General features: G+C 34.3%; 40 protein-coding genes, 2 long non-coding RNA genes and 1 other non-coding gene across 111 annotated transcripts; 25 read left to right on the top strand and 18 right to left on the bottom strand.

Moving 5' to 3' along the window:
- Positions 1-2,864: 2,864 nt before the first annotated feature.
- On the top strand, positions 2,865-3,969 carry LOC8288912 (deoxyuridine 5'-triphosphate nucleotidohydrolase). The gene is given in 4 exon segments (XM_048371465.1): positions 2,865-2,921; positions 2,923-3,218; positions 3,316-3,407; positions 3,507-3,969. Coding segments are annotated over 4 exon segments (675 nt in total). The 5' UTR covers positions 2,865-2,879; the 3' UTR covers positions 3,752-3,969.
- A 2,809-nt stretch (positions 3,970-6,778) lies between these two features.
- LOC8288913 (glucose-6-phosphate isomerase, cytosolic) lies at positions 6,779-13,777 on the bottom strand. Of its 2 annotated transcripts, none has more exons than XM_015719955.3 (24): positions 13,460-13,777; positions 13,209-13,259; positions 13,010-13,086; positions 12,844-12,925; positions 12,720-12,767; positions 12,354-12,509; positions 12,175-12,271; positions 11,989-12,031; positions 11,763-11,830; positions 11,570-11,654; positions 11,272-11,320; positions 10,545-10,617; positions 10,409-10,469; positions 9,836-9,902; positions 9,455-9,511; positions 9,326-9,379; positions 9,094-9,222; positions 8,668-8,731; positions 8,505-8,578; positions 8,339-8,392; positions 8,183-8,251; positions 7,462-7,551; positions 7,250-7,357; positions 6,779-7,120 (listed from the first exon to the last, which is right to left on the bottom strand). In XM_015719955.3, the coding sequence occupies exons 1-24, from the start codon at positions 13,631-13,633 to the stop codon at positions 7,085-7,087; spliced, it is 1,866 nt and encodes a 621-aa protein (XP_015575441.1). In that variant the 5' UTR covers positions 13,634-13,777; the 3' UTR covers positions 6,779-7,084. The 2 variants fall into 2 exon arrangements, with proteins under 2 accessions (XP_015575441.1, XP_002510371.2); XM_002510325.4 differs by having other exon boundaries at positions 6,779-7,072; positions 13,460-13,773.
- A 1,736-nt stretch (positions 13,778-15,513) lies between these two features.
- On the bottom strand, positions 15,514-18,141 carry LOC8288914 (protein LIKE COV 1). The gene is made up of 6 exons (XM_002510326.3): positions 17,831-18,141; positions 17,386-17,438; positions 17,075-17,184; positions 16,344-16,511; positions 16,045-16,269; positions 15,514-15,952 (listed from the first exon to the last, which is right to left on the bottom strand). The coding sequence occupies exons 1-6, from the start codon at positions 17,969-17,971 to the stop codon at positions 15,846-15,848; spliced, it is 804 nt and encodes a 267-aa protein (XP_002510372.1). The 5' UTR covers positions 17,972-18,141; the 3' UTR covers positions 15,514-15,845.
- A 2,090-nt stretch (positions 18,142-20,231) lies between these two features.
- Positions 20,232-22,665, bottom strand: LOC8288915 (glucan endo-1,3-beta-glucosidase 7). Its single transcript, XM_002510327.4, has 5 exons — positions 22,516-22,665; positions 21,454-22,118; positions 20,996-21,319; positions 20,585-20,873; positions 20,232-20,497 (listed from the first exon to the last, which is right to left on the bottom strand). The coding sequence occupies exons 1-5, from the start codon at positions 22,583-22,585 to the stop codon at positions 20,460-20,462; spliced, it is 1,386 nt and encodes a 461-aa protein (XP_002510373.1). The 5' UTR covers positions 22,586-22,665; the 3' UTR covers positions 20,232-20,459.
- A 7,619-nt stretch (positions 22,666-30,284) lies between these two features.
- Positions 30,285-37,042, top strand: LOC112534587. Of its 6 annotated transcripts, none has more exons than XR_007214741.1 (4): positions 30,285-30,683; positions 31,177-32,650; positions 32,784-36,130; positions 36,229-37,042. It is a non-coding gene; the product is annotated as an uncharacterized LOC112534587 (long non-coding RNA). The 6 variants fall into 6 exon arrangements; XR_007214745.1 differs by having other exon boundaries at positions 31,177-34,636; positions 35,923-36,130; XR_007214744.1 differs by having other exon boundaries at positions 31,177-34,636; positions 35,892-36,130.
- Positions 37,043-40,326: 3,284 nt separating this feature from the next.
- Positions 40,327-51,180, top strand: LOC8288920. Of its 19 annotated transcripts, XR_007214749.1 has the most exons (9): positions 40,327-40,605; positions 40,698-40,762; positions 40,884-42,666; positions 42,757-42,842; positions 42,927-43,150; positions 43,591-44,379; positions 46,168-46,241; positions 46,816-46,885; positions 46,983-49,420. It is a non-coding gene; the product is annotated as an uncharacterized LOC8288920 (long non-coding RNA). The 19 variants fall into 19 exon arrangements; XR_007214759.1 differs by lacking the exons at positions 46,168-46,241; positions 46,816-46,885; positions 46,983-49,420 and adding an exon at positions 50,310-51,180 and having other exon boundaries at positions 40,328-40,605; positions 43,591-44,189; positions 44,292-44,379; XR_007214756.1 differs by lacking the exons at positions 46,168-46,241; positions 46,816-46,885; positions 46,983-49,420 and adding an exon at positions 50,310-51,180 and having other exon boundaries at positions 40,328-40,605; positions 43,591-44,189; positions 44,289-44,379.
- A 2,142-nt stretch (positions 51,181-53,322) lies between these two features.
- On the top strand, positions 53,323-56,738 carry LOC8288921 (phosphatidylinositol transfer protein 3). 4 transcript variants are annotated; one of them, XM_015721524.3, is made up of 6 exons: positions 53,323-53,830; positions 54,614-54,701; positions 54,802-54,978; positions 55,077-55,175; positions 55,256-55,501; positions 56,134-56,738. In XM_015721524.3, the coding sequence occupies exons 2-6, from the start codon at positions 54,636-54,638 to the stop codon at positions 56,431-56,433; spliced, it is 888 nt and encodes a 295-aa protein (XP_015577010.1). In that variant the 5' UTR covers positions 53,323-53,830; positions 54,614-54,635; the 3' UTR covers positions 56,434-56,738. The 4 variants fall into 4 exon arrangements, with proteins under 4 accessions (XP_015577010.1, XP_002510379.1, XP_015577017.1 ...); XM_002510333.4 differs by having other exon boundaries at positions 53,326-53,716; XM_015721531.3 differs by having other exon boundaries at positions 53,772-53,840.
- A 518-nt stretch (positions 56,739-57,256) lies between these two features.
- Positions 57,257-61,816, bottom strand: LOC8288922 (uncharacterized protein At1g01500). 2 transcript variants are annotated; one of them, XM_002510334.4, is made up of 3 exons: positions 61,428-61,816; positions 59,795-60,559; positions 57,257-57,838 (listed from the first exon to the last, which is right to left on the bottom strand). In XM_002510334.4, exons 2-3 carry the CDS (start codon positions 60,494-60,496, stop codon positions 57,608-57,610), a joined length of 933 nt encoding a protein of 310 aa, XP_002510380.2. In that variant the 5' UTR covers positions 60,497-60,559; positions 61,428-61,816; the 3' UTR covers positions 57,257-57,607. The 2 variants fall into 2 exon arrangements, with proteins under 2 accessions (XP_002510380.2, XP_015576532.2); XM_015721046.2 differs by lacking the exon at positions 61,428-61,816 and adding an exon at positions 61,084-61,406.
- A 1,974-nt stretch (positions 61,817-63,790) lies between these two features.
- On the top strand, positions 63,791-65,816 carry LOC8288923 (stress response protein nst1). The gene is made up of 2 exons (XM_048370966.1): positions 63,791-64,705; positions 65,152-65,816. The coding sequence occupies exon 1, from the start codon at positions 64,336-64,338 to the stop codon at positions 64,699-64,701; it is 366 nt and encodes a 121-aa protein (XP_048226923.1). The 5' UTR covers positions 63,791-64,335; the 3' UTR covers positions 64,702-64,705; positions 65,152-65,816.
- A 208-nt stretch (positions 65,817-66,024) lies between these two features.
- Positions 66,025-71,010, bottom strand: LOC111946220 (uncharacterized). Of its 4 annotated transcripts, none has more exons than XM_025156620.2 (9): positions 69,865-71,010; positions 69,659-69,774; positions 69,353-69,528; positions 68,782-68,972; positions 68,588-68,674; positions 68,042-68,199; positions 67,754-67,964; positions 67,507-67,655; positions 66,025-66,441 (listed from the first exon to the last, which is right to left on the bottom strand). In XM_025156620.2, exons 1-8 carry the CDS (start codon positions 70,711-70,713, stop codon positions 67,515-67,517), a joined length of 1,929 nt encoding a protein of 642 aa, XP_025012388.1. In that variant the 5' UTR covers positions 70,714-71,010; the 3' UTR covers positions 66,025-66,441; positions 67,507-67,514. The 4 variants fall into 4 exon arrangements, with proteins under 4 accessions (XP_025012388.1, XP_025012386.1, XP_048226456.1 ...); XM_025156618.2 differs by having other exon boundaries at positions 66,025-66,433; XM_048370499.1 differs by lacking the exon at positions 66,025-66,441 and adding an exon at positions 66,640-66,786.
- A 137-nt stretch (positions 71,011-71,147) lies between these two features.
- LOC8288925 (uncharacterized) lies at positions 71,148-76,193 on the bottom strand. 2 transcript variants are annotated; one of them, NM_001360638.1, is given in 8 exon segments: positions 71,181-71,517; positions 71,645-71,839; positions 71,968-72,210; positions 72,748-72,922; positions 73,533-73,625; positions 73,769-74,039; positions 74,403-74,552; positions 74,657-75,868. In NM_001360638.1, coding segments are annotated over 8 exon segments (2,208 nt in total). In that variant the 5' UTR covers positions 75,539-75,868; the 3' UTR covers positions 71,181-71,318.
- Positions 76,194-76,495: 302 nt separating this feature from the next.
- LOC8288926 (DUF21 domain-containing protein At1g47330) lies at positions 76,496-80,970 on the bottom strand. 4 transcript variants are annotated; one of them, XM_048370963.1, is made up of 12 exons: positions 80,866-80,970; positions 80,269-80,586; positions 79,547-79,785; positions 79,340-79,453; positions 79,109-79,195; positions 78,801-78,940; positions 78,621-78,708; positions 78,457-78,530; positions 78,079-78,266; positions 77,436-77,701; positions 76,999-77,045; positions 76,496-76,883 (listed from the first exon to the last, which is right to left on the bottom strand). In XM_048370963.1, the coding sequence occupies exons 2-12, from the start codon at positions 80,444-80,446 to the stop codon at positions 76,676-76,678; spliced, it is 1,629 nt and encodes a 542-aa protein (XP_048226920.1). In that variant the 5' UTR covers positions 80,447-80,586; positions 80,866-80,970; the 3' UTR covers positions 76,496-76,675. The 4 variants fall into 4 exon arrangements, with proteins under 4 accessions (XP_048226920.1, XP_048226919.1, XP_048226921.1 ...); XM_048370962.1 differs by having other exon boundaries at positions 80,801-80,944; XM_048370964.1 differs by lacking the exon at positions 80,866-80,970 and having other exon boundaries at positions 79,547-79,630; positions 79,709-79,785; positions 80,239-80,731.
- A 1,453-nt stretch (positions 80,971-82,423) lies between these two features.
- LOC8288928 lies at positions 82,424-88,218 on the bottom strand. Of its 8 annotated transcripts, none has more exons than XR_007214800.1 (10): positions 87,910-88,218; positions 87,723-87,830; positions 87,499-87,629; positions 87,256-87,356; positions 87,060-87,119; positions 86,675-86,796; positions 84,479-85,730; positions 83,533-84,103; positions 82,801-83,441; positions 82,424-82,653 (listed from the first exon to the last, which is right to left on the bottom strand). XR_007214800.1 is itself a non-coding variant. In XM_015719544.3 (6 exons), the coding sequence occupies exons 1-6, from the start codon at positions 88,124-88,126 to the stop codon at positions 86,712-86,714; spliced, it is 702 nt and encodes a 233-aa protein (XP_015575030.1). In that variant the 5' UTR covers positions 88,127-88,218; the 3' UTR covers positions 86,479-86,711. The 8 variants fall into 8 exon arrangements, 1 of the variants encoding a protein (XP_015575030.1); XR_007214802.1 differs by having other exon boundaries at positions 82,424-82,648; XR_007214801.1 differs by having other exon boundaries at positions 82,911-83,441.
- Positions 83,436-85,115, top strand: LOC8288927 (putative S-adenosyl-L-methionine-dependent methyltransferase MMAR_1068). Its single transcript, XM_002510339.4, has 2 exons — positions 83,436-83,837; positions 84,459-85,115. The coding sequence occupies exons 1-2, from the start codon at positions 83,459-83,461 to the stop codon at positions 85,073-85,075; spliced, it is 996 nt and encodes a 331-aa protein (XP_002510385.1). The 5' UTR covers positions 83,436-83,458; the 3' UTR covers positions 85,076-85,115.
- Positions 88,219-90,817: 2,599 nt separating the features above from the next.
- LOC8288929 (5'-nucleotidase domain-containing protein 4) lies at positions 90,818-97,892 on the top strand. Of its 3 annotated transcripts, XM_015721230.2 has the most exons (18): positions 91,437-91,583; positions 91,807-91,892; positions 92,545-92,846; positions 92,921-92,998; positions 93,107-93,327; positions 93,717-93,809; positions 93,987-94,070; positions 94,261-94,377; positions 94,971-95,076; positions 95,149-95,220; positions 95,364-95,417; positions 95,782-95,839; positions 96,151-96,227; positions 96,454-96,524; positions 97,067-97,127; positions 97,219-97,278; positions 97,372-97,434; positions 97,551-97,892. In XM_015721230.2, the coding sequence occupies exons 3-18, from the start codon at positions 92,574-92,576 to the stop codon at positions 97,671-97,673; spliced, it is 1,611 nt and encodes a 536-aa protein (XP_015576716.1). In that variant the 5' UTR covers positions 91,437-91,583; positions 91,807-91,892; positions 92,545-92,573; the 3' UTR covers positions 97,674-97,892. The 3 variants fall into 3 exon arrangements, with proteins under 3 accessions (XP_002510387.2, XP_015576716.1, XP_048226810.1); XM_002510341.4 differs by lacking the exon at positions 91,807-91,892 and having other exon boundaries at positions 90,818-91,583; XM_048370853.1 differs by lacking the exons at positions 91,437-91,583; positions 91,807-91,892 and adding an exon at positions 92,248-92,358.
- A 554-nt stretch (positions 97,893-98,446) lies between these two features.
- LOC8288930 (50S ribosomal protein L27) lies at positions 98,447-99,504 on the top strand. The gene is made up of 4 exons (XM_002510342.4): positions 98,447-98,641; positions 98,746-98,864; positions 98,967-99,091; positions 99,171-99,504. The coding sequence occupies exons 2-4, from the start codon at positions 98,771-98,773 to the stop codon at positions 99,408-99,410; spliced, it is 459 nt and encodes a 152-aa protein (XP_002510388.1). The 5' UTR covers positions 98,447-98,641; positions 98,746-98,770; the 3' UTR covers positions 99,411-99,504.
- A 3,949-nt stretch (positions 99,505-103,453) lies between these two features.
- Positions 103,454-109,384, bottom strand: LOC8288932 (probable LRR receptor-like serine/threonine-protein kinase At2g16250). Of its 4 annotated transcripts, none has more exons than XM_048370993.1 (6): positions 108,876-109,384; positions 108,575-108,667; positions 106,414-108,477; positions 105,519-105,647; positions 104,875-104,897; positions 103,454-104,486 (listed from the first exon to the last, which is right to left on the bottom strand). In XM_048370993.1, exons 3-6 carry the CDS (start codon positions 108,351-108,353, stop codon positions 103,885-103,887), a joined length of 2,694 nt encoding a protein of 897 aa, XP_048226950.1. In that variant the 5' UTR covers positions 108,354-108,477; positions 108,575-108,667; positions 108,876-109,384; the 3' UTR covers positions 103,454-103,884. The 4 variants fall into 4 exon arrangements, with proteins under 4 accessions (XP_048226950.1, XP_048226951.1, XP_015576254.1 ...); XM_048370994.1 differs by having other exon boundaries at positions 108,575-108,638; XM_015720768.3 differs by having other exon boundaries at positions 108,575-109,384.
- Positions 109,385-124,740: 15,356 nt separating this feature from the next.
- On the top strand, positions 124,741-127,017 carry LOC8288933 (60S ribosomal protein L11). The gene is made up of 5 exons (XM_002510345.4): positions 124,741-124,976; positions 125,072-125,179; positions 125,280-125,322; positions 125,413-125,608; positions 126,639-127,017. The coding sequence occupies exons 1-5, from the start codon at positions 124,974-124,976 to the stop codon at positions 126,835-126,837; spliced, it is 549 nt and encodes a 182-aa protein (XP_002510391.1). The 5' UTR covers positions 124,741-124,973; the 3' UTR covers positions 126,838-127,017.
- Positions 127,018-132,758: 5,741 nt separating this feature from the next.
- Positions 132,759-133,597, top strand: LOC8288934 (protein RADIALIS-like 3). Its single transcript, XM_002510346.4, has 2 exons — positions 132,759-133,120; positions 133,309-133,597. Exons 1-2 carry the CDS (start codon positions 132,858-132,860, stop codon positions 133,331-133,333), a joined length of 288 nt encoding a protein of 95 aa, XP_002510392.1. The 5' UTR covers positions 132,759-132,857; the 3' UTR covers positions 133,334-133,597.
- A 2,471-nt stretch (positions 133,598-136,068) lies between these two features.
- On the top strand, positions 136,069-140,463 carry LOC8288935 (7-methyl-GTP pyrophosphatase). 4 transcript variants are annotated; one of them, XM_015719827.3, is made up of 10 exons: positions 136,069-136,209; positions 136,440-136,511; positions 136,596-136,670; positions 136,981-137,061; positions 137,615-137,695; positions 138,313-138,382; positions 138,452-138,543; positions 139,442-139,483; positions 139,571-139,651; positions 140,201-140,463. In XM_015719827.3, the coding sequence occupies exons 1-10, from the start codon at positions 136,177-136,179 to the stop codon at positions 140,270-140,272; spliced, it is 699 nt and encodes a 232-aa protein (XP_015575313.1). In that variant the 5' UTR covers positions 136,069-136,176; the 3' UTR covers positions 140,273-140,463. The 4 variants fall into 4 exon arrangements, with proteins under 4 accessions (XP_015575313.1, XP_015575319.1, XP_015575324.1 ...); XM_015719833.3 differs by lacking the exon at positions 136,981-137,061; XM_015719838.3 differs by lacking the exon at positions 137,615-137,695.
- Positions 140,464-140,732: 269 nt separating this feature from the next.
- LOC8288936 (3-ketoacyl-CoA synthase 4) lies at positions 140,733-143,210 on the top strand. Of its 2 annotated transcripts, XM_015719822.3 has the most exons (2): positions 140,744-141,491; positions 141,628-143,210. In XM_015719822.3, exon 2 carries the CDS (start codon positions 141,691-141,693, stop codon positions 142,924-142,926), a length of 1,236 nt encoding a protein of 411 aa, XP_015575308.1. In that variant the 5' UTR covers positions 140,744-141,491; positions 141,628-141,690; the 3' UTR covers positions 142,927-143,210. The 2 variants fall into 2 exon arrangements, with proteins under 2 accessions (XP_002510394.1, XP_015575308.1); XM_002510348.4 differs by having other exon boundaries at positions 140,733-143,210.
- A 6,403-nt stretch (positions 143,211-149,613) lies between these two features.
- Positions 149,614-155,358, bottom strand: LOC8288937 (sugar transporter ERD6-like 6). Its single transcript, XM_002510349.4, has 18 exons — positions 154,719-155,358; positions 154,502-154,564; positions 154,310-154,399; positions 154,164-154,223; positions 154,017-154,082; positions 153,852-153,917; positions 153,657-153,732; positions 152,945-153,009; positions 152,760-152,852; positions 152,569-152,649; positions 152,372-152,456; positions 151,940-151,986; positions 151,760-151,822; positions 151,608-151,667; positions 151,366-151,431; positions 151,224-151,283; positions 150,116-150,230; positions 149,614-149,896 (listed from the first exon to the last, which is right to left on the bottom strand). The coding sequence occupies exons 1-18, from the start codon at positions 154,911-154,913 to the stop codon at positions 149,784-149,786; spliced, it is 1,464 nt and encodes a 487-aa protein (XP_002510395.1). The 5' UTR covers positions 154,914-155,358; the 3' UTR covers positions 149,614-149,783.
- Positions 155,359-157,697: 2,339 nt separating this feature from the next.
- Positions 157,698-161,964, top strand: LOC8288938 (alkylbase DNA glycosidase-like protein mag2). The gene is made up of 2 exons (XM_002510350.4): positions 157,698-159,042; positions 161,670-161,964. Exons 1-2 carry the CDS (start codon positions 157,955-157,957, stop codon positions 161,689-161,691), a joined length of 1,110 nt encoding a protein of 369 aa, XP_002510396.1. The 5' UTR covers positions 157,698-157,954; the 3' UTR covers positions 161,692-161,964.
- Positions 161,965-162,809: 845 nt separating this feature from the next.
- LOC8288939 (long-chain-fatty-acid--AMP ligase FadD26) lies at positions 162,810-164,867 on the top strand. The gene has a single exon (XM_002510351.3). The coding sequence runs from the start codon at positions 162,834-162,836 to the stop codon at positions 164,766-164,768; it is 1,935 nt and encodes a 644-aa protein (XP_002510397.3). The 5' UTR covers positions 162,810-162,833; the 3' UTR covers positions 164,769-164,867.
- Positions 164,868-171,841: 6,974 nt separating this feature from the next.
- On the top strand, positions 171,842-173,731 carry LOC8288941 (zinc-finger homeodomain protein 5). Its single transcript, XM_002510353.4, has one exon. The coding sequence runs from the start codon at positions 172,563-172,565 to the stop codon at positions 173,430-173,432; it is 870 nt and encodes a 289-aa protein (XP_002510399.1). The 5' UTR covers positions 171,842-172,562; the 3' UTR covers positions 173,433-173,731.
- Positions 173,732-176,904: 3,173 nt separating this feature from the next.
- TRNAA-AGC lies at positions 176,905-176,977 on the top strand. The gene has a single exon. It is a non-coding gene; the product is annotated as a tRNA-Ala (tRNA).
- A 464-nt stretch (positions 176,978-177,441) lies between these two features.
- On the bottom strand, positions 177,442-179,413 carry LOC8269992 (protein RADIALIS-like 5). Of its 2 annotated transcripts, none has more exons than XM_015718536.3 (2): positions 178,865-179,413; positions 177,442-177,738 (listed from the first exon to the last, which is right to left on the bottom strand). In XM_015718536.3, exon 1 carries the CDS (start codon positions 179,158-179,160, stop codon positions 178,876-178,878), a length of 285 nt encoding a protein of 94 aa, XP_015574022.1. In that variant the 5' UTR covers positions 179,161-179,413; the 3' UTR covers positions 177,442-177,738; positions 178,865-178,875. The 2 variants fall into 2 exon arrangements, with proteins under 2 accessions (XP_015574022.1, XP_002510401.2); XM_002510355.4 differs by having other exon boundaries at positions 178,880-179,403.
- A 4,584-nt stretch (positions 179,414-183,997) lies between these two features.
- On the top strand, positions 183,998-188,696 carry LOC8288944 (U-box domain-containing protein 5). 9 transcript variants are annotated; one of them, XM_048371476.1, is made up of 9 exons: positions 183,998-184,432; positions 184,574-184,644; positions 184,806-184,890; positions 185,034-185,132; positions 185,431-185,608; positions 185,740-185,847; positions 186,034-186,057; positions 186,543-187,630; positions 187,768-188,696. In XM_048371476.1, exons 3-9 carry the CDS (start codon positions 184,886-184,888, stop codon positions 188,489-188,491), a joined length of 2,226 nt encoding a protein of 741 aa, XP_048227433.1. In that variant the 5' UTR covers positions 183,998-184,432; positions 184,574-184,644; positions 184,806-184,885; the 3' UTR covers positions 188,492-188,696. The 9 variants fall into 9 exon arrangements, with proteins under 9 accessions (XP_048227433.1, XP_048227430.1, XP_048227431.1 ...); XM_048371473.1 differs by having other exon boundaries at positions 185,013-185,132; XM_048371474.1 differs by having other exon boundaries at positions 184,752-184,890; positions 185,013-185,132; positions 186,040-186,057.
- A 1,790-nt stretch (positions 188,697-190,486) lies between these two features.
- LOC8288945 (pentatricopeptide repeat-containing protein At3g23020) lies at positions 190,487-193,480 on the top strand. Its single transcript, XM_002510357.4, has 3 exons — positions 190,487-190,647; positions 190,782-191,944; positions 192,190-193,480. Exons 2-3 carry the CDS (start codon positions 190,838-190,840, stop codon positions 193,240-193,242), a joined length of 2,160 nt encoding a protein of 719 aa, XP_002510403.2. The 5' UTR covers positions 190,487-190,647; positions 190,782-190,837; the 3' UTR covers positions 193,243-193,480.
- A 312-nt stretch (positions 193,481-193,792) lies between these two features.
- On the bottom strand, positions 193,793-195,349 carry LOC8288946 (CBS domain-containing protein CBSX3, mitochondrial). The gene is given in 7 exon segments (XM_048370520.1): positions 193,793-194,000; positions 194,125-194,185; positions 194,283-194,356; positions 194,510-194,588; positions 194,698-194,855; positions 194,858-194,976; positions 195,222-195,349. Coding segments are annotated over 6 exon segments (615 nt in total). The 5' UTR covers positions 194,958-194,976; positions 195,222-195,349; the 3' UTR covers positions 193,793-193,857.
- A 770-nt stretch (positions 195,350-196,119) lies between these two features.
- LOC8288947 (serine/arginine repetitive matrix protein 1) lies at positions 196,120-197,869 on the top strand. The gene has a single exon (XM_002510359.4). It carries the CDS (start codon positions 196,120-196,122, stop codon positions 197,773-197,775), a length of 1,656 nt encoding a protein of 551 aa, XP_002510405.1. The 3' UTR covers positions 197,776-197,869.
- Positions 197,870-197,984: 115 nt separating this feature from the next.
- LOC8288948 (tubby-like F-box protein 5) lies at positions 197,985-201,532 on the bottom strand. 3 transcript variants are annotated; one of them, XM_048370519.1, is made up of 5 exons: positions 201,302-201,532; positions 199,705-200,078; positions 199,522-199,609; positions 198,974-199,106; positions 197,985-198,889 (listed from the first exon to the last, which is right to left on the bottom strand). In XM_048370519.1, the coding sequence occupies exons 2-5, from the start codon at positions 200,053-200,055 to the stop codon at positions 198,220-198,222; spliced, it is 1,242 nt and encodes a 413-aa protein (XP_048226476.1). In that variant the 5' UTR covers positions 200,056-200,078; positions 201,302-201,532; the 3' UTR covers positions 197,985-198,219. The 3 variants fall into 3 exon arrangements, with proteins under 3 accessions (XP_048226476.1, XP_015575904.1, XP_002510406.1); XM_015720418.3 differs by having other exon boundaries at positions 199,705-200,075; positions 200,956-201,531; XM_002510360.4 differs by having other exon boundaries at positions 200,956-201,530.
- A 5,659-nt stretch (positions 201,533-207,191) lies between these two features.
- On the top strand, positions 207,192-208,221 carry LOC8288949. The gene is made up of 4 exons (XM_002510361.4): positions 207,192-207,352; positions 207,474-207,583; positions 207,682-207,800; positions 207,890-208,221. Exons 1-4 carry the CDS (start codon positions 207,301-207,303, stop codon positions 208,023-208,025), a joined length of 417 nt encoding a protein of 138 aa, XP_002510407.1. The 5' UTR covers positions 207,192-207,300; the 3' UTR covers positions 208,026-208,221.
- Positions 208,222-209,975: 1,754 nt separating this feature from the next.
- On the top strand, positions 209,976-212,333 carry LOC8288950 (phenylcoumaran benzylic ether reductase TP7). Its single transcript, XM_002510362.4, has 5 exons — positions 209,976-210,247; positions 210,354-210,488; positions 211,226-211,448; positions 211,641-211,844; positions 211,949-212,333. The coding sequence occupies exons 1-5, from the start codon at positions 210,065-210,067 to the stop codon at positions 212,113-212,115; spliced, it is 912 nt and encodes a 303-aa protein (XP_002510408.1). The 5' UTR covers positions 209,976-210,064; the 3' UTR covers positions 212,116-212,333.
- Positions 212,334-212,458: 125 nt separating this feature from the next.
- LOC8288951 lies at positions 212,459-213,365 on the bottom strand. The gene is made up of 2 exons (XM_002510363.3): positions 213,095-213,365; positions 212,459-213,000 (listed from the first exon to the last, which is right to left on the bottom strand). The coding sequence occupies exons 1-2, from the start codon at positions 213,204-213,206 to the stop codon at positions 212,819-212,821; spliced, it is 294 nt and encodes a 97-aa protein (XP_002510409.1). The 5' UTR covers positions 213,207-213,365; the 3' UTR covers positions 212,459-212,818.
- A 913-nt stretch (positions 213,366-214,278) lies between these two features.
- LOC8288952 (protein RER1B) lies at positions 214,279-216,585 on the bottom strand. The gene is made up of 4 exons (XM_002510364.4): positions 216,312-216,585; positions 215,529-215,903; positions 214,751-214,931; positions 214,279-214,623 (listed from the first exon to the last, which is right to left on the bottom strand). The coding sequence occupies exons 2-4, from the start codon at positions 215,876-215,878 to the stop codon at positions 214,570-214,572; spliced, it is 585 nt and encodes a 194-aa protein (XP_002510410.1). The 5' UTR covers positions 215,879-215,903; positions 216,312-216,585; the 3' UTR covers positions 214,279-214,569.
- A 2,042-nt stretch (positions 216,586-218,627) lies between these two features.
- Positions 218,628-221,623, top strand: LOC8288953 (gamma carbonic anhydrase 1, mitochondrial). Its single transcript, XM_002510365.3, has 5 exons — positions 218,628-218,866; positions 219,693-219,836; positions 220,461-220,586; positions 220,682-220,833; positions 221,032-221,623. Exons 1-5 carry the CDS (start codon positions 218,752-218,754, stop codon positions 221,308-221,310), a joined length of 816 nt encoding a protein of 271 aa, XP_002510411.1. The 5' UTR covers positions 218,628-218,751; the 3' UTR covers positions 221,311-221,623.
- A 1,960-nt stretch (positions 221,624-223,583) lies between these two features.
- On the top strand, positions 223,584-227,174 carry LOC8288954 (gamma carbonic anhydrase 1, mitochondrial). 5 transcript variants are annotated; one of them, XM_048371158.1, is made up of 6 exons: positions 223,584-223,817; positions 224,013-224,156; positions 225,072-225,197; positions 225,296-225,447; positions 225,663-225,956; positions 226,918-227,174. In XM_048371158.1, exons 1-5 carry the CDS (start codon positions 223,703-223,705, stop codon positions 225,939-225,941), a joined length of 816 nt encoding a protein of 271 aa, XP_048227115.1. In that variant the 5' UTR covers positions 223,584-223,702; the 3' UTR covers positions 225,942-225,956; positions 226,918-227,174. The 5 variants fall into 5 exon arrangements, with proteins under 5 accessions (XP_048227115.1, XP_048227114.1, XP_015577077.1 ...); XM_048371157.1 differs by having other exon boundaries at positions 226,915-227,174; XM_015721591.2 differs by lacking the exon at positions 226,918-227,174 and adding an exon at positions 226,417-226,883.
- Positions 227,175-230,465: 3,291 nt separating this feature from the next.
- LOC8288955 (uncharacterized sugar kinase slr0537) lies at positions 230,466-233,671 on the top strand. Its single transcript, XM_002510367.4, has 8 exons — positions 230,466-230,715; positions 231,360-231,623; positions 231,733-231,804; positions 231,894-231,932; positions 232,077-232,184; positions 232,534-232,631; positions 232,753-232,864; positions 233,118-233,671. Exons 1-8 carry the CDS (start codon positions 230,551-230,553, stop codon positions 233,364-233,366), a joined length of 1,107 nt encoding a protein of 368 aa, XP_002510413.1. The 5' UTR covers positions 230,466-230,550; the 3' UTR covers positions 233,367-233,671.
- Positions 233,672-234,866: 1,195 nt separating this feature from the next.
- Positions 234,867-238,073, bottom strand: LOC8288956 (proteasome subunit alpha type-1-B). The gene is made up of 2 exons (XM_002510368.4): positions 237,470-238,073; positions 234,867-235,556 (listed from the first exon to the last, which is right to left on the bottom strand). Exons 1-2 carry the CDS (start codon positions 237,818-237,820, stop codon positions 235,077-235,079), a joined length of 831 nt encoding a protein of 276 aa, XP_002510414.2. The 5' UTR covers positions 237,821-238,073; the 3' UTR covers positions 234,867-235,076.
- A 2,976-nt stretch (positions 238,074-241,049) lies between these two features.
- LOC8288957 (auxilin-like protein 1) lies at positions 241,050-247,500 on the top strand. Of its 3 annotated transcripts, XM_025157694.2 has the most exons (9): positions 241,050-241,557; positions 242,144-244,592; positions 244,677-245,621; positions 245,717-245,783; positions 245,908-245,981; positions 246,067-246,132; positions 246,227-246,316; positions 246,900-247,076; positions 247,241-247,500. In XM_025157694.2, exons 1-9 carry the CDS (start codon positions 241,217-241,219, stop codon positions 247,274-247,276), a joined length of 4,245 nt encoding a protein of 1,414 aa, XP_025013462.2. In that variant the 5' UTR covers positions 241,050-241,216; the 3' UTR covers positions 247,277-247,500. The 3 variants fall into 3 exon arrangements, with proteins under 3 accessions (XP_025013462.2, XP_015574835.2, XP_002510415.2); XM_015719349.3 differs by having other exon boundaries at positions 242,144-245,621; positions 245,726-245,783; XM_002510369.4 differs by having other exon boundaries at positions 241,052-241,557; positions 242,144-245,621.
- A 78-nt stretch (positions 247,501-247,578) lies between these two features.
- LOC8288958 (ornithine transcarbamylase, chloroplastic) lies at positions 247,579-250,371 on the bottom strand. Its single transcript, XM_002510370.4, has 5 exons — positions 250,065-250,371; positions 249,157-249,491; positions 248,721-248,852; positions 248,349-248,624; positions 247,579-247,966 (listed from the first exon to the last, which is right to left on the bottom strand). Exons 1-5 carry the CDS (start codon positions 250,273-250,275, stop codon positions 247,784-247,786), a joined length of 1,137 nt encoding a protein of 378 aa, XP_002510416.1. The 5' UTR covers positions 250,276-250,371; the 3' UTR covers positions 247,579-247,783.
- Positions 250,372-251,460: 1,089 nt separating this feature from the next.
- On the bottom strand, positions 251,461-253,716 carry LOC8288959 (dihydroflavonol 4-reductase). Its single transcript, XM_002510371.4, has 6 exons — positions 253,449-253,716; positions 253,150-253,319; positions 252,547-252,741; positions 252,234-252,393; positions 251,932-252,124; positions 251,461-251,840 (listed from the first exon to the last, which is right to left on the bottom strand). Exons 1-6 carry the CDS (start codon positions 253,564-253,566, stop codon positions 251,633-251,635), a joined length of 1,044 nt encoding a protein of 347 aa, XP_002510417.2. The 5' UTR covers positions 253,567-253,716; the 3' UTR covers positions 251,461-251,632.
- Between the last annotated feature and the right edge of the window lie 10,529 nt (positions 253,717-264,245).

Here is a 264,245-nt window from a genome sequence, read left to right as displayed (position 1 = left end):
ATGTTATTTTTTAAAATAAAATTAATATTTATTATATGATTAGAAAACTATTTATTAGTTAATATAATATTATAATATAATTAATATACTATTTTTAGGATAGAATTAGTATTATTATCCAATTAGAAAATTATTTATCTTTTGATAAATTTAAGAGACTATTTATTAATTAACACAATATTAAAAAATATAATAAATATATTATTTTTAGGAATATAGTCAATATTTAATTAAGAATATAATTTATTAATCAATAAATTAATAGAAAAAATTATAAAATTATATATAAACTTGAATCCCATGTGATAAAAATAGTACACAAGTTAAAATAAAACTCATACGCATCAAACAAAATTAATCTCAAAATTAATATATATATATATATATATATATATATATATATAGATAGAGAGAGAGAGAGATAGATATAGATTTGATTTTATGCAATTCAAGTAACTAGTTAAGCAATGTTTACGATAATTAATTAGTTTTTATATTACAAAAATATCATGTTGTGTTCTATATATTATTTTTGTTCTAAATTATACATTAAAAATATTGGAGTTAGTCAACTTTATTAAACTTTTGTTTTTTTTTAAAAAGAAGTTTAGTCAACTTTAATTTGTTTATATAAACTTCTAGTAGACTTGTTATGAAGTCTAATATAGTCAATATCACATTGTATGTAGACTTTTAAATTAGAATTGAATTTAAAAAAGCTAGAGTTGGATTTTCCACTTTAAACTTTCTTCAAATTCTCAAGATTTACGTTTCTATCTAAAAAATGGAAAATTGTAATCTTAAGAAAATGCTAAAATTTTGATGATAAAAAAAGTTTGTTAAAATCAAGTTTTACAAATATTATATACATGATAGTATTTTTTTTATTTTTTTATTTTCATTTAATGAGCAATAGGCTGCATTATAAGAGACATTATTTGAACTTTTTAAGATAAACATAATACACTCCAATAAATATTAGTATATAATACTCGATAACTCTCTAATAACAAAATAAAGTATTTGTCACATTTTTTAATAATTTACTATGAATATGTGTAAATACACACTTCTATAATGAGGGCAATCATGAAAAAACTCAATTGAAATCATTTTATCCTTATAGAAATATAGAAGTAGAAATTACAAATATAATCTTCTCCAAAAAAATTACAAATACAAATGCTAACATTTCATAGAGACTATCACTTTCTATTTCCTATATGATCACAGAAGTTTGCTATGTTACATGAGATGGAGACTTGAACTCTCCTCCCAATATATAATTTGATTTCGCCCAAAAATTTGTTTTTGCTCTCTCAATATTATAATTAGGGCCAAGCATAAATCAGTATAATTCGGTTATTTATAAATCAATAATATTGTATTAAATTTTGATTCTTTTAAAATTTAAAATAAAAGTACCGTATAAAATATAAATACTACTATTGAACCAGTTTTTTTGATTAAATACAATTTGGTTTGGTGTTATTTTTTATTATAGCATCTAGAGAAAACACAACTTTAAATCTTACATTTAATCAATTACATTAAAAAAATATGATTGACATTCGAATGAATTTAGTCTGAGAAATTGAATTAAATAAAATTGTAATCATATTATGAAACAACTTGCTTTGCAATTTAGTGTACTTGCAAATATAGTAATTTAATGTCAAATATAAACTATTAAAGTATTTGCTATCGCTGGCATAATAATATTTTGCAGATGCCCAGCATTAAAATAAAAAATTACAAACTTTATATAGCACTAAAATATAAGTATAATTTTAAGTGTGATAGATGCGACTGGCTTATAATTTGTGAATCGATAGCTTCAGTTTGAGAGAATAAGTCTGTGATTTGAAATTTAGAACATACACTTGACTGTTGTAGTAGATGGTATTAGTGAAAAATAAATTAGAGCTTAAGTATATAGTAAATTAGTAATATAGTATGCACTATACATATTTCATATATTTCTTTTATATAATACAAAGTATATTATAATGTGGTTAATATTTTATAAGTATTATTTATATAATATATGTAATTATTAATAAATATATATAAAAAATTCAGTTATATAATTTAATATGGATATATATAAAATGGCTCGATTCTAGTGCGGTTATAACTAAAGAATTAATACCAATACCGCATTAATAAAATATTATCGGATCAGTTTAGTTCGGTTATAAAAATTAATATCCAGAACTTTGGAAAATTGCAAATCAATTAACATATTTATGTAACTGACTCAATCCAACTTGTTTTGGTTTTTATGTTTTCTCATATTTTATGTTTAAGAATTGTAATAAATTTTTATGTTGTTAAATAAGAAAATACAAGAACATAATAAAAAAAAGTAAACAGAAGACCATTATAAAAATAGGAAAAACATTATCTTAATTGTTCTTTTATAAATATAATACATGATTTGATTAGAATATCTAAATTCTATCATAAGTCACATAAAGAGATAGTTTGACATTAAGATTGGAGTGCTTTTTCAATTTTAATTTTACAATATGTTGTTTTTCAAATTATAAAATTACTTAAAAGATAAGTAAATTGATAATTTGAAAAGATAAACTAAGAAAAATATATTTTCTTATAAAAAGAATCAATATATTAAACAAAAAATTTGGAAACCTCACTGTACCAAGGACACACAAAACTCTGGCTACTGGCGAAGCAACGTTTCGCAAGTTAAATTTACAAATGCATCCTCGAGTTTATTTGATATTTACTGGTAATTAGTTTTTGTTTTGCGAGTTCACTTTTCCAGCCAATGTTTAGACCAAAGCAGGGCACGATCGGACGGCTCAAACTTCCATCTTCGTGAGCACGCCACGCACCCGATTCCACAAAATGCTATGGCGGGAAGCGTTCCCGCCATTAATTGGAAAACAAAAACTATTGTCGGTTCTTTCTCTATATAATCCTCCTTTTTCTTCTTCATTTTATTCCCTACACTCAAAACCTATTTTATTCCCATCACTGCGTTGCTATTCAAGTTTTCAAATTTTAAGAATGGAGATTCAAAACAACAGTAGCAGCCCTGAAGTCAAAGAGCCATCACCCAAGATCCCAAAGCTTCAAAAAAATGGAAATGGTCAAGCCTCAGACTCTTTCTTCAGGGTCAAAAAGCTCTCTGATAAAGCTATTTTGCCTACCAGAGGATCTCTTCTCTCTGCCGGCTATGATCTTTCCAGGTAATTTTAACAAAGCCCAAATTCTACACTCTTAATCTTTCCAGTTTCTCAAGTAATTATGCACATAAGTTTGGGTTTTGGTAATCTTGGCTTGCAGTGCAACTGACACTAAAGTACCCGCTAGAGGGAAAGCTCTAATCCCAACAGATCTAAGCATCGCTGTACCTGAAGGAACATATGCTCGCATTGGTAAATCATAAAAGCCTATTTCGTGTGAATTCAGTTGCTTTTTATTTTTTCTCTAGGAAAGGAATAATTGGGTATTGATTTTTTTTGCTTTTACTGTAGCGCCGAGATCAGGACTGGCATGGAAGCACTCAATTGATGTGGGAGCAGGAGTGATAGATGCCGATTACAGGGGACCCGTTGGGGTTATATTGTTTAATCATTCTGATGTTGACTTTGAAGTGAAGGCTGGAGATAGAATTGCCCAGTTGATTATTGAGACGATAATTACTCCTGATGTTAAAGAAGTTGAGGATTTGGATGCCACTGTGAGAGGTGAGGGAGGGTTTGGCTCTACAGGTGTTTGAGATTCCATGTCTTTTACTAGGTTAAGATGTTCCTGGTCTTTTGACGTTCTGCTAGGTGCTGTTTTGTGTAGTGTTATTAGGAGATGTTGATTTAGTAATTTTAGTGAACAGATGGTTGGCCAAAAGTTAAAAGGTAAATGTTCTGGTTTATATCTTTGTTTCAAAAGTAATTTGAATCTGAAATCTGTTGGTAAAATTGCTTTTAACTTCTCCACAAATTAGCACTTCAAATCCACATATCACACATATAGTGTATAATTCGATAGTTCCCTTGAGGGGCTTTATTTTTAAGAATTAATCCTGACTAATTGATATCTTCATCGCATTCATTACTGATTAATATTCCTAGTGAAAAAAGCATGAAAAGAAAGTGATATTGGACTTGAAAGCATTTGAATTATGCAATATTTGTGGGTCATAAGGTTGCATACAAATTTCATGAAGAAATGAAGTTAGACAACCTCCAATCTCCCTTTGATGGTGAAAGGGGACCGGCAAGTTGGACAATTGAGTTTCCTTACCAACCAGAGGTCGATGCAGTGTGCATGAAATGTGTGCTTGCAAATTGGGAGGCTCTTGCATCTCTCCCCCTTCTCAAAGCAATCCAAACATATAACACAGCTTGTGGTGGTATTTCTCTCATAATCAAAGACGAACCAAGGGATTGCTTCTCTGTCTTCTGGAGATAAGCCTGAAGAGCCATGTTCTATGTCTGAATATGTACGATTGTTGTGCTCATTCTGAACGACAAAATCAAAGATTAGGTAGGAGATTACCACGTATATCAAAATAAGGGCAGAAATACCCGCAAGGGGAAAAGAGGCACTAGGCGGTGGCAGAGGAGGATAAGGAGGAGAAGAGTGCATTCTTTCCAGAATTAGGTCCAGACAACCTCTGATCTGATGTCTCATGGCAGCGACCCAGAGAAGTCTTTATGCAGGCATAGAGCATTGACTTTGTGAGAAAGTCATGTTCCTGTTCCTTGTAAACTACCCAAATAGCCCTTGTATCTTCTTTGACCCTCGTGGCTCATGCAGCCAACCATCAAATCAATGATGTACCAGAAGAGCAGATGCTAATATTTGAGTGTCAAATGCTGTTCCTTTCAATATAAATTGCCTCCTCTAAAAGGTGTTGCATCGGGTCCTATTTAATCGATTTTTTTAGCCTACTTTTAAAGTTAAGAAAGTTTGCCTATAGAAAAAGTCATAATTTTAGATTAGGATTTGTGACTTGTGAGCGCAACTTAATTCACAATAATTGATCAGGATTTGTGACTTGTGAGCGCAACTTAATTCACAATAATTGATCTCACGATCTGTTGTTCATGAGATTTTGTGTATAGAAAGGACTATTGTGAATCATTTAGAAGGCCGTAATTGTAATTATATCAGATCCGTTGACATTGAGATTTACACTCCAATGGCTTTTTTGTTTTGTATCACTAATAGACCATGATGGACCCTGATTACTTGTCGCCACTACCTGATTACAGCTCATACATCTTTTTTTAGAGTTTTTATAAAAATTCATTTGCAACTTTTTCTTCTTCTTTTTCTTTTTTTTTTTCATTTTTACTTCACTTTGTTTTTATTTATTTTTATATCTTTTTACACTTCTCTTCTTACATAATTACTCTTTTACACTATTTTTAAATATAAAATAAATCTAATATAAACTAACCAAAATTATATCAAAATAAAGAAAATCCATTAAAAATTAATTTAGAGATCAATATGTTAGAATAAATTTAATTTGAATCTGAAATAATGAAAAGAATGAAGAACTGTATTATTATGTTCTTATTTTGATGGAAAATTTATTATTTATTTTTTTGATAAATTTATATAACGTATTTTCTATTTAGATTTTATTCATTGTCTCTTGTATTTTTCTGTTTTTAAAATTGTATTTTTTAAAAAATTTAACATCAATCTAATAATAATTAAGTAAGATAAACCAACTGAAATTAAATACAAGATAAAGATAAACCAAACAAAAATTTAATTGAAGTCATTTGAAACAAAGAAAGTTTGGTCTGAAGTATAATTTAATATTTTTTTTTTTTAGTGGTTCTAAAATTATATTGTTTCAAAACTGAATGTAAAGTTAATAGAAACTATCAAAAACCGGTCAATAGAAGCCAATCCAACATAATTTTACAAATTTATAAAAGATATCCTACTTTTGAAAACTCAAAATTGACAATATATTTTCTAATTATTTTATATTTCTATGTATTTTTGCAAAAAGCCAAAAAAGCAAAGGGACAGTGCTTTTAGTAGCATTACACATTTTAAGAGAATATTTAGGTAAGAGATTTTATGCAATAGTTGTTTCTTACTAAACGACTATTTTAAAATATTTGAAAAAGATTTAAGAAATAGGATCAGCTTTTAAAATATTTGAGAAAGATTTAAGAAATAGGATCAGCTGTTAATTATATCACCTTTATTTTAAAATTTTTTCTCATCAACTAATAGTTAATTTAATTTTTATTTATTTATTTGAACACTATTATCTTTATTAAAATTTATTAATAATAACTTATATTAAATTGATTTCATATTAATTAATTTTTTATATTTTAAAATAAATAATTATTAGTTTAAAATTACTTTTGATGATTAAATAATTATAATATTTAAAATTATAATATTTAAAATTAAAAATTTTTATTAGTAGAATTTAAATTTAAATTTCTACTTTTAAATAGTTTTTAAAATATTTTTAATAATAAATATAATTGAACTAAAAAAATCAATTATAAATTTTTTAATTATTATAAGTTACTTTTATTAATTTATATCATTAAACATAATATAATAATATAAAATATACTTAACAATAAATTATATCTCTAATAGTCATTTAACATATGATCAACAACTGTTAATAAAATTCAATTAAATGATTTAATTTATCAGACATTAGTTACAAAAAGTACATCCCTATAATAAGCTTTTACTATTTGGGCATATATAATCATATTAAAGATGAGGCATCCCATTTTTTATTCGAAATACATAAGACAAACTTTTTCATGTGTATTCAGCTTCATGTAGTTAATGTGCATGTCAAACCGTATGCAGAAAGTCATGATAGACTCGATTCTGTTTGAAAAAGAACACAAAATTAGGGAAGTCTGAACATCACTTGGGTCCCAGCCAATACATAGCATGTCTCAGATATTAAAATAAGCCGATAAAATTAAGTCAACCTCCAGTTCATCAGACAAAATAGCAAGCCGAAGTATGTAGTTTTTGAAGATCATATCCGAGGTAGAAGAGTTTGAGGCTTGGCTGGCACTTCCGAAGTTTCCTGCCAAGCAAATTACCATTTCAGCGGTAGTGCCGTCATATTTCCTCCCTAGTAATTGCATCACATGTATTTAAACTTTCATAAACATCCCTAATAGTTGCCCACAAGTCATCTTTTATTATACACACCTCAAGAAAATATGTTGGTCAAGCATTTACAGATGATGCTTTGCCTTACCTCAAGGTATCTTGTTAGCATTGTCGTAGTGCTGAAATTAAAGCCCTCAACTGGTTCTCCCTTTGTACGAGATGCATTGAGTTGCTTTCTGACTTGAGTTGCCAGTGACTATTAACAAATTGAACATACAAGAACAGCTTAAGTGATTTAATCTTTCAAGAATAGCTTTGTGGTAAGGGATTAAGCACCTTGTGCTTTCTAAGAACTCATACCTTCCCTAATTCAACTCCCCACTGGTCAAAAGAATTGATTCCCCAAACGAAGCCTTGCACTGCTACTCTGTGTTCATAGATTGCCAACAGCTGAAAAAGACGGGCAGATTTTAGGGTACCAGGCCGCATTACAGTTTTGTAGACCACAGAGCAATAAACACATACATAAGTGCAGCCAGTTGTTATGAGTAAAAGGACACCTAGCATGTGAAATTAAACACAGAAAATAAGAGCAAAGGCAAGAATAATAGGAAGTGCCCGAAAAGGGCAAGAACATGGAGAGACCTTGGGGTTCAAACCTTTATTTCCTTTATTTCTTTGTGATTGTTAATATGTTCATGCAATTACAAACTCCCGAGTTTGAATCACATGTTATTTCTATTCTTATGCATAAACTTTTGCATTAGCATGAAAAAATTCGTCTGGATGATTTAAAAGTAGGCAGGAAGTAGCCAGAGCATTTCTTTTTCCTTTACTTTTCTTCTTTTCAACAAGTAGATCACCGCTACCTTTTGTTAGTCAAAAACTATTATTTAGTTTGGCATTTGTAAGTTGATCAAGCATCTAAACATGAATGCTCATCCATTATACTTTTTTGTGGACCATTTCAATGAAATCAAAAGTGCAAATATACATGCTGATACCAGCAATTTCAGTCCCTTGATTATGTACGAAAAACTAGCATCTATCATGCTCCACTAATGAGTAACAGTCCACAAACCTGTCCAATTTTGTAAGCATCCAGTGACGAAAGCAGAATACTGACAGAAGGCCTGTTTCCGGAGAAGGTCTGGAGAAGATCATGCAGTGGCTAAGAATAGTCATCTGGAGGTAAAGCGAAAGTATAAAAAGAATAGAGAAGCTGCAAGTATTCAACCTTGTGAGGAATTAGATGCTGTGGAACATTCTCCTTTTGCAACTGCTCTGCTGTCTGCAAAATACCAAATTTGATCAAACACTAGAGAGAGATATCATATGATATCTTTGGTTTTTTTTTTTTCTTTCTGTTCCTGTAATTATTTAGTGAGAGATAATAAATGCACCTTCCCATAAGCAAGCGCATCTGGTTGTGCAAAAAAGTTGGACATGAGTTCATCATGGTTATTGACAACCTCTCCTGTCAAACAATAAATATCAGGTCAATAAAGCATAAATCGGAAATCAAAGCTTCAAAATCTGACCATTCATTCTCATGATTAACAATACCTTCGAGGTATACAGGTTGCTGACTCTTCACAACACCAATAAAATCACAGGGAATTACACGTCCCTGAAGATTCAAGAAAAAGAAATATAATTAATACAGCTTGTAGGGTGCATTGTCAACTGAGTAAGAGCTTACATGTGCACATAGTGAAAGAAAAATTCCATGTATTCTCCTACAAGAAGCCAGTAAAATCAGCATAACACAGTATGATCATAGACATTTTCTAGCTTATGAAAGCAAAGTATGTCACGGAAGATCAGGCCAGAATCTTGAAGCCATCCCGAATAAAAATCCTACAAGAGTTCATCTACACAAGCAAAGATGTGCAGAACATTGTAACCTTATAATTTGAAGAATAGAAAAGGTTTCATGCAGTTGTTCAAATGTTATTTCTATTTTAATGTAAACCAGAATTTGGAAGTTGCCTGGTGAATTAGTTGATAAAAGCTGTGCTGTCCATTTGTCCCTGGTTCACCAAAATCAATTTCGCCAGTCTCAAAGGGAAGTGGCACACCATCCATGGATACCCCTTTGCCATTACTTTCCATGCTAACCTAAATTGAAGTGCATCAACAAGGTAATCAGTACTAGAACAAGCAGACTTTGTCCATTTTCTTTCAATTTGAGAGAGAGAATTGGATTTTCCAATAGACTTGCCTGTTGGATGTGTGGGGCAAGTTTCTCCAGAGCTTGGGAATAAGGTAAGATGGCCTGGATGATTATTGAAAAATGTTACGAGGCAAAATAAGTGGCGTTTTGAATAAAATCCAGTGAAGAAGTACTCACTCTTGCAGGATATCCAAGAACTGAAACATTCCATACGCTCAACAAACCTAGAAGTACCTGAAGGATAAATATTGTGGACGTCAGAGTGAGAATCTTACAATGCATACCCAGGATGCCTAACCCAAGAGCCATAACCTAGTTGAAAATGACATATATAGGCTACATAGCACCTCAATGAAGCCAAAACATGAAAAGATGGATTAAGAATAGATCTAAAAGACCACAATGCTTATGTGAGACCCAAAATATCCTTTTATTCAAATCAGTGCCAGCTTGGTTCTACCTAGAGCCTATCCAATGTTAAAATGTAGTTGAACATCAGCAATAGGCAAAAGCAAAAGTACAGAGATCTGGTAAGGTTCACTGCATTGGCGGCCTTACAGGAATATTTTTCTCAAATGGCGCTGAAGAAAAGTGCTGATCAATGCTTGATGCTCCTTTCAAGAATCTTTAAACAACAGAATACAAATTGTCAGTATCTTAGGAATTTGCAATGAGTTCGTAAGAAAATAACAATCATCAATTAAACTTTTGGTTAGCATAGGAGATGCATTAGAAAATACGAATCTCTACTGAAAGAGTACAGGCAGCCTTATTATTTAACAACATATAGGATCAGGAATCAGCAGTTCTGCAACTGCTTCTGACAACCGCTATAATATGTTGCAAGAAAGGTAAACAAATACATCACCAATAGTCACAGACAATTATCAATTCATATTGCTCCCATTATCACGACAAATAGAAGCAATGAATTCTTAAATTAACAGTGTGAAAATATGGTGAGGCTGAAGAATAACTTTCCCCCACCTTTGAGAATCTAACAAGAATAAAAGAACAGAAAAATATAAATAAATAAAAGAATTTAAAATTCTAGCAACTCAGCTATGTATGCTGCACTCAATCATCAAATATATCAGAAGTAACTAGAATTAGAATTGGAAGTTATCATACTTCTCAACAATTGAGAAACCATATTGGAGAGACAAAGGCAACACTCCAACAGCACTGCAAACTGCGACAGACAATCTAATTAGGATCAAACATAACTCAATAAGGTGTCATCCCAGGAAAAGGGGAAAAAACTTACCACTATACCTGCCACCAACCCAGTCCCAGAATGCAAAAGCATTATTAGGATCAATACCAAACTTTTCAACAAGCTGCATTTTTTTCAATAAGCACAGCCAGATATCAGTTTGAAATCATGATTACTGATGTACTTAACTACATATGCATACACATTGACTTTTCGAATGGGCACTTCATTTCATCCACCCAATGATATTTATTACAAATAGAAGGCAGATAAGACCATGCCTATCAAATTGATACTACAAAGGAAAGAACAACAACGGCATCCTTTAAAATAAAAATTGTCAGCACAGACCAATACATTAAAAATGTTAAGGATCAAACTTCTGAAATGCATCCAATTTAAAAGAAAACAGCTAAAGGAGAGAACCTCAACTGTATTGGTTCATCACCCTGGCCTCTTTATTTGCACTTTGTTAAGATCAAAATGGTTTTTGGACATATAATAAATTAATAACAATGGAAGATGTAGCCCATGCTTGGAGGCTTGCCTTGCTCCATTACTTGTATAGAAGGATTTGCAATTCTCTTTATTCATGCAGTCCACATTATAGAGCAATTACACAGAATGAGCAAAAGAGAGAAGAGACAATGCTAAGGCTAGAAACCATAGGAAAAGGAAATGATAAATGGAATATTAGAATACATACACATAAGATTTAAATTATATCAAATTCCAATAATTTCAAAGCTGCAAGTGAACAACAGAAAGAAAAATGTACCGTAAGATTTGTGCTAACTGCCACCATGTGCTTTGCAACTGCAGAAGGCCTGGACAAAGTTTACAAACAACTTGCATATTATACGCGTTGTGAGCTAATACAGAAAAATTTCAAAAATGCATACACTAAAAGGTTTCAAATGTTCTCACACTTAACCTTAAAATGAATTAATTTAATCACTACCAAATCAAGCAGCATTCTGATTCCTCCAAATTATATTGAACACCATATTCTAGGTAATCCAGTGCTAATAATTTCAGAACTTCCAAAACAAGGTGTGGCAGGATATTACGCATACCCAAGTTCTCTTGAAATCCATGCCCTTAGAGTTCGTGCATTCAGCATAGTTTCAGCAGTAGTAAAAGTTTTTGATACCACAACAACTGCAAGAAAATACCAAAAAACCTGAATCAGAACTTGACGAACAAAAAAGATCTTTAGTAAAAGAATATGCAATAACCCAAGAGACATGAATGGCCATAAAGGTTTACCGAGGGTGGTTTCAGGGCTTAGGCCTGCAATATTTCTAGCAACGTCAATTGGATCAACATTTGCAAGACTGTACCCAATGAAGAACAATGATCAAGTTATATCAGTATTACAAGACAATACTTGCAAGAAAGACCACCATAGAACTTTGCATAGAGATCCCGCAACCAATATCATGCTATTGATAATGAAACCAAAACGAGAGTATAGTGATATCCAAGTGCTTACAAACGCAGCTGGCGGCCCTTTGCAGATTTGCTAGCCTCTGGATCTGCAAGATGTCATCAGTAAACAATTAATGCTTTAGGCAAGTTTCGTCTTAAAAAAATTAATAAAAGAACTTTTGGTAGGAGAACAGAATTACGACACAAAACAACTGAGGTGGAAGCTTTAACATAGGAAGCATCAAAAGACCTGTTTGAAGAGCAGTGTGCACAAAAAGAGGACCTAAGAAACTGCCACCAATACCAATGGCAATAACATCCGTCAGTGGTTTCCCTGTAGCTCCAACCTGTCAACTTTTTCCTGTTACCATAATTTTGCGAAGGTGATCTCTATGCAAATTTAAATGAGGAAGAATCACTGTAGATTACCCAAGAACCATTGCGAACCCTCTCAGAAAACTCCTTAATCTTGTCAAGAACATTCCAAACATCTGGTACAACATTCTTTCCATCACTGTTTACAATTGCATCCCGTGGAGCACGAAGAGCAACATGAAGCACGGACCTATTCTCTGTGCTGTTGATCTGAAGGTGAAGCAACATAATCATATAAACACAAAAGTTCGAAGTATGATCATAATCATATGATTAACTTCATTATATTATGAGCCGTATGATTGTTGCCCAGTATTCAAATGTCTTGGGGTAGAAAAATGTCTATGCATGTAGGACTAATTCCACAGAAGTTGACATGTGACAGTTGGATTGTATTGTAGGGGAGAACATGTGACTTACACGCTCTCCATTAAACATGCGATGAATCTTTTCCTTGAGATGAGCTGCCTGCATTAGCAGACAAGAATAAGAAGAGAATTATATTATAAATTATAAATATACCTATCTCCAACATGAACTTTACCTCTGCCAAGTTATAGAGCTTATCCAGTGTGTCAATAGTGGCTGTTTGCCTTGAGTAGTCAAGCATGATTCCATCAAATTCACTATAAACAGCAGAACTTCAAGTTACAGTGATTGTTGATTAATTGCGAGCAATATATAAAGAAATACAAAATTGAGAAACGTACACCAGCATGGACTTGCATCGTTCAGTGTCGCCCAACAAATTGCGTAAATGAGTTTTTTTAATGTCCTCAACATGAGCCTGCGCAAATAATAGAATATTGTCCATTTTCACTAGTAAAATACACTCATTTTCTTTTGCCAGTTCTTACAATAAATTTATTTTTAAGAAAAAGAATAGTAGAAAGCTGTATTAAATATGACCTTCAAGTCCTTCCAGGGCTGAGTATCACAGATTAGAGCCGATAAAGCCATCTAAAATTCAATAGATGCACATAGAACAGTCACTTATAAATGAATATAAAAAAATTGCAAATTTGATCTGACTTCAATCTTCATTCAATCATAAGAGTAAACTAGAAAAATAGAATCAAACGATCAGCCAAATCATGAAATTAGATAATTGCGATTCGGTCATTTGAGTAGTAAAAGCTAAAGAGAGAGTGCGAAGATACCTGAGACGGAGAGAGAGAGAGAGAGAGATTGGATAAGATAAGATAGAAAGAAGCTTGATAAGAAATTGAGGATTGAGAGAAGAATAATCGAAAGAAGGTTGGAGAAAGGAAATGTGTAAAGTAAAAGGCCAAGTGTAAAGCTTTAGTCGAGGTTAGAGCGCATCTTCTTCGCATACAAAGCGGATCAGATGAAAATGTGCTGACTGCTGCTGCTCTTCTAGGCGCTGTCTTTATCCCCCGCGCTCACGAGTCACGCCCACAGATTTTGGCTTTGATTGCGACTTACTCACGCACCCAGTTTTACCTTCTTTTTTTTTCTTTTTAAAACACTGAAGTAAATGGTTAAGTGCGGCCGAATAGGGATGCATGTAGTACGTATTTATGAAGCTTCGGTATTTGGATGTATGTTTTATTGGCCCAGTTGATCTCTCCTGGCTTTCTTATGGTCCACTTTTTTTGGAATGGAAACGGTGGTGGTAGTATCAACCCATTTAAAAAATTATTTTTATAATCTGAATTTATTACAAATCTAAATAGAAATATTTAAATACTATTTTGAACCCAATTTAAATTTATTTAAATTAAATAATTATTAATATTTTATAAATATTTTAAAAAATAATGAATATCCTATCTATTAATATAAACATTCAGATAATTAAATAAATATTTATTCACTTAATTTATTTATAATAATTAAATTTTAAAATATATTAATAAATTAATATAAATAAAATAATTTAGTAATATAATCGAATTTGGATTCAGATTATTCGTGAAATTAAATTTAAATTTAATACGGATAGTAAAATCAATTTTCAGATTTATTCATTATTATTCGAAGCCGTTCTATTAGAGTTTATACAATCAAATATCCAAAAATGTTCGTACCATTATTTTTCTTCTTTAATAAATTTTAAATTTTATAAAAGCTAAAATAGCTAAATTACAAGGAAGGGTGGGTTTGTTAAACTTTAATTAAACCAACAAAGAGATAAAATTTTCAAATGGATTGTGTAGACTAACAAATTGGCATCCAATCATAATTTACTCAAAACTAGAAAATTAAACATAAAATTAAATGCTAAAAGTTACATATACCGAAAATATTATAAAAAGCCCATTCATGAATTAAACAAGAAATTCTAATTTCTCATATGATCTTCTCATTCGGACAGTGGTCCCCGCGGTTGCTATTTCCAACCGCTGACAAATTTTGGACTCTATATCATATAACCAAAGGTCCTTTTCATCTTTTCAACATTATAAATGTATCTTTTAGGCTTTAAACTTTCTCTATTGGGAGAGAAAAACAAAGGAGAAATAGAAAAAAAAAAAAAAAAAAAAAAAAGGTTACCGCCGCTGCTGCAAAAGGAGGAGAAGAAAAGGAAATCCTAGTTCTTAGAGAGAAGAAAGAGAAAAGACTTTGAGAGAGAGAGAACTTATTGGTGCTTACTAATATGCAATTTCTTACCTCTATTTTTGTTTCATTGGATTTGTAATTGATATTTAACTTCTATCTAATGCTGATGTCTTTCCATATCTCCGTACTACAAACATAATTTATCTACAATTTGGCAATGAATTTCGTTATTTTCAATAATTTGAAAAAAATTCAAGCAAGAGTCTCTTTAACGGTTTCTGCAAATAAAACATATATGTACATATTGTATATGATTTTTACACATCTAACTCAATTTTAAAGAGAAAAAAAAAGGGAATTTGTTAAAACAGAAAAAAGCACCGGTGCAAGAGGAAATCATTCATTGAGCATATTCTCCCACCTGTTTTTGTTCAGCCCTAGAGCAACAGGTATCTGAAGCTATGGACTATTGCAGTAATGAGCAATTGAGCGTAATTCTGCTAAGCCAAGTATTATGTATGAAATAACCAGAGTACCACCGGAGGTACATATTTTAACCTATCCCAATGATTTTCTTAATCCATAACGTAAGAGTATCCTCTGTTCATTGTTCTGATGAGGGTTTCTAGCTTTAATATTACAGAACTTACCTAATTCTATCTTTGAGATTAAAAAAAAAGCAATCTTCCAATTACAGAAGAAAAACTGATATATTTACATTTCACAATCCAATAAGTAGATGAAAGAAGAAAAATGCAACATAAGCCGTAAGAATTTAAGCAGTTGACCTCCATCAACTTTAACTAAAGGTCCTCAACTTCATAATTTCATATCAGTTATCCTCTTCATTATTGGTGATTGGCAGATTGAATCCTCTATATGTTGTTCACAGAGCACGCCTGATTAGTGCTTGAATGCAGGACCAGTTAATGCAGCATGTGCATGCACCATAAAAGGAGGTATTGGTTATGTGTTATTTCTGAATAAATAACTAAACTAAAACTAACGTATGCTAGTCCCTGGTCACATTATTGCTGAGGGGTATTTAGAAAGTCTTGCTGCAGGAATGGCTTGTGCATCCATTGTGGTCAATATTTGAGGTACGGACATGCCTCCAGAGATGATTATTTCTGCACAACATGAAAACAAACTCTTATCTGCCAGAACATTTTTACTTGAAAAGATTAATTATGACTTCTGATTCTGAATTTGAAACTCATACCAATCCCTTCTCGAACGGACAAGTTCGGCCTCATGATATCTTTCATACTTATGAGAAATATATCTCCAACATAGAGGTGATTGGTGGGCACATAGACACAGCAAAGTTCTTCCTCACCAATGCTCCTCTGAAGAATCACCGTTGAAGTTATAAATCCAAATGCATATTCCCCGTTGCGAGGGTGTCTTATGATGGCCACTTCCTTGAAGGCATTAGTGGTCTGATCTGCAAGTGACGTCATGTGGCTTTGAAATTCATATAAAGGAAGCTATGACTTCAAGGTCGTACTAAAGGCTTACCTGGAGATATTGCAGCACTAATTTGCTTTGATGCAGAATATATATAACTTACAAGCGGCATTTTCTTGATAAACCATTCCCCGATAGTCAGAACAGAAGTTCCTAGCCATGATGACATGAAAATGCCAACTAGGAATATAAAAGTGATAGAGGTGGCAAACCCAAGACCTGCATGATTGCTGCATCAGTCTCATACCAAAAGCTAACATGATAATTAAGATCCATAAACGCTTGAAAACTTAAAACAGCAGTGTAGACGAGAAATGCTTAATAATAGCCTAAATTGATTAATAATTTGGTTTCTTCAAGGTTCGTCAATGATGATATTCTATTGAGGGGAAATCAAAAGTTGCCTGCATGAAAATCAAGTTGAATAAAACTTAGTCAAATACCATATTTCGTGCAAAGAACTATATGATTAATACTAAGTAGTCAATCTTCACTTCATTGATCTTGAGGCCATCCAGAGCACAAAGTCCAACTAAATGCTGAAAATAAATCAATCATTTCCCTAAAGGAGTGGAAGATTGAGCCTTACTTGACTTGTTCCAAGAATAGGACCAAAAAGAAAGGCAAAAAGAAGAAGAGAGATAGCGGAATCAACAGCATCAAGACTGTCTAACAGTGCCTTAATATATCTCAGGGAATGATATGGGACAGACTCAAAGGTTGATAGTTATCGAGATTTAAGAATTAGAGATTCATAAGAAGCCATAAATGACACTACTCACCGAAGATATTGATCCCCAGATGATTATAGACCGGAGAGAAGAAACCATCCACAAAATGAACAAAACCCCAGGTGATGTAGAATGTTACAGCTATTGGAAGAAGAATGACACTGCCAATAAAGCCAAAATTTATCATGAAACATACCCAGGAATTATTAACTACTTGCCCTATATTATTCAGTATTGGTTAATATAGTCATATATATGGGCAAAAATGAAACAACAGTTCCCCAACTTTCAATTTATACATTGAAAACTATCGTCAAGTGAAACCAATCTAATGAAGAAAAGGATTCTAATCTAGAACTCACCATCCTGTCATGAATTTTTTAGAAGCCCAGCTACGTATAACTGTGGATAGTGCCTATTGAAGAAAGCAAAGCAACACAATTAATGCATTTGACAGGATATATATAGAGATATATAAAAGTAAAATTTAATGAAGCTAGTAAATAAATTTTCTCTTGCAAGTTTTAGTTCCAAAAAAATTTAAATCCGTCTCTCCAAAAATATTGTTTGTATATGCATATCCCAAACCTACGCTTACAACTTACAAAAGCACGCATTTCTACTCACTCGAACTATTTCATTTTCCAAAATTTGATAAAGTCCAGATTCTATTAATTATACGAACAAAATCATAGCGTTGTAAGAAATTAGTGGAAAGAGCATTAAAGGACCCGGAATATATTTCAAAATTGAATCAGAGAAATAAAAAATGACAATATGCAGACATTAAATGACGTGATAAAGGACCTCGAGGCCAGATAGACGATGAGAAGAAGCAACGATAGGAGAAGAAGGCGACGACGTTTTGGACTTTGCATTATCAGGAATTTCAGCCACTGGTATCAGCAGCTCTAGATCTCCCTCCATCTGCATTTCTCTTGTCGCCATTCTCTCTCTATTGGATTCGATTTTTAGCTTTTTTGCTTTCACTTTGGCTCCTGCGCCGGGAATCTCGAGCTAGTTACCGGTGCTGTGGCTGGCCTGGGGGCCGCGGGGGTCATTTTAGTGGAACTGTACGGCGTAGTTTGGTTCCCGCTAAATCAGGCTAGAAACAAATCATGCGTTAGTTTGTCAAGCGACGTGCCGTCTCAATCTTATTTTCATTTTGCATTTATTTAGGCTAAGGACCCTCATATTTTTTCTGTTCGTATTAGATCCTTCTTCTTTCAAGTATGGCCCAGCCGAGCCCTTTTCTTATCATAGGTATTGACGATGATTAATTTAATGTTTGAGACGGAATGCATGGATAGTCTGTTAAACTTTTTGAAATTTGTACTTTTATCAGGTTTTTATAGCCATCTCAACATAAATTATATGTTGTTGTAATTGGAAAATAAGTTTGAAAAGCAAAATAATATTTTTTAGAATCTTAAATCTCTAAATTTATATTTTATTTTTCATATTCAATAAATCTATAATTATTATTTTTTTGATAATTCTAAAATTTTGTTGTTATTTGGAATATATTTGCTTTTCAAATTATAGTATTTTTTTGACGAATTTCATCAAACATGATCTGTGCATCACATAATTGCCCATATTTGAATACATGTCAATCAAAACCGATGACATAAAAAGGTATATTTTGAATATTGTATAAATTAATTTCATGTCAAAGCATTTACCTTACACATGTTTTTAATATTAATAAAATAAAATTTATTTGAGATAAAAAAACCTAATTCATATGGCTATAATGATCAAATAAAAACTAAAATAGTCAAATAACTATTATCATAAAGTTTAAGAAGCAGCGTTCGGTCAATGTTTAATGGTTACTAAATCACCAATTTTTTTAAATGATATAAATTTTTGAATCAACGGACAGTATATATTGGAAAAATTGATAGAGGCTAAAATGGAATCCACTTCTTTCTCCCAAAACTAAAAATATAAATAAATCTTATAACTTCAAAATATAATCAAGCATTTTCAAGTCAAATATATGCTAAAGTAATTCAGTCGGTAATTAAATATATCCTTATAATTTTATTTACATGACGATTTCTTGTAAATGTTATTGCTTTTCCTTTTCTCCCAAATATACATTATTTTCTTTCTTTTCTTTTTTTATGTCTCGTCTTAGTGTCCTCTAAACCAAACATACATAGAAGAATTTTTTTTTTCTATTCAAATCTACGTTTCTAACATCAATCCAAACTAGCAATTTTGAATTTTTTTAGAAATAAAAAGAATCACATTGTTAGTGAAGAAAATCGAACCATAAATAAAAAGAAAATCTAAAAAAGAAAAGACAGTGAAAAATTATTCCAAATGGTTATGAGTTCATTGCATAAACAATTATTACACGAATTTATAAACTCAATAAGTCTAAACTTGAGTTTAAACCACATAAATAAACATGTTATTTTTAATTATTCCAAAAAAAGATTTGGATTGAATATTATATTTAAAATTTCTTTTGAGAATTTTCAATTTTTTATTTTTTTTTGTTTAGCAATATTTGTTTATTTTTTTATTGCCCTATAAAATTCTAATAACTTGATAGAAATATATTTATATATAATAAATAAATTTATTATTTTATTATTTTTACAACGTATCAATACTACATATTTTTTTTATTTATTATCTCATTTAATACTAAAAAAGTCAACATCGATATTTGTAATGTATGAACTGTTAAAAATATTATTTTATTATTTTTTATAAATTACCTACACTTAATTATTAGTTTTAAAAATTTAACTATTTAATTATTATTTTTTAATAAATTTAAACGCAAAAATATAATTATTCCTTTATTTTTTTAACAGCCAAAACACAAGAGAATGGGGCTACTTGGAGCCACATCAGCTGCCTATTTGACGGTATTTGCTACCGATGGCCCATTTTTTCAGGAACAAAAAACACATAGGGGTCCAATGTGCTCTTTGGCAATATTTGAGGGGTGGATTCAAGCTGCGGCTTTTAATTTACCAAATAAATATAAACACAGGTAGCAATTTTTTTGACAAACATAACAATTTATTTATCTTTTTTATTTATTTTGACAATGGTAATTGATTTGAATAAGATAATTATCTGTTACATTTGGAAATGGCTATGAAGAATTTTAGATGAGAAAGTTCGGTAATTTCAGTTGAAGGAGGTTCTCAATTTCAGGCAGATGATCTCTACTTGGATCAATCAAGAAAGCCACAAAATTTATGCATTATTAATATAAATTCACAAATATATACATGGATTTTCCATCTTAAGCATATAAACAAGCATTACATATTGAGGGAGGGGGAAAGCAAGAGATTTTCTCCATAGATTTATATTTGCACACCCCACCTGTAGAAGACCATTAAGCAAGAAAAGAAAAAAAACAGAAAAAAGGCCATTAACAGTGGCTTCCTTCCTCTACTTTTCAGGCGCTTCCACCAGGATAAGTGCAAGAATTATAGCCTACAAGACAAAAATATAAGAAGAAATGTCATATAGAATAGGACGAGCTCTTTCAAATCAGTTAGAAGCAAATTACAGGGATCTTACTGGGATTTTCAGATGAAAGGATGGCTGTTTGGGAGAAATCACAGGTCGATGGATTTTTTTCAGAAGTTTGATAGAGTAGATTCATGGCATAGGCAGCATGTGATGCTACTGTATTTGGTTCAAAACAAGCTCCACCAGGTTGAATTGGACTACAATCAATCCCTTGTCCACATGCATAATCAAGATTAGCCTGAAATTGGGCATCTGAAACACCTTCCTTTGGCACACACCATGCTGCTTTGTTTGGCTTTGGTGATGAATTCACAGGAGTTTTCGGCGTCGACGGAGTCTTCAAGCATTACATGATAATATTAATAAAGCTTAACTTAAACTACCACAGAGATGAATAACAAGTGAAATATGACACTGGCAATATGGATATCAAATTTGAAATGATGAAGTGTTCCTCACCTGGCTAGTCTTGGAGAGGCCAGCATCAAAAGTCATGGTGAGATCAGGCTTAAAAAGTCCAAATGCTCGTTCAGACCCAGGTCCAGGTTTCAAATCTTCATCATACAGAGCAAAGAGATATGTATCTACTGATTTTCCTGGCATCAATGGAGTACCCACCATTGATCTAAGGTGTGCAATCAAATTACCAATGTAAGCCTTCGCATTCTCAAGACTCGGTCCTACTTCATTGCTGTCTCCCTTATAAGGCCATCCAGTCTCAGCCACCACAATCTCAACATTCTTAAATCCCATAGAATTTAACGCAGAATAAACAGCATCAACCTGCAAATTGATAGATTGTGACTAGTAAGTTAATATTGAGAGTCCTAATCACTATTTTTTTGTATTTGGCAATTCTTTAAATTTGGTTGAAGAGTTAATCCCGATTTACTCCACTGCCACTCAGACTAACTCACCTGAGCATCGAACATGTTCATGTACTTGATCTTTGTGTTTCCATCCAAACGTCCTGCATTTGGTTGGAAAAGACAAAAAGCTAATGTTTCAGGTCTTGGATCGCTCCTGTAAGCAAAGTATGGGTACGGATTAATTGCAAAAGGCGAACCGGTTGCGTTGTTAAACGCCAACAATCCCTTCATCAAATCCCCAAAACTTGGATCGAAGCTTCCAGTAGATGGTGGCTCTGACTGCTTAAGTACAGCCATTGAGTGAACTGTGGATACCTTAATCTCGCCACCAAGTGACGCAGCGTTCAGGGCATTCTGAACATTCTGCATTGCCGGTAAGAGATTGGACATGAGATTCTGGTCGCCGGATGACATGACCTCATTGCCGATGGTGATGAGTATGATTTTGCTCGCTGGATAAAATGGGACTACGTTAGTGTCGACCCAGTTCTTGGCGAAGTTGGGATCAGAGGCTAGTGAGGGAATGTCACCACTGGAAGCACCAATGGTGATTCCAATTCCGGTATTGGCTAAGGCTTTGATTATCGCGGGGTCTGAACCGTATAACCTGACTTTTTGGATCGATGTTGATTGGAGAAGCTTTGCTGTGGCTGATGGCGGTGGCAAGTTGTCCGCGACTTGACCATAGTTTACACCGATGAAGGATTCCGAGTCTGTACAGAGGAACAATTTTGAATTACTAGTTATTAATTACTTAACCAGACAGATACAAAATATGTTTTTTTTTTTTTCCTTTTTTTTCTTGTTGTACATGGTTCGCAGACCCAGGCTAGCCGTTACTTTTTAAAAGTTAGTTTTTTTCTAGATAAAAACGGAGAATATCACCCATTAAAAGAAAAACAAGAACACGAACAAAAACATTATTTTTCAACTCTTCAAAACAAGAGTAAGAAAATTAATAATTATAACAAAGATTATTAGTGTAAAGCGAAGATATGACAAAATTCTTGACTAGAAGAAGTAAACAAGAAAAGAAGTTAGTCGAATCAAGAAATGGTACACAAAAGTTAATTGTATAATTAATTAAAGAAAGAAAAAACAGAAACTTACTTGCGATGCTTACAGCCTGTAAGATAGAAAGAAGGAGGAAAGCAACACTAGAACGAAGAAGCACCGCCATGATTTTGTTTTACAAACAAGTTCGTCTTTTTGGTGTGATCTCTTTGGGAGGTGAAACGAGCAATAAATACACAAAAAGAGGCTAAAGGTTTTTGATAAGGGGGGCAGAATCGTAAAGACAACTTTCGGTGGGCAATTGCTTTTCCCAAAAAGAACAGTAAAATCCAACCGCAGTATATAGGAATTGGAAGCTGAAAGGTGTTACCCGTATGGGACCACCAATAATTCTCTTAATCCAAGTCTTTTAATTGATCGCAGTTGGATTAAAGCGCGAGTATAAACATAATTATTATTAGAAAACTAAATTAAAAACATTTTAATCATCAATTTAATTAATTAAATAACTAATCTGAATATATAGGTAAATCAGTGGGTTAGTGAAAGAAATTAAAAAAATTTCTGGTAACTGATATTACCAAAATTTGATTTTAGTAATAAGGTTGCTCTCTCTTCCTTGAAGAAAATGACTACACCTCATTAGCAATCTCTGGGAGTGACGTTAATGCCCCTCAATTGTGACCGTTAAGGACATATTGAAGATGTTCTATTCGTTTTAATTTGGCATTCAACTCATTAAGCGAATAATCCCGAACCACCTGGCAGTACTCACATTCACAATTACTTTAGTATATACGCTGGATCTACATTTATCTATACGCTCTCAATCTACAAATTTGGATAAAATTATTAATTATAATGTTTAAGGTCGGGAGAGGCTGGTCAAAGAAAAAAGAAAAAAACTTAAAGTGGTAAAATAAGCAAGAGAAGAGGGTTTTAAATACGAATTCAGTTTGCTAAAGCCAATCAGCTAATGCGATTAGAGGAAGATAGATAGATTGTTCGACTTTTCCTTCTCTGCTAAGAAAAAATGGGATTCCCTTTGTACAAAGTGGACACGAAAGAACTTTTTCCATAGAAATTGAAAGAAAGCAAAGCATATTAAATTCAATTAATTGCTGTAAAGAAAGAGCTTCCTGCAGACATAACTGTAGCATATTCATTCTGGAGGGAAAGAGCACAAAAAGTTGAGCTTACTTTAGGAATGTGGGAGCGATTGGAGCACAAGCACAAGCAAACTTTGAACAGTATGTTAAAGTGTCTTTTTTTTTTTTTTAAAGAAATAAATAAGAAAAGCTTTTAAAAGTAAACTAAGTTTAAGCTCTTTACTTGTTCCATTCTTATTGATCATTTCTCAGAATTTAGTCTTGTTTCTTCTTTTTATTTATTTATTTTTTTTATAGAGAAATATCATCTTTCTTTTTTGAAGATTTGAACTCATAGTTAGGTTAAGAAATAATGAAAACAACTCTTTTAATTATTGAAATAATATAAATGATTATGCACCTATAAAATTAAAAGTTTCACACTTATATTAAGAAAAAAGTGAATCGAATTTTGATAATTGGACCTAGTTTTAAAATATTTATTTTTTTCTTCAAATCTCAACATTTTTCTTCCATGATCTGAATCAATCTATTTTTTTATAATTTAGTAAATTAATCTCTCACAACATAATTATTTATTTTTTTTACAATTCTCTATTTTTTGTTTATTATGAAAAATATATACTAATAAATTTATTTAAACTACTTACCCTATCATTTAGCCTATTATATCGATAGGGAAGTAATACCACAAAAGAATTGAGAAAATATTAATGGAGAAAAGATAATCTTTATTGATTATAATATGTGCTATATATACAAGCATATGTACATTCAATATAGGAAGAAAATTAAGCTTGCTCCTAAAAAATAGGAAGCGAATAGGAAGCAAGAAAGATAGGAAGTAAAACTAAAATAAGGAACATCTAAAATAGGAACATCTATGATACAAGAAAATCTCTACACTCCCCCTCAAGTTGGAGCATGAAGATTACAGATGCCCAACTTGCCTAACAAGTGGTGGAACTATTTGAATCCCAATGCCTTTGTGAAAAAATCTCCAACTTGGTCACTTGAACGAACATGAGAAGTGCGTATCTCATTACTAATCAAACGGTCACGTACGAAGTGGCAATCAATCTCGATGTGCTTTGTTCGTTCGTGGAAAACCGGATTGGCAGCAATATGGAGAGCAGCTTGGTTGTCACATATGAGAGACATAGGCGAGGATAATATGACTTTGAGTTTCAGAAACAAGGAGCGTAACCACAATAACTCACTTGTGGCATTTGCCATTGCCCGATATTCTGCTTCAGCTGAAGAGTGGGAAACCGTAATTTGCTTCTTTGATTTCCAAGACATGGGACTCTGTCCAAGGAAGACTATGTAGCCAGTGGTCGATCGTCTAGTTGTAGGGCAACTTGCCCAATCCGAATCACAATAGGCTATCAAATGTAATGAGTTTGAAGAAGAAAGAAAAATGCCTTGGCCTGGCGCAGACTTTAAGTAACGAAGAATGCGAAATGCTGCATTCAAATGAGGCACTCGAGGGTCTTGCATGAATTGACTCAGAACCTGTACAGGGTAAGTGATGTCAGGGCGTGTAATGGTCAAATACAAAAGTTTACCAATGAGCCGGCGATATTGTCCCACATCTGATACTGGATCTCCAGTATTTGCAGCAAGACTGTGTCATGATTCCATGGGAAAGCTTGTTGGGTTTAGCATCTAATAAGCCCACCTCTTCAAGAAGATCTAGTGTATATTTTCTTTGGCTAAGAGTTATCCCTTCTTTGTTGCGCGCCATTTCAATGCCGAGGAAATATTTGAGGGTCCCAAGATCTTTTATGCGAAAAGCTGAGTTCAAATAGTCCTTTACTTGACTTATAATATGCAGATCATTTCTTGTTATAACAACATCATCAACGTAAACCAGCAAAGCTATAAAACGATTATCTCGTACCAATGTAAACAAGGAGTTGTCTGCTACACTTTGCTGAAAACCAAACCTTTGGAGAGACTTAAAGAGTGTTTGGAACTAATTTCGTGATGCTTGTTTAAGTCCATAAAGGATTTTCTTAACCTGCAAACACGATTATCACTTGGATTAGCAAAACCTTGTGGGACTTTCATATATACCTCCTCATGCAAGTCTCTATGAAGGAAGGCATTGTTTATGTCTAGTTGGTGTAATTCCCAGTGACGTATGGCAGCAACTGAAAGCAAACATCACAAGGTTGTAATCTTGGCAACTGGCGCAAATGTATCATGATAGTCTGACCCTTCAATCTGCGTGAATCCCTTAGCAACCAAACGTGCCTTAAAGCGCTTAACAGTACCATCAGATCGATATTTAATTTCATAGACCCATTTAAAGTCAATGGCATGTTTGCCTGGCTGTAAAGGTTCCAAAGTCCATATATGATTCTCCTCTAATGCATGAATTTCTTGCTGCATCACATGTTGCCATCTGGGGTCTTTGACAGCTTGATGGAAAAATTTAGGTTCATCTAGTGAAGAAATAGATGCCAAGAAAGCTTTATGGCTATTAGTAAAACGAGAATAAGAGAGACAATTTGAAAAAGGATAGGACATACCTGAGTTCACTGATGGAGGGGAGCCTTGTGATGGCGCTAGGGATGGTAATAGCTCATAGTCAAAACCAGAAAGCTTTGTGGACATACGTCGGGACCTGACTGGTCGTTGAAAGGGAGAAGAGCTATTTTTATTATTGCTGATTAGTTCAGGTTGTATGGGGTTATTGGTTTGGTCAGGCGTGTTTTGGTTGATAGATAAAGGTCTGACTGGTGAGATCATTGTGGTAGTTTCTTTGCTTGCTTCATCATTTGGATAATTGTCAATCTGAATAGGCTTGATTTGGTCTAAGGCAGTAGGATCTGAAGAATGTGCCGATTAGTAAATGAGATCAAGTGGTTGATTAACCAACGGTGATGGAACGGGTGTATTCAAGTTTGTGTTAGTTTGGAAAGGAAAAATCTTTTCATGGAATATCACATCTTTGGACGCAAGTAATTTCTATTTTTTAAGATTATAAACCTTATATTCCCTTTTTCCATGTGGATATCCTAAGAAGATACAACGATGTGCTCTAGCTAAAAATTTATCTTTTGGTTTATCATGGACATAACATAGAGAGCCAAAAACTCTTAAGTGGTCATAATCAGGTTTCTTATGAAACAAAACTTCATAGGGACTCTTATTGGCAATGATGGGTGTGGGCATTAAATTTATGAGATAAACTGCAGTAAGAACACATTCCCCCCAAAATTTTAATGGCAAATGTGCATGGAAACGTAAGGAACGTGCTACCTCAAGTATATGACGGTGTTTTCGTTCCACTCTCCCATTTTGTTCTAGTGTGTAGGCACATGTAGTTTGGTGTTCTATCCCATGATTGGTAAGAAAATCTCTCATTCTGTCTGAAACAAACTCTCCCCCATTATCACTTCTTATCACCTTGATCCCGGAATGAAATTGGTTTTGCACAAGATGGTAAAACATGGTTAGGTAATCATAGGTTTGTGATTTAGTTTTCATAAGATAAACCCAAGTACATCTAGAAAAATCATCCAGTATGGTTAAGAAAAAATTAGCACCACTTAATGAAGGAATTGAATAAGGACCCCAAACATCCACATGAATGAGGTCAAAATAATTGATGCTTTTTTTACTGCTGACAGAAAAAGGTAAACGAGTTTGTTTTGCTTTATAACATGCATCACGAACTTCATGAAAATCATTAGAGGGGGATTTCTCAAAAATAAATTTAAACTTACTAAAGGGATAATGTCCTAATCGCATGTGCCACAAAACATAATCCGTTTCAAGAACACTTCGATTTGCCATTCCATATTTTCCTTCCATTTGATAAACGCCATCTTTCAGCTTACCCGCTCCAATCAGCATCCTCGTACGTAGGTCCTGAAAGAAACAAAAATTAGGAAAGAATGTAGCCGAGCAATTCAGGTCATTGGTTATCTTAGAAATTGAGAGGAGGTTAAATTTAAAACCAGGTATGCAGAGGACTTTCTTTAACTTAATGTTTGGTGTAATGCGTACATTACCAATATGAGTGACTGAAAGGGAAGAACCATATGGTATTTTTACATTTGGGTGTGTCAAAACATGCACATATTGATCAAATTGCCTCTTATCTCCAATCATATGATCAGAAGCACCACTATCAACAATCCAAGGATCATTAGTCATGAAACTTTTACCTGCAAAGTTTGCTAAACCTTCATTACCATTGTTCTGGTTGGCAGAGGATGTGAGAAAGGACAACAACTTGGAGCATTGATATGCTGTTAGTCCCAGAGTTCGTTGAACTTGATGTTGCGCGACATTAAGTTCATGATTTCCTAGTTCTGAATTACACCATTATTGTTCACTAGGACTTGATGATCGGGATCCTGTTGTGGCTATATTGATGTAGCCTTGTCGCTGCCTCAAGGCACCTTTTCCATTGCTTCCACGATTTTGTTGATTGGTTTTCCAATTGGGAGGATACCCTATGATCTCAAAGCATTCTTGTCCATTTTTGCCACAATGCACACTTTTTTTTAGACCGATTTGCTGAGTTCTGGCCTCTGTTTGAGTAGTTCTTTTCGTCACCGTTTAGCTTTATTGCGAATGCTGCATCTTTTATAGTTGATGGCTGATCTGTGTTCTTTTGCATAAGAAATTGTTGTTCTTCTTGTAGTGCCAAAGAGAAAATTTTATTGAGCTGTGGTGTTGGCTCTATTGATAACACATGAGACCTTAGCCTATCAATACTGTTGTTCAAACCTAGTAAGAACTGATGAGCTTTTTCCCTTTCTCGGTGTTCTTAACTGCTTCACACTTGCAATGGGGCAAAGGATCACAAATTTGTAATTCCTGCCACAAGGTTTTGAATTTGGTATAGTATTGGGTTAAGGGTTGTCCATCTTCTTGACTGAGGTTAGAGAACTTCTTTTTTATTTTGTAAAGACGAGGTGCATTACTTTGCCCATATCTCTTGTATTGTGTCTGCATACATAACACTTTCTTGTATGTCTTTAGCTAGAGAATTTCTTAGCCAAGCTTTAACCATGGCATCATTCCTTTTCCATCGCCCAAAATCTGATGAGTCTGTTTTCGGCAGTTGTAGACTTCCGTCAATGAATCCACCCTTGCTTTTTGCATACAAGGCTGTTTCCATGAAGCAAAATTTTCTCCTGTGAAAGGTGTGGTGACAAACACAAGTCCTAGATGATCTGAAGGGTGAAGAATATATGGTGAATCATCATAATTCTGCATTATGATTTCTCCCCCTTTCGTTGTCCTTTGTGACTTTTCTGAATTTTCTTCTTGATCTTCCATTGATGTTATTGACAAGATGAATTCTGGTTCAATTTGTTTGAACCAGGCTCTGATACCATGAGAAAATATTAATAGGAAAAAGATAATCTTTATTGATTATAATGTGTGCTATATATACAAGCATCTGTACATCCAATATAGGAAGAAAACTAAGCTTGCTCCTAAAGAATAGGAAGCAAATAGAAAGCAAGAAAGATAAGAAATAAAACTAAAATAAGGAACCTCTAAAATAGAAACATCTATGATATAGGAAAATCTCTACAAGAATAGTGAAAAGAACCGTCTCAATGATTGAAATAAAATATGAAATCATAAGCTTTAAAGTAATATAAAATAAAATAAACAAAATTTGATACTTGAAATATTCAGTTTATTTATAGTATATTAGGTTTTATATTATTTAACTATAAAATATTAAGTTTCATGTATAGTAAAATTTTATTATAATTATATATTTAGGTTAAATAATATTTAAAACTGTTAAGAAATTATAATTTAATAGAGGTTTGAATACTAAATTTTTCTTTTGATTTAATCCTTAATTTTCTTGAAAAAATGATAGTTAAGATTCGTTACTATTTTACCATTATACAAATAAAATTAATAAAATAACTAATAATATAATAAAATAAAATGCAATATAACATATATATTCTAAAAGTACATATAAAAATATTACTGTATGAAGAAATATTTTTTAAAAATTAACTTAAAAAACTTATAACTTATTGCATAATAATATTATTTCTTTATAACTGCTCTAAATTGGTTTATTACTATATAGATGTTATTCTTATATACAATTTCACTACAAAAAAATTATATATATATAATCTAAATTTTATATCTTATATTCTCTCTTAAGAACTCATAAATAACCGATTATCATCGTCAGTATTCTATATAAATCACCATAATACATTATACCATCTCAATTTTATTTTAAATAAAAATTTAAATGAACAAGGAAATTGCAAGAGGAGTTGTTCCTTGAAAAGCCTTAAAAAAATTTGTAACTTTATTTTTCTAAAAGATAATTTTCTTTTATTTTGTTAGAAAAATGTGATAATTGGCTTATTAATATTACAATCTTTTATATATTTTTATTTATTTATTATGAAATTTAATCTGAGTTTTGATGCATGAGACTATAACTTTGATAATAATTAATATGAATATAGGTTATCATATAAAATATTATAAATTAATTTACATATTTTATTAATTATTAATAATAATTCTATAATTGAGCTAAGATTTTATTAAATCCTTCAGGGTTAATTTCTAGTTAGCTATTACAATACCGGTGATAATTAGTTTTCCTTGGGCTACGAATGATTCTGACCATGAAACGACGCTAACCTCTTGACGTTTCAGGTCCTGCGCAGTGAGCAGACGATAAAACGGACTATGTGTCATATTATGGTAATGGGCTAATGGCCCATTGGAATCAGGACCGATCAATCCCAGATTGGAGGCCTTTTTCTTGTTTTTTATTCCCATAATTTTCCGACCATTCCCCGATAACCAAACAAGGATCAAGTGAGATGCTCCAAAGTCCAAAAAAATTATTGACAAACCAGGAGGCTTGTCGACAGAAGATTTTACGGAGCAAATGGAGCTATACCCTATTATCGACAGAGAAGTATGTTGCTTCATTATTTCATGCAACAACTCGGCCAACTTTGATAAGTTATTGATTGGCTCGTAAAGCGTTCAAAATGAAAGAATTGAATTTTAATTCCTGTACTTGCACTGATGATTATGGCAATTTTAAGCGGCTGCTTAGTTTGATTGAAGTGGCATCTACTATGTCTAACCGGTTTATTGAAAAAAATAAAACTTCAACAGGTACGATCACGTGTTTCTATTTTGCTTTTAATTTTGCATTCCACAACGTACAGGTTGTTTTCTCTCGAATCTCGATGGTTTTCCATGAATCTCTATGATATATGAACTTCTGATTAATATACAGATAGTTTACCGCTAAGCTTAAAGTCAATTAAACTGAACTCATTTTGGCACATCCCTTGAGTAATCAATTTATGAACTTCATGGAGTGGTGCTGCTTGTGTTTTATTTGATTCTTTTACTTTTGAAAGTAACATCTGTATTTTGTTTCATTGCTTTTCCAATTTTCATTATTTTGTACAATATATGACTGAACTAATTTGTACACTCTACTGTTTGAACTTCAGTTATACATTAAGTAGAAACTCTGCAATAAGCATTACAATTGATCAACAAAGAAAACCACAAAAAGCCACACAAAACTCTTGATTGATGTACATCAGAATGTAAAACTAACTTTCTTTCAATTTTTTATTTTTTTAATTTTCCTTAGTTTGATGAAAATAATACCAGAAGATCTCTGGTAACCTCATCAAGGAGTCCATTGAGCAAATGCTTCTCCACACCCCTTATGATATCGTCTTTTTCGATACATGTAAACATCATTTCGTGCCAACCAATATCCCACATACAATTCACATCTGGATCCTTGCTATAAACATCATTTTCAAGCATCTTTGGTAGGTAGTCTTCAATAACGCATTCCTCTCTACCATTTCTACCATAGAATTTTAGCTTCTCAAAGTCCTTATGCAATTGCTTAACTAAGTCATCCAAGGATATTACCTTCAGACAAACAATAGAAATCCTCATAAAAGGATGAATGTTAAGCTCCTGCCTTTTCCCTTTTCTTTTCATTACTTCGTAGCCGCAATCTAGTAGAAGCTTGCTCTCTTCATCATGACAATCATGACCATCACCGGCATGGAGAATGTCAAATGGAATATTGAGCTTGAAAAGTGCCTCTGCCGTGTTGAGGAATAGATGAGTTTTTATCAGGATCTGCTTGAGGTGATTTTCACTTTCTGTTAATGGCTCTATTGTTTCCAACACTGATGCTTTATTATTCTTCAACTGTGCTCCATGAATTCCTGCAAATATCCAATAATCAACTCTTGCATTGGAAGCCTTTCATTATAAAGAGCTTTTGGGTTCGAGTTGGTCTTCACTCAAATAAGGTGTCTACTTTATATGGGAAATTAGATTTGATACATGAACTAGAGCATTTGGAACATGGAATGATTGCCACCTTTGTTTTAATCTCTACTTAGCTGTTCTATGGATAAAGAAACCAGTGCTTTGAGAAGTGAAATAAACAAAAGTGTATTACTTACGACCAAGTGTATCCAATACACTACTGTGAGAACTGAGTTTGTCTATGCCAAAATCATAATCTTGACCTTGTTGATTGTTTATCCTTGGTGGCTGCACAACTCCCAGAAAAGCTTTTATTAATTCACTACTTTAGGGTAAAGAAAAGTTTACTAAAGTAGCTTATAGTTGGTAATAAGTTTAGCTCCCATAGTAGTGTTTATTTATTTGATCTGAAGTTTTAAACTGCAGTAAGGAACAGACTTACATTTTCTTTTGGAGCTAAGATTTCTGGTACTATTAGGCTTTGGCACTCATCATTCACAGGAGGACTGCGCAAGTTGGAAGGCTCTTTAGCTTGGCTCTGTAATTCCTCCAAATTTCTTGATTGTTGTGTGCTCAGTAATGATCTGTTGCATTTGAGAATATGTGCCTCTGCTGACCTGCTGGATCTCACTGGCTCTTCTTCTTTGATTCGACTAATTCTGTATTGCTTTCTCTGCTTTACTTCTTGCAATATGGATGTCTGGTGTTTCATTGTTTTCGACGAGTTGTGAGGATTACCACTTTTCCTTGCCACTAGTTCATCAATCTTTCGAGGAGCTTCAGGTTTTTGGACTTTTGAAACTTTTACCTTCTGCTCAGATGGTATACGAGTAGGTTCCTCTTCCATATCTGGTGAAATTATGGCTCTTTGTTGCTCTTTTACTAATTCAGAGTTGAGATTTCTTGGTGAGGAATTATTACTTGAGTTCCTATGCAAATAATGTTGCATGTTTTCATTCGAAGGAGGAGAACTCATGTCCTGGATAAGATTTCCATGGTGTCTCTGACTTGGAACTCTTGTGGATTGAATTGCGCCGATTGATTCTGTGGAGCTTTCATTACTAGGTCTTGGCTGGCTTGTATGCGGATGCTTTTGTGGAAAATTTACAGATTCATTTGTGGTTTTTGGCAAACTCCTGGACTCACTTTGTATTTGTTTTTCTATCTTTTGTTTATCACTATGCTGCTCACTCTCTCCAGCATAGTGCTTTTGTGACTCAAAATTTTGGTGCATTTGTGGCTGTTGGAGTGCATGACTGTTCAGAGACTTTGGTTCATTGCAGGGTGGCAGCATGTGTGCATCTCTCCTCTCTGTTTTAAGCGTGGTCAAATTGTATTCTGCTTGCCCTTTCAGTGTAATTGGAGGTTCTAATGTATTTTGTTTCTGCAGCGTCATCTGCTGTAGTTGATTCTTTAGCTTCATTTCTTTGCGTTCACCTTTTCCTTTACCCTTCTGTTCCCTTAGCTTTGAGTCATCCTGTTTTCTCTCTTTCTCCTGAATTTCTTTTCTATTTCCTATGCTTCGGCCTGATTGATTTCTGTTGTTCTGTTGCTTATCAATTTTCATGTTGGCCTTGTTTGAGCTTCTCATAGGTTTTGTCCCTTCCACATCTTTCTGTGGTGCTTTCTTATCATGGATAGTTTCTTCAAAGCTAGCTTGATGATTCTCTAGGTTCTTTTCTGCTTGCAGACCATGCATCGTGTCTTTAGTCACTTGGTCGGGCTGTATCTGTTTGTAATTTCTGTTTGGGGACCCAAAATTCCCAGTGTCTTTTGTCTTTCGTTCATGTATAGCGCTTCCCTCTGCAGTTTTCTTTGTAACTGTTCGCTCCAGTTTTTCCCTGGAATTAGACTCTTTCTTTGTGATAATCTTTGAATCATCATTCTCTGGAAGTTCTTCCAGCCCCATCAGTTTTGCAATTACATTTGGTATTCTTCCCTTTTCGGGTTTGGAAATTGATGAACCTAAAGGATTCTTCTGCTCTGAGAATGCCACAGGATTTTTCATGTTGGGGCTGTAGCTAGCAGATCGCCTGTGGCAAGCTGAATTTGAGGTACTTAAATTGTATGCATCATGGACAAAATCTGCAGTGTCTGATTTGTAAGTCAGGGCCATCAGCCTCTGCTTGAGCTCACTCCTTGCAACTTCCTGGATGTAATGAGAATTTCTTGAAGGCTTGTCAAAAGAGAACATTGGCCGAGCAAGTTGCTTATTTTCAGCAGTTTTGACTGTGCCGTGGTCTTCATCTTCATCATTATCAAGCAATGTGATTCGAGTTTTGTTCTGTGGGCTGATCATGTACTCAGAAGCTTCTTGCAAGTTTACTAGCATTCGCAGGGATTCTTCTAAATCCATAGCCCCTTTCAATAGTTCCTTTCCAATTTCTATTGAATATCTGTCAAAGTTGAGGCCATTAGAGCAAGCTCTAAGTATCTGATTTAGTTTTTGTGCGCCTTTTGATATTTCTTTGATATGGAGATGAGAGAGGGTAGGTAAATGGTTAGTTGCTGGGCCATGTCTATCAATGGTGCCTGTTTCCGTGTTGCCCATGCCTACTGATTGTCTGCCAATTTGATTCAGGAAACCCAGAATTGAACTATTGCCTGACGAGTCCATTCGTCTCAGTGTTCCTCCATTCTCAAGGGCAAAAGCCAGTGCCATGGATAGATCTCCAATTTGTTCAGAGTTGCGATCTCTCCCAAAAAGTACAATCTCTCTTGAAGCTTCTCCAATGGAGAGCGATTTATTGCCTCCAGCTGTTCTGTTATGTGTACTTCCATTTCTAAAGCCAGTCTGCAGAAATAAAGCAATTTAGGTAATTGAAGTTTGTGTGATCTGCTTTGACTGGCAGCATCTTCAGCCATGAGAACTTACAGTTTGATGTCTTTTCATTTCTCTGGATCCGCTATAAGCTTGCTTGGAATAAGAATATGCATCTGTATAAACACACAACATATAGAAAATAATGATACTTCTGGCCAAACCAAAGTTTATGATATGTCAATCTACATGGCACATTGATCTCTTTTGATGACAGCATGCAAGGCTTTCTGTATGTACAGCCACTCTCTAGTTTGAGATATTCTTATTCTAAAATTTATTTTCCTAAGTTAGTTAAAAATGAATAAGCCTGCCTTTACACAGCCAAAATTTGCAATTTCTCATTGGCTTCAAAATTCTCTTTCATTATAGATAAACTATTTCTCCTCTTTATTCGGTTTTTATTTTATTTCCGGCATGTGATTCACAAAGGGGTACCAATTGGCAATTTGAAATTACCAACTACTTTTTTTAAATTGCTTTTTTTATATGAATTGAATTTCTTTACTGGTATTCTCTGAAATATGTGTATGTGGACTATATGAATATAACTGTCAAAAATTTGTTTGTTTCATTTTCGCCTTTTTTTCATTTTTCCTTTTTCTCACAAATTCTCTTTTGTTCCTAGCTTCTGAAGAAACACTATGTCATTAGCTAAATCACATTAAGCTGTTGGTTGTTGTGCTGGGAATCTACCTGAGTCAGCAATGGACAATTAAACTGATTAGCTTGTTTGCTTAATATTATTATGATTAAATTAAATTTGAATGGAATATGATGCACATGTCATGAATGTGTGGAAATGTAATACTGAATACAATGTCTTGCTGGTGTACTTTCAGAAGGGGCAAAGAAGGGATCGTTGTTTTTTTTCTTTATTTATATGATGCTTCCTAGTGATCCCTTCCCAATTTTGCATTAAAAAAATCTGTTGATGCCTGCTGCATTTGGAAATTGCTTAAATTAATTGAACAATAATCAATATTTACAGAAAACAATTGTTCATTATAGAGGCCTAAACAGCTAGTTAGCAACTTAAACTTGAAGTTGCTCTTCTGTTGAACTCTCTCCTGGGGAACCATAAATTTATTCTAATTTTTAGACAGCATTAATGTGCAGGTGCACTTTTAATATTTTCACTTTTGTGCTGCATTTTTTATGATATTTTTCATAGAAACATTGTATAAATGAAAAGTTCCAAACGTATTTCTACAGTTTAGAACTATTCAAATTCGTTGAATTCACATTAGATTTGAAGATGAAGGGTGAAATGTTGTACAGTGGGGTGCGCGCAATGTGAAATTTCATTAGATTGCCTGCTTACCTCCGGTTCTTGGCTTTGAACTTTTTGAGCTCTGAGATGCAGCCATTCGTTCCTTCCGCACCCGGAGATCATCTAACAGCTTCTGTGCAAAGTCTGATCTCTTCGCCATCTTTGCCTCTCAGCAGAAACTGAGTTCCAAAAACTCTCTTCGTACCAAAAGAAATGGTATAATATCTTCACATTGTGTCTTCTTTTTGGATGTTTTGCTCTCTGATAAGTTGATTTTCTTTCCCTTTCTTTTCTTCTCTTTTCTGGTTGGGAAGGTTCTTTCACAGTTGGGTGAGGTGGGAAGTCCAGTCCAAAGAAATGTAATGGAATTTTGAAAATTTTCACTGGAAAGATTAACGTGGACGTTATGCCTTACTCTCTCTCTTTCTCTCTCTCTCCTGGGCGGAGGGTGTCCTGACTTTGATTCTAATCCAAGCAATGACAGAGGTTTCAAAGGGCTTCTTTTCCAAGCCTTCATAGCTACCATCTTTTCTACTTTGTAAATTTACATTATTCTTTACTTATTATTCTCCAATTTACGTTTTAAAACAATGTCTATTCTAATTGCTCCTCTTAATTTATGATTGTTAAGCAAAAAATAGAAATAAAGAAAAGAGAAAGTCATAAAGACGTATGGGAGCATGGCCAGAACACACATGCTGCACATATTATAGATTCTATGGAGTTGGCTTCTTTTAGAGTGGATTGAGTAGCTTGGAATATTTTGCTTGTCAGGAATCATGCAAAGTGTGCAAACTTACCTTTCAACGGGGGAATACTGCAAGTGGAGCCATGGCTCCAACTGTGGAATGTTAAGAGGATAAGCATGTATTAGTGGGTGGAGAAGGATTGTCAAGTGTTCTTAATCAAAATAAGAATCCTTATCTGGTAACTCCATCAGGCTGTGCCTGTATGTACTTACAGTTGGCCAATCAATAGGTATTCTACTACTTCATGAAATCTAAACTTCACCTGCTATCCTCCTTTTAAGACTACAAAATAACAATGGTGTCAGCAATCATAATCAATGTAAATGTTTGAGCAAAAACTTGCCATTTTGTCAAATTTCATAATTCAACATTTTTTTTTTTAATTTGAAAAGCAATATGTTGCTAAATTAAATAAATGGTCTTCTCCTATTAACAATATTATTATCCACTCAGTTGAGTTCAATTGGATTGAAAATCATGAAAGCTAAATTATAATTATCATTATAAAATAGTGGGATAAATACCTTCGAGAACAATCACAAGTCGGTAAACAAGTGAAAGAAAAAAATGAACGATTTCATATGTTTGGATTTTACAAATCACATGTATTTGTTTAATAAGAAAATAAAACTTATCCATAATAAATTTGGAAGATCAATGGCTGAATATTTGAATAATATATAAGCATATCTTTTCAATTTGAAAGTTCAATTTTAAATACATGAATTCCAAGATAAGGTAAATTCATGGACACCGACACATCTGATCTCTTTTTGCCCTGAATTTAGATTGATTTTTCCTTATCAATATTTTGACTTTTTCAATCAAAATTGAGTTTCTTTTTTTTGCTTACTGTTGAATTTAAATTTTTAAAGACCTTTTGCGTAAATTAAAACCATGATTAAATGGTTGATTTTAAACTATTGGGTTTGTAATTTAAAAATTTATTAGGTTTCAAATTAGATTAAGATTTAAGATTTTATATAAATAGATTAGGATTATGATTAGAGGGCAATGAGTTGCGAATAAATAAAATAATAAATAAATTCATATGGTAAGATTAGAGATGACAAATTGATGTATATGGGTGAGGGTGGATTAAATATGAAGAAGATACGTCTTAAATAATCCATTCATTCACATATCACTCATTTAAAGTTTATTTGAATATCCAAATTTATATAACCGATATAAATTCTTACCCATCTATTTATCCAGTTAGTGTTTATTTAATTATTTTTAATAAAAAGAATTATTTTAAATATATTATTATTATTATTATTATATTATTATAGAATTTAATTTTTTTAGTATTAGTATTCAAATTTGGTGAATTATTTTAATTTTACTATTCTTATTATTATAAATAAATTTAATTGGTACAATTCTTTTTTTTATTTCTTTTAATTTTATCTCTACAATTTTACTAGCATTATTTTTTTTTATAATAAAATTCTTTTTATAGCTTCTTAATATATTATCAGTTAAATGTTGTGTTTTTATGTTATTGCATTAAATTTATCAGCAAAGAGAACATCATGACCTATAAAAAGTTTTTGGTGAATTTTTTTTTATTTTTTTCTATGAATGACAAATATAATAAACTCCATTAAAGAAACTTCGTATAATAAATATATTTTTTTATTATTAAACTAAATTTTTATGAATTTAATTAAACTAGTTAACTATTCATCTCCTCTATAAAGAATTTTTTATTTTAAATCAAATTTTATTTTAAGCAACTAATAGAGTATTAATTATTTTTTTTCTAATTTTTTCTTTATTCATTGTAAGAGAAAGTATTAATAGAGTAGGAAAAAAGAAATTCACTAAAGTGAAAAAGATTTTTGTGAAAATTTTATATATTTTAACAAATTAATATTTTATTCATATAAATTATTTTTTATTATAATTTAAACAATTTAATACTGTATATTTCTTAATCTTTGTGCGTGAGCTTGAAAGAGAGTTATTTAGGGACATAAATGTTATCAAACTGAAACATTAAAGTTTCATATCAAAATTTAAATTATATATATATATTTTATTTATTGAATATTTTTATAATTTACTTTCTATTGATCGAATCCACCAGTGTTCGATTCCGATCAATTTGATTTTTTTGCTCGTCCTTAGTTATATGGGATAGGCTTTTCAAAAACTACTATAACTATAATTTTTTTTTTCAAAAGTTATGTAACAAGTAAAAACATTATTAATTTAAAATTTAAAAAATAATCAAAATTTTAGTAAGAACAAAAGTATACAAATAGAGAAAAAAAAAAGTGGCAAACACTAACGAGTTTTGTCTTATTAATACTAAAACTAATTTCAAAACTCTCGGATTTCAAATTTAAGTAATACTTAATAAAAGAAAAGTACATTTAATTGCTAATACTATATAAATTTATTTAGAATAATAATGTATATAAATTCATAAATGAACATAATTTTGAAAGTCAAAAAAAAAAAGGTACTTTTAAATTGAATGATAAAGATTATTTATTAATCAATCAAATCCTCTCTAAATTTATTAATCAATCAAACAAATGATCATATTGAAATAGAAAAATAAAAATAAAAATTCGAATAATAAATCTTAAAAGTGACAAAAAAGAGTAAGCAAGATAGTCCAAGCATTTGTTGATTCACCATTCATTGATTTATATTATTTTTAAATTATGTGTTATAAATAGTGGTTAAAACATATCACCACGGTAGTTTTAGAGCTTCAATATCTTAATTGTATTTTTAAATTAACTAAAAATATAGACTATCTTAAAAATATAATTATATCGATAATATAGGTCACATTTTTAAAATTTAAAAAATGAGTATAAAAAAATGGAAAAAGAATTTATATTTTTTATTTTCCAGTAAATAATTATTGTTATGTCATGTTTTTTTTTGAAAAAGAAAATACTATTTTTTATAAATTGATTAATATTTTTTAAAAAATATTTTTACAAATGAAAATTATATTTTACAAACTTATTTAGTTTGAAGGTAAAAATGCTATTTAACTTTACAAAAAATATTTTGCAAATAATCTAAAAAATTGATAAGAGAATTAATTAGTGGGTATTTATATCTAAATTAACCCAATCCATATAAATAAGGGTCATTCTTTTGTTATTTTTTTGCAACCTATTTAATTTTTATATATTACTCATATCCATATAATAAGGGTGAATTAGAATGAGTAAAAAAATAAGGGTGGAATTTGCCAGATCTAAATAAAATATAAAATAATATTATACATTATAAATTTTAAATAGATCCTGTTATAATCACGGAATTAGTCATCCTTGCCGACAATAGGGGTGATTTCTAGTCGGTGCAACGGGAAGTCAAGAACTCTACGGGATTACATATTCCACGTAACCAAACAACTCTTTGCCGCCACTAGTTTCGTGTCTACGTGAACCACAATTATACAATACGTGGCGTGAAAATATCTAATGCAGTCAAAACACAAAAATAAAAACAAATCCAGAACCTTCCCACCGAATAATAGCCGTAGATTAGCATCAAGCCTTTATTATCTGTTAACTTACTGTTTCTTATAAATATCGCGCAAATCTCACCGTAGATTAGTCCACATAGTCAAATCATCACAGCCGTTGGATCTCTCTTAGACCCCTTTAAATTAGGGCTTCCATCTCTAAATTAGATATCTCTCTCTTTAAGTCGGTGTTGTCTTTTCTATTTATAGGTCTCTCGCACCTTATTTCTCAGATCTGTTGTTCTGGTCTCATCTTCTATTATCGATCTTTGCCAAATCGAATTGATCGTTTCACGATCTATCTATCGATTATGGCTTTACTTCTGATGGTTTCTTTGGGTTCGGGAGAGGTTTTCATACCAGCCGTTAGATTTGTTTCAGATCTGCAAATTTTCAAGCCGTCTGAACTTAACGTAGCCAGATCTATTGAGCTCGAGGTAAGCTCGTTCCTTATATGTTATAGTTTATAAATTTCTTAGGAGGCTATTCCATTTCGGCTGTAATAACCAATATTGTCGTGTTTCTACAGGTTGAAATTCCTTTTCCTGAGATTTCCAATTCCGGACTCGGTTTTTTTTAATCCAGCCTGCTGAGGTATTGGTTTGTCATCTGGTTATATGTTGTACTGTTTTTGAGTACGTTTGTATTGGTGTAGATCTGTTATTAGATTGGATCTATTTATATTCTAATGGTTTTTATTTGATTTATTTTTTAGATGTGGAACCGATGGTGATAAGCTTTGTGTTGTAGATCGAGATCGTTGACCATGTCTTGGGGATGATCGATGCCTTCTAGTCTAATGATCGGATGCTTTGGCACCGGCTTTTGCGAGGATTATTAGGCGAGAAAAGAATTGGTTTGTGATTATATATTTCATGCGAGTTTATGTGGTTGTGACTGCTGTTTGTGGTTCTTACATGACCTATGATAAGAGGTAAATTATTTTAGAAGTAGGATGATGATGATTTATGGAAGTGAAGATTGATGATGAGGAAGGAGATGATGATGTGCGGAGGTTAGGTTTATGTTTAATTGCTGGTGATGGTTTGTCTGTCTCTCGACCTTTGCCATGACAGGTGCGCTTGCTTGGCAGGTCACAAAGAACTAATAAAATTTTATTTTTGGGTTTCAAGGGGGGGAGATGGTACGGGGTTATTTATTCCTTTTGGTTTTTGCCCGGCTCTCCCCCCCAGCGTGCGTGTGCGTGTGTGGCTGGTCTTTTTTCTCTCTGTCTCTCTCTCTCTCTGTCTCTCTCTCTGTCTCTCTGTTTGTGCTATCTTTGTCCGTCTCTTATACCACCATATCTACCTATCAATTCTGGACGGCCGTTCAATCAAACATCATATGCAACCAAGGCAAACGAGGCAACAACTATGCAGGAATCAATTTTGATCTTCATCAATTCAACCACGAAAGGTATATACTTGACGACATCTTTTAATTGATATTCACGCTCGGGACCCCAAACCATCATTATCTAGACATACTATATTTTGCAAGCAGTTAAAACACAAATTTAGTATTGAATTATTCAAGTCCTTATTCTCCATATTGCATAAACACTTGCACACTGTACAAGCTAGTTCGTTTTTGTCCTCTCCAATCAACATTTCACAATGAGCAAGAATGAAATTGTCAAAATGAGTTTAAATGATTTTTTATTGGTCAAAGTTATTTATGTAATGGTAATTGGAACCGGCTCATGAAATCACACATGCACTGAATTAGAAAATATAGCAGGCAGAAGTATTAAATCTCTCTTATATGCGGCACTGAATAAGTAACAGCGTTATAAGAGCTAGTTGGAATTTTAACATTTTGTGATAGGTATATAATTTAGCCTACTTATTTCAGCCAGTTAGTTTATGTTGCATTCCACGATAAATATGTTGATATTTAGATGAAAGTACCCAAATAACCATCCTTTCAAAATTGCAGACCTTTAAAAATTATTGCGTCGCGGTAATGTGGGCTCATATGTTTGCCCAACTGAGATGTTGCATCGGCAGATAAAATTAAGTAACTCAACTGTTTTATGTAATTGACTGGGATACCATATTAACTTGTCCCTTATGCTGCCATGGTGCCACTTGCAATTCTCCATCTCGCAGTTACATATGGAATTGAATTTTTTTGTCAATTTATTATATTACTGCACCTGATTGCGAAATCTTCATGGATAAAAGAGATTCCCAGATAGCTGTTGTGGGTAGTAGTTCTCTCTATTGTTTTAAAGCATGTTCGTAGTGGAGGGTTTTTTTGTATGTTCCAAGAGGTCTATTCTGGTAAATGTTGTATATCAGTGGCTGCTACACCTGGTGTAGAGTACCTTCTTGTATATAGGGGATGGTCATGGTTCTCCAGCGTTCCCCTCTTCCCATTGAAGAGATGTGTTACAAGTCGTTGGTGGAGGTTGATTGTCTCGGTGATTTGTGGACTTCTGGTGCTTGGGTGCTCGCCGCTGTTTGGATCAAGTTTTGCACATTGACATGCAAGAGGTTAGTGGAGGTTGTTTTACACGGTACTTGTCGGTGGTTGTAGCTTCATTTATCATGCCATCTGATTTGGTTCTTTATATTCAAGTGCAGACCGTTATGGGACTCTTTCGAGTACTGTTAGAGGAAGATTTCGGTGGTGTTGTTGGTTTTGTGGTGGACTTCTCTCCGTTCAAGAGGTATGCAGCTATCTATTTGGTTTTAAGTTCTCATGTTATTTTCAGCTCTTTATGAGCGCTAGTAACGCTGTTGTCTGATCGCAGGTTCTTATCTCTTCGGTGCTAAATGCTGTTTCGCAAGTATATGCTTTGCATCGATGACATCAGCTTCAAAACGTTATTTGCTACATCCTAGAATTAGCAAGAAATATTTGTAAAAATGCTGCAAGGTCGTCAACCTGAAAGTATTATCAACAATCTGAATGCACTATTGCAGTGTCGGCCTGTTGCTCTTTTAAGGATGTGTTTGCCTGATGCAAAGCGTAATGGTGATTCTCCATATCGTGTGCATTTCTTTTGTTTTCATCTCCGCTGGTCTTTAACTGATGTGAGGCCTGAATGTGTTCCAGTCTTGTGATAGAGACTTGCCACAGGAAGTGTGCTTAATTTATTGCATTAGTTCCATTAGTTCCTTCTTTTGTTAAATATTGAAATACTGACTGGCTGTTCTTTGTCTCAACAGCTAGTGCTGTCAGTTATAGCTATGTTTGTCAACAATGTATATTTATCATGTAGTCTCCTTTCTATGCAATTTATCATCTGTTGATAATTATGCAGATTGGTATTTTGACTATAACCCAGATGTTTGGACTTTTCATCGTTGTTTGTATAATTTTATGTGGTGCACCTTTGTGGTTTGTCATCTCTTTTGACCTTTTTCTACCTAGTATGTTATGTTCAGTCTATTTTATTTTGTTGTGTATTCTAGTCTGTAGGAATAAGTTTCTGTCGGCTATTTAATCAGCTCAACTATTGGCGTGAACTTTTAGCATCCTTTGCTTGGAAGTGTCTTCTCCATATCTAGTGAATCAAGAAAGCTCTTCTTATTGCGGCTGTTTTCAATTTTGAGGTATGGATTCTTTGGAAGTTCTTCCTAGCTTCTTAAGAGGCACAAGCTCATCTTTATATTGCAAGTGTTATAGATTCTGCGCATCTTTTTTTCATCTCTCTTCGTTGAACGGCTGGACGGTACGTGTCCCCTCTTGATAGAGTCGGTTTTGCTTTTGGCCTTTCATTAGTTTGTCCATTGTGCAGGGATGCCGTTTCATGGGGATCTGATCTGTTCTGAAAGACGACACATTCGTAAAAACTACCGCTATTTTAAGTCCCTGCTCCCCTCTTCATTCCGGGGACTTTAATTATTTATTTTCTTAAAATTATTTCAATCTTATTTTTACGGGCTTGAATTTTTTCTGGAAATATTTAATGTCCTCTCGATGTAGAGCTGAAGGGGGAGGATTTTAAATTCATACCATCGATTTTGAAAATTTAAGATGGATGACATTTTGTGACGGCTACTGTGTGCGGGTGGGTTTTAAATTCATACCACCGATATTGAAAATTAAAAATAGCGTTTCTGACGATTTTTCTTGAAATAATACAATAATAGAGGGGTTTCCTTTGCAGTAGGTGTTTCAAATTCTTTTGTGGGTTCTCATCTGACAAATTTTTCGAGGAAAAAGAGGGCCTAAGAGGAAGTTATTGAAGATCTTTTTAGGTATATCAAGTCGAAAGTATATAAAATTAATCTGTTTGATTTAATAATTTGTTTTAATTATTAGTTGTTTAAATTTTTGTTGGTTGATTTATTATTATGCATGAAATCGAATCAATAAAAGTGTGATTAATGAATTCCCTCCCCCTTAAAACATTTCCAGAGTTGGGAATGGAGTGATCCCTAGGGAGTCAAAGGTTCCAAAATTGGGATTTTTTCTTTTATATAGATTAGAGCGAGTAAAGATGAATAATTTGGTATAATTTGTGGCTTTAACAATAGACATGGTGTGACCTACGAGATTACTGCAGACTGATGCGCAGGCTTAGCAGCCTCTTATTTTTAGTAGTTGTAGGGCGACGGCTCTCTCCAGAGCCGAGTCTGTGACTGGGTCAAAGGGGAAGTTTCTTGTTGTGCGTGTAATATAATTTGGAGTAGTAAAAAAAAAATTGGCTGTTGTACTAGCTAGATGTTGGTCCCTACGTGTCGCCTGTATCGATGTTGGCCGACGGCTTGTGAAATTTGTTCTTTGCCTGTTAATTTCTGTGGGAATCTGCCAGTTAAAATCTTGAGATAAATGGCTTCTGCGATTTCGGTGGTTGTGCGCTTTAGGTCGATGCTTTGAAACAAGAATATGAGTGGGCTGGTAATGAGTATAACGTAGATCCATTAGCTCAAAAAGGTAAGAGCGCCCAGGTCTCCTGGCCTGGGAGGATGGTGGTTCAAATCCACCTGGATCTTCTAAAAGTATTTGCCTTGTGGTCTGAAAGGTTTGTTAATGCTCGTGTTAAGAGACTTCTGAGGGACTCGACAAACAAAAGAAATTTGTTTCTAAGTGATATGTTTGTCATCTGCTATCTATGGTTTTCTATAAATTATTTATAAATTGGGGTGTGACAGTACTCATCCTAGTCTCTGTATTTGAACTTTTTGATTGATTTTTCTTTTCACTTAAACAATAGTAGGTAATTAGTGGTGGGAACTTGTTATCTGCGGTTAAGGAGGGTCTTTAATTTTAAAATGGAAATAGATGATTTAGTTCGAGTTAAATTATTAAAATGAAGTTAATATGAGCAAACGTTTTCTATTATATTTCTTCTTTATTAAAGTATCATTGCGCGGTAATAAGATATATTTTATAAGTTGGCAAATTGAATCTCTTCAATTTTATAAACATTTTTTTTATTAAATAATATTAATTTATAGTTTTTAAGTATGTTAAATAATTATTGGAAGTATAATTTGTTATTATATGTATTTTAATTTTATTATATTATATCTAATGATAGAATTAACAAAAAACAATTTATACTTATTAGAAATTTGTAGAAATTATATAAAAAAAAATGAAAATTTGAATGCTATTAATAAAAATTCGAGTCTTAAATGTTATAATTTTAAAAATTATAATTATTAAGAATAATTTTAAAATATAAGAATTTAATTATATGGGATCAATTTTTAATAAAATTAATAGCATTCAAATAGATAAAAAAATTAAATCGGCGAAAAATAGCTATTAGTTATATCAAATTTTTAAGTTGAATATTTTTTTAGTATTTAAAATTATTTGAAATAGGATAAAATGTGAAATTTTATGTGATTTTTTTCAGAATTAAGAGTAAATTTCATAGTTTTATAAAAACTATGGGATTAAAATTGAATGTATATAAAAGAGTATGAAATAGAGATTTGAACTCCACCAGCACTTAGAGATGTCTCTTAAATTTGATAAATGTGTTATTTACAGACTGCAAAGAATTGAATTAATGATTGTGTATTTTCTTGTAGTTGGTGGGGCAAGTGGTTGTGTGGTATTTTTTCAGGATCTTATCAGCTTGTGAATGAACAATAAGATAAGAGAGGTTTGTTTGGCTTTTATGCTCTATGTCTCGCAATGGGATGGATAATGCTGCAGATCCCCTTATCTAGCTGTGATGAAAAGAGTGTTATATCACTGATGCTGAGATCTCTTTTATTTTGATTTTGGAGGCTCATTTATTTTGTTGTATATTGCATTTTCCCGTTCTGGTGTTGATGAAGTATTTAGCTCTATGTACTATCATATGCAATTTCTTCTCTATCTAACTTGTTTCTCCATTGTTTCTTTGATAAAAAAAAAAGATCTTTTAGGTATGTTTTAATCTATAGCTAGTGATGACTATAATTATAATTTGTCACATAAAAACATTACGTCTAAAATATTTTCAGTACTTTAGTAAATTTTTGTGTTTTTTAAACTGATATTCTTTTATTTTTTTATATTAAAGAAAAGCTAAGACTGATACAGCAGAATAAATAAGGATTTTTAACGAAACAAATTCCACAAAATCAGCAAGATAATTATCCTTGAGCTCAGCTACTTCTCACAATCAGCAAGATAATTATCCATGAGATCAGTAAATTGATTTAGTCAACCGAGTAATCTTTCTTGGCTAGATTACCATCTTGAGCTGGAGTCGTTATCCTTTAAATTCTGTTATCAGCTAATACTAACAGAGCTGTCAATGTGAGTAGATTCATCCTTATCTCTCCATAATTTATGGGACACCTTATCACTCCAATTACTCACATTTATGCTGTTGATATGTTGATTGTTGGTACAGCTTGGAATTCTGCTAATATTCTCCTACAAACTGAGCTGAGGTTGGAGGCAAAGTTTGGTGTAGAAGGAATGAAAGACAACCGTAGACAATGGTTTTGTAAAGATGTCAGCAACTTGTTTGTTAGTAAAGACATGTTTAGTGACGAGAAGTTCAAGTGCAACACGTTCACGCATATAATGATAGTCCAACTCAATATGTTTACTTCGGGCATGGAACACATGATTAATGGTCATGTAGAGAGCACTAAGATTGTTACGGTAGAGTATGGGAGTAGAAGAGAGTGGAACACGAAGATCCTTAAGAATGTAAGTCAGCCAAGTTATTTCTGCTGCAGTGTTTGCCATGGCACGATATTCTGCTTCAGTACTAGAACAGGAGATTGTATGTTGCTTTTTTGCACACCATGAAATCAAATTGGTTCCAAGGAAGGTACAGTAGCCAGTAGTGGATCGCCTTGTGGTAGGACAGCCAGTCAGCATTTGGAAAAGCACAAAGATTAAGAGTAGTATTGGGCAGAAAGATGTAACCTAATGCTAATCGTGCCTTTAACATATCGAAGTATACGTTGAACTAATTTCAAATGAGCAAGAGCAAGAGCATGCATGAATTGTGAAACATAATTAACACTATAAGAAAGGTCTGGTCTAGTGAGTGTAAGGTATTGAAGGGCACCAACAATGCCTCAAAGTGATTGGGGTCATCAAGGAGAGGATCAGTAGATGGGAGTGGAGGGTGTATTTCTAGCGGTGTACTCATAGGCTTACACTCAACCATATTGGAGTGTGGGCAATTTCAACACCAAGAAAATGATGAATCGGTCCTAAATCCTTCATAGAAAATTCAGTACTAAAAAGATGAATAAAGGAGGTGACAAGCTCAGAAGTTGATCCTGTGAGAAGTATGTCATCTACATAAAGAAGCAGAATAAGTGAGCTATGATCAGAATGAAAAATAAATAAAGATGGATCAGCTAAGCTACAAAAGAACCAATATTTAAGAAGAAAGGCACTAAATCTGTAAAACTAAGTATGAGGTGCTTGTTTGAGGCCATACAGAGAACGTTGGAGTTTACAGACATAGTTAGGGTGTTGGGAGTCTGCTATACCTAGTGGTTGTTGCATGTATATTTCTTTCGAAATATTACCATGCAAAAAAGTATTTTTGACATCGAGTTGTTGTATTGGCCAATGTTCCACCAGTGCAATAGATAAGATCATACGTATAGTACCTGGTTTAATGACTGGGGAGAATGTCTCAGTGTAATCTATACCATCAATCTGATGACACCCTTTGGCCATGAGTCGGGCTTTTAAACGATCGACAGTCCCATCGGGTTTAAGCTTAGTCTTGAAGACCCATTTGGAACCTATAACATGCATGTCTGAGGTATGAGGAACTAATCTCCATGTCTGATTTGTGTGTAAAGCTGCTAGTTCTTCTTGCATGGCGGCTTTCCAACCAGGATGGGATAAAGCTAATTTAATGGTTTTAGGTTCACGTGGGATAGTGGTGGAAGAAATGGCTGTCAACATATACGTAGGATTCGGTTTAACAATACCCAGTTTGGAGCGAGTAGTCATGGGATGGAAGGTCAAGTCTTGTTGAGGTTAGGCGGAAGAGGAAGTTTGGGTCGACTCATGTGGTGGTGCTGGTTGAGTAGATAGTGTCAACTCTGAGTGCAATAGAAAAGATGACTCAAGAGAGATGGATGGATCATGAGAATCTATTGTTGTGCTAGCAGGGGAAGATGGTGTTGTAGTGGGCGTTGAACAGACATCAGACATGGGGGAAAGATTATGTGCAGCAATCAATGGTAAGGGACTTAAACACGGTGGTGATGAAGGACCTGAAATTAAAGTAGTGTCAATATGTAATAACCATGAGTCAAAGATATTAAAGACACATGAGATAGTCAGAGAATTGGATATAGGCTTAAAAGGAAAGGAATTTTCATCAAAAACCACATGGCGAGAAATAAATTTTTTTTTACTAGTAGGATGAAAGCATTTGTATCCTTTATATTTTTCACTATATCCTACAAAAACACATAAAACTGACTTAGGAGTAAATTTGTGACTCCATGTGTCCCAAGTATAAGGAAAGCATTTAGACCCAAAAATACGAAGCGATGAATAGCAGGATGATTACCATGCAGCATAAAGTATGGGGTGTCAAATCTAAGTGAGGATAAAGGCAAACGGTTAATGAGATACACTGTTGTAGTGAAGGCTTCTACCCATAACAAGAGCATGAAACAACATGGTCATACCTAATTCACGAATAATTCTATGACGTCTTTCAACTATACCTATTTGCTCTGGAGTATATGGACAAGAGATCTGATGAATAATACCTGTTGAGAGAAAGTGAGATGATAATTTCGAATTGACAAACTCACCTCCACCATTTGAATGAAAATTTTTGATTTTTTTATTGAACTGCGTATTGTTCAAACATTAAATAGGCAATAAAAAATCAGATTCATATTTTAGTGGAATGATCCAAGTATATTTCGAATAATCATAAACTAAACAAGCATAAAAATGAAAATTTTCAATAGATAAAACATGGGCTGGTCCCCATAAATCACAATAAATTTTTTCAAAAAAGCCATTACTAGAATGATAAGAACGAGAGAAAGGTAATTTGTTAAGCTTCCCTAACTGACAACTATCACATAAATGTTTAGTCTTTATTGATCCTCAAACATCAATCAATCCTTTATTTTTTAATAATTATATAGCTGAGAATTGAGGATGTCCTAAACGTTGATGCCAAGTAGTTGCTATGCCAGACTTGAATCGACTGGAAAAATTCACTTCTGGTGTGTTAGACAAGACATATAAATCATCCTTCCGTCTCCCTGTTATTACTGATTTTCCTGTTTTCCGGTCCTTTACACAAAAATCAACATCAAAAAATTCACAATTAACAGGAACTTGAGAGGTTAGTTGACTTATACAAAGTAAATTTCTTGTTAAATTAGGAACTAAAAGTACATCATTAAAAGGTAAAGCTGAATTTTTTTTGTTTGATAAATGAGTCACCAATACCTGTTATAGGTATGGAAGAACCATCTCCAATCATAATAGAATCAGAACCTGAATATTTACGAATATTAGTTAATATAACAGCTTTACCTGTCATATGATTTGAGGCCCCAGTGTCAGAAGTCCACTCAGTTTCAGTAATGGAATTATCTAAAGTAAGAGCAGCAAGTGCTTGAGGAAGTTCATCATTCTGAATATGACGTTTTGGCACCCACCAATAAATTTTTGCAATATGACCTACTTTCCCATAGTATTGACATGTTTCATTTTGATATAGGTCTCTCTCAGTTGGATTCATGCATCACTCTCTTGGTGGTGGAGGCCGCCGTTGTTGTCCAGTAGAAGAAAAATTGTTCAAATGGCCTTGATTTGAGTTCCTAGATTGTTGCGCTTAAACCCACGACCTGAAGATGTGAACATGTTGTTGCGGTTTCTTGAAGAGGTGTTCTGGGATTGATTTTGTTCCTGACCATAGAATGCTACATGAGATGAGAGTTGAGAGATTGAAACATCTAATTGATGAGAGAGCCAATTGCGACGTTGATCAATATTTTGAAGTTGTGAAACCAATTCAGAGTATGAAGGTCTTGGAGGTTTCAACATTGTGGTTGTGAAGGTTTCATACTGAGGTCCAAGACTTGTGAGGAGACAAAATACTTTTTCTTTATCTGGAACAGGTTTTCCAATAGCTGCTAGATTATCACATAAACTTTTAAAAATATGAATGTGGTCTCCAATGGTTTTGTCATCTTCCTTGCGAAGGTATGTCAGCTGTTGACGTAGTGTGAATTCTCGTTCTTGTGAATCTTGGGCATAAGCATTTTTTAATGCTTCCCAAACAGCTTGAGCTGTTTCTAAACCAATGACAAGGCCAAGAGCCTCCTCAGAGAGTGTTCTAATAATCCATCCTCGAAGGAGACGATCGACTTTTCTCCAGGCAATATATTCTTCTGTCAGTTTTTGTATGGTGTTTTCAGCATTTGTGGAATTTGTATTTGGTGTAGTAAATTGTATTGGAATTGGATCTTCATTGGTAAGATGTCCTACCAATTCTTGGCTCTCAGCTAGGCCTAAGGCTTGTTCTCTCCATAGAGGGTAATTTGATTGGGTGAGTTTAAATGTAATGAAATTCCCAACATTTAGCGATAGTGTGGTCATGATCGATGAATGTGCTGTTTGTGCAAGATGAACACAGCTTGTTCTGATACCAAGAGAAAATTTAAAGCAAGAAAATTCTTGTGCTTTTTTAACTGATATTCTTTTATTTTTTCTCATATTAAAAAAAAAGTTAAGACTGATACAAGAGAATAAATAAGGATCTTCAACGAAATAAATTCCACAAAATCAACAAGATAATTATCCATGAACTCAGATACTCTTCACAATCAGCAAGATAATTATCCATGAGATCAACAAATTGATTTAGTCAACCGAGTAAACTTTCTTGGCTAGATTATCATCTTGAGCTGAAGTTGTTACACTTTGAATTCTGTTATCAGCTAAAATATCTCCACTAACAGGGCTGTCAATGTGAGTTGATTCATCCTTATCGCTTCATAATTTATGGGACACCTTATCACTGGCCTAGTTGTATAATGGGTTATTAGAAGGAATGCGCGAGAAAGGTATCAAAATAGTCAAAAGCAATTACTCGCATTTAAGCCGTTGATATTTTGATTGTTGGTATAGTTTGGAATTCTGTTAATAATAATTTATTAAATTTTTCTTTTTTCTTTTTACTAATTGTATACCGGTAAGAGAGTTGAACCAGTTTTTCCTTTTTTTGGTATAACGAAAGCAAATAGGAAGAAGGTTGGCAGCGGTTGGCTAATAAAAGCCTTAAATGGTTTGGAAAGAGGTCATTGCAGCTACTTGACCACCTCGACATTAAGTTACATGCTCAACAACCTCTTAAATAATAGGACAACCACTAGGTTTTTGTACCCTAAAACATCTGTATGGAGCTCAACGAGAGATGTCAGGTTCTAATATTTACTTGCCCTCTCATAATAAAAGAAATATAATAGGGCATACTCTTGGGTAAGAATTGCATAGGAGAATCAAGAAATTGAGAAACACACTGAAAAATGCAACTGTTCAACAATAGTGTTTTGATGGTATTGATGAAATGGAAGAGTTTGATTAATAGCAACTGTTTTCAAACAATTAGAAGGCACTATAAGTTCATCACTTGTCTTAAATATGCATATAACCAAATCAATTTCAACCTAAAATGAGTTTCAAAATTGAATTTTATAATAGATTAATTTATATTTTATTAATCACTTAAGGAATTGATTATTTTGGTTAGAATCATATTCAGTTCCATTGAGTTGCACATAAAAGGTGTCATATACCCACTCAAACATTATATTGGATACCTAGTTTTTTCTATGCGATTAGAAATTGAATTATTTATTTCTAGATAATATCTATGTTGTAAAATATATTTCTAAGCCTGCAGATTTATTAGATTTTTTAATTTTTAAACTTTTTATTGAATTATCGTCTTTTTATTTTTGTTTCTATTGAAAAATTAATTGTTATCGTAAATAAAAATTTCATAAAATACATGTGAAATATGAAATAAAAATAGAAATCTAAAAATTCAATAAAATAAAATAAAATAAAATAAAAATCTTAAAATATATGTATACATTTTTATTAAATAACATTAAAAATATATAAAATTTTAATAAAATAAAATAAAGATTTAAAATTTTAATAGAATAAAATTGAAAATCTCAAAATGAATTTTGGCTAAAATAAATAGGTATGTCGGTAACATACATCTCAGGAAAAAAAGGATCCTGGCCAGACTAGAGGGAATTCAAAAGAGTCGAGCTATTTAATCACAAATAGGGGAGAAAACGACGTTGCATAAGAATGGCGTTATAATTTTTTGGGAGGAAGCCTGCCACGTTTTTTGACCTGAATCTAAACTTCTTTTGACTCGTTTGGCATAAAACGATTTTATAAATTTTACAGCATAAATTAATTTTTAAAAGAAATCTGGGCCAGATTATTAGATCATTAACTTATAAATTATCTATTTACAGCCGTCTACGTCATATTCTAGGCTTAGTATTAGGGTTAATACCGTAAACCATATTCAAATTAATTAATTAGTTCATATGAAAGCGTAATAAAAATTGATTTATTTTTTTATAATATTTTTCCAAAAATAAATGATAGGAGAAGACCCATTTGCAGTATTCAAAAACCGACAGCCAAACTAGTCCTACCCGGTTAAGACTTGAAGACTTTGTAGCATGCACGTGTGTCGTTGTTAAACAGACTGTTTGCTCCATCCATCCATCTCTTGTCCAATCTTTTTTCTTTTTTTTGTTTCTTAAGCAATATTTTATTTTTCCTAAACAGAAAGGAGAGGTGTTAAATTGCTAATTATAAGCTAAGTATTCGCATCTGCACTAAGCTTTAATGATCACAGCAGACTGGCCGAATCCGTGATACCGTACAGCTTTATACTTTAAAAGATGTCTTTAGTTCTCACTACCGTTCAAAAGCTTTTTTTCTTTTTTCTCTTCAATCCTACCCTTTAAAGAAAATTATACGGATCTATTTTGCAAAATTGCAAATCCACGATAAGAACACAGAGACTGCAGAAAGAAATTGCAACCATTTTTCTTTCTTTTTGGCGGTTGTTTGTGATTACTTCACTCGGTATATTCAGTTCTAAACAGTTGATGATCTCTTTTTATTTGGTTTCTGTTCTGCTGGTCTTGTTTTAATAATTTATTTGATAGCTGAATTTGGTTGAAGGCTTTACAGAAGCATGTGAGTTTTGGTGGGTCTATCACTGATTTTGTTTTCAATTTTTAGTTTTCTTATTTGGAATAGGATCTCTATGTAACAGAGAAAATGTCTACAGCTTGTTCCTCCGAATGACTTTACTATACATTTTTATTGTTTTTTATGTATAAATTTTAGCTCTTTGTTCTCCTTGATTTTTCTTTCAGAGATAATTTGAAGGCTGATATTCTTAATTTTGTGTTTTTTTTTTTATAAATTTAAATCGATTGGACTGTGGTTAGATCGTGATAATTGTGTTGATCTGACATGCAGTTGGCCTAGTAGTCTTAGTTCATGTTTTTGTTACTATTTATATGACATGACTTGCGAGCAGTATCCCATCTGTATGACTTGCGGTTATGTGTTAGGTTTGTTTTCAGTTCAGACTTGACACAAGTTATTCCTATATGCAATTTCAATTAGTTTGATTGCATTGCTCTTGTGATCTAATTTTTGACTCTAAAGGGCCTTACTGAGAGTAACCTTGTGACTTGATTTGAAATTTGAATTTTCTTCTATCAGCAATAGACTTCATTATGTAATTTTTCTTGGCTAAGACATGAGTAATTATTTCAAATCATTACTCTATTGTGGTACTTTGGTCTATGATGTGTTACTCTAATGAAGGTAGTTATATCACTATGCTCCTTTTTGTTTGTCAATTGTTGAATTTGTTATTTCTTTGAGGGCAGCTTATACTTGCTGCTTATCATTAGTTTATTTGGAATTAAGCTTTTAGGTGTTCTTATGTGATATTTGGTGTTATAGGTCGAATTAGGTTACAATTGCAATGTTTCATCGTTGGAGTAATTCCCACAAGGATCAGGAGGATGAATCTCTGAAGCAGAAGTCTAAGGTAATAGGATGGAAGTCTCTGTCTCGGTAGTAGTACTGTTGTATAGTTAGAAGTTGCATTGTCTACACTTTTAGGTTTGCTAACTTCACTCTTGATTCAGATCAATGAGCTTAGGAATGTGATTGGACCCCTATCTGGACGTAGTTTACAATATTGCACCGATGCATGTTTGAGAAGATATCTGGAAGCTCGGAGCTGGAATGTAGACAAATCAAAGAAAATGCTGGAAGAAACCCTTAAGTGGAGATCAGCGTATAAACCTGAAGAAATCCGTTGGGTATTATTTTCCTACGTGATCAATATAGAAGCCTCAATATACCTGTTTTTATTGAGCTTGGATACTCGAAAATTTCTCTGATACTGATTTTATGTCAGAATGAAGTTGCAATTGAAAGTGAGACTGGTAAACTGTACAGAGCAAACTTTCGTGACAGACAAGGAAGGACTGTACTTATACTGAGGCCAGGAATGCAGGTATTGACTTTGGATGATTCTTAAAACAAATTCCAATAACTTTCTGCAATTTGAAATTAACACTATTGGCAACTGTGCAGAATACAAAATCAATAGAAAATCAGCTGCGACATTTGGTGTATATCATAGAGAATGCTATAATTAACCTTCCAGAGGGTCAAGAAGAAATGGCATGGTTGATAGACTTTACTGGGTGGTCAATTAGCAACAGCGTGCCCATAAAAACAGCTCGTGAAACAATTAATATATTACAGAACCACTATCCTGAGAGGCTAGCCATAGCATTTCTCTATAATCCTCCACGGATTTTTGAAGCATTTTGGAAGGTTTGATTTCTTCTTCCCCTGACTGCATTCTGGATTTCAAAATTAACAATAGAAATACTTCAGCTGTAACCACGAAACATGCTGATAATTGGTCCTTGTGAATCAGCATCTAAGTTAGTTTAGGCAGTGCACGCAGCAATTCTAACCTTGTCATATTGCTATATATTATTATTCCTTCTCGACTAATCTTCTAAAATGTGAGATTTTAAGGAATATATAGTTGTAGCTTTTAGTTTTGGCTCATGGAGATAATACATTGGCCTTGTCTGAATCCGAGATGCTTCATTTTTTGTAGTTCTTAAAAGTTAGAAAGTGCAATGTGATTTTTTGTTCTCTAGCTGCCTTGAGATATTTTTCGCCAACAGTCTGGTAATTAATGGGGATAAATGAGGCAGCCTTCCTTTCAGTAGTGTACAGTATACACATGGAAAAACCCATGAGCCACATGGATAAATATAACCAACAAAATTTTTTGCTAGTGGTCAAAAACAGAAACTCATTATGAAATATATAACATCTCCCATCTTCTTCCTTGGTGTAGATGGCACAGGGTACATTTCTTAGTGAACTGTTAACTTATAAACAAGTGGTGAGTTTGCAGGATTAACAAGAGTTCTGTGTTTGGCATGCAGATTGTCAAGTATTTCATTGATGCCAAAACATTCCAAAAGGTGAAGTTTGTGTATCCCAAGAATCTTGAGAGTGTAGAGCTCATGAGGTCATATTTCGATGATGTGAATCTTCCAACAGACTTTGGAGGAAAAGCCATGTTGAAGTATGATCATCAAGAGTTCTCAAGCTTAATGGCTCAAGATGATGTCAAAACGGCATCATTCTGGGGATTGAACGATAAGCATCAAGCGGCTACAAATGGGCATCATGGAGCTGAGGTTGTTCCAGAGCCAATTGGCCTAGTGCCTCCAGCTGTCTAAGCTTCCCAACTTTGGAGAGTTATTATTGCAGTGGCAATATATAACTATTACATATATATATATATATGTTCTTTATTAGAAGCCATCAACTGGATGGAATCAAGATCTTAAGATTCTGTAAGACACTATCAATATCTGTCAGCAATATTCTAGCTAGGATGACAGAATGTGCAACTCGTAGTACGCAAGGGAAGCCCTATGTTTCCTCCCAAATCTACCGTATCTTATGCTTTGGCAGATACCCTCTCTGTGAACCATGAATTCACCGGAATGAAATAATGCTGCTCCCCACCGTTGTCTATTCAGTTCTCCTTTTCGTTTTTTCTTTCTTTTTTCTTTTTTCATCTTGATTTTTTGTGTATATTCTATTTCTTTCTGTGTTTTTAAGTTTTGATTCCATTAAAGATGGAATTAGAACCAGACCATGGATAAACAATTCGACTTAGATATGTTTTGATTTCAGTATATTTTAAGTTGTGAACCATATATTAGAAGAAAAGAGTTCAAAAAAGAATATTAAGTAGCTCTAACTTTTAGATTGTCAAAATCAAGAGATGGTTAGGGATGATTTGAGCAGAAGATCAAGAAAGAGATGCAAGAAATTGTGCTAATAAAGATGGCAGGAAGAGAGAAATAGGGAGAGTGATGTCTCTTTCATCTCACATCAGACATCTGAAAATATCGAAGTACGAGTATCTTTATTTTCGTTGCGTCTTCTGAAACATGGCTTTTTGTTATTTCCGTATTCTGATTTAAAACATTACTGCACCGTGTCTCAACCTAATAATTCTCTTCGTAAAGTACCAAATCACAAGACACCAAATTGGCTTCTCAAAAACAGATCTTATTTACAGGGAAATACAAGTGATACAAACTCATACAAGTATAACCTTGAGATTAATGTGAAGGACTGTAATTCATTCCCATCAGTTCAATCTAACTATCCGTTATACCCTTTCTAGAAAAACATCACATCTCATTACAAGTTTAGATAGGGAGAGAAAACACACATACAGACGCACACCAACAAGGAAAGAAAACAGTCAGCTAGACATAAAACTCGGTCAAAATCTTGTAGTCAAAAGCCCATCATTTAAACATGGAGGAAAGTTAGCTGCTTTTATCAGATTTGGAGGGAACCAACGACGCATAGCTGTTGAAGAAAAAAGAGGTATCACACAAGCCGTTTTCTAAAGTTTCCGGTAGTTGATTGGTATGTCCGAACCAGCAAACCTACTCCTATACCGATTCCAAGACAAATTCCAAGCCCAATCCCCACGCCAACCCTTACACCCGCATTAAACCATGACAGCTCTCCGTCTTCACCATCCATATATTCCGTCCTCCAGTACATGTTATTATACTCTTCTTCATTTTCTGCTTCGTAACTTCTGTACTCTGCTACCTGCAATTAAAATTTACAAAAGTAAATAACAAAAACATATTACTGACAATATCATATGAAAAAAGGCTAACAAATAAAAGAAAAAAGTGAAAGTTTGAAGTGAACTCAAACAGTTACTAGACAGTAATGCAAATCAATAGATGCCTGGAGAACCATTGACAGGAAGAAATTGGTAGTCAATGTTTCCGTTCCGGTAAGATATTCAGCATTTTTCTTCAGAAGTTTCACATTATATTACCTCAAAATAATTTTTTAAAAATGGTATTTTCTCCATGTTTCATGAAAAAGAAAAGCATAATAATGAGTCATGATGATATAAGGGAAACCTTACCTACAACAACCCCACCTAACAGAAAGAAATGAATAAGTATGACACATAATTTTTGTAGAGAGATAGTGTGTGAGAGCAGACAAGTAGGACGCTGGACAAGCATCCAAAACATGACGCTTTGCACATAAAAACAGCAGAACTTCCATAAAATGCGTGCACCAACAAATCACATACAATCTTCATGCAAATTATGCATGAATAACTGCATTACGTAAAAAGAAAGCTTATTCTCACACTCACATGAAAGGACTATGTCCCAATTAGATGAATCAAATACAATTAACCAATAAATCATGTTACTCGTCAACTCTTCTTCAGAATGCCAATTCGTTTAGTTTACTACAACACTTGAAAAACCTACAGCAAAGACATTAGACCTTCATAACATTGAACTAAAGCAATCTATATATTAAAAGGAGTATTCTTTTTGTGTAGTAGGAAAAGAATTGTAGTATCCTCCAGGTAGGCAATAGGCAATAGAGGGTCCACCTGTCAATTAACAAAATGCAATTATCCTTATTTAAGTTGATTTTATGTGTTGTGCAACTTCTCCTGACACATCTTGTAAGGGTAGCTTTTACAAATTGATATTAGTGTTGTCATCTAAGCTGCATATGCAAAGTAAGTAGTTTTGTAGCAATTTGATTCTGACACTCAGTATCATAACAAAGTTTAAGAACAAAGGCTGGAAAAGAAAATTTAAAGCTCTGAGGAAGAATAAAAAAATGACAAATGAAGGCCCAAGATTATCAGAGGTTTCCCTTACAGAGGATATTCTCAGGCATATCATACAGTTGATGACAGACTACTTCATACAGTAAGACATTTATGTTGAGCAAGGGCTAGGCTGATACTTTTGCCAGCATGGTTTATATTTGTCTTTACAACTCACTCCACCCCAATGAATCTCAAATGTTAGACTCATAACTCCACGGAGATCAATTAGCTTACTGTAACTTTCCGATAAGCTCAGATAAAAGTGAATTATGAAGTTCAATTCAACCAATAACCATGAGGTTCAACAACTAATGATGGAGGAGCAGAGGCCAGCGTGAAACATGCACAAAGATGGCGGGCCCACAAGTGAACACCAACCCACACCACCCCCCACCCCAGCCCCCATCCTGTCAGGATCTGCCAGAGGAAGGATAGTGAAAACAATACAACTGAAAAGGTAAAAAAAGAAAAAAAAAAAAAAGGAAACTGAATACTATTTGTCTATCTTGAGAATTGTGCCTGCCCATGCCCCCGGTCACGTCTACTAGGATAAGATTCTTTTTGCCATAATGTCATTTCAAGCATGTAATGTTTAACTAGTATGGGGATTTTTTGTACAAGGAACATGTTTCAAGACAGGAAGCACATTTGGAACCGCTAAAAAAAGAGGGTGGAATTCAACCAAGACACTAGATAAGATGATCTCGTCAACGACTTGAATACTGAATCAGATCATATTAACCACTAATATAACACGAAAATCAAGCCCTTCAATGCACAAAATTACTCCACACAGCATAAAGAAATTTATCTACCAAAAATTATTAGATACAGCATAAAGAAAATTATCTACCAAAAGTTATTATTGCAACATTGAGATTTTTATACCAAAATGCTCAAGTACATACCTGCAGGTCATGTTCACGTGAAACATTTTTCTGGGATTCGGTGGTCTCATACTCCGGAATTGCATCCAACATGCCCTTCCTAATATGCTTTTTGCGATAACTAAGTTGCAAAGTCTTAGTTAATATGATAGGGGTTCCAGAGAAGCAACCTGTAACATAAACCTCAATGGTTGGCAATTCAGTACCAGCAATGTGTTTCCCTTTCAAAAAGCCAGTACCAGCTGTGATCTCTGATTCACAATTCATACTCCATCTCTTCCCATTGCTTTTCAACTCCCCGATAAAACCATTACTACTAGACATCTCCAAGACCCCGGATAAAACAAGATCATCTGAGTCAAAAACTTCAAATTTCACACTTCCTGTGGTTCTAATACTATCTGTACTGACGAATGTAGCTTCTTCAGATTTCTTGTCAACTCGATCCCTTCTAAGGAGAGAAGAAACACCATCAGAATACATGCTACTTCTAACACCATTGATTTCCAAAAGGGTATGAGGGCTCAGAGGGATATGATTGACAGTGAGACATTCCGGAGTTGAAGCATCAACTGTGAAATTACTTATTCTAACATAAAACACTCTCAAATCAAACCAGGGTGAAGAGAATTTGGCGCAGGGTTGGAATGGAGAATATCTAATAATCTGAAGATTGGAATTTGCTGTTTCACCATTGGTTGATGCTTCATAAGAACCCTCCATGATGATGATCCAGGGAGCTTAATCCTCACTGAAATCCTCCAAACTGAATTGGATTGGTAGCATCTAGATACAAGTACAATAGGAAATTAGATGATCATAATTCTAAAGAATGTTAAAACGACATACCTAAAAAAAAACAGAAAACCAGAATGTCAGAATCATATCCATGCAAATAGAGAAGGGAGACCTAATATTTAGGAAACAGAAACCCTTAAAACAAGGATAAGAGACGAGATGTGATCCAACTATTCTAGCTGACCCATTGAGAGAAAGATGATCAAAGAATACATTAATTATTTATTATTCTAATAAGAAATAAAAGCCCAATAAAAATCCAGACTTCAAAGATGTATATATAACTCTGAAAAAAAGGAATAACATAGACGATCCAAAAAATGGAAAAGGAAAAAAAAACAGTTATTTCCAATCCAATCCGCATAATTAAACACTAAATTAATAACAAAAGTTGGAAAACAAAAAGTTATCCATATTCAGCATTAGCAAGAAACAAGACAGATTATCAAAGCAGAGACAAGAACAGAGGATCAAATCATTCTTTGATATAGAAGAAAAACAGAGGAACGTACCAGTGGCAACAAAGATGGCAACTTTTGACCGCGAGAATCAATTCACTTAAATAATTTCATATCTTTCAATCCAAATATTAATCAAAATACCAACAACTTAAGAACTAATTTAACGACCTTTTCCCGCATAGCAAATTAAAAAGGAAACACGCACAAACAAAACAAAATTTCCGTTTTTTTTTTTTTTTGGCTCTTATTAATCCTTCTTCCTTAAAGTTTTTGTAAAAGCCCAATAAAGGAGCCGGCCATTAGCAAATAATTTACAGGCCAGACAAGAAGCGAAAAACAAATTATATGCTCTAGAATAATACAGAACCCCGAAAAGAAAAGGAAAATAAGCTTACCACAAAAGTCTTGTATCCATAGTTGGAGAGCGAGGGGACCCACTAGTCTAATTATACAGTATGTAGTTTAGCAAATAGCCGACTTATGAAATCGCTTTCAAGCCATAGGAATTGGTTTATTGATCATCCAAAGGCACTTTCGTGGCTCCAACGGATTAGAGCAATAGACCTTTTGGTCTACAACAAAAATCTCTGACCCACTAATACACATATATATCACTATTATAGAGGTGGAGATAATTCGAAAACCCGAGACAGAGAGAAAGAAAATTGGGCAAGTGATGAGACCTGGATGGTGATGACCTTTTTAACGGCAGCTGTCTCTCTAAGGGACAATTTTTGTAATTTTAATTAGTATACTGCAATCTCAGCTGTCGATGAGGAGGTTTCTTTGTAATAAGCAAAACAAAAAGCAATAGCGTACTATTATTATCATCTTATCCGATTAGAGTGTGACAACGCTAAGGAATTTGCATTTACGAGAAACGGGTTGGTGTTTTCCATGTTCGAAAACGATGTGTTCAGTATTGCAACACGTGCTGCTTCTTTTTTTCTTGCTCGCTTAATTGCAATTGCAACTTAACGGCTGAAACCACATTGCCCTTATTCTGTTTGTTTCTTCCGCTAATTCATTGTAATTTTGAGTATCACCACAGGGGATGACTAGGACCCAACGACTAAAGTTGAATTACCGTACATTTAATGTATATATAAAAAATTAATAGGAATAGAATATATATATAAATATTTTATATTTTTATATTAAAAAATTATAAATATATATATGAGTTATCTATCAATCAATCAGTTTGATATTATAAATAAAAATATATATTAAGATTTAAGTAACAAATTTCTGATAAATAAATAAAAAATGAGAAATATTAGTAAAAGTGTAGAAATTACAATAATCGTATAAAAAAATTGGGGAGGCAAATGTTTAAAGCCTTACAAATTATCCAGAATTCATAGACAAATCTTTTCTGAAAATAGGGAAAAAAAAAATCATAGGTGTTTTTATGATCAATAATCTCTTAGACACATAACCAAGCGTTTTATATTTGGACATGGATTAATTAACATGTATTTGGCTTTTCCTAAGCTAAGCATTTTACACTGAGTGTATAAGTAAGTATGTTGTTAGGAGAAATAATAATAATTCACAGTGTTTACTATGATATGTTAATTTTAATTTCTATATTAATTGATCGAAGTTGAGTTTTTCAGAATTTGGATCATCACATGGGCCTATTTTTGGATACCGAGTCTTGCTTCCTTACATTCCCAGGCCCATTAAACCCAATGGATGAAATATATAATAACAAACTAAGCTTTGGTCCGTGGCATTCTTAAACCCATTAAGCCCAACCTTATTGCTCTTTTTGGGACCCAAAACCTAAAAACCCACCGCCGGCTTATAGCGTTACTCGAAGTTCTCCATTGTTCCGTTTTGCCTTTTCCTTTTTTCCCTTCTCCTTCTCTTTTTGTGCCCTCTTCGCCTAGAAGTTTCTTGTCATAAAATATATATGAAGATTTTACCGGTCATTTTATAAATAAAAGCATGTATTTTATGTTAGAAAGTAAAATTAAGAAATTACTATTTTTTTCCTTGCACCTTTTTCTTTAAAAACTTTTTGTGTTTATTGTGTTTTTTGTTTATATCTTAACTAAATTTTTTTTTTATTATTATTAAATTTAACCCGTGTTTGTAGTTTTTCTTTTCTTTATAATTTACATGGTAAAAGAACACATTGGAATATAAAGTTGAAGATATATTTTGGAAGAAAAAAATTATGCTATTTTTGAAAATTATTTTATTATTTATTTTCAACTATGATTAGTAATAAAACAATTATTATTGAGAAGAACCAAAAATTACTTTGTTCATGGGTTAATGCTTAAATTGATATCGACAAGATTTGAGTAAAAAGGTTGTATTGTAGTTGGAAAACAGTCGTTAAATAATATTGGCGCTACTTACTTTAACCAACTCAAGGTTGACTTATCATTTCCAATTTTGAGATATAGAAATTATTATACTAAGAGTTGAATAGTTTGTAATTATTTGTAAACATTATAGTGAGTTGGCAATAACATATACATCATCTAGCACATACCATTCTAAATTATTATTATTTAAGCGCAAAATAAACTAACGGAGTCTCAAAGAGCGAAAAGAAAAAATAAAAATCAAAGGGCAAAAAAGACGCGAAACCCGGGAAGCGACACAAGTGGTCAGACTGAGACACTGAGTCTGAGTCATAGGGGAGTACATTAACCATACCCACGTAAAATCTACATGCCCTTTTTCAATATAAAGTTTTTGGTCCAACCCTAACCATGGTTACTCTAGTCTTACCGATTACACTCTCATATTTCTTATCGTACCACTACCTTTCAACCTCATTTCCTCCAACTTGTCTTTTCTTCTGCTACAAAAGAATAGCCCTACATCTACTATTCGTGGATGATATCATAGACAAAGAAAAGGAAAGATTGAGCTTATGTTGCTTGCGTTTTTGAGCTTTCAGTCATCTTTATTATTTTTTTAAAGTAAAATTGCTATCGGTTTTGTAGAAAGAGATAGACCGGATTGCATTAATTGGTGTCTGGAATCCTGGATATTGGTAAAAAAGATCCATTGTAACTCCAGCTACTCTATCATTTTTATTAGCGAGAGAAGGAAAAAAGGGAACTTTGTTGCTGTTGAGGGTGAGACCCCTATTGTATATATAGGTGGAAAGATTTCTTGTTTTTGTTTGGTTTCTTGAATCAAGAAAGAGGCATAAGATTATAGAAAGCACAAAACGGATTTGATTTTTCTTTTTGTTTTATGCTCCTTTGTTGTGAGAGAAGGAGGAAAAAAAAAAAAAAGAGTTTGTGATTGGTGATAGAAAGAGAGAGATTGATGGGTAAGAAGAAGCCTCAGAAGACGAAGGAACTTTCTGTAGCAATAGCAGAAGCTTCATCAACCCAGCCTCAGTCTCAAACTCCAAGAAAGAGAGGCAGGCCTCGCAAGATTATTGAAAAGATGGAAAGTGAAAATAAAAAAGAAGAAGAAGCAACAGGAGGGGCACACCCAGTGGAAGAAGTTGTTGAGAATCAATTAAAGAAAGCTAAAAGCAGCATTAAAGAAGAAGAGAAACAGCAACAGGCGGAGGGTGAAGGCGAGGGACCATCAGCTTCTACTTCTCGAGGGAAAAAGAAAGAAGAAGCGAGGGAACCTCCAAGAAGAAGCAGAAGGAGGAAAAGCAAACCCAGAAAGAGCAGTTAAACAGGTAGGGAATTAGTGGTTCATAGCCTTGCACTTAAGTTGATAATCAATTAGGGAACAATCACAAGAACAATTTCCTTTGTCTGAGATTTTTCTTTTTTAATTTTTTAATTAAGTTGCGATTTTAGGATTTTTCTTTTTAAACTTTTAATCAAGTTGCAATTTATTAATGATGAAAGCTTCTCGATCATATCATAAATTATTACTCTTTTATTATTTTGGTTCGCTTGTTTGATATGAAGAAAAGCACAAAGAAAGAAAGAAAGAAAGAAAGAAAAGGCTCAAGTTTGGTTGATTATGGTTTTGATTGTGCTTATTAATACATGAATAACCAATAACCAACATATATTGTAAATTGTTATGTTGATTATTCCTATGTGATTATGATTATTGGAGGGTTTGATAATTAGATTTAAGGTGTGCATGTGTGTGTTGTATTATGGTAAGAAGAAGAAGAAGAAGAAGGAGGTTGATTTGAGGCTAAACAATCGAAATGGATGCCAACTCATTTCTCTGTAAAGAGCACGTGGAAGTCACGCCCCCAAAAAATTATCAACAAAAAGCCATTGGCCCCAGCCGCCTCAGCTAAACCAATCACTGACGTTGATGGTTGGAAGTAACTAACAGCTGACCTGACTGAGCGTGGGTTTTACGCGTTCAGAGAAGGCGAGTTTCTGGGTCCCAATGGTGCCGAAAATTAGAGAAGCAATATTAAAGATAGAGAAGGATTTGTCCTCCAAAGAAATTAGAAAAAAAGAAATGAAGGAAAAGTCAAGAAAGAAAGAACACTGCCACTCTGTGATAGTGGAGGAAAGGTGAGTGAGAATGAGATGATGAGACACCCACGGGGCGAATGAGTAGAAAACTTCTGCCAACAGTTTTCAACTTTATTTGTTAAATGAAAACCAAGAAAAATAAAAATAAAAGATAAAGAAAGATCGCAATCGAGACAGTGGCAGTCACGCGCTACTTAAAGGGACCCAGTCTGAAAAAGTTTGGCGGCCCCAACTTCAAAATCTTAAGACGTTTGGAGCTGCTGCTTCATTGGCATTTAGATTACAAAATTTTTTTGTTGCTATTACAAGAGTAAATACACGAGTTCATTGAGTCGATGATTTCTGTTTTTTTTTTTTTTTTTTTTCAATTCTCAAAGTATCCTCCAGTATAAGCCTTGATACTGGCAGCAAATCTTTTAGGTGCAAGGTTAATTTATGCTTAATACTAGATTAGCTTTTTTCTTTTTCTTTTTTTTTTTCCTTTAAAAATAACTATTCACAACTTTGATCGCATCCTTATCGTGTTTAGTTAATATGTAATATTCAATAATGATAAGATCTTCAACTTAGATTTGTCTCTTGTGTTAGTCTTAACTCACTAACATGTCAAATTTGAGATTCTAAATAAGTAGCAGCGAAAGAAAGATTCGAAAACTGTAATTTGACGTGTTTAACGCGTCAGCTTGACCTACAATTGACCAACGTTATAATGCATATTTCAAGGAACCGTCTTCCTACGAAGGACTCTTTAGGCAGTCTGTGAATGAAGCGGTTGCAAAGAAGAGACTCTGATACGATACTTCAGAGGTCCGTAGCCTCACGCTTCTGCTAAGACTTGAGAGTGTCGCTGTCGCTGTCGCAGACCGAATTATTTTTACTTCTGGAATTCGTGTATGTTCTGTCCCATTTATATTTTTCTTCATTTCATCATCATTTTCTGGGAGCCTTTGTATATTCTGACCGACTAAAAGAAGTTAAGAGGCTTGTATTATCATAGCTCAATCGCTTGAAGCGGAAGAGGATACAAAAATTAACAAGTCTGGCACATAGACATGAATTATTACATTATGCCAGGTCATTGTCACCAATATGTGGGGAGCAGGTTCACCTTGTGCGCTCAATCAGATTATGCAATAATTCTCACCATCCCTGTTTCTATCAATTGCTCTTCATCCACTTTTTTTTTTTTAAAATATTTTTGTTCTGAATTTCGATTTCAAGACCAGTTCCACTTTTTTACTCGCCTAACAACAGTCACCCTATTTGACTAAAACCACAACTTGCACTGCATAAGTAGAAGAAGAGCTTGCTACAAAAGACCATTACCTATCAGGCTCGAGATTATTTCATCACAAGGATAGCCTAAAAGGATTTGAGATTTCAAAACATCCGCAAGTAAGTATAAACTGACAATCCTACAATTGCAGAAGAGAGTAAAAAGATAATCTTCCAAGCGATGCTGTTTATAGACAAGGTTCCAGATGTAGAATGACCAAACTTACAAGGACAGTCTCCAAACTCTATATGGTGTTCTTTTTCTTTTTCCTTTTTATGAAAATGGATATTTACATTGATGAAAGAGGAGTCACCAGAATCAAGGATAGATTAAAAGAAAAAAAAAAAGAAACTTGGAGGTCTATACAACCAGGTCTAAAGTACAGAAATAATCCAAAATTTTCTTAGCTAGTGGATCACCTTGCACGAAAAAACTTAATATTGGGATGCTATTTCTAAAAGCATCAAGTAATTATTTGGGTATCAAACTTCTAAATCAATTTAGCTACAAGATAATTGACCTCCAATGAATTACAAAAGACCCTTTACTCATTTATGAAACTCAAAACATTCTTTCAAAATTTAAAAAAGAAAAAAGAAGAGCTAAACTCAATGCTGACAGACTAATCACTTTTGGCTCTCTCTATAGCCATGTAATGCAAAATTGTTTTACTGGTTACAGTATGCTATGACTAGAATTGACAAACAAGATGAATAAACTTCCAACAAATCTATATTGATTCAAAACCCTAACCTGGTTGGTCAATGGCTTGATTTATGATGTCTCTCCTTCCTATAGCGAGACTGATCTGGATCAAAACCACCTTCTGTTGCTCCATAAACAGCCCAGGAAGGTGTGGGAGCCATGTAATCCTTGCTATTGAAAGGTTTTCCAGAAGCAACCTGTATTTCATGAGAAAGAAAATGTTATCGCTTGTGACATAGTATTTTCTGAGGAAGGGTGCCTTACAAAAGGAAAAGACATTGTTGCTGTTACCAACCAGATTATGGAACTTCTCATAGTCTATCCATGTGAACCATTGACCATTGACCTTGAACTTCTCAGTTTTGGCCAAGAGCACACAACAAGAGTGGACATGCTCACAAGCTACCTCATATTCCCCTTTGCTTTTAAGAGCTAAGGCCTCTGAGAAAGCTTTCACGTCGGAATGCCAGGGCACATTCTCCATTGTCAACTTTGATGTAGCAGACCTACAAGGAAGGGAAAAAAGATGATCATCAAAACCAGCATTAATAGACAATAAAAATTCATAGGCAAAAATACTAACGATCCACAATATGTAACGCCTTTAATTTCGATAAAATCAGGCTGTCCGATGCTAAAGAGGTTAAAATAAGCATCAACATCCTCTGTATTCCATCCTTTCACCAGTGTCAAGCGGTACACAGTACGCTGCTGTTTCTCCCTGAGAGCTTTCAAGGAATCCTGACAGCATTTTAAGAAGAAGTTAACACTGGAGCAGCCTCCTTTATATCAAACAGGACATCAAGGTAAAGAACATTGGAGATGCCGGCATGAAAGTAATTCTAATAAAGCATAGAAAGTAAAACGGCTTAGATAGTAGGACCCCTGACTAGATGGATCTTAAACGAGATTTTTATGCGAAACCCTAGAAACCTAGAGCTTCAAGTATTATCAGGCAGCATAAGGCTCTAACTTGAGGCCTATGAGATATCAAGGGGGCATATTGTTCCCAAAGTAAAGAAAAGAACAAGGCTGGCAGAAGTATCTCTCATCTATTCATGCTGGACAAAGGTTACATGACCAACTAACCTATTAGTTCACCAAAGACTGCAAGATAAAAAGTACTTACAATAAATCGCTCCCAAAAATCACCAAATAGTGGTCTGTCAATTGCCTTCAAGCTCTCCTTTGTTGCAGCATCAACACTGACATATAACTGCATGTATCAAAAAAATCACATAGCTTTGATGTTCATGAGCAATACACAATGATATTTTGAAGCCGGAATCATCTTCAACAAAACATTAAATGGAAGCCTTAGACCTGGGTAACAGGCTTTAGCATTTTGATCTTTTCAGGGAACTGAGCATTTGTCACTAGAAAAGTTGATATCCGCCTTTGGTGCAACTCATTCACAAGTGTATTAATCTCTGGGTACATGATAGGTTCACCGACAAGTGATAGAGCACAATGCCTGGGAGACAGCCCTTCATTCAAGCGTTCCATTGTAACACCTGCAGGAACAGAAATTGCAGTCAATGCTGGCATTGGCTTTGCTACATATAGCACATAACTTGCTATTCATTTGTTTCTATAATCTACAGGCTCAGATTCATTAGGCATGTATTTTACTTAATAACAGGAAAGCAGTTACTAGGCACTGCATGTTTATGGCTCACAATTTAACAAAGTATTTAGCTCAACCCAGGTCCCAAAAATGAAGGTTTATTAAAGTGGGATGATATAATTTTCAGTGAGTATTATGAATCTCTTAGATTGAGACAATATGACATGCTAAACGACAGAAGCAGAATTCCTAAATGCTAGTGTATCTAGGAAAGATTTCATAATCCCTGTTGACTACCAACAGCACCAACATTGACATAGAACTTACCAGGAACCCCTTTCATTTGTTTAATCATCTTTGTATGCTGATCTATGGCAGAATTCACAATTTCTAGAGGATCATCCATCTTCCATTGCCAGTTCTTTCCAACTGGATTTGTATGATGCCTCCAACAGAAAACACATTTATTTGCACAAGCCAAACTAGGAGTTGCCTCCATGCATCTGTTTCATTCAAGAGCAATTCAGATTTCCAGACAAAACAAATCGGAACAAGCTATAACTTAAGTTATAATTAAAATAGTAAACATGAAGGCATAAAACAAAGATCAGTAATATAAAGTGACAATCTTACCTATGACTTTCTATTCCATAAAATGAGTGCTTGTAACAACCTCCTCTGCCTCTAAGTTGTGATTTGGTCCATCTACAAATTTTGACACCACTATGTGAACCAATAATCTTGTATCCCTGCAAATTTCAATTAAGAATTGCTTAATAATAGAAACAAAAACAGAGTCAATAATTTAATTGCCATGAATTTGATTGTAATAGCCGTGCCTGCTTTTCCAAGCTGGCCCTGATAACTGGAGTGACCATTTCTTTCTGACCATTTGGTTTACTATTAGTTTCAGTGACCGCATTAAACCTCCTCCTCGAAGGTCCTTTACCTGCGATATCCTCAAGATCAACAATTCCCGACTCCAATTCACCATTCTCCTCATCGCTACTTTGAAAATCATCATCGTCAACAACAACATTATCATTCTCACTCTCACAACCAATAAACCCGTTCTCCAAGCTACCTCCTTTCAAAACCCCAACCACTTTCCCACTCCATTCTTCAAAAGCGGCATCTATTTCACCACTATCCACGTCGCCTTCCCCGATCGCTACAATCTCATTAGCACCTAACTCCCTCAATCTTTTAGAAAAATCTTTAGCAGCAGCATTAAAACTGTCGCCATAAGCTCTACTTCCAACTCCAAAAACAGCGAATTTACAATTAGAAAGCAGCAAAGAACCAACTCGAAAATCATCAGCACTCTCCGCAAGCCAATTCGCAAAGAAATCAGCGTTTGAAGGCGGTTTTCCATCTTCCCAAGTAGAAGCAACGATTATTACCAAATTTTCTTTACAAAGGTCTTCAGGTTCATAGTCTTTAGCATCGATCAAGTCCAATGAGAGATCGTTTAGTTTAAATAGAATGTGGAGGCGTTGCGCTAGGGCTTTTGAGGTTCCTGTTTGTGAGATAAAGAAGAGCTTACCTCTATTAGAAGAAGTAACGGCGGTAGGGATAAAGGAGGTTTTAAGTTGTTTGAGACGGCGTGATTTGTAGAAACAGTAGAAAGTGGAAGCGGAGAGAAGAGCAAGGAGCGCTAAGCGAGCACGATAGGAAGAAAGGGACATTTTTTGTATTTGTTTATTGTTATCTTATTATTGACTGAAATGTAATACGCGTTTATTTCAATATTTCAGTTCACTGTTGAAAGAAGAAGCTCTAACCAGTGTTAGCGAAGGAGGAGGAAGAAGAAGAAGGAGAAAAAGGGCTTTGCGGTTTTGCTGTCGGGGAGCTGGGTCAGCCCAATATATGGGCCGGTATTTTTAACCAGTTAGGGCCTAGTGTCTTATTTCGGCAAAGATTGAGGACCACAACTCCTTGTCGTTTCCAAAAAGACGACAGGAAAGAATTACCCAAAGTTCTATACGACAAGTCGTTTTATTAGCTAACAGTTGAGAGACGAGGAACCTGAAAGCCACAGTGCTGGTTCTCTGTTGGCAAATTGCAATTCGACATTTATTTGAGAAAACATATAAGAAGAGTGGAAATGAGGTGATGCATGTATCCAATTAGTTGGCGCATTAAATCATATACCTTTAGCTGAAGAATGAAGATCCATGTAACTTTGTTGAAGTGGGAAAAGAGAAAGAAAGAACAAGAACTTGCCTTCACCTGTTGCTACTTTCATTTGCTAGCATAAATAAACAAATATAAAACTTCCTATAAAGAGACATTAAGGTCGCCACGTGGTTTTCTGGGCACATAATATACCCTCTTTATCCTGAGCATAAGTCATACGAATCTCCCAATGCAAACTCCTCAAAATCCCCTCTAGTGCTTCAACTATCTCCACCTTTTCACGTATAATTGCCCACCCACCTGGCCTTAATATCCTGTCCATCTCCACCACAATTGATACTGGCTGCTTACACCTGTAATAGTTTCATAAACATGGATGTTTGTATGAGCAAATACCAAATTGTAACAACATTAGTCATGAATGAATCAAAGGTAATTGTAATTTTAGCTCAAAATCAGAAGGTGAAATGTAGTATTAACCTGTTCTTAAGCCGTGAAAACAGATGATCAGCGTGCAAAAGATCATAAGATCTTGGGTATGTGCCGAAGGATTCGCACCAATCATGGTAGACACCAACCAGCCCACGTTCGTAGATGATAGGAAGTGTGTCTGGTGCATGGACAGGGACTACATTCATCACCCAAACCTCCTGTTGCGAGAGTGCTGCAGCAAACCTGTATTTCCACTTTAAGATTACATTTTATTCCTTATAATATTTTACATGCAAGTTAAACTAATATATAAAAAACCAATACAACTTTCAAAAGGAAATTGAAAATGTTCAACTGTTTTCTTATCATACCCTCCATTGATGGCTTTCATGTCCATCACATTGCGGAGCTTCGACCAATCAATACCAATTCCTGTCAGATAAGACTTTTCAACTAAAGCTTTCCAGTGTTTAGTGTCTGCAATCAACTTCTCTTTATTGTTCATCCAGTCAGGATAAGTTTCTAGCCTCTTTGGCCATTCCTCAGGCCATTCCGTCCCATGCTGTTCGATTGAAGATGGAATTGTGTGCAAGCAAGTCTTCATAGGAACATACCTGATGAAACAGAAAGTCGCATTGATCAAGTACAACGGCATTAAAGTTAGAATTTTCATCTAGCAAAGCCAAAGCATATATATCTTAAATTTAATATTTAGCCAGAATAAGAAATCAAAATGCTCGTCTTAGTGGGATTATTTCCTACATTAAAAAGTACCACGCACTTGTGTCCAATGATAAACAGTAAATTTTTCATGGTGGTTTGAAAATCTATAAAACAGTCAGTCAGGATCAGACTAGGAAATAACTGCACCATTAGTTCTGCTGAAATGGAACAATTCTCTTCTCCACGAGTGCGACTTAAGTCTTTACTGATTGTCAAAGGAAATAGCTGTAACCAGGGACAAGTTGCAAAGTTGACAATATGTCGAAGAAAGAAAACAGCATTTCTAAGCTGACTGTTGGTTGCATCTTTTATTTCCAAATGAGGTGGACTAAATGGCCAAAGAAAACTTTCAAGTGCAGAAACTCAGCATAACTGTTGGTGGCTGTGACAAGAAGATATATATTTAAGACAAGATTCCCTAGTCTTACCAAGCTGCATCTGGATTTTCATTTTCCTTGCATAGAGGTGGATTTTTCTTTCTTCTCAACTCATAAATGTCATTTGACTCTGGCTTCTGGTATATTTTAACACCCACTTCACTTACTTCATCAGTTTTATGAGCTAAGATATTCCAACAGATAGATGCTGTCAAGGTGGTCATGGCTGGAAAGCAAACAAGTATCCAGGTAAATATGGAAAGAAGGTCTTCTTCTTCAAAAACAAAGAAAAAAAAAAAAGAAAAGAAAATGAAAAGGAAGCAACACGCAGAAGAACACTCAAGAGGCAACTAAAGTGCAAATATAGGTTAGTGCTCACTTTTGCTTTGTAGTAAAGTAAGTCTGGACTAGTTTGTTAGCTTACACCCAATGGAAATTTTGAGGTAATGAACTATGCATCCTAGAGAGGGAACCTTCTATTTCTTTTTTCTGAGAATCCTAGAGAGAAAACTTTGATATAACTTGCAAGAGAATTCCTGTGCAGAGGCTGGTTTGAGTTCATTGTTGAAATAGAGTTCTTCTTGGATACAACTCAATACAAGATAGTGTAGATGGTCTAAGTGCCATTGTACTACGTATGTATCCACAAATGCAAACCTACAATGTACAAAGAAAGAGGCTACTTATGCCGGCCCATCCATTAAAAGGGGTGTACGTTGGCAATTTAATGAGTTAAAGAGGTGATAAATGAAATAATTGTCAAACTTTCCAGAGTTATTTGCTCAGCACAAAAAAAAGAAAAGACTTAAGGACTTCAAAAGGATATAGAAACAAACCTTCTTCCTCTTCGATGTTGTCATGTTTAGTCGACAAAATAAAGTATCCACCAGGCCTTAAAATCCTGTTCATCTCTAGAAGAAGCTTACCACCTGAATGTAACTAAAAAAGGTCACAATTTAAATGCAGAAAATGCATTGCGGCCCTTAGGAGAACATACTCAGGAATAGCAAGAAAAGAGGGGCAAAAGGAAAAAAAAAAACGAAAACTATAGTACTGACTAGTAGAAACAAACCATGGGAATGCCAAGGAATGCTGCACTCGCCACAGTGAATGGTATCAAAAACACCACTAGGGAAAGGAAGCCTTCTAGTTCCAAAAGGGCTAACTACAGCAGGAAAACCCCGCTCCAGGACAAGTTGAGCTAGGTCAACTAAGTCATCCTTCAATCCAAGTGATAATGTCAATACATTCTTATCAAGGAGAGAAGCCCCAAAGCTTGAATCTGTACATCCAATATCCAATACAACACGGATATTCTTTCCCCATTCAATGTCTGGTACCATCTATCAAATCACACCAAATAAGAGGGATTAGCTGCATTCAGCTTTTGATTGGTTTTACAAGTTTCATTACTACACGGTGATTTAACTTAGGTCTAACATCTTGGATACAATATACAGTTTCATGTGCAAGGGTTGTTTAGGCAGGCAGAAATAAGTTCCATCAGGGCGTTGATCTCAACCCACATGGTACCAGAGGTCAAACTAAGGGAGGCATAAAGCTGCTGAAATTTTATTGCAGAAATGAACTAAGTGCAAACATTTCCTAACCGTAGAAAACCTGATGGCAGCAAGTGCTCATATAATTGCAACTTAAAGAAGCACTTATATTGGTCCAACTTGAGATGAGACGGAAAGAGAACTCACCTCTTCAATGGATTCAAGGTAGTGCTGAACTCCACCCTTGAATTCAGTTTGGTTTTGGGGAAAGGTAAGATAATCACCCGACTGCACCAGCCAACTATTTTTCTTAATAAAAGCATCGAGTTTGGGATGAGCCACATTTTTATAGAATATCTGCACAAAGATAAGAACACATAGCCATATGAGACCATCGAGAAAACCTTGCGGTTCCTCTTGCTAAAAATCAAGACAGAAACACACTAGACCTGATTTTATACCTTCAACTTGCTCCCCGGCCAGCGCACTGGAGAGTCATAGCTTCCATGAGGGAGTGGAACAAGACACAAAGGAGGTGTTCTTGGGCAACTTCTCTCAGTATGCCTATAGCTTTGCAGCCTTCCATTACCATTCTCAATGTCAATACAAGGAATGTAATTGTGCTTACTTCTTGTGCTACACAATCTCCAATTATAATGTGCTTTTGGATCAAATAAAGGACCCTTTATCTTCTGCTTCTTTTTCTTCCCTGCACTTTCATCATCTTCCACCGCAGCTGTAGCTTCTTGATCCATAGTTTCAATCATACCACCTTCTCCTTCCGCATCACCATTTCCTTCAAGTTGACCATCAGTTACTTCTTCTCTACCATCAACTACTTCTCCCTCCTCCTCGTCTTTTTCTAATCCTTCACTCTCAGATTCCACTTGCATATCATTGTTATGTTTAGCGACCCCATTAGGCAACTTCTTAGAACTATCTCTATCTTTCTTTCTTTTCTCATGTGATGATTCTTGTTTACCCTTTTTCAAGGATTCATGCTCATTCACAGGCAAAGAAGAAGCAGACCCATTGATCTTTTTCTCATCTTCACTCAATTCTAAATCAGATTGAACTTTCACCTTCTGATCTTCTCTGCCAGATTTATGTTTCTGCGGTTCTATTTCTTTAGATTGGGTCTTGGAACTGCTTACCTTTTGGTTTCCTGGTACTGGTTCAGCTATGTCGTCAAAGCTTTCCCTTTGAGTAGTAACTGAAGAGGAAGAAGCAGAGAACAAAGACCAAACAAATATAAAACAGAGACCCATTACTGCCACTGCTGTCATCTTCGCACAAAACCCATATGGGCGTTTGGCGTGGCGAGCGAACCGAGCTATGGCCATCTCTAATTTCTAGCCCTCGATAGCAAGAAAAAAAAAAAAAAAAAAAAGATAGTTGTATAACAGCAAGTAATAAACACAGAATGACCGTTCTTCTGGCAAGAATATCTACTGAGCCAAATAATAAATAGTTTGTATAAAAGTCAAGTGGATTTAGAGTGAAGTAAGGAAAGTGGGAAGATCCAAATCTGGATAGGTAATAAATAAAAACTTGAATCAAAGCAAAGAAAATGATTACCCTTGTAAACTAAGTAAAGCAAATTTGAAGTCAAGATGAGCATTCAAGCTTTTATTTATCTATCTAGTGGTACAGACAACTCTCAGCAATTCTTTCTTGTCAAAATTTTTAAAAATGCTTATGAAATGCTTTTCTTTTCTTATTTTTTTAAATGTGAAATTTTAAAGGTTTGGGTAGCGGTAGTGTCATCTCGGCCATTTAAATGGCATGTGATCCGGCGGAGGAGAATTTGTTTTTCTTAAAAAAAAAAAAAAAAAAAGAAGACCAAAAAGCGCTATCAGCGGAATGGACCGAACAACTGCTGACGTGTGTGTTTGTGTTATTGGCTGCCTAATTGTGGGCACTAGGTAATAACAGACGCAGTATGCGAGCCTCTCCCCAAATGCCAACTGAAAAGCTTTGCAACTGTGGCAGGTTGGTCGATTCTGGACAGGACAACCCAACAGATTTGCGATTTGATCGACACATTCATCTCCTAATCAAAATAGTTCTCCTAAAAGCCGTGCCAAGGCCACCTTGATCCGGGGATACAGATTTGCGTTTCCCTGCCAGCTGCTACTGTAGAATTTGCGAGGACTTCATTTATTTATTTATTATACTTTAGAAAAAAGAAAAAAGAAAACCAGGCCTGATACTAGTAGCCTTAGCTGCTATTGTTAGTGGTACAACACATGCAGACTAATAACTGCCTCGACTACTTATAGACCTCGTACCACCTTGTCTAATTGAATTCTTACATGATAATAATATATTTTTTAACCTTTTTAGCAAACAAAGTCTATGTAATTACAGTTCATCCATGAAACATGCCGAGTTTATCAATTAAATTAATCCCTATCTACCTACTCGTAACGTGATATATGTTAGATATTCAATATGATGAGCAAAGCTCACTGAACTGATCATTGAATCTTCAGCAAGTCCCCTTCAGAACCTTGATTTACAGTGGTTGGTGAGCCAGCCAATGAGGTGGTAGATGAGATGGAAAGAGTTGGTGTTGGACCTGTTGATAATGTGGATGCCGGTGTTGCAGTAAAGGTATCAGTGACGGAAGGTTGTGATATTGCATTAGAAGCCTTTTCTTGAGATGCATGCATGTTGATCCTTATCCTGCATTATGAAAACGGAGCCTCATTATTTGGTTTCCTATGAGATATTCCTACGTGTTCAATCATAGTGGCAGCACAGCAAATCAAGCACACAGGTTATAAAAACAGCAGGTCACCTGTTGTGGATATTGACATATTCATCAGTTTCATCTAATATTTCCTCCTGGCATGTCAAAAAATGTGCAGATGGTGATCAGCAACAAAAACAAAACTCAAAAATCATTACATAGAAGTCTGATATTAATATAATAATAAAAAGAAGTTCTTATTTAATTGTGCCCAATGCATTAAAACTATGTGACATGGGCAACACTTTATCAATGTTGGTTTAAGCATGGAGTATATGCCCCACTGGCAAAATTCAACAGAAGCACTGTGTCCCTGACCAAGGCCTATTGAAGAAAATGACCTTGCATCATAAAACAATCACTGCCACATCATTACTACAAGACATGTTTCTGAATATGCACAGCCAGACACTGGTGGGTCTAAAACCTTCATCTTTATATAAGCTAGCATTTTCTGTGTTGCATATTATAGGTCTAATCTTTACCTGAAGAAGCTCTTCGATCACATCCTCCATGGTAATTACCCCAACTACTTCTTCATTGGATGGGAATTCTGGAATCGGGGAATTCTCAACGTCCAGAATGCAATATGAACAACCTTTGTGTCGCTTCTTAAAGGCAGGAGTAGCTGGTGGAGACTTCTTTTTTTGTTGACCTTCATCATTCTTCCATATAGAAGTCTGAGAATCATGCAAATCCAATCCAACCTTCATTTTCTGGGTAGCAGCAGTTGACTCATTCACATTATCATCTGGTAATAGTGAGTAACAAGATTATTGCAAAAAAAAAAAAAAAAAAAAAAATCCTACAACGGAAAAACTGAAACCCGCTAGATTCATCATTCATCTTGCACTATTAAATATCATAAAATTATAAGTAACGAGGAAGTTTGACTCAGCTGCATTATAGTGAGATTTTGATGATTCAGGTATCAGAAAATCAATCAGGTAAGGAAATTGAGATAGGGTTGGGATATTACCAACCACAACGAGATCTTATTAGAATTTTGGAGATATAGGAATTATTGAGTCTGTGAAGCACGAATTTAAGCATAAACAGTTTTGATGCTTTCAACTTTAATCTATGTGAGAAATTAGTCATGCATAGAAAACATTTACGGGTTCCTACCTTTCTTGGATGATGTCTCTGTGCCTCTCTGCTTCCTGCAGCTATCCTTGAATTCAAACAGCTGACCCTCTTTACATTTCTGCGGTGTCTCTATTTTTGGATCTAAATCTTTATATACAGCAGCAAGGTGGCTGTGGCCCTTCTGAAATTCATTTAGAATATCATATAGAGGCATGTCTTCTGAAACCCTGTCAAGTAAATGCAAAAGACAGAATAGAGTCAGTAACCTCCTTCCCAGTAGCGAAAAACAAATAAGCTAGTTCAACCAATTGACATCAGGCTGCAACTATACTTCATGTCCTATGCAATATCTCCATTTAAATCACATATTATTTGGCTTACCAGAAAAGAAAGCATAAATAAACGTGATCAACATACCGAGGAATTTTCCTTATGATCATTTTTCGTAGTGGAACTGCATCTTCTAGATTAACTGCCAGAAGATTTTTAACCTGAAGAAATGGCACCGACGATAGATGCCATAAAAGTGAACAGAAACTACATCTGTGATATATTCACTCAAAACATAAAAATGAGATTACCAGAATAAGCCCAATTATATTATTTGGATTCCCTGCATAAACTGGGACTCTACTATGACCCATTGTCATTATTGCATTCATTGTGTCCCTACATTGCAAAGATAGAGAAAGAGAGCAGGATTATTACCATAGAATAAGTGAAAGATGACAAGAAGAATCAACGAGAATCCACAAACCCACAAATTAAGAGTTGCATCCAGATCAAGGGAAAATGCCTTCGATATGGGAGTCATGGCATCTTTTGCTGTCTTTTCAGTCAATTCAAGTGCTCCAGCAATTATAGTAGTCTCATCATGAGTCAAATCCCCACCTTTCTGTGCCTATGTGATGGAAAAATATATGCACTATTTCAGCCGAAAACCTCGGGGTCTGGACTGGAGTTTGGGAGGCTTGCTAGGCATGGAACATAAGCTCTACGGTTGGTAGCCCCCTTTACATCACCATTTCAAACTAAAAATCTTGGAAATAGATCATGTTGAATTCATTACCTCATTACCATGAAAATTAACAAAAGTTTTGAGCTCTGCTCTCCGCAAAAGGACAGCATGTCCCTTGCCCAACATCCAATCCAGAACCTGCATGATATATAGTGTTTATATGAAAGAAAATAGCCCATAAAACACTAACACAAGATAACCAAAAGACAGACTACGCTCAACTATGTCATATAGGCTCACAAACATTGTAACTGCAACCATAGGCTCAAATATTGACCATACCTTACTAATTGGATAAGAAACGGGGAAGAACAGCATAACAAGAAGTCTGACAAAGGGTGCCATTGTTGCTCCAACTTTCAAGCCATAACGAGTACAGACTGCTTGTGGCAATATCTGTGATTTCATAAACAAGCCAATAAATGTAACATGCTCTCTACAAGCATTAAGTTGATAAGAAAGTTTAATCTAGTTTAATAACCGGTCTACCTCTCCAAACATCAGAATGAGAGTAACTGATATCAAAATTGCAGCCCAAGGAGGCACAATCTTGTCCAAGAATATGGGAAGGGCCTGAATGACAAAATCAGAGAGACAAGTAATTAACTTTTGAATTAATTTCCTTTTTCTTTTAAAAGAAATAGACCTTACCTCCATAGCTAGAGAATTTCCCATCAAAAGAGTGCATAGCAGAAGATGCTGGTTCTTTACAACTGGCAATATTTTGGCTGCCAGAAAACATCACAGTTTACTTTAGAGTAGAAACAGCAAGATTGCATTATCAACAAATCATCACTAATTAAATTAAGTTACATTTTGGGATAACCTAATCGTTAAAACAATTAACTCGCTAACTGGATAAAGCTAGCGAGTCAACTCAGTAGCCACCCTAATTTACTCAAATGATGAATGAAGTAATATTATTAGCTAATGACCATCTAAATTGCTTAGAAATATTTCATTTATTTACCGAGTAAGAAACACTCAGAACTCAGTGGGTTGACTCGATCCTAAAATTTAATGAGAAAAAGATAAATACAGTATAATCCTTTATTAAACCAAAAAAAAGAAAGCAACTAAAGCATGAGGAATATAAGAGCTACAGCATCAAACAAACATAAAACAATTATAATAAAATGTAAAAAAAAATCGGAAGCAAAAGCAAAAGCAAGCTCAATTACACAAGATTAAAAAGAGGAACAGAGAAGTACAGGCGTAGATACGATCTTGAGGACGACCAGACTTCTTAAGTACTTCAAGGTCGACTAAACCTAAAGACATGAGACCAAGCGTTAAACCTGCCATCAGACCAGCAAATGCCACCAGCCCCACTATTACCACCACATACAACGAGAACTCTGTCCCACAGCACCCCACGTCATCCGCCATCTCTCCCTTACTTACCGGAGTTGTTGTTCAGTTTCGTCGGCTTGATCAAATATAATCTGGTTTTAATTTGCTACTGTTCTGGTTTGCGCTTTCTTTTTCTCTTGCTTTCTTTCTTTTCCAATTTTACTTGAGTGTTATACCTAACAGAAAAGAAGTGTAAGGTGGTGTCAAAATAGTTGGACTGGTCCCACTTTTTCTTTTTATTTTCTCACTTAGATGCTCTATTCGAACACGGAATCTCCACTTGATCTTGTGTTCTTGCTTTATGCAAGATATCTAGTAATTTAATTAATGAGTAAAATTAGTTTTCGTAATTAATTAATGAAAAAATAAAGGATTAGATCCGAGATAGACCTGCTTAACTCTCAAATATATATGGTATCAAATAGTAATAGTGGAGAATATAGAGATATTCCTACTCAGCATCTTGTCTTAATGATCTTGAGTTCGAGAATCAAGATCATGTGTGGCAATCGTGTCGGTCTGATGTCAACACATTCTATGATTTCCCTGTTCTTCTTCTTTCTTTCTTTTTTGTTTTTGAAAAAAATATATTATTTGGTCATAGAAATCACCTTAATAAAGGCGTAAAAAAACGTGCAATTGCTGTTAGGGAGGGATGACCCCATTTGTTTGGCGGCGGATGGGATGGGGATGCAAGTAGTCCATCAAACGCAACTCTGCCAAAATAATATGGAACGGATAAGGAATAGGAATATGCTCCATATTATTTTATTTTATTTTTCTTTTTGACAAAAGTTGAATTTGCCTCTTTAACTTTCAACCCAAATTCTTATTAATTTGCACCAAATTAATACATAACTTTTATTTGTAGCTTAAATTAATACTCCATATAATCTATCTATTAAAATATTAGCACCAAATTAATATATAAATTTTATTTGTAGCTTAAATTAATACTCCATATGATCTATGTATTAAAATATTAGTTTTATATATAAATTTAAATATTCATTAGTAGTTTCTTTTATTATTATTTTTTTTCTTCTCTTTTTTACTAATAAAATATAATTCCATCTCGTTTTTCTAAAATTTGATTTAAGAACGTCTATGCTTAAATCTTTATAAATTTTCTTTTTCAATTGGCATTTCATACAAATTTCCATTAATAAGGTGAGATTTATTTATATCGTAAAAGAGTAAACTGTATTAGGATTTATAAGTTATAAATTTTTAAAGTTGAGAAGTTTCGTGATGATGTTTATCTAGGCGATCATTTAGAATAAAAATAGTATAATAATGTGTTTTTTCTTTTTCTTTATCAGTTTTCTTCTTTTGAAATAATATTGAAAAAAGTTGAAATTATGAAAATAACGAACAAATCAAATTTATTTTATAAAATTTGCAAATAAAAAGATAATAATTAAGACGGTCAACAAAATAGGAGTAATAATGGTAATTTTTGGGTTCCAATTAGCATTCTAAAGCTTCAATATTTATTCTTTTAAGTGATACTATTTCATAATAACATTCTATTATTTATAAGTTTTTTTTTAATATCGTGTACAAGAAGGGTGGATTTGATTTATAAATGACAAATTTGGTATTAATTAGCTTAAAGTTTGGCCTCAAAGTTTAATGGGCCAATCACGCTATTGTTCTTTTTTCTTCTTGAGAAACGCAAATGGGATAGTTTTGATATTTTAATAACTTCTTATTTTATGAAAATTGTCTACGTTTTAGTTAACATTTAATAATTTCTTAATTTTGTATGGATAGTCCAAGTTTTAGCAAACACTCCTCTAAGAAAACAGGTATGGATAGTCCAAGTTTTAGCAAACACTCCTCTAAGAAAACAGGTTCAAGACCTACATTTTCCAGTAGTAAAGTTCGTGTAATGTTAATCCAATTCATGTTCTAGATAAGTTAATCCTATTCATGTTAGCACTAGCGTAGGTTATACGTGGAACTCAAAACAATGCTCCAATACTACCTCTCATTTTGATAAAGAAAACAAATGGAAAGCCACGTGTACATTCACTTTTTATAAGAAAAGAGAAATCCTTATCCAATCATTACATTATTTGGCTGATGAACTCCTCATAGTTCTCATGGTACGGTTACAGTAATAATGACGAGCAACCCAACTCAGCAAATGGCAATCTGTCCGTCCCCACTCGGGCAAGAGAAAGGATTAAAACACCTGAAATGGGCGGACCATCAGCGGCCACCGCAGAATGTCTTGGCTTTTCATAAAAATAACCATGCAACACCAAATTCATTAATAATTAAATAAATGAGAATTAATATCCAGATATTTAAGACTGAAATTATGAGTTTGAACTTTGATGGCAGTAAAATATAAATTAGCAGCTGCTGCAATAAATTCTTACCTGGGACCACGCTAACAAGTATCATCTCTAGTATATGTCCAATAACAAGGATAGCACAAAATATATCAAGTAAATATCTAAAAGATCGTTTCAATGGCGTTATATTTTACCAGCAATGAATTTCAAAATTGGCTCCTCGTCTCGAACAGAACCACTCAATTACGAATGTAATCCTCTTTGAAACCTATTCTTTTGCCAGCTATATTGTCACCGTCCTAGGATGGGACTGGGACTTTGCTCCTGCTAGTTAGTTGAGTTGCTGTATGTGACCAAAAAGACGAGTACTTGTTTGGACAGTGCAATCCAACAAAGGGAGTTGAGAGCCACCCAAATCCTGATAATAGGGGTGTATTGTACTAGTGGGATCATTTCACAATCTATTGCTATTTGTGCAACCAAAACATACAGCGGAAAAGGAAGGGTCAGGCAAAAAGAAATTTAGACCTCGTGGACTAAATTGCTGCCTTCCTTTTATTTTTTTTTCTCAAGGCAGAGAAGCTGGATACGATTTTTGCTCAATTCTCGAGCGTTGGTTGTTTGTGTGGCTCTCTTTTCTTATCTCTAGCAGCGATGCCTGATTCTTCCCTTTAAATAATATATGCTCTCTCACACAATTATATTTTATTAGTCTTCAAGTTTCCCTACAAAATTCAAAAACATGTCAGAACCAGAAAATGGCATGCAGGAAGAACCACAATGGCTAGATTTAAAGCTTCCAGATTTGCTACATACTGATTCAGTTCAAAAACTCCATGCATCAATCCAACATGAGTGGGATCCTTTGAGACGATCAGCATGCCAAACGGCAGCTGGAAGAGCTCTGTGGAAACACGTGATCCATGACCCACTTGCAGACCTGCTAGCAGGAGAAACATACCTCAGAAACCTTCACGAAAAGATAAAGAATGACCAGCTCAACAATGCTCGGGAAATTTCAGGAGTACTTCTTGCGGTTCGAACCCTCTGGTTTGATTCAAAACTTGAAGCTGCACTCCGTTCTTTCAATGGAGAAGCACAGGTTGTTCTTCTTGGCGCAGGTTGGTGCTCTCTAGCCTAGTTCTTGACATATTCTAATCATACTCATGTCTGTAAGCAATGCAGGCATTAAACAGGGTCATAAGTCTTGCTTACTTCCAACTCGGACCATTAGGATAGTGTATAGCCAAGAGTAATGGTAGATGTGATGCATCTTCATATGTGCTTCAGTTATAATATTGTGTCCCAATGAAGCAAATGACTGGTTCCCACACTTGCTGTTTTCACAAGTTTTCCATACATGCAGAACCAGAATCACATGTAAACCCTTTAAAAGAAAACAAATATATAATGGATCAGTCTTCAAAATCCAAATTATCACTGCCTGTCAATCAGAGAATGATGCTCTATAACACAGGAAAACTGAAATTACAGGGGGTCATGGCTGATTGAATATGTATTATTTATTAGTTGTAAAAAGAATTCATGGCTATTATTGGCAATTAAAATTTTCATTTCGATAGCTTGTATTGCAGAGAAGTGTCTTTTCTTAAGCTGCCATGATTAAAAATTCTATAATATTTACATGGATAAATCTCTTTCACTCTTTCCCATTCAAATTTCAGTTGCATTCAATGTTATCTAATCTCTAATGTTTAACAAAAGTGCAAATTTTACACCAGGAATGGATACAAGGGCATACCGTCTAAGCTGCTTGAAGGACAGCAGTGTCTTTGAAGTTGATTTTCCAGAAGTCTTAGGAATGAAAACAACTCTTCTACAGGCAGCCATGGAATCAATAGATGATCAGCAGCGCCCACAAATGATAGCAGAATCCCTAAACAGAGTAGCAGCTGACATCAGCAAAAATGACTGGCTCGAAAAACTACAGATATCAGGGTTTGTGCCACAGAAGAACACAGTCTGGGTGCTAGAAGGTATCCTCTACTACCTCTCCCACACCCACGCCATGCAAGTGCTGAAGATCATAGCTGACAAGTGTGCCCTTGCCCACACAGTTCTCTTGGCAGATTTCATGAATAAACCATCCACCACTCTATCGAATTCTATCTTCCATTTCTATAGTGATTGGCCGGATCATCTTTTGCCATCCATAGGATTTTCCAATGTAAAGCTTTCACAGATTGGTGATCCCGATGCTCATTTTGGTCTCCTAGATAACCCATTAAATCTGTTCAACAAGCTTCGTAGCTTGCCAAGATCAGTGCAGACCTATCCTGATGATGGAAAACCTTGCTGTCGGTTGTATTTGGTGCAGGCATCTGGTTTGCCTGATTAAACTAATCAATAGAAAGAATCAATTGGCCATATTGTATAAATGATAGGTATCCACCTTCCATTATAATATAGATATAAGCATCACTAATTTTGTATTGCCTAAGGCATACATATTTCATTTGAGCTGAGTGTTTGGTTCTCCAAGCAACTCACCAAGTATATGCCAGATACATCAGATTTTCTCCCAAACAAACATGTCTTAGAATATACTTTACTCATGATAGGAAAAGTTTTTTGCAGAATCTTCTAATTATCAAACTTCTTTCCTTAGTAAAGCAAATGGAGGAGAAAAAGGTGATCGGTTCAGCATGGGATAACTGAAAGAGGGGGAAGAAAAGGGAAATCATTCCCACTTCCCACCACATTCTCCACAATTGGAAAAAATGAAGCTATGCGAAGGCTAACCCAATCTCTCTCTCTCTCTCTCTCTCTCTCTCTCTAAATGTGTGTGTGTGTATGTGTGTGTGTGTGTGTGTGTGTGTGTGTATATATATATATATATTAAGAAACAAACCACAAAGAGAAGAAATCTAGTTTTCCACAAAGCTTGAACTTCATTACACCACTTGATCAGAGAGTCTTGGGCGTGTGAAGCAACTCAACTTCAGTCGTGACGCCCAAAGCAGATTCTGTTTGTGTCAGAAGTTGTATTTTTCCTACAACGTTAAGTTACTGGACTGTTATGACATATATATAGTGGATTGCACAACATCTTCCTTTGAGCTAACTTTTGGGAATACGTTCTATCCAAACCTATTTATCATGGTATCAGAGCCGCGTGCATTTTTTGTATCCTGTTTTTCTGGTGCATTTTTTCCTGGTTAGTTTCAGTCATAAAATCTAGTTGTCTACTTAACTTTTTCTTCTCCTTCTAGCATTTAGATTAACCCACAAAGACCAGGAAACCCTGATCTACAAGCAGTCCAACATCCAAATAGAATCATAAGAACATAGGAACATGTGTTACAGCAGAACTGATATTAGCCAGAAAACAGAGAGTTAATGAGCACAGAACAGAATCAACTACCAAATCATGACTTCAACAAATGGCATTTTTTTTACCTAGACTATAAACCTGAGGTTGCAATCTCAAATATTAGGCAGTAAGAAAGTTACATATACTGCAGCTCATCTTTTGGTTTTAAATGTACATACACTATAAAGGCATATATAAAAGATGCCATTTCCAGGAATATAGAATGGTTTCTATTTTGTACTACCAATTTGTGGTCCCCAATAAGCAACTTTTAATTTCCAAGAACAATAAAATTTAGTTTACTAGAATAATAGGATGGAAATGGAATGCATCCTATTATTCTAAGGAGAAAGTGGAACTATGCCTTCTGTGTTTGCATTGCAAATTCCATGATTACACATAGATAAGCACCAATTGCAACAAGCAACTAAAGAAAAGAGAATTAGACATAACAAATATCTAACAATTGTGTCTATCAAAGAATATAGTTTCAGAGCATGGGCAAAAAAGAGGGTAAGGGGGTGAAAAGAAGTATACAAACAAATATCAAGTCAGGCCAGAATATGTAACAAGTTATAACTCTAAAAGGAAAAATCATCTGCAAGATCCTCAAGCACAACATACATCTGAATATATTAATTTTGGCGTGAATGCAAAATCGTTACACTTCAAGGCAATCCTTCACACCCTGCTCAAATTTGTTTAGAGAAGACAGAGTCTTCATGAGTGCATCAGCTATCTCCTTTCTGAAAACAGGACGGAGAACAGAATGATTATTATCAAAAAGAATACGGAACAGACTTGTCTATATGAATTAACTTCACTTGACAAACATACATGAAAATTACAATTAAATTCAGAATCGAGCTTATCAATAAAATGTTTCGCCAAAATTACTAAGTACTTGGAAAAGCTAACATAAGATGAATCCTAATCATCACTAAACAATAAACAATTGCTAACTGGCTTACACGATCAATATTGTTGCAACTAAACAAGAAACATATACCTATCGGAAGCAATTAGAATATTAGCTTCATTTGCAAGACCAGTAAGAGAAGTAAAAGATCTGCAGTACAAGAAATAGAATCATAAAAATGATAGAAATAATCAGGAGACATTATATATGGTTAAGGTATTCAACCATTTAATAAAATTTATCAAAATAAACAAATCAATAAATAAGCGCAAACAAACTCAGTTACCTTATAAGATCATTCAACATAACTTCAGCTTCCAACTTTACAGGATCCTTTTTATCAAGCAATGAAGCTGCATTCTTCACAATTAATCGAAACGTGCAGACCTGTGTTTGTGTGAATCATATGAAATGAGCTTATAAATTCTACAACATAAAGTTATGAACTCCAATTGTGAAAATAGAAAACAAGAAAATGATTATCTAAGACTGCTACACCCTAGTAATGATTTATAAGTAATAAATAAACCTCGACTCCAGTATTGGCCTGAAAAGCCACGAAAGAATTCCTATCTTGTGGAACACAATCCCTCGCAGCAGATCTCAATAGCGTTTGTACTTCCTGTAACTCCTTATTCGAATATCCCGATTCACTCGCCGCTATCAACAAAGAAAATAAGTCCTGTTCAATTTTTAGCAAATTAAAAACTACAACAACGTATAATGAGAAAGAGATGAGATGAACTCTCTCACTGAGTAGAAGATAGGCAGAGCGAAGGATTTCTCTGGAGGCATCAATAGGTGCCAATAGAAACTTCGAGGACTTTTTCTTTTGCTCTTTAAGCCAGTCCTTAGGTCCTGCTGTGTAATTACTAAAAGACTTAGGTTCTGAGAGTAATTAGTTATAGATAAATCTTTAAAGGGAGAGTGTGGAGCATACAAATGCCGATGGAAAAGGCGGTAGCAGGAGCAGGCTGCGATAGGGAAGAGACGAGAGCGAGTACCGAGAGCAAAGCAGCGTCTCTTCTAGATATCTCGATCGGAGATGGAAGATGGTGGTGGCATTTGGATAAGAGGTTGTGGTTTGAGATCGATGGTTTTGGAGGGAAAGGTGGGGGGGAGATGGACGTCGACGTGAGGCGGAGTAACGGTGGCATGATGGATTTTCCTTTTTCTTCTTGCTAGAGAGGTCACTGGAAGAGGCTCGCGCGTATTAACGGATAGGGGGGACTATTGAATGGCAAAATGTAAAGATTGGTCCTAAAATTTTCGGATAAAGTTTAATTAAATTCTTAAATTTTAAGATCGTTCAATTATATCTATAAAATTTGAGAAATAAAATAATTAGATCTTAAAGCTAATTTTATCTATTTTATTATATAATATCAGCAAACCCTTTTAAATTTAGGTGCTAAAAGTCAATTTACTATTTTCAACTCATATTCTTTTGTACAAAAAAATATTAAATCGCGATTAGTAAGTAAAAACTTATAAAATAATATTTATTTTACATTTTATGAAATAAAATTTAACATCAATGTTGTTAATTAAAAAAATTTAAAAATTATTTTATTTTATTTTATAATTTTTTTAAAAATAATTAATTAACTTAAATTTTAATCAAAAACTTGAAAATTTATATATTTTGTCATATTAAATAATATGTTTCAGATTGTACTCATTTTGGAATTGAAATTATTAAACTCCCTTCATATGAATCCATGAAAGATCACAACATACTTAATCTTAAGCCACCGTATTAGAGAAAATTATACAACTACGCTCAGTTAATACAAAATAATTACACCATAAATCAATTCTTTTACTTCTTTAACTTAAAATTTTACAAATATAATTTCTTTACAATCTTATGTTATTTAGCAGTAGAGTAAAATTTGAATTTCACCTTCACTCTCGAACTGATATTATTTCATGATATGGGTGGTACCATATAGAACTTGTTCTAACAGCGGTGAGTAATAGTTTTTCTAAAATTATAATATAATATTGTGATAATTATGGAGTTAGGGTAAAGTTTCTCATAATCTAATCCAATGTATAAGTGGCTGACAGACTGAGGAGATTCTTATTGATAATATACTAAAAAAAAACTGTATTTGGGATAAGATTACTGGTTAGTTAATGATATTCTACATCTTATTATGAAATTACAATTGGATTCCTGAATCTGAGGTCACGATAATATTCTCCCAAGGGATTCTTTCATCCACTTCCCAGAAAAAAAATATTTATTTATTTTTATAAACTTATCCTAATTTCCCATCACGTTTATTCTTCTGTTAAATCTCCAACTTTCACGTTTAACGAGCATCTGATTTCCTTCCGAATATCATATATATTTTAATATTTACATATATAGATTTAATTAAATTTATTAATATTTTATTGAAATCTATTGAGTGATGACGCAGCATCCCTACAAATTCAGGCTTTTTCTAACTCCTGCTGTCCCACTTATTTCTCATGCACCATAGAATGCTGATTCGGGTGTTGGGTTTCTTGATGATCAGATGCTAAATTGTTAGTGCGTTGGCCAATTAAGGAAAAAGGATCTTTAATTTAAAAATTCTGTTTATAAAATTTTACAATCTTTAACAGTTTTAAGTAGATCACCAAGCTACGTCAATTATTTTTCTCACAAGAGTTTTATAAGAAAAAAAATGTAAATTTGTATTTATGATATAGAATATCTCATGCTTGTTTTTTAAAAATTTGTTCAGGGATTTATAAAACGACAATACATTTTAAAGATTCAATATTAAAAATTTAAAATTTTGAAACCCTGATAGTATATTTTAGACATCGATCTTAGTTATATAATGGGTATAAGGATATGTCTTAATTAGTACAAATAGTCATTACTGCTCCCATTTTCTTTTATGATTTTTTTTATTACAATAATAATACTAAATTTGATATTTTATCTACAATCAAGATGTGTATTAATAATTAAAAAGTTTTTATTTGTAGGCATCGAAATGTGAAATTTGTGGAAAATTACATTATTTTATTAAAAAGAATGTACGAATGCGTATAATTATTTTGGTTTCGACTGTGAATGGAGTGTTGTGTGTGGTGATAAAGTAATAAGTGGAGAAGAATGGCTCGAGAATCACACATGTTGGAAAATGACGCATCTCTACAATGTGTCCTATTTTTCCCCAAAAGTCAAAAATACAACCAGTTCACTTGTGCGTATTATTCCCATTTATACGCGCATGATTCCCATCATTCATTTCATAGCGACGCAATTGTCACAATCCACTCTCATAGAGTTTCTTCTTTTAATTGCTTTATTCACGTAAGTTATGTTTAATAGAAATAAGCCCACGGATAACAAATATCATTTGCATTAAAAAAGTTTATAAATTAAAAAAACAAAAACTATATAAAATCCTAAATAATCTATTTTCTTGATTTTTATTCATAATATGCATATTTCTTTATGATAACAAACTCGAGGCCTTGAAAATAAATTTTTCCGAACTCTAAACTTTTAACACTAGTAAAGTGTAAAAATGAAAATATGAGACCCATAATACAAAATCACATTCACTTAATACGACACAATTAGAATTCAGATACTTAATTAAATAAAATACACATGGTTTCTAAAATTAACTTTGAAGAAAAGCTTACTTGTTGGAATGAGCTTTTTTGTAATCCAGGGATAAAAATGTTGAAGCATCCTATTCCAGATAAAATTAAATAATATTTACTTTTTCTTTAACTGACGTCTTAATTTAATATTACTGCTTCAAACTTCACCGGATGAAAAGAAAATCCGACGACTATAAACTTTGCGATTTGTTTTGAAATAAAATAAATAAATAAATAAAAAAGGGCAACACCGTCCGCATTTGCGCAACACCGCCATCCATCCGTCCCCAACCGCAAATTGTACTACCAGACGGTAGCAGCACCAGCAGGGCGTTCACCACCACACCACTGCAACCTTCCACATTAAACATCCACGTGGCAACAGCCAACCTCTTTGATCCATCCAAAACCTTCAATAACACACCTCCCTCCCTTCTCCTCTCTCTCTCCACCTCAACAAACAACGCTTCATATTCGTGTCTTTCCTCCCCTCTCTCTCCTCTAGCGCGCGCAAGCGCAAGCAACTGATCCAAAAACGACAACAGTAAGAAAAACAAAAACAGAAACCATTTCCTCTTTGCCTATTAGCCGATGGAAAAGAACCGCACTAGGAATTAAAATCGGTTTTTCCCAGTTATGGATTATCCAATTCTGGAATGGAATAATGCTTTATTTCCAATTCTGAATTATTATTATTATTAGACCATTAGATGTCTCGTTTTCCATACACAACTTCATTGCCTACTTGTAATCGCACATTTATTCTTCAGGTATCTGATTCTTCTTCTCGTCATCAATTCACAATCCCGAGATGTCTATATAACTCCATAATGCGAATTCCCAAGAGCCCTGTTTCCGTTTCTTTCTGTCTTTCTCTTTTTTATAATTCTCCTGCCTTTTCCCCTCCTTTCTTCTCTTCCTCCTCTCGCATTTCGCTTCTTAGTTCGCGATTTCTGGGTAAACCGAATCGCTCTTTCTCCCTTGCTACCGGAGGTTAGTTTTTTTCCTCTCTTTTCTTCTTCTATTTTCTGAACTATTCACTACATGCATTTTTGTTTAGTTACTCAAGTATGTTGATTTTCTTTTCTTAGTTTTCGGTTTTTTTTTTTTTTTTTTTTCTGGGTGAATTTTTGGGGTGTTATTTGGAATTAGATCTTTTAGGCTTGGTATTGGGAGTTAAGGAGACTTTTTTTTAATGGAGGAATTGAATTTTTAGGTGTTTCTTGGAGCATTTCTTGGAAGATTCTTAGACTCGCAACTTAACGTGGTGCACTTTCATTCTCTTTTGATTGACATTTGCAGGTAAGCTTGTCAAGAATTGTTTTCTTTTCTTCAAGAAGTGCTATCTTTTCTTTACTCTTTTGACCGAGGAAACGCTTAATTGTTCCTGGATGGGTTCAATTAACTTGGAGAGAAATTATTGACTAGCGCGACGCCGTTTTGTCAGGCATTGCATCAGTTTCGCGTATAGTTTTGGATCATGTAGATTGGTCAACATGATTAAAGAGCACCTAAACAAAGTTTCTTTATATCACTTCATGTCATGCATGATGCTTTTGTGGAACGAGTAAAACTATTTTGGACTGTGTTGACATAATATGATGTTTATATGGACCGAATAAACTTATTTAATGAGAAATTCTCCTATTTAATGCACTTTGTAAACCTAAACTAGTTCGCTTTAAATGTTTGTTTCTTGATGGATTTGAGTGTGTGCACTTGGTGGAAATGAAATAGTCTCCTTGGTGGATTTATGTCAATTAAATGTGTAATTGTGATTTATTTTATCTTTTTAAATTGCTCAAATCTTGTGTTTTCTTGGTCTTTTATGAGATGTGTGTTATTATAAAATCATGGGGGTTATGGAAATCAAATGTGTTGGAAATCAATTTGAATCTTAGTCTGTGTCAGCAACAGAAGTTAATTCTTGTGTGCCATTTATAAAATCTTTCAGGAGTTACTCAGTTGCACGCTAGCTACACAATGGACAAGATTCAAAAGACATCCCAATTCCAGCCAATGGGCGGTGCTGATGGTGTTCAAGAACCATGCATATGGTCATCTCCTGAAGGAGGGTGTGATATTAAAATTGGAAAGCAGATTTTCTGCAACAGGTCACTAAATATGAAGAACATTTTAGCTGTTGGTTTTGATATGGATTACACTTTAGCACAATATAAACCTGAAACCTTCGAGTCCCTTGCATATGGAGGCACAATCAAAAAGTTGGTACATGATCTAGGTTATCCTGAAGAGGTTTGTTTGAGTTAGCATTATTTTTTCTGTGTTAATTTAATAGTATGATGGTTAAAGTGGATGTTTTTTTGCAGCTGTTAGAATGGTCTTTTGACTGGAAGTATATGGTCAGAGGTTTGGTTCTTGATAAAAAGAGAGGCAATATCTTGAAGGTTAGTCATAGTAAATTTTATCCACTAGCTATTTGTTAGTCATGTTCAATTTTTTATCAGAGCTGTTCCTTATAAGAACTGCTTGTGTTGGTAATTCTACGTACACAGATGGATCGCCATAAATATGTGAAAGTGGCCTATCATGGATTTAGAGAGATGTCTAAGGAAGAAAAAGTCCATACTTATGGAAACACTCTGATACGAGATTCTTTTGATGAGCCGGACTATGCACTTATTGATACTCTGTTTTCATTAGCTGAGGCATACCTGTTTGCCCAACTTGTGACCTTCAAGGACAATAATCCGGCAAAGATTCCAGAGGGTATTGGGTAAGAATTTTAATACTTCCTTTTTCCATGACAAAATTAATTATAACAGCACAGTTCTGTTAAAAATCTTGTAGTTTCATGCAATTCACTGTGTCATGAAATGGTGCTCGTACTTCCAGTGGAAAACTCATTTAGAAGATTGAAATTAATTTCTGCTTTAGAAATAACTAACCGATTTTATATGATCAAATTTCATAATTAATGTTTATGAATGCGTGTTGTTTGATTAATGTTTGCTAATGTCACCAAGAATTCCTGTCACATATAATTGTTCTGATATGACTGTTAACGAAAAAACTGATGGTCCCTTTTTTGCTTTATAGTTTCTATTAACTTATAGATTTGATGCAACTGTTTGTGATTTACTTTTCTAATGACCAACTCTTCAGTTATGCTCGTATGTATAAAGATGTTCGAGCTGCAGTTGATTTGTGCCATCGTGATGGGACATTAAAGAAAATGGTTGCAGAGGATCCGAAAAGGTAATATTTACTCTGTAGGTTAGATGTGATGATTGAAGGTGCTTCAGTTCATGCCATGTTAATATGGAAGGTTCTGCTTCATTAATGGAAAGTGGCATAGTCCGCTATAAATACTCATAGTCCGCTATAAATACTCGAGTCTATTGCATAAATTTATCAATGATATTATTTTGTCAGGTATATTAATGAGGATACATCTATAGTTCCTATGCTCAAAATGCTCAGAGATTCAGGTCGTATAATATTCTTGGTGACAAATAGGTATTTTGTTTTTTTTCCTCTTCTTTCTCCATTTTCTGAATTGTTATTTATCAAAAATTAATAAATAATGTGATAATGTTCTAATGAATGTTGCAGAAGGCTAAGTTTAGAATCCTAGTAATTTTCTCTAGCTTCTTTTATTTCAACTGACTGTCTCAAATTATAACATATCAAAAATTGTCTTTTGCAGTTTATGGGACTATACAAATGTTGTGATGAATTTTCTCTGTGAACCTCATGTCTTGGAAGGCGGCAGAACTTGCCATTTTGATTGGCTCAAGCACTTTGATGTTGTCATCACTGGCAGGTAAAATTTTCTTTATACATTTACCTGAGCTTAAATATATATATTGGTGGTTGTATTTTCAAAGATCACTGACTTTTAAAAAGTTTAATTCAATTTGCAGTTATCTCTAGTTTTTCTTTAATACTACACCATTCACTGTCAGTTCTCTAGGGTTTGTTGCTTTTTATCAATAAAAGGTATCATATTAAAGAATATACCTTTTCGATACTTTTTCCAAAAGTTCTATCATTACTAAAAGGTGTCATATTTAATATAAAGTTGAAAGAGGTGTATTTATAAATGACATTTGTAGTGTGTATTATAGATTTGATGAACAATATTTTTAGAAACTACATGTCATGTTAAGGGATACTGAAGCAGTTGTAGATATTCTTATCGATGTCAGTAACAGCATAATTATGCCAAGTAAACCACTTAATCAATGAAGAACCAACAGAGTACATGTACATTCCAGGACCACATGCTAAAGCAAGAAGGCCGTCTGTATACATGCCATTTGTTTTATTGAAATCTCGAGAATTTCATCATACTGACATGGGTTTGTATAATTCATTGACTTCTGAGTTTGAAATACTATGCTGTTATGTGTGCAGTGCAAAACCAGGCTTCTTCCATGAAGACAGCCGTGCTAATCTCTTTGAGGTTGAACCTGAGTCTGGGATGTTACTCAATACCGATAATGGCACTCCAATGCCTCAGGTTGGACATACTCCCTACTCATGTATTGATGGTTTTGTGGTTTAACTAATTCCTTGTTCATTTATTGGAAAGGTGGGAAACACCTCGCCAAGTATTGTATTGAATAAATCAAATGGATCAAATTCACCTTGCCGAGTTTTCCAGGTAATTTGAGAAATTTCATGCTTAACAGAATGCACTTTAGCATTTGTCTATGAAGAATATTCACTTAGCTATGATTAACTTGTTAGTCATGTGGAAAAGTTATTTTAAGACAGCTAGTTGTGCTTTCAATTCTGCTTTTTCAGGGAGGAACTGTTGCTCATCTTCATAAACTGCTCTCAATTGGGTCAAGTTCACAGGTGATTCTTTAAACTCAAGTGTTTTTTTTCTCTAATTTTATTCTGTGGGCATAAAATTCGTGAAATGTGTAACAATGTGATGTATCACAAATTTATTTGTGAAGATTTGTGGAAAAATCAGGGGAAGGATTTTAGGTTATCAGTTTCTAGGTATCTGTATAGTCACTTCATTATTTATTTTTTAAATAATTGGGCACCTTTCAAATTTATTTTAGTTAAACCATTTTTTTGAATTGAAGGCTTTTTTCTTTTTTGAAGGAAATGGGAATATCAATATGTGATACCAAATTCTGGAATTGTTTTGTTTTGATATGTTCACATTTGCATGTATGGAATTTTAATCAAAGAGTTTTAATTTGAATAGGTTCTTTATGTGGGGGATCATATATATGGAGATATTTTACGCAGCAAAAAGGTTCTCGGTATGACATTCTTATCTTATAATTTATGGTTTCTATTTGACATGGTGTTTGACATTCTTTCTTCTCTTTCAAGTTCTCCTTGAATTGGCAATGCAACTTACAACTAGCCAAGGACCTATGATATGGTCCACATGGACTATGTGTGAAATTACTAGCAGATTTCTGCTGCGGACTACGTCCATAAACTGAACCATCTTGCATAATTAAGATTCATATCTCTGTTGTATTGAGATTGTAATATGCACTCTGAGTTTGCTTTCTAAGCTAGAATTCAAAATGTTGAAGTTTGTATTATGACAATTTGTAATCAGGTTGGAGGACAATGCTTGTTGTACCAGAGCTTGAGAGAGAGGTTGAACTGCTTTTCAAATTAAGGGACACACGGAAGGTACTAGTTGGCTGTCAATTTGTTTTACATTCTGAGTTATCTAGGTGGTGCTGTAGCTTATGCAAGGGTGCTTTTACTTGAACATTTTTGTCCTATATGAGGTATTGCTGACTAAAAATTGTTCTGGAGCTGAAGTCGAAGATTACTTCTCGTAGTCCATTAAATTGTTCATCCTGGTCAATAGTTGGCGTTCTCCATAACATGTATTTCTGATATATTTTTCCAGCAACTTAGATTGATGAGGGATGAGAGGGATGAAATTGAAGACCTGATGCATCATCTAAAGTGGTCTCTTAAGTAAGTATACTGTAGAATTCTCTGTTATCTTACAAAGTTTTGTCATTGATGCAAAAGTCAATTGCCAGTCCTTCCCTCACCCACCACCCCAAATTATCTGTACCTTCTGTAGTATGGGGATTTCGCATGAATAATTCTTCCCAAACCTTCTTCTATGGAGGATGGAAATTGCTTTGCTGTATTATGTTTTTGACTGCTTGTAGTGGATAGGATCTGTTTTAACTTATGTAACATGACATATTTGATGTGGCAACCATTTTTGTTCCCTTTGTTGGGGCCTTGTTGCATATTCTCGAATTTGATATCCTGCAAATGCAATTATGACGTTTAAGGTGTCTATCGTTCATGAGATGAAAAGATGTCTGATATTGTAACTTCTTATATATAGCATTCAATTAAATTTTTTTCTTGGGCGTCAGTATTGTGAGAACACTTGCTTACCATAAAAGGATGGTATCAGGACTCCCTACACGAGTAGCCTTTGAGACCATGAAACTGAGTAGTTATAATGTACTTCTAACACTATGAAGTGGTCTGACCAGATTTGAAGATCATAATGTTGATCAGAAGCAGAAGATATCTACTGAACTAAATGAATTGGAGGTAGGTAAATGTTACCCAGTGTTGCGGTCTGAAAATTTTCAGCAATACAAAGTTCTCGTAGTTAGTTCTTCGTTTTTTTTTTTATTAACAGTCAAAACGGGATCAAGTAAGAATTAGTCACCAAGAGGCTCAACGAGCATGTCACCAAGAGGTGAAGCAACTCTTTTATGCCCATATGTTTCTAAACTTTCTGCTAATAGGCATTATAGTTAATGGCTTCTTTTGTTGGTTAATATAATTACAGTTTCACAAGGTGTGGGGACAACTAATGAAAACTGGCTATCAGAACTCTCGGTTTGCACATCAGGTAATTGGAAAGTTTAATTTCATTAATTAGAGTAGCTTGAACAGAATCTTATAGAAGTGTTCGTTCCTAAAATTACTAGTTTGCTAGTAATGTGTGATCTTCCATCTTATGTGCAGGTGGAGAGATTTGCTTGTCTTTATACAAGCCAAGTATCGAATCTAAGCCTGTATTCTCCAGACAAATACTACAGACCTAGCGAAGATTACATGCCTCATGAGTTCCATGTTCTGCCTGTGTGACTGAGAATTGTTTGGTTGGTGGCTTGCTTTTTTGAGGGAGCTTTATAGATTTTTTGGTTGTGGGAAGGGTAAACAATATTTGCAATATTGCTTTCAAAGAAAGGCTGTATTTTTTCCCTTAATTTTGTTTTACTTCAAGTTTGCTTGCTGTTCCTGTAATTAGAACAATCTTCAAAATCTGTTTCAGTAAAATACGCTCAATGCCATTAGATTTTCTGATGTTGGAATTGGCAAATTAGTTTCCTTTTTTCCTTTGGGTTCACATGGGTTGTTTATAACCAGATTATCGGTTTGGGCGGTAAGGATCAAGAGACCGTTTGAAAGGATAATTGATCATTTTTTTTTAATATTATGGATGTTAGAAAAGATTTGAAATCAAATTTAATTCTAATAAACCAGAAATTGGAGAGTTGAATTGGAATTATAGGTCATTAATATTATTAAAGCTGGTACGTGATTGTTCTTATTTTATAAGAAAAAGAAGAAGAAACAAGTAAATTTTCAATTACAATTACTTTAATTTTATAACTTCTCATATGTTAATTTATAATCGGCTCATTATTCTAATCTGACATATGAGCAAGGGCCCAACTAGAAGTTCGATAGAGGAGTGTTTTAAAAAGTTAAGAAGGATTAAAATAAGAAAATCTAATAAGAAATGGGGGAGCTAAAGAAATAACAATAAAATATGTAGGGATAATTTGGGAAGTTAAAAAAGAAATTGCAAGAGTCGGAATACTGTAAATACTAAATTTCTCTGAAGGACGTGCCTAGTACGTTACAAGCTTCCTTCGGCTTGCAATTGAAACGGCTCGTTTAGAAGAAATAATAAAACGGTGCGTAGAAGATCAATTATTTCCTTTCCCTCTTCTCTGGCTCCCCAGCCCCGTCAAGCAAAACCCTAGAAGGGAGACACACGGCGAGGAAAAAGTACAAGATCATAAGAATTGAATTTCTGGGGATTTTAGGTGCTGTGTTGTTCAATTTTCTTTTCTATTATCGTTTTTGGTTTTACTTAGCTAGGTATCACAATTTCTTCGATTATATGCGTTTAACCTCTTTTTCTTTTCAGATCGGGGGAACTTTAGCAGCTCGACATGATGAACTTTAGAACAGTCTTGTGCAAACGTTTGAACGTAAAAGAGCTCGTCTCAAATATTCCAGTTTATGAAACCATTACTAGTACTGCAGGTAATTAATTCTCAAATTATCTTGTAAAACTTTTTTTTTTTTTTTGCTAAGTTTGATATTTCCTGAAAATGAGTGTTTGTCTAATTGTTTTGATTCTCTTAGATGGCTCTGCTGGTGGATTAAGCTTGATGTTTAGGCGATGGGCTACTAAGAGAACGGCAGGATCCACCAAGAATGGACGAGACTCGAAACCTAAGAATCTTGGGGTCAAGAAATTTGGTGGTGAGGTAAAGTCTCTTTCTTGTTTTTTCCTGTAAAGGTTCTTTGCTCGTCTTACTATAGACCATGATTTTGGTTGTTTGACAGAGGGTGATACCTGGAAATATTATAGTTAGGCAAAGGGGCACTCGTTTTCACCCTGGAAACTATGTTGGAATGGGAAAGGATCACACACTTTATGCCCTGAAAGAAGGGAATGTCAAGTTTGAGACTCATAAGCTCAGTGGACGTAAATGGGTTCATGTTGAGCCTAAGGATGGATATGAGCTTCACCCTGTCTATGCTCAAGCAAATTCTGCTTCAACCCACCTCAAGATTGCCTCTTGATTTTGTAATTTTAGATGCTCAGTTTCTGGGTTTTGCCTTATCTGTAATACTTATTAAAACATTAGTTGTTGGAGTTATTACTTCAATTTCTGTCCGTCGGGTTTTTGATGCTATTATTATCAACTAAATAACAAAACAAGGCTCCTCTTTTTTTTTTTTTCGCATAATGCTGAGGGAGAGGTGAGAATTGTACCGTGTGACATCTAATAGTCTTGTGATTGTGGGCTGTTACGTTTTCAATTGCCTGCCGTTCAACGGCAAATGGAAATTCCCTGGCTGATGGGATGGGTTATTGCCATTGACAACTTGGTTTACAACTACGGTTGATCACAGGTTGTATTGAAAGATTTCACAGCAATGCATGGATGGAATTTATATACAGACAGATAAAATTTGGTTCGGTGAGCAGTAAATGAGTGCCTCCCTATGAAAAAAGAAAAAAGGGCGCTGATTACTAGGCATGTTGATGTCGATCCTCTCGTCCAGTTTTTGGCATTCAGGAGGAGTCCGTGTTACATGCCCCGGTTGATTGTCAATTTGCAAAATCACTGACGTCTAATCTGGGTTTTATGCGTAGTGATGTCAGGAACGTCACGGAGTGGTTAGCTTTGGTTTTTTTATAGATGCAAGTTACGGGGAGCAATGTAGTGAGGATGTTTCATTTTGTTGGGGAATTTGGAAACATAGAAATGAAATTGTTTAGAATGGCACAACTCAAGTAGCGATCAAGCAAACGACTAACCTTGTTTGCAGATACTAATAGACATGGAATTGGGTGTATAATTCGGGGCTATGAGGGAAAGATGGTGGGAGCTAAGGTCAAAAGGTTTTCAGGTTTAGTTGGACCTAAGGTTGCTGAAGCCGTCAGCGTACGTGAAGCCCACAGTTGGATCGAATAAGATGCGCAAGTGGTCATACAGCGATCAAATCTTCAGAAGATGACTATGCCAGTTTTGGTCTATTGATAGATGATTGCAGTTCTGGTTAATGATCTTCCTAAAATTTCTGTTAGTTTTGCAAGGAGAACTCCCAACCGTGTGGCTCATTTGCTAGCAAGGGCTTCAAGTTCTATGACAGATTCATTGATTTGGGAACCTCAGCCCCCTGCTTTTCTGTTTCAAGCTGTGGTTTCTGATAGGGCTAAGCACGGATCGGTCCAATTCGGTTATTTATAAATCACCAGTACCATATCAAACCTCGGTTATTTTAAAATTGAAGATACCAGTACCGTACCAAACATAAAAGGATCCAATACCGTCTTGTACCAATTTTACGGTTCAATACAGTTCGGTTCGGTGCTATTTTCAGTTCTAAAAAATTTTAAAAAATACAACTTTAATCTCATCTTTAATCAAATACATTTAGAGAAAATATAATTACTAACCAAAAACAAAAATAAAATACATTCAAATAACTTAGATTGCTCCACTTACCTCATTTTAACAAAAATAATTTATTAAACTAAACCAAATTGTCCTGAAAGTAGACTGCATCTTCATAAACTATGGGACAAATTCCAGGGCTGCTACCCTTTTTCTTTGTTGGTTGTCACTATTTGTTTTCATTAGTCTGCTATCAGATCGAAATAAAGTCTTTCATTACAAATAAAAGGGAACAACAACAATACCTGAGAACACAGAAGCAACGGCTGAGAAGACTGGATCAGCGGCTGACAACAACGGTAGCAAGGGTGGAGGTGACTGCAGCTACGGCGACAGGAACGGCAGCAACAGCAACGCAAACAAAAGGGAACGGCAGCAGCAAAAGGGAACAACAGCAGCAACGATGGGCGATGGGAACGACATGGAAATGGCAGCAACAGCGACGGGAACAGCAGGAACGATAAAATCCCTAATTTTGTTAAAAGATGTTTTGTTGATTTTTTTTCAAGTTTTGTATCATCCTTTTCAAAAAAAATTAAATTTATAAATATAATTTAATATTTTTTTATATTTTAATATTAATTTATAATATTTTAAAAGTTAATAATTTAATTATTTCTAAATATTTAATTTTTTAAGTTTTATTAGTATAATAATATAAAAATTATTTTTAAAATATTTATTTATTAATTTTAATATTTATATAAATTAATAATTTTAGTATAATTAATATTATTATTTTTAAAATAAAAATATTATATAATTAAAAATTAATTCATTAATAAATATAGTATAAATAATATTATATTTATATAATAATATCTTTTATAATTTTTATTAATTTATATAACTTTTTATTAAATTAAGTAATTTTTTAATTAACTTGTCAAAAATTTCTAGATAGTAAATAAATTTTAAATTTAGTATTATAGTATGTATACTAGATTACTAGTATCAGTATACTATATGACATATTAATATATATAACTTATATTTTTGTAGAGTATAAAGTATATTATAATATTATAGTTATTTTTAATATGTATTATTTTTTTTATTTCGATAACAATTGCTTGACTTATATAAATGATAAATATAAGATATTTTTTTATAGAGTGTAAAGTATTTTATAATATTATAATTTTTTTTAATATGTAGTATTTATATAATATAAATAATTATTAATAAATATATGTAAAAAATTCGGTTCTACAGTTTGGTCCGGATCAGTACAAGACGGATCGGTTATGGTACGGTTTTTACTAAAGAACCAATACCATACCGTAATAGTAAAAAAATTCGGATCGGTTCAATTCGGTTATAAAAACTTTCAGTTTTTTCGGTTCTGATATTTTTTAGTACGGTTATTCAGTTCGGATGAGAATCACCGAGATCCATGCTCAGCTCTAGTTTATGATATATCTAATTAATCAAGATTATCATTTTCTGTTTAAAAAAAGAAATAGAATGAAAAGGTGGAGAAGGAGGTTTGGCTACGGTAGTCCTGAATGGACCTTGTGATTAAGGGGCCAACTGAGCCAGTATGCAGTTTCTGAAAAAAGAAAAAGAAAAAAAAATCCAAGTTCTAGTCTTTTTAATCCCTATCAGTTTTTATTTTTATAAAAATAGTATTTAAATTTATTAAGATTTGATAATTATGTATTTAAATTTCTAAAAATTATAATTTAGTAAATGAATTTAGTAAATATTTATGATTGAGTATATATAGCAAGTCAACAGGTTATCCATATCAGTTTATTACAAAATAATGTGTCAATTTGTTAAAATTTAATAATAAAGTATTTAAATCTTTAAAAGTTATAATTTAATGTGTAATATTAAAAATTATTAACTTGTAATATAAATTGTAATATTTATATAAAAAAGAGTAAATTTTTTCATGTACAAAATAAAAATTACAAAAATAAATAAAAATATATAAATAAAAATTATACATATCATAAGGAATTATATTGGTAATTAATATTATAATTAAAATTATCATTCTCAATAATGATCGATTTTATTTTAGATGTTTATAGTGATGGGTTGAAGAATATAAAATGTGCCTCAAAAGTTAGATAGAGATTTTTTTAAAAGAATTGATGAAATATAGCGAGAATAGTCCAATGATAGTAATAATAACGGTGTATTAATCTATTAAAAATAAATATTTCTTAAAGACTATTTTTGACATTTTATTATCTTTAATCTACTAAGTAGATAATATGTGTTTTAAGATTACAAGTCTTTAATTATTACCTACTATATATACTCAATTATAAATATTTATTAAATTCACACACCAAATTATAACTTTTCAAACTTTAAACACTTAATTAAATTTTAACAAATTGACATACCACTTTTGCAATTATTCAACTTTTATATATATATATATATATATATATATATATATATATATATATATATATATATATATATATATAATCAGTTTCATACACATAAATATTAATAATTTCTAATTTTACACATTAAATTATAATTTTTAAAAATTTAAACACTTGTTAAATTTTTTAGCAAGTTTATACAATAATTTTATAATTATTTTTTTAAAATCATTAATTATTAGATAAAGTGCAAAAGAAGAACTTCATCTGATTATTTTGACCAGGCCCGTATGCACATGGCTTCCAACAGTTCACAATACCGCGATAGAGCCAGAAACACGGAAATTGTTTGCAGGTTGAGACTTGTACACGCTGGATTTTGAATTCTGAACATGGAAAATGTCGGAAGGTCCTTACAACCACCCAAACAAGAAAACCTCATCATTGACAGTATATTTTCCACACTCCAGAAAATTCAATGAAAAATTGCAGCTTGTTAGATAGCTAACCAGCTTTCAAAACATAAAAAGAATATTTATAAAAAATACAGCTTCTTCTTCTTCTGACTCTTTTCCAGGCCTCCCTTCATTAACCATTTAATTATGCCTCGACTGTATCAGCTCCAGCTTGAGCTCATTCACTTTCCTGTGCACTGATGATAAGAGGGTATTGAGGATAATTCGTTAGCACTCAACTCTGAAGCCCACAACATCTATGAAACAGCTGCAGATGCCATGCTAGCTAATTTTCATCTTGCTGCTCTAAATCTTGCATTTCCAACGGCTCAGGGAAAATTTCGTTGGAGAATCTTTTATTAGAAGATGAATGTTCAATTCCACCACTGCCATATGATCCTACTCTTCCGGGCTGCCTTAAGCCACTGCCACCTTCTCGATTCGTGTGGCCTACAATGGTGGCGTTATCTGATGAGCTGTGTCGCCAACTGCCAAAGAAAGCGGTACTCCATGATCTCCTAGATGAAGTTGTTCTTAGCCTCTGTGAACTGTAACTCTCTTCTCTCACAACTTTCAAAGGATTTTCTAATGCCTTGAGTATGTATTTCATAGGGGGACGTTTCATAGGCTTGGGATTGAGGCATGACCTGGCCACGATGGCCATGGCCCATACCTCTTCCAACAAATCTTCATCTACAATCAGAGATGGGTCAACAATTTTCGTCACCAATTCCTTGTCATATACACTGATGTATCCCAGTGTGTGTTCCAACCACTCCTTTGTGGTGGCATCATCTGATTTACTGATGCCGAGCTTCCCTGTTATGAGCTCAAGTAAAACCTTTCCAAAGCAGTAGACGTCGTAAGCACAGGACACTGATGGTGAGCCTGTCGATTACAAAGGAAATGTATCAACACTTTGCTTCAATTTTTCAAAAGATTTGACACAAGTTGGGACAGTCATTCGAGAAAAAGCAGGTCTTAGGCCCAATAATATACTTGTATACATGTTTCCTATCAGAAACTTCATTTGGTGAAACTAATTTATTATTTGTCGAGGCAATAGTATGTTGATCCATTAGGTAGCTTCAGTTAAGAGACAATTCTACTTGGCATTGTGTCATGGACTAGAATACATCCATAGCTTTGCAGCCAGATTTTAATGAGAGGATTTAGGGTCCTTCATTGATGATTTGAGAAGAACATCAAATTTATGCTGGTGATAAACTTTAGAAATTTAAGAAAACAAGTTGACATGTGAGAGAATTATACATACCAGAAGGGGCTGGTTCAGAGGATCTGTAGATCAGAAAGAGGAATTGTCATTACATATTTGATAGGCATGATATATATAAGGAGCAGTAATCATAGCATCAAAATGAAACATAAAATTAGATTTGTTTGTTTCTTTTTTTCAAGGAGCCATTAGAGGTGAGAATCTCATTTATGGTTCTGAAATAGTGACAGGAACAATGATTTTATCACCAACTATGATTGTCAAATAGTTCAAGTACAGTTAATACTACATATCAAATATTGTCTTAGGTTCATCAAACCAAGTTTTTCCGTAAACAAAGTCCAGCAAAAGAAAAGGATGCATATACACTACATATCCAAAGATTCAACATTTATGCTTCAGTGTTCTATAAGTAACCTTACCATATTAGCCATGATTCATACACCTTAAGTTTACTAAATGGAACAAAATGTGTATACAGCTAATTAAATAAGAAAAATGGATCAATTTCTTTTTAAAATGGTTCAAAAACTGGATATCAGCTAGCTACCTGGAATTTGAAAAAAAAAAAAATGAAAAAAAAAAAAGCTTAAAGCAAAAAGGACCCAAGAAAACTACTATAGCTCCTAGCAATTCCATGCTTCAAAATGCTGCCAGAAGTTAATGACTCAAATATTACTTACTGTGGTTTGCGCAGGAATCTTGTGAGCACATTGTGGTGTGAATCTCCTTCCTGGATACGGACCTCACTCAGGCTTCCAATTCGCACCTCAAATTTATCATCAAGAAGGATACTGCTTGCTTGAATATCTCTGCATCAAAATATAATTGCAATTTAAGATCTTAAGTTTGAGTTCTTCCATTAAAATGCTAGACAGAACGGCAGATGAAAATTCATATTAAAATATAGGAAAAAAGTTTTATTATTTTTCCAAACATAAGAAGACTAGAAGAGAAGGTATGAAAACTACTGCAAATTAAACATCTAGTCCCAAGACAGCTCTGCGGGCTACCATCCATCCAGAATTTTGGCATGGACATAAGAGTATCAGATGCCTGCTACAACTAAATGTGGAAAAACAGCTACCTGGACCACAACCCAAAATTTGATTTCTCAATGTTTCTAGTTTCTACTTGTGATAATTATTTCGGAGACTACACAACTATCGACAGAAACCAAATATAATATCAAGGTTTGGATATACACTACACTCTAATTCTAGTCCATGTCTTCATCATTGGAGCTGCACCAAGGGGAAAAATATACTTTACAGTTAGGCTAAGCAAGGCAGTATGATCCCTAGTTCGCTTAGGAAATTCAAACAACAGAAACAAATATCCTGCTTAACAGTCAAGCAGGTAATTAAGAAGTATCTGACTGCAATATAGAGCATAGAGAATTGCATGCTGAATACAAAAGTATAAGCTTTTCTATAGAGCATGTTTACACGCTATATCTATGATAATAACTGTAAGTAGCAAGTTACCATTAAATTTAGGCTGATCTTTACCAACAAAACATCACCAATCAAAACAAAAAAGAAAGTGAATTCCACAAAAACCAAGCTATTGCAATACCTATGCACCAGGGGAGGGTTGCACTCATGATGTAGATATGCAAGACCTTCAGCAGCTCCTATTGCAATTTTTAATCTTGTTATCCAATCTAGAGACTGTAAACTGTCATCCTCCAAATCGCTTACCCTATACAAGGAGCTAGCCAAGTCTCCATTAGGCATATATTTGTAGACCAGAAGCTTCTCGTTCTCATTTTCTGAACAGTGCCCCAAGAATGGAACCAATCTTGTATGTGAATATTTACTAAATAATTCCAATTCCGTCATGTATGATTCTTTTTTTGAACGGAAATCAACCTTTTTGACAATTATGGGGCATCCTCCATCTAGAAGACCCTGAAAGAGATCCCCAGAATGACCATGCCTGATGAGATTTGCTTCACTAAATGCACGAGTTGAAGAAAGCAATTGCTCATAAGTAAATGAATCTCTTAAACTGGATATGTTAGCAGGATCCTTGGGAAGGGACGGAATATCTCCTTCCGGAACAGGCCCCACATTAGCACTCCCTCTTTGATTTGTAATTCTCTTATCACACTTCCTCAGTACAACTACCATCATCAGTACCAAAATCACAATGAAGGCAACTCCAACCAACAATCCCATCAAAATGTAAATCCATCGTTTTCTTTTCTTTGGGGCAGGTTCAGGTGATGGTGGTTGTGTCGACTCTGGGGCTCCAAAATTATCAAAATTTAAGCCTCTCTCATCATAAAATAATTTACATTCCTCTAAACTCCTCTGGTTCAACACAGCCTGAAGGCAGTTCCTATCAAGGCTAATATTGCTCTGACTACCATCTGGAACCTTTCCTTGGATATAATTACCAGACAGATCAACCAAACTAAAGTTCCTAAATGGAGAAACCAAACTTCCATACAAGAGATTATTTGAAAGATTAAACAAAGCACCACCGGCGTTGCCATTTGAACTAAAATTCGACAGAATACCTGTGAAGTTGTTACCAGACAAATCAAGAACCTGCAAATTTGGCAATGACAACAAAGCACCGGGAATAGCACCATCTAAATTATTCCCACTTAAGACCACAACTCGTAGATTATCAAGAGTAGTAAATATATCAGGTAAAACACCCTCTAATCCATTATCCCCGATTTCCAATCTTTGCAAACTCGTCAACCCTATGAACTCCACAGGCAATGATCCAGACAATGAATTCTTGGTAAGATTAAGCTCAAACAATCTAGAAAGATTACCCAATTCCACAGGAATTGAAGCTGCAAGACTATTATCTGATAAATCCAAGAACTGCAGTGTAGAAATATTACCCAAACCATATGGAATTGGACCAGATAAGTAATTAGAAGACAGGTCAAGTCTCGACAGATTACTAGGCAACGCAAAAGAAGTAGGTATTTGCCCGGTGAGTGAATTTCTTGAAAGATCAAGAACTGATAACTTCACTAACTGCCCCAATGCGTAAGGCACACTGCCAGTAAGTCTATTGTCAGATAGATATAAAGCATTGAGTGTAGTTAAATTACCGATAGACTCGGGAATGGGACCAGCCACAGAACTAAACCGGAGATCAAGAACTTGCAGTGAACCAAGCCGGTAACCGAACCAAGACGGAATCGGACCAGGAAGTGAAAACGAAGAAGCATTAAAAGATTCCAAGAACGTCAAATTAACAAGAGAATCAACACTAAAACTGCGATTTTGACGCCCAATGTGGGTCCTTTTAAACCCAGATATATTAATTCCGGTGACGTGGCCATTCTTGCAATGGACCCCATTCCAGGTACTACACGGGTCGGATTTGATTGGCCAGTCTGTGCTTCTTAAACCTAAAGATGACCGGAGATCGAGCAAGGCTAACCGTTCGGTGCTGGAGTTCAAGAAAGCTTGCTGGGCTAGCGTGCAGCGAATCAGTAATAAAACTGAAGATATTTGAAGCAGAACTTGTAGAGTTTTCTCCATGGCTTCATGTAACTGCGATAATGTAAAGCGGTAATGATTGTTATCGTGGCCTGTCGTGGCACATCTTCTTCTTGCTTAAATGAAACTGCTGGTGGTTGTCGTTGGTGTGATGTTGACCAGTGCTCTACTTCCCAAAAAAATATTTAAAAGAATTACACAAAATTTTCAAAAAAGAAAAAGAAAGAAAATGAATATCTTGTTGTGTCTGTAATATTCTTTACCACCAATCACGAGCTTTAATTCTTGTTTTCTATGCTGCTGTTGTTGTTTGGTGCTGGTGTTTTTCTGTTTAAACCGAGACCCAGAAGCCAGAACTTAACCAAAAAATAATACAAATAATTAACAATAATAATTAATAATGGGTATCCTTCACCAATTAAAAAAAAATCATTTACGATTTTGATTTCCTGATTTTGCGATGAGACGGGGGGTAAGCAAAAGAACACTTGTCAAAGAAGAAAATATTGTCTGCGAAGAATGGCACGGGCTTTTAAGAGGAAGAGGCAAACATTAATGGCGTACCCAAGGAAAGAAAGAAACAAGTGGAGAGTAATAATTATACATATGCCCCCAACCGCCCTGTCTCTGCCTGCTAAATACTGGTGTCGTTCTCGCTACGACCGGAGAGCTTTAAATGCAACCCTCTGCTTATCCAACTTCTTCAGTTTCTTCCTTCTAGTTCTTTCTTTCGCCTTTTTAGGGGTTACCTTGGTTCTTCTACTGGAATCGGAGAGCAAGCAGGTGCTTCCTTCAGCTGTAATAATGGAGAGAAGTATGGGTGTCGTTGTCGATCTCAGCATTGACTATGCTCTTGCATGCCTATACCCTTGAACCTCCATTGAAGAAAAAGCTTGCCCCTTTTAATGGATTTTAGTTAGGTGTTATTTTCTTCAGTAGAGATGGATTGCTACTTTGCAACTATTCAAGTCTTAATCAGTAGCACCAAAAAAGAAAACAGTCATTTTTCTTTTATTTTCCTTCTTTCCTTATCTTGAAAGAAAAAGAAGAAAATAACACTAGTTAGCAGGTTGAAATAAATAAATCTTACAATAACTTGTAATTCTTAATTTATTTATTTTTAGCAATTGTAGTTCTTACATTTATAATCTGGTTTTAGGACATATGAACTAATAGTTAAGACCCCTGCAACTTAGTTTCTGACAGATTTGAATTTTCCAATAGAATTTGTAAGCTTTGATTTTTATAAAAGAAGAAAATTTATTGGAAGAGGAATATATATATATATATATATATATTTAATTGCCGTATTTGTGCCACTAACTAAAACATGCAATAATTATAAACAGAGTTCTGAGCTGACTTCTCTACCCTACAAAACCATTGTTAGACTTTGTAATCACATAATATTACGAATAATTTCTCGAGTTTGTTTACTTGTAATAAAAAAAACAAAGCTCCAGTACATTGCAAATGAATAATTATTCTTACTGTGTAATTTACATCCTATTATATCGCTCATAAATTATAAAATAAATATTATTAACTAAATAAGAATATGGATATTCTTTATATTTTAATGTGCATGTTCATTTAACAAAAGAAAGTAACATGTTAATCGGTTTTTACATCTTCTACTTCATGGCAGTATAATAATAAATCATCAAAGTAAAAATAAAATAATTAATAATCTATTTCTTTTAACCAAAGAAGGTCAAAATATAAAAAATTGAGATTAATACTCCGTTTAGTTGAGATTTATAAAAAAATTAATTTTATTTATAAAATATAAAATAATAAAGCTAAAGTATATATTTTAATATTATAAAATATATTAACTTACTAATATAAAATTTAATTGAAAATTCTACCTATTTTATCACAATTTAGTTTTGCTATAATTAATTATGTACAAATTTGACTATATAAAATTTTAAATTAATTTTCACTTCATTTAAAACACATAAATTTTAAATCTATAAATAAATTTTATAAATTTCAATCAAATACAGTATAAAAATATTGTATAAAATTTAAAAATTTATATTACATCTGTATTCCTCACCAGGCAAGATAAGTTTTAAATATCCATTACCTAATCAGAAAATAACAATAAAATATCTTTTTTACCTAAACTGAGATTTATTATTATTAAAGAATATGATATAATTTGTAAATAATATAAATTCTGGTTTATAGCCAACAAAATTATAAAGTCGCATGTGCGGTTCCACGTAGAAAAAGGTGAGGCATTTATTTGAAATGATCTCCGAACGGACAATTATTCGTTAAACAGAAAAAGAAAATTATTGTTTAGAGTCCTAGAGTTGAAGTAGTCAACATTTAAATTTTAGTCAAACATAGTAACACTTCCTGCCCAATTTGCACCATCATATCCAATAATTTTGGCTAATGTTGGTTCAGCACCCTGAATTTTACCAATTTTGCCACTTTTGTACCCTTTAGATACTTTTAACTGATAATTCTTTTCTATTGATGTATTCATGTGAGTGGCATACACAAATTTATTATATTGTGTCTACTTTACAAAATCTCACAATTCTCTTTTAAATACCTTCATTTTTTAGTTTACAATATTTATAAGAACATTAATTAGGCTTATCTGATTAATAATTTTTAAATATATACTCACATTTATATAATTTTAAGTCTAACAATCCCATAAGCTTAACTTTTCTCTAGTAAACTTGTTTTTAATTAATAAACAAAAGTAAAAGTTCATATTGTAATCCACTTTGGCAAAAGCAAATAATATAAATTAGAAGCAATAAAAATTAGCTTGAAAAGTAAAACATAAAACACATAACCAAACTAGAGTCGTTATTATTAAACTTTAAACTTTTTTTATAAAAAAAAATTTCTACTTCATCTATAGAACTCATATCAATCATTTCACCTTCAGTTTAAACAAAAACAATGAAAATAATATTTTCTATTAATATAGATTCCGCCTTGAGTTTAAATAAAAATAATAAAAGTGTTAATTTTATACTAATATTGATAATAAAAGGGAAACACTCAAGTTTAAATATTAGAAAGGAGTAAAATTGAAACCCTGAATATATCATAAAGATAAAATCAACCCTTTTAATCATATTTAACCATAACTTCGTAATTTTGGGTCAAAAGCCCTTTTTAAACTGTTAATTAGGGGTGGGTCAATCATATTATAAAAAAAAAAGTGCACGAGTTTACTTAATTACTGTGATAGAACGCGACTGACGTGGCTCTTTCCAACGCGGAGTCTGACATGGACCCTAATTCCTCCGCGTTTGGCACATTTGTCTGTTTTCTTTTTGTTCAACATTTTATATATTTCTCATTCATGAATTCTTATTTATATAATAACGTTTTTTACCCTTTCAGTCATTTTTTTGCTTTGAGTCTTTATACTAAAACACCTTTTTTCTTTTCAAATTCTCTAGGTAATAAATCAAACATATAGTCTTATTAAATATTTAAGTGCTCAAACAAATTATACGAATAATTTTAAATATTGGATAAAATATTTTCTTTTACACTCTATTAAGTAAATGAAGAATTTACTTTTTAAATTTATAGAACTTAACTATAGGGCAAAAGGATGTTGCTGTTTAGTTGTCCAATAATAAGATGGAATTAATAAATATTTAATAACATCATAGTCGACGAGAAAGAAAAGTAAATAGGTTGATTTGTCAAATTCCACACTGCGCAACAATACAAAGAAAAGAACTGTCGTAGAAGAAAGATCCCATTGCCTTTTTCTTTCTTCCTCGAGAGTGATACGACATGGTTTAAAAGCTACTTTAAAGCATAAAATTAAAAATAAAATGCAATTTACAAAGAAAAATAAGAGGGATTAAAAGGAAAGGCGTATGATTGAGATGAAAAAAAGAGGAACACTGTAGTCCGTATCACATGGAAATTTCTTTTTTGTTTTAAAGGAAGAAAAAAAGGGAAAGAAGGGGAAAGTATTAGAAGAATAGAACGTGTCTAACTTGGCTATTCTACCTGTCGGCTGGGCCATCATCCATCGGTCTTTTTTTCTTTTTCCTCTTTTGTTTGTTATTTTCTAATGTCACATATTACTTTGATAAGTTGCGTAAATATATGACAAATTTGACTCCTATCTAATTATGCAATAGAACTCTTGCATTTTCACCCAACTTGCTCTCTCTATTATTCAAATAATTAGGACTCACTATGTATGTCAGTTATTTATAAATTATCAGTACTGTATTAAATTTTAATTTTTTAAAAATTTAAAATATCAGTGCAGTAGTAAATATGAATAACACTATACCGAATTGATTCAATTTTTTTCGGTCCTTTAACCTTTAGAAAAAATACAATTTTAAATCTTATCTTTAATTAAATATATTAAAAAAATACGATTGACATCCGAATGAAACTAATATGAGATTGGAATTAGATAGAATTGCAATCACATTCTTAAACAACTTACTTTACAATTTAGTCAACTTACAAATATGATAATTTAATGTTTAAATATAAACTATTAAAATATTTGCTATTGCTAGCATAATGATATTTTGCAGACGACTAGCATTAAATGAAAAATTACAAACTTTATATAGCACTTAATATAAGTCTAATTTTAAGTGTGAGAGATTTGGCTCGCTTAGGTATGTGAATCACGAGCTTAAATGTAAGAGAATAAGCCTATGAATTGAAATTTGAGATATGTATTAGTAAAAAAAAAAATAGAGCTTAAATATATAGTAAATTAGTAATCTAGCATATACTATACAACACATATTATATATATATCATATATTTTCATAGAATACAAAGTACATTGTAATATAGTTAATATTTAATAGGTATTATTTGTATAATATATATAAAAAATTTCGGTTATACGGTTTGGTTCGTATCATTACAAAACGGCTCAATTCTGGTACAGTAATAGTAAAATATTTTCGAATTAGTTCAGTTCAATTATAAAAAATTTCGGTTATTTTAGTTTTGGTACTTTTCAGTATGGTTATTCGGCTCAAGTGGGAATCACTGACATCCATGTTAAGCCCTAGTAGTAACTAATATAAGTTATTATTATTAATATATTATTATTATTATAAATTTTTTTGCCTAGGTTTAGTTTATGTCTCCACATATACACCAAACCGATAAATAATTGACACCTATCATTAATTTTAAATGATAAAGTATGTATGATCATTCAATATCAAAATGTAAAGTACTTATATATACATGTCACTCTCATACTAAATATAGTGTATACACCAAACTAGATAAAAATTTCTCTTATTTTTTTCTTCTTCTTATTATTATTATTATTATTATTATTATTATTCAATAAAAAAATTCAAAACTCTGCATTTCTTTTAAAAAATATTTAATTTCAGATATTTATTTTTAAACGGTTTTAGAAGCATATTCATCCACATCAACTTGATGCATTTAATAATAAATTCTAAATTATTTTTAGAAGAATCGCACCTTGATTCACAAGAGAAAACAAGTAACACCCTCATTTACTACATTGACTAACTTATAGAGTATATACAACATTATTTGTTATTCTAACTTTAGAAATTATTTTTTCTTATTTTTTTAATTGGAAGTTGAATAGGTTGTGGGCTACATAATAGAGAGAGCTATCTCCTTATACTGGCCATAAAGACAAAATCTCACTTAGTGCTAAGATAAGAATTTGAACTCAAAACTTTCACCTCTAAGAGTTGAGCGACTACTATTGTCATTTGAGTTAAATTTCAAATATAAATTGTTTTATCTTTTTAACTATAAGTCATAATGTATTTATATATAGGAATGAAAATGGATAGAGTATCTATCAATTTAAAGATATTTAAACTCGAATCCAATTAAAATATACGTATTTGAATCCGTCTCAAACTCGAATAAGATGCTATCTTAATCTAATTAAAATATACATATCTGAATCCATCCCAAACCTGAATAAGATACTATCTGAGTTCGATTAAAATATATATATCTGAATCCGTCCTAAACCATAATAAAATACTATATGAATTCGATTAAAATTCGTTTAAATTAAATAAAATTATTAAATATATTTATGAATATTTAAATGAATACCTAGTTGCTTATATAAATATTTGAGTATCTAAATAGACATACATTTACTGAACTCGTTTATAATAATTAAATTTTAAAATATATTAATATAAATTAATATAAATAAAAAATAAAAAATATAAACTAATTAGATCTAAATATTCAATATTAAATATTTAATATATTAACACAAATTAAATATATATTTAATTTAATTTAAAATAATATTTTAAATAATAAAAATAAATTTTAATATAATCAAATACGGACAAAAAAATATCTATAGAATCAAATCCAAACTCGATAAATATATTAAAATTAAATTATAAATTTATTTATTATTATTTAAATCCGTTATATTAAAATATCGATGGAATCAATTAAATAACAACCCAACTCGCATGCCTATTCGTATAAGCCATCTTTCTCGCGGTGACAGCATATCAATGTGCCAGATCCCAACACGAATGTGGAGAAGCATAGAAATCTTATTGGGGTTGGAAATTTTTCTTCTTACATATTTTATTTCACAACCATAGTTTATTAATAATATTTGAGGCTTTATTTATCATTTCTACGTCAACATCGTAGAACATGCATGAGAGGTCTAATCTAATATTAAGTATACGTTAACGATAGCTACAACGATAAAATAAATAACGAATTTTTAATTCCAATCACGCAACTTGCTATGATTAAGTGACAAGCATGTGCATAACCTTTTAAAATAATAGGAAGTTGGGATCCAATTAATTAATCCCATTTTAATTTTTCTAATGAGTTGTGTTTAGTCAAATGTGATTATAAGTTAGTAATAATTATTTATTGGTTTAATTTATTAAAAAAATATTTTTAAATATTTTAGCAGTTATTTGGATAATATGTTATCTATAGATTATCTGAAATTATATATATGTGTGAGAACTGAGTTTAAAATTTGTTATTTAAATGGCTACGGCTACAGGTAATAGAATAGACATCAATTTTTAAATTACCCATTGCTATAATACTTATTTAAAACTAATTAGCGTGTTGATTAGTAAAAAATAAATAATTGAAAAGCAATTGAGGTACAGTATGAAAAAGAAAAGTAAAAGAATAGGTACTCAATCTTATTATTCATAATAAAAGTCCCACTATGGTATTTAAATCTTCGCGTAGTAAAGTGAAGCAGGAAATGCTATACACAATTTGTATCTGATTGCAGGACAGACAACTGACTACTGACTACTGAGAGATACAGGCCATAAATGAGAGATGACCAAAACAGAAAAAGGTGATGAGCCCACTTCATAAATTTCTCTGCACTTGTTCCTTGACCAATTCTAACTACACAGCAACAGATGTCATATATTTGAACGATGTTGATTGAATTTGTAGGGATCCGAAGGGGGTCACATCGATACTTAGAATGTTACACAATCATGACAACCAACCAATTATGCAATCCAATCAACCCATACTGTCACACAACCAAATTAATAAAGAAAACCATTAACTAAATGCAGTAAATAACCAGCTATAACAAAAGAAAATAATACCAAACAACACACACGATTTATATGTGGAAAACCCCTTCGATGTGAAGAGTAAAAACCACAGGGATCTTTTAAGGAGTCCACCCTTAACTTCTCTTATTTATAAATTGAAGAAAAAAGAACCCCAAATCAGTCTACAAAGGATTCAAAACCCACCAACAAACACCAACAATAAGAGAATTGAAATAGAGAACAAAAAAAAAAAAGTGTAAAATTTACCCAAAAACAGTAGCTCTGTCCAGAGACAATTCCCGATGAACCAGAGCTTCAATTGACGATCCGAACGGTCAGAATGTAGCTCCGTGTATCCTCAACAAGCTGACAAAATTTCAGCAAAATCCAACGGTGGGATCTTCTCCGGCGATCAAAACACTATGACTGGTGCTGAGAAAAACGAGCAGGACAACATCCTTTTGGAACTCTCTAGTTTCCTCTCTCTTTTGTGTATGTTTTCAATCTGAAAATTGCTGCTCCCTTCACACACTAAGTGTCTACACAATAGCCTCTACAAGTTTCTCTTGGAAGCCACAAAACCCATGCTAAAGTGGACCCAAAAATAAGACATAACAAGTCCATCATAAAAGCCCATAATAAATGTGTCCAAAAGCAAATGAAAATATTGCAAGATGGGCTGGACCCATAATAAATCTCCCCCTCCAGCCTAACACGGAGAAGACGATCGCGCTTCAATCATCTTTTGAAGCTCATTCTTGCAAGCTTACCACAAACTTCAAGTTTGCTTCCGGGAACCATTTTTGTTAACATGTCTGCACCATTCTTATCAGTGTGGACTTTCTTCAGTTTCATTTTCTTCTCCTCGATCACATTTCGCAATCAATGATATCGAACATCAATATGTTTGGTACGAGCATGATACATAGAGTTCTTACTCAAATCCATAGCACTCTGACTATCACAGAATACAACATACTCACCTTGCTTCAAACCCAACTCTTGAAAGAACCTCTTCAACCAAAGCATTTCCTTACTTGCTTCCACAGCTGCTATATACTCTGCCTCGATAGTTGACAAAGCCACACACTTCTGTAACTTGGATTGCCAAGAAATGACTCCCCCTGAAAATGTGAACACATAACCTGAGGTAGACTTTCTGTTATCAAGATCACCAGCCATGTCTACATCTGTATAACCCTCAAGAATAGGTTTGCCACCTCCATAACACAAACAAAGTTTAGAGGTGCCACGCAAATATCTGAAGATCCACTTTACTGCATCCCAATGAGCCTTACCCGGATTGGATAAGTATCCACTCACCAAACCAACAAAATGTGCAATATCTGGCCTAGTACACACCATAGCATACATCAAAGAACCAACAACAGAAGAATAAGGAATAGAAGACATACTTGCTTTCTCCTTCAGTGTTGTAGGACAAGCTCTCTTCCTTAGCTTAAAGTGAGCTGCTAATGGTGTACTAACAGGCTTGGCATGCTTCATATTGAACCTTTCAAGCACTCGTTAAATATACTTTTCTTGTGATAACCACAACTTTCCAGCTTTCCTATCACGACCAATCTCCATGCCTAAGATTTGCTTCGCAGGGCCCAAATCTTTCATATCAAATGACCTGGATAAGTCTTTCTTCAAGTTGCTAATCATCTCTACATCTTGTCCAACTATCAGCATATCATCCACATACAAAAAAAGGATAATAAAGTTATCACCGGGGAATTTTATGAAATACACACAAGGGTCTGCAGAAGTTTGTTTATAACCATGACTAGTCATAAACGAATCAAATTTCTTGTACCACTGCCTTGGTGCCTGTTTAAGCCCATAAAGACTTTTCTTCAACTTGCAAACAAGTTTCTCTTTCCCCTTTTCTTCAAAGCCTTCAGGTTGCTCCATGTAGATTTCTTCATGCAAGTCACCATGTAAGAAAGCAGTTTTCACATCAAGCTGCTCCAACTCAAGATCAAGACTTGCAGCTAACCCCAAAACAGTTCTGATAGAAGTCATCTTGACAACCGGAGATAAGATCTCATCAAAATCAATGCCCTTTTTCTAGTTGCATCCTTTTACCACCAATCTAGCTTTCCTCTTCACTATCTTCTCACCATCTTTCTTGTTCTTGAAAACCCATTTGTTCTTCAAAACTTTCTTGCCCTTAGGAAGCTTTACCAACTCATAAGTCTGATTCTTCATCAAAGAATCCATCTCCTCTTTCATAGCCTCGAGCCAAAGATCCTTATCTTCACTAGACATCACTTCTTGAAAACTCTCGGGCTCCCCCTCATCAGTGATTAGGATGTACTCTGAGCTGGGATACTTAGAAGAAGGTTTGTGATCTCTGATTGACCTTCGAACTCGTACATCATCCACCGGTGGGGTAGGTTGCTCCCCCTGATCATAAACCTCTTCTTCTTCTAGTTGAGCATCATCAGGAGCATCATTATGAGCATCATCAAATTTTGGTACATCACCATCATCATCAGGTTATACCTCCTCAACACCATCGTGTGTTGCTTCAACATTCTCATGTGTTAGCTGTTCAACAGAAATAAAAGTAAGAACAAAAGAAACATCAGTAGTATCAACAAATGAATCTGAGTTAGTGTGATACCTTGCACTCAGAAGATCTGCACCCTTTTCGTGCTCAAAGAATACCACATCTCTGCTTTTCACTACCTTCTGTTTCTCGGGATCATAAAGCCTGAACCCATACTCATCATCACCATAGCCAACAAACACACATGGAGTAGTCTTGGAATCAAGCTTCAATCTCTGATCTTTTGGCACATGCATGTATGCCTTGCATTCAAAAACTCTAAGATGTGAATATATAGGATCACATCCCTTCCATGCTCTATCAGGAATCTCAAGACCCAAAGGAATGGATGGAGAGTGGTTGATCAGGTACACTGCAGTTTTAACTGCCACAGCCCAAAATGTCTTAGGAAGCTCTGACATCTTCAACATACATCTCACCTTCTCTACAATGGTTCTGTTCATCCTCTCTGTAACACCATTATGTTGTGGGGTGCCAGGAACTGTCTTCACATGTCGAATGCCATGACGTGAGTAATAGTTCTCGAACTCATGTGAAGTGTACTCACCACCATTGTCAGAACGAAGACACTTCAATTTTCTTTCCGCCTCCCTTTCCACCATAACATGAAATTTCTAGAATGTTTTAAACACTTGGCTTTTGGTCTTCAACATATAAACCCAAGTTTTTCTAGTAGCATCATCAATGAAAGTGACAAAGTATTTGTTGCCACCATTAGACTCCACTTCAATGAGACCACAAACATCGGAGTGAATAAGCTCAAGCTTAGCTTGTCTCCTAGTAGACTTCCTTGAAAAAGAAGCTCTATGTTGATTGCCTACCAAACAATGATCACAAGGGTCAAGTGCAATTGTAGTATCAACATGAATGAGAGTTTTACCTGCTAGACATTTTAAACCCTTGTCACTCATGTGTCCCAATCTACAATGCCACAGGTTAGGAGAATTCTTCTCTTCCACTGCATTGAGCTCACCAGAACATACACTCAAATATGTTTTGTACAAAGAGCAACACAACTCGCCTCGTGCAACTGCCATAGAACCCTTGGACAATTTCCATTTACCATCACCAAAGGTGTGTCTGAATCCTTCTAGATCAAGAACATTAGCAGATAATAAGTTAAGGCGTAGATCATGAATATGGCGCACATTCTTCAATGTAAGCATGCACCCAACACTGGTCTTCACACGAATATCACCTAACCTAACAATGCTTGATGAGCTCTGGTTACCCATTTTGACACTGCCAAAATCACCAGCTTGGTAATTTATGAAGAACTCCCTTCTAGGAACACAATGGTATGAAGCACCTGTATCTACTAACCACTCTGTGTCTGAACTATCAACATGATGACACTCACTAGTTGCACAAATCAAGGTGACCTCATCATCACTTTTAGAAGCGGTTGCTGCAGTATTTTTGTCATCTCCCTCTTTTTGTAAATCATGCTTCTTCCTTTGTTCTCTTTTTAAGTGGAAACAATATTTCTTGATATGACCAAGCTTCTTGCAGTAATGACATGTAGCCACATTTCTCTCATCACTAGATTTGGACCTACTCCTTGAGTTACCACGACCTTTGGGACCCTGACTCTTGCATCTTCCTCTGTTCTCCACAACAAGAGCTTGTGAATTGTCAACTCCCATCTCATTCCTTCTGATCTCTTCATTAAACATGCTTTCTTTAATCACATCTAAAGATAGCACACCATCCGGAGCAGAGTTACTAATAGTCACAACCAAGGTCTCCCAACTATCTGGCAAAGAACTCAACAAGAACAAAGCCTGTAACTCATCATCAAGAACAATCTTCATAGTAGTCAACTTGTTAATAATATCCTGGAAGTCACTAAGATGCTCAGAAACAGACTTCCCACCTTTAAGTTTCAAATTAACAAGTCTTTTAATTAGTGAAGCTTTATTATGAGCAGTTTTCCTTTCATATAGCCTTCCAACTTCTTCCACAAATCATAAGGGTCAGACTCTTGTGACACATGGTTGAATATGCTAATGTCAACCCATTGCCTAATAGTCTCCAAAGTCTTTCTTTTCAACTTTACCCAATCTTTTTCTTCGATTTTATCTGGTTTAGATGGTTTAGAAACACTACCATCCGAATTAGTGACAGTTTCAATTGGGTCATACAAGTCCTTGCAATATAACAAGTCCTCCATCATAGTTCTCCAAATAGAATAATTGGTTGATGTCAATTTAACCATCGAACTACTACTACTCGACTCTATAATGTGACTAATTAACTTCCGGCTTTGATACCAAGTTGTAGGGATCGGAAGGGGGTCACAACGACACCCACAATGTCACACAATCAAGACAACCAACCAATTATGCAATCCAATCAACCCAAATTGTCACACAACCAAATTAACAAAGGAAACCAACAACTAAATGCAGTAAATAACCAGCTATAATAAAAGAAAATAATAGCAAACAACATACACGATTTATACGTGGAAAACTCCTTTGATGTGAAGAGTAAAAACCACGGGACCTTTTGAGGAGTCCACCCTTAACTTCTCTTATTTATAAATTGAAGGAAAAAGAACCCCAAATCAGTCTACAAAGGATTCACAACCCACCAACAAACACCAACAATAAGAGAATTAAAATAGAGAACAAAAAAAAAAGTGTAGAATTCACCCAAAAATAGCAGCTCTGTCCAGAGACAATTCACAATGAACCGGAGCTCCAATTGACGATCCGAACGGTCATAATGTAGCCCCGTTGTCCTCAACAAGATGACAAAATTTCAGCAAAATCCAACGGTGGGATCTTCTCCGGCGACCAAAATCTAGGACTTGTACTGAGAAAAACGAGCAGGACAACACCCTTTTGGAACTCTCTAGTTTCCTCTCTCTTTTGTGTATGTTTTCAATCTGAAAATTGTTGCTCCCTTCACACACTAAGTGTCTACACAATAGCTTCTACAAGCTTCTCTTAGAAGCCACAAAACCCATGCCAAAGTGGACCCAAAAATAAGACATAACAAGTCCATCATAAAAGCCCATAATACATGTGTCCAAAAGCAATTAAAATATTGCAAGATGGGCTGAACCCATAACAGAATGTACCCTTCAACTTTGCGGTCATTCTCAATTTAGTTTTTTTTTTTTTCATTTCTATGGCCTCTTTTATCTTTAAACTTATTGGATAGGTTTAATTTAGCGTTTTCGAACGAGTTAAGTAAACTTGCATAACAACAACGTTCAAAAAAATGCAACAAAAAAATAAAGATATCTATATTTTTTTATTCTTTTTTAAAATATTATGTGATTTTTTTATTGTATGAAAATATTAAAAATATAATTTTTTTATTTTTTTTTCAAAAATATGATTTTAACTGTTGTTTAATTTTTCTTTGGCCGGTTTTTGGTAAAACAACCAAAAAAGACTAAAAAAATCAAAAAATAATAACACCTTATTTAAAAAAAAAAATTAAAGAACCTTATTTCTTTTTTAAATTTGTACGGTAAAAACGATATTTTTTGTTGATTTTAAAATATTTATGAGAAGTTTCTAAAAAATAATTAAACTAAGCTTGAACAATAAATTAGAAGGCCAATTAAACTCGAACAACAAATTGAAAATCTAATTTAAATTTTATTTCATTTTAAATTAAAAAAGATAAATTAATATTTTTAAAATTATAAACAAATTCATTAAAACATCAAAATCAACTCTCCAACGCTATAAATACCTTTGCATCACTACTATTATATTTTTTAAATAAAAATAACTAACATTATCACCAAAGAAATAAAAGCATATATAAAAAAATTACAATTCAACACCACCACTGTTGCCTTTTAATTAATCTCTATATTATCATCTCCATCGGTTAATTAAAAAAATAACTAGTCATTTATTCGTGCATTATACGGCTGTTATTATTATTTTGATTATAAAATCAAATTAATAGATACAGTTTAATAAATTTCTTAATATTTAATATATAATTTATAAAAGATTTAGAAAATAATAGCAAACTAACTATTTTAAATTTCTTTAATTTCTTTAAGATTTTAGAACTTTATTAATACGGTAATATAAAATTATTTTAAGATTATTTATTAATCAATTTTAATATTATATAAATTAATATATCTATATAATTAAAATACTATTTTTTAAAAATTAATTTATTATTGAATATAATATTAAAATATTATTTAAATTATTATTTTATAAGATTATAGTTATTAGTCAATTATAGAACTAATTTATTAATTAGTATAATATTAAAATATAATTAAAATGTTATTTTTAAAATAGAATTAGTATCATTATCCTGATTAGAAAAATATTTATTAGTTAATATAATATTAAAATATAATTAATATACTATCTCTTAGAATTAGAGCCAGTGTTTAATTATGAATGTAACTTATTATTGAATATAATATTAAAAAATTAAAATATTATTTTCTATAATTAAAATTATTATTTAATTATAAAATTAATTTATTAGTTAATATATTATTAAAATATAATTAATATGTTATTTCTTAAAATATAATTATTATCATTATCCTGACTATGAAACTATTTATATTAGTTAATATAATATTAAGATATAATTAATCTACTATTTTTAGGATTAGAGTCAGGTATTTAATTAGGAATATAACTTATAAATTAATAAATTAATATAAAAATTATAAAATTACATATAAGTTTGACTCCCATTTGCCAAAAGTAAGTACACATGAAATTCGTTTTATTTATTATACCTTGCCCATGCCAAACAAAATATCTTATGTGTCAAAAATTAGGTATAGATGTAAAAGAAATTTTAGGTCTCAGAAATTAATATATATTAGTTGTTTACCCGTATATTGCACGACCGTTATTATTATTTCAATTATAAAATTAAGTTTGTAAATGCAATATAATAAATTTTTCAATTGATTTATAATATTTTAAAAAATAATAGCAAACTAACTATTTTTAAATATCTTTAATTTTTTAAATTTTTTTAATGCAATAATATAAAAACTATTTTAAAAATATTTATTTATTAATTCTAATATTATATAAATTAATACTATCAATATAATTAATATTGCTATTTGTTATATTTCTCTATATACTATCGAAATCGATAAAGAGTTAAATTTGATAAATATATTTATTTTATCATATTTATTTATCTTAGCATATGAAATAATTTTTTTCATAAAGACATGAACAAAGTGCTAGTAGTTATATATGAAAAAAAAAATAACAATAAAAGAAAGAAAGTTAAAAGATTTGGATGCAAAATTAATAAAAGAAAAAAAATTAAAAAATTTAAATGAAATTAATTCTATTAAATACCTCATTTTAAGAAAAGAAAGAGAGAACTTAAGAGAAAAAGAATAATTTATATAAATGAAAAAAAATATCATGAAAAATAAAGAAAAATTCATGTAGAAAAGAGAAAGCATATTCAAAACCTTTTTTTTATATATATATAATGTATAGATTTATTTTTCTGCAAAGTTAATTTGGTAATTTTATTTTCCTGAACAAAACAGAGTTTTTATTTATAGGACTTTACAAAATAAAACAAGTTACAACTACAACCATACAATTGCGGAGCTATAGATCGATACAAGAAATCTCACGATCCTTGTTCGTTTCCCATACTTAAAAAGAGTAAGAAAAAAATGATCCAGGAGATAGCCATTAAACTCCACACGTGAGTTTTGAAAAGCCAGGGACTTTCTCAGAAATTTGAATACCTAAAACATCAATACTTTTGCAAACACTAATTCATGTATTTTAATTAATAATTCTTTGTTCACAAACCTACAAATTGAGCTTTTTTTTTATTTTGTACTTGGGTGCAGTATGGATTTAGAAATTGACTTGCTATTAAAAATAAATATAAGAAGAATTTTAATTTAATATAGTACGATGCTTATGCTGTAATGGGTCACATTTATATTATAAATATGTGAGTAATTTAATAAGTAGAATGAAATGGCCAAATATAAGTTATCAAAAAATTAAGAAAAAAGAACTAAATTTTTTTAAATATCTTTTAAATTTTAATAAATTTAACAGTTGAGTAATTTTAAATTAGAATGTTGTTAAGATGATAGAATAAAAATTCACACAATTTCTTATTATAGTGAAAAATCATTTAATAAGTTACAGGTTTGATGGAATAAGAAATATTATCAGCTAAATAAGTAATAAGTTTTTAATCTATGGCTAAAATTAGAAGATTTCAATTTAACATTTTATAGGTGAATGTTATATGCACCACAAAAAGGAATCTAAAAACTGTCGATGTTTCCAAAATCTAATTGATTTCAGCTCTTACCGCCGGACGAACCCGAGTTCCATTTACAACACAGGGCTCTTTTGCTTTTGTCTCCAATTCGGCCCGATTCGGCCCAATTCTACAGAAGTTGTACCAATCATTACAAAACCCTAACCCCTTCAACATAGCCGCTCTTTCCTTTACTCTGCGGCCGAGCTTTGCCTCCTCGAAACTGCAACAATGGTATCTCTAAGCTCTTTCTGCTTTTAAATTCGGATTTACGTGTGTTTAGGTTAATAATATTATGTACTGTGTGTGTATATTTGATTATTAATCAGGCGTCAGAGAAGAAGCTATCGAACCCAATGAGAGAAATAAAAGTGCAGAAACTCGTACTCAACATCTCCGTCGGCGAAAGCGGCGATCGTCTTACACGTGCCGCCAAGGTTTCACTTCTTAAAATTAATTTAACAAACAGAACAAGAAAGAAAAAAGAAATTGCCTTCCTTGCGAATGATCTAAACTAAATCCTAATTTTGACAATAGGTGCTCGAGCAACTCAGTGGTCAAACCCCAGTCTTTTCTAAGGGTATAATTGGAACTACTCTGCATTTCTTTTTGATTCGTTCTTCTTGTTTTATTTAATCTTATAATTTTATTTTTATTGGGTATCGAGCAGCTAGATATACTGTTAGATCTTTTGGCATTAGGCGTAATGAAAAGATTGCTTGCTATGTGACTGTGAGGGGAGACAAGGCAATGCAGCTGCTTGAGAGTGGGTTGAAAGTGAAGGAATACGAGCTCTTGAGGAGGAACTTTAGCGACACTGGTTGCTTTGGCTTTGGTATCCAGGAGCATATTGATCTTGGCATTAAGTAAGTTACTAGTATTTCTATTGATAATTGTGGTGCTTTTGAGTTGATAGCAATGTTATCTTATTTCAATATGCTAGGGTTTTGTGATTACCTGCCCCAGTGCCACTGTGCTATAACTAGGTCGAGTTTAATCAATGGATTTTGGTATAGTAGTTCGTTTATGATGCCTTTATAGTGTAGTAGTTAGAAGAAGTTAACAATGGAGATGTTGATTTAGCTATTGTATTTGGTCTCTTTTTGAATATAGCAACGTGTACAGCATTTTTTAAATTGTTTGTGTAGTGGACATGCACATTTGAGCTCATGCATGCTCATTTCTTTGGTAGATGGTGAACCTAGGTTATTGGTTAGGATGAAGTTCTGATGAATACTCAAACTTAAAATGCTTCTTCAGTTGTTATTAATGCATAATTTTTGTTATCTAATAATTTTATAATTCAAATTGGTTCATCAACCTTCATTTTTTTTTCCATTTGTAGCAAGCGTCTATCTTGGAAAATTTATATATTGGTTCTCCTCTTTCATTTGTGGGGAACATTTATTTCTAGCTTTAGTAAGATTTATCTTTCTCTATAATGCAATATTATGAAATTGGAGTGTACCTTGGCCATTGAACTTCTGTTTGATTACTTTCGCTTTCCTACGTCGATCACTTTGCTGAAGTTAAATTGAGCTTAAGATTGATGCCTGGGGAAGCATTAGGAGTTTGATTTTGGATGGAAAATAAATGGCTTTCTTTCCTAGATCTCTTTCAAGGTTCAACCATTATGTACAATGTTTTCCTGGAAGTGTGTCCATCTAATCTATGTTTATGATGAATATTGCACAAATTGAATTATAATACTAGTCAGTTTTCTTTTTCCATGTTTATATTGTATCTATACCTGGTGAAATCTCCTCATCTGGTGGACTTTTTAGTTATAGATAAATATCCCAACTTTTATACCATGCAAGGCTGTTGGTTAGATATAAAAGGTTGCAGAGCTTGGTGTTATAGATCTGACTCGAGTAATCTCTAAAATCTAATCAGGTATGATCCTTCAACTGGCATTTATGGTATGGACTTCTACGTCGTTTTGGAGCGCCCAGGCTACCGCGTTGGTCGCCGCCGAAGATGCAAGTCGCGTGTTGGAATTCAACACAGGGTTACGAAGGATGATGCAATGAAATGGTTTCAGGTGAAATATGAAGGTGTTATCCTCAACAAGGCCCAAAATATTGGATCTTAGATCTTGTTTGGTTATAATTAAGTTATGCAAGTTTAATGTGTAGGGGAATTTCCTTTTCTGCTGTTGGAATTATAGCTTCCCTTCATGTGAATTTTGAAAGGATAGAAGTTGGACCTCTATTTTGTTATTTTGATTTTCTAGTGTGGTTCTTTATAAATCCTGGGGAGCAGTTATGCAAAATCCTGCATTCTCTTTAGCCAAATAAGTGTGGTTCGATTATGAAAAGTATCAGGCTGTTCATGCGTCATGCATGGTAATTTGAATATAGCAATTGCCTGATCCCAAAGTTCAGAATTTAGCAGCTCGAAATATTGTGGCTCCATTGTGAGCAAAGGTTCAGCGATGCTGTCATTCTCAAACAATGTGGAGGGAGATTACTGTCGATATTGTCCAGATGCTAACCATGGCTTGTGCAGGCCTAGGTCTCCGCAGTTCTAGTTCCAGTTGAAATTGGCTTTCACCTGTGTTTTTTATTTTGCTTTCTTAACAATGCTTTTACATGTGTTTACGCCCCTTTCCCCCGCCCTCCTTTTCCTCGCTTCGTATTCTTGGGGCAGAACTTTGTGCTAGGCAGGCCTCTACCACAGCGTTTGGGTTCATTCAAAAGTTTTTGGCTACTCGTTTGTTTCCAAATTGCCCAGCAACTTGCTGAACTATTAGTTCCCTGCAAAGCGTTAACACTCCCACTTGTTAATTGGAATTCTTTTCAGGAAGGAGACCGCAAGAATCCAGCATCGCATCATTAAAACCTATAATATTCATCTCCTTATATTAATTTATTAATATGCAACAGTTGCTGCCTTGCTTGTGGCGAGGCTATCTTAAACTAACCAAATATTTCCCTAAATAAATACAAAAATAAGAAGATAAAAGTACGAATGTGAATGTTCCAGAAGTATTTTCACATCAACTTAGCTCCTAAAATTTGGGTTATGCATTAACCTTTGCTCTCTTCATGACTCCTGATTTTCTTTTTAAGAAAAAAATTATTGATTTTATTGTTTGAAAACAAATTTCTATCAATTTTTTAACCTGAAATATGAATATAGTATCACACGCAAGATGCAACGAAAATGCTAAATTTCTGATTTTTCACACATGTGACGTATTAATATAAGTACAGTACAGACTAAGAGCAATAATTTGTTCTAGAGTACATACTTCTGGCAGTAATCTGGATGCGTTGTCTGAATATGGTCTTACTCAAAGTATTCTGCAAGAATTGCTTTAGATACAGGAAAGGATAGGTTCACATTGCCACTTGGTCCAAAATGTTACATGGCGAGAAGATGGTGACAGAAACATCATAAAGGAAAGCAGAATCTATGCCTGACCATATCGCCTTAGAAGTCCTACTGAATCTTCCAAGACACAATGTCAGCTCAGGAGTTGAAGGTTCTATGTATATATCTATGCATCCATCTTTTACAGCCTGGCAGATTTTATCATTTTATCCTAATCTTATATTCCAATCACCTATCATTGCTTCTCTTGAAGATGTTGCACGCCCTGAATCCCGCCTAAGATTTATTCATTAGGGTTTCTGGAAAATATAACATGGTTCTCGAGCAGACAATGATTAAAATCCCTTTTGTAATTTGCAATTTCAGAAGCCATTTTAAAATCTTAGAAAGGGTTTTCTGGTCCTTGATTAAAGATTAATTTCGCTTTTATGAGTGATCGTGATGTAATTTTCACAAACCTAACGTCTATAGTTTATTTATTAATTTATTTTTGGTTAGTCATCCATGTATTTTCTTACTCCTCATCCCTTTCGATTCTTTCCAACCTTTCAGGGATGGGATCATTTATCATTTTCTTTTTGCTGTGGTCTCAAAAGCACAATGTGCGCGTGGTTGTTTCCGTAGCCTTAAATAGGAATACTTTTGTTTTTCCTTTTGGTGATTAAATAGGAATATTTTAGCCCAAACAATTGATCGACTATCTTTCTGCGCGGTACACGTAAAGAATCCAGGGCACAGGCGCAAGGGGTAGAGGGGTGACCATGGCCAAGACCAACTTGTAAGAGGGACCAACCAAGGGGAATAAGTTAACCTGGCCTTCGGCCAATGATGGAGAGAAATAATGGGCATCCGCCCGTAAAGATACATATGTGATGGAAATTGGACATCGTATATAGATTCCATATACTGGGACCTTGATGGACTGTCCAGGTTTTTCTTTTTTGATCACTTATCACTTATCACTTTCAACAAATGATCACCATATGTGTTCTCGTCTTTCCTTAGCCAATGTGCAGAAGTCTTTCTGTTGTAGAAAAGAAAATTGTTGTAAGAGTGAAGTATCCTCAAATGCTAAAATTTGGATTTCAGGTCTGATTTTAATCATCAATCTGCTAAGAATAAAGCGCATGTTATTGGACTCGCCTAAAAGTATGGAGTAATCAAAATGCACATAACACTAATTCATATTGGACTGGACAAATTATCACAAACAATTTCATGACAACCTACACAACATGAGCAGATAATTTACGAGGATGGGATATTACACAGCATGTTCAGTCGTGTCTTAGAAAAATCCAAAAGAATCTCGGATTTATTAAATTTTAGGCCTCTATAATACTTTTTTTCATCAACTATTTGCTCCCTTCATTCATGTATTTCAAGTCATGGAAAGAAGTCAAAATCCATCAATGTCATGGATTCCCTATTCACATCAGGTGTAGTCTGACTAAACGTAAGCCGTATCTAGTCTTTGATCTTGGAGGAATCCACACGAACACACATCTGGCGATGTCAAGCTCCAACTTGCAATTCAGGGCCACCAACACCCAAAGAAAAGATTAAAAAAATAGGCCTAAAGCTTTTGAGAAAGAAAGGAGAAGATATCCGCAGATAGATAAATTCTATTATAGTAGTGGACGTGGATGATAAGGATTCCAATTACATCAACAAGAGCAATATAAATGTGCATGTGTGATCATGTCATGCACATAGTAGAAAAGGATTGGTTTGTTCAGTGTCCTGAAAAGTTGCAAGGTTACTGTCAATGAACGTCAAGCACATAAACTTTTGAATCTTCTTTGGATATCCAATGACTGGGCAGTAAAATATCTTTAGAACAAACCCAACAAGTTTGTATGCTGTATAATTTGTTTGGTGGTCAAGATGAAACTACCTCTTGAGTAAAAAATAGTTCCCTCCCTCAGCGGTGTATGCGATTTCAAAGAATCAGTCGTCAATTATGTACGCATCACAGATTTGGGGCCTGCGGCATAGCTTTGCTTATCTATAATGTTGTACATCAGATCACCTGATCAGAAACAGCTAGCTACAGTATCTAGCCTTTTGAGCAAATGACACCCTCTTACAAGTGAGAATTGCATTGGTGTCTATGGCCTCAATATGGCTCAAATCCTGACCACCCCTTTTCATACTTTAAAAAAATTTCAGTGTAACCAAAAAATGGCTTTAATTGATTGCCTTAATATATATAAAAACATGAAATTCTCTTGATTATGCATCTTATCACAAGGACTATATATATATACACACAATCTTGATAAGGACAGGAGCAATATATTTTGTCCATTCCTCATTAATCTTGATCAATTAGACATTTGAGCACACTTTCGGTTGGATCTGTGCTACTTACTAGCTAGTGTGTGTGTGTGTGTGTGTGTGTGTATTGTGTCTGTCAAAAGCAAAATCTATCACTAAGATTTACTTGGTAGAAGGAAAAGCTAGCTATACGTACAGGCATTGTTTTGGTTTGGTTCAATGGTGGCGATGCATACAGCTGTAGTGGTGCTATAGAGTAAAAAGGGTTAAGATATAATGAAGCAAATCCATGTCTAATGAACTCTCCAAACCTGTGATTCCAGCTTTAATTATCACTGCATAAAACCAAAACAAGAGTTGGTGAATTTGCTTGTTATGATATTGTACTTGTGCAGAGGGTTGGGTTGAGATCATGCGTCTTCATTTGTTGTTTCTACTTCAAAACAAGAAAGGGATTCGCGTCACATGACAGTATCTTTTGTATTACTATCTATCAGAAAGGAAAATGAACATATGGCCTACTATGCTCATTCTCGAATCTTATAAGAAGAAAAGCCACAGACTGCATTTTATAATGGTTATGGCCAAAAGATATTATGGTAACGGGGACAAATATGCCATAGCTGTCTTTAAAAATCTACGAGTTCTGGAGATGTGTACTTCTAATTATCTTCATGTGAATCTGTAATCTAAGAGCAGTAGAGTATAGTAGGAAATATATAAGACTTTTGTGATTCAAAATTAACCCAGTCGTGTACAGTATTCCTTTGTCTGTAAAAAGGAGAACTTACATATAAGCTAATATAGCTGTTGTTGACTGCCTTTCAGAAGCTAATTCTCTTGGTGAATGGTCTGTAATCCTTGCTGATGTAAACGTTCAAGCTAATGATAATCAAAGATTATTTATTGAAATCCTTGACCTAATTTCTCTAGTAAAAATGCCACCAGAATATTGAAGACCTGATTTATTTATTTTCCCTATAAGAAAAGACATCAAGTAAACATAAGTAGAAATGTACATGGAAAAATTAAGGGATAAAGTACATAAAAGTATTTTGTAGTTTTGTTATTTGGCAATTTTTAGTACATGTATTTTTTTAGATAAAAAAAATATGCAGTTATAAAGCGTAACAAAAGAAAAATATTTTACCATTCAAAAATTTCAATTTACAAGCCATTTAATCAACTTTGTACATCGGCCATTATTATTATATTGTATGTGTTTGATAATATAAATTTGAAGTTTAACAATCATATTTCAATATTTGAGTATTAAATCATGATTTAAAAAATTATTAATCCGATAATATTGATTTAACAAAAGCTCTAAACCTATATTATGAAATACGAGGATGGATAATCGGAGTGAAAATGACTAAATTTTTACAAATTAAAATTTTTTAACAGTAAACTATTTATTAAAAAAAATTACAAACTAAAAATTATTAAATAACAAAACTACATAATAGCCGAGCTGCCACGTTTTCAGACTTAACAGCAGGACAGAATATTGCAAAAACAAAATTTTAAAAGAATAGAAAAATAAACATCATTTTCTTTTCTTTGTGGAGAGTATCTCACCGTAAAGATTTTCATTACCACCCGTGAATATCGCAAGAGTACAGCCGCTCTCTCTCTCTCTCTCTCTCTGTGTGTGTTAATATTTGGACCCCACTCGATTCCACGTTCTTATTAATACGTATATGCCATTATTTTGTATCCCACTTGTTTAGTACTACCATTTGCCCTCTCCAATTAACCTAACTAACCCACAACCATCCTCTTCACTGCATAACTACTCTTTCTTTTCCAAATATTAGAAAACCAGAGTTTTATAATATGCTTTTTGTTAAAAGAATGCATATTTGTCACGAATAAAATGTATAGCCTACTCTCTTAATAAACTGCATGTATAACACACATTTCATGTGACGATTACCTAAAGCCATTTGTAAGTGTATCACACTATCTGACCACTGATTTCAAAAATATAGTGTGCGGCAAGTAAAACAAGTATTGCTCACTTTTCTTAAGAAAAATTAGATCAAAAATAACCCAACACCCGATTAGCAATAATTTCTTCTTTTCTTTTTTGGTATGAAGAAAGTAATTTCAAATAACAGTAAAAGAAATCTTGAAAGCTTTGATCGAGGTGCAAACATTTCTTTAATGGAAAACCAGCCTAGAGTTTATTGCCTAGTACACCTTGGTGTTCACGTCTAATTGCAAGAATCCATGTAATTACCACAATTCTAAGTAAAGCCATGAATTGTTTTCAAGTTTTAACAAAATTTCAATCCACTGTTTACAGAGAAAGCCAAAAAAAAGAAGCCACCGGCCCACCATCTCCTTTTTGTCCTCCTCTCCTTTCTTCTATATAAATAGCAGCAGCAGCGCACGCTCTTTGCTCATACCACCTTCTACCTCTGTATCTCCTGCCTTTCTTTTAGCTAGCTAGCATTTTCTCTGTACAATAATTATACCGGATTTTTGGCCATGGCATCAAGCTCGTCTTGGACTCCGAAGCAAAACAAATTGTTCGAGAATGCTTTGGCTATCTATGACAAGGATACACCGGACCGCTGGCATAATCTAGCTAGGGCTGTTGGAGGTAAAACTATTGAGGAAGTGAAGAGGCATTATGAGTTGCTTGTTGAAGATGTTAGGGAGATTGAAGCTGGCCATGTTCCTTTGCCTAATTACAAAAAAGCTGGACTCGGCAGCAAAGGCTACTGCAGCTTCGTGGAAGAAGAACAAAGGTAAATATACATCTCCTCCGCTCTTTTTTCCTTTCAAATCTTTTTCAAGTCATTATGTCTGTGCATTCAACGTTTGAGCACAGAGATGTGCATTTAGCTACAGCTCGCGATAATGTGCTTGGTCGCATTATCTTTCTAGCTACAGGATTATAATATGGAAGTTGATTTTTCTTTAATTCTGCATGCAGGCTGAAGGGTCTTAAGCTGCAGTGAAGTATGAATCTACCAGCACAATTCATGCGATCAAATAAGGATCCGAAATGTTTCAAGTCATAAAGGGCAGTACAAAACTATCCGAGAAAAAAATAAAATGAAAAGAAGTACGTCCTAAGTGACGAGCATGGGATGCAATTAGAGATCTCTCGCTTGAGTTTTATTTTTTCATTAAAATATTAATATTTTCTTATGATATGTACCAATGCTCTTTTCGTGTAATGGGTTCTTAGTTATACATATAAGTGCTACTATTTCTAGCTACTCTCTTTTATATGAAAAACAAATCTCATTTGGAAGCAAAGAAAAAAGAAAAGGCCATTCTAATTTAAACTTATAAGGCCAGTGGTCTGTAAAAGTTGAGCAACTTTCTTAAAAAAAAAAAAGAATAGTGATTGGATGTGAACATTCTCTTTATGAGACCAAAAAGATAAGAATAATGGAGTTGTTCGAACAAAATTATTGTTAGTTGACTTAAGAACTTGGGTAATGACTTGATTCCAGAGGAAAATGGTGTATTAAGGTGAAAACTGCTTTTATTAATTTTTCTTTTCTTCTTATTGGCACCGAATAGTTAATAAGTGAGACATATAAAAATAATTTAATATTTTCATTGTAATAAATATAAAACATTCAAATTTGATACCAGTCAATGGTTGCAAAGACTAAAAAAGTGATTCCAAAGAAGAAAGGGAAAAGGGCACTTATTTGTAGGAATTTAAGCAAGCAAATTTGTTATAATTTGAATTGGGGAAAGGTCATTAACAGGAGAGTGGCAAACAGCTCATCTCTGCTTGTGATATATTCCATATTCTGGTTCTTCTTCTCGATATCTCAGTTGACAGAGAAGGCGACGCACTGTAATTATTTTCCTATTTCTCATTATTAATTCATCATTAAGAGAAGGGGAAAATGATTTTCAGCCCATCACCTCCTTGCATCTTTCCATTATTATCCTGCGCCAATTTGCCACCTCCAGACTAATCCATTCTTTTATAGAGTAGAGACCATATATAAATATGTCTGAGATTATTTAATTTACTAACTAAATTTTAATGTTTGATTTGGTATTTAATCTTGGAGGACCTTAATTATTAACATATGGGATGAGATTGGAACTTACATATTTTTTGGAAGAAAACTTAAAATATTGATAATCGTTAAAGCTTAATACAAATAATTTCAATTATCATTTGCAATTTAAACAATTAAGAAATAATTTTACAATTAATGTGGAAAATTAGAAGTTTGTTATGTAGAATAATTTTGTCAATGTTCTGACAACACACACATATATACACTTGTCGATGTTTATAAAAAGTGTGGAGACGTTTAAGATTTTATTGATCTAATAAAGAGATAAGTGTGTCTTTTGCATCAGACTTTGAGTATGTTTGTGACTATTGCTTTTTAGTTTTTATTTTATTATATTTTAATTTCTTTTATAAAAATCATATTAATTTTTAAAATGTACTTTTCTTTTTTAACACCAACAAGAATTGCAAACGTGTAATTTATAGGAGAGCAAAAGACTGTCAAATAAATATAAATGCACATTCCACTCTTAAGAATCTTTAATTGAAGAATGAATAGCTAAGAATCAAGGAGCATAGTTATGTCAAGAAATATGGCAAAATCCTATAATTATATCATGAATGTGCATAAAATATGTTTTCGTATTATGTAAACTCAGTGAGTTTTTATTTTATAAATAATCAGGACACATACAGAAACTTGTTATTATGTATAAAAAGATGTATATAAAATTATATAAGATATATAATTGAAGAATCTTATTTTCTATTGACTAGGATTATTTAACACTATATGTTTAATATACAATACATGGGTAACGTTCTTTTTCTTTATATATTGAGTAAAATTTGTCTATAATAATATTCTATATAAAAATAAAAATAAATTATTTAATTTATGCTAGTTGTAGTTGTAAGTAAAAATAAAATCTATATTATTATAAGTTATAAATTTTTTAAGTTCCGTTTTAAGAAATTATTTCTCTGTATAGTCATATTCATACATATATTTTAAAAATATATGTTATATTGTATTTTATCTATAGTATTATTTATCTCATCAATTCTATTGATATATTATGCCAAGATATTAATATATTTTATATTTAATTGTTACTGTTTTACTTAACATAATTAAGTATTGAGTCTGACAGAAATATCCTAACATCGCGAAAAAGATTGATTCTAAAATGTATAACTATAAATATATTTTACTATATATTAGGTTAAAATACTAAATTATTCTTTTTAATTTTACATATTCTCATAAACTAAGTTTCAAGATAATAATTAATAGTAGTATTTGAACATGCTCATAAAACGATTAGAAAATTATGGGCATTCTCACATTTTGTTAAACATGGTACAAGGCTTTAAAATTTAAAATTTAACAAACGAAAAGACTTAATTTCTTTTTCATAAAACAAACATGATCTATCATTTTCACAAATTTTCATATAATATGCCCATTAATAACATTTGTTAGATTGAAAGATAGATTGAATATGACGCTTAGTTCATAAAATAGAGAGATTTAGCAAAATCCTTATTTTGAAGAATTTATTTATATAGATTTCGACCAATCTTATGCTTTGCTAGCATTGTCCACAAGTTTTCGGCTAAAGTCAAACTGCATTCCATAGTCCAACTATTATATTGATGGGCCCTTAAGGGGTTATGAAGTAGCCCATTAGTCCTAAACGACAATGCCAATTAGGTATTTTACGCAGTTAACCGGCTTCTTTTCAATTCCCCGCGCAAGATTTACGCTGTCTGTTTCTGCTGCTCTCGCGCTCAATCTCCATAAAAATGGAAGCAACTGCTAGTTCTTCTTCTGTTAAGGTAATTGAAATATACTTTGTAACTTCACAACTGGTACTGAGCTTTTAATTAGGATTAAAGTTCTGATTTCTGTTTAAGTTTGGAAGGAAGCAACTCAAAGCGAAAAACAGTCACTGACGCTTCGGATACGAAATTATTGTTTTGATATAAACTTGAGATTATTACTAAGCTCAAGAGATTACCTAATTATTTGGTTTAAGAAGTGTTTGGTTTGGTGTTAATTATTGCAGATAATCTTGGGGTCATCTTCGGTTGCAAGGAGGAAAATCTTAGCTGAAATGGGATATGAATTCACCGTCACTGTAAAAAAACCTTTTCATTCTTTTTTTTTCTTTTTCTCTTTACTGGTTCTAGTTTGATCCTTATACTCCATTTTCTTTCCTTAGAGTGCAGATATTGATGAAAAATGCATCCGCAAGGAAAAGCCAGAAGAATTAGTAATGGCTCTTGCTGAGGCTAAGGTAATTCCTGAAGAAACAAAAAGAGTAAATAAATTAATTAATTGCAGCTATTGGTTTTTAGTGGCAATTTTTTGTGAGGCTAAATATCTGATATTTTGTAATTATTGGTTTCAAGCTTAAAGAGCATTGAATAAACTGAAATTCTTATCATAAATGACTTTTATAATTAAATTCTACATTTTGTTGTTTTGCCTTTTGCTGCCATCTATTATTCTAGTTGTTCTGATTTTCTTATATAATGGTGTCATAAACTATGAGTGGGGATTTATTTCAAGTCTTATTTATTAATTGAGTGTGAATTGCATATCAGGCTGATGCAATTATAGCTAAGCTACAGGCTGATAATAATCAAGAGAAGGATGCTGAACTTATTTTGGCTGCAGCTGACACAGTATGTCTTGTTTCCTGTTTTATTAACAATGATGCTTCTGTTCTGGTTGGGACAATCAGATATATCAAGTATACTCTCGCCTAGTGCCATTTATGTCTGAGGATACAATGTCTTCTGCAAAGAGAAACCTAATTTCTCTAGCTACTAACCCATATTTTAAATCCATGTGATCAAGTGTGAAATATAAGATCAGTGGGACTGCCTTGGTGAAATTTTACCCTAAAAAGTAGAAATCAATTAATTCAAACTTCTTTGCTAGCAAAGCTAGATGCTTACTGAAATCACCAACCTAGTAAATGTTTGGATCATTCATCCATTTACTATCACTGAGTTATACGTATTACTGAAAAAGTCATAAAGTTTCCTACACTCTGGACTGCTGCCACATCATTTTACTATTTTTGTTATTGCTGCCATTGTCCTCTTTGCTGTTATTGATGATAACTTGGTACTATCCCATCGTTTTTTACTATGGCTGCCACTCTTGGCTTTTGGTTGTATAATTGAACCTTGATTCTGGTGCTTATCTTAGCTGGTTAAAACTTCTTCTCAGGCTGAAGCCATCTTGCAGAGGCTCCCAGTGCATGACTACATAAAGGATGCTGTGCCAGCATTACTAATTACATGCGATCAAGTATAAGTCCAGCCTATGATACACTTTTCCTAATTTACTAGTTTGTATGTAGAGCTTTTGGCATGTTTTGAAGCTCTTGAAAACATACCTGACTTGTCATTTAGTTTCTTAATCTGTGCAAGTTCTTAAATTCCGGCCTCTCACATCTAAGAAAGAAAGAAAAACTGATTATAGAAGTTTCATAAATGTTGGCCATTTGCCTTGCATGTGGCAACAGGTTGGATGATGAGTTTCTAGGGAATGCAAGCTTCTGTCGAAGTGTACAGCTTTGCAAATGAACCTTTTTGTTTGCTAATCGATATTCTTTTGCAATGGATAGAGTATATAAGTTTTTTAATGCAAGAGTTTAGATTATTAGAAGCCAGCAATTACTAGTTAAGAAAAATATAGAGACAGTTGATGTTATCTGTGGCCAGGGGAGAGAGTTCCTTCTCCATATTAATATTATGCTTTCGTCATCCACAAATGTGTAATTTGCAACTTGTATCCTCAACCATAAATGGCTCTGGTTATACGTCATCCATTTGTACTTGTAAAAGTGATGCAATTAAGTGCTTTCCTTTCTGGGAAGATTTCATCTTTGTTTCTTCTTATTTCTGTTAGTGAACTATGTGAAGGTGGTGGTCTATGAAGGCGCAATCAGGGAAAAGCCATCTAGTGAGGAAGAAGCGAGGCAATTTATGAAAGGTTTGCTTAATATTCTCTTATTCCTTTATTTTGAAAGTTCTTTTGACTGTATACCAATATTGAATGCAGATTATTCAGGGGGACATGCTGCAACTGTCAGTTCTGTTCTTGTTACAAATCTTAAAACTGGGTTCAGAAAAGTAGAATTTGACAGAGTGGAGGTAGAATTTGCTTCTCTTTCTTCTTTTCCAGTTGCAAGTGATGAAAGTATGTTCATAAATATTTGTAAACTTGAATAGTTTCACATTCTTCGATCCCTTTATCTGACTGTAATGTAATGATTATTGTAAAAGAGTTATGCGCTTCCATCATGTTTCTCCCTGTTACTTCAGGTTGATTAATCCTGGCATCCTGGCCAGAAAACATGTTTAGATAAAGAGGAAATTGCAGTGCTGTTTCCAATAACAGAACACCATTGCAAACTAATTCTCTACTACTTCATTACGGGTTAATAGAATTGTTCTGCAGCATTTTGTAGTAGTAGAACAATGATAACATGCTGCTTTTGGCTTGCCATCACCTCTTTGTCTAACTTAGATCTGAACACTTCGTAGGGCCTGGAGAAGGAGGCATAGAAGATAAAGCAAAGATATGATTACTAATTTTATATCCCTAACTTCATTTAACTGTCATCCATATGATCACATTTTATATTACTCAGACTACCATATCATTGGAAAATAAAAATTTGTGAATCAAGTCATGCATCTTCTTGTCAGAAAACCCCATGAGAGGGAGGTTCTATTAATTTTATCTGAATTATTGAAATTTGTGGGACATAGTTGTATGCATAATGAAATCTGTAATCATCTTTTAAAGGGATTGAAAGTAACATACGCTATTTTGATCTAAAATGCTCATTGGTTGAACTGGAGGTATTGTGCTTTGCATGAAATAGAAAGTATTTTATCTCTCTTTTTCTCTGTGACATGTCATTGTTTCTGCTAGTCATTGTCTCCTATAATGTTTGCCACTTTGAGTTGAGAACCAAACCACCTGTGTTAATTCCTCTACACTGATGATACAGAGAAGTAACAGTTAGATTTTTATGCCTTGCAGATCTTTTTCCATGAAATACCAGATGAAGTCATAGAGAAGCTGGTAACGCTTGTTTTTGTTGCAAAAAGTTTCTTTTGTATCATTTGAGGGAATAACAAAGAATCTTGTCTTTCTTTCCTGATTGCTCAGATTGAAGAGGGACTTGTGCTCAGAGTTGCTGGAGGACTTATAATAGAGCATCCTTTAATATTGCCATATGTTAAAGAAGTGGTTGGTTTTCTATTCCTTATGGAAACAAAATAACAATGCAAGTTACTGATAATAAAGTAGGATGCATAATCTGGATCATTTGAGGTGGGGAGAAGCAAGAGCCGTGGTGTCTCAAGTTTGCCCTTTCAGGCGGCCATTGATGCTTTTCCTTTCATATTGCAATTTTGGAACTCTTGCAGTTCTAGTTTAGCCGAGACCTATAGTTTTAGGTAGCATCTCTTATTGTATATATAACCACGGACTCTAAATTTGAAAAGGGTGGTCACTTTTCAGTAGAATATAGTGAATTTAATAGTTTGAACATTAAGTAAAAAAAACTATGGACAAGGCTTTACCCCTCTATATCCTTGATCCTGGCAACTTTGAATGTGCATAATTTACTGGCTGTAAGCCTCTATATACCATAGTAGTTTCAGTGCAGTTCATGTGGCTTTCCCTGTCATTGTCAGATTAATGGTGGTGAGCCACTCCTTTTGAATATGCCTTGAAGAGATTATTAACCCTGGTAATTATTGACAGTCCTCGACTGAAACATTGTCATCTGTGCAGGTAGGGACGACGGATAGCGTGATGGGACTTCCCAAATCTCTCACTGAAAAACTAATGAAAGAGGCTCTCTAACAGCTGTACCTATTTCCTTTTGCATTCATATTGGTAATACCGACACTGCTGCATTTCTTTAATGCCGTCTTAACTCAAGATTCACTTTGAGTTTGATAGACTGATAATTGTTTGTAGCCAATCAGTTGATCGACAGTGAAATTATTTTTAGTTAATCAAGATGAGTAGCTAAGTTAAATGTTAAGCAGTAATCATGATGTTAAATGCTAAGTATTCCCTTATATTAAATCACGTATTTCTTAGTATTGGCATTTGGCAGACAAATGGTACGCGCATGTTACTATCCAAATAGTATGATATATGATATAGCAGTAACAAAAGTCCATTTTGGTAACAGTTAGGTAGCGGTTTCAGAAACCAATAATACTTTGTCTTGGTTGATTATTTTATTGTATCCACACCCCCGCTGGAAAAAGGGCACCTGTTGAGAGCTTGGCGCAGCCAACCTGGTAGAATCCATTACCAACTGGATTTCAAGGTTTAGGCTGTTACATTTTTCCTCTTTCTTCAACAAATTTTTATCGTTTTTGTCAGCTATGCCAATTCAGACTCCAGAGAACAAAAATTGCCGCAAGAGAGCAAAAATGGCCTCTCATAATCCAAGAGACCAGGGTGTGGATCAGTTGCCACTAGAATAATCTGCATCTTAATACTAACAAAGCATGGTTGTTTGGTGGGCCTAATGGGCTTTATTCAAATGGAGATTACCTATTGAAAGTCTTAAATTTAGGAGCTCTGTCATGAAGGCCTCTGGGGGTAAATTAGTATAATACAGGGCATCTGCTCGCTTTTGACTGGAATCGTTTTGTTCCGCCTCCCAAAGATACGACGCACATGGCCAGTTGGCCACATCACAAATCACAATAACAGTTATTTAACCGTCACATTAAAAAAAATTAAAGAAAAATCATTGCCTTACACTGACCTCCCCCTCACTCCCAAAAGTCATATCTACACAAACTCAAACTCTCTCTCTCTCTCTCTCTCTCTCTCTCTCTCTCTCCTCTTTTTTTTTTTTTTTTAGAAAGCTTATTTCCTCATCCTTTTAACTCTAGTTTTTTTTTTAAAAAAAAATATTTTAACTTTACAGTAATACTTGAGCTTAATTTAATTCTAATACTTCATAGTTGAAAATATCCACCGCCATGGACTCCGGCGGCGAGATTCGGATCCACCAAACCCGACGGCTACCAGATTTCTTGCAAAGTGTGAATCTCAAGTACGTAAAACTTGGATATCACTATCTAATCTCTAATCTATTAACCTTATGTTTTATTCCTTTAATTATAATAACTTCAATTGAAGCATCTCAAATGAATCTCGACGATCTTCGTCACTTATGGCTTCACCTGCAGTATAATCTAGTCGGTATCATTATCTGCTCCGCTTTTCTCGTCTTCGGTTTAACCGTTTATATCATGACCCGTCCCCGACCCGTTTATTTAGTCGACTATTCTTGCTATCGCGCTCCTGATCATCTCAAAGCTCCATTTGGCCGCTTCATGGAGCACTCTAAACTCACCGGCGATTTTGACGAATCCTCGCTTGAGTTTCAGCGAAAGATTTTAGAGCGTTCGGGGCTTGGTGAAGATACCTATGTTCCTGAAGCTATGCATTATATTCCCCCACGGCCGTCTATGGCGGCTGCCAGGGAGGAGGCTGAGCAGGTTATGTTTGGTGCTTTGGATAATTTATTTGCTAATACCAATGTGAACCCTAAGAACATTGGCATTCTTGTTGTGAATTGTAGTTTGTTTAATCCAACACCCTCGCTTTCTGCTATAATAGTTAATAAGTATAAATTGCGAGGTAATATTAGGAGTTTTAATTTGGGAGGTATGGGATGTAGTGCTGGAGTTATCGCTGTTGATCTTGCTAAAGATTTGTTGCAAGTTCATAGGAATACTTATGCTGTTGTTGTTAGTACTGAGAATATTACTCAGAATTGGTATTTTGGAAATAAGAAATCTATGTTGATACCTAATTGTTTGTTTCGGGTTGGAGGTGCTGCTGTTTTGCTTTCTAATCGATCTGTTGATAGACGACGTGCCAAGTATAAGCTTGTTCATGTTGTGAGGACTCATCGTGGTGCTGATGATAAGGCTTTTAGGTGTGTGTATCAAGAACAGGATGATGCTGGGAAGACTGGCGTTTCTCTGTCCAAAGATTTGATGGCTATTGCCGGTGAGGCTTTAAAAGCTAATATTACTACTTTGGGTCCTTTGGTGTTACCAATTAGCGAGCAACTTCTGTTCTTTGCAACTCTGGTGGTTAAGAAGTTGTTTAATAAAAAGATGAAACCTTATATTCCGGATTTTAAGTTGGCCTTTGATCATTTTTGTATACATGCTGGTGGGAGGGCTGTGATCGATGAGCTAGAGAAGAATTTGCAGCTTTTACCTGTACATGTAGAGGCGTCTAGGATGACTCTTCACCGGTTTGGGAATACTTCATCAAGTTCAATTTGGTATGAGTTGGCCTATGTTGAAGCCAAGAGGAGGATGCGCAAGGGTAACCGTGTGTGGCAGATTGCTTTTGGAAGTGGCTTTAAATGTAACAGTGCAGTGTGGGAGGCCCTTCGGAATGTCAAGCCCTCTCCTAATGGTCCTTGGGAAGATTGTATAGATAAGTATCCTGTGAAACTAGTAGTTTAACACAGAAAATGTGCATTGTAAACTCTCCATCGAAGGTATTGTTCATCATTCATTAGGAGTCTTAACTGTGCTATCTTGCCTTCATAGTCTCTGAATTGGAATCTCTTGGGTCTTTTCTTTTCCCTTCTTTTTTTTGGTTATGGAAGTTGAGATGTATTTTCCTTGTATCTCTGTCTGTTATATTTGTCTTAGAGCACTATGGTACTAGCATTTATTCATTCTGTTGGCATCGAACCAGTGTTTGGAACAAAACTTATGAAACTTCTCTTAAGTTGCTTTTCTAAGTGTTTCATCTTTCTGTGTTAAAGCTGTGTTATGCAGAGAAGAGGTACATCAGTTATAGTGATAATACATTTCATGAGCTTATTCTTTTTGAGAAACTTTACTATTTTTTAAGTGGTTCGGATGCCTTTTCCAATACACTTAAAAGGTATTAAGAGCATCTAGTCTATTTGAAAATGACTCGCACACAGGCATATCTTTTGCACAGAATCCTTATCAAGTAGCAAAAGAATTGGATGCCTTTTAGCCGTTTTCCATACCTTGCTTAATATTTCAGGAAAGATGATTTAGGAAATCCTTTTTTAAGACTAGGCTTGCTCTTTGTTTATTTTGCTTTAGCACATACAGCATTATTTAAGCATATCATGCTACACATTCCTATTTATACAGATCATGATTAGTAAGATTTAGCCAGTTATGCCTACACAAGGGACATACCTATCTCAGGAGCTTTTTTCTAACCTCATACCTGAGCATTGACCAACCATAACTGAGCATCCTCTGTGAGATTGTGTACCTATTTTCTATTTGTTAATGATTTTCGAAATATGTCTTGAAACTTGTATAATGTGCACCCCCTAACAGCAGTCTTGAGACCTGTTATTAGTGTCAGCAATGTTGGAGGTTGGAATCTGATAAGAGAAATTTGAGCCTTGCCTACATGTCCTTGTAGATTGTACTAGTTTGAATCTTCTTAAATACTATCTCTGTGTCACGGACATTCATGTAAAATAATAATGTGGTTAGCTTCATGAGAAACATTGTTTTAATTGCTTCTGGCACTATTTTGCAACCTTGTTCGTCACTTCTTGGCTTGCTGACAAGTTTTAAATTCCTCAGCCTATTTGAAGCTATCAGTTCGGATACTGATAGGGCTCTAAAGATGACAAACCTTACTTGCAACGTAAAGCTTGTTATTCAATTCTCTTTCCAAGTGCAGGGATACAATTTGAATGAAGATTTAGGCAGGTTCTGGTTGTTGGTCAAGCTTTTCAGCTTAACAGAAGGTCGCAACTACCAACAGTAAGCTTATCAGTATTCACACCAATTAGTCAAAAAGGAGGAACTTATAGGGCTACCATCTTCTTTCTAGAAGATGAGTAATATTCACCATTCTCCAGGAAATTTCCAATTGTGTTTGATCTTAATGATTACGAAACTACAAACTAAATAACATCATATCATAATTTGACAAAGTCCAAGTACTTGCATCTTTGAAGAAGCCAACTAGATGGTATTTCAGGAGGTATTTCCTTTTACCTATTAGTTATTGGAAATTAATGGAAGAGACTCGTGCACAATTCTCTGACCAAGAAAAAATTAACTTAAATAACCATAATGTGTTTTCTCTCCCAATGGTGTTTTTTCTGTTTTATAAGAGTATGATCTGTATAATAATTTAATGTATCTTAATAAATATTTAGATATAAAAATTTTAAAAATATTTATTTAAATCCAATGAATTTGTTTTATGCTTTACTCTTTGTTTTAATTTTTTCACAGTAAAATATACATTTATTAAAATCAAAATAAACAAAAAGTTTAGTACTTCAAATCAAACTAATTCTTTATTTTAAAGAAATAAAATTTTGTAGAAATTTTTGTGGAACGATTCTATATAAGAATAAATTTAACATAAAAAGTAATTTGAAGATGTTCCTAAGTAAATATAGTATTCTCGTTAGTTTTTTCATCTATTTATATTAGTAGTCTACATGTTTTACTAAGATGGGTTTCAGTCATGAATGATTGATTTTTGGAAAAATTACACAAATACGGGAAATGGTGCATATTTGATTAAAAAATACAGTGTTCCAAAATTTATCATAAAAATATCTAATTTTTTTTTTTTAAAAATAACATAAAAAACACCTGAATATTTTGAAACAAAATATAAAGTCTAAAAGCAAAGAATAAATCAACACAAATCTACTAAATTAAATAAAACAAATAGATTGATGAAACTTTATTTTCAAAATCAATTTTAAAGTCAAAATCGATAATTATATTAAAAAAAATTATAAAAAGATTTTAGTTTCAAATTTTTAAAATAAAATTATAAATTTCATAAAAATTTTTTTTTAATTTTTATTTGTTTTGGCCGATTTACAACTAATATTGATGAAACGACACATTTACAAGAATTTCAAAGATGATTAATCAATCCGAATTGATTTCAGAAGATCAAATCTGAAAAAAAAAAGGTAAAATACAAACCCAAAAATAATGTCAATCTGTTATAAAAAAAAATAAAAGTAAACCAAAAATCAACATACTTTAAAGACATATCTAAAATGACCAAAATAAATAAAAATATTAATTTATTTTAAAAATAAATCAAAAAATAACATAATTGAAGGTAAACTATAACATAATAGAAAATAAATAAGAAAATAAATATTTTAAAATAAAAATGTTGATTTTTCATAAGATTAATCTAGAATAAGCAAAAAATAAACCAAGAAAAAATAAACATAAGTAAATCATAGCATATGATAGAAAATAAACCAAAAAGGCTAATTTATTGTAAAAATAAATTAAAATATTAAATTGTTGCAAAAATAAACTAAAAAACAACATATTTGAAGGTAAATTATAGCATAATAAAAAATAAATTAAAATAAACTAAAATCTGTATATTTTGAAACAAAAATGTTATTTTGTAGCAAAAGATAAACCAAATATAAACAAAAAAAATAGAAAAACAACAAAAACCAAATATAATATTCATATGACATGCAATATGACATATGACACATCAAATTATTTTACCATCTAATATAAATGATATAATAAAACGATACATGGCATGCATGTAAAATATCACAGTAAGAACACTTAAAGAAATGTCACACATAGCATGCATGCAAAAATAAATTTTTTTCTTATTTTTCTTGTCTTCTCCCATTCTTTATTTTTTAACTCCTTCAATTTTTCTTCTTTCGTTTCTTCTTCAATTTTTCCTCTATCTCATTTTTTTCTTTAAAAATAAAGATTCATTCTCCATTTTTGCTTGGAAGACGACTCATTTCATTATTTTTTTTCACTTAAAAAAATTTCATACAAAGTATGCATGCAAAGAAAAATATTCTTTCTCTTTTTTTTTTCTTTGCCATACACTACCAATCACTAATAACTCAATTTATTTCTTCTCTTATTTAATATATTTTAAAATTATTCAATTCTCTCTTCTATTTCTTTTAATTAATTTTTTATTTATATCATATATTTTTTTTAGCTACTTTCTAATGACTCGGAATCATATCACAGGAGATATTGTTTGCTTTGGCCCCCACTGGCCTCACGGTTTTGTCCCTTTGGCCGGTTCGAGAACTTCCTAGGAGGTCTTTCATTTTGAAATTTTTCTGAACCAAGCGCGTTTAACTTTGGAGTTCCTACAACTCCACAGCCAAACAACCAAAAGGCGCCTCATATGATATGGTTCCGGGTCGTTACAAATGGTATCAGAGCAGGACCTCTTTAATAGATGTGTGGTTTGAGGACGAACCAAGCGGAAGCTGGTGGGCATGTGATAGCTTGGCCTGGAGAAGTGGTCCAATGAGGGTGGGTAGTGGACGTCGAGGCAAAAATAGGATGCATGGACAAGGAGTGGCTTCTGGTAGGCTTTTAGGATGACATCACTCTAAGGTACGGGGGTACATGAATAAATCGAATTGCACATTGAAATGAGGCGAGGAATGATTGATAACATATATGTAAAGAGTTGTAACTAATTACACAAGGTGTTTTTTGGTTGTTTGGCTATGGAGTTGTAGGAACTCCAAAGTTAAACATGCTTGTTTCAGAGAAATTTCAGGATAAGGAACCTCCTGAAAAGTTTTCGTACCCACCAAAGGACAAAACGGTGAGGCTAGTGGGGGCTAAAGCGGACAATATCTCATGTAATATAGTTTTAGGTCGTTATATACTTAATTATAAATTATTGTTAATCTTTTTAATACTATATTTAAAAAATATTTACTGATTTAAATGAAACTATTTAAATTCAATAAGGATCATTCAAATAGGTCTTATAGACAAAAATTATAACTTTTTTTATTAATTTTTTAAAATAATTTTTTCTAATAAAAAATCTAATAATTAATTATCCGTTCTCTTGTTAATAATTAATTATGCGAGTCATGAATGATTGCTTTCTTTGTTTTTAAATATAACATATATATATATATATATATATATATATTGTTTATGTTTTGAGAAAATTGAGGTCAGTATCCTGGATGGCGTGCTGTTTTGTGTTAGACACCGTAATTGACCGGAGGTTGGTGCATTTTATTTATTATCATTAATTATATTTTCTTTTTTGATTCTTTCAATCGTTTTTGTTATTATTATTATAGTATTTGGTGATCATGAATCGATGGTGTTGCTTATTATTAAATTACTGCAACTTAATAAATCGTTTAAAGACTATGAGTTTGCTTAGAAAAGATTTGTGAAGGTGTGTGTTGCTTAGTATTGATTTGCTAGAATTATAATCCGTTTAACATGCCTCATTTTTTAAAACATTTATGATGACGCGAATGACTTTGTATTTGGGTTGAATAATGATAGTGGGTCCACTCGGAAAATCTAGTATTGACCAGACCAAGCAAATAACTAGCTGCTCAGCAACTACTGACTAAGTCCATGGATCACAAGCCTTTCCGATCAAGAAATGGAAGTGATAAATCTGGATAATCGACAACTTTTAAAATTTAAGATCCACTATATTCCTGAAATAGAACAAAAGAGTTACTAGTCTAACTATTGTACCTAAATAAATGGTCAAGTTTGAGCAAAATTAGGTTAAGTGTATAAAATGGTTAAAATTGCATACCTGACAAATGCCTGAGTATTTATAGTCATTAACTTGAATGTTAATCCAGTAATGGAGAGTTGCTTCTGATTTTGGCGGAATATGGAATCTCTTTCTATTTTTTTCTGAAAATAGATGTCATTGCCTAAACTTTGTCCACTTATGATTATGGCGATCTTTAGCATTAAATGAATACGGATCCTTTATCTGTGACAATAAGTATCGATCTTTGACATATAAAGGGCTAATCACTTGTTTAATTTTGAGGATCTCCGAAAAAATTGGAGTGTATTATAAAGTAATGTGTTAAAAAAATAAATATAATAATATGATATTTTTTGATATAATGACTATGAGCATTCGCTTTCCCAATTCAGTCTCCATTTTAACTAATTGGAATGAATTTCTCCTAACCTTTGTATTTGAATGAAATCTTATATTTTAGAATAAAAGTGAATCAGATCGTGTTCATGATTAAAATTTACTAATTTTATATGGTTTTAAACAAATTTAAACTAAGAATCAAACCAATTATAAAGAATATATCAATGAAAAGAATCAATTGATTAACTGATGATTGAAAATTAGATCAATAATAATAATTTTGATCGATTAATTGGACTAATAGCTTTTATAATTGAAAATCAAAATGTACCTATTGGTTCGGTTAATTTATTTTTCAATTCAGATCCTTCGGTTTCTTTGCTCACTCTTATGCCGGTTATTCTTCTTTTTCTTCCTGTTCTATTCTTTTATATTTCTACTATCATAAACTTAAGCATCGTCTTGACACCATTGAACAAATTTGCGGCACCATTGGGATATTGTTCTTGTCTTTTAGGACTTAAGTCGGATATTTTGAGCTTTTGGTGTTATCATTGGGTAGAAATTATGAACATAATATGTATTTACATTTTTTATACAAAAAGTTTGTCTTTCAATTTTTATTTGATGGCTTCTCAACTTGTCTCTTTTAAGTCTAATTTTATATCTTTAAACTGTTATAAATTCGAGTAGAGTATGGTGTAAAATGTTAATAATCTGAAGGACCTAGGCCACTTGTGTGCAAGTATTGCCGACATGACTGTCTGCCTAGGTCACCCATTTTGCAATGGCATGTCCTGTCTAGCTAGCTAAAAGTCAATAATTGGCTGGTGAAAGCTTTTTTTTACCTTCAGCTTTTTTTTTTCAATTTTTTTTTAAAAATCAATCTTTACCTTCCGTTTTGATTTTGATATATTGTTGGATGCACAGCTTCAACTTCCGTTTTGATTTAATATATTGTTGGACGCACAATGATTACCTAAATTCCAGTAACAAGCAAATCTTTGGTTCATGGGATAGGATGGCAGCTTGCATTATGAAGTTTACATAAGCGCTTCTGCTTCATTAAAATGATGAAACAGTAGAAAGAAGCAGACCACAGTAATATAGAATGTTACTATCAGAAAATGGTGAATCCAGTAATTCTTCTTTTTCTCTTTTTCTTTTCTTCTTTTTTTTTTTTTTTTTGATAAGCAATAGAGATGGGTTTATTAATATTATGGAAAGGAAGAAAACCAGTATACTAGCCGAGAAAACTGAGGTGCTGGCAGAAAAGATGCTTCTTTCATGCTGGGGAAAACCTTACATACTTGTGCATAAAAAGAGCAATCATTACAAATGGGAAGTACCAAGATTGGATTCTACCAGTTTCAAAAATGAATTTCATATGATCAAGTGAAAAAATGAAGAAAAAAGAAAGAACAACAAAACCTCATCTGAAGGAGCTTTGAATTTCTTCCAATGTTCTCCCTTTTGTCTCAGGAACCCAAATAGCCACAAATGCGATAGTGAGAGCACAGACGATCAAGTAAATGGTAAATGTTCCTGTTGAAAAGTAGAAGAAATCCAGTTAAGAAGGAAACCAATAGTTAAACAGTTATAAATTATAACAAGGTGCACTGTTTTCCGGTCAAACTTTAAGCTACTATTTAGTTGGCAGAACACCTAGCTGACAACCCAGTTTGGTGGAGCACCGTATGCTGCTAGTCATTTTATGAACTTATGAGCACATGTACACACGAAGAGAGTATAAGAAGGTCATACCTCCACTACTCCAACTCAAAAGCAAGTTTGCAGTCATCGTCACTACGAAGGAGAATAACCAATTGGCAAGTGTTGCTACACTTCCAGCAAGGCCCTTAATATTGACAGGAAGAATCTGCATTCACACATCATACATATTCAAGATCCACAGATCATGGTTGTCCTTTCAAGACATAAAAGGAGTAATTACTCAACATTGTCCTCAATAAGATATTGAATGGTTTATAAGATGATAACATTCCCAAGCATTCGGTTACAAGGTTATGTCAAATTTGTACATAGATCATAGATGTGGAATTATAATTCACATACCAAATCAAAGCATCAAAATGCCCAAACTAATTACAATTAGCTGTCTATGGAGTGTTCTACAGTTATAACACAATAAAATGACTAATGCCCAGATATGGCTCCAAACAGGAGCGTCATTTCAGCTGCAGTATATATACTGCACTTAATGATTGTCCTTGATGTTCTGAAGTTCAAATGTCCAGGTTTTTCTTTGCATTCTATCAGCAGATAACTGAACTTTAATAGATGCTGAAGCTTTGCAGAGACAAGAAGTTGGCATTGAAAAAGAAGCTTCTGCTTCTCCTTTTATGCAGCAGTGTAGATAGAATGCATGTTGCAAAACTTATTTTGGAAATCAGTGGCATGACTTCAAACTAAGGGGATGGTATCAGGAATTAAATCAAAAAACTGTCTTCTCTACAATACAAAATTGCTGGTACTTCAGCTATCAGTCTGGGGTCTGGAAAAAGCAGGCACCAAATATTTGGGCTGTGCATTGAACTAAATTTGTTACCAACCGAGTTTTTTAAAACACTATAAATACTGAATAGCTCAAATAACCAGAGCTACAAATTTTGGTTTGTTTTTTCTTTTGGTTATTAAACTAAAAAAAAAAAAAAAAAAATAAGCATCCTTTAAACTAGATACTTTTGGTTTACCTAAACAGTACTATGTAATATTAAGAAATTTTATTTCTATTACAGTAATTTAGTAACTGAATTAACCAAAACCACAAACTTCTTAAACTGGAAAAACTAAATTGCATTGGTTCAATCAATTTTAGGCAACCAGATAATGAGTCATAAGATACTGATACCTCAGACATTATAATCCATGGAATAGGCCCCATTCCCAAAGAGAACCCAACTACCATCCCCTGCAAGAGAGATTGGATTAGGCAGCCCATTAAAAAATGGTATTATAATAAATAACACAGATAATGCACCAAAAACACATACCAAAACTCCAACTATTGATAAGATCCCCAGTATGCTATATAAATGAGACTGATCGGATACAAAATCCTGGATAATTAAGAAAGAAGTGGAAAAGGAATTATAAACTGCTGTCCAAACCATAAAAGTCAAATCTTTCACTTGATTATCATGATTACTGTAAACAGTACAAGTGGAACCTTTCATTTGAGTATCATTCATGATTACTAGAAACATGTTTGTCAGTAGATACATTATGTACTTGCCTGCACAAAGAATGATACTGCAACAAGTAGGAGGCTGATAGCCATTGCAGAAGAGGAAATCTGTGAAAGAATAAAAGAAAACATTATCCTTCTCTTGCTCCAAAACAAAAATTATTGACTTGCAAAATTACTTCAATCTTGCATGAGCTTACAATAAGTAGAAGACGACGGCCTGCTTTATCAACTATTGATGTTGTTACACCAGTAGCAATAACCTAATAAAAACATGTGTAGACATTCAATAGATATACTAAGCTAACTTTCTGAAGACATGTAGCAGTTCGCATTGCAACAAGGACATAATCATTTCGCAAGTTTCACTAGAGCTGTACCTGGATGGCACCAAGCCCGCAAGTAGCTACATTACTATTTTTAACCCCTGTTCAAAAAGCAAAGCAGCTAATCAAAACCATTAAGCTGATTTTATGTATTTAAAGGTTCCACAAAAAAATCAGCGCACATAGCCAATAAGAGGATTGAACGAATACGAGCAGTGGTAGAACTATGGCTCAATTGACACATAATGTAGTTTATTTAACAGTAAACAGTGACAGCAATCTGAAGGTGATGCATCTTATATACACTCAATTAACATAACATATGCTACTTTAGAAGGGGGAAATAAAAGAATGATAAAGAAAATGAAGCTATATTTTCACTGTAAGATAATTAAGCAAACAGTGATAAATTCCGGTGTTTCTCTTCCTCTTCCAATCTTAGAGAGACACTTCAATCTAAAAAGTGAACAAGTTTGTTGCACTTACCTGCAGATTCAAAAATGGTACTGGAATAGAACAGAACACCATTAATGCCACTAAGTTGTTGCAGGACAAGTAACCCAATGCCAATCTGCAGCACATAAGGACAAGTAACTCTAGCTTATGATTTTTAATTCTGTTGCTTCGAAGTTTGAGGAAACAATAAAAGCCTTTCGAAAACAATTTTGGGTGCAAAATATTACCATTAGTGGGAGCCAATATCTTCTTCTTTTGAGTTCTACAAATCGGATTGTACTTCTTCTACTCGTTGAAGCTACAGACCTCTGCATAATGCAAGTTTCAGGCGAAATCATCAAATAACGACTTAATGGTCCAGAAGAAAAATGCAATGTATGATTTAGCAGTTAAGAGTATCTCAAACCCAATTCGTTACCTTAATTTCATTCACTTCAAGCGAAATATCAGTATCAAAACCCCGAAGAACTTGCAAAGAAGCTTCAAAATCTTCTGTCATACCCATTTTTGCCTAAATTTGGTTGAGGATGAGAAAGAGTTTGATCAGAAAGCTAAAACAATATATATAAGAAGAGAAAGAGAAGCATATCTCATTAAGCTTACCAGCCACCGAGGAGATTCGGGAATGAAAAACAGGCCAGGTATCAAAAGGGTACAAGGTAATATTCCTGCAAAAAGAGTTCGGCAAGCTCTAGCATATGAAATGTAGTCATTTGGGATCATTTGATGAATTATATCAATATACATTATCTAGTCCCATTGGTTGTCGATACATGCATATGTATGCAAGTGTGGGCATGCGCACACACGTAAACGTGCACGTGGGCGGGGGTTCTTTCTGACGGTGTATTTAAGTGGAGTATTAACGAAGAAGGCATATTATCACACTAAATGCTGTGCAGAACAAATATGCATCTATAAGATGCCAGACATGTCGCAGCCTTTTTTTTTACATCCAAGTGCTTAATAGAGATCTCAAAGAAGAGTAAACCTAGTTGGCTCTCGTCTCAAAGAGATCTAAATGAAAATTAAAAGAAGCCTAGCATCTCATATCTCATCTAGTTTGAACTGGAAAAGGTTCTAGGAGATACATTGATGGTTAGGTTTGTAAAATGCAATTTAGAAAAGCTAGCTCTCTCTTTTCAATGCATCTCTAATTTCCATCAGTAAACACATAAGGTTGAGCAGAAGATCATTTGATACCACCATTTTTTTTTAAGAAAAGATCATCAATCATCAACAATAGAAAATTATTTGGAAAAGGAAAATCAAACAGGAAATGTTAACTAACAAGAGAGAATCTTTATAGGATTACCCAAGACAGCAAGTATTCTCCATTGAACAAAAAGCCCAAGCAGATAGGCCAGCATGATTCCAATTGTGACAGAGAGCTGCATAGTGAAATTTGAATATAATCAACTTGACTAAGTATAAACATATGATACCTAATTTTCTACAGTAAGAATTCCACTAGTTCATCATAGGAATTAAGCCCAGAAACACAACCAACCTGATTCACTGAACCCAATGCGCCTCTCAAGTTTTGAGGTGCTATTTCTGCTATATATACAGGCACCTACAAACAAAACAAGACCATTATAAATTTTTTTTTTTTTTTCTCTCTATGGTCACATTTTCAAACTAGAAAAACCAAAACAGGCCACAAATATATTACCGTGTATGAGATAATTCCTACACCAAAACCTTCCAACAACCTTCCCATGTAGAGAAAAGAAGCATCCTATATTTAATTTGATCTATATCAGCGTTATGCATAAAATCCTAAACGAGCAATGAAAACGCTTCATCATAAGTAACTCACATGGGCAAATGATATAGCAAGCCACCCAAGAATATTGGGAATAGCTGCGATCATTAAAGACTGCGAAACAAAACAAGAAAATAAAGCTTATTGGTAATTTCAAAATCAAGAACTAAGTAACATATATAAAAAATGCTCATTGGTACCCCTTTTCGTCCAATGTACTCAGCAATCTGACCACTGGCTATAGCACCGACCATAGCACCCACATTTGACAGTGAACCAAATAAAGAGTACTGAGAAAGAAAAAAAAAAGGAAATTTTCAAAAAATTATTAAAAGGCCAAGCCAATAAAAAAAAAAAACTAAAATTCCAAAATAAAAGAAAAAAACATATGCCTCTGAAACACTAAGTTTAAGATCATCAGTGATTGCGGTTTGCGTTGGAGAGGAATAGCCACACTGCACCCAAAATAAAATAAAAAAATAATTTGGTTCTATTAAATTAATCAATAATAAAATTCAAAAGAGAAGAGCTAAATTGAAAATCTTATTTAAGTAATGAAAGTCCTAATAGCAAAATTGAAAAGGGTGAGATAGAGATTAGTTGGCTTACGGTGAAACCGAATTGGATTGGACCTAAAGCAACGATCAAAACACAGGCAACAACAGAAATTGAACTATCACGTATAACCTGTGATGACCCCATCATGCTAGATTGCCTTGAACCCATCCGATACCAGCTCCCTGTGTGTAGAAACGGTTTCCGCAGATCACCTCTCGCATCTTCCGAATCATCCCTGAAACTCATCTTCCCTGATCGTTTCCTCCTTCTTTTTTTTTCTCTTTTATCGTATACTTAACTAAAAACGCTATCTGAGTGTTTGATAAATGTCCAAAAGAGAGTGAAAAAGGCACAGATATAAGATAATAATTGTATAAGAAAGATGTGAGAAAGACCGGTGAGAAAAGCAGACAAGGGTAGCTAGGATATTAGCAAGTAGTTTTCTTTTTTCTGATCTGGAGGACAGGAAGCAAACGATGATAGATATTATTTTGGTTTGTTCGGTTTCGAGTGCCAAGCTGTAAATTTGGAAAAATTGTGACGCCATCACTTCAATACAACAGTCTCTCCGTTTCTAAGCTTGTTTTGTGGCTTGTACTCGCGCGCGGGCGTTTAGGATATTGGCATTGGATTGGATAAATCTAAACTCTATGCTTCTGATTGTTCCACTGCCTGGCTTCTTTTCCAGTTATAAGTTGTTTATCACCTTCTGAAATTAGGGACAAAATTTGAAATTCTTAGCCACACTCCGGTCGCCATATTATTCAAATCACAGTAAATAATAATGATAATAGACTGTATTATTATTTGCTAAGAAGACAAAATTTCATATTCTGTGTTATATCAAAATGTATAATTTAAAAGAAAAGGTTTTTTTTTTTCTTTTTTCTACAGTTGATGAATAGCTGCATCTAACATTTTGTTGCATGTCGCGAATGTCGAATTAGCGTACTATTAATTCGATGCTGACTCAACCTGTGATTGGATTTGATAGACGAAGGTCAAATCTTACGGGGCAAACAACGACGCCGTTACGTTTCCTAAAAATTGTCTCTCGATCTCACGTGAAAAATGCAAATAGATGAGATGACTACCACTACTACTACCGTAGTTACCGTTAGCGAGTAACAAACAAATGCACGCGTGTTACCTGCATGGCTCACGTGCGTGCGTGCATGCATGTCATGTCCATCTACCAGTCAGTGATTACTGTTTTATGTGCTAATACTGTCAAACGGTGACTCTTTGCAAGGAGGTCCCGTTCGAGTTGGGAAACTGTGGGCCCCAGGAACAAGACCCAAAGCCCATTTCGGCGGACATGAAGAGCTTCTTCATTGTTTGATATCTTCAAGCAGGCCCAACCGATCTTGTAAATTGGAATTCATGCTATAAGAATATAAAATAATTATAAATATATTTAAAAAATATTTGATAATTAAGACATTTAAAAATATAATTATTTTTAAATATAATTTTGTTTATAAAAATATCTATTTTGATTTTTTCATATGAAAAGATGTATGTTGAGTATATTTACAAAAAAAAAAAATATATATATATATAGAGAGAGAGAGAGAGAATATACTTTTAACAAATAATAAATTTAAAAATACATTAATTTCATGTAATATTATTATACTTTTTTTAGTTTTATAATATTAATGATGAATAAGTAAATAAATAAATTTGAAAAATATTTTTAAAACTTAAAGATTTGAAAATACGTTAAAAATATCATATCTGAAAAATTAAATAAATTATTGCAAGATAAAAAAAATATGTTTAGTATAATTAAAGAATATATATTATGTATAGTTTTGACGTGAATAACAGTAAAAAATATACATTTAATAAAAAAGGTATACAAATATATGTTAAGTATAAAAATTTAGAATATTATATTTAAAAAATTATATAAATTGCTACAAGGTAAAAAATAGTATATATTAAGTATATATTGAAGAATATAAATATACGTTTGGTATATTTTTAACATAAATAATAGCAAAAAAATATATATTTAACCAAAACTATTATATGTTAAGTATATATTAAGTATTTTAATATTTTTAAATAAAATAAAAAACACAAACTCAAAAGAAAAATAAACAGTAAAAGGAATGTTTATCAAATAATAGTATATTTTAAATATGTAATTTAAAAAAATTAACAAAAAATGTATATTTATTAAAATATAGTATATATTAGATATATGTAAAGTATATAAAATTAACTTTCACTTTATATAGGAAAATCAATTAAGGCCCCTGTATATAGCTATCTTTCTCTCTCTCCGATTTTCTCTGTTGTAGCCATTTTTCTTCTTTCTCTAGCCATCTTAGCCTTCTTATTATAGCCATAAAGTCCTTTTAACGCCGCCAGCTTCCTTTCACATTTTGTTTCACCGGAAACAACCTAGATCTAGCAAATTGGAGACGTAAAGATTCAATCATTTTCTCGTTGTTATCGTCGGTTCAACCATCTGTCAGTCTCTTTTGCCAAATCCAATGCCATAAATGAATTCTCCATCTCTAGAAATTTTTAGTAAGTCATAATAGTACTTGACGTTACTATTTAACTGGAAATAAAAAAAATAAAGAAAATGAAGAACATAAATTTTTTAAAACAATAATAAGTAATTTTAAAAAACTAAAAAATGGGAGTAATCTTATAATTATTTTAAGAAAATAGATAAAGGTTGAAACTTGCTCTTATAAATTTGCCAATATTTGCATGCAGAAGCTCCACGGAAAAAGGAATTGGGCCTTGAGTAGATCCGGCAGTGTGACTATTCTGTTATATTAAATCATGCTTAATCTACTAATTTAATATAGATAATATAAAAGTGATTTATATTTAAAGTGTTAGAAATATTTAAAATTCTTTTTGATAAATTAAACTGGAAACATATCAATGAAATACTAAAAAGCTTAGAAGCCAAGCCTAAGAAGTATTTTTCATTTAATCTCAAAAAGCAAAAGTGTTATTTCATTTTTAAATATTTTATATGTGAATAAACCTTAAAAAACGGGAAAAAGAATAAAAAAGAAAAGAAGGAATTCAAGTTAAAACAATAAAGGAGTCGCTCTTCGTTGGTTGTCTCTTAAAACCAGTCAATCCAATCCGATACTCCGCTTCTCTAACACAAAAAGAAAAAAAAAAAACAAAAAACAAAGAACCACCAGTATCAACGCCACTATCCATGGCCCCGTCTATCTTTTCTTAAATCTCCACCACCGCCACCGTCCACCGCCGCCATCGACATTAGCAAATTTCCCTGATCGCACATGGGAGAGGAAACCCAACCTCAACCTCAACCCCAACCCCAACCCCAAACCCAAACCCAAACCCAATCCCAGCCCCAACCCCAGTCCCAATCCGAATCTCAATCTCATCCCCAATCACAAATCCGGACGCAGGTTCTAAACCATCAACCTTCACATGACTCCGCCACTAGCACTATCGCTACCTCTGAATTAATATGTATTCCTCAGCCAACGGCCACTCCTCCGGCCAAAATCCCTCCTTCCCGTCCTCGTAAGCTCCGTAAACTTTCCCCGGAATCCGCCGCAAAATCCACCAAAACAAAAACACCCCAACCGCGAGCTCTAGCGGTGGCCCCTCCACGTATCATCGCGAGGTCACTCTCGTGCGAAGGCGAAGTAGAGAATGCAATTCGGCATCTTCGCGAAGCCGATCCACTTCTCTCATCCTTAATTGACCTCCATCCTCCGCCTACCTTCGATACCTTTCACACTCCTTTCCTTGCTTTGACTCGCAGTATACTTTACCAGCAGCTGGCTTTTAAAGCCGGAACTTCAATCTACACTCGTTTTATTTCTTTATGTGGTGGAGAGGCTGGTGTGGTTCCTGATACAGTTCTTGCCTTGACTCCCCAACAACTTCGTCAAATTGGGGTTTCCGGGCGGAAAGCAAGTTATCTTCATGATCTTGCTAGAAAGTATCACAATGGGATTTTATCAGATTCGGCAATTGTAAATATGGATGATAAATCTCTTTTTACTATGCTTACTATGGTTAATGGGATTGGTTCTTGGTCTGTGCATATGTTTATGATTTTCTCTTTGCATAGACCCGATGTGTTGCCTATTAATGATCTTGGAGTCCGGAAAGGAGTGCAATTGCTTTATAATTTGGAGGACTTGCCTCGCCCTTCTCAGATGGATCAACTGTGCGAGAAATGGAGGCCGTATAGATCTGTTGCTTCTTGGTATCTTTGGAGATTTGTTGAGGCAAAGGGCTCGCCTTCCAGTGCTGTGGCAGTGGCAACTGGTGCTGCTTTGACACAACAACACCAGGAGGATCATCAGCAACCGCAACTTCTTGATCCAATTAATAGCATTCTCAACCTCGGGTGTGTATTATCTTCTCTTTGTTATACTTTCTACTTCTCTCTATCGACATATGATTTACATTTTAATCAAATTTTTGTGCTTTAGTAGCTTCCTTGTTGTTTGTGATTTAGAGTTGCTTGTTTTTAGTATAGTTCTCACTGTAACTTATTAGTGTGGTTAAACCCTGCAATATCTACCCTTAGGGGGATTGGGAATTTTGCGCCGAAAGATTCTGATTATGTAGTAGAATGTTGCTTCTTCACTGAAAATGAAAAGCTGATGTCCCAGTAGTGATTAGTTGCACTATATTTTTCTTATCGGACTCAAATGCAAAGGTGCCTTCCCATTGTTACACATTTGTGTCTTCTTGCTATGCTCCATCTGAAAAAGAATAGCTGAAACCTTGCAGCTGCGAAACGCATCCTGCACAGGACATTACATTTCTGAAAAATTAGGAGCCAACTATTCTGAAGAAGAATGGAAGGAAAAAATAAAAAACCATCCTTTCCAATTGAAGAAGGAAGATAAAGATTAAGAATTTCGACAAGTAGATCGGCATGTATCAAAGTAGACTTGTATTAGTGTTGTTACCCATGATATAAAGTGAAAACCTTAGAGGCTTAGATCTTCACTTAGAGAAGAAGGAGAATATGGGTATGCAATTTGGACATGTACTGATTATGCTAGCAGATGTACTATTATTTATTTATTGTGGAAAGACGAAAAAAAGAAAGAAAAAAAGAAAATTGTTGTTCCTCCTTATTGAAGGGGTAAATGTGTATAATCTATATTCCTATTCATGTTTATTTGATGGAAAGAGTCTTCAAGACTAAAATATATATCTTTAAGACTATCTAGCCTGCATTTGTATGTAGCATAAATGCAATGAATTAGGAGTTGCAACTCAAATTCAATTGATAGTTGGCAAATCATAGTTGGTGCTTGAAAATAGAACACTTATACAAATGCTGTGTACCTTAAGTGCCAATGTCAAACAAAGTTTGGGTGCTAATGTGTTCTTAGCTGCCAACCACAACCATACTTTGGCTTATCAGGGCTGCTATTATGTCATTCCTTTATGAGATCAATGGATGCTTACATTTCTATAGTTATTCTAACTTATTGATCATAAAGCATAAGAAAGAACAACCAACAATCAATGATCTTGGAACTTTCAAGTATAACCTGCCTTCCTTCTTGGGAATAATTTGTCTTAAAACTTTTTATCTTCCATTTAGGTGCTGAAAAGAATTGTGTAGATGATATGCTATTGCTAACTAATAGATAGCACTCTATGACTATGAGCATAGTACCTGCTTATGGTTGCGCTTAAACAGGAAGCAGATATTCAGCAGGACATGTCATTAATGTTGAAACCATGGGTCGCAAGCTAAGTGTTAATGATTTTTGTAATACCAGAAATGGTGTGAAGCCCTTATAAGTGGCCTACACATTGGCTTTTGATCTCATTCATCGTGTGGAGAAAGGAATCCACAGCTTCCTTTTGAAGTTCTTTGTCATGTGTTAATTCTTTCTCCACTGTAATGTCCTTCTCAAATGATGATTTGACAAATATAGAGTAATGCCAACGGAGAATTGCTGAAAAATCTTATTAACCTGTTCATAATATGCAGATATATCGCAACTGTCAAAGCATTTGCCATTAGATGGTCCATTTTGGTCCAGATAAGGGGGTTGGGAAATGCTTCATTCTGCACTGTAGTTTGATACTATGAGTTAGGCTAGTGGTACAAATATAATATATATGCATGTTTCTCACTAAGAATTGGAAATTGTGATGGGGGTACTTGATTACTTATGTAGAGCACAGAATAAAAGAGTGGCCATATTCTCCGACACATTGTCCAAAAGACTTGATTTTTCTTTTATCTATAAATTAGGTGTATTAAGAGTGAAAATTTTGAATGAGAGAATGCCGAGAATGCTACTCCCTATAGCCTATCTTGTAAGAAGTTCCTGCAGTACAAATCATTAAGAGGTGCTGTGTAGCATCTTTTATCTTTAGGGTTTAAGATAATTCCTAGATCTATAGTTCTCGTGTCTTCATAGTTTAATTTTGGATCACCATTCATGGTTAATGCTTAACTTTCTTCCAAACTGGTACATTTCTAGTTGTGAGGTCTTTTGGAATACTTGCTTTATGGATTAGTCTTTTACATGATATAGTCTTTGTTCACTATTACTGAACTATTATTACTTTTTCATGATGTGATGTTTTTAATTACATACTATCTTTAGTATCCTTTCCTTTCTGCACTTACAGAATCAATATAGAATCTCCTTAATTGTGATAAGTATTAGCTGTGCGCTGAAAGCATCTCTCGAGTCACTTCAGAAGCCAGTATATTTTAAACCTGTTTAGGCTATTTCTTCTGTTCTCTCTTTCCCTCTTCTTTGTAGATTTATTGTCCACCTAGCTGATTAGGGCCCAAGCCATTGACATGCCTATAGGTATTCAGTTTGAATAGTAGGTTTTAATGAACAATATCTTGGGAGTAGTTTATATATACAGACTCTTAAAGACAGTATGGAACTAATTTAAATTTCATTACTAACTATTCATGTATAATGCTTTTGTTATGTCTACTTTTTCTTGCTGATCCTGACATCGTGCCATATGATTTAGGGCCTGTGCATGGGGACAATGATCGGGTATCGTACGAGGAGTTTGTTGATAACTTCTATCCAGCAATCAGTTTGACAAGGGTGTGCAGGAAAGGTACTCAATAGTCATGGAAGGGCTTGGATATTCGAGTAGTTAAGAGAGATGTGTATTTGACTAGCGAACTTGCTTTGAAGAGTTTAATAAAACTACCTTTGCTGAGGTTCTATTGTCTTTGTTTAAGAGACTGGATTTTTGTTGTCAATATTCTCTTACATGACATTCTAGAGTTAAAAGAGCTTCAACGTTTCTGCCTTTATTGTGGTTTGGCTGCGAATTCTGTATTACCATATCTACTGTGAGAAACAGTTGAGGCCCAGCTGCTAATGTCAATGAATCATCACAAACTTTAGATTGCAGATATGTGATATCATATGAACTCGCAAAACCTTGCCTCGCACTGTAGAAGGTAGAATTGATTGTGTTGTTTTCACCATTTTCTAAATCTCTTAGAAGGTTTAATCTTTGTGTCAATTTTTTCAACTAGTTCTGGGGTTTGATACTCTTACGTTCTACTCAACCACAAACAATACATATCCGCGATAAAAATTAGAATTCTTTCACAATGCTGTCGGCCCCAACTAAAAGGAATAATTTGGGTTTATTTGGCGATGTTGATTTGCCACGTTTCAGCTACAGGGAGACATCCTTCTTGAAATGATCTGCCCCATTTTTATATTTTATTCATATTACAGTGGAATCTGGCCTTCTTTTCTCTACTTACATGTTTGACATTTCATCTGTCTTTTTAAATTGTCAAATGAGTCGCTTAACGGCATCTTTGGAGGTAACGACGCGAGGAGGCAAACAAAAGCTGGGACGGCTAGAGAAATGCTGTAATTACTTAAATGAAACATAGGATATCAAACATCAGTAAATGGACATTCTTCCCTTTTCTTTAGTATTTTAACAATGAATATACTTGGGATATATGCAGAATATTCGTGTGAATATCTGTTTATTTTCACTATCTTCTTCTTGTTTTCTCCAATCAGATCATAAATATACGCACCTTTACTTATACTGTTAATTTCTCATGCATAGCCCTTTTGCTATAAAAATGGCCTCAGAAGTTATTTGCTTTAGCGAAAAACATACCAAATTTTTAGTTACATCATCAGCATCAACATGCACTACGAGAATTACGACCCTTCTTTCCCTGACCAGCCAGTGGCCGACCTCTACCTCCCAGTTTGGGCTAGCCTACCAGCCTTCTGTTCCAAGCCAGCTTTTATCTGGGCTCAAGATGGCTCTAGTGGTGCAGCCGATCATTCCATCCTCACTTATGCTCATCTCAATGATTCAGTCCAGTCAATTTCTATTAACTTACTCGTTCCATTGCTAAGAGGTGATACTGTTGTCATTTTATGCCCACCTGGTCTTGAATTTGTTGAGATCATCTTTGGTTGTCAAAGAGCTGGTCTTTCGTGCATTCCTATCTTTCCTCCTAACCCTTCTTTCAGCAACGAAAACTATCACCACCTTGTTAGAGTTCTCTCTCAAACAAAGCCCAAAGCTGCCATTGCTAATCACGAATACATTGCCAGTGTTCATCACTACATTTCCTCATCCTCTAGCAATCACAAGCTTGCTAAACTGCTGCAACATCTCAGGTGGATTTCTTCCAGTGATCTCAAACAAAAGGAGGCAACAGGTTCAAGTACGGGATCTCGTCCTTCGTATAATGGTTGCAAACCAAATGAAATGTACCTAATTCAGTACACTTCAGGTGCTACAGGGATTCCAAAACCAGTACTTGTGACAGCAGGATCAGCGGTTCATAATGTAAGAGTAGCAAGGAAAGCTTATGATCTCCAGCCAAATAGTGTTATCGTCTCTTGGTTGCCTCAGTACCATGATTGTGGCCTTCAGTTTTTGTTCCTTACTATTGTATCCGGAGCAACATGCGTACTTACTTCACCTGGAGCATTTGTTTCCCGACCTAGGCTATGGCTAGAGCTGATTTCAAACTTCAAAGCTACCTGCACTCCTGTTCCTTCCTTCACATTGCCATTTGTTGTCAAGCGCGGCGGAGTGGAAAAGGGAGCTCGTGTTATAAATTTATCGAGTTTGAGAAACTTAATCCTCATTAACGAGCCAATTTACAAGTCATCAGTTGACGAATTTATTAACGTGTTTAAGCCGTTTGGGCTAAACTCATCATGCATTTCTCCATCTTATGGCTTAGCAGAGAATTGCACATTTGTTTCAACAGCTTGGAGTAGCAATGAAAACTTTGCTAACTTTCCATCTCATAATATGCTCTTACCAATTGCTAGGCTTACTGCTCAACATGAACATGATGAAGAGGACATGGACATTATGGTAGTCAACGAAGAGACACATGAACCAGTTGTCGATGGGGTTGAAGGTGAGGTTTGGGTTTCATCTCCAAGTAACTGTTCTGGTTATCTAGGCCATCCATCTTTAACCCGCGAAATATTTCAAGCAAGACTCAAGAATAAGGTAAGCCGATGCTTTGTTCGCACAGGAGATAGAGGAATCATCAAAGGCGAAGAGAGGTATTTATATGTTACTGGTCGATGTTCAGATGTTATCAAACTTCCAAGTGGTGAGCAAATACATCCTCATTATATAGAGACTGCAGCTCATAAAAGTTGCCCAGAGGTTCTTAGAGCAGGTCGCCTTGCTGCTTTGGAGATTTCGAATACAACAGCCGTCGTTGCAGAGCTACAAAGAATTGAAAAAGATGCTGCTGCTTTGAAGAATATATGTGAAAGGATCAAGGACGGTGTTATGGAGGAAGTGAAAGTTGAAATTAGGTTGGTTGTTCTTGTGAAGAGCGGAAATGTCCCAAAAACAACTTCAGGCAAGATCCAAAGGTGGGCAGCTAAAAATAAGCTTATTGGCGGCAAGATGAGTATAGTTACGGAGGTTCTTTTTGGGAAGAATAATGGGAGGTTGTCGCAATCGTCTGAAGTATTGGTCCAAGAAAATAAGCATATGAAGAAAGAAGGTAAAGAGATAGTTGATGGGAAACAATGGCTCTCTCTCTCCCTTTCGAACATTGTAACTCGTCCCTCCCTTCTTTCTCTTTTGTGAGAACAACAAATAACTAGTTTTTGGTTTATTTAATAATATCTCTGTTTGGTAAAATATGTGATAATATTTACTACACACAAACCAGATGTGAGTTTATCTTGGGAGGAATTTTGTCTTCTTCTTAAGTTGGTTAAGATTTGAAGTTTAAGAAATTAAATAATATTCAATGATGCAAGCTTCACTCCCAGCTTAGCCAAAGAAGGAAGAATAAATTATTACATTAAGAATTAATATCCAACTGATACTCTACATAGGTGTCAAGGTTTTCTTTTTCTTACAATGAAAAAGTTGCTTTCTTACAATGTTTTCTATGTTTCATATATACAAAATATCTCAAGTTGGAGCATAAAAATTCTGGATGCCCAACTTGGAGATGGAAGCTTGGAACAGAGTTGCAGGAAAGGGCTTTGTAAAAGAATCAACCAATTATTTTGATGAAGGGACTGTGATAAGATTGATAATTCCACGTTGAATTTTCTCTCAGATGAGATGGCAATCAATTTCTATATGCTTGGTCCTCGCATGATATACAAGATTCTCGACAATTCTGATGGCAGATAAGTTGTCATAATACATATTTGTTGGAGAAAAAGAGAGCTGCAAATCCTGAAGGAGAAAATGAAGTCATTATATCTCACATGTCACTGCAGCTATAGCTCTATACTCTGCTTCACTTGAAGAGCGTGAGACTATTTGTTGTTTCTTGGACTTCCATGAGATCAATGTTGAACCGAGAAAAACACAAAATCCAGTAATAGATTTTCTGGAATCAGTGCATGAAGCCCAATCAAAATCACTGAAAGCTTTAAACCGGAGATCACCTGTTGCTGGAAAAAATAAGCCCTGTCTTGGAGTCCCTTTCAAATGTTGGAGAACTCTATGAGCTGAGGTCAAATGAACATCTGTAGGGGCTTGAAGAAACTGAGATAACTGTTGTACTGCATATGCTATGTCAGGTCTAGTGTGGGTTAGGTACAACAGCTTGCCAACTAGACTTCTGTATGCTGTAATGTCTTTAAGAACCTGCCCCCCTGTTCTAGAAAATTTCTTAGTAGATGCTATCGGTGTCAGTACTAGTTTAGCTCCGAGAAAACTAGTTTCTTGCAAAAGGTCTAAAGTGTATTTTCTCTGGCATAGGTTAATACTAGTTTTGGACATGGTAACCTCTAATCCAAGAAAAAATTTGAGTTCTCAAAGATCCTTAATTTGGAAAGTATCATGAATGAATCTTTTTACCTTTATAATTTCTGTCATGTTTGAACTTGCTAAGACAATGTCATCTACGTAAATAGCTAAAGCAATGAAGTTTGATCCAGTACCTTCGATAAAGAGGGAGGAGTCTGAAGCAGCCTGTTTAAACTTCTAAGTATGCAATGCAGCAGTTAGCTTTGCATTCCATTGTCTGCTTGCTTGTTTCAATCCATACAAGCTCTTCTTTAGTTTGCAAACCGTATTAGTCTGCTTAGGTTGAAAACCAGGGGGCAAATCCATGTAAATCTCCTCTTGTAAGTCACCATGCAAAAAGGCGTTGTTGATATCAAGCTGACAAAGATTCCAGTCCTTCGCAGCAGCTACAGCCATAAGAGTTCTGATTGTGGTGATATTTGCTACAAGACTAAAAGTATCGAGAAAGTCAATGCTAGACCTTTGAGTATATCCCTTAGCCACAAGCCTTGCTTTGTATCTTTCTAGAGTCCCATCAGCTTTAAGCTTTGTTTTATACACCCATTTATAATCAATAGTTTGCTTGCCCTTGGGTAAAGGAACTAATTCCCAAGTATTACTTTCTTCTAAAGCAGTTATTTCTTCAGCCATTGCTTATTTCCAACAAGTATGTGAAATTGCCTGATTATAATGTTTTGGTTCAGGTAATATTGTTGTATTACATATATAGGACTTGTAATGAGGTGAGATCTTGTCATAAGATAGAACTTGAGAAATATGATGTGGTGTGGTTCTAGGTTTGGGCAGAGAAACTTCAAAATCGTGAAATTTTGATGGCAGGTGAATATTTCTAGTAGGTCTGGGAGAGGGTTGGGAAATAGTACCTGAATTGATTGGAGGAAACTGTATTTCAGCAGTAGATGAATGGAGTGGATCAACTGTTTGTGAATCTACCCTTTTGAAATCTTCAAGTGAACTTTCATTTTGATAAATAGGGATAAGAACATCATTGGACGGTATTGTAGCAAAAATCTCTTTAAATGGGAACCTGTTTTCTGTAAATGTTACATCTCTAGAAATAAAAATATTTTTATTCTCTAAATTGTATACTCTGTAACCTTTAGTATTTTTAGAAAAACTAATGAAAACACACTTGATTGCTCTAGGATGCATTTTTGTCTTAGGATGAGGTAAAACAAAAGCAAATGCTCAACAACCAAAGACTTTGAGCTGATCATAAGAAGGTTTGACCTTGAAAAGGATATTAAAAGGAGTTGACTGGTTTAAAACCAGTGTTGGGGTCCTGTTAATTAAAAAGGCAGCATGCAGAACACAATCAATCCAAAAACAAAGAGGGAGATTGGCTTAAATCCTTCAACTCCGTGCAACAAAGAGAATATGTTGGTGTTTTCTCTCAACAATACTATTTTGTTGAAGTGTGTAGGTGCAAGAAGTTTGATGAATAATCCCTTTTGATTTGTAAAAATCAGTCATTTCAAATTCTTTGCCATTATCAGTTTTAAAGCATTTAATCTTGACTGAGAACTGAGTTTCAACAAGATGGTAAAAATCAATGATCAAATGTCTAGCTTCTGACTTAAGCTTCATAGGATAGATCCATAGGAATCTGCTCTTGTCATCAACTATAGTTAAAAAATATGAATGACCATGTATGCTTTTGGCAGGAAATGGTCCCTAAATGTCTAAATGAATAAGATCAAAAATTGAAGTAGAAAAAGAATTGCTAACAAGGAAAATAGGCCTTTTTTGTTTAACCAAATGAAAAACTTCACATTCAAAGCAATTATCATTAATCACAACATTATGAAACTGATCAAGAGATTTCATTACTTGTTTAGAAGGGTGGCCTAGTCTTTTATGCCACAAAGTAAAAGCAACGAAATTACAACTAACAGAAAATGAATTTAAAGACTTCTCAGTATCTTCTTGTTGTAAAAGCTTATATAATCTATTCACTTGCTTAGCTATACCAGTCATCATCTAAAGTTTCATGTCCTGAATATAACAAAAGTTGGAGGAAAAAATGAGAGAGTAAATGTTGTTTTTGGTTAACTGCAAAGTGGAGATGAGATTAAAGGCAAAACTTGGTATGTAGAAAATACTATGAAGAATCAAAGAGGGTGATAATTCAACAGTGCCCATACGTGCAACCTAAACTAATTCATTATTAGGCAACTTCACATATTTATCAGAAACTTTGTAATGTCTTTTGAAAAAACTGAGAGAATTAGTAATGTGATCAGTAGCTCCTAAATCTACAATCCATTTACTATTGTGGAATTGCTTATAACAACATAAAACAGTACCTTTTTCAGCAATAGGATCGAAGGCAGAAGATAGAGCATTGATCTGAGAGGTGGCTGCATTATGAGAGTCAACTGCCTTTTCTTGAATCATAGACATTAGACTATTATACTGATCCCTTGTAAAAGCAATAGGACCATCATCACCAGATTTGTTAAAAGAGCTATAATTGTCATAATTCAATTGATATTCCATCTCTTCAGTAGTTGAAAAATTATGACTGTCAGAAGGGAAAGATGCAACCTAGTTTGTAGAACTCGGAAAATTCTTGCTTGCTCCCTTGTATCCCGGTGGGAACCCATTCTTTCTGTAACACTTGTCAACAGGGTGCCCATACATTTCACAGAAAGTGCAGGTAGGCTTCTTGGCCCCATTGTTTGGAAAAATTCTAGAATTGCCAAAAAATCTCTTTTGACTATTACCAAGGTTAAATTGCTGGTTTCCTATCTTCGGCCTAAAGCCATTCATATTCTTCAAGTGTTGATTATGTCCAAGATTAAAACTAGTTGTTCTACTTCCAGCATTCATATTGAATTTCCTAGCTAGCAGTATATTTGAATCACAAGAAACTATAGCAGCACTCAAAGATCGTTCATGTTGAATCACAATATCAAAAATTTCATTCACAGGGGGCATTGGTTTCATCATAAGAATATGGGACCTTTGGACAGAGAAATTTTCATTTAACCCTTTAAGAAACTTTAGGATAAAATCTTGTTTCCTGTATTTATTGGCAGAACACTCACAAGCATGCAGAGGTCTCAAATTACCTATCTCATCCCATAAGATCTTCAAGTAGGTATGATAAGCAGTAATAGAAAGGTTACCTTGTTGCAAAGAGAATAATTCCTGCTGAAGATCAGAGATCCTTATAAGGTCACCTTGTGAAAAACGATCATATAAGTCTGCCCAAAGATCGTATGCATAATCCAGCCACATTACACTTTGCCCAATTTCTGTATTAAGAGATCTCTGTAACCAAGAAAGCACAAGATTGTTGCATTTCAACCAAGATTATAAGAAAGATCTTATTCCCTAGGAACCTTAATTGAACCATTAACAAATCGAAATTTGTTCTTTGAAATCAGAGACATTTTCATAGATCGTGCCCAACTATGATAGTTATTACCAGTTAATTAAGAGGAGGTTAACATGAGAGATGGGTTTTTATTTGGGTAGATGTGGTACTCACTATTCCGATCATTGATCTTGAAGGTTTGTATAGAATTAAAATCTTCAGTAGCCATCAAAGAGATTGATAGGGAATTTCAGATGCGATTAAGAAGGAAAAGTGGTCGTTAATCAAACAGACAGCCAGTAACCAAGAAAAAACAAGAAAAACAGCAACTCTGTTTTGTTTTGTTTTTTTTTTTTTTAATCGACGAAGCCCGAACTAAGCGGGTCGAGTCAGATCCGATCTTTGCGACGAACGGATCTTCGATTTGAGGACCTCGTCGTAGGCACTGAAGGCTTCTTGAAGGTCGTTTAACAATCTCCGTGTTCTGCTCGATCTCAGCAATTTCTTCCATTTTCTGCAAGGCAACTCGGGCAGCTTCTCTTTCTTTCTCCCGTTGTTTTTCCAATTCAATCCCTTCCCTCTTTTGTGAGGCAACTTCAGCAGCTCTGATTTAGGCTTCAATCCAAGCCTTTTCTTCAAGCTGCTCTAACACCAAAACACGTACCCACAAGGAAAACACCTGCTCTAACACCAAAGCTGCTCTAACTCAACAAAAATGGCAGGAGGCAACGAAAAAGCCTCACACTCAAACCTCTCCACAGCCTAAACGCAGGCGGCATAGAGGGCAAAACAAGGAGAAGAGAAGGGGAAAATGTTACTCTCATACCATGTAAAGGTTTTCTTTTTCTTACATTGAAAAAGTTATTTTCTTACAATGTTTTCTATGTTTCGTATATACAAAATATCTCACTAGCTTTACACTTGTCTAACTCCTATCGGTGTCAATATTCTATTAATAAGTAATTTTTGCGTAGAAATATGATTGCCAGTTTGGCATTATAATGAAACCTTGCAGTTAAAAGCAGAGGTATTGAACTCTTATTAAAAGTAGGTCATGTGAAAAAACAGGATGGTCCCGCCCTCAGCTAAAATACCCAACACCCCTCCCCTTTTAAGTATTTAGGCCTTCTTAACAAATGCGGTACACATCCATGTATCTTACTTAGTTATATCTCTTCCCACATCTTAACTTACCTAATGAACTTGTTCTATTACCTTAGCACCACAATATCATGCTGGTCTTGTTCGACAGGGATGATGTAAATTGGGTGGCGTGCTTGTAGTTGAATCAATTAAATATTTGTATTTTACAAAAATCTAAGGACTTGTAACTATCTTTGAATTTGTATACACAGTGAGAGAGTTTGTTTGATAATATTTTAAACGTGTCATCTCTCTACCTTGTTTTGAGAGACAGAAATATGAGAATGGTATTCTAACAATAGATTTAAATGTCTATAGTTTGTTTGATAATCTTTTAAATGGCTTAAACAAGTTTCATGTTTGCTTACCAAAAAAATTAATAGAAAAGGGTTTCAGTGTAATATAATAAAATAAAAGGAGGTCAAATTATTATATCTTTTAATCCCATGAAAATAAATTACTCACAAGATTTGCAAAAAAAAAAAAAAAAAAAAAAAAGAGGTCTTTAGCGTGGTTTGGGCTAAGCCAGCGCAATTGTGCTACAGCCCATGTTTATTAGTGTGGCTAGCTACCAGAGCTGCAGAAGCACAAGATACCAAAGCCTAAGCCCACTATCAGAAACTCCTCTCCAATTGCCAATTAAATGAATATGTACATTAGCATTGGTGGTGATGGCAAATAAAAGCAAATGGTGATAGGAAAGTGTTGGTGATGACTGATGACTGATGACTGATGACAGAATAGAAAAATGGAAATGGAAAAGAGAGGCAGATGAGATGCAGGCAGAGTCCTGATTATAGCTTAGGGAAATTCTATTGGTGGAAGGTGCAGTACTAGCAATGAAGAAAAAGAAAATAATGAAAGGGATGAACAGTAGTAATAGTTGAAAAGAGAGGGAAAGTACCAAAGCAATAAGACGTGGGAAAGAGAGGGACAAATGAAGCCATCGATTGCACCACAGAAAGGTAAAGACACTGCTTGGGGGCAAGCGTGGTGCTGCAGAAAATATGCAGAGAGAGTTTTGCAGAGACCAAACAGAAATCCCCACATTAACCTCTCATTGCTTTCAGATTCAACTTCACTACAAGACAATCCCCCTTTCACTGTGGACCAACCCACATGCAATTTCTTTTTCTCTGCGCTTGATTAAGTGATTAAATTGCAGGAGTAAGCTTTTGATTGTTAGCCAGTAAAGGGATATTGCTTAGAATGTCACAGTAAATGGTTAATTAAGTAAAGTTTAGGCTAAATGTGTTATAAGAGTTGAGTGGTGTGGGTATATATATATAAAGAGAGTGAAATTTTTTGAAAAAAATGGGTCGCATCAGAGGAAGAGTAGTACATAAATCTGTTTGGTTATTTGGAGGGGTCAAGTGGGTTAAAGATAAGAAATGGAAAGAAGGGCAATAATGAAGGGGGTGGAGCGGGACCCATTTGTGGCAGGGTGTGGAACATGACGTTGTCGGTTATTTTTTGTTTCTCTCTCTGCTTCTCCACTATACACAAACTTATCTTACAATACCCTCTGGCTTCATCACAAGCAACCAAGCTGTCTCTTGTTGGATATGTAGTTGGCTTGTTGGAAGCACTGAAGCACAGTCCTTTCTTAACCCACCAATCCGATTATCTTTCCAAATAACCCTACACCAGAAAATAAATTACTCTCTCTCTTTTTCTATGCACGATTAGCTAGAGAGAGAGATAAAGCTGGTGTGGTTGTGGTGGTGGTGGTCGTTACGCTGTGTTTGCTGCCTCTCTTTCTTTCTTTCCTTCTCTCTTATTAGACTGTGAGTTAGGTCCCATAAAACCTTGATTCTCTTGTTTGTTTTTGGCACTCGTTTTATGTATTAATCTTTCTTAATGCAATAGCTTCTCCTGTTCTTCTCCAGTCTTGTGTCTGCTGAGAAAATTAAAAGTTTAGATTACGCCCTTTTAGCATCATTAACTTAGGTCATTAAACGTCTTTTGTATTAGGGCATTTAGTTAGTTAAGCTATTTCATAATAATAATTATTAGGTCGGTAGAAATATAATTATTCATTCCCAAGAGCTAGAATTTAGAAAGTTTTGTCACTACAAAGAATAGATCAAGAAAACAAGATTCATTTATATTGCTGTGGGGTGTGTGAGTAAGCGATTTTGAGCATGGAATTAAGAGGTCAAGAAAATGATACGAGAACATCAGTCCCTTCAAGTTACAGTCATCAGTCATCAGGTGTAGAAAGAAGGAATCATAATGGCAACACCACTACAGTCCTAACTTACACCCAAACCCTAGATCATCATAGACAAGCAAGATCTCCAAACCCAGATCGATTTCCAATCATTTCTAAAGGATCCAACTCTAAAACAACCCATGTTAGGTACCGAGAATGTCTCAGAAACCACGCCGCCAGCGTCGGCGGGAACGTTTTCGATGGCTGTGGTGAGTTCATGCCAGGAGGTGAGGAAGGTAGCCTTGAAGCTTTAAAATGTGCAGCTTGTGAATGCCACAGGAATTTCCATCGCAAAGAGGTCGATGGGGAGACTCAATTTAGCCCTAGTTCAAGAAGGAGTCCAATGGTTCATAGTCTTCAATTGCCGCCACCATTACCTTCTCCAACAGTACTACATCATCAGCAAAGGTATTCAGTGGGGTTGCACAGTACCAGTCCTACAACCCCAAACATGGTTCAGCCTATGACTGTGGCTTTTGGTGGTGGAGGAACTGAGTCTTCAAGTGAAGATCTTAACGCGTTCCATTCTAATGCTGATGGAGTTCCACCTCCACCTCCGTATGTCTTATCGAAGAAAAGGTTTAGGACTAAATTTACTCATGATCAGAAAGACAAGATGATGGAGTTTGCTGAGAAAGTTGGGTGGAGGATTAACAAGCAAGATGAAGAAGAAGTAGATAAGTTTTGTGCAGAAATTGGGGTTAGAAGGCAGGTTTTTAAAGTCTGGATGCACAATAATAAAAATCTCAAGAAACAGCAACAGCAACAGGAGCAGGAGCAGGAGCAGGAGCCACTGTAAGCAAATATGTTAAAGAGCTTGCTTAAAAGATGACGAGATTGCTTCAAGGAGAGAGATGGATAGGTGTAGATATTAAAAGCATGCTTATTGTAGGTGATCAGTGAGAAGGAATTAATGTGTTAAACTAAGGAGCTGGGATTAGCAAGATTCTTGAAAGTGAAATCTTCCATCAGAGCAGAGATTGTAGAATCCCCACCATGTTTTAATTTTTCTTTTGCTTTCCTCATTAGCGCCGCTGTTAGTTAGCAAAAGCCTGCAACTATTTTTTTCTTTAATGGAAGTATATTGGCGTTTCCTCACTTATTTGCTTTAGAATTTATCATTTCATTATGGGGAAGGAAGGACAGAAGATTTTTATGCTTCATTCTGATTAGTTAAGAAGAAAAAACGAGGTGCTTAATACCACTTTTTGCTTTGGGATTAGCATATCAATTTTCCAGCAATTTCCAAATCAAAATATATAAGAGAAAAACACTTAATCATGCAGCAAAAAAACCTTAATGGATTTAACAGCTAACACTTGAATTATGCTCGAGGGACGAAGATGTGCAAATCAGGTGGACCATCATGCTTTTTCTTTTCTTTTCTAAAGATTCAAAGGTCTAACATATAATAGGACCTTGCCAAGATTGATAGTCACCAGGATTAGAGAAACTCGATATCTCATATCTCTGACTCTTCAATGGTGCTAAGGAAGCAGTTAGATTCTCACACATTACGCATTTGATTAATTAGCAAAACTAGATAAAACCATTTGAAACTTTTCTATACATATTTCGTATCTTAAAAATTTCTTCTTTTTTTTTTTTCATATATATAAAGAGCTATTCTTCTGATAGCGTTATGCAGTTCATAGTTTGGGCTTGAACTGTTTTTTATATAATTTAATTTATGAATGAAATGTTTTGGATTAAGGTTCAATTAAGTCCTTGAACTTTGCAAATATCTAATTTGGCCTTTTTTATGGCCAATTTAGCTTCAACTATTACTTTTTCGGCTCATTTAAAAAAAAAAAAAATCGGCTAACTAATTTAGCTTTAGCAATAAGTTGAAAGGTCAAATTAAGTGTGTGCATAAAGTTTAAGAGTTAAACTGAAATTTATAATTTTTTTTTAAAAAGAAGATTGAGATGATGCATATTGAATTTTAAATTACCACCCGCCAATCAAACCCAAAAAGGAATCCGCTGCCGTCACTATCAGTTCTGGGACGTGAATGACAAGAAGACAACTTCTTTCCTTTTCAAGAAAGCCCAAATTAAAAAACCTTAAACCCATCTAATAAATGCTTGAATGATAATTACATTATTGCCAGTCCTTTCCAATTCTTAGTTATTCAATTATACATGCCTTACACCTTTCCTGAAGGCTGCCATCTTTCTAATGTTACTCACTCGAAACGGCAGAGTCTCCCCTCTTCAGTCTTTGCAAAGGTAACATAGCTATTTTGATCGGTGTGCTCGTTATCAATTAAAAGAATTGAATTAAACTTAATTAATAATTAAATCAAGTTTAGTTATTTATTAATTGACGTTTATAACCAAATCCCATCTAGAAATTTTTTCAGCGGGTGATAAAAACAGAAGCGAAAGCCAAGCTTGGAGATTTTAATCGCCTGGGTCGATCAGTGATGTGTGTTCGTGATGCGATCGTTAGTGAGAGTTTGGTTCTGATGTGAATGTTTTGATGTTATTTGTACGGTGATGGAGAGTTGTGCGGGGCCTTGGAGTGTCTATGCATTTGGGAGTATGCTCCAACACATTTTGCCTTTCTCATATTCCTTCCAGACTTAATAATATTTTGGATTTATTTTCAAATTTAGCACCCAGTTTTCTTTTCTTTTTCTTTTCATAATTTTAGTTTTAGCTTGTAGCAAAATTATTAAGCAAGATTGTAATCTTAGTGACAATAAAAAGAAAGTAGAGATGCAATTCTTTTTAAATCAAATCTGATTGCTTTTGTCTTTATTAATAGAAAGATGGACATACAGATGAATACCCAACTATAATAATTAACACTAAACATCTCCAAACATTTTAAAATAGCCATGTGCGTGTTCAGAATTGGATAATTCCAGAGTTAACATATTCAAGAATATTTTGATCAAAGCAAATCACTGCTTCCACACAATTGAACTTAATTATTCCAAAGCTTCTTCCAGTTTATTATTTTGAATGTGTAAGAGAATGATGAGAATTATGTTCCTCCTCCAAATATCAGATCCCTATTAGCAAATTATATTTGAATACATCGCCTTCTGCGATACATTTGTGAACACTCACCCTAGCTTGTTCTTCACCCAATCACCCCATGACGAGCCTGTCTTTTTGGTTTCTTCCACAATATCTCCTGCATAATTGGAGACTTTGTGCAGAGTGTCTCTCATTTCAGGGGAGTTCACTTTCCCTTTGATATCGTCATAGACGTTTTTTGCAACGTTTTCTTCTTCACCCAAAACTAAACGGGCGGGCACAGATAATAACAATGCAAACACAATCAGAATAGCTGCAATCTTTGCCATCTTTCTCGCCTTTACAATTTTTGATTAGCAGTTGAGAATTCTGATGTTATTTGATGAACTGTGACTAATTGATGGTTTAACATTAATTGGGACTTCTCCTGCATATATTTATAGTGTTTTTAAGTGAGCTATGTTGATGGCGGAGGAGGACTCGCGCGATAAATTTTGATCATCGAAGCTATTTTTACTTGTCCGTCTCTCTCGCCTAAATTTGCCATTTTTTTTTTTTTTGGGATGTTTATTTGACTATTTTAAACTCTATTTATAGTGCCTCAATAGCAGCTTGCAGCCACTAAGAGGATTTTGGGTATGGGTATGTGTAAAATGAAAAATTCTGCTTAATTATGCATCCACCAAAATGAAGGTAAAAATAGAAATGGTACACTTCATCAAAGATAACAAACGTCAAAGGTAGTTAAACTACAATATCCAATGAGGATGCTTTTATCTGGCAAAATTTTCAAAAGAATTGTTGACATTGATTATGGGCGGAGATTAAACCCTTTATAGTAGCTCAAGCCAAACAAAGTCATGATTTCGCTTAGAAAATCCATCATAGTGCTAATACCCTAAAGCAGGAACCAAATATCCTTAAAAAAAAAAAAAAAAAAAGAAGAAGCTAATGGTGCTAAAAGAATTTCTTAAAAGTAGATTGGAGCCAAATGAAAAAGAATAATAGTACATATGGTGACTAAAATAAAATTTAGCAATATTTGAAAATCTAAATTAAATAACTAAAAAATGTGATTGAAATTTAGAAGAACAATATATACAATACTTCTAAAGGGCTGTTAAATATATATATATATTTCTCTTTTTTTAAAATAATTTAAAAATCTATAGGTACTTTTATAATTTGAAAAACAATCTGAGGTGGGCTATGGCCGCTCAAAGCACGACCTAGAGAAAGAAGTGTCGTCATCAGAAAGAAATATAGGACATTGGCAACAACGGGGATGTAGCTCAGATGGTAGAGCGCTCGCTTAGCATGCGAGAGGTACGGGGATCGACACCCCGCATCTCCATTTGTTCTCAATTGTTGTCATTTAAAAATAACATTTTTATAATTTAAAGGTTTCCCGCCACTCTGTTCTCTTTAAAAAGGCCTTCACTTCACATACACTGTTTTCTCTCTCTTCGTGCTTAACCTCGTCGTGGTTGCCTTTAATAATGGAGCGATTTGGCAGTCTAGAACTCCGATAGATCAGTCCGTTCAAAACTGATTTCTGTAACCACATGCAATTAAAATTGATACGCCAATTGTTTTAAGTTTCTTTAACTTGAATTGAATTTATATGCCGTTTCTTTTAAATTAAGTTCCTCTTCTGTGTTACTTATCAAACCAAAATTTAGTTCAATTTTGTTCGTCTTCTCGCTATACCAAATCTAAATCTATTTGCAGGATTGCATTTCCTTTTCCTTTTTTATTTGATTTATCTGATTATATCTGCTGCTTGAATAGACCGGAAACAAACAAAAAAATTGCCGGTTTAAGATAACAAAAGCACACGATATTTTATATAATATTACAAATTAAAGCACAATTACAGTAACCACATAAGCAGCAGGATCACACACGTGCATGGCTTCGACTCTTGTCGCACTTCTTTATTATTATACTGATAATTACAGGGAAGCCTTAGTGAATTAAAGAACCAAACAGCCAGCGCCAGGGGAGACTCAGTTCACTTCTTTTTTTTTTTTTTTTTAGTTCTTGTGCATATGCTTCTTCTTTTTTCCCTACAATATCTCTGCGCTTTACTGTAGCTTTAGACTCTTCATTAACCTGTTCAAAACAAAATCAAGAAGTATATATCAGATATTTTGTTAGTTTTGACGTCTAGTTAAATGTTTCATTTTTACCTAGGCCACCTGCCATTATTGAAAACAAAAAAATTCACAAAGCTGTAAATATGGCCTAGAGTATAGCACGGTGGATGCATGAACGTTTCTTCCCCTTATCTTGCTGTTGCTGCCGCCTAAAGTTTTTAAGCTAGATCCTAGAAAGCTGCCTCGTGAGGTTGGGGATTGCCGACTGGGGGATTAATGGTGTGTTACAATCTTACAGATGAATGTGAAATCTAATTTTCTTTGTCTTTTTAAAAAAAAGAAAGAAAAAAGAAAAGAAATGAAAGAAAATGGTGTTGCGTCACATGAAGATCTTTATCAATATCTAAGGCACCGGCAAATTTATAATAATTTATAGTCAGCTACAAGTTATAGGACCATGTGCATGTCAAATAAAACAAGTACTAGTAGGATTAGATTTCATGTGGGCTTTCTTTTCCTTCAGAAAGTCGGATAGAATAGTGTGGATAGAGTATAATGAATTTGAATTTATTGAAAAAGTACTTCGAGGGGGAACAGGGTCGGTGTCTGGTCTAGTCTTCTAACATGTAGCTACCAGGAAATGATAAGGGGAACTGGGCGACATAGTACAGGGAAAGTGGACGAGTATTTTAACCCTTTTAACTTGTTTCCGGTGATGTTATTGTATGGTAACAAAATAGGACAAGCTGCTTCACTTGTTTAATTTACTAAATGCTACTTCTGGGTAGAAGTAACCCCAGCTTACCCTGTCTCCTTCCTTGGAAGCTATTCTATTTTTGGCAACACGACATTCACATGTAATTTTTCTAAGAGATAGGATATTTGCCTGATACGGATAAACTTTAGTGGCGATGATCTATCTACATGCATGTTGCCTTTAACTTAATGGCCTGGTAGGATGATTGTGTACGTAGTAACTTTAGGAACTAATAAGCAATGCGCTGACACTTTTTAGACTAAATATCACGATAGGAAATGGTTCGTATCTATCTAGCATTTAACTAATTTGCTCTTACCAAATAAGAAAGTGAAGAAAATGGCACGGGTGATATCCTATCATCCAGTAATAAGCAAATATTTACCAGTTTATACTCTACCTCTGCTCTTCACCAATTCCTCTACCATTAACCCCAGTGACCTTGTAGTTGGGGAGCGGAGCTTGGCCAGATTCTATATAAATGAGATCCTCCACTAAACGATCATAGTGCCTCTTTACTTCATCAGGAGACTTGCCACCCACGGCCTTGGCCACATTTTGCCAGCGGTCTGGAGTATCCTTGTCATATTTAGCTAGTGCCTTTTCAAATAGCTTGTTTTGCTTGGGTGTCCAGGACGAGCTAGAACCATGTGGAGAAGATGAGAAGTAGCTAGATGCCATTTAATTCGAATGGCAATATGAATAATAATCTACTCCTAGCTAGAGAAGTTTACTATGATGAGTATCGATCGGAAAATGAAGGGAAAAGATAGATGATAAAGGAATGTGAAATACTAAAGCAAAAGGAAATGCTAAAGGGAAAAGAAAACTTGGAGAGGGGAAAAGAAAAAAAAGTGAAGAGTTGCCTCAGTCAAGGGAGAAGACTGAAGTCAAGGGGGTGGTATGGGTAAGAGATTGCCAAGCCTGCTCCTTATAAGCAGGAGAGAGGGTGGTGGGGTTCTGCAAGTTGGCGAATATTTTTTTACAAGATAGTATAAACAAGATGTGATTCGCTTCCTTAAGCAAGAAAAAGGACAAGAAATGAAAAGAGAATCCATGTCAAAGGACTGGCTCTTTATAAAGTCCTTTTCTTGTCTTGTATAGTATCATCAGAAAGTGGAATTCTTCGAGAATTTTACCTAGTGGGGATTAGATCCCCATTCTCATTCTACCCATCAGCACTTAGATGCGCCTACAATATGAACCGCCATTTCATCTTTTAGACCTGCGTAAGATAACAGTAGTGGCACTTGGATTTTATTGCCCTTTGCTTGTTTCGGCAACTTGTAATAATATACCCTTTTTAAGTAGTATATGTATATTGGCCACTCTTTTGTGTGTGAATAAGATCTTGGATTTGTTTCTTACAATTTGCAACTATAAGATTAGAAAAATTTTAATGGAGTATTATTCTTTTTCGAGTCGCACTTGGCAATAGTAATAACATAGAGGATACCAGAATCAGTAGTTTTGAAATATCGTTCCAGTATCCTTTTGATGGCAAAGATAGTTTGGGGGTATAAAATCTTGCTTTCATGTTATGTCACGTCAACGATCTATATCCTATTATTTGCTTGGTAAAGGAAATGAATAAGTTCAATTATTGATACCAAATAATTACTATCATCTTTGTACAGAACCTCAGATAAGAATTGCAGATTATCTGGGCCCTCTTGTCTTATTCAATCTTCTATACCTGTTTGAGACTCAAAATTAATCTCAATACTCAGAGAGAAGTCTGGAATTGCGCCTCACGAGATGAGGCGGCGCCATACCCCTATTGGACTGTTTAGTTACTATCAATAAACAGAAACGTACATTTGGTTTTGGATTATTTTGTTATCAGTTTAAGCATTCAAAGCTTATCTGGGAATTGGGTACGTCACTGATATTGGAACTTGGAAACAATGTGTGTCATCACCTTAATTATGCTTTCGGCTTTCTGAGCAATGTTCCCAATGGATAGCTGAGAAGTGCGGTGCTTCCAGTTTATTTTTTGGCCGAATCAGCAGAAAAGTTGCACTCTGAGGGGATACTGTGTCAGTTTATGAGTGGGAGTTGCTGTCTACTACTAACACATGGTGAAAGCCCTAGATTATCATGGCACTTTCACAAAAACTAAATATTTTTGTCTCTTATCTTTTTCATGTTATCCTCTGCTTGGGGACTGTATGGTTATCTCTCCTCCAATCAATTTTAGGGTATTGGTAGTCCGGTTAGGGTTGGCTTCGAGTTTATATATTTATATAATATTAATGGATGAAGTGACTTAAAATGTTGCTAAGGCACTCTATCTCAATAAAAAAGTTTACGACTAAAACATTTTGAAACGTCAACAAGAGTTCTGAATGCATTTAGACGTAAATATAATAAACCCGTTAGAATGCAATTGCCAAACTAGCTCTCAAGAGTCAAGACTTGACTTATTGTTTTCAATACATTATGCAATTTACTCTTCCAGTTAAAATGGCAATTGATGGGGCATTCCTGCAAGACTCGATCAGGACTCATCATATATTTAGATAATTATTTATAAATAATTATTTAAGAATTTTGTATTGATATAAAATCTTAATCTATTTTAATTATTTAATTTAATCTTGATTATATTTTAATCACATTGAAAAATTGATACATCATAATTTTTTCCCTTAATTATTCTTTGTCCATTAACTATTGTGTCATAACAATTAAAATTAAATAATTAAAATAAAACAAATTAATTTTTTTTTAATTGGCAGATATTGTTTCTTTCTCATCTACTTTCACATAATTAACAGGTAAGTGGCTTCTCAGAAACAATGACCTATTTTCCATGCCATGTAGTGAACTTATACGGCTCATGTATTAAAAAGCAAGACGTGGGTTATACTTAGTTCAGGCAGAGGTGATTCTGTTTTGAATGCAGCACAATTGTGTTTTTATACAGCCTAATTCTTGATACTAGATATAGAGCGCGCGATCGTTAATTCCATTTAAGTGTTCATTTAAGAGGGTGCAAGTTCATTTTGTGGCACTAATGGCGAAGCTTACCTTTAAGGTTACTGCACTTGCAGCCTTTCCTTTGTATTAATTCAGCATAATAAACTTATAGAATTATTGGGATTAATTTAGAGTTCAAGTTGAACATTCCTGTGTCTTAGTATTAAATTAAGCTATTGGCTTTTTTCTTCCTAATCAACATTAAAGTAATAGTTGAAGTCATCCGCATGTTTAACAAACCATATCATTCTCTTTGGTCTTATGAACCTATCTTGGAATGCCTCAGGTGTTAATTCAAGCCTATGTGTATTTTTTTTTTTTTTTTTTGTGGAATGGTGCCTTAAACAATGAAGAATATTATCAAGTTTTGACATACGAGCTTAGAGCAATGAGTTTAACGCATCCGCTATAATTTCGTGCTTTATTTATAGGGCCTGTATTATTGAGAGTAATGGAGATTTAAAGAAGTTCAGAGAGTAGCTGAGCTGTTTACAGAAATGGACTGCTTATCAGTTGCTTGATGATACTGCTTGCTGACAAGCTAGGCTCCTGTAAGAAAAAGAAAGTTAGTGATGGTGGCAGGAGGCACTGCTCCGATAACAAGGTCACACTTCCTTGAGAAAATAGAGAGTAAAAAGAAGATTGAGAAAATAGAGTTGAGAGATGAGAGAGTGGAAGAATTTGAGAATATCATAAACCAAAAAAGGAAGAAAAAAGAAAAGAGAGTTTTTAAGTAACTAACAGGGCATGCCATATATCATGACATGTAGTAGAAACAGTAGGTAATATAATAGAGGTAAATGCGCAAGGCATCTCTATAAAATACGCAGCATTTTTTTGGTTTCTTTTCTTTTGATGTTTAGGAATCCTTATCATTCCAAGTCCTCCCCAAGAAAAGGTATGTCAACTGCTAAAATCTCTTTCCTTTTGTGGTGGAGCCATTTTATGTCCTGAGTGGTCCTTTCCCCATGATTGGATTATAGTAGTTTAATCTGAGTCCAAGATGACCCTTGCTTAGTGCCTGTGGCTGTAGTTAACTTTCTTTTTTTCCTCTTCTTCCCTTTTGGGTTATGAAAATAGCAGGCGAGGATCGTGCGTTTTCTATGATCTGAAAGGGTCCACGCCCCTCTCATTTGTAGTCCACCCGTCTGCTAGCTAAAGCAGGAGGACCACAATTTGGGGAATATTGAAGAAAAGGGGATAAATATGGCTTTTTTTTTTTCTATCGCTGAATCTCCTTTGGAAAAAAAAAAAAAAAAAGGCTGTAAAAATCAGAAAGATGTTTAGCTGCTCCTGCAATATTCCAAAAGATAAAAAGAGTGGACGCTTGAGGTTCCTGTGGCAACTAATGGGATCAACTGTGCTTTAGGATGACATATTCTTCTTATCTTGTTGGCCTAATTCAAATGTCGATGACAATTGGAACAAGCCCAACTAAAAATAAACATGTAGCAATTGGTTGCTGGTTTAATAAGAATTGAATATTTTGAGCCTTCAGTTTGCAACTACCAGGCATCGTGTATTTTGCTATTTTGCACTCACTGCAAGATATATCCCACATTGGACATGTTCAAAACTCGTGCTCGATTAGGTTCGGAATGAATTCAGTCCGGTTTGAGTTCTTAAATATTTTGATTGGAATTTAATTTGGTCCAGTTATATTCATTTAAAATTAAATTCATTATTAAAAATATACAACTTCTTGTCTGTGATAAGTTTTAGAAAAATAAAAGTCACTTAGACTCAATCACCTATATTTATATTTATGACTCTCCTATTAATAAAAAAGCAATACACATCAAAACTTAGAAAAAAGTTCATATTTTTAAATAGACTAAACATATTTGAAAATGCAGTCCATTATGAAGTTTTTTCGAACTCATGCTGGGGGCATACTTTGACCCAGAAAACTTCTGAACGGGCTGATGCGCATCGATATGTCACAGATGTATTGAAACGGTTGGATGTCAATTTTCTTGGCGATTGCTGTGGCTGTGTGTGAAGGCATAAAACATGTATTGAACCGATTGAGTGTTGGTTTCTCTTGGTCTAGTCCACTGCTGAGTTTGTGGTGTGTTGTATATTTGCTATTTTATTGTTTCAGGTCTTCTGACTTTTCTTTTTTCTTTTGGTTTCAATGCCCAGTTGCTTTCTTGTTCGATACGCCCAAATTTACCAAAGATATTATATTTTTGTCACGCAATGTTTTCATTGGCCATATAAATCTTTTTATACATATATATTTATATTAAGTTTAAAATCGGGTAAAACTTTTATAAATAGTAAAATATTTTAACGTAATTATATATTTAAAATTTAAACTTAATATTTTAATTAAATTTTAAAAAATATTTAATATCTAAGCTATATATTCTTGGATTATTAATTATTCGGCAAGATAATATAATTTTATTTTAATAATAAATTTAAAAATTAATTGTAATTTTAAATTGTTAATAAATAATTAATTTTATTAAAAAGCTACATCAAATCTCAGATTAAATAATATTTAGTCCTTACACTAAAAACAAAGACGTAAGTCGGACACCATGGAACCACCGCTACTTATTGTGATAGCCAGTTATGTTAGTATGCCTTTAAACTCTGTTCTTTCCCGTAACCTAATCCATAAGTAATGGAAAACAATTTTTTTTTTTTTCTAAAAGAAATTTTGGTCCGTGTGGTTAGCCCTTTTTTTTTTTTTTTTTTTTTCCTTTCTCTCGGCATGCACCTTCCGAAATGAACCGATCAGGACCCATCTCACTCTCCTTGTCAAGGAAGACTATTCTGAAAAAGTAAAGCAAAAACTATGTCTCTTCCTCTCTCGCCAATGCCTGCCTTTTATTATGCATTCTTCTGAGTAGAGTGCTTCATGACATCCACTTCCTTTTGCTTTTGAATTTTCGTTGTGTATTCATATCTGCTTCAGTTGCCTTTTGTTTGCAGCTTCTTGCTCATAAGCTACTTCTGGGTAAGCTAACTAGCTTTCTTTTAAGTACCCAATAACTTTGATATATATATATGTCCAGTTCATTTTACCTCGAGCCAAAGATTTTTCTTTTCTAAGCCTTGTTGGTTTCGAGAAGCTGATCTACACTCCTGGCCGTGGCAGGTGATGATCTCCTTTGTTTAAGCTGGAACATATAAGACTCGTCTTTTCAACGTAACTCATTTCTTTATATGGTAAATGATGGCTAGACTTTTATGCTATATTTAACTATGAAAATTCTGACCTTTTGTGCTGGTAGTACGTACCAGCAGTTATGATTCATCACTTGTTCATTGTGTAGAACTGATTGAATTCTCGGGCTTCACTTTATTGAGTTTGTGGCCTCTAATCTCAGCTTCTCATCGTTAGAGACAGGCGCGCTACCACAAGTTCGCTGTAGTCTCTATAAATTAACTTCATGCTTTCCGGAATGGAATGAGGTAATTCTTGGATTTCTATTATTTATCTATTTATTTATTTGGGGATGGTAACTACTAACTATTCTTGGAGACTATATTATTGAGTTTTTGACAAGGATTGCGATTTAATTAAATTTGGTCAGATACTGTATATATTTTGTCAGTAATGGAAGGAGGACTCGAAATCTTTATTTGTCAAATTGCAAATTGAAGACTAAATGGAAAAGGACCAATCGGAACTTCCATATTACTGTACTATTAAGGTAAAAGTCAGAATACATCTTTATTATTACTAACCTTTTTCTTTCCTTTAAATGGAACAAATTCTTTAATTTCAAACTGTAGTTATAAGCTGCGAGTTTCTTAAAATTTCAACATTAATTTAAAATGAATCCAAGTTTGACTTGAAAGAGAAAAGGCAAATTCTGAGGGATATAACCCCGAGATTCGGAAGAAGTTTTCTGCAATTTGTTGAATACTTTCACTATATACTATTCTAATTTGATGCCAGTTGCCAGTTCCTCACGACTCTATATTTAACTAACAAATGAAGGTTCATAGGTTGATGTGCTTAGAACTCAAGAACTTTATCGATAGAATCTCGCGGATATTTTCAGAAATTGAATCTGCCCGGCCACGATGCGCTACAGGATTACAGGCATTATGCTCATTGCATGCTGCTATGGATAAAGCAAAACTACTTATCCAGCACTGCACTGACTCTAGTAAACTCTACTTGGTAACCTTTTCATTTTTAGTTCATCATATTAAATTTTTAGAAACAAATTTGCAGTTTAAGTTATCAATTTGCCGTTAAGTACCACACCCTGTCATCCTGTGCTAATATACAAATGTAATTTAATTTTGTAGGCGTTTACTGCAGATAAGATACTCTCCAGGTGCGAGAACATAAGGAAAACCTTGGATTTATGCTTGATCCAAATACAAAATATGGTTCCAACGTTGCTGGCTGCAAAGGTTTGTTATTTTTCACGCCCCTTGAAAAGTATTCTGATCAAAGTGCCGGAGCACTGGGTTGCATTTTTTCTGCCCAATATACAAATATTTTTGTTACTTCTGCAACATCCAGTTATGAGCTATACTCGCTATTTTTTATTTTATGATACGAAATTAATTGGATATTTATTTCATTTCATTCAAAAGTTGCAGAAATCTTACTTGGCTGCGGTACGTGAAAATTGGTTGGTTGAGGATTTGGTCATCTGTACCTGTTGATGTTCACTTGGTGGCCCCATAACTTTCGTTAGCATTACTTTCCAGGATTAATTAAATGATGAAAGTATCATGAATCAGACAATTTCTGGACATGACTGTTACTTTTATGCAGCATGTCTGATGTCTCTAATTACGTGTACATTCGCATGTGTCGGTTTATGGCGTTTCCTTTTAAAACATAAAAGTCTAACCCCGTATTAGAAAAAGATTAATTTACTGATATTTTAATGGAAAATGAAATGGAATTGGTTTATTTGCTTGTCGGTTGTCATTTGTCTTCCTTCCTTCCGGGCTGATTCTACTTTTGGTTTTCAGAAATCTATGTCTCTTAATTGTTTCAAACACTACAATTGTACTGTGAAATGCAGAACCTATACAAGGCCTTTGCACCTTCTATTTAACCTCTTAAGAATTGAGAAGAGTGTATATATATGCAGATATCTGGAATTATTGAAGATCTTAGAGGTACAAAATTTATGATACAACCTTCTGAAGTGGAGGCGGGAAAGGTTGTGAAGGAACTGCTTAAGCTGGACATGCCTACATCAGATTCGATAAACGACTCAGAACTTGTAGCTCTTCTATTTGCAGCTGTAAGACTCAAAATTACATCCCCTTTGGCTGTCTTGATGGAGAAAAGATCCATCATGAAACTGCATGGTAAAATTCGTGAAACTGATCCAAGAAAGAAAATATTGGTGTATCTCTTGTATCTTTTGAGGAAGTACGAGGGGCTGCTTGGGCAACACAAAGTTGAGGATGGATTTGCTCTGCAAGAGGAGTACAAGACTCAAACTGAAAATTCTGCTACACCCGAACCTCCTCTAGAATTTAAGTGTCCCATATCTAATAGACTAATGTATGATCCAGTACTCATTGCTACCGGGAAAACGTTTGAACGTGTTTGGATTGAGAAATGGTTTCAGGAAGGGAAAAGTACATGTCCCGTGACAAATATGAGGCTGGAAAATTGTTACCTGACTCCGAACCTTGCGTTGAAGGGCCTCATTTCAAAGTGGTGTTCAAATAGCGGAATAACAATATCTGAACCATGTGCAGGAATAAGTCCAGCTCCAGTTTCCTTGCTTAAGTCCTTATCCTTTAGATCCATTGCTAGCATCGGCAGTTCCATGAATGATTTGCATCTTCAAGTTAGCAATATCTCGCTTTCATCTTCAGATACAAATTTCGGTGCAGATTTACTGGATGATTATAACAATGCTGATTCTGGTGGACTCCCTCAAAAAAATGCAGGGTCTTGCACTAGCCGCTCATCTATCAAAGACATTAGCATTGGCTTCACATCACTCTCCAAACTTGATTCACTTCCATGGGAATCCCAATCGAAAGCAGTGCATGATATTAAAGAACAACTGAACGAAAATGAGAAGGCATACGACTGTATGTTTGATAACAGCTTTATAAAGCCACTGATTAACTTTCTGTTGGGTGCATATGACTCGAACGATGTGCAAGCCCAGAACGATGCAGCGGAGGTTCTTTTGTCAATTCTATCCAAAAGCAGGTGAGTCTTCTGTTTCTGCTGTTGAGTATTTGTATGAATGGAGCGATTATTTTTTTACTCAGTCATAGTAATATGTTTTGCTTTTCATAGCGTATTATTCACTTTTTGATTCATCGTTCGACTCTCATTTCTCTCAGAATCGAATTGCCTTCGATTGACAAAGATGCAATCTGCATGTTGGCATCACCTGTCGATTCCGAAATTCCCGGGAAGGCTCTTGCAATCATGGAAGAGTTATCATGCCAACCCTTTTATAAGTCTAGAATTCTGGCATGTGGAGTTCTACCTGCAATCTTGAAAGTCCTGGAGTGGCAAGATGCGGAAAACTGCAAGCTTGCCGTGAAGATAATCTGCAATTTGTCCTACAACAGTGATATAGCATATCACATTGTCTACTTAGATTGCATCCTGAAGTTGGTCCCTTTTCTTGGTGATCGGAGTCTGGCAGGCTATTGCCTAGGTATTATGAACAACTTGTGCAGTATTGAGGAGGGTAGGATTACAATTGCCGGAACCGCATCTTGCATTGCTTTAATTGCCACACTTGTGGAAACTGGCACCAGGCAGGAACAAGAAACTGCTACGGAAGTGCTGCACTCTATATGTAAGGAGCACGCAGGGCGTTGTCAACAGGTCATTCGAGATAGCACTGTGCAATCTTTGTTTCGCATGTCTGTTAGTGAGATTTCAAGATCAAAGGATATCGCCACAGAATTGCTACAGTTGTTGGGATATAAAACAGAATCCCACGTGTCAGATAGTTCTGACATGAGCATAGCCATCTCAAGTCCTAAAGACACAAGGTCTCCTTCCACGGGATTTGCATATTTTGGGAAAAAAATTCCCAGATTTTTCAACTAACTAGAGTTGCTCGAGTTTTATAGTTTCTGATAAATTTGTAAATATTTGATGAGACACCGGTTTGCGTATGATGTAGGAAAATTCAGCCTTGTTGCAGTTGTAGTGAGATGTAAATTATCCTGATTGGTCTTTGTACTTGAATTCAATGCAGTGAATAATATAATCAATTAATTAATACCCCAAATAAGAGATATTATGGGTACAATTGCTGAGAGACGACTTTGTTCTTTGCAAAACAAGCAGAGCAATCAACTTTCAGGAAAAAAAGTAAATAAATTAAACACAATTGGTCGTTTCTATGTGATACTTTTTATATAATAAATTAGTTAACAAACTAAAATTGAATGCATTACCATTGTACACCATATTTTCTGCTAATATGATACAAATTTTATTATATTTATTTACTGATATAACACACTTTTCAACAAGATACATGACACATTTTTCTCTTCTATCAGCTAACATAGAAGAATTAATAATGTTATAATAATTTACTTTATATTTTTATTGGCATACGAATGTATCAATACGTATTTAAAATTGAAAATTCATCAAGTTCAGGAATGTTTTTTATTTTCAGGCCTCGTTATCTTGATCGATCTCACAAGTCTTTATGATATAGACAACAGCTCACCTGTGAATGAATCCATTTACTGTATTTCTTTCCTCCTCCCTTACTCTGCTGCTCTTCTTTCCATTGGTCTTTACTGCGGAGCTGAGGTAATTTTGCAGAAAAAAAATGTTAATAATAAGAAAAAAGATTTACATTTTAAGTATTTTAATATTTTATCTTTTACTTTTTTAATATTCAAATACATTTTTTTATTAGAACATATTCTTCAACCATCTAATTTTTATACTCAAAGAGCTGTGTGTTTCTGTTTTATGTTTGGCGCTTTGATCAATCAAATGGTTTATCATAATTAATAGTTCAGTTATCCATAAATTTATTAAGAAAAATAATTCAATCAAAAAAATCTATAAATATTTTCAAAAATCTTAATATATTCTTTTTAATTTAAGAAACAATTTGTTATTATTATGAAATTCTTTTAAAAAATCCTAAAATCAAGAAAAAACATCATTTTTAGGGTTTGTTTAGTTCAACTGATCAACGCAACCGATAATTGATGGCTGGTAACTGATGGCTGATAAATTAAACTGTTTGATAAAATTTTTATTAACGGTTGCTCTTAGTATGTTAAATGACCATTAAAAGTATAATTTACCGTTAAATATATAATAATTAAAATTTTATGATTAATTTTTTTAGCTCAATTGTATTTATTATTAAAATATCTATAAATGTTATTTTAAAATAAAAATTTAAATTTAAATTCTACTAATAAAAATTTCTAATTTTAAATACCATAACTTTAAATATTATATTATTTAACTATTAAAAATAATTTTAAAATAATTATTATTTATTTTAGATATAAAATTTAATTATATGAAATCAATTTAAAATAAATTATTGTTAATAAGTTTAAATAAGAATAATGGTATCCAAATTAATAAAAAATTAAATTAGCTATCAGCTGGTACGAAAATATTCTAAAATAGAGTTTATACAATCAACAACTAATTGAGACTAAATCAACTATTAGCTGTTATTTTTTAAGTCTTTATCAAACGTTTTGATCTAACTGTTCAGTGAGAAACAACTGTCAACTACATCAAACCTATTAACCAAACACTCTCTTAATAAATAAATTAATTTATTTTTATAATATTATTTTTAATTTTTTTTAAATTTAGAGTATAGTTGTTCTTTAATTATCTGTTAATTGTTTTACACAAAGAAAATAAAATAAATTAATAAATTTGTGGAAAAAAATTAAAAATCATAATTTTTTATATTCTAATATAGTAACAATATAAAATATAAAGAACTGTAAATTTGATAAAAGAATATAAATATAAGTATTTGTACAGTTTTTCTATTATTGTCCCATCATTTAGGCCCAACGGGCTCCATTTTTCTTTTTCTAAAATTTTTTAAAACGAAGAAAAATAAAAGAGAAAACGAAAAACTGGTTTGTCGCCAAACTGATGGAGCCCTAAGTCTTTCTCACTTCAGTACCGTTTGCATTCCAACTCTCAAATCTTGGCCGTCCGTTCACCGCTCTTCTTACTTCTCTTCCATTCAGGTTTTATACTTTTATTTGGTTTTCTTCTTCAAATTTCTGTCCTTTTTTTTTCTTGAGATGTGAATAAAGATTTTCTTTAGTTATATTGATCTAATATTTTAACAATCATTTCTTTGCTAATTTCTCAATTTCAGATACTCGAACTCTCCAATTTAGCTGTCTCTGCCATCTTCTGCACAGTGTTGGAGACATGAGTTTAAAGCATTTAGTTAGTAGGCGAACAATTAACACCGTATCAGGGTTCAATGCAAGAATACTGTCTCTGTACCCTAGTTATGTTTATAGAGATTTCTCTACTGTTACAGCCTCTCCCTCTCCATTCTTTAGCGGCAGAGTTCTTTTGCGAAACCCTAAATTCTTGAAGCATGTTTTTTCGTTCAAGAGGTACTTGCATTCTGTTCAAGATATTAAGTTAAATGAATTGAGTTTTAAGCCGAAATTTAATTGTAATGATTCTGAGGAGGATGGAAACATGAGTGAGTTCTTGTCACGATTTGTATATGTAATGCGAGGGAAGTTATCTGATGTTTATCAAGATTGTGATAAACAGACAATTGACAGTATGCTTTTAATTATTGTTGGAAAAGTTGTGTCAGAGATGGAAAAGGGTAGCCCTGAACAGATGCTTGGTGCTTCAGGGGCTGCCCCATCACAGGATCTTAGTGAGGATTTGTGGAGAACAGTATGGGAAGTGAGTAATTTGGTCTTGGAGGATATGGAAAAGGAAAGGAAGAAGGAAAAGATGAAGGGCTTTTTGCAGTCTGAGGAGGTCAAAGAAATGTGTAGGTTTGCTGGTGAGATTGGTATTAGGGGGGATATGCTTAGAGAGCTTAGGTTTAAATGGGCTCATGAAAAGATGGAAGAGAGTGAGTTTTATGCGAGTTTAGAGAAGCTTAGAGAAGAAGAAAGAACCCAAGAAAAAGAGGAAGCGGATGCCAAGAATTATGAGCCTATGGGTGAAGAAGCTGTCATGGGCGAGGAGAAACTAAAGGTGAAATCTATTCCTAAAAGACATGGAAAGATAAGATATAAAATCTATGGACTCGATCTCTCTGATCCAAAGTGGGTTGAAGTTGCTGATAAGATTCATGAAACAGGCGCAATCATTTGGCCTCAGGAACCTAAGCCGATAAATGGGAAAAGTAAATTGGTTACTGAGAAAATTCTTTCACTGAAAGAGGAGGATGATCCTTCTCAGTTGCTTGCTGAATGGGCAGAGCTTCTACAACCTAACAGGGTTGATTGGTTGACTTTGCTTGATAAGTTGAAAGAGAAGAACATGCAAACATTCTTTAAGGTACTGCACCAGTTCATTTTCTTTTCGACTGATGAGTGTGTTTTGGGATCGGTGCATGTGGCTGTGATGTTAAATTCTGGTGTGCGTTCTCTTTGTTTATGTCCAATGGCTTTGCCTTCTCTTTGTTTACATCCAATGGCTTTGTAAACATTGTTCTTTTTAATGTTAAATACTGCTACATGATGCAACACATGAGTATTCCAACTGATCTTGATGTAGCTGCTATTGATTAATTTTATCTGTAGGTAGCTGAACATTTGTTGAATGAAAAATCTTTCCAACCCAACATTCGTGACTACTCTGTGCTTATCGATGCTCATGCTACGAAGAACCAAATAGAAGATGTTGAGAGGATTCTTGAGAAAATGAACGAGAATGGTATTTTTCCTGATATTTCAGCGAGCACTGCTTTGGTGCACATGTACAGCAAAGCAGGGAATTTTGACCGGACTAAAGAAGCATTCGGACGCTTGAGGAGCCATGGATTCCAACCGGATATCAAGGTCTACAATTCAATGATTATGGCATCTGTAAATGCCGGCCAGCCAAAGTTGGGTGATTCATTTGTGAGAGAAATGGAAGCAAGAGACATCAAACCTACAGAGGAGATGTACTTCGCATTGCTTCGCTCATTTGCTCAACTTGGTGATGTTAGTGAAGCTCATAAAATTGCAACTGCCATGCAGTTTGCCGGATTCCAGCCGAATTTGGAGTTCTATACACTGCTTGTTGAAGCACATGGGCGCGCTGGTCAGCCTGATCAGGCAAGGAGAAATTTTGACCAAATGATAAAAGTTGGATTTAGGCCTGACGACAGGGTTGCTGCTAGCTTGATTGCAGCTTATGAGAAGAAGAATTTGTTGGACGAGGCCCTGGACATCTTATTGCAGCTTAAGAAGGATGGGTTTGAGCCAGGGCTGGCTACATGCACTGTACTTGTTGATTGGTTGGCTAAATTACAGTTGGTTGATGAGGCTGAGCAGCTATTGGGTAAGATTGCTGAGCAAGGTGAAGCTCCCCCTTTCAAGATTCAAGTAAGCCTTTGCGATATGTATGCAAGGGTTGGAAATGAGAAAAAGGCTCTTCAAGTCCTGGGGGTTTTGGAAGCTAAGAAGGAGCAGTTAGGGTCAAATGATTTTGAGAGGGTTATACATGGGCTTATTGCTGGACGTTTTGTGCAGGAAGCTACTAGGGTGCATGCGCTCATGGAGGCCCAGGGCTATTCTGCATCAGAGCAACTAGTCGTGGCCTTGAGGGCATCCCAAGCTTTCAGCCCCAAGAGACCAACAAAATTATAGTTTGACAAATCATAACTTTTGAGCCTGTTCTATCAGTCTTTCACAAACTTGAATACTGCTTCGTAGATGTTGATGAAGGGGAAAGAGTTCATCTCTCCATTGGCTTACCATCTCAAGCCTCAAAATTACGCGTTGTTGCGATTCTTATGCTCATGTTGTTACAAGGCATGAACTCGGATTTAGTCATGACACAGTAACCCTATGTAATAATTAATTGAAAGAGGTAGGTTTTCTTTAATTCCTTGCTACAGGCTGTTTTGAGCATAGCTTTTATCCAATGTTGGATGGCCTAATAACCTCATCCCTTCCATGCGTAGTTTATACATTGAGTGCATACCCACACCCATACGGATAACCATTTTATTTTCAATTGATTATGTGTTTGCCTGGAGTTGTAACACAGACGTGCACTTATAGGCATGCACATGGTGCATATTCTGCACAGGTGCTCATATATTGCATATAAATGTTTTCAGAAAGCACGATTCCCAGTTTTATATAGGTTGTATCTTATATTTTGAATTTATAATTTATAGGACAACCCTTAATGTGATTAGATTTGGAAGGAATATTATCCCTTGAATCAGCTGTTTTCATGCAGACTATTATTATAGTTCAATAGTATTCTCCTCTGATGAAGTCATTTAGCTGCTTCAGTTCTCCGCTCTGCTGCTCCACTACTGCTCGAACAACATCTACCATGGAAATCATACCGACTATCCTTCCATCTATAACAGGAACATGACGTATGTGATGATCTGTGAAATATAGCATCGTTATTTCATCGAGTTCAACTTTGTTATTACATTATCAATTTCGACAGTTTGAACATATTCCATTCCATGTGATAATAGCAATATGAATAATTTACTTGCCAAGTACCTGTCATGAGCTGCATTGCTCGAAGAATGGTGGTATCAGATGTTACTGTTACTAATCTATTCTGTTAAAATGATCAAAATTAGGGCATCTTTAGATAGGAGCAGAGCAAGAATTAACTTTTAAGAGTCCTAATAGAAGAAAGTTAAATGACAAATAACCTCATCAGTCATTATTTCTGCAACTCTTGTATAATGACAGGACCGCCCTTCTGCAATTACCTTCCTCAGGTAGTCTGCTTGGTCATCCATGCCCCCGTGAACAACAATTAGTTTACGCCTTAAATAATTATGTATTTCTCATTATAAGTTTTGTGTATTCTCAACTTATCAGATGATATTTATCATTCTGGGATTCGACCAATGTAAACTAATGGAAATTGGTTTACCTCTTTCCGTTATGATTCCTGCAAGATGTTTTTCTCCAGGCTTTAGCACTAACAGTGACCCAATATTATTTTCCGCCATCTGCAATGTCTAATTTTAGCATTGATGTTTTTGCTTATTTACACACATAAACCGAGTTTAGTAGGAAAACTGTTTCAATTTTGTTTCTGAAACATTTTTTAAAACCTACATTCTTTACGGCATCATAGACTGTGTCGTTGCTATGGCACCAGAGCCAAGACCCAGTTTTCTCATCTCCCTTTGTCATCAGCACATCAGCCACTGTTAGATTCTCGAGTCCCTTCTGCGGCAAGGATGGAGAAGAGGTGACACATCCAAAACGTGAAAAATATTTTTCCTCTCAAATATTTCTTTCCCATGTGAATGTCTCTGAGTTCCTATCTTTAGTATTTCTTTGCAAGATCTTACCCCTCGGATGAGTCCCTGCATCTTTCTTGTTTACAGAAAACTACAATGAATCTTTTAAGTTCTTAGCACAAATGTTTAATGCAACCTTTTATTCAAGAACTTGTTTAATTTATATGTATCTTCAACCTTCTCATTGATTAGTATTCAAGTTCAACCAAAGAGGGGAATATAAAAATAGGTAACATGTACCAGAAATAAACTAAAACTGCGACTTCAGAAATGCTATTGCCTAAAGATGCAAGAGGCATGGAGTATAACTGATATAAATGAGTTAATTGAACATACCTTGAGGAAGATTAGAGTGCTTGAGATAACTAGAAATCTTATGAAGATGAAGATATGAATTTAGCTCATAATCAATCGCATTTTTTAAGGAGAAGACATGAGAATTTCTTGTCTCGCAAATCTTCACTTTTTCTGATTGTGTGTGTTTCCTTTTGGGTTCTTTTCTTGAATGGCTGGACAAAGGGAAGGGGAATATATGAGAGAGATTTACCTTCTCATGCACGTTGCTTCTGATCTCTTATGGGCATATGGTGTTGAAAGACAGCAACAAGGCAACACTGAGGATCCTTTTTACCCTTTGCTGTCACAATATCCTACTCTAGTATCAATATTCACTCCTATACTTCAATTTTCTCTTTCATTCTTTGCCATTTGTTTTAATTAAAACTGGAGTTTGAACTCCTGTAATTGTGGTTCTATTCGACTGCAGTCTAGACTGGTATCACGTGGATGGATTTGTAAATATGCCTTTCAGTCCAAGTATATACGTGGACTGCATCTGGGAGCGAAACCACGGCTCCCGCTTCCCCTACAAAGAGAACATTATGGTCCTCACATATATTATCAGAACGAGACAGATGGGGAAAAAAAAAAAAAACTGAAGAGTAAAGGCAACAAATGGGAGAGATGCCAGACCTCACACAGAAGGAAAATCTGTCAAAAGAAATCCGTTTTTCTCACAAGTAAAGGCTTGCCCTTTAAACAGGTAAAGAAGTAAAAGAAGAATGTGAACATGAAGATGTCAATATTAGAGTCCTGAAAGCTTTCCAAGGTATCAAATGGAAACATATTAAAACCATACCTCCAAATTAGAGTATTGGCATCGCTTGTGGCAACATATTGACGACTCAAATTTTTCCTTCCTTTTACTTGGTTTTTCTTTTCCATTGTCATTTCTATGGCAGATCAGAGGCCATTTAGTCGCTTCAGGCTGCCTTGGATTACAGCTGCTGCTCGTCCTGCAGCGGAACCCCAACCCCCTCGTCCTAGTAGTGAAATTCAAGCCCCAGCTCAGCCAATCACTACCATCCCTCAACGTCCATTTCGACCAGGGTTAGCCTCGATACAGTCTCCTCCTCCTCCTCAGGCCCGGGCACCACAAAGTACCGAACCTCAGACACCTGTTGCAATCCCTGAATCACGAATCATCGTCCAGTCACCATCTAGTGTAAAAACACAAACCCGGGCTGCCTCTGTACCACCATCACCATCTCAGACATCATTACCGTCTCGGGCAAAAAGTGAGGGTCGTGTTGTCTCTCAGACCCGTTCACCATCTCGGGCAGCTTCACAACCACGAGCTGCATCTGTGCCCCCATTTCGATCCACACAGCAAACAGTCGCACAGCCTCAAGCTTCACCTCGTTCGGCCTCTCAGCTTGCAGGGCGGACATCCTCACAACCCTCTCCTCCACCTAGGAGGACTACTCAACAACCAACAGGTTCGCAGCCCCCTCCACCACTAAGGAAATTACAATCCACTGCACAAGAGACTTCTCAGCCCCCACCATCTGCGTATCGACAAGAACCAAAGCCTGAAGGATCTTCGTTATTCTCACAAGTCGCTCAACCAACAGCAGGAATGAAGCCTCTCTTAGAACCAACAGAAAGAGAGAAGGAAAATGGACAAGGAAAGGAAGCTCCGGACGTGCTTAAAAAAGAAGGAAAGACAAAAGTTCCAGCTGAAGAAGAACCTAAGAAAGCAATCACTGAGCTCCTCACTGGACCAATGACAGGATCAGAAACCAGAGAACTACATTCTGTGGCATTTAGTTCTGAACAAAAGCAGCATGAAAAGGAAGATAAGAAGACAGCAAATCGGGGAGAACATATCAAAACTGTGAGTGCAACTCATCCAAAGGCCAGGAATAAATCAACTGAATCTCATCAAAAGCCAAGCATGTCCAATGGAGAGCATGTTCCGTTGCACAAAGGAATTAGGGATGATATTTCGAAGTTCATTCATAAGCTCGGGATAGGGCAAGTAAAGTATCCCGTAGATGAAAAGCCAGTCTGCGTTATGACAATAGCTGGTGAAAATACAGGAGCATCAATGCATGTGGGAGCTGAACCAGCACGAAAAGATGGGTCCATACATATACATCGGGGTTATAAGCTCAACCCAGATGACAGTACTGGAGCAACCACTGATGGAGAAGGAAGCAGAGATGGAAGGTCCAAGAATCCAACCAAAGAAGTTCCAGTAACAAAGGCATATCTCAATAGCAATACTCAAAGTGTCAATAATTCAATTATATTAGACAGTTCAGTGAATGAGCAAGACCCTGGTGTTCATCTGGCTCTCTCTCATAACCTGGCAGAATCGAGCAAGCCAAGTGCTAAACCAGAGCCTCTTGAAACACACAAGACTGAGTTTAATGTCACTCGTTCTCAAAAGCTTACTTATGAGCCCACGATAAGAAGACGATGCCTAAGAGGGCTTTTTCTGGAACCGAGTGACTCAGACAATGACAATCCTGAAAAGCCTCGAAGACATGGTTGTCTTTATGCCTGTGGGGAAAAGAGCAAAGACAAAGACATAGGTGTTCTCTAAACTACCAACTGACGAGTTAATAGCATCTATGCACCAGCAAACATAAAGGACTTGTGTATATGATAATAACAATGAACTATAAAATCGGTAATAAGGATGCAATGTCATCCAGAAAATCATGCTTTTGTATGTACCGTTTCAGCATATTATGATAATGAATATTTTGCGCACTATTTTATGAAACTTCAATTCCAAGTTCTGTACTAATATACAAGAAAGACGAAAGTGAAATTCTCTATAATGAAGAAATTACACAGTTTGGTGAGATTACTGAAACTACATTTCTGCAAATAAATAAAAGCTGAAACTTACACAGGACATGCATGCACTAGCAGAAATGATGGCATGGCAACTCCTAAAGTGTTTCCTTCAAAGAGAATATATACAACAAAATTTCAGGGAAGAATAACGTAAATAGGGCCCCAAGATGGTAAAATAGAATAGTCATTCACAGGCTGGTTTAGTGTCAAAGCTACTCAAGCAGATTGCAAAGGCTTGGAAGGCAGACAGTGGATAGCGATAGTCCATGGTGAAGATGTCTTTCCCAATCTTCCCAAATTGCAGAATAACTTTTTCCTGTTCCTCTGCTGGCACATTTTGGCTGGGATCAATAGCGGCCACCAGTTGGAAATTCTTCACGGAGGCTACCGTAACACGTCCTTTGAAATTTAGACACCAGCATTGTAGTTGCTCATGCCATCTTGGTGCTTTATTTTTCAAAACTAAGGGATCTTTTCTGCCGCAATTTGGTTCAATTGATTCAGCAACGCTAGTTGTGCTGAATTCAATGAGTGGCTCCTTTCTTTTTGAAATGGATGATGGAGGAATCTGCTCATCATTACAAGCTAGGAATTCTGTTGGAGTAGGGGCGGTTCCCCCTTCGTGAATGGCAGAGACGGGAATAGAGTGCATCGTACATTGCATTCTCCTTGGGCCTCTGGTTCGGAGGACGTTGAGCTCATAAGAAACAGTGGCGATGCTATAGTTTCTAGCAGGTACCAGTGGAGATACCTGGATCGAATGGACTTTTCTATGTTGCTTACAGTTGGCTTGCATTGTTGGGTGTGGCGGCTGACTGTCATAAATGGTGAATTTGGTTCCCAGGAAGTTAGACCTGTTCAAGATTTGGTACTCAGTCGCACGCATAAAGAACACAGCAGTATGAAAATAAGAATGATAAAAATATAGTTCAACCTACTTCAATTTTCCAACGTAGGTGTTGCTTGTTCGACAGAAATCACTTCCAACAAATGATATTCGAAAATCAGTACTTGCTGCCCGTCTAATCTTCTTTGCTGCTAATAACAGTTTACTCATATCACCAGATAGAGCTGCAAATTAATATAAAAATATCAGTAGCTGTATCACATAGGTTTTTTTGACGCCCAAGGATCTAACAATAAAGGAGATGAGAAAAATCTGATATGCACAGGATGAAAACATGGCATACCAATATTAGGTTCATCAACCTGCAATTAGTGTTACAAATAGCACCAGTTTAACATTTGAATCCGATTGCAGAAAGTATTAAATTTATAACAATCTTTTGTGTATGATATATGTATAGTAATAAACAAAGTATCACTTAGTTCAAGCAACCACCATTTATACTCACTAAAGTCAGCTTTGCAAAGTGATTAAGAAAATAAAAATGATAAAAACAAAATAAAATGTTCAAGCTTTTCTTCATGATAAATACATAATGAATCGATTAAGCTGGAATAGAACCAAAGAAAATATATTTACCAGGGCTGAGACCAAGATACAACAGATAAGTCGAAGTTGCTCTTTCCCGCCTAATAAAGCATTGAATAGGAGCATCTCTTGGGCCAGGCTAAAAACCAACAAAATAATAATTTTAATTATAATAATGATAGCAGGTAAGCAGTTTAGTGAAACTCGGAAAGAGACCAAAAGAACAAAAGAAACCTGTTTTAGGGAGATGGGGAAAGTAAGGCAGCCACATTGCTCAGGGGTCTTAACAATTTCTTTAGTGATCTCTCTCCAAGACTTACAAACTGATGCACATGCCACAACATCTCTCCTAGCAGGCCACGAGGTCTCAGTAGCCTCCACTTTTTGAATTATATCATGGAGCAATTCAGGGGGCAAGTTTGCCCATGGGCTCTGATCAATAATCACTTGGTTTGATAATATTTCTGACGCACTTTCTGGAGCAATATGTGATCTCCCACGGCGTCGTATTCCCTTTCCAAATGATATTGTGCTTATGTCATCCCTTATCTCTCTAAGCTCCCGTACAAAGCCCTTTAATGGCATCTCAAATTAAATTATATTGGCTGCTGATACAGAGAAAGGTGAATTTATTAGATTAAATCATAGACAGCAAAATGTTTAAACAATGGGTTTATATGTCTCAAAATACCCTCATGGTAAAGAAATATGATATAAATAATAAATTTATTATTTATTTCTTTTCCTCTTTTGTTAGTGTCCTACCAAAATAACTTGGAGATAAGAAATTGAATTTGGAGCGTATTTTAGTCAATCAAAATTTTATCTTAATTTTCAAAGATTAAAATAAATTAACATGATTCTGTGAAACTTCCAACAGCGGATCGCAGGTAAACGAACTGCCGCAGGACTGACTTAAACGACAGGTCGGTTGCTCATAGAACCCCGCTGTCTGTCTGTAAAATTAAAAACGGAGGACGACCTGTAAACGACAAACCAACGGTCATACATAGACCGTAATAGCTTGATCATAAATGTCGCTTAAACATCGATGCCCTAGCAAATTTAATGGACTCTTTATCTAAAAATGAGTGGCCTGGCCTCCCATCAGGACCCATAGTCTGATGTCGTTTGACATTAATGAGCTGCCTTGTAAAGGCAGACAAACGGTAGTCATTGATCAAACTTAGACTATGTCTTAGACGACAATGACGACATCACACAATCTGTCGTCTGATTATTTAAAAAAAGAAAAACAGATGACAGAGCAGATATTCTAAAAGTAATCGTCTTCTATGAAGACCTCGTAAACGACTGGTAACTGATCATAGATAAATGACGATTGCATCGTTTCCAACTACGACGTATTAACAGAATAAGTCAATCATAAAGGAAAGTGGTTTTTTTTTAAAAAAAAAAAAAAAGAAAAGCAATGATCATAGTTAACAGTCTAGAAAAATAGAAGAGAACGAAGAGACTGTATACCTTGAAATTTTTTTGAAGAACTCCAGATCCAGGAGGCAAAGGGGGAAGAGGAAGATGAGTTTAAAAGAAGAAGCTAAAAGAGAAGAAACAAATTGATGCATGTATCAACTGGGAGACAACCTCTTTGGAGACGGTGAAATTCTCTGTTGAACGTATTTCGAAAGAAATTGGGGATCGAGAAGAGGAATTTCAGGGGCACCACTGTCTCGATATAAACACACACACACACACACACAGAGAAATGAGAAAAAGAAATTAAAAATGTGTTGTGTTGTATCGTATCGAGAGAGAGAGAGAGAGAGAGAAAGGAGGAGGAAAGTGGCCTTTTGATAAAATTGAAGGTCACCTTAAGCTACAACAGGCTGCAAATCAACCAGAGGTTTCTTTCTTCTTCTCCTCCTTTCTGCACTGCCATATCCACACAATTCTGCCTTTTATTTCTTCTCTCTCTCTCTCTTTCGGATCCCAACTTCTCATCTTTGCCTCTTATTTTATTAAAACGCACCTTTTTCTTTTTTCTTTTTTTCTTTTTTAACTGCCGTTTCCTTTTGTCCGTTAATTTTTTTGGGTTGTTCTTCTGTGTTTCAATTTAGCGAAATTTCTTAATAGATAAAAAGTCAATTTTTCCCTTATATTTGTGACGGATGAACAAATACATACCCAATTTAAATTATTTTACTAAATTGACACTAAAATCTTATATATAGACCAATTAAATCTAATAATTTAATACAAGAGCGAGAGTTGTACAAAATGCTTCCATTAAAGACTAATTCAATCAATTACTTTTTATTTTAAAAAGGGATCTAACTTTTCAAATGCTATTATTCTATTTTTATTATTTTTATCTTCTGCTATCATTTTACTATTTTACAAATTTAGATATTAATTTTAATGTATTATAATTATGATCTTTAAAATTATTATTTTTATAAAAATAGTTTTGCTTTTTTTTTTTCTTTCTCTTTACCCTTTTTAACAATAAAAATATTATCTAAAAGTTATTTTCTTCTTACTTTAAATGCCCTTGTTTTAAAATTTATATTAAAAATCTTAATACAATTATATATTTAAAGATCAAAATTGAAACTTTAATTAAACTATAGATAACTCTTTTAACTTCTTTTGACATTTATTTCTTCTTTTTGGGTTGTTCATTACACCTACACAAATATTTATTCTTTTATAAATATTAGATGAAACATGATGTAAATAAATAAATAATATAATTTATACTTTTAAACAATTTAAAATGAAAAAGAAATATTGTTAAGCGTCCTGTTAATAAGGTTAAACTTTAAAACATTAGACATTAGAAGAACAAGTAAATTTAAATAAGTTATATGTGAAAGTACCCAGTCAATCGTTATGATTTATGTGGCCGATGTAATCGGCAGCACTAAAGAGAGAGAGAGAGAGAGAGAGTGTGTCATGATTCCTTGAAACATTTGTGCCTTTGAAGAAGAATATTAATAACGTCTCCTTCAAGAGTTGGTCATCTTCATCTTGGAAATCGGTTGAATAATATATTTACATATGATGATAATTATGCATTTCCTTGTCTCACATTGCATTATATTTGATAGCACCATGTAACATCCACCTTCTTTTTCTTTCTTTCTTGGATTCCCATAAGATAATGCTATATAATTAATTATTTAAAATAAATCTTTTCCATTTTGATGGTGATACCCATGGCTGATTTGGGGTTTTTCTTTAGTCAAATTAACCTTACCCTAATTCAAAACTAAATTGAAATCGTTTCGCTTGATGGGAAATGGGCTTAAACGACACCAAGCTTGTAATCATGTTTGCCGTGGAAAAAAGCCTCATGATTTTCACATAAATGCATTTCCCTTGTAAAAAGCAATCTAATTGTGATCACCAACCTCCACCTGATAATCCATTGCAACTTCTTCTTTCCTTATTATTATTAGTAAATTCTTTAATTTTATTTTGAAATTAAGATTATTTTAAATATACAGTAAATATGACAGTGTTATATACTCGTAAAAAATATTATTATTATCTGTAATAATAATTTTTTTCAAAAAAATTATTAAAATGTTTAAAGTCAGAGAAGAGTAAATAAAAAAATCACCCCGACATAACATATGTTTTAAATGGAATTGGGAAAGTAGAAGCTCTTCCTTTTAGGAGGCCTAATCCTCATCCACACCAGACTCTATCCATAGTATTTGGACCACAAGGGTCCACTGCACCCATCTGTTAACCCTCAAAAGCAAACACTTCTAATATTTGAATTATACCTCAAATATCCACTCACCTGATAAAATTATATAAAATGAGATGAGACCAATATGAACATGAAAATGTATTATATAATCGAAGTCATAGTAATTAAATATAATTAATTCATGGTCTTGCTAATAAATTGATTCAAAAAAAGCACGAGAGATGACGTTAACATTTGAGTATCTGGTTAGGTGCACAAATTAGATGGATCATTTATGAAGTGGGGAGAAGAGGAGAGGAACCCACAAATTCTTGACAGGGAAGTCCTTATCAGAGGTGTTGTGTTCAGCAGAAGGAGTCACACACACACACACGTGCAACCCACTCTACTAAAATCATTTCTGTCGATGGTCAATTAAAAGACTTAATTTTCTTTTAGAAAGAAACATAAAAAAAAAAAAAAAAAAGAGAGTCTCCTTTCAATGGATAGCAGGAGGAGCACTTGAGAGGGATGAGGACAACTCATAAAGAAATGTAATAATTCCCCATGCTTTCTTATCTTAACAGTAGGAGTTATCATAGCTTATATTTTATGTCAAACTAGAATCTCCCCATAATCATATATTCTACCTATTCATCATTATAACTAAAAATTAATAATCCTAATTTGGGTCGCAAGCAAAATTATTCTGTACTATAATTATCATAGGATTAACTCTGACATTGATTCTCTGCTATTTAAATAATAAAGTTTGGCTGATTCATGGAAACTTGAAAGGCGTATGTATGTATGTAAAGGGCAGAATTGAATATGGATGGTGGAGGGAATAATATTTGCAGTATAGAAGATAGTTTGATGGAGGGTCGTGGCTCCTCTTTTTTTGAGTATTTGATTAGGCTCCCAACCCAACAGCTAACTCGTTGAATTATTATCATTACCTTTTACTTGATGTTTGTTTCCCATGGCTTTCAAAACTGTGCCACCTAAAACCATAGGGTCCACTCCACCCACTGCACCTTCACAAACTCCTTGAGTATTTTCCAAACTTCCAAAGATATCGGACATACATTTCCTTTTCTTTTCCTTTATATATAGGAAGGAAAGGTGCTACATTTTATTCAAATTCGAATAAAGATAAAATTTAATAGAAAAATTGTTATGGATTTGATTTGATCCATCCGTTCGTTATGATATCCCATTGGGATCCAACTCTCTCAAATTATTCAGCACCTAACGACCTGAAGATTTTAAATGCCATTAGTTTTAGTTTTTAAAGATATAAAAAACAAAATTAGCAAGTTAATTGATTAAGATCTTAATTAATAAGAGCTTTTAGACTATAAGCACTATTGTTTATGTTAATTTCATAAATACTCCCACCCCACTATTTATCAACAATCACAAAATGATTATATTTCCAATTAAGTCACTTTTTTTTTATAATTATTTTATCTCACAAATTGTACTCTGAATTGCTACGTTAGTAATTTTTTCAATTTTAAACCAGAAAATGACTGCCGATAAAATAAAATTGAAATTGATCGAGCGAATTCTAATAAATTAAAATAATATAACCATTTTACAGTAAGCCAAGAGATAATGCGATTGTTTGTGATTTATTAAAATTGTACAATGAAATTGTAAAATAGAAGGATGGTCTAAAGTTAGAAATGTGTAACAATGCAATCACGATTAAATGTTAAGAAGTTAAATTTTTATACTAAATCTAAACTTGAAACTAATCTTTTTTTTTATTCAAAAAAAATAAAAACTTTTTAAAAATTAGATTAATTAAAATAGAATCTTACTAAAGTTAAGGTACCTATGACTTATGGCTAAAATTAACAAGAAAAGTAAGATCAGTCGAGTTGAAGCATGTTGGAAGTGCAAAGTTAGGTGGATGTCTGCTAGCTTAAACATTGTACAATAAGAGAGGAAAAAGTACTGTATTTGTTCGTTTAAGAATGTAACCACTTGCTTAGATTATGTCAAACAGAACAGAACAATACCTCCAATCTTAGAGAAATCCCAAAAAGAAGGAAACGAAATATATTTGGGTGCCCATCAAAGAGGCCTAAGATTCTCGAGTGATGATACAGTGGAGCCCTAGTTGGTGCAACAGCCATTCGTGCAATGGGCTACGTATAGATCATTGGTTGCTTCAAGCTGTTATACAGTTGGAATTTGTAAGCTTTTTTTTTCTGAATGGGCATAATCTGAAAGTAGACAAGGACATATGGAGCTGGCATGAAATGGGATTGGCATATTCTTTCGTTGGACAAGAGTCATAATTAAGATTGAGCAACCATATATATACATATATATATATATGTATAGTCCATACACTTCGGATACATATATTATAATGAAGTTTTCTCCTCTGAATTGATTGATTTGATGATTTTGATGCATCAATTTAGAAGCATTATTGCCATGTAGTGTAATGTGACATGTTGTCAAAATTGAGTCCCTACCTACCAGTTCTATGTTTCACGATTATTATTACATGGACATGTATACATATATAGCGGATGTAGCCCAGATTTTTTACTGGGTTTGGTTTGATTTTTGAGGGAAGTCAAATTATATGAAAGATATCATTTTGTAACTATCATCAAATAATGGAAATCTTGATAGATTTTGATGGGATCCAATTTCCCTTCTGGGGTTGGTGTACCCATGTGTCTCTATATATACAGAACAAAAAAAAGGGGGTCCTGTATAAATTTACATGGAATTAATGGTGCTGATTATGCGTAATGGGACCATTCCACACAGCAAGTGGACATAAAGAAAGAAAGAAAAAAAAAGAAAAAAGAAAAGAACATTGAGATACTCATTCTTTCCCTCTTTATACTGACAGTGAAAAGAAATTAATTTCAGGTGCAATCAAGTGCTCGTGAAGTTTAGTCATGATATCATGCATTATTACCCTGTATGATGACAAAGTTAATGTAAGCCTTTTTCTTTCCATGTGTTAATTTTCTTGAGTTTTTCTTGGTTTTGTATTTGCTTAGAAGAGTGGGAAATGAGCCATTATGTGATTACAGGGAATTAATTATTTTGCTTTCATGTGTACTTGATCATGGATCAGGCATATGCTCTTGATGTCGTTTCTTTCCAAAGCCTTTTCTTTTCTTTTTATTTGCTAGCATGCTGCGAGCCCACTTGGATCTTGTTATGATTGTGTAGCTAATTGTCGCCATCCGTTGATTTTGGTTAACTGAACAACCATCAAATGTTTTTAGGATTGAGATAAAAGATGCATGAGATTGTCAGTAGTCAAAGTCATATGAGATATGTCCACCACTTTTGCTAAGTTTTATGAGCTCATTTCCCTGACCCAAAAGGAATACTTGATCCGAGCTGAGTCTACTGTTGGTTTGATCCAACCCAACTATTAAAAATCCAGCCCATTTACGACCAAGTGTCTCTATTTTAGTTGAATCTGAAACAATGAAATAAATTGCATTTTGAATTGTATTTCTATAATTGAATACATAAAGTATATAATACTTAAAATACAATACACTGAAGATTAGTAAGAACGTATTTCAATTAAAAAAAGTTTAAACTCCATATCAATCTTGCATTACTAAATTACAAGTCATTTGGTAATTAAACATAATCGTAAAAGTGGCTAAACCAGTCCACTAACCAAAAGAATTAATCCCATATAAATACACGGAATCTATATAGTCGCGTAGAGTAGAGCTGAGATAACACCGAAGACCACCGCATGACATTTTACCTCCACACTAAGGCCAACGTAATGGATGTCTGTCACTCGCAGGATAAAAGGACCTGACTATAATATATATTTTTTTTATTATATACTATAATAAATATCTCCCTCAGACCATTGTATCGGTTATCTGTGTGCTACAAACATTGATAAACAAAAGTTAGTGGAGCTTATCACAATCGTGGCACCAGCCAAAATCCTTGTTAAACAAGTCAAAAAAACAATAGACCCTTTGTCTGTACTCGAGTAAACAATCTATTTTTGGATATACTGCAGTGGATAAGACCAAGAAAAAGATCAGACCCACCGAGATCTACTAACTGTAGGATAAATTAAAGGTGGCTTTTAACAGTTTTGAGCCATAATTTGGAGCAAAGCAATTGAGAGAAGTTGTTGAACAAAAATGGGATCTTTAATGGCTGGTTGGGACTCACCTGTACTGGATCCTAAATCAGGTAAAAACTAATCAAACTTATTAATTAAGTTGTTTCAATTTTGCTTTATTTGATGACTTGTTTTGATCTAGTCTAGGGTTGTATATGGAATTGGTTTCTAATAATAAGTGAACATTGTCAGTGAAATACAAGAAGAATTGGTCATTCACCAAAGAAGAGATTGAAGCTTACTGGAAACTGAAGAAGAAAACAGAGGAGGAACATCTAAAAGCCATTTCTACTCCATCAGAGGTTTTTATTTTGTCTTAAAACTTTGCAAGAATATTGTATATACTTTACAAAATTAAGCACTATGATTAATAATGTTATATCATATGTGTATGCGACAGGATGATACGAATTATGATGACAACGATGGAATAAAGCTTAAGAGATCAAGTTCCTTGCCCGAGGCTAGGACAAAAGAAAAAGAAAAAAGCTTGGAGAAATTGATAACAGAAAATGGCTGGTGAATAAGCTAAACACTTAACTCAGGTCAGGATTATGATCATTATTATTGAACAATAAGAAGCAATTAACTTATGTTTCGGTGTGCAGGTGGACTAGGAGCAACTGGGCATTTCTAAATGAACCTCCTGTACTCGACCGATCTTCCAACACTTATGCTTCGCAGTTCCACATAGCTAATTTTCCTGCCTCAAAACCCAATAATAATACTGGGATTAGTACTTAATAGTTGTTTAAAGTAGTTATTGTGTTTAGATGGTTGAGTGATCCGAGTAAAGCATGTTTATGTGCTACTAAGCCATGGGTAAGTTCAGAACTAAGGTACCAATGGTAAGATGATGTAAATATTGATGGTTTGAGTGTGTGAAGTGGAACATTAATTTTCTGCAATGTTATGCTGTATAAAGTGTAGAATTAAAAGAGCTTTAACACTGTAAATTTTCATGGAATTAGTGATTGACCTGGATTAATAATAGTAAATATTGTACAAAAAAATCCCAAAGTTTTTTGTTTTCTTTTTCCCCCAAGTCTGTAATGGGTGGTGACTCGTGACGGCTGCCACAATTCCCAGTTGATGATGGCCTCGTGGGCGTCATTATCTTATAGCTAAAGCCCAATCCCGTTCAAGAAACAATTTAGCCTCACTGTATATTGAGACTTCTTTAACTGCAATGCAAGAAGAGAGTTATTAGGTTTTATAATACTAACTCTTAACAGGTTTGGAATTTTTCAAAAAATGAGTAATGGACAGGAAATACACCCACTTGGTTGGATTGGGTCAGCTCAGAAATTATAAGAATGCTTGAACATTTTTTGGCAATAGTCTTTACACTTGTGAACCTAATTAAGCTTTTCTGTGGCTTTACTATCTGGTCAACGAATTCATCATTATATGTTAAAAAATTGTGTACCTAATTGAGCTTTCTGTGGCTTCACTCAACAATGATGGCAGCTTTATCCCTCCTGATCTAAGATGACAAAGTGCTCATGGTGGTAGTGGATTGGTGTCTGCCACCTTTCCTCGAACTCTAACTTTCTTAGATTACATTTTGAATCAAAGATTAGATAATACGATACAGTTTTCAGTAGTTATGAAAATACTTTTGAGTAACTACTACTGCACCATGTGTGTGGATCTTGATTTCATAACAATCCAATTTCACTCACCAGATTCTAGAATTTGTAGTACTCAATACATTTTTAATAATCTGAGCAAATTATGAGGGCACTGCCTTAGTTACACGGAGGTGCAGATTGCTCTTTAATTACCTAATTTTATGCTGATATTCAAACTAAGTTTGGATGTTTCCAACTTAACACATCAATTCAAAACAGTACTTGAAAAAGGCCCTACAAAATTTTAAAACCCTACTGAGCTTGCTTTCGTTTTCATCCTCTTCCCCATTTTGCTTTATGAGTAAGTTTTACCAACTGCAAAACAGAAAACATTGATTAAAGTTCAAGTTTATCGGTCTTACTTCCTCTGCAAACATATCCATAATATAATCAATTAACATAAATACGGCTTATATGTGACATTGTTCAAGAAATCTTAACCTACACATGTACTACTAGTCTAAGACATAATCACATTAAGGATATAAGAGTTACTTTTTCTTTTTTTGTTATCAACACCCTCAAGTTCAAAATAGTTGAATTAAACCCTCTAACTATTCAATTTAGTGTCACGAATTCCCTAACTACACGGACATAATAAAAAATTGATAATTTTTTGTCTAACATTATTCAATTTTTCAAATTAAGAAAATCTTAGATTTAAAACTAAATTAGAACTGAAGTTTAAACAAAGAAAGTCTTCTATTATTTTGGAAATAGATTAAAAAGAGATCAAGAGAAAAAGAGAGAATATGAAAATATTTTATTATTATTATTATTATTATCAATTATTTATTGAGAATTAAATTTAATTGCTTAAACTACGCTTCAACAACTTGATAAGCAACTGCCAAACACTTACAGATGTCTGTTTAGTTGAGAGCACACATACACCAAATCATAAAATTGGAGGACCTAAATGCACCAATTTGAACTTGAGGCGCCTAAAGCCAAGAATATCTAAATTTAAGGGGCCCAATGCTTTTTGCCTATTCTTTCTTAAGAAGCAAATATATGTATTTTAGTAATTTCACGTCCCTTAGTCTTGTTCATAAATAGTTTGGCTGCAAAAGAAGGTTCACCCGTCTAATTCACTTATTTTCCTATATCATTGTTGTTTCTTTGAGAAAGAAGAAGAAGAAGACGTCAATGGCTGACACAAGCAAAATCTTGATTATTGGAGGAACTGGTTATATCGGAAAGTTCATAGTGGAAGCAAGCGCAAAGGCCGGTCTGCCCACCTTTGTTTTGATCAGGGAGAGTACAGTCTCTGATCCTGTTAAAGGAAAAATTGTTGAGAATTTCAAGAACTTAGGCGTCACCTTGCTACATGTAAGCCCTTAAATCTCCATTGTACTATATTTGACTGCCATTTTTATAAAAAAATGAATGGTATACATTGTGTGTGTCTCTGTGTGTGTGTATGGTGGGCATGCAGGGAGATCTTTACGACCATGAGAGCTTGGTGAAGGCTATTAAGCAAGCGGATGTGGTGATATCGACACTCGGTGCCCTGCAACTAGCAGATCAGACCAAGGTCATTGCTGCTATTAAAGAAGCTGGTAATGTTAAGGTTGTACTCTCTATCTCTCTCAGTTCCTTACATTGGTTCTTTTTTTTTCTTCTCTTATTGGGTGTCATTCTCTCGTTTCCATAATGAACAAGTCATCCATACTATCTCCCTGTGTTGATTAATTTAATTAATTTTATTTAAAACTGCAACAGGATTGAAGGTTTACTCAACAGCCCACCAATTTGGTTAATTAAAAAGAGTTCTTTTCTCCAGTTGGAAATTTGGATTCATTTGCCAATAATTAAATGAATGATGTACTAGTTACTTTAGAATATTAGGTTAACATAAAGTATCTGTTGCTGAAGTATAAAACATTCGGGGTGAGCATCTATGTATTTAATCCTAGTGCCTGATACATCTCAGTATTGTCTAAGCCAAAACATATAGAAGGAAGAAAAAAAATTAAAAGAAATATGGGTGAAAGTAACTAAGATGTTTCTGTTTCTTTAATTAAAAGTAAGGGTTTTAGACTATTAGCTCCATCAACCTCCCGGTTGGTGCTATATTTGATTGCTTCCCACTTGCTATTGCATTCATAGGCCCACTTCAATTCCCACTTTCTTTGTACCTTTGACTTTGAGCTTCATGATATCAGCTGGCACATTTACTGCAATGTTTTATGGATTTATCTATCAACAAAAGAATATAGCTTAATGTAAGATTTAAACTGCTAATACATATCTCTCTCTCTCTTTGATGTGATGCTTAATTCTAAATAAGTCATTGGTATTGTTCAGAGATTCTTTCCTTCAGAGTTTGGGACAGATGTGGATCATGTTCATGCCGTTGAGCCAGCAAAATCTGCATTTGAAACAAAGGCTCAAATTCGCCGGGCCATTGAGGCTGAAGGGATACCCTACACTTATGCTGTCTGCAACTACTTTGCTTCTTTAATGATCCCCTTACTGCTGCGGCCTGCAGGTGACAAAGTCACCATCTTAGGAGATGGAAATGTCAAAGGTAAAACTACTTTTTGTTTTCTCATTTTCTTTTGTTACTTTAGAAATTTCTTTTCAAGGCAAATGCGGAGGCCACAACCCTGACTTGCTGCACCATCAATCATCAACCAGGAACTCTTACCATGTGTGTATACTGTACATATATATATATGTGTGTGTCTGAGTTTAGATATATGCTCGTTGTGTTGTGCAGCAATTTTCAGCATGGAGCAGGACATTGCACTCTACACCATAAAAGCTGTAGATGATCCAAGAACCTTGAACAAGACCCTCTTTGTTAACCCTCCTATGAATATTTTAACATACAATGAGCTTGTTGCTCTCGAGGAGAAGAAAACTGGCAAGACCATTGAGAAAAACTATGTTCCAGAAGAGAAGGTTCTTCAGGACATCCAAAGTGAGTATAAGTAAATCCACCAGTGGGTCAATTTTAGTACATTCTGTTTAATCAAAGACATAGCAAAGATTCAATTTTCCTTTTCTGCTCTTAAATTCTTGCAGCGGTTCCAATGCCATTTAATATTGGTCTAGCAATCAACCATTGTGTGTTTATTAAGGGTGATCAAACCAACTTTGAGATTGACCCATCATGGGGAGTCGAAGCTTCTCAGTTATATCCAGATGTCAAGTACACCACCATTGCAGAATACTTTGATCAGACTGCTTGAAGATTTTGAATCTGCTGCTTTAGTATACAAAAATTCAAATGATTGCAAATGGTTGTATCTGCAGAAGAGTTTTTATGCTTCGAATGTCAAGTTCTCTTATCAAATATAACGATGCTGCATCTATGCTTAAGACAGCATGAAAGAGGGTATAAAAGAATTTCGAAATCTTATTTAGTTGTTAATCTTCTTATGAATAAAACTGCAGAATGTTTTGGCTATATTCAATTCTTTTCGCATTATTTAACCGATTTTGTTTTCCCTTCATCGTCCATTTCTGGCTTCAATTGAGGGCAAACCTTTTAACAACCTAATAAACAATAATTTCAGGACGAAACCAAACTTATATAATAAGCTATGATTCATTGGTTAGATTCTTTTTTATGGAGATTATGTTCTATTCTTTTCTGAAGAGAATCTGTCGGTGACCAAATGCATATAAACTAGTAAAAAGAGAAAGACAAGAAAATCTGCCTCTCCTTTTGGTGTGAAAATTGACTCCATTTACAGGACAAGCACTTTCTGGCAATTGTATTTCTATATAGCACTAGTATATATCTACAGATTACATCTCTGATGTCCACTTTTACATTTATTCTTTCTTTAATGACCGAACTATAAGATTAAATCCTCAAATTCAATAAATTAACCTCCATAGCCGTGACAATGCAGCATCAGATATATATACCTTTGAGCAATACCAGTCTCATAATCTTTTCTTAAAAATCCTTCTCAAATTAGTCCATCTGGTCCTTAAGACCGGTTCCAGGAATGGAGCAGGAGCTGGTGCCTCCTCCATTGGTGCTGATCGTGTAACCTTTCTAGCCAATTGTATCTCTGCGTATCCACTCGTTCTCCCAGCATTGACCATTCCTCTACTTCTATCAACTGCAACATGCAAAACCAACAAATCCAGAATTTGACAAGTATGATGAAGTAAGGTAAAACTGACACCGCAAGTGGATGGTGATCAAAAGCTTACCACTGGATTTCCAGTCAGGTTTTGAAGATTCTGACAGGAGAATAAGTGTAGGTGTGACGATTGTGAGGATAGCCCAGAAGAAAAAGATCACTATGAAAGTTCTTTCAGTCATTTGTTGCAGGAAAATGGCACAATTTGATAGTGTTCCAAAGGTTTAATATACGTCTTAGTCTAGTCTGTACTTAAGAGAGAGAGAGAGAGAGAGAGAGAGAGAAGGGAGGAGGAGAGGGGTAGCACCAAGCAGACATTAGCTGTCCATGTTTAAGAAATGCTATAAAATCACTTAAATAGTACTCAACTTGTCTGTCTAAGAGCCAAGTCAAGTTACAAAAATAAATAAATAAAAATTGAGATGTTTGTTGCTCAGTTGTTGGAGAGTTGTTATACCAGTTGGTATATGATTAGACAGCATCCATCTGGCATCTCCACAGCCTTCCGGTAAATAATCCCCCTTTACTGTTTTTCATTTTAACAAGAATGCTGCCGCTTATGGTCCTATAGAATCATTATGACTTCAATCTTCAGTTATCTCAAAAAGAATGGCGGCTACATTTGGTATTTGATGATTCTTAAAATGAGTCCAGCAGTTGCCATTTATTTCCATTTTCCAGAGTAAAATCAAAGTAAACATGGGAATTACAATCATGGGCACCCGCGGCCACCTTGAAGCATTTTGATTATAATACAAAAACGAGAAAAGAATGCCCCTTACTTAATCATTCTTTGTTTTTTAACTAATCTTCTGCTGACTTTGGAAAGGCCTTTAGCTAATAAATTTTTGCTTCATCAGTCTTCTCAGGGATTCCATTCTAATTGAAACATGCAGAGTCGCACTAGAAATAGGAGATTATAAATTTGAATCAAGCTGACAGTTTAAAGTACTAAAAGATATTTACCCCTCTTGTCAGATTCAAATTGGACCAACACCGCTTCTAATTGAGACCTGAAGCTCTCCGGGTCTGAACTCAACCCAAGCAAATGCATAACGGCACAAGAACAAAAGGGGGCCGAAATTCCCATGGAGGAACGTCGCAAAAGTAAATAATCAATATGCTGAACAATCACACAAGTGAATAAACTAATGTATCTGAAGAAGATACTGTCTGACCAGGTCCAGCAGCAAGGAATTTCTTTCAATTTCCACACACTGCCAGCTCAAATATCTATAAATACCAAACAGTATATATAATAATGGAGGTTCATCATCTACAAGGTTTTATTATTATTATTGTCTTTTTCAAAAAAGAAGAAGAAGAAGAAGGAAAAATAGAATAATAAAACAAAAGTGTGTAACGAAAATCTTCGAGCCAATTAAAAAACTGCGTCAAAAGTGCTAAAATAAATACAAAGACAAAACTGGATCTTTAACCCGTATAATTCTGCGTCTGTATTAGAAATTTAGACGTAACCATGCTATTTATCCAAAAACCTAAGAAGCTAGTAGTTTAGAAGGCTGCATTGGATCCCAAAAAACTTCAATCCTTCAGTATGCCGCTGCTACTTGCAGCAGACTTCTTCCCAGAATACCTCTGTCAATAACCAAAAAGACGGTCACATTTTTAAAATACAAAAAGTGCAATGCAAAATGTCAAGAAGATTGAGCATGGCGATCGTGGCAAAAGGGCCAGTGATGTTCAAACTTTCCAAAGCTCTCACCTGCTTTCCAACACTAAATGGAACGTATTTGTACTTGATCATGTGCATGATCTGGCGCTTCATTGTCAGGACAAACAGAACAACCCAATAGCAGAGTAATATAGGCCAGAAGACAGGGACGTCAAAGACTGAAAAAAAGGTCATTAGAAAGGCCACACAGAAAGCCTTGGTGATTGAATACCTGAAATCACAACCAATAGAACAATATGTGAGTCTAGAATTCATACAAGTCCTACTTGGTTAAAATAAAAAGAATGTCCCAGATGGAAGCTATCCATGTGCACAGGCACAAATTACTCCAGTAAGTACTCTGAACAGGGCCATCAGTTACCAAGCAAACATAGTTTCACTGTCATGTTCATTTTCCCGCTTACCACTAAAGCTTTACCTTATTCAGTTTCATAATCTTTAGTTCATATTCTATGATGAGGCCATCATAATCGGTTCATTTAATATTAGACATTTCATAGTCCAAAGCTTCAAGAGTCAGAATAGGGAACTGCTATGCTCAATTAGCAGGACAGCATTTCACCAACCAAAGCCCAGAGACAGGCAGCTAACTCTACATATAAGCTGTGGCACTCACGCTATACAAATAACAAGTTTGTCGTTTCCAAAGCATATATACTGTTAGGACTGGAGCCAAATAGAGACTAATTTAACTTGGGGTTTGAAGTTTAAATTTAGCACCTATTATTACTCACAGATTATGCTCAAAGACTAAGTTAAAAAAGAAAATCCTCAGACTAAAGAGTAACACGAGGAATGCATCAATTACCAGAACTTAAACTCAGGAAGGCGGCGAATGAAAGGCTTGAACTCATCTGATCCTTTTGTTGGCAAAGAAGCCCCATCCAAAACTTCAAGTTCAGGATCAACCTTTGGCGACAGAAAACCAATCAACAAATTCAAGATATAAATTCCAAGGCCATAAGACACTATGTAAAATCCTTGAGCATAGTAAACTCGCAACATATAAATGGCTGAAGCTGCAAGAGTTCCCAGCCACCTTTCCATCGGGTAAGGAGTTGACCGGTCCAAATAGTACTGAAAAGTCCTTGAGAACTCATTTCTCCACTTGGCAAAAGGTGCCACAATGGAGTCAGTATCACCTCCAGCTCCTTCCATGACTTGGTAACTTCTTCTAATTCTCCTGCACATCCAAAACAAGGAACAGATTAAAATTAAATTCAAGGGTCTCATGTGCAGCACAAGAATTTTTTTTATGGCTCCATTTGTTGGATAAACTACAATGGATATTCCAAACGATACAGCAGTTCCATAATTCACTTTATTTAAGGGCAATCAAATTAAAATCTAAAATACATAAATAAGAAAAGGCATTCAAATACAAATTCTTTCTTCTTCTTCTTTTTTGTTTAAGTAAAAGGCATATTCTGCTCAGCATATAGATCATGCATTTAAAAGACCAATTTAGCAACAAAACTTAAAATTCAGTTAATTCTTTTCCTCATTAAGTACAGCTGTATGTTCTTATATGGCAAAAACTTAAACGGGTAATCAGTTAAATGAAGGAAGCGCATGGAAAAACAAAAGCTACCTTTTTAAGAAACGTCGCAGTCCCAAAGTTAGGGATGGTCCCAGCACTGTACAGATCAGATCTATTAATGGTAAAAATAATCTATCATACGTATCTAATTGATCTCCTGTATGCTTTGCCTCTCTTTCCTCTGGCTTACAACTTCGCTTTAATCAAAATCAATAGAAATTTTCAGGCTAAACTGCGATTTGTTTCCAGGAAAACTTTTGGCTGGTGTCATCACCCATGGATTTTCACTTGCCTTGCTGTTGCTTTTCGGTCTTATTTCACCACTCAATACGACCTCTTCCCTTGCCGTTTTTGTGACAGTTTTATTCTTTTTCATTTCTCTCTCCAGTCTTTTCTTTCTTTAAAAATAAAATAAAAGCTGTACAACTTAATTTTTTAAATATGTGTTTTTATAGATAACAATCCAATTACTTACATTTTATTGTTAATATTAATTAATACTAGTTGTTTATTCATGCGTTATACGATATTATTATTATTATTATTTTAATTATAAATTAAATTAATAAATTTAATTTAATAATTTTTAGTATTTAATATTAATTTATAAAATTTTAAAAAATAATAATAAATTAATTATTTTTAAATATTTCTAATTCTTTCAAAATATCAAAATTTTATTAATATAATTATTTAAAGATTATTGATTAATTAATTTTAATATTATATAAATTAATATATTAGTATAATTGATATTACTGTTTTTTTAAATCAAAATTTTTGTATAATTAAAAAATTATTTTATTATTAAATATAATACAAAAATATAATTTTTATAATTAAAATTATTATTTAATTACAAAATTAATTTATTAGTTAATATATTATTAAATATAATTTATATATTTTTTCTTAAGATAGAATTAGTAATAATATATGATTAGAAAATTATTTATTAGTTAATATAATATTAAAAATAATTAATACGCTAGCTTTTAGAATTAGAGTTCTTGCTTAATTAGGAACAAAAATTATGAATAATAATTTAAAAAAATAATTATAAATTATACGTAAGCTTAAATTTCACGTGTCAAAAATAAATACAGATGTCAAAATAAAAATTTTATATGTCAAAAATTAAATATCTATTTCAAAAAATTTAAATCTCAAAAATAAATAAATAAATATATATATATATATATATATATATATATATATATATATATATATATATAGTTAGACTTATGATTATTTCTAATAAAGACACATATATTTTCAGAAAACAGAAATAGTGGCTGTTATATGTCGCAAGATCACTATTTATTTTCTTTTTTATAATTTTCTTGATGAATTATAATATTCACTAAATGGATATAGAAAGCAGGAAAGGCATGCTTGAAATTACTGTGAAGAGTTTGAATTTTTTATTTAATCAATTGAATTATTTTCATACATAGCTTTGTAAAATATATTATTTCATAAAAATGTCGATATATGTATTCTTTAAAAAAAAAAAAAGAAATTTAAGAGGTATAATATATATTTCCTTAAGAAAAAACCGTCGAAAACCTTGAAAAAATAATAAGTCTAAAATAGTTAGACCTATCTTTGTTAAAGAAAGAATAACTTGAGATTCTAATTTAGCCATTATAGTGATATAGAAATAGTAATAATACACCCAACCACCAAAGGTACTGAATTGTAGCTTGACAACTTGAATATTAAGTGCATATTTTAATCTAGATCATGAAAAACTGTAAAAATATGTATTCTAATAATGGGTATGCAAGTCTGAAAGCTTTCTTTACAGCCATAAAATACTCAATTTTCCTTTAAATAAAAAAAAAAAAAAAATCATTGGATCAAAACAATATCCTTACGATCTCTAAAGAATCAATATACTGGAATGGAATGAAGCCAAATCAAATTCTCTTTCAAAATTAAACAAAAAACATCAATGAAGAATGAAAAGAATCCCATAGAATGCACTAAAAAGGCAAATTCATAGAAGAGATAATGTATTTGTTTTACTTAGAAATAAAGATGGTAAGATTAAAAATTTTAAAGTAAACAAAAGTAAGATAGAATTCCTTTTAATATAAAATTAAAATTTAAAAAAGGGAAAATATTTATGATGGAAATTTAAAAATGTGACTTTTATAAAAAGATTTGAAACAAATGGTAATCCAACTTTATAGTAATTCACAATGTAATACTTGGAACACAAAATATACAAATGAACATTTACAGAACTCAAAACTCTGATTTTTTCTTTAACAAATTAGGAAATAAGTCCCATAGCATTATCATATTGTAAAAGTCCATTTTGCCCTCCAATGTCTACCGGATATTCTACCTTATACCCTTGCGGTAGCGGCACTGCAGCCCTCCAGCTTTCTTGCCTATCGCACACACAGCTGAAACTAGAAGAAAAAAGCCAATTAGTCACTGAACCCGTCGCACTAGTCATCGATCAAGAACAACAATAATCATGGGGACCCTTGGCAGAGCCATATACACCGTTGGATTCTGGATTCGCGAGACTGGCCAGGCCCTTGATCGCCTTGGCTGCCGGTTCCAGGGCAGCTACTACTTCCAAGAGCAACGTAAGCTCTTTTGTTCTTTTTTTCAGCCCAGATCCCATTTTTATTAATTTGCCTCTTTATAGCTTGTCTTTTATTTTCCCAAATTAGGTCAATTTTGTGGAATGCCAGTCAGTTTTGCGATCTATGTTAGCATTAGTTCTAACACTTTAAGTTAGTCGAGCTTGTTGGTGTTGTATAAGAGGCTTTTGGTACGTTTTTTTTTTTTCTTAATTGTGAAGATTTAGCTGTACGTTTTAATGCAACTGCTGATGAAATTTGAACTGGTGAAATAGTCAGCCATCTTCTGTCAATTCTCAGATTGGCGAATTGTCATTGGCGTTCCCATTAGTGCCTTGACGCTCTAATTTTTTGATATTATTATCAAGATATGATTCTTCTGATGTATGTCTAATATCCTATATGTAGGGTAGGCTGTGAAGTCATAGGGAATTATTGAGTGGGTGGATTATGATATTTGATTGTTTTGTGAGATTCCTCAAGTCCCATAGAGGAGGGCAGAGCTGTCTTAAAAGCGCAAACTTTCCCAGATTGTATTTTAGTGGGAATTGATTAGAGAATACTTCACATACTTGGTTTTGAAGCAGTTCTAAGTTCTCTTAATGCTTTAAAGTTCTTATGTTCTACACTTGCATTACCTAGTCCACTCCAATCTGCTTATCATATGCCTTGCATTATGTAATCGATTGGAATTCAAGAAGTGGTAGCATGCATTACTAATCCATTTGAAGATCCTGTATTAAATTTTAGACGTTTTATCACATTTTGCTTCTTATTTTTGATGTTGAGAAATATAATTCAGGCTATACTAACTCTGTTTATGTTTTAGTGTCTAGACATCGTACTCTCATGAACATATTTGATAAAGCCCCTATGGTCGACAAGGATGCATTTGTAGCCCCCAGTGCATCTATCATTGGGGATGTTCAAGTTGGAAAAGGAGCATCAATTTGGTATGGTTGTGTTTTGAGAGGTATGATTCATAACAATTCTTTACTGCGTAAGATGCATTATGGATATGCTTCTGTTTTTTGACATCCCATTCATACCCAACTTTCATTGCTTTACTGAAACTAGAAAGTCTCTAAGAAATGTATTAACGTGGGTGCTCTTAATAAGCTTCCATTTGAATGATATTTCATGCCTAATATTGCTCAGATATGCATTTTGTTACAAACATCATTGTTAGACAATGACAAGTGAAATCAACGTCTGCATGCTGTGACAGTGTGATTTCTTAGTCGAACCAACTTCTTCTTTCTGCTCTTTTGTACTCTTTTTCTTTAGTCCGCTTCTGCCTGCTGTATCTGATTAAACTATAACTTTGACCAGCTATCTAGACAATGATTTTATGAAGATGATCTAAACATGTCATAGTAGTCTAAACCAATCAGTGAAATATAATTATCTTTTGAATCTTTGATGTGATAATTAGGGTTCTCTGCTGAAGGTAAAGGATACAACCCAGTACTTACCTGTATGTTGGCAGTTATATATATCTGTTGTTCAATTGGATGTGAATTTTGGAAAATCTTTTGTGTTTAGCTTTGTTGATTTTAATTGGTAAATAGCCATGTAATATTTGCTTTGTGGATAGGTGATGTGAACAGCATTAGTGTTGGAGCTGGAACTAATATACAAGACAATTCCCTTGTGCATGTCGCAAAATCTAATCTAAGTGGGAAGGTGATACCAACTATAATTGGGGACAATGTTACTGTAGGTGAGCGATATGGTGGTGGTCAGATGTTCAATATGTACCTGATATGGGTTTCAACCATTTCATGTTATCTGATATAAATTTTGAAAACTGGACAGGCCATAGTGCTGTTTTACATGGATGTACTGTTGAGGATGAGGCTTTTGTTGGCATGGGAGCAACACTTCTTGATGGTGTTGTTGTTGAGAAACATGGCATGGTTGCTGCTGGAGCCCTTGTGAGACAGAACACTAAGATTCCTGCTGGAGAGGTATTTACTATAAATTCTATCTGCAAGAGGATGTTGGCATATTGTTTATTTTCTTTATGCTTGAATATGTATATTTTCTTTAAGCTGCATTTATGTGGATGCAGTATGAGTGAAGTGCTTTAGTTTTTGGAATGTAAATTAGAATATCTAAGTCAGGATCAGTAAAATCCGGCCTTAAATTGAGGGGAATATGTGCAGGTGTGGGGAGGCAATCCAGCAAAGTTTCTGAGAAAGCTAACCGATGAAGAGATAGCCTTTATTTCACAGTCAGCCACAAATTATTCCAATCTTGCACAGGTTCATGCTGCTGAGAATGCTAAGCCTTTTGATGAGATTGAGTTTGAGAAGGTGCTTCGCAAGAAATTTGCTCGTCGTGATGAAGAGTATGATTCAATGCTGGGTGTTGTACGAGAAACTCCACCTGAACTTATTCTTCCAGATAATGTCCTACCTGATAAAGAACAAAAGGCACAATAAAGTTTTTCACGAGGTATTGTCTCTTAAAAGGTCAAATCTTCATATTTGAGGCTGAAGGAATATTTGTTGTCCTGTGCAAATACATGAAGAAGGGATCAATTTCCTTCCCAATAATATCAGACGTATTTAGGATAGACACATGTCTCCTTTTTGAATTTAAGGCTCTGCTCTACTTGTTGCTATTCGCTCTGTTTCTTCCATGAGGGAAGTAATGCCAAGTAGGATTCGTATTGATGTTTTAATGTTGCTTTTACTAGAGATTTTGTCTATCCATGCTTCTGATATCAAGTTATTTCAGGAATGATTTTATATTTGTTTTGATTGCATAGTCCAATGAATTTCTGGAAGCTGTTGTTATATTGTGTAGTTAAATCAGAAATCTAGAAAGAAAGTCTATGAATTGCTGGTAGAATGGTGCAATGAGTTAATCCTATGACAAGACAAAAGGGTTGTATGATTAGATTGCTGTGTCCATACGGACAAGGCTCAGGCTGCTGCAGATGTGTGTAGGCATTTTGTGGATGGAGTCTTATCGGTCAAAAGAATTTTGTCGCCAAGGTGTAGCCTTGAAGGCGTGATCAAGTAATCAGACCAAGACTCCACCGATCATTATTTGTTAGTATCTTCTTTTCTTATTGGGGGAGAGGAGAGAAAGAAAAAGGAAATAAAAATAAAAATAAAAAGCAATTTTTGCTAGGCATGGTTAACGGGAATTGGCTATTTAATTCACGGATCATGTGTTTGGGTAATGCCTTGTATTTTAGTCCAGAAATCTCTTTCTTTTTCATATGAATAGAGAAATTGCTTTGAAAAGAAAAATAAAAGGTGTAGAAAAGTTAAAAGAAAACAAGAAATGAAATGTAAAAGTTGGCAATTTTATCCCAGGAATCGACGGATTCAACGAGGGAGGGATTCTATTTAGTTTTTTCTTAAAAAAATTTAAATTGCTAAAAAATTATATAGGGCTTTGCTTCAACCAAAAAAAAATAAAAAATATATATATATAGGGGGAGAGAGAGAGTTTATACAAATAACAAATCAATTACCATTTTAAATTAGCAAAAGATATAAAAATGTCCAACTTATTAAAAAAATTCAATTAAGTTTTTATTTTTTTTTTCAATTAAATCTATTAATTTTTATAAAAGGTTCAATTAAGTTCTCATTTTATTTTTAGCTCAATTAAATCTATTAATTTTTACAAAGGTCCAATTAATCCATAATATTAACAACGTTCAAAATGCTGATAAGTGTAAGGGTTCAATTATTTTGAGAGTACGGATAATAATTGCTCTGAATATTTTAAAGTCATGTTTATATTATGTGAAGGAGAGAACACAAATTTTTCTTCTTTATTTTTGCACAATTAGTATTTATAAATCCTAATTTACAGTAGTGATTCTTTTCTCACATAAAATGATAACAATATTTTTGTCTTCTTTATCACACTCATTTATAAGTAGAGGATGAGTACAAATTGTTGAGTTATATTACATCTCACTACCTCCAATAAGGTTTAACAAAAATGTAATTTTATGGAGAAATACCAATCCTGGAAAGAGGTTTTATAATTATAGGAGCTATGATATAGGTAAAAATAAAAAAGAAGTAGAAATAAAAAAGAAGTGGTTTTCTCTCACTTATGTGATATAAACGTGATTTTAAAATATTCAAAGCAGTTATTATTTGTGCTCTCAAAATAATAGAATCCTTACTCTTAATAACATTTTAGACGCTATTAGCATTATTAGTTAATTGGACATTTCATAAAAATTAATGGGTTTAATTGGTAAAAAAAATAAAAATTTAATTGAATCTTTTATAAAAATTAAAGGATTTAATTGAAAAGAAAAATGGAAACTTAATTGAACTTTACTAATAAATTAAAAGATATTTTTATACCTTTTGCCATATAAATTTTATACATTTCCAGAAATTTTAAAATTTTAAAATTTCACGATCTTTTGTTTTATTTTCATAGATTTTTGATAAGTTTAAATTTTAAAGCCTTAATTCAAACACATTTATTGATTTTGACTAAATGTCACTTCATTTCAAACAGCCTTCAAAGAAAAGTTTCATATCTCAAAACGAGCTGTTGTTTATTGAGGAGTGGTAGTTTGTCTTGGAGCCTGAGAACCACTACATGTATACGGCCTGTCGTGTCATTCGTTTGTCCGTCAATAAATTTGGGAAGGACCAGTCATTATTTTCGCGAGCGGCATGTCGTATATCAATCTGGGCAAGGGCAACATTGAAAAATAACATTTCTATTTTGCCCTCATTCGTCACGTTGATATCATACCCACACCCGCAGAGTACCATTTCTCCTCCTTCACTCCCATTACAGTGTACCCTGCATTTTTATCGATCGAAGAAGAAGAAGAAGAAGATGGGGACCTTAGGCAGAGCCATATACTCCATCGGTTTCTGGATTCGGGAAACCGGCCAAGCTCTTGATCGTCTCGGCTGCCGCCTCCAAGGCAATTACTACTTTCAAGAACAATGTAAGTTCTTTATTTATCCGAAACCCTAGATCCCATCCAATTTTGTTCATCCCTGAATTAATTAAATTAATAGATGTTGTAGCAGGTGGTACTAAGATTGACTTGCTTAATTTTAATTTCTTATCATAATGTTATCGAGTATTCTAATTTCAGTTTTGCATTTGGCAAATAACTGATTCTGGTTTATATTTTTAGTGTCTAGACATCGAACTCTTATGAACGTATTTGATAAAGCTCCTGTGGTTGATAAGGATGCATTTGTTGCCCCCAGTGCTTCAATCATTGGTGATGTTCAAGTTGGAAGAGGTGCATCTATTTGGTATGGATGTGTTTTGAGAGGTATGATCTCTAACGCTTCTTGTTTTACAATGTGTGATATGCATGTATCGTTTTTTTTTTTTTGTTCTTTTATCATTTGGACTTTGGTTTAGGGCCAGTAGAATTATAATTTATGTGTATATGGATTGGATGAACTGGCTGTATTCTTGTGTGCTAATCATGGCATATGACATATAATTATGTGTGGCTGAGATTGAGACCATTGAATGTTGTAGTTTTAACAGTCATACTTTGAGTGATTGATTTTGCCAATTGTTTTCTTTCATTTTGCACAAAAGAAATTAACACTTCCAAATTCATGTTGATATGTTAATTAATAAAATTCTAATTTTTTCCATGAACTTTTCATTTTTCGCTAATCAATAGATTTCAACATAACTTTTGGACTATTGTCAAGGCTATGTTTGATTTTAGTCCGGCTGCAATTTGCTTTAATATAATTATCCTATCTGGAGTTGAATTAGGCTTACTCTGCATCAAGGTTATATATCGATATCAGGTCTCTTCTTGTATTGAGTTTCTAGTTTTTTTCTTCTTTCTGTAAATAGCAAGAAAGATAAAATATTCCCTAAAACAAGCAGAAAGGAGTATAATGGTCCTGGTTGCAGAGTTGTTTAATTTTTTTTGTTGAGTTAATAATAACAAGATGTTAGAACCAATCTGGTTTTGAATTAATCATGGGGCTATATTTTTTCACTTATATTTAGCCCCAAATTTCTTAGAACCAATTTAGGGTCATATTACGTGTGTTTATTCTCTGCTGAAGGTAACCCTCTAAGTGTTTTCGGAGTTGAAAGATTTCTTGCAAACTTGTACGTTTTGAACTGGATGCTAATTGTGAGGTAGACAATGAAAATTTTGTGGTTATCTCAGCTGGTTTCGTTTATAACAATGTAAATTTTTCTTTGTCTATAGGTGATGTAAACAGCATTAGCATTGGATCTGGAACTAATATACAAGATAACACCCTTGTGCATGTGGCAAAGTCTAATTTAAGTGGGAAGGTACTACCAACTATTATTGGGGATAATGTCACTGTAGGTAAGCAATATGTTATTAGTTGTTATATGTTCATGTCAATTAACCTGATGAAGATTTCAAATTCCTGTTTATTATGGCTTAAAGTTTGAACTGGGCAGGCCATAGTGCTGTTCTTCATGGCTGTACTGTTGAGGATGAGGCTTTTGTTGGTATGGGAACAACACTTCTTGATGGCGTTGTTGTTGAGAAAAATGCCATGGTTGCTGCTGGAGCCCTTGTAAGACAGAACACAAAGATACCTGCGGGAGAGGTATGTCTGCAATCTCCATTTCTGGAGCTTGTCTTATAGTGATTATTTTGTTGGTAATTGTTTCATATACTATTCACTTTGGTCTGAAGTACTTAGTTTTATCACCCAACGAGTCCCCATTTCTGGAGCTGCTTTCAGGCTCACTTTATTTAAAGCAAAGATTTTGAGGACATGATCCATAATATACTGGCTTAAATAATTTGCAATATATGCAGGTATGGGGAGGCAATCCTGCAAGGTTTCTGAGAAAGCTAACTGATGAAGAGATAGCTTTTATTATGCAGTCTGCCACCAATTATTCGAATCTTGCACAGGTTCATGCCACTGAGAATGCTAAGCCTTTTGATGAGATTGAGTTTGAGAAGGTTCTCCGCAAGAAGTTTGCTCGTAGGGATGAAGAGTATGACTCAATGTTGGGTGTTGTTCGTGAAACTCCACCTGAACTTATTCTTCCAGATAATGTCTTACCAGATAAAGCACCCAAGGCAATATGAGCTACTTTTCATGAGGTATTGTTTCTTAAATTGAGAACTTGAGAGTTAACTTTCAAGAAACGCTGTTGGTTTGTGCAAATACATGAAGATGGGATCACTTTCTTTCCTAATAATACTAGACATGTTTAGGGCTGATTTATTGCTCCCTTTTAGCTTTTGTCTCTGCTCAACTTGTTTCAGAAACGATTTCTTCCATGGGAGAAGTTAATGTCATAAAGCAGGATCTTTTAATGTTTATCTGATCCTTGTACCCACTCTATATGATTTTGGTCGTCCATATTTCTGGTATCAAGTTAGTTCGGAGATGGCCCAACTAATTAGTTTCTGTTATAAGCACACTTTTGCATCTACTGTGAATGCTTACTTCTATCATCTGGAACTGGAAGCTTTTAAATAATTAAATCTGTGTATGTTTAAATGAAACCAGAAACCTAGGTTGAAGAGGGTGTATGATTTGTGTATATATGCATGCAAGGCAACAATGTTGCTGCAAATGAGTGGCTGCTTTGGACATAACCAGAAGAACTGTCGAAGCTTTAAATGCTTGTATGAAAGGTAATTAAATTGTGGGAGGAGCTATTCTCAGGGTGAATAGATTGGAAAGTAAATAATGGCAGGAGCTATTCTCGGGGTGAAACCATAGAAATACCCCAGGCAGATAAAAAGAAGGGAAAGATTAATGGGAACTTGAGAGGTTAGTTCTGGCATTTGTTGTGGTGTGATATCAAGTTTTAGTTGGAAATTTCTGTTGGGCTAGGTGGTCAGATGCAAGCAACTTTAACTCAAGTGACCCTGCGATACTTCTTTCCTTTCGGCCTGGGTCGTTCCTCCTTATTCTTCACTAGTGTGTTTCCTTGATTTGTGTGTGTTATTTGCTTTACCTGTAAATACAATGCCTTGTATTTTTAGTAAATTCATTAACTGTGTGGATCATTTATGCCACGAGTGGTGCATTTTTTTTTTTCTTAACAAGAAGTAGGAGCCATTGACCAATGTGATGAATGGATCATTGATCTTGTGAAGTGGCGAGTAAGTGGAGGGGAGCTGCCATTATATTTTTAACATATAAAGTGACATTTGATGATGATGACGACGACGGCGATGGCCGTGGAGTGGACCCTAGAAAAAGGGTTCAATACATAATTTTACTTTCATATTTTTCATATTTGACCTTTTACACTTTTAAAATTTTATTTTAACCAATACCATATCCATCCTTTTGTTTTTAACTGATTTTATGTCTGAATTTTAATTTAATCATGCTATTTTACTTTATAGTGTTAGTATGGAAAAGAGTGATTATAAACAATGGATGACCCCTGAAATGATTTAACTTAGCTAATGTGGACATCTATCTCTTTCTCTCTCTTAGATTTGAAAGAAGATTTCTAGATTGAATGAAGATTTATGTCTTTCAATCCTAAATTACTAACCGACTCTCACTCTCTTTGATTCTCACCAATTTGTTAAATAACCAATATTATATAATTTTAGAATTTCAGTATAATGGATCATGAACTCTTGAAGGACTAAATAAATACTTAAAAGATTCTTAAGGCAATTAATTAAATAAATGAGGAGCTAGAGTTTTTTTATTATTATTATTTTTTTTTATTTGTAAGAGAATTTAGGAATTTGTCTAATGCAGGGATTAGTTTTCCTTTATATCTTTTATTTTTGAATTTTTATTTATATACGATGTAATTTATCCAATTTATTAAAATTTGTACATGTCGTAGCGCTTGTTTTAATATGCGCTTTTGTAAATGAAATTAGATGTGAAATCGGTTAAAAATATTACATGAATGTCGCTTGTTTTAATATGCGCTTTTGTAAATGAAATTAGATGTGAAATCGGTTAAAAATATTACATGAATGTGGAAAATACAAGAGTGAAATTATATATTCAATTGTAGAAAAAGTGTGGCTTAAAATGTATAATACATTTTCATGACATATGAAATGGATAGCATTGCAATGTAGACGAAGCTTAGAGTCAAATGCTAAGATCAAACTTCACCCTCTTGCCCTGGCTAATTCCCGAATTGAATTTCTGTTGTTCTGAAAAATTAAAAAGAGCATTTGAGCATGCAAAGTGGAAGCAGCTGAGATGAGAAATCAGGCCTATGGGGAGGCATGTGCCGAAAGGGGAGGATCCCTAGCAAGTATTAAATGAAAAAAATATTAGTGATGATTAGATTCTTTTAGCAATTATTGGAGATAGCTCGCGAATCTGAAAAAGCCAATGACTCTCTTCTTTTTTTCCCCGTGATTTAAGTTAAAGGTGTCTTTTGGTTGACGACAAAAGGGATTCGTCCTTCTAATCAAAATCCATATCTCTTATTATTATTTGATTTCTTTTCCTCTTTTCTTCTACTTATTCACTCCTTCTCTTTATAGACCCCTCTCAAGTCCTAACTCTTCTTTTCTCCTTTTTTTTTTTTTTTTTTTTTTTTCTTTTTCTTTTTGGGTACTGTTTGTTCCATTGTTTTTGTCCTATTTACACCTTCTAAACTATCTGTTCGATGAAGAATTTGGGACCTTTTTTTCTTTCTATTTTCTATTGATTTCATTGCTAATCATGCTTTTCTTTTATCTACTCATTTATTTATTCTTCTGTGTGGAACAATGTAAATCATGGTTGCATTTGCACATGTCACTTTTATTTTGATATAAAAAATAATGTGTAGTGGTTGAAGCTTTTATAGCAGAAGCAGTTGTGGTGGCGAGTTTCAAAAGATTTTTCTTTTTTCTTTTTTTTTTTTAAGAAAAAGGGGAAAACAAGTGAAGCAGCAGTGGCAAGTTAGAATTGGAGTAGGTTAGGCTGTACATGTTCTTAGGACTCTTTCAAGCCAATCTAAATTTTCATTCAGTGCTAAAGCGTAAATTGAGAAGATGCTAGTTCCATCCATCCATACACTTCCAGAAAAGCAAATGATGATCTTACACAGCATTCTGATATTCATATTGATTAAAACAAAGCCTTTCTAATCAAAAGCTGGAAACAAACTAGCCAAACAAAACAAAACAAAAAAAGGGAAAAGCCATGGGAGTCCTGTTCTGAATCACACTCATAATGGCTGGAAATAAGTTTCAGAAATTTAAGTTGGCGAATGAAAGAAAGTTAAAAAAGAGAAGAATGGGGAATAAAGAAAAAGTTAAAAGACAACTTGTGTATACATATATATCTCAGCTGAGTCAGTGTATGCTTTTGATGGAAGTCTACGGCTGTGCTGATAAAGTCGTACACTCTAAAACAGCACAGAAACTGGGAATTGACCTTTTGAAAATAATTGAAAGTATTTGTTTAATACAAGAGATGAGACTAAATCTTAGTGCAAATAAATTGAAAATCTTCATTTTTTTGGATGAAAAATGAATTGGTTCGCTATCATATTTTATTCTCCAACATAAATGGAGGGATCCATTGATTAAATAAAAATAAGACAGAAGGAAATACTTCCATTATAACTCATGGAGCTCTTTCAGTCGGCAAGTAAAATTAGCGATCCATTAGGAAAAAAAGAATCGCACCATCAAGTGATTATTTTCTTTTAGGAAAAACTTGTCTAATTATTAAAGGAATAGGATTCTATGTCTTCTCAATTTCTCCTAAGACAATTAGGAATAGGATACTGAATCTTGATCATAAATGCATATTATAAACTGGTAAAAGTGATTTCAGCCTTCTTTATCTAAAAAAAGAACATCCAAAACCTGCCACACTCCCATTTCACCAACCTCAGTTGATGATGCGAACTTAGCAAAAAGAAGAAGGTCAAAAGAGAAATCAAGTGCCCATAGAAACAACTCCATTTGCAATACACTCAAATTACGTTAATGAACCTATGGCTCTTTCTCAATGCCTACTAGTTTCCTCCATAATCATTTCCACAACAGGAATTGAATGTTCTTTTTTTACCAATTGCAGATCAGGCTCTCTTTTGTTTTCTCAAGTAAATGAATACCCAGTTTAAAAATAATAAAAAAAGTAAATAAATGCAGATCTTGCTTTTCACTTCTAAAATCATACTATAAGACACAACCTTTTTAACATAGGGTTTATGGGATGCATAAGGAGGAGGGTGGCTATTTTTTTTTATATGAAATGCAGAATACCTAGGTCCATATTTATTTGAAATTTGATTAAACAATAGCTATTACAAATTGGATCACTTCATAATTTTTATTTAAAAGTTTAATATTCAGACCGGAGCATTGAAAGCAGCAAAGCTTTTTAAATCCATACGATTCTAAAATAAAATTGTAATTAGAAAAAGCATTAGGATGTAACCATGTACCACTAAATCAAGACCTAATTGATTGTCCAGATGACATTAATGTTTCGAATACAGAAATTAAGCATGGGATGCCACATAGAGACCACATTAATGTAGTGGTATTTTATGTACATCTATTGAAATTCTAGGGCTATTTTGGTAAACAAAAACCGTATGGAGTAACATGGTCGAACTCAGCTTCCAGTAGTGTGGGACCATAAATGCAGGCGGGGTTCTATAAATATAAAGCGAAGATGTTGAAGTGAGAGGGCAAGGCCGAGGCAGCAGCGGTTGTTAAAAGAAAAGGCGAAGGAAGAGAGAAAAAAAAAATGGGAGCAGAAGCCTTGCCCAGGAACATAGAAATTGCTCCTGCTGCTCCTCCTCCTCCTCCCCTCGTGCTCGGTCTCCAGCCAGCTGCTCTCATCGACCACGTTGCTCGTGTTGATTGGTCTTTGCTTGATCAAATTCCCGGTGACCGTGGTGGTTCTATACCCGTAATTGCCCTCTTGTTCAAGATTTAGTTATGATTAGCTTATTTCCAATCTTAAGTGGTTTCTTTTCTTTCTTTTTTTCCTTTTTTTCTTTCTGGGTATACTCAATTTGCGGTTTCATGCATATTTTCTTCTTCTTCTTCTTTTTCATAAATCTGCATTTTGGTACATCTCATCAAGATCACTTCTTTGAACATTCCAGATACCTTTTTCTTTTCTTCTGTTATACGCTAGGATCATCGAGTTCTGGGTGTTTGGAGTTATTACTCAGGCTGTACCAGTCCTCAAGTTTAAATAGCATCTATTAATTACTAGGATTATCAGTGTGCGCGTCTGACTTTCATGTGTTTCTTCGATTCGAATCCCTATATTCTTGTCTTCTTTATTAGTTTAGTACGACTCTACGTGCTGTACTTTTTCCTGTTATTCTGTGTCCTTTTCCTCTTAATTATAACTTGTTATAGACGTCTTTTTCCTATTATTCTCAACTTTTTACCTTCTTTTTTAAAAATAAATAAATTATTTTCCCTAATGAGCACAAAATGGGTTTTGTTCTTGTTTTTACCTTTACAAGCACAAGTAATGAGAGTTAATGCAGATTATTGTGTTTTTGACATGTTAAGTGGAAAATTTTGGAATATGTATAGGTTGCCATTGAAGAACTTGAGCATATTTTAAGAGAGGTCGAAACCCATATGATCACTTCCCCTGATAATGCATCTCCTATTAAGACAATTGCCGGTGGCAGCGTAGCCAATACTATTCGAGGTCTTAGTGCAGGTTTTGGTGTCTCTTGTGGTATTATTGGGGCTTATGGGGATGATGATGAAGGCAAGTTATTTGTGAGTAATATGGGTTTTTGTGGGGTGAACCTCTCTAGATTGAGGAGGAAAATAGGACCCACTGGCCAGGTAATCCTTGTCTTTCGAAGCTTCTATTTTTGGAATAGTTTTACGTGCATTAGTTTTGTGCTCCAATTCTCAAAATTTGAAGCTTTTTTGGTAACTTGCGTTGCCACAGTGTGTTTGCTTGGTTGATGCCTTGGGCAATCGTACAATGCGGCCTTGCCTCTCAAGTGCTGTGAAAGTTCAGGTGCATGTTTCTTTGTGTCTTTTGTTTACCTACATTTATTGTCATCAAAGTTAAGTCTTTTCAGACGTTTCTGTTGCTTTGTTCTTCAGGCCAACGAACTGATCAATGAGGATTTTAAAGGCTCGAAGGTTAGGCATCTCTCGTTTGGATTAAATTTGTGTCTCAATTATATTCTACATGTTCCTTTTGCTTTGCTTTGCTTTTCTTTTTATTCTTCCCCCAAATTGTCATGGCTAGTCCTAAAAAAATTACTAATATTACCTTTACTGCAGTGGTTAGTGATGAGATATGGAATATTCAATATTGAAGTTATTCAAGCAGCTATTCGGATCGCAAAGCAAGAGGGTCTTTGTGTCTCATTGGATTTGGCTAGCTTTGAGGTATGTTTTAGTCATGCATATCTTTGTATTCAGATTGAATACAAGGCCAGTTTCGGTTCTCAAAATCAAACAATTTAAACAATCAAGTAGTAGATGGCCACTTCAGTGGTAATCAAAAACTTGTTATGGAAATAACTTTATTTATATTGTTGATGCCCACATGTGTTTCAGTTTTTGTGTTTTCTGTATTATGCATATTTGTCATAATATCGTGTCATTCATAAGTCAGCAAGAAATTTATTGTTTCCTTGAGGCATATTTTTCTCCTTTCATTTGATAATAGATTTCTCAAAGCCCCAATCTTCAGTTTATCCAATATTTAACTCAACGTTTTAATTAATTCTGCCAGATGGTGAGGAACTTTAGATTACCTCTTCTTCAGTTGCTAGAGTCAGGTGACATAGACCTCTGCTTTGCTAATGAGGATGAGGCAGTGGAGCTTCTGAGGTGATTATTGATTTGGTTATGTTGATTTAACATCCTAATACAAGTTATTTTAGCATTTCAGATTTTTATTTTGCAATCTTTCTTCAGTATGGATTGCTTATTTCTCTTGAAATGGTTATAGAGGCGAGCAAAAGGTTGATCCTGAAGCTGCACTAGAATTCTTGGCCAAACACTGCAACTGGGCTGTAGTGACATTAGGTTCTAATGGGTGCATTGCAAAAGATAAGAAAGAGGTTAGCGTCTTCTCATAGATTCTTACCATTTGTAGCTGCGGCTGGAAGAATTTAAATTTTTTTGTGAAAACTTGTTATGTTTGCTTTGTGGAGTCTAACCTCCCTAGACTTATTTCTGAATTTAGGGGAGCATCAGACTTATTGTTATATTCAGAAAAGTAATGGGTCTATGTCATTTCTGTATCACTTGTTTTGCTACGTTTATCTAGTGTTCTACCATTGGCATTATATTAAAGATTTCCCAACATGTCAGATTGTCCGGGTTCCAGCCATTGGGGAAGCAAATGCAACTGATGCCACTGGAGCAGGGGACCTGTTTGCCAGCGGGTTTTTGTATGGACTGGTCAAGGGATTAACTTTGGAAGAATGCTGCAAAATGGGTGCATGTAGTGGTGGATCTGTTGTTCGCTCCCTTGGGGGCGAAGTGACCCCAGAGAACCGGCAATGGATGTATAAGCAGTTACAAGTTAAAGGCCTCCCTGTTCCTGAAATCCGCAATTGAATCCGCAATTCATGTGATTTAGTATCTCATATAAGAAAAGAGGCAGTTGTTATTGCATTTTTGGGATAATTCTATGAAAATTCAAGACAACTATTTCTCTACTGAAATGAAACAAAAACAAAAGGGAAAAATTGATTGTTGAGTCACTGAGAATGAGAAGTCTCGTTTTTTGTGAGACCTGACTATCACTTGCGGTGGATATAAATTGAAGAGTACCAAAAACAGTATTTAGCTGATTTTATTATGTTTTCGCTTGACAAAAGCATTTGGCTAAATAAATAAATGCCTTCCCTTCCTCCTCCAAACTTGTCGTATTTTTAGAATTGAACTCAGTTTTAGTTATAATAATAAAATAAAGAGCTGTCTCAGAAACAAATTCCATTTTCATTTGCTCTAATACCAATTCTTGAGAAACAAGTTCTGATTTTTCAGTGGAGATTCCAATTTCTCAATAGATTCAACTCTTTATGAGTTGCTACCACTAATTTGACTTTTGTTATCTGGAGGGGATTCACATAAGCCATTAATTGAATCTAATTCTCATTTTAAAACCCTAAAATTCTCACTTATTACTATCAGTTCGTGAATCATTTCCATTCCTTTTTGTTACTTCCAGCGCTGTAGAAAACTCTAAATTTGTATCCCTTTGCAAATCAACAACTCTTGAATCATTATCTGTTAAGTTATCTTCAATCTCTTCATCCCTATTTAACCGTCCAATCTTCATGTCCATCGACCTTTTGACGATGTTCATATTCAATTCGATTGTTTTACTTTGTTCACATGCAGTTGAATTCTTTAATGGTAGAACTCTTTTTGATTGTTTTGTTGTGCCCGAATTTTGTAAAGTAACAAAGAGTCTTTAATTTCTTTTAGAATGTATAAAATGAATAAATATTATTTTATAGTAAATAATTCACTAAAAATATTTGCAGCGCATTTTGAAATGCCATAATTATCAATGTGCATAATGTTTATCTATATAAAACAAACTTAAAAATTACAATCCGTGTAGTTGAAAGATCGAATTAAACTAAAATCACAAAATCATAAGACAAATTGGGAGAGCCATTTATATTTAGCAAAAACATTTGGATGCATTATTAAGGAACATTTCGATAGAGCTCCATAATGACAAGACTGACTGATTATTATATAAGAGCGAAATAAACCATTAAAGGAAGCCCTCAAATTAAACCAGTTTGGAAGCCTCGTATTTATAGAAGGGGGGAATTTATCTCAGAAGAACAACTGAGCAGATGATTTCCAATTTTTACATTACATCTTCCGATTGGGGGTGCTAAGCCCACATGTTAAAACGGGATGCACACTTTACACATGCGTTCAGCCCTGAGATCCGATGATGAGCTCACGAGAGGGTGAAAACCCGGCAGTACTACAAAAGGGATAATAATTTATTGCCTGCCCCAGGTCAGTGCAATACTAATTCCCTCCGGCAAATCAGAGACTCGCAGATCACATAGGAAAACCATCAATAAGTTGAGTGAATCTCCTTTAGTTTTTTAGTATTAATATAACCAGAAGCTAACATAAAAATGTCTGCACCAATGAGGCAAAGATAAATTGCATAAAGAAAATCCAACACAAAATGTCTTCCGCGGTGCCATTCATTTTCAACTAAATTTTCCAAGCACATTTGTGAAGATCAACTCAAGACTAGGAGAGAAGCAGCTATTGTTGTTTGCATCCTCATATGTCCATTGGGGCCACACCCTCATCAGCAGCAGCACCACCCTGGTCAGCAGCAGCACCACCACCACCCTCAGCAGCAGCATCAGGTTCAGCAGCAGGAGCCTCTGGCTCTCCAACAATCTCAAATGCATCAATTAACTGCTGTACAGTTTCCTGATCCAGTACATGGAATGCCTCCCCAACTCCTACTACAGCAACTGTGCATATGGAACTCTTAAGGGTTTCTCCTTGTAAGGTCTCCCTAACTGCAATGAGGGCATCCTTGATCAGATCATCCCGTGAAGAGTCCATGAAGTTCTCAAACCTGCGTTCCATGTATGTCTTTGCAGCTTGTGAGCGAGATCCAATAGCAAAAGCCTGATACTCAAAGTAGTTCCCACTAGGGCAATTGTAGTAGAGGTGAGCTCCAGATTCATCCAAGCCAGCTACTAGAAGACCAACACCATAAGGTCGTTTCCAAGAGCGTTGGGTACAGACCTGCATTCAAATATGTGTTTCAACTACATCAACTCCTGATGGATGTAAGGCTCACCAGTATAAAACTAAAACTTATCACAAGGGAAAAAAACTCAGTCAGTCCAACAATTAAACCAACAAGCATGTCACAGTAATTTAGTGCATGGCAATGACTTGGGGGTAAACATATATGAATCTAAATATATAACCTCCACTCTTGAGTTTGCGAAAAAATTTCGTGTCAAGGGCCTTTCCCTTCAACCGTGGGTGGAAGCCCCAGGACATGATGTGTAAAGCATATTTTCCTGTTAAGGACCAACAGTACAAGTAATAGGATGAAAGGACCGACCCCAGGGCGGGTATCAGGAAGGTCATGGACGAGGCCCCTTTCCTTATCCCGCACATACACAGTAAGATTTTCTATTTACAATCATTAAGATGCAACTAACTAAGTTCGTTTAACAATCTTTTTGAACATGACTTCCACAAGGATGATCCCAATAGCAAAACTGTGCAAAACTTAAACTGATATACTGCATATACTCATGTTTGCAGTATATTAGGATACCAATACTTGTACAAAGTTATTAAGGTATCCATACTGGATGTACAGAGACATTCCAATGCAAGAGTAGTAAGTGAAATCATGGAAGTTTAATAAGCTCTAGTGGAATCTACATAGTTCACATTTCAACAAACTCAGTCCAAAAGCATCAACTCATGTGCTAAAATTTTAAAAAATTTTAATAGACAACCACACTCGTGTTTAACACTATAACATCTACACAATAGTTAATCGTTCACATTTTACATGATCACACTTAAATATGTCAATATCGCATATCAACTTCTTATATCCAATAAATCATTGTAGCACCTTTATTGAATATAAATAGCAGGCACAAAAGCACTCTCTCATCCAATCTAAACCTCTTTTCTACTCGCCCAATTACCACAAAAGCAATGCATACAATGTCTTTAAAACTGAAAATGAGCAGAGCCTGGATTTGAATGGAACATGGCACTATAGTAAACCATGTGACTCAACACAAACAAGTATAAATCGAATGGATGCAATCTCCACAATAACCTTGTTAATAACTGATATGTCACTGATTTATTTCACTCAAGTAATTTGATTCTGCATATGTATATAGACATACTATTTTAGATGAACTCCACATGTGTTCTCATCTAAACGAAGCATGTTATAGATAAAGGAACAACAGGAAAAAATAAGCCACAGCAACGACACGAGAATTCTTCCACAGCATGTTTGAATAGTGACTAAATTTAATCAGATTCTTACTTAATTAAGGAAAATCAAGTCAAAAGCAATAGAGGGCAATAAAAGTAAGTAAACATGAACTTAGTAAACAGATCAACTAGGAAAGCATACAAAGAAAAAAGTAATAATTGACTTGAAAACAGTAGCTCAAGGGAATGAAAACAAATAATATATTAAGAACGTGCTCATGACCAAATTAGAACTGAAATTTCACGAAATGTAATCCAATTTTAGCAAAATTAGCTCAGGGTTACAACTTCTAAGAGAGCTCATGTTATTTTAGTCCCGGGAAAGTTTCAAGCCAATAACTTTAACATACAAAACAAAGTCCATTGTGAAAATCTAAATCCCAAGGCCATCATTATGCTAATCAAAGCTGTATAAAAGCTTAAACATACTCGAATTACTCGATAATCAAGATATCCTACAAACAGCTGCATAGCAACTCAAGTGAATATAGTGCAACATTTTTCCAGAACACTAGATTTAGGCAACAAGCGAAATTAAGAGAAAACAAACCCTAACTCCTTAACTTAAAATATAATAGTCCCTCAACATCAGACGAACTAATCAAAGGAAAAGAAAAATTAAAACCAAAAAGGAGTCCTTAAATCTAGGGTTAATAACGGTTCAAAACAAATCGAACCTGAGCCTTATCTGCGAGTTGAACAACGAGCCGACCAACAGGAAGTGGGGACTCGTAGGTGAAACTGTAATTAATGCATTCGGATCGCATGTATCGTGAGAGAACGCGACCGTCGGCAGTGAGACCGGCAATAGCGACGCCTATGTGGTCATCGACTTTAAAGATCTTCTTCTGGTGAGATGAGAGCTCAGAGTTAGCTTTGTTAACGCACGCGAGTACCACGTGAGTCTTGGATCGGAGTCCGATTGCCGCTGACCCTTGCTTTACGGCTTCCATTGCGTACTCCACCTGGAATAGCCGTCCGGCTGGGCTCCATGTGGTAACGTCTGTATCGTATTGGTTCCTGAACATTTTTTTTCTTTCTAAATCTACGCTGTCGTTTCACACTCAACTAACACACACCACTCTGTTCTTTAATTTATGAGTATGTGCCTGTGCGATTTGTCTCTGAATTAGAGTGTTGCTAAGAAGAAGAGAGTGATGTTGTATTTTTAACAATTGCAGGTTTTCTTTTCTTTTCTTTTTCTTTTTGTTCAAGCTTGGTTAGACTACGGTGACTTGTTGCACGGGACAGAGCTGAACTATTACGGTACGGTACATCCATTGTTACCTTGCTTTTTCACCGTTTATGTGTGAAGTTCCCCTTCGAATAATCTTCGGCCCCAATGTTTACCGGGCCAAATAGTTTTATGGACTTCGACGCTAACATATAAATTTTATGGCCCAAAAGCTGTGGGCTTGATAACTGATTGGGTTCTTGGAAATTTTCCTCTTGCACGACAGAGTAACAAGGAGAGAAATTGTTTTCGTTTTGTCTTTTCAGCTTTTGGACACTCTACTATCTTCTGGCTAGTAAAGCTGAGTTGGTAGTCACAATTAAGTTAAGTTTATAAAGTAAAGCTAAAGCAGATCCTAAAGGGAAGACGAAAAAGCAGATCAACTAACATATGATCACTATCTCTTTTTGTGCTTTAGATACTGAGTTCTTTGGTGCTATGATTGCCTGAGATGCTCCTCAGATTTACCATAAAAAGGCGGTCTTCCTCTTTTCAAACCTTAATTACTTTACTAGATTCACTGCCAAGAAGATCTACCAGAAGATAATATATACATCAAAATCTTTGTTGGTTTGTAGGTGAAGAAAATAAAAGTGGAGCTTTTATGTTACCGTTGGAAGTATGGATAGCTGAAACCAATAAAAATGCGAGTTGTATAAGTTAAATTTCACTGCTTGCTTGCATATGATAGCGTTAAGTACCTTGATCTGTACCTTATAAGCACAGTTCTTAAAATCCCTTTCCAATTTTTTCTTGTGCATGTGTGTCTTTGGATTAGCGATAATGGCAAGTGGAAAATGGAGATGACAAAAGTATCAAATACCCTTTCTATAGTACGAGCTAAATTCAAATGTAGGAGGGCCACAACTCACAAGTCATGCATAAAATTTTGACTAGTTGGTTAACTTGGCGGTACTGCCAGACATAACAAACGATATTTTCCTGTTTTGGTTTTGAACAGAATTTGTGATATCAGGTACTTTTAACTCAATACTAAACCACGCCTTTCTTTAGGTTTAAGGAGCTGCTTGTATATAGCAGCCAACACAATGCATATGTGCTGGCTCAGCAGGATAGGATACATATATATGAAATATAGACAAGTTTATCTTTCTCTTTTAGGGAGTCTTTTATAATTAATCTTATTTTAAACTTTAAAAATAATAACCGCAATAGATCCATCCATTAGTTGGTTATAATATATAATATCTATATAGCACGGAAACGAAAACGGAAATAAGAAACGCCACATGACAAGACATGATACGGAGATATATAATTTTAAAAAAATTAGAAAACGATATATTAAAAAAATATTATATATATAATAGATCAAATACTTAGAAGTCATGCTAATATTCTTAATAAAACTTAAATAAATAATAATTATTTATGAAAAATTAAAATAACAGTGAATGATTATTCTAAATATTTTATTATATTATTATCTTTATCATCATAAAAGATACAAATTAGATATAATTAATATAATTGATCATGTTAGTATATAATAAATATTATACTGCATGATTTGTCCATTAAATTACTAACTGATATTTACTAGATTTTAAAAGAATAGCTAATTATTATATACCAAGAGAAAACAATATATGAAAAACATACATACAAAAGACTTTTAAATATAAAATTATTAATAATAATATAAAAAAATAGAAAACGATTTTTAAAGTTTTTGAAATGTATCCGAAAAGATTCTGAAAAATTTTGGTGTTCGAAACGTATTCAACACGGAATCGTAATTTATTTTAAAATTTTCATGCAACTTAATATAATATAATTGTTGGTTGGTCTAAAATATCATTTTGGTAATAATTAGGAAAAGATAAAATTGACATGAAGTGGGAATCAATAAAGATGCTCATAATTAGATATTGCTTTAGTTAAATAATCACAAGTCAAGTTGTTTTTTCACGTTCGAGTAAGTAGTTGTAAAGAAAAGGAAAGATTAGAATAACCCAATTCCAATAGTTTCACGAACCAGTGGTTTGGTTTTTGACATGAATTGAAGCCAGCTAAAGGGAAGCTGTAAATCATTTATATATATAAGCAAGCTGTAAGATATTATATGTACCAAAAAATCTGATGATGTTATGTAATTGCAAGAGCCAAACACACTTCTTGGGTTTGACGTGGGACCACAAAGCATATAAATGAATAAGACTGGTTAGGAAGATGACCGTGGGTGTGGGGTCACAGTTTTTTTGGTTGGTTCTGGAACAGCAGTTGAGTTGTATTAAGTTGGTAGGTTTCCTCTTATATGCAGTCGCATTCGACATTGCTGCTGTCCCATGTGAAGGAAGCGGCTCAGCTTGTAATCATTGATTTGAAGGATATGATTTGCCAGGAGAATCTGTAACGTTATAAAAGATCTCTCATTAACATACATACATGAATTATATATGATCAAGAATATCCATGCAATAACCCTCTTTTAACTTTATTTATGATTAAATTTCCCAAGTCTTTCTAGTATAATTTTGTACACTTGACCCTCAATGGCTATCTTTTAAAACAAGAAAAGTTCAGTTCAGGTTTGAAGCCAATATTTGTTAAAAATATGCCAAGAAGTTTTGGTGGGTTGAAGAAGGGGTTAACATAAAGAAATAGCCACCCAATGCTGTTATTGTACCTGTAGTTGTAAGTTCCCTTTTACGATAAATTAGCTAACATCCACGCGATTACACTTCGCCACACACAATCAAGGCCACACCAAGACAGATTACACGGACCACGAACCCACCTACTTCACCAAAACACCCCTACTTTATCTTTCACTATACCATAACTACCCCTATGTCGGTACCGCTGATTGGTGACAGCTTGGCGCCTCGATAGCAGCTCTGGTAAACGACAACCGTCAAACCACCTTTCGGTAACTCTTCTCCCGGTCACCCATTCTCGTACATCGTCCGATTATTTCAAAAAATCGCCATTTAGACACCTTACGTGCCATTAGACATTATTAACGTTTTAACAATCATTTTCTCGTATATCTCTTATTTTCTCGGTTTACTTCGTCTCTGTTTCCTCTCTCTCTCTCTCTCTCTCTCTCTCTCTCTCTGCAGAAATTTTTATTTTTCCCTGCAGAGGAAGAAAGACCAGACAAAGAGAAGAACAAAGAAAGTAACAGAAAAAGAAAAACACCAAACTAAACCCTAATTGAGTTTGTATGGAGTATCAGCCAGCTCTTTCTGTTACTGCTGCTTTCTCTAAGAAGCTTTCCAGTGGTGGAAGCTTGAGTGGAAAGCATGTATACGACGGCGTTTTTGGTGGTGCGATGAAGTCCGGGACGACTCGAATGGAGGATTATAAAGAGATATTTGGTGCTTCTAGTAATTGTTCGATTCCGATTCTTGATTTTCCTGAAATGAATATTTCAGGTGATGTACGAAGCTCGAAACCAGATTATTCTACCATTTTTGGTGGTTTTGGAGAAGCTGATTTTGCTGTGTCTTATGAGGAATTAGTTTCTAAGCCTAAGAAAGTTAACAACTTGTCTAAAGAAGCTAGGTATGGCACATTTCATTCTTTCTTTGAATTCTTTTTTCCTTTTTGCCATGTGATAAAAACACTGTTTTTTTTTTTATTTATGTTCTAGTTCGGTAACTGCAGTTTTTTAGATTGTTAGCGGAGGATAAGTTAAAAAATCTCAAGCTTTCTTAAAATGGATTAGCCGAAGGAGGATCTTTAATAATGACAGTGACATTGTTGTATGGATTTAAGTGCTCTAAAGCTTCAGTGTACCCTGCTACACAGAAAAGAGAAAGAGAGATTTCTTGGTTAATAAATATTTGCAGCTTTTCTTTTAACGGTCTGGTTCGTGACCTTGCCCAGAAAAAAATTAATTGATGATTTGCACTTAATAAATTTGGTTTAGTGTATGCGAGCTTGGCGAAATAAAAACTTTGTGTTATAAACCATGTCATCGGTTTGGTTTCTGCAGTTCAATCAAATTTTTTCTTTCGCCCTCTCTCTCCATGCTAACATTTTCTCTTTCAAATTTAATTATGTCTAGATCATCATGTTAGACTCATCTTGAAAATGTAAAATACTGACTAGGAGAAGGTTTGTTTTTCTTTCCCATTAAATTATGTAGGACTCCAGCTGAGGCAAGTTTCTGTCCTACAACTGCAAGGACACAACATTCTAATATTTCAAAAGGTAGACAAGCCCCGTCACCTGAAGTATGTCCTCAGTTGTTTGATGGTGTAAAGCAGTTCAACGTATCAAATAATAAAAGCAACCAAGGGAGCAAAAATAGGTCGAATGGAATGGCACATATTGCTCAGCATCATTCAATTCCTGGTGATACTTGTTTGATCAATGAAACCACTCCATCGCTGATGACTGAAAATGTCAAGCCAGCGCGAACTGTATTGAATGATACTCATTTGAACAAGAATGTCACTGAGCGTATGAAGCCTCCCAAACTTCTCCGCAAAGTCGTGTCTGGACCACAACCTGGAGGTGCTGCTGTAAATACTTCTACAAGCCATGCTGAATCTAAAAGAAAATCTAATAGGAATAAATCCTTTTCAAATGATATATCATTTGATGCATTTGAAATTGGCCTTGGCACAGTACCGTCAACAGTATCACCTCTAAGTTCTGTGCCTAAGTTAGTTCATAATAAGGGTGGTTCTATGAGGTCAATGAATTCGAAGTTTGGGGTTTCCAAAAGTGATGCGTCAGTAGATGCTGCTTTTAGTTGTTCACCACCTCCCTCCGATGAGGAAATAGATGCTAATTCTGCTGCTGCCTCCTCAGTAGCTGCTCTGAGGAGGGCTATAGAGGAGGCTGAAGCAAAGATGAAAATAGCCAAAGAATTGATGGAAAAGAAGAGGCAAGGCCTTCATAATCGTGCGAAATCAAGCCTTAATGATAGCTTGAAAGCTGAGAAAAGGGAGATTAAAGCTGCTGAAACAGCAAACAGATCCAAAGAGGAGACTCTGGAAATGGATCATAAAATTTATACTGTTCCAAAACAAGTTTTCACTGGCTTATCAGAGAACAATGCAACAAAAGCAAGCCAAACAACTCCAGACCTCAGAAATGCAATGAAACCATCTATTGTGAAAAATGCCACTGAAGAAACACAAAGCACGGAGTCCAAATGGGCTCAAGTGAACCATAGGCTTGGAGCAGAAAGTGGGAAGGCAACAAATGGGTTTTCTGAACCTGCTGGTACCAGTGAACATGGGGCTACTGAAATGGAGGTCAAGCAGGCACCCAATGTTGAGAAAATGATACCATGCACTAATGAAAATGAATTCAAAGAGAAGATGTTGGGAGATGAGAACATGAAAAATAGAATGGAGTGTGGTAAGAAACTAAAACCATTTGAGGAGGCCCCTATACAGGAGAAGGTTGAGAGGGTACTAAACTCAGTGGCAGCAGCATTCAAATGGGATATATTCAGAAACATTATCAAATCAGATGAAGTTATTCATCATCAGGAAAATGAAGATAAAACCACAGTTGCTTATGAGCATGAAGAAGCTGGTCAAACACTTGAGATGCCCCATGAACAGGAACAGTATGAAGTTATAGCGAAAAGGCTGAATGAACCAGAAGAAGAGGCAAAGTCTGAAACGCAAGAGATGGAGGAGGACAAAGATATGAATGAACTAAAAGAGGCTGAAGATTGGTTGCAAGTTGAGAAGGAAGAAACTGAGTCACGTGATCAAGAGGAACCAGAGAGTCGGTCAAATGAAGTTCCATTGAGAAAGGACAATGAGAGAAGACTGCATGAGATTGATACACACAAAGGAAATGGGAAGAGACAAGTAGAAAATTTGGACAGTGTGAAATTTGAAGAGAAACAAGAGCGTTGGGATCCCAAAGAAAATGAGAAGAACTCTGAACCAGAGCACACTGAGATATTAGATCAATTTCACAAACAGGAAGTAATTGAGGCAAGTTTTAACCACTTTGAGGAAGATTCTGGAACAAAAGAGAATGAGAGTCTGGTTGATGCAAAATATAATGACAAGATGCTCAATCAAATAAACGAAAATGAGGTTGAACAAACTTATGAAGGGGTAGAAGCTGAGAGGACACAAATAGAGATTCATCTGAGGGCAGACAATAACAGCAATATGGAACTGACTGAAGAAACTTTCAAATATCAGGATAATCTTGAAGCAATTGATGATGTGCATAAGCTGGATAAAAATGAGAATGCAGGAAAAGTAAATGAAGCCTATGGATCTGAGAATTTTGAAGATGTGCAAGTAACTTCAATGGTTGAATTTGAAGAGAATGATAGGATGATGGAGGTGATTGGAGATTACTTTCTTAAAGAAACTGGAAATGGGTCAAAAGCATCTGAAAAAGCATATGAGCTGGTGGAAGAAGGTAATCTTGAAACTGGTATCCCAAAGCAAGATGTCGATGAGCTTGATGGGATTAAGAAGCAAGCTGCCGATGTATATTTAGGCGAAACTGACTGGAACTTTGATCACAAGCTAAACAAATATCACATGGCAGAATACATGAAAGTCTGTGAACAGGAAAAGCATGTTGAAGAAGTAACTTTTGAATGGGTTGAACAGGAAAAGCATGTTGAAGAAGTAACTTCTGAATTGGATGAACAGGAAAAGCATGTTGAAGAAGTAACTTTTGAATGGGTTGAACAGGAAAAGCATGTTGAAGAAGTAACTTCTGAATTGGATGAACAGGAAAAGCATGTTGAAGAAGTAAATTCTGAATTGGATAAAAACGAGAAGGATGTCAGCACATCTGAAATTGGCCTCAATGATGAAGAAAATGATTGCAGCTTTTCATATTCTCTTGAGGAAAAATGGTTAGGTGCTGGGATAGAGTCCAAGACATCGTGTGACCCAGAAAAGCAAGTCGAAGAAACAATTGCTGAATTGGGAGAAAATAAAAAGGAGATAAAGAAGCCTGAAGTAGCCATTAATCACGATGAGATTTATTTTGAATTTTCTTCTGAGGAAAAAGAGGTGAGTAATAGAATTGGTGGGCAAGCTACTCAGCAACCGTTTGTTTTTGAGAGGGAAATAGAGAACATCAGGGTATCTCCCGAGGAGAGAAAAAACCAAAGCATTTATGAAAAGGAGGAAGGCCATCATGAAACTCTGACAGTAGAAAAGAAAGACAGCGAAGATACTGCAGAAAAGGAGACAGAGTTGGAAAAGAAAAATCATGAAAGAAAGGAAGAAAACAAAGTGAGAGAAATGGAAAAAGAAAAGGAAAGAATAGCTGTTGAAAGAGCAATCCGAGAAGCTCGTGAAAGGGCTTTTGCTGAAGCTCGAGAGAGGGCGGAAAGGGCTGCTGCAGAGAAAGCAGCTGCAGAAGCTCATCAAAGAGTGATTGCAGAAGCTCGAGAAGGTTTAGAGAAGGCTTGTGCAGAAGCTAATGGTAAGTCAGCAGCGGAGAAAGCATCTCTGGAAGCCAAACTAAAGGCTGAGCGTGCTGCAGTAGAGAGAGCAACTGCAGAGGCCAGGGAGCGTGCCTTGGAGAGAGCATTGTCAGAGAAAGCTGCTTTTAATGCGAGAAATCCAGCTGAGAAGTTTTCTGGTGTTCCAAGAGATGCTGGGTTAAAATCCAGTGTGAGTTACTTCTGTATATGTTTTTCTTCTGCTGTCTTGTTTTCATTGTGTTTCAGTTGCTTAGAAAAATTATGACTTGATATTTTTCCCTGCAGGAACAACAGTATAAAGGTTCAGCTCCTACAAGCAGCTCAAAATATCCTAGCTCTTCAAATCATGATGGTATGAAATGCATGAATTTCTATGTTATATAAAAGATAGATTCGTCATGTTTTTACTTTGTTAAAATGTACTTAAATTGTGCGTGCTTTTGAATTATACTTTTGCTTAATAAATTATTCAACAGAGAGATCTAATGGTGAATCAGTTGAAAGGTGCAAGGCTACAATTGAAAGGAACCAAAGGACAGCAGAACGCGCGGTTTGCTTCTTGCTTCTTTTTTGAATATAGTTTAACCTAAATTTCTGATTCTTAACTTCCATTCTTCTTTTGAGGTCACTTTCAGGCAAAAGCTCTTGCAGAGAAAAATATGCGTGATCTTCTTGCTCAGAAAGAACAAGCTGAGAGAAATGTAATTATCTATTCAACTATGAGTGTAGAATTCTAGCAATAATGATAAGTTATGGACGTTTTTCTCACTGTCCTGGTTTAAATTATGATGGCAGAGACTCGCAGAAATTTTGGATGCTGATGTCAAACGGTGGTCCAGTGGAAAGGAGAGGAATTTGCGTGCCCTGCTCTCAACACTACACTATGTACGTAGAGCTTTTAAACTTTCTAATATATCAATGCTTCTATAATGCGATAACATACTATGTAGAATCTAAATAATCACAGAATTTTATGCAATTACTATTGTATTGTGCACTATATAAATTTTGTAGATGATATATCTTCCTTTACTGGATATTCCTTTGGATTTGATTGTGTTAGCCATTCCAGCTAGGGATACCTTCACAATCAACCAAAAACATGTTGTAGCTACATTATTTTGACTCTGCGCTGCCTGTTTGATTAAAACACATCAGTAATCATGTTGTGCTTTTCTGAAGCACCATGATGAAGCAAATAAGAATTGCTACGCAGGTTATTGCTCCAAAAATGTTAGCCTGTCATGCCTATTGGTTTTATTATTATTATTATTATTATGAATTTCCAGCATGGATTGTGTTGTTTATCGGCTTTATTGTTCTTTTTAGTTATTAATATTCCATTATGAGTTTCCAGCATCGATGGTCTTACATCCAGATGGGCTAAACGGTTTTAAGCTCAAACACAAATACTCACTAGCTTTTTTTTCTTTTTTCTTCTTTCAACGTTGACCCTTTGTACTTGCAGATCCTTAGCCCCGACAGTGGCTGGCAGCCAATTCCTTTAACAGATCTTATATCTACAGCTGCTGTGAAGAAAGCTTACCGTAAAGCCACTCTTTTTGTTCATCCTGACAAGCTACAACAAAGGGGTGCAAGCATACAGCAGAAATACACGTGTGAAAAAGTTTTTGATCTTCTGAAGGTCTGGTGCTCTCTTCCATTTGCTTAATATACAGACTGTATCATGACCCAGTTGACTATATTGAATTTACTAAAACTGTCTGAATTCAAGTTGAAAAAATGCAGCTGCAGTGATGTATTCGTAACCTACTGGGAAATGGCACTAACCTATTTTTTTGTCCCCAGGATGCCTGGAACAAATTCAGTGCTGAAGAACGGTAGACAACTACGGGCTTTACAATCTTGTCCCTGGGGCAGCATTCGCCCTGAGCGAACTACATGTATTTGCAGCAAGATAACATCTCATTTATAATTAAACCCTATGAGGAATATAGAAAAATCAGTAAAGGCATTCTTTTTCTCCATGTAACTTCTCAGAGACAGCTGGCATGGGGTAATTACATGCTTCTATTGAATTCAAGAAGACAAACAGAAAGTCCAATACAGATTGAAATGCACAACTATGCATGACAATGCTAACATATCCCGCAGTCAGATGATTCCATAAGTTCATACAGGGAGCATAGTTATAACGCTTGAATTCAAACCACGAAAATTGAGTTCTTACCTTAACAACTGATGATAACTCAGTGAAACGGGCTAAAGTCACAAAATTCAACATCTAATCCAGCTAAAAATAAAATTGCCAAAACATTTTTGAAACAGCTGACTTTAGTAACCTAAACACTGGTGTGCTTGCCCATCAGGCCAGGCATTGGTGTAGTGAGATCACAGACCAAGCACATGAAGCATTATAGCGTTCTGTGCATGCATGCGGTTCTCAGCTTGTGGGAAGACAATAGAGTTTGGAGCTTCAATGACACCGTCTGTTACCTCTACACCCCTCTCTGCTGGTAAACAATGCATAAAGTAAGCTTTTGGGCCGGCTAATTTCATAAGATCTTCATCAACCTGCAGAATGTTCAAATGTCAATGTGAAACACAAATAGATGGAGTTTATATGCTAAATCTATTAAACATCTAACCATGCACATTTTGTTCAGGTTAATTCAAACGCAGCACCTGGCAACTAGCAGGCTATGTCATCCTAATAGAAGAATGGCAGAGTTGACAGCTTCTGATAGTGCACAAGCTTCTTACAATCAATTAGGAATCAAATAAAACGGTTGCTTGAAAAAATCTTTGCATTTTAAGGGATAAAATGAAAGAAGATAATCCATACACTGTAATCAGCCCAAAGCATAACACTAGAATGTTTGAAGGTTTAACACACTTCTAAGACACAAGCATATATCTGTACATGCAAACGCTTCTAACTAAACAATATGCATACCTGAAATCCTTGAAATGCTTTACGGCGGTGTGCAGCCTCTTCTTTTTGCCCCATACTCGCCCACACATCTGAGTATACAACATCAGCTCCTCTAACAGCTTCCTTTGGATCGTTTGTAATCTCAATCTTGCTAATTCCTGCCTCCTGAGCCTTCTTAACAGTTTCTGCATCTGGTTCAAAACCTTTAGGGCACACACAAATGAAGTGGAAAGGAATAACAGATGCCAGTAACAACCATGAATGGACAATGTTGTTGCCATCCCCAACATATACCACCTGAAATTTGTAGTGTATGGAATCAGATTACACCCAAGTTACATGACATGCCAAGATTAACTAGAAATGAATTGAATGCCAGAATAGTGAGCTAACCTTCGTTCCCTCCAACTGACCAATGTGTTCAATTATTGTGAGGGCATCAGCCATTATTTGGCAAGGATGGTTGTAGTCAGTCAGGCCATTAACAACAGGTACAGTTGCATACTTTGCCAGATCAAGAATATCCTGCAAAATTACTTATAAGCAACTGCATCGATACGTATCCACATTCAACATGAATGCTTTCAAGCAAACTTACAAAGATGAGATTAGTTAAACATATAGAACTTCAAACCACAAAAATATAGCTATTTAAGAACACATAATAGCTATGCTAATCTTCAAGCAGTTCAATTCGGTAAAACAAGGTACTCACTTCCAACTGGAATTTCTATGAACCCATAAATTTGCATAGATATGCAGAAATGGATTTAACCACAATCAATCGTCAGAAGGAATCACCATAAACATAAGAAACTCACCAGCATACCTGATGGGAAAAAACACGTGCCATGATCATATCATTATAGCGAGACAAAACACGAGCAACGTCACAAGTTTCTTCGCGTTTTCCCATCTGGATATCATCAGGTCCTAAATATATAGCATGGCCTCCAAGCAAGAAAAATCCAGTCTCAAATGAAACCCGTGTTCTCATAGAAGGCTTTGCAAAGATCATTGCCATTGTCTTTCCTTTAAATGGGAGGAATGACCTGTCTCCAGATTTTAACAGTGCCTTAACCTCTGCAGCCCTGTCCAAGATCTTCATAATAGTGGCTTTATCAAAATCACTAATGTGAACAAAATCCTTCAGTTCTGTTTTCGCTGCAAAATCAAGTATCAAACACAAAATAAGTCATCTTTAAAATGCAAGTGGCAGCAGACAGCACATTCACGCGTCTAATTTCAATAATTTACTTACTAGAGCTAATCATACAGCAGTAGGTTTATTCAACAATCAAGACTGTTGACTTCATTATCTGGAAACGCAGTCACAACTCACAACAACCAAAATCAGCACCAAAGTTATTCTATTAACAGTCTCTTGTCAATGAAAAGACAGCGAAATTATGGAGAACCTTAAATGGTCATATTGATCAATAAGGTAAAAATTTCTTGATTCTAATAGAACATTTCCATAGCTTTCAAATGCTTTCACTGGTCAATATCAATTAATTTATGGAGACATTTCCACAGCTAAAACGGATTTCAAAAGATAGTAGACAAATTACCGTTCTAGTTATCACTATAGCCACATTATCATTATTGAATAAAACCTAAACCCTAATTCCACGTCACTCAGTTAAAACATTGACAAATGATCAGGATCTAACTCACATTATAATACAAATAATTAAAAGAATAGAATTCAGAAAGATTACAATAACGGAGACCTACCTTTACCGTTAACGGAAGAAGAAGGTGAAGAAGTAGCAGAGGAGGTCTGGCACGAGATTCTTCCACGAATAATCGCCTGAGACGACGCCGTTACAGTAGATAACCGAGCATGACGCGAGAGAAGATTACTGGTAAAAGCAGAGGAAGAGAAGGAAGAGGAGAGAGAGAGTTTGTTTGATGGAACTGCACAGTGACACGAGATCGCCGCCATTATTCTTTTTCTTTTTCTTAATGTTTCTTTTGTTTCCTGCTGTTCTTTTTGGATTGAATTGAAGTAGTAGTTGTTGCAGTAGTTAAGTGACGCAGCAGCAATCAGTTTAAGAAAGAGATTTTATAGAGTCAGGATTACGTAAATGCCCTCAGCTAAATGAAATCCCCACTGTTTAAGCTTACAGACTACATGGGGTGCTTTTGGTTATACATTGTCTCTTTCGTAATTTTAAAAGAAACAAAAAGCAAGCCCCATTTGAGATTGAGCTTTCTTTAAAAAGAGAATTACTTAAATCTTTTTTAGAATTTTCAAAATTACTTTCAAAGACAAGTAGATAATAGAATCATATTTTGAGAAATTAGATTAATATAAAAATGGTTTATAAGAAAATATATTTATTAAATTAATAAAATCATAATTAAAATTATCTAAATACTAATGATTAGATTGTTTGGCCTTGTAATGATATTTTCCTAATTGATGTTGAATCTAGTATTCATTTTCACCAGACTAAGAAATCTCAATGAGATTGGAGAGAGGGAATGAAGATGACTTGTTACTTGCACCGATTAGATTTTAGGTAATCTATGAATCTCCTGTAAGCTTTTTTCTCTATTTATTTCTGATTATTCCATAAAATGAAAAAAGAATGTAGTATAATAGTTAAAGATGAAAAATTCTTTTATAGGAATGACAAGAAAAATAAATAAATAAATAATGCTTGAGTTATGATTATCCTCGTGCATGCATTGGTTGGTAGAAATTAAGTGAAGGGCCTTTTTTTCCGGCGATCAACAGATGAAGGGCCCTTTGCCACTACGCACTCGAGTATAGGCCACTTAAGGAAATTCAGTTGGAGTTTCCATCCTTGTTAACAACAGAATCCTTTATTTCCTATGGAAATTTAGATAAATTAACATAATACGATGAAGACTACGAGAAATGTGTAAATTTTCGCCCTTTTCTTTCTTCTTTGTCGGAATGAAATGATCAATCCAGAGATGAATGTAAGGAAGGCATGTGCCTAGAATTCCAATTGTAATTAACTAGCAGGAGCAATTATGTCCTGGTGGTTTTGGGACTACAACTTCCTTCCCATTATAAATTGAAAACATGAGGAAGAAACTAACAAAATGTGAAGTTTTGGGCCGCCAAATAAAGAAGAAGAGATAACAAGAAAGCGTATTGCATGGAAATAGTAAAATACCATTAGTATAATAATAACACTTCGACAGTTGTAGAATTATTACATACTATTATCATAGCAACACCCAATTGAAAGACACGAGACACAAATGGTTGGTAGTAGAGGCAAGTCTCCGTTTCATGCTCGTGCCATTGACATGGGTCTATTAAATTAGATGCAGGAATAGTCACATCCATTTTGTTTGCCTCCATCGGCTAATTCTTTTACATTGGGGACAGGAAGCACTCCCTTTGCTCTACATGATTCCACACCTCCTACCAACATATCTTCCAAGCTATACTTGAACTGGAAACCCATGTCCGTAAGCTTTTTGGATGAGAAGATGAAGTTCTTAATATCCTCTTCAACTCCATTTATCCTATTTAACAATGAATTATTAGTCAGTCACTCCAGGGACCAAGATAAACATGATTTTCAAGATCATTATTCCAAAATAGGATTAAGCTTACTTTGAAGGAATATTGTACTCCGGATATTTTTCTCTAAGCAATTTTGCGACCTCATGAATGGTGGCATCATGCGAGGAGCAAATGTAACGGCCCTCAGCTTTTGGATGCTCAAACAGAAATATGTGAGCATTGCAGAGATCATCTAAATGCACAAAATGCCCTTGCTTTATAATCGAATAATGAGCTTCATTTCCTGTTCCAAAAATTGGTCCATTAAGGGAAAAGAAAAATTCGGAACTTTCAAAGAACAACAAATTGCACCATTCGGCTAATAGTTTGGCGATGGAGTGCTGGTCTCGTACCGGTAATCGGGGCAAGTGCAGTAATAAGGCTAGGTGGAAAAAATGATCCGAGAAATGGACCAACAACTAGAGTAGGGATGATGCTAATAAAATCAAGATTATTCTTTTCAGCAAACTTCCAGGCGGCCTTCTCTGCCAGAGACTTGGAGACGAAATATACCTGGCAATCAAGGGACTCGTAATTAAGAAGGGTTAAATATTAAGTTATCCTAGTAGAAATTGAGCAATAAATTTTGGAATATTTGGATGGTAGGATTGAAATTGAAATCGATCAGGATGCTGATTAAGTGTGGATTAATAAAAATGTACAAACCCATCCAGTCATCTTTTTTGTCAGAATGAAATCAAGATCACTCCAGCAGTGCTCATCGTACATTTCTTTCCTGTGTTCCTCAACGTCTACAGTTCCCGCAGAAGATGTAAATACTATTCTTCGTACAGTTTTTGCCTTGGCACATGCCTTCATTATGTCTAATACACCATTGACCGTTGGTCTTATCACTTCATTCTGCCAATTTTAAGCAATCAGTCAAGAATTCAAGAGGAAAATCTTTACGACTTATTCATTTATGATACCTGTCCTATTATAATAAAATACAACTGATCCATTTTCTCTATTATATTTTGCAAGGGAGGTCAAATTTCTTCAACATAAATTATAACAAATTTAAAATTTAAAAAACATAGATCAAAATTTTATTTAACAGTTAAATAGAAAAATTTCAATTATTCATTTTGAATTTAATGATCGGATCGTGTAAATTTAATATAAAATATCCACTTACTAAAAGCAGCAAGTAAAAACTCCTTATTCAAATTAAGTTAATCAAATTAAAATTGACTAGTAAAAGAATTAACAACTCTGAAATGACTCATTCGAAAAAAATAGAGAAGTAAAACATGCAAGTGAAAGTACCTCAGGATCCTTGGGTTCAAAATCCATGGGGGTAGCCACATGGAAAACACCACTGCACCCTCGAATTGCATCATCAAAACTTCCTTCTTGGGCAAGGTCAGCTTTCCATAAGGTCATGTGGGTCTTAGCATTTGGCAATTCTAACAAATGCTTCACTTTCTTCATATTATCTGTCAACACCCAACACACAAAACCAGAAATCACATAAACCGTACAAAACAGAAACCACAAAAGATTTTCGACATAAAAGTAGGACAGAGTAACCCATATGACAGTAAAAGGTGCAACAAAAATAATACCAGCGTCGCGCACGGTGGCTCGAACCATAAAACCACGCTCAAGAAGTCTCATTACAAGCCATGACCCGATGAAGCCAGAAGCACCCGTGACACAAACGGTTTGTACTTCCGATCCCATGACCGATTGGTGAATATGCAATAGTAAAACTAAACTAAACCAAACCTACTACTACAATAATTCAATACCCAAGAAGGGATATTAATAATTTCTTTAACAAAAGGGGAGTTGCTATAAAAGGATAATATCCAATCTAGAATTGCTGCGAAAATTGGTGTTAGTTGGTAGAATTTATATGAGAAAAAAGAAAAGAAATGTTAGACTAGGTATCTTTTTTGGTTTCGCTATGATCCAAGCGTTGGTTGGGCTTAGTGGGAAGTGGGAACGTGATTAGCTACCGTTCAAGGAAGGGTGGTCATTTACTAGCTCACAATCTATTCCTGCAAATTATGCCACCTATCTTCGTCCCTGTACTGTACCCTGAGTAGATGAACCTAACAATTTTTATATAATTCATCTACTCCTATACTTGCATGAAATCGATGAGAGCAAAAATTAAATACAAATCATTGAATTCTCGACATGATTAATGCAGCCACATTTCTAAAATTTATAAGGAGATAGTATTATTTTTCTCTAATTAAGTTGTACAGCAGTGTAATCCTTAATTACTCCTGAACATGTCGCACATGGATACTAACAGAACACATATTACACGGCTTCTTTCTATATTAAAAATAAAAAATGAAAGACGACTGGTTTATGATTTTCTTTTTCTTTTGAATTTGACTTTAAAAGAATGAAATAATTTTATTTAACTATTTTTCCAAATTTAAGATTATAGTTTATCAATTGTTTTTATTTAATCAAACTAACAAACTTATTTGAATAAATATGTATTTGATATTAACCACCTATTTATTTATTTATATTATTAATATCACATTTACAAATCTTTAAGAATTTTGTATTACCTTTTTCTTTTGAACTAGAAAGAAAATTCATTGCAGAAAATCGGTCTCTAGCAAATAGATAAAATGTTTGCAACTATATATGGGATCAATCTCCCAGTGACAAAAAATAGGATTGGTTAAAGGCTGTTGAAGGATTTGGCTGTCAGTTTCGAACAAGCAACCATCAGCCTGCAAAAGCACCGCAAGAGTTGCAGCCTCCTGAAAAGCTAAAGCCTCCGCCAGGAGGGGGGAATGAGCTGGCTTAACTTTCGATAAGAGCCTTGAGATTTCGGCACACAACAGAAATGCTAGCGAGATTTCTTATGAAAGGCAACCGATAAGGTATTCATCCATTAAGAGTATCTGAGTCCGAATTCGATTAAAAAATATATATCGAACATATGCTCCATATCTGTTTAATAAATTATTTTTGTTACTATAACCTGTCTCAAATCCGAATAGAAATACTCGCGGATTATTTGAACTAGATTAAAATCCATTAAATTTAATTATAGATATTTAAACGGATATTGGATACCCTACCTGTTTATATAAATATTCAGATAATTAATTGGATATCCGTTTACCATAATTAAATTCTAAAATATATTAATAAAAATTCATATAAACAAAAAATATAAAATATAAACTAATCAAATCTAAATATTTAATATATTAATACAATCCAAGTATAAATTCAGTAAAATTTGAAATAAAGATTCAAATAATAAAATTATAAATACTATAATAATATTTTAACATAATTGAATTAGAGTATTAGATATTCGTGAATTCAGATCCGAACTCAACACAAATAATAAAATTAAATTCCAACTTATTTTATTATTATCCAATTCCGTACTATTAGAATTCTCAAATTGATGTCTAAAAATATCCGTGGATCTGTCGTCTCTAGGATTACTGTCGGCACAAAAAGAAGCATCAATATTGAACTTGACTTCGGGGGGGGGGGGGGACTAGCTTGGGAGAACTGAGATGCTGCTAAGATAATTTTAGAAGCATGAATTTGGGTGATGATGATTTTGATATTTTGAGAGAACCTGAATCATTATCTGATGAACTTGAGTCTACAAATGAATCATCCCCACTCCATATCACCACCCAAAGCCCAACAACTACCACTTTAGAGCCTGCTCCCACTATTCCTCCCACAGTTAATGAATCAAAGTTTGGCCGAATGTTGAACAAAGTCCAGTTACACCCACATCTCCAACCCACCATCCATCTACAGGGGGGGCGAAGGGGTTGCTCCAGATGCTACCAATGAACCTCACATGGGATGTGGATTCCATGAAAAAGTTCCATCCATTCGACTTCGTGACTATGTTACTAACATTGTTCTCATAAAAAGTCCATCTACTCTTTCTCCAAGTTCACCCGCGACATCTGCTTCCTCAGGTACGCCCTTTCCTATAACACATTATATTAATTGTGCAAAATTTTTTATTAGCCATCGGCAATTTCTTGCCGTTGTTACTACAGGTTGTGAACCGAAATCATTTAAAGAGGCTATCAGAAATGTAGGATAGCGTCATGCTATGCAAACAGAAATTCGTGCTTTAGAGGATAATGGTACTTGGATTATGGAAAAATTACCACATGGTAAACGTGCTCTTGGTAGTCAATGGGTCTATAAAATCAAGTATAACTCTGATGGCAGTATTGAACGGCTTAAAGCTCGTTTGGTTGTTCTTGGTAATCATTAAATTGCCGGGATTGATTATAACGAGACTTTTGCGCCCGTCGCAAAGATGGTCACAGTTCGTGCTTTCTTAGCCATTGCAGCATCTAAAAATTAGGAGTTGCATCAGATGGACGTGCATAATGCTTTTTTGCACGAGGACCTCAATGAGGAGGTCTATATAAAGCTTCCTCCTGGTTTTGGGTCTTCTTAACCTGATATGGTTTGTCGTCTTCGAAAGTCATTATATGGCTTGAAACAAGCACCAAGGTGTTGGTTTACCAAACTTGTTACTGCTTTAAAAGAGTATGGTTTTCTCCAATCCTATGCTGATTATTCTCTTTTTACTTGCACTAAGGGTGATACTCAAATCAATGTTTTGATATATTGTAATACCCAGAATTTTTATATATTTAATAATGAGTATTTATTTATTTAATTAATTTAATTTAATTTTTATTTTTATTTTTATTTGGTTTAATTTGAAATGATTCAATGGAAATTTTAATATTAGTCAATTAAATAAATTATTTTTCTATACCCAATTAGTTGAAATTTTAAAAATTAATTAAGTAAATTATTTGAAGGGTAGAATATATTTTTGGTTATTCTAATTTTTTTCCCCAATGTATATGTATAAATAAAAATTACATATTGGAAAATTATGGTAGAAATTGTAAAGGATGTTTATAAAATAATTTTGAGAAAATTGGTATTATAATTGATTAGTAGTATTAAATTTTAAGTTGGAAATTTATTATTTAAATTAATTTTATGTTAGGACAAAATTGGAAATTTATTTTGGAATAAGGATTGAAAGTATAATTTTATTTTTATGGGGTTTTAATGGAAATTTGTGAGTTTGGTATTTTCATAAATAAATATATCGGTCATGGGTATTTATGTAATTATGTATTTTCAATAATTCGGATTGGCCCAAATTAAATAGTTAAGGGCTTAGTTGAAAGGATAAAGGAAATTTTAGGGGTTAAATTGAAATTCTACAGGATGAAATTGTAAGTAATTAAGAAAGTTCAGGAACTAAATTGTAATAAGGAAAAGTTCAGGAGTCAAATGTCGATATTGAAAGAAGAAAGAAAGAAGGATCGGGGAGAGAGAAAGAAGATCGGGAGAGAGAGAGAGGGCGTTGGCCGAAGAAGAAGAAGAGGAAGGCGGTCGTCGGTGGCGGCGTGGGTGGCCGGCGAAGCCAAGAATGGCGGCATCTAGCGGTGGGAATCGCGTAGGAGCGGCCGGAAGTTTTGGCCTTCCTTAATCTCGGTGGCGATCGGCTCCCCTCGAAGAGAGCTTCATTTTGGCGGTGGTGGCGTCAGTTTTGGTGGCCGGAGGAGAGAGTTCCGGCGAAGTGGAGGCAACCGGCGTTTTTTAATTTTTCCGGCGAGCTCCAGCGAGCTATGGAAGATCGGAGGACATATCCCGACTCATCTCAGCTCAAGCTTCGAAATGGCACCGGTTTCGTGGCGATCGGGCTCCGTTTGCAAATCGACGGCCGAGATCGTCCGAAAAATCAGAAGCGAGGATCGTCATCAGTGCGTCGTTGTGAGTCCGATGGTGTGTTCGGATCGTCGATCGGACTCCGGCGGCCGGAGGCGAGTCGACTGAGCGATTGAGCGTCTCGGTAATTTTTCTCTGGCCTGTAATTTTGGAAATTCTTGGTCTAATTTTATGTCTATTGATTGTGTTGAGTATTTGATGATATTTGTGAGTAAAAAATAATTGTCTGTCAGTTTCCCTGCCTCGTGTTTTGTGCTGTGTAGCGGAGTCGGGAAAATAGTGAAATTTGGGGACCCGACTTCCGTTGTTTAAATTGTTGGATATTTGAAGTGTTTTTCTAGCAGGTCCTGGACCCGTTTTACGGGGGGTAAATGTCTGTATTGTAGGGGAGGTTCTGCCGAATTTTCGGTAGAATTTACCCGAGTCGAGATTCTTAGACAGTCAGTCCTAGGAGTCTAGACCTAGGATTAATGATCGATTGTTTCAGCATTTTGATAAATTATTTTCCGTGATTAGATGATTTGTCTGTTCGACTCGCTCCAACCGAGGCACCGGAGCAGAGCTAGAAGGTCGCCCAATCCTGTGAGTTAAAGTCACATAATCTCTACACTATTGCCAGACCTAATTTTGATATGCTATCTTGAAATTCATATTTAATATGATTATTAGTATCGCAATATAAATAATTTCATTTAATTATTATTTGCTGAGATAAATTTCAATATTGTTACTAGTAATATTATATCACTATTTGATAGTTACTCTTATATTCACACAATTGTTATTATTATTTTTCCACATATCGCACGTTGTTTCCTCGAAATTCTGATTCTTTATTTCGATATGTGTTTAATAATTTTTCTAGACCATGATTATTATTATATTTGTTGAATGTGATTTGGGATGAGGCTTTAGTAGAACATGCCACCTGGTGGGTTGCATCAGATCGCGTCGCACCGAATGATCAAAGACAGGTAATAAGGTTATTATGGATTTGTTTGCCCTGATCGAGCATTGCTCTCTGGGCTGAGTTCAGTTGATTGCCGGAGTTAAGGTCCCTGATCGAGCAACGCTCTCTAGGCGCCGGCTTAGTTAGAATTCAAGTGTTCAAGCTGGAGGTAAGGACCCTGATCGAGCTTCCTCTCTGGGGGCCAGACCTGTTGGATTAAGAGAGCCGAAAGGCTACTAGAATTTGGGGTTAGGATTCTACTGAGCCACTCGTCCCGTGAAAAGTAAATATATATATATATATATATATATATATATATATATATATATATATATATATTTATTTATTTATTTATTATGGTATTTGATTATAATGTGATTTGTATTTATGTGCATGGTTTGATATACTGATTTGAATAATCTATGTTTTCTGAGAAGAATGCAATAGTCCCCAGATTATTTGATTTTAACTCACTCTCGAGACTGACAGTCTCATTTTTACTATTTTTCAGATTCGTGACTGTTAGTCTTCCAGCGACTCTCATTCAGTAACCCGACTCCTTCATCATCGGGTGATGTATTTGATTTGGTATGTAAATTAGTAAATCTTAGATTCTCCGTAATAGTAATAGTAGATGTATCAGTTGTAAATTTTATGAGTTTCGGGTCTCGCCTAATTTTCCTGGCAGACCGAATTTATTATGTAAAATATAGCTATTAAAATAATTTGTGGCTTTAATAATATTAATTTGAAATGAGATTTGTTTGAGTTATGAGTGTCAGGCTTACTACGGGATTCAGTGGCTTTACGCCTACCCATTTCCTAGTGCCGGTCACGGGTCCACAGAGTGGGTCGTGACATATATGTTGATGATTTAATTATTTCTGGGAATAATTCCGCTGCTTTGAGAGCTTTTAAAAACTATTTCAGCACGTGTTTTCATAAGAAAGATCTCGGGGTTCTTAAATATTTTCTCGGGATTGAGGTGACACGAAGTCCTGATGGTATATTTCTTTGTTAACGAAAGTATTCTCTTGACATTATTTCTGAGACTGGTATTCTAGGTGCCAAGCCAGCATCTTTTCCCATTGAGCAAAACCATCGACTTGCTCATGCTTCAGGAGACTCTTTATCTAATCCGGAACCTTAACGTCGTTTGGTTGGACGTTTGATTTATTTAACGGTCACACGTCCTAATTTGGCATACTCTGTCCACGTTTTATCCCAGTTTCTACAAGAACCGCGACATGAACATTGGAAAGCTGCTTTGCACGTTGTTTGCTATTTGAAGGGTTCTCCTGGACAAGGCATTTTGCTTCGAGCTGATAGCTCTATCTCTTTGACAGGATGGTGTGATTCCGATTGGGCAGCTTGTCCTCTTACTTGTCGTTCTCTGACTGGTTGGCTTGTGTTTCTTGGTCATTCCCTGATTTCTTGGAAAACTAAGAAACAACCTACTGTGGCACGTTCTTCAGCAGAGGCCGAATTATCGATCTATGGCTTCTCTTACTTGTGAATTGAAATGGTTGAAGGGTCTTCTCCTTAGCTTGGCGATTCAACATACTACTGCTATTGGTCTTTATTATGATAGCCAATCGGCTTTACATATTGCACAGAATCTTGTCTTCCATAAACGGATAAAGTACATTGAAGCTGACTGTCACTTTGTTCGTGATGTAATCTAGGATGGAACTATTCTTCCTTCATATGTTCCTACCACGATTCAGCTTGCCGACATTTTTACCAAGCCTTTGGGGGACATGTCAATTTCAGTTTTTGCTTTCCAAGTTGGGCATTTATGATCCTCATGCTCCACCTTGAGGGGGGATATTAAGATATTATTGAGATATATTTTTTTAATATGGTTAAGCGTGAGTTTAGGATTTAGATTAGAATTACAGCTTTAGTTTCCTCATTTCTAGTTTCCTATTTTCTATTCTTTTTGTATTATATATATATGACAAAAACATATCAATTTGTATTATATATATATATATATATATGACAAAAACATATCAATAATGGGCAAGCCATTCACGATTTCTTCAATAAGAATCCTAAAACCAGCAGTTTCTTTTGACGAGCAAGGACCGGATTCTTAAAGATTTACCAACACCCTCAAATCTGCAAACATTGGTAATGGGAGAATTAAATCCATTAGCAAATTTAGCAAAAATATCAGATGTACTTGGTTTTGGCAGTAATGTTATACTCTGGGCTCAGCGATTTTGATAGATCAAGGATCGTACAAGCAGTGGAGCATAAGTACATATATCTTCCATTGTTGTCCAAACATTAAGATAGTATCAACACATTAAAGCTGAGAATCGTTTGAAAACCAGGATCACGGACTTTTGCCCCTGTCAAACACATGCACCGTCTCCCTTCTATCTTCCTTTTAGAAGGTTTACTATCTCCTGCAGAGATGATGTGCATCTATAAATGGAAAATGAACAACTAACTTATAGTTTCTTAAGCACTTAGCGTTTGAATAAAAACTACCTTTTTTTATTGATGTTTAGAAAATCTTCTCTAAAAACTAAACACAAAGCTAATGCTTTTTCTTGAGGGATACCACAACTCGGCATCTCCTTATATAGCAAATTCTCATTGAACAAACTCCTATTTCTATACGTAATGGAAAACTACTTTTTTTCTTTTCTTAATAGAAATAGCTATGTTCCTTATTTAGCCTATCGTATCCTTTAACCGACTTGTTACGGATGTCTTGAGCTCGACGTTATTGAAGCTTATCCAACATTCTCCCTCTTAAGCTTCAACTTGGTCTTGGAAATGTCTTGAACTCCTATCAAGCTTCTCATCTCACTAAACTTTATTCGTGCCAAAGCTTTAGTTAAGATATCCACCTTTTGTTCAACTCCTGGAACATGCTCCACATCTACAAGTTCTCTCTCGATGCACTCCCGTATGAAATGGTAGCGTTTATGAATGTGTTTACTTTTACCATGAAATACGGGGTTCTTAGTGAGTGCTATTGCAGACTTGTTATCAATCTTGATGATGACTTTCTCGGTCTTCCATCCTGTGATCTCACTTAATAAGTCTTGAAGCCAAATGGCTTGTCTTGCTCCCTCTGTTGCTGCTATGAACTCGGCTTCACAAGACGATAGAGCAACTGTGTTTTGTTTTTTAGAACACCAAGTAATTGGTGAAGATCTAAAATAGAATATATGACCTGTGGTGCTTCTTCCATCATCTTGATCAATGTTGTGACTACTATCACTAAACCCAATGACTTTCTTTGATCCTCCACGATCAAACTTCAGCCCGAATGCAACTGTTCCCTTTAGGTACCGTAGGATATGCTTAAGTATATCACCATGTGACTTACGAGGATTTTGCATATATCTGCTAGCAACTCCAACGGAAAATGCCAAGTCTGGTCGTGAGTGTAAGAGATACCTTAAGCATCCTACGTTCCTTCGATACCACGTAGAGTCTATCTCTTCTTCATCTTGTGCCTTTGAAACCTTCAGTCCGAACTCCATGGGAACTTGAGTTGGATTGCATGTTTCTAAGCCAGCTTCTCTCAAGATCTTTCTTGCATAACCTTCTTGTTTTATTTCGATCCCATCTTTGGTTTGCATCACTTCTATTCCGAGATAGTAAGTGAGTTTCCCGAGATCCGACATTTCAAACTTTGTTGACATCCCAATCTTGAATTCTCTTATGACCTTGAGTGTATTGCCGGTCACAAATAGGTCATCTACGTAGATTGTAATTATGAGAAGATTTCCTCCTTCTTCCTTGTGGTACACAGATGTTTCTTTTGGGCATTTGATGAATCCCATTCCCTTTAGGATTTGATCTAACTTTGTGTTCCAAGCTCGAGGAGCTTGTCTCAAGCCGTACAATGCTTTTGTAAGTTTGTACACCTTGTGTTCTTCACCTTTTACTTCAAATCCTTCAGGTTGCTCAACATACACATCTTCTCTTAATTCTCCATGTAGGAACGCTGTTTTCACATCTAAGTGATGAGTTTCCCATCCATGTGATGCTGCTAACCCAACCAACAATCGTATGGTCTCTAAACCTGCAACTGGTGCGAATACTTCATCAAAATCTATGCCGGATTCTTGTACATATCCCTTTGCTACAAGTCGAGCCTTGTACTTGTTGATAGTACCATCTGCATTTTTCTTGATCTTGAAAATCCACTTGAGTCCAATCACTTTTACCCCACTCGGTTTATCAGTTAGATTCCATGTCTTGTTTTTGTTGATTGAACTAATCTCTTCTACGCATGCTTGTCTCCACTTTAATAAATTCTTTGCTTCTTTGTAACACCTTGGCTCATCATTTATCGATGAGAAGTTTCTCACATGAAGGACATAATCATTAAGATAACCAGGTTGAGTGACTTGACGCGTTGATCTTCTTAGTGGTTGCTCCTCATTCTCTTGTTGATCATCCATATTGTTGTCACCTCCTTGTTCATGATGATTTTCGTCATCATTGGACTCATTACTTTCGGTTTCATCATGATCTTGATGTTGATTGTTTCCGATTACAGTAGGTCCGTCTCCTGCATCAACAACTTCACCCCATCTGACATAAAACATCCCCGGATCCCTGCTTGGTCCATCTTTTGTTTCATTCCAATTCCAACTAGTCTTCTCATCAAACACCACATTGCGACTTACTATAACCTTTCGTGTTGTTGGATTATAGAGTCTATATGCCTTGGATCCTGGCTCAATCCCAAGATGCACCAATGGTTTTGATCTGTCATCTAACTTCTTGAGATTTGCGGGTTCAACCTTTGAGTGAGCTAGACACCCGAAAACTCTTAAATGTGCTAGGTTCGGTTTCTTCTCTCGCAAGCATTCGTACGGGGTCATGTTCTCAAGTGCTCTTGTTGGTACTCTGTTGATTACGTATGTAGAATGGCGTATTGCTTCTCCCCATAAGTAGTTTGGTACCTTCATTGCCTTGAGAATGCTCCTTGTCATCTCTAACAAGGTCCTATTTCTTCATCTACCACACCGCTTTGTCATGCGGTGTGTATGATGCTGTGAGATGTCTTCTGATCCCACTTTCTTCACAAAACTCATTGAACTCTTTTGAAGTGAACTCACCTCCTCTATCAGTTCTAAGAGTTATGATTGATTTACCAAGATCTTTCTCTACTAAACCTTTAAACGCCTTGAACCTACCAAATGCTTCACTCTTCTCTTTCATCAAGATAGTCCACATGTATCTTGAAAAATCATCTATGATAACAAATATGTATTTGTTATGCGACCGGTTGGTGATGTTATAGGTCCGCATAAGTCCGCGTGGAGTAGTTCTAAAGGTTCGGATGCTCTGAACATGGTTGTCTTGGGAAAAGGTTGACGACTTTGTTTTCCAACCAAACACGACTCGCATGGCCTTTTTTCTTCTCTAATTTTCGCAGGGCCATGAACCATCTCTTGTTTGGACATAGCATTGATTGTTTTAAAGCTTATATGTCCTAACCTTGCATGCCACCTCCATGTATCATCTCCTATTCTCGTGTGTAAGCATATTGGTTCTCCGATCTTCGGACTTGTCTTGTAGAGACGATTTGGTGCTCTTTTAACTTTTACCGCCAGTCTCCCTCTTGAATCATGAAGCGTTAAGTAATCTTCTTTCATCCTTACATCACACCCGACTTCCGTAGCTTGTCCTAAACTTAGGA

This window comes from Ricinus communis, chromosome 2 (genome assembly GCF_019578655.1).
Source record: "Ricinus communis isolate WT05 ecotype wild-type chromosome 2, ASM1957865v1, whole genome shotgun sequence".
NCBI classification, from domain to species: Eukaryota; Viridiplantae; Streptophyta; class Magnoliopsida; order Malpighiales; family Euphorbiaceae; genus Ricinus; species Ricinus communis.
The sequence above is the reverse complement of the archived record's forward strand: the minus strand, read 5'-3'. Positions and strand labels throughout refer to the sequence as shown.

What these genes read in the sequence shown, in the direction of transcription:
- LOC8288958 (XM_002510370.4), bottom strand. Translation starts at nt 250,275, where the DNA reads ATGGCGGCGATCTCGTGTCACTGTGCAGTTCCATCAAACAAACTCTCT. An exon ending in TTCTTCCGTTAACGGTAAAG is followed by an intron (nt 249,492 to 250,064) that starts GTAGGTCTCCGT and finishes TTGATTTTGCAG; the next exon opens with CGAAAACAGAACTGAAGGAT. An exon ending in CACGTGTTTTTTCCCATCAG is followed by an intron (nt 248,853 to 249,156) that starts GTATGCTGGTGA and finishes GTAATTTTGCAG; the next exon opens with GATATTCTTGATCTGGCAAA.
- LOC8288955 (XM_002510367.4), top strand. Translation starts at nt 230,551, where the DNA reads ATGGGAGCAGAAGCCTTGCCCAGGAACATAGAAATTGCTCCTGCTGCT. An exon ending in ACCGTGGTGGTTCTATACCC is followed by an intron (nt 230,716 to 231,359) that starts GTAATTGCCCTC and finishes GAATATGTATAG; the next exon opens with GTTGCCATTGAAGAACTTGA. An exon ending in AGGATTTTAAAGGCTCGAAG is followed by an intron (nt 231,933 to 232,076) that starts GTTAGGCATCTC and finishes CCTTTACTGCAG; the next exon opens with TGGTTAGTGATGAGATATGG.
- LOC8288944 (XM_048371473.1), top strand. An exon ending in ACTCTAGTAAACTCTACTTG is followed by an intron (nt 185,609 to 185,739) that starts GTAACCTTTTCA and finishes TTAATTTTGTAG; the next exon opens with GCGTTTACTGCAGATAAGAT. An exon ending in CAACGTTGCTGGCTGCAAAG is followed by an intron (nt 185,848 to 186,033) that starts GTTTGTTATTTT and finishes TTCATTCAAAAG; the next exon opens with TTGCAGAAATCTTACTTGGC.
- LOC8288927 (XM_002510339.4), top strand. Translation starts at nt 83,459, where the DNA reads ATGTCAGAACCAGAAAATGGCATGCAGGAAGAACCACAATGGCTAGAT. An exon ending in GGTTGTTCTTCTTGGCGCAG is followed by an intron (nt 83,838 to 84,458) that starts GTTGGTGCTCTC and finishes ATTTTACACCAG; the next exon opens with GAATGGATACAAGGGCATAC.
- LOC8288951 (XM_002510363.3), bottom strand. Translation starts at nt 213,206, where the DNA reads ATGACTGAAAGAACTTTCATAGTGATCTTTTTCTTCTGGGCTATCCTC. An exon ending in ACCTGACTGGAAATCCAGTG is followed by an intron (nt 213,001 to 213,094) that starts GTAAGCTTTTGA and finishes TGCATGTTGCAG; the next exon opens with TTGATAGAAGTAGAGGAATG.
- LOC8288956 (XM_002510368.4), bottom strand. Translation starts at nt 237,820, where the DNA reads ATGTTCAGGAACCAATACGATACAGACGTTACCACATGGAGCCCAGCC. An exon ending in AACTCGCAGATAAGGCTCAG is followed by an intron (nt 235,557 to 237,469) that starts GTTCGATTTGTT and finishes ATTTGAATGCAG; the next exon opens with GTCTGTACCCAACGCTCTTG.
- LOC8288926 (XM_048370963.1), bottom strand. Translation starts at nt 80,446, where the DNA reads ATGGCGGATGACGTGGGGTGCTGTGGGACAGAGTTCTCGTTGTATGTG. An exon ending in TCATTCTGATGTTTGGAGAG is followed by an intron (nt 79,454 to 79,546) that starts GTAGACCGGTTA and finishes ATGAAATCACAG; the next exon opens with ATATTGCCACAAGCAGTCTG. An exon ending in TATGTCAATATCCACAACAG is followed by an intron (nt 76,884 to 76,998) that starts GTGACCTGCTGT and finishes TTCATAATGCAG; the next exon opens with GATAAGGATCAACATGCATG.
- LOC8288950 (XM_002510362.4), top strand. Translation starts at nt 210,065, where the DNA reads ATGGCTGACACAAGCAAAATCTTGATTATTGGAGGAACTGGTTATATC. An exon ending in TAGGCGTCACCTTGCTACAT is followed by an intron (nt 210,248 to 210,353) that starts GTAAGCCCTTAA and finishes GTGGGCATGCAG; the next exon opens with GGAGATCTTTACGACCATGA. An exon ending in AAGAAGCTGGTAATGTTAAG is followed by an intron (nt 210,489 to 211,225) that starts GTTGTACTCTCT and finishes GGTATTGTTCAG; the next exon opens with AGATTCTTTCCTTCAGAGTT.
- LOC8288957 (XM_002510369.4), top strand. Translation starts at nt 241,217, where the DNA reads ATGGAGTATCAGCCAGCTCTTTCTGTTACTGCTGCTTTCTCTAAGAAG. An exon ending in AAAGGACAGCAGAACGCGCG is followed by an intron (nt 245,982 to 246,066) that starts GTTTGCTTCTTG and finishes GGTCACTTTCAG; the next exon opens with GCAAAAGCTCTTGCAGAGAA. An exon ending in AAGAACAAGCTGAGAGAAAT is followed by an intron (nt 246,133 to 246,226) that starts GTAATTATCTAT and finishes TTATGATGGCAG; the next exon opens with AGACTCGCAGAAATTTTGGA.
- LOC8288953 (XM_002510365.3), top strand. Translation starts at nt 218,752, where the DNA reads ATGGGGACCCTTGGCAGAGCCATATACACCGTTGGATTCTGGATTCGC. An exon ending in CTACTACTTCCAAGAGCAAC is followed by an intron (nt 218,867 to 219,692) that starts GTAAGCTCTTTT and finishes TTTATGTTTTAG; the next exon opens with TGTCTAGACATCGTACTCTC. An exon ending in GTATGGTTGTGTTTTGAGAG is followed by an intron (nt 219,837 to 220,460) that starts GTATGATTCATA and finishes CTTTGTGGATAG; the next exon opens with GTGATGTGAACAGCATTAGT.
- LOC8269992 (XM_002510355.4), bottom strand. Translation starts at nt 179,160, where the DNA reads ATGGCATCTAGCTACTTCTCATCTTCTCCACATGGTTCTAGCTCGTCC. An exon ending in GGAATTGGTGAAGAGCAGAG is followed by an intron (nt 177,739 to 178,879) that starts GTAGAGTATAAA and finishes TGTTTTGAACAG; the next exon opens with GTTAATGAAGAGTCTAAAGC.
- LOC8288930 (XM_002510342.4), top strand. Translation starts at nt 98,771, where the DNA reads ATGATGAACTTTAGAACAGTCTTGTGCAAACGTTTGAACGTAAAAGAG. An exon ending in AACCATTACTAGTACTGCAG is followed by an intron (nt 98,865 to 98,966) that starts GTAATTAATTCT and finishes TGATTCTCTTAG; the next exon opens with ATGGCTCTGCTGGTGGATTA. An exon ending in TCAAGAAATTTGGTGGTGAG is followed by an intron (nt 99,092 to 99,170) that starts GTAAAGTCTCTT and finishes GTTGTTTGACAG; the next exon opens with AGGGTGATACCTGGAAATAT.
- LOC8288948 (XM_048370519.1), bottom strand. Translation starts at nt 200,055, where the DNA reads ATGCCATTAAAGGGCTTTGTACGGGAGCTTAGAGAGATAAGGGATGAC. An exon ending in TCCCCATCTCCCTAAAACAG is followed by an intron (nt 199,610 to 199,704) that starts GTTTCTTTTGTT and finishes GTTGGTTTTTAG; the next exon opens with CCTGGCCCAAGAGATGCTCC. An exon ending in GTATCTTGGTCTCAGCCCTG is followed by an intron (nt 199,107 to 199,521) that starts GTAAATATATTT and finishes ATTAATTTGCAG; the next exon opens with CTCTATCTGGTGATATGAGT.
- LOC8288914 (XM_002510326.3), bottom strand. Translation starts at nt 17,971, where the DNA reads ATGGCGACAAGAGAAATGCAGATGGAGGGAGATCTAGAGCTGCTGATA. An exon ending in ATCGTCTATCTGGCCTCGAG is followed by an intron (nt 17,439 to 17,830) that starts GTCCTTTATCAC and finishes TTTCTTCAATAG; the next exon opens with GCACTATCCACAGTTATACG. An exon ending in TCTGGGGATCAATATCTTCG is followed by an intron (nt 16,512 to 17,074) that starts GTGAGTAGTGTC and finishes GCAATCATGCAG; the next exon opens with GTCTTGGGTTTGCCACCTCT.
- LOC8288936 (XM_002510348.4), top strand. Translation starts at nt 141,418, where the DNA reads ATGGACTCCGGCGGCGAGATTCGGATCCACCAAACCCGACGGCTACCA.
- LOC8288941 (XM_002510353.4), top strand. Translation starts at nt 172,563, where the DNA reads ATGGAATTAAGAGGTCAAGAAAATGATACGAGAACATCAGTCCCTTCA.
- LOC8288932 (XM_015720768.3), bottom strand. Translation starts at nt 108,353, where the DNA reads ATGGAGAAAACTCTACAAGTTCTGCTTCAAATATCTTCAGTTTTATTA. An exon ending in AACCCTCCCCTGGTGCATAG is followed by an intron (nt 105,648 to 106,413) that starts GTATTGCAATAG and finishes ATTTTGATGCAG; the next exon opens with AGATATTCAAGCAAGCAGTA. An exon ending in AGATTCCTGCGCAAACCACA is followed by an intron (nt 104,898 to 105,518) that starts GTAAGTAATATT and finishes TCTGATCTACAG; the next exon opens with ATCCTCTGAACCAGCCCCTT.
- LOC8288937 (XM_002510349.4), bottom strand. Translation starts at nt 154,913, where the DNA reads ATGAGTTTCAGGGATGATTCGGAAGATGCGAGAGGTGATCTGCGGAAA. An exon ending in GATATTGGCTCCCACTAATG is followed by an intron (nt 152,457 to 152,568) that starts GTAATATTTTGC and finishes TATGTGCTGCAG; the next exon opens with ATTGGCATTGGGTTACTTGT. An exon ending in TATCAATAGTTGGAGTTTTG is followed by an intron (nt 151,284 to 151,365) that starts GTATGTGTTTTT and finishes TCTCTCTTGCAG; the next exon opens with GGGATGGTAGTTGGGTTCTC.
- LOC8288952 (XM_002510364.4), bottom strand. Translation starts at nt 215,878, where the DNA reads ATGGAAGGAGCTGGAGGTGATACTGACTCCATTGTGGCACCTTTTGCC. An exon ending in CTTCCTGAGTTTAAGTTCTG is followed by an intron (nt 214,932 to 215,528) that starts GTAATTGATGCA and finishes TTGTGATTTCAG; the next exon opens with GTATTCAATCACCAAGGCTT. An exon ending in CATTTAGTGTTGGAAAGCAG is followed by an intron (nt 214,624 to 214,750) that starts GTGAGAGCTTTG and finishes GGTTATTGACAG; the next exon opens with AGGTATTCTGGGAAGAAGTC.
- LOC8288959 (XM_002510371.4), bottom strand. Translation starts at nt 253,566, where the DNA reads ATGGGATCGGAAGTACAAACCGTTTGTGTCACGGGTGCTTCTGGCTTC. An exon ending in TTGAACCCAAGGATCCTGAG is followed by an intron (nt 252,742 to 253,149) that starts GTACTTTCACTT and finishes TAAAATTGGCAG; the next exon opens with AATGAAGTGATAAGACCAAC. An exon ending in CAAAAAAGATGACTGGATGG is followed by an intron (nt 252,394 to 252,546) that starts GTTTGTACATTT and finishes CTTGATTGCCAG; the next exon opens with GTATATTTCGTCTCCAAGTC.
- LOC8288925 (XM_025156641.2), bottom strand. Translation starts at nt 75,538, where the DNA reads ATGGCCATAGCTCGGTTCGCTCGCCACGCCAAACGCCCATATGGGTTT. An exon ending in GGCCGGGGAGCAAGTTGAAG is followed by an intron (nt 74,553 to 74,656) that starts GTATAAAATCAG and finishes ATCTTTGTGCAG; the next exon opens with ATATTCTATAAAAATGTGGC. An exon ending in ATGAAAGCCATCAATGGAGG is followed by an intron (nt 71,840 to 71,967) that starts GTATGATAAGAA and finishes GTGGAAATACAG; the next exon opens with GTTTGCTGCAGCACTCTCGC.
- LOC8288945 (XM_002510357.4), top strand. Translation starts at nt 190,838, where the DNA reads ATGAGTTTAAAGCATTTAGTTAGTAGGCGAACAATTAACACCGTATCA. An exon ending in ACATGCAAACATTCTTTAAG is followed by an intron (nt 191,945 to 192,189) that starts GTACTGCACCAG and finishes TTTTATCTGTAG; the next exon opens with GTAGCTGAACATTTGTTGAA.
- LOC8288935 (XM_015719827.3), top strand. Translation starts at nt 136,177, where the DNA reads ATGGAAGCAACTGCTAGTTCTTCTTCTGTTAAG. An exon ending in AGCGAGGCAATTTATGAAAG is followed by an intron (nt 138,383 to 138,451) that starts GTTTGCTTAATA and finishes TATTGAATGCAG; the next exon opens with ATTATTCAGGGGGACATGCT. An exon ending in TAGAATTTGACAGAGTGGAG is followed by an intron (nt 138,544 to 139,441) that starts GTAGAATTTGCT and finishes TATGCCTTGCAG; the next exon opens with ATCTTTTTCCATGAAATACC.
- LOC8288923 (XM_048370966.1), top strand. Translation starts at nt 64,336, where the DNA reads ATGGGTAAGAAGAAGCCTCAGAAGACGAAGGAACTTTCTGTAGCAATA.
- LOC8288915 (XM_002510327.4), bottom strand. Translation starts at nt 22,585, where the DNA reads ATGGCGGTGCTTCTTCGTTCTAGTGTTGCTTTCCTCCTTCTTTCTATC. An exon ending in ACAGGCTGTAAGCATCGCAA is followed by an intron (nt 22,119 to 22,515) that starts GTAAGTTTCTGT and finishes TCCTCTGTACAG; the next exon opens with ACTCGGAATCCTTCATCGGT. An exon ending in GCCTCTCCAAGACTAGCCAG is followed by an intron (nt 20,874 to 20,995) that starts GTGAGGAACACT and finishes TAATGCTTGAAG; the next exon opens with ACTCCGTCGACGCCGAAAAC.
- LOC8288938 (XM_002510350.4), top strand. Translation starts at nt 157,955, where the DNA reads ATGGGAGAGGAAACCCAACCTCAACCTCAACCCCAACCCCAACCCCAA. An exon ending in AATAGCATTCTCAACCTCGG is followed by an intron (nt 159,043 to 161,669) that starts GTGTGTATTATC and finishes CATATGATTTAG; the next exon opens with GGCCTGTGCATGGGGACAAT.
- LOC111946220 (XM_025156620.2), bottom strand. Translation starts at nt 70,713, where the DNA reads ATGTCCCTTTCTTCCTATCGTGCTCGCTTAGCGCTCCTTGCTCTTCTC. An exon ending in ACAAATGAAAGGGGTTCCTG is followed by an intron (nt 68,973 to 69,352) that starts GTAAGTTCTATG and finishes CTGTTCCTGCAG; the next exon opens with GTGTTACAATGGAACGCTTG. An exon ending in GGCGTTACATATTGTGGATC is followed by an intron (nt 67,965 to 68,041) that starts GTTAGTATTTTT and finishes CCTTCCTTGTAG; the next exon opens with GTCTGCTACATCAAAGTTGA.
- LOC8288928 (XM_015719544.3), bottom strand. Translation starts at nt 88,126, where the DNA reads ATGCCACCGTTACTCCGCCTCACGTCGACGTCCATCTCCCCCCCACCT. An exon ending in CTCTGCCTATCTTCTACTCA is followed by an intron (nt 87,630 to 87,722) that starts GTGAGAGAGTTC and finishes CTTTGTTGATAG; the next exon opens with CGGCGAGTGAATCGGGATAT. An exon ending in ATTCTAATTGCTTCCGATAG is followed by an intron (nt 86,797 to 87,059) that starts GTATATGTTTCT and finishes TCCTGTTTTCAG; the next exon opens with AAAGGAGATAGCTGATGCAC.
- LOC8288913 (XM_002510325.4), bottom strand. Translation starts at nt 13,633, where the DNA reads ATGCGAAGAAGATGCGCTCTAACCTCGACTAAAGCTTTACACTTGGCC. An exon ending in AGCCCTGGAAGGACTTGAAG is followed by an intron (nt 13,087 to 13,208) that starts GTCATATTTAAT and finishes TTATTTGCGCAG; the next exon opens with GCTCATGTTGAGGACATTAA. An exon ending in GGGGAGTTGAATTAGGGAAG is followed by an intron (nt 7,358 to 7,461) that starts GTATGAGTTCTT and finishes ATTTGTTAATAG; the next exon opens with TCACTGGCAACTCAAGTCAG.
- LOC8288922 (XM_002510334.4), bottom strand. Translation starts at nt 60,496, where the DNA reads ATGGAGGGTTCTTATGAAGCATCAACCAATGGTGAAACAGCAAATTCC. An exon ending in CACGTGAACATGACCTGCAG is followed by an intron (nt 57,839 to 59,794) that starts GTATGTACTTGA and finishes TTTTAATTGCAG; the next exon opens with GTAGCAGAGTACAGAAGTTA.
- LOC8288934 (XM_002510346.4), top strand. Translation starts at nt 132,858, where the DNA reads ATGGCATCAAGCTCGTCTTGGACTCCGAAGCAAAACAAATTGTTCGAG. An exon ending in TTCGTGGAAGAAGAACAAAG is followed by an intron (nt 133,121 to 133,308) that starts GTAAATATACAT and finishes TTCTGCATGCAG; the next exon opens with GCTGAAGGGTCTTAAGCTGC.
- LOC8288929 (XM_002510341.4), top strand. Translation starts at nt 91,301, where the DNA reads ATGTCTCGTTTTCCATACACAACTTCATTGCCTACTTGTAATCGCACA. An exon ending in ATGGCACTCCAATGCCTCAG is followed by an intron (nt 95,077 to 95,148) that starts GTTGGACATACT and finishes TTTATTGGAAAG; the next exon opens with GTGGGAAACACCTCGCCAAG. An exon ending in CATCTAAAGTGGTCTCTTAA is followed by an intron (nt 96,525 to 97,066) that starts GTAAGTATACTG and finishes TGGTCTGACCAG; the next exon opens with ATTTGAAGATCATAATGTTG.
- LOC8288939 (XM_002510351.3), top strand. Translation starts at nt 162,834, where the DNA reads ATGCACTACGAGAATTACGACCCTTCTTTCCCTGACCAGCCAGTGGCC.
- LOC8288933 (XM_002510345.4), top strand. An exon ending in GTCTTACACGTGCCGCCAAG is followed by an intron (nt 125,180 to 125,279) that starts GTTTCACTTCTT and finishes TTTTGACAATAG; the next exon opens with GTGCTCGAGCAACTCAGTGG. An exon ending in CATATTGATCTTGGCATTAA is followed by an intron (nt 125,609 to 126,638) that starts GTAAGTTACTAG and finishes AAATCTAATCAG; the next exon opens with GTATGATCCTTCAACTGGCA.
- LOC8288921 (XM_015721524.3), top strand. Translation starts at nt 54,636, where the DNA reads ATGTTTCATCGTTGGAGTAATTCCCACAAGGATCAGGAGGATGAATCT. An exon ending in AACCTGAAGAAATCCGTTGG is followed by an intron (nt 54,979 to 55,076) that starts GTATTATTTTCC and finishes ATTTTATGTCAG; the next exon opens with AATGAAGTTGCAATTGAAAG. An exon ending in TTTTTGAAGCATTTTGGAAG is followed by an intron (nt 55,502 to 56,133) that starts GTTTGATTTCTT and finishes TTTGGCATGCAG; the next exon opens with ATTGTCAAGTATTTCATTGA.
- LOC8288947 (XM_002510359.4), top strand. Translation starts at nt 196,120, where the DNA reads ATGGCAGATCAGAGGCCATTTAGTCGCTTCAGGCTGCCTTGGATTACA.
- LOC8288949 (XM_002510361.4), top strand. Translation starts at nt 207,301, where the DNA reads ATGGGATCTTTAATGGCTGGTTGGGACTCACCTGTACTGGATCCTAAA. An exon ending in CCATTTCTACTCCATCAGAG is followed by an intron (nt 207,584 to 207,681) that starts GTTTTTATTTTG and finishes TGTATGCGACAG; the next exon opens with GATGATACGAATTATGATGA. An exon ending in TTGATAACAGAAAATGGCTG is followed by an intron (nt 207,801 to 207,889) that starts GTGAATAAGCTA and finishes TTCGGTGTGCAG; the next exon opens with GTGGACTAGGAGCAACTGGG.
- LOC8288954 (XM_048371158.1), top strand. Translation starts at nt 223,703, where the DNA reads ATGGGGACCTTAGGCAGAGCCATATACTCCATCGGTTTCTGGATTCGG. An exon ending in TTACTACTTTCAAGAACAAT is followed by an intron (nt 223,818 to 224,012) that starts GTAAGTTCTTTA and finishes TTATATTTTTAG; the next exon opens with TGTCTAGACATCGAACTCTT. An exon ending in GTATGGATGTGTTTTGAGAG is followed by an intron (nt 224,157 to 225,071) that starts GTATGATCTCTA and finishes CTTTGTCTATAG; the next exon opens with GTGATGTAAACAGCATTAGC.